Source organism: Mesoplodon densirostris, chromosome 16 (genome assembly GCF_025265405.1).
Source record: "Mesoplodon densirostris isolate mMesDen1 chromosome 16, mMesDen1 primary haplotype, whole genome shotgun sequence".
Lineage (NCBI taxonomy): Eukaryota > Metazoa > Chordata > Mammalia > Artiodactyla > Ziphiidae > Mesoplodon > Mesoplodon densirostris.
The window spans coordinates 29,730,376-29,969,438 of NC_082676.1; the positions used below are offsets into that span (position 1 = coordinate 29,730,376).

The 239,063-nt window shown below is 43.4% G+C and overlaps 4 protein-coding genes and 1 pseudogene across 15 annotated transcripts; 4 read left to right on the forward strand and 1 right to left on the reverse strand.

Moving 5' to 3' along the window:
• Window positions 1–2,568: 2,568 nt before the first annotated feature.
• Window positions 2,569–7,658, reverse strand: PCED1A (PC-esterase domain containing 1A). 6 transcript variants are annotated; one of them, XM_060120035.1, is made up of 8 exons: window positions 7,461–7,658; window positions 6,765–6,909; window positions 6,155–6,234; window positions 5,808–6,046; window positions 5,563–5,713; window positions 5,199–5,466; window positions 3,306–3,575; window positions 2,569–2,957 (listed from the first exon to the last, which is right to left on the reverse strand). In XM_060120035.1, the coding sequence occupies exons 2-8, from the start codon at window positions 6,886–6,888 to the stop codon at window positions 2,710–2,712; spliced, it is 1,380 nt and encodes a 459-aa protein (XP_059976018.1). In that variant the 5' UTR covers window positions 6,889–6,909; window positions 7,461–7,658; the 3' UTR covers window positions 2,569–2,709. The 6 variants fall into 6 exon arrangements, with proteins under 6 accessions (XP_059976018.1, XP_059976021.1, XP_059976020.1 ...); XM_060120038.1 differs by having other exon boundaries at window positions 5,199–5,445; window positions 5,808–5,893; window positions 7,201–7,658; XM_060120037.1 differs by having other exon boundaries at window positions 5,808–5,893; window positions 7,201–7,658.
• Window positions 7,656–29,310, forward strand: VPS16 (VPS16 core subunit of CORVET and HOPS complexes). 4 transcript variants are annotated; one of them, XM_060120030.1, is made up of 27 exons: window positions 7,712–7,798; window positions 21,207–21,338; window positions 21,918–22,043; window positions 22,138–22,219; window positions 22,746–22,834; window positions 23,094–23,191; window positions 23,279–23,407; window positions 23,488–23,632; window positions 23,757–23,872; window positions 23,973–24,095; window positions 24,226–24,281; window positions 24,621–24,710; window positions 24,807–24,901; window positions 25,053–25,129; window positions 25,586–25,717; window positions 25,812–25,939; window positions 26,070–26,105; window positions 26,299–26,407; window positions 26,571–26,705; window positions 26,801–26,909; window positions 27,000–27,097; window positions 27,181–27,288; window positions 27,610–27,687; window positions 27,784–27,953; window positions 28,035–28,131; window positions 28,804–28,907; window positions 29,023–29,310. In XM_060120030.1, exons 3-27 carry the CDS (start codon window positions 21,947–21,949, stop codon window positions 29,165–29,167), a joined length of 2,646 nt encoding a protein of 881 aa, XP_059976013.1. In that variant the 5' UTR covers window positions 7,712–7,798; window positions 21,207–21,338; window positions 21,918–21,946; the 3' UTR covers window positions 29,168–29,310. The 4 variants fall into 4 exon arrangements, with proteins under 4 accessions (XP_059976016.1, XP_059976013.1, XP_059976015.1 ...); XM_060120032.1 differs by having other exon boundaries at window positions 29,036–29,172; XM_060120033.1 differs by lacking the exons at window positions 21,207–21,338; window positions 21,918–22,043; window positions 22,138–22,219 and having other exon boundaries at window positions 7,656–7,798.
• A 6,568-nt stretch (window positions 29,311–35,878) lies between these two features.
• Window positions 35,879–224,960, forward strand: PTPRA (protein tyrosine phosphatase receptor type A). Of its 4 annotated transcripts, XM_060119964.1 has the most exons (23): window positions 35,879–36,166; window positions 68,688–68,785; window positions 155,139–155,217; window positions 156,352–156,693; window positions 162,738–162,764; window positions 176,056–176,140; window positions 177,329–177,402; window positions 177,617–177,753; window positions 191,045–191,135; window positions 192,638–192,714; window positions 200,273–200,309; window positions 204,061–204,158; window positions 205,475–205,594; window positions 206,405–206,571; window positions 207,072–207,207; window positions 207,900–208,049; window positions 209,211–209,304; window positions 209,623–209,699; window positions 210,179–210,313; window positions 218,627–218,752; window positions 218,832–218,983; window positions 223,799–223,934; window positions 224,636–224,960. In XM_060119964.1, exons 3-23 carry the CDS (start codon window positions 155,145–155,147, stop codon window positions 224,708–224,710), a joined length of 2,409 nt encoding a protein of 802 aa, XP_059975947.1. In that variant the 5' UTR covers window positions 35,879–36,166; window positions 68,688–68,785; window positions 155,139–155,144; the 3' UTR covers window positions 224,711–224,960. The 4 variants fall into 4 exon arrangements, with proteins under 4 accessions (XP_059975947.1, XP_059975946.1, XP_059975948.1 ...); XM_060119963.1 differs by lacking the exon at window positions 68,688–68,785; XM_060119965.1 differs by lacking the exons at window positions 68,688–68,785; window positions 162,738–162,764.
• On the forward strand, window positions 196,957–197,554 carry LOC132476856 (proline-rich protein 13-like; annotated as a pseudogene).
• Window positions 224,961–232,344: 7,384 nt separating the features above from the next.
• On the forward strand, window positions 232,345–234,274 carry MRPS26 (mitochondrial ribosomal protein S26). Its single transcript, XM_060078156.1, has 4 exons — window positions 232,345–232,593; window positions 232,688–232,834; window positions 232,922–233,045; window positions 233,774–234,274. Exons 1-4 carry the CDS (start codon window positions 232,382–232,384, stop codon window positions 233,906–233,908), a joined length of 618 nt encoding a protein of 205 aa, XP_059934139.1. The 5' UTR covers window positions 232,345–232,381; the 3' UTR covers window positions 233,909–234,274.
• Window positions 234,275–239,063: the final 4,789 nt, after the last annotated feature.

A 239,063-nucleotide genomic window follows, 5' to 3' on the forward strand; every position in this document is an offset into this window, starting at 1 on the left:
AAAATAAAAGAACTTAGGAGCTGTAGCTTTTATCATATTTTCTGGCCTGTGTCTTCAAATGTCTAAAACCAAAAAAATTTTTAAATTGATATGTGATACTGTATACTTGCAAAATATTTGTAACATATATGAAAGTTGTGAAGCCCTCTAAACCCAAGGATACCACATCCATCTAAAAGCCAGATGTTATGAGGATAGGTCCTCTTCCTTTGTGTTCATCTTCTGACTATACAAGCTGGAATTCCCAGACAATGGTATATGGAATTGCTGTTCACAGTTAACTTTGACTTGATCCTGATTTTAAAAGAACTACTTTTAAGTTTCCATCATTAAGAATTACTGTGGAGTTTTGATAGTTAATCTTTATCCAGTCAAGGAAATTCCTTTCTACTCCTAGTTTGCTAGCGGTTTTGATCATAAGTGGATGTCGAATGTTAAAAAAATTTGTTTTTCTTCATCTACTACAAGGACTACTTATTCTGCTTTATTCTGTTTATATGGTGAATCAAAATTTTAGGTGTCTTTTAATGTTAAACCACTCCTGGATATTCTTTTTTTTCTTTGGCCAAACTGTACGACTTGTGGGATCTCAGTTCCTGACCAGGGATTGAACCAGGCCATAGCAGTGAATCCTAACCAGTAGGCCACCAGGGAACTCCACTGGTTCCCTTTTAATTGACATATAATTCATACATTTTACATATGGATAAAATGCACAAATATCGAGGGTATGGCTCAATTAAAAAAAATTTTTTTTTTTTGCCCTCACTGCACAGCATGCAGGCTGACCTGGGATCGAACCCATACCCCCCGCATTGGAAGGGCAGAGTCTTAATCACTGGACTGCCAGGGAGGTCTCTGGCTCAATAAACTTTTACACATTTGTGTGTCTTTGTGTATATCCATGTAACTACCAGCCAGATAGAACTTTTCCATCATCCCAGGTAGTTCCATAATGCCCTTTCCCAATCAATACCTCCCCCAAAAGGTAACCACAATTCTGATTTCTATCACCATAGATTAGCCTATTCTTGAAATCATGCAGAATAAAATCATATAAAATGTACTCTAGTTTCTGGCTTCTTTCAACATTACACCCGTGAGATTTATCCGTGTCATTGCATCTATCAGCATTTTGTTCTCCTTTATTACTGTCCCATTGTATGGGACGAATATTTATCCACTGTTTTTTTTGTTTGTTTGTTTGTTTGTTTGTTTTTGGTATGCGGGCCTTTCACTGCTGTGGCCTCTCCCGTTGCGGAGCACAGGCTCCGGACGCACAGGCTCAGCGGCCATGGCTCATGGGCCCAGCCGCTCCACGGCATGTGGGACCCCCCCAGACCGGGGCACGAACCCGTGTCCCCTGCATCGGCAGGCGGACCCCCAACCACTGCGCCACCAGGGAAGCCCCACTGTTTTTTTTTTTAATGTATTTATTTTTGGCTGCATTGGGTCCTCGTTGCTGCACGCAGGCTTTCTCTAGTTGTGGCAAGCAGGGTCTACTCTTCATTGCAGTGTGCGGGCTTCTCATTGCGGTGGCTTCCCCCGCTGTGGAGCACAGGCTCAAGGCACGCGGGCTTCACCAGCTGTGGCACGCGGGCTCAGCAGTTGTGGCTCACAGGCCCCAGAGCGCAGGCTCAGCAGCTGTGGCGCATGGACCTAGTTGCTTCACGGCATGTGGGATCCTCCCAGACCAGGGCTCAAACCCGTGTCCCCTGCATTGGCAGGTGGATTCCTAACCACTGCGCCAACAGGGAAGCCCCCACTCTCCTGTTGATGGACATTTGGCTTGTTTCCAAGTTTTGGCTACTATGAAAAGAATTTCTATGAATATTCTTGCACAGGTCTTTTCGTAGATCTGTCTAGATGTACTCATTTCTCTTGAAGTGAAATTGCTGAATCACAGAGTACATAAATGTTCAACTTTTGTAAATGCTGCCCAAGAATTTCCAAACTGATTTGTACCGAGCAGTGGTTCCAGTGAGTTTTTCAGCCTATCCACCTAATTCATTGTTTGGAGTTCCTGCTCTTTCCTGGTCATCAGATATGGTATTTACATTTCTGTTTCTCATTTTTACTTTTGCTTGGGTGATTTCTGAGAGGAGGAGGGTTCTAATCAGTCTCCCACATGGGCTCGGGAGCTTTTTGTTTAGTTCCAACCACTTAATGAGTGTCTACCATGTGCCAAGAAATTGTGCAAGGTATGTGTCTTGTATCTCCAGGAGCAGATGAATGTTGAACATACACACGAATGTGTGAGGCTGGTATAGGTGAGATCTAGCCAGATTCCAAACTGCATATAAAATATTGACAATTTCAACTCAGCCCTTGATATTTCCCAATCCCAAAGAGCTGCTGACAACAGAGAACCCCTCCAGGGTCTTTGTTAAGTACACGTGTGTTCTGGTGAGGGTGTAAACAAGTGTGTGAGACAGTAGGAAGGATGCATTCAATGACTCTAAACAGTGTGGGTTAAAAGGTCCAAGGTCGCAGAGAGCCCAGAGGCAGCCTCCCCAACGTTTAAGATCATGGCTGGGAGACCCACTCCCTTACATAAAAAGATGCTACTCTGTTCTTCCATGCCTTTATTGGTGACAGCAATGGACAACAACAATGCCAGGCATAGCAAGATACCCTGGCCCAGCACCTGGGGTGGCAAGCAGGCACTGCAGGGCCACTGGTACATTCAGCCCCAGCATAAGATCCACTCTACCCAGGCCACGTCCCCGAATGGGCAGGAGGCCATCTGTCCAGTTTGTATGGATGGATCAGCCTGTCTGAGTGTCTCGGACGCTGCCTGCAGGGTGCCCCTGTCCTTGGCACGTGGTAGGGGCTGGTGTGAATACAGCGTGGCATCCCCCGGTGGATGGTCAGGCCCCGGTGCTGGCCATGGGGGATAGGGCTGGGGACTGGAGGAGGCAGGGGGCCAGGCACAAAGTTCACTCCGGGGCTACATCCTACAAGAGAACCAGCCATTATCAGAGTGGGCTTCTGGCCAGGGTGAGCCCAGCTCTGCCTTCAGGCAGTTCTGGTCCTCCAGGGTGAATTTCTCTGGGGTTCAATTTCCCCATTTGCAAAATGGCCATACTACTTCCCCTACTTCCAAGTCAGGAAACTGTGACAATCAATGAGCTAATTAATGAGTCTACAGATGCTGCTCCAGACTCAGCAGTGACTGAACCCAAGCCTGGGGGGCACAAGGGCTACCCAACTCCTCTCAGCCCACCTGGACAAAGAAGGCTAGGATGGGGGAGGTTCAAGGGGATGCTGGAAAAGGTGTGCTGGGAGGTTGTAGAGGCACCTACCTAAGTGGGGTGGCATCGAGCAGTCTTCTGTTGGATTAAAATTGAAGAATTCATGGGGTGGGAGGGGCTGGCCTGGGAAAAAAGGGGGGTCCTGGGGTAGGGGTGGAAACAGAGGAGGTGGGGAGGGCTGAGGAAGAGGGTAGGGAAAATGCATGGGAAGGGGTAAGGGAGAGGGTGGGGGCAAGGCCAGCTGCTCCCCGAAGTCTGGGGGCTGCCCCTGGCTCCCCTGGAAGAGATGATCCAGCTCTGGCCAGTCCTCAATCCACGGGTCTAGGAATGGGATGGTTGTTTTAGGTAGGCCTGGGGAGCCAGGCCGCCCTGAACTCTGGCTGTCCACACTTCTAAACCTCTACTCCCTCCTCTTGGAGAACACAGCACCCTCTACTTTCTACCCAGGTTTCCTCATCCCCTCTCATTTCAGGCCAAGCCCAAGCTGCGCTCTTTCTTCCCTGCCTGTCTCAATAGTCAGTGGACTTGCCTTTGTTCTGACCTCATGCTCCCCTCCAGTCGCCTCCCTCTGTTGCCCAGCTCCTGTATCTTTAGCTTCTTCCTCTCCCAGCTCCTCGCCACAGACCAATAAATAAGCTTAGTAAACCTTCTCTGTTAAAAACAAAGATCCTGTCGCTTCCTTCTCCCAGTAGGCCCTTGTTCCTTTCATATTTCCTCCCACAAAGAGTATTTTGCCCAGGTGCCATTCTCTCATCAACTGCTCACTTCCTCTTTCAACCCTACTCTACGCCTTCAACACTTATCCTACGAAACATAACCACTTCCTTGCTTCCTGACAAGTCACGTGGCCAAGAGCCTCTGTCCTCCCTGAGAGTGACTCTACCCTTGTCTCCTTTCGTTTCCTCCACCAGCCCCTCTTCCCTTCCAACTCCAAAACATGGCTATTGTTTTGCTCTTTCCGTCGCTGTTCACATTCATGCCCTCAGCTGCCACCTCCCTGCTGGGCACCACTGACTCCAAATCTACTCAACATCTTCATAGTACCTCAAAGAGATCTGCCCTAACCAAACCCACCAACTCATCCTCCCACCCAGCTCTTCCCTTTGACGTTCCTATTTCTGTGGCTCCAAACTGGATTCATAAGACCTGAGCCACGACAAACTAGCCTTACAACCTTTAGAGCAACCCTTCCTTTGTTGGACATCAGTTCTCCAACTGATTTAGATGAGATTTAGTTCTCACCTAAAAAAACAAAGAAATTGGACCATACAATCAAGGTCCTAATTCACTTCCCTGATGCTCCAACTCCAGGCTAAAAGTGACATTCTTGACCTCTCTGTGCCCTCACATCCTTTAATGCTACTACTGCCTTCTAACGTGACTCGTGTCTCCAATTCGATAAACACTATCCTGTAGGTAGTATGTACACAGCAACTGTCCTAGACAAGTGGCTTAAAGGGATGAGTTGTCAGCAAGTGAGGCAGGAACCTCAGCCTTGGAGGACACGATCCAGGGCAGAAGCAGACATGGAACAAGCACCCACAACGTTCCCTTTATAAGCAGGCAGGAACTGAAGGGGTGACAGCACCAGCCAAGGGGCTTCGCTGTTTCTGCCACGCTGCCTGGATTACCTTTCCTGTTTCTGCCTTTCCACCCCCCACATCTACTCCTATCTAAAAGTATTCCCATTCCTTTCCCGTTTATCTGTAGCATAAGGGTCTCTGACATGCTGCCTTATGTGCTCAATGCTCACTCACATACACATAGGTGACCACACGGCTAGACCATATAGAAACCCAGGGGAAGGAAGGAGCACTCAGGATCCACAACGGTCCTTCAAGGGGCCTCTACTCCCCTTGAGGATCTCTGTCCTGTTGTTTATGAGCCCTATGCTCTGAGGGCCCTCTTTGCATCACTACCGTCCCCACTTGTGGTAGGGCTCACCATGGGGATAGTCACGCTTCGGCAGCTCCACACCCCAGGCATCAGCCACGTGGGTCAGAAGCAAGTGTGAGAGGTGGCGGTGGGCATGCTGGTCCCAGTGGACACCGTCCCGGTGACGGTGCTGTACTGCATGCCGGAAATGAAAGTGGAGGTCCAAGACATCGAAGCAGTGGTCCCCAGCCAGTGTAGCGCTGTAGAAGTTCCCTTCAACCACATCCCGCCGCAGAGAGCCCACCAGGGGCTGGAGCTGAGTGAGAAAGTGCAGCATCTAAGAGCCACAGAATGAAGCAGGTTTGGGAGGGAGGGTCCTCTATCTACCAGTCAGCTGCCCCGTCCTCTATCCTAAGGGGCTCTGGTCACTTGCCTCGGGCAGAAGGAAACCCCCAGTGACACGCTCTCCTAGGGGCATTGCCATGTTCCACACCAGCAGGCAGGAGTCTGGCAACACCTGGTCCATGCGCATGAACACCCGCTCCAGGTTCTCTCGGTAGCTCTCCATCGAGCAGCGGCCATACCTGTTGGGTAGCACAAAGGGTGGGCAAGAGCACAGGGGTGGGTGGCCTCTGAGCCATACCTCCACCCCAGGTTTCCCTCTCCCCCCGCCCCAACCTGGAGAGATCCCAGAGGCAGGAGTTGATGATCACCAGGTCCGGGGCAGGCCCATATGTCAGCTCCTCCAGGACTCCCTCGAGGTACTCGGAGTAAACGCGGGTGAGGAAGTAGAAGCGTACAAGGTGGTGGCCAGAACCCGAGCAGAACTGGCGGACCTCCCGGTACTGTGTCCCGTTGTGCAGCTCACCCAGCTGACCCCCAGCCACCAGCTGGTCCTGTTCAAAGCTCAGTTCCCCCTGCCCAACCCCCCACCCAGCTGGTCAGACCCATGCCAGGGAGGAGGACCCTACCAGGCCAGAGTCTGTGCCCACCCACCATTGGCATGGCCACCAAGCTTCCCTCACCTTGGCTTTCAGCTGGGCGGCTGTGAGCAGTGAGTCTTTCTGGAGCAGAAGCACCAGGTCTTTGTACACAGCCCGCTGGACTGCAGGGAGACAGAGATCCTGAGGCTGAGGCAGGCCGCACTCCACCCCAGCTCCTTCCAAATCCAGGCCTCCCATCTTCCCAGGGCTGGGGTTGCCCAACACCACCTTTGTGGAGTGTTGACTTAGAGACAGAAGAGAAGGTGAGGTTACAAAGTCCTGGCACTACCTCTGTTCCTTCTAGCTGTACATCACTCCTCAACTCAGCATATAGTGACCCAAGATCACCTGGCAGAAATAAGTCAGCCAAGTCACCCAAGAGACAGACAGCACAATCCACCGCTTCCATGAGGGACACTGTGGGGGACTGTCAGGAAGAAAAATGCTGAGCAAGGATGGGGTGAAAAGCTTGACAAGCTACATCTGTCAGGACACCTGTGGAAGGCGATAGGGAAATAAAAAGAGAAAACCTACTGGACTGGAACAGACTAGGTATCTGACTAGTAGATTTGAGATGGAGACAGAGCGTCCAGATGCAGAAAACAGGCTGCAGGTGTGGGACCAGGAAGTGTGATTCTAGAAGGGCACTCACTTGAGTCCCCCAAGATGACCACGAACTTGTTGTGTAGCAGCTGCTGGACTTCAGAGGCCTGGATATGGACCATGGTGCTTCCCAGCGGGCGGCGCACTTCCTCGTTTTCCAGACAGAAGACCATGCCGCCGCCAACAACGACGGGCTGCAGGGAGAGGCCACTAAGCCGCCACTAAGCCGCGCGAGGGTGGGGACTCAGGACAGGTTGGCTCCAGGGTCCACACGGAATAAACGAGACAAGTGGCGGCCCCCTCCGGGCTGCTCTGGGCTACAGGGACCAGGTGGCGCCGGTCTCCATTACGCTTGGCACAGGAGGCAGGAGGTCGCCAGGCCCGCAGGGCTCCAGAACACCGAGGCGCTTCCCGCGCGGTGCAGCTCTGCGCCGCGCCACGTGCCGCCGCCGCCCCGCGCATGCGCGCGCGCGCGCGCCAATTACCGAGTCCCGGGGCGCCGCGCCGTTCACCCGCGACCCGGGCAGCCCCGCACACCGCGCGCCACTCCCGCAGCGGGCTCCGGGCCTGGCCTCATGTTCCCGCGCCCGAAGAGGCCGATCGCTTCAGCACAGCCTCTGCCCCACAGAGCCCGTGCGTCCCGGTTAGCGGTCGGTGCGCAGCCCGACGCCCAGCACTCTCCATGCGTGAGTCGCGGAGGCCCGACAGCGCCTGGGCCCTCCCCGCCCCGGGCTGCGACACTCACAACTCCCACTTCCGGTCACCCATGTCCTGCTCTGCCCGGCCCCCCAACGCCCGAGAGGACAGGAAGGCAGCAGGGGTGGCCGCCGTGGGGAGCAGGAGCCAGGGCCGGGCCTACCCGGGCGTGGGAGGGGGCGCGGCGGCGGCCAAGTGTAGCCGCCCACAGTGGTGACGGCCGTGGCTGCGGCCTCGCCACGTGACCCGGACGGGCGGAAGCGGAAGTGCCTGCCTGGAGCCCGCGCTAGGTGCGTGTCCACTCGGCGCTGGCCGGCTGCCGCCTGCACCAGCCATGGACTGCTACACCGCGAACTGGAACCCGCTTGGGGACTCTGCCTTTTACCGGTGAGCCGCCCCGCCCTGTCTCCCACGGCCTGACTTATCCCGCTCGCCCGCCGGCTCGAGTCTCTGAGCGGAGCCGGAGGCGCGCGTCGCGGTCTCTACGGCGCTGGGGTCCGCCCCTCGCCGGCTCTCCCGCGGCGTCTACCACTTAACACACAGCCACCTAGGGCCGGGCCTTCCCGTTCTCCGGAGAAGGAAACTGAGGCAGCCGTAGTGGTCACACAGGTAGCGGCACAGCCCAACCGAAGCCCAGGGCTGTCAGCCTCTGGAAGGATGCTCAGATCACGTTGAGGGTGGCCGCCCACGGGTGACAGTGAGTGCTCGGTCTCCTGCCGGGAAGTGCTGCTGAAGTCAGACCAGGGGTGCTCCTACGGGGGCCGGCTTGCACGGCGGGCGGGGTAACAGTGCTGACCAAGGCTGGGAGAAGGAGGCGAATCGCCACTAAATCCAGAGGCAGCGCGAGTGAGGATCCCCTGCTAGGGGCAGCCCTCTCATGGGAGTCGTGGAGTCCTAAACCACTAATCTTTCTAAAGTGTAGACTGATCACATCATTACCCTAATTAGGATTTTTTCAATGGCTTCCCTTCTTTGAAAAACAAAGTACAAACTCCTTCTCGTGTTATATCTATAAACCGGCCTTATTTGTCTCTTCAACTTCGACTTCAATTTCTTCTTCAACTCCTACCCAAATCTGTGTTCCAGTTGCACAGAACAGGATCCCAACACATCATGACGTTTCAGGGCTCCCTATGTTTGCACCAGCCTGCAGTTCCTTCTGTGAGCACTGCCATTTTCCTCTTTACTTCACTGGAGAATTCTTGCTCATCCTTCAGGACTTAGTTTAAGGGTTCATTCTGAAACCTCCCTTGATCTAATCCCAACAGACTTGACTTTCAGCTGACTTTCCTTTGGGTCTCACAAGACCCAGTGCTAAGAGGTCTGTTATGTATGGCACAGCAGGGCAATGTTTGTATAGGTTTCTTCTGCTAAACCAAATTTCTTGAGAGCTGAGAGCATTTCTTGCGTCTCTTTATCTCCAGTGCATATTTAGAACAGTGCCTGCTATGTAGTGGTTGCCTAATAAAGTTAAAAAAATACTTTATTGGTTGCAACTAAAGATCACAAAGGCATCGCGTTGGGGGGTCTTACTTCAATAGAAGACAGCTGTTAATGCTAGTGAAACTATACACCATTGTTATTCACATGTTAAAACTTTTCAATGTAAAAATGTCAGCCCTTAACACTTCTGAGGTGGACAAATGCCTTGATGCAATTTTTAGAGATCTGTTGCATTTGTTGTTTATTTCTGATTCTTATAAATGTGCCTGTACAATGTGAAAAATATTGCAAAAATTTAGTTAAAAATCAGGGAAGTCGGTAGGAAATAACAGTGATTTAAACTTTTTGTGGAGAAGGGTTGTCAGTTGACATAGATAGCATGTAATTTGGTGTTTACGACACAGCATATACTTTTAAAAATATTAACTAGGGGCTTCCCTGGTGGCGCAGTGGTTAAGAATCTGCCTGCCAATGCAGGGGACACGGGTTCGAGCCCTGGTCCAGGAAGATCCCACGTGCTGCGGAGCAACTAGGCCCGTGCGCCACAACCACTGAAGCCTGCACGCCTGCAGCCCGTGCTCTGCAGTGGGAGAGGCCACTGCAATGAGAGGCCTGCGCACCGCAGTGAGGAGTGGCCCCCACTCACTGCAACTAGAGAAAAGCCCGCACGCAGCCACGAAGACCCAACGCGGCAATCAATCAATCAATAAAAAATTAATATGTATTACTTTTGAAAATATATGTTGCCTACACAGACTTACTAAATAGAGTACTGAGAATGGTGACCTCATTGCCATAGAACTCCTGGTTATCATATGAAGTCTTAGCTTTGTTTATACACCAATAAAATTTTACTATCTTTTTTTTTTTTTTTTTTTTTTTGCTGTATTGGGTCTTCATTGCTGTGCGCGGACTTTCTCTAGTTGCGGCGAGCGGGGGCTACTTTCATTGCGGTGCGTGGGCTTCTCGCTGCAGTGGCTTCTCGTTGTGGAGCACAGGCTCTAGGCACGCGGGCTTCAGTAGTTGTGGCTCGTGGGCTCTAGAGTGCAGGCTCAGTAGTTGTGGCACACAGGCTTAGTTGCTCCGCGGCATGTGGGATATTCCCGGGCCAGGGCTCGAACCCATGTCTCCTGCATTGGCAGGCAGATTCTTAACCACTGGGCCACCAGGGAAGTCCCCCAATAAAGTTTTAAATGAGTGTAAACGTTGAGTACGTGCCATAGACATGATCTGCATGGCTAGCCTACCCTTACCTGTGCTGTACCGCCAGAAGGGAGTAGAGGTATAAGCCTTGCTGCAGACGATGTGTTGCTCTTGGTAATGGGTGTTGAGCCTTTCTATGTACTAGACACCATGCTAAGTACTTTATGTGTATTAAATTGTCTAAGTCTCACAGCCCCATGAGGTAGGTATCATTATTTTAACCCCATCTTACTGATGAGGAAACTAAAGAACAGAGAAGTTTGGTGACCAGGTTACACAGATAGTGGAGCCAAGATTTGAGCCCAGTCTTCTTCTAGAACCTGTGTTAAAGCATAGGGTTTTTGTTTTTAAGTAGGAAAATAAAATAAGTGTTTTAGTTTCTCTACCAGAGTAGAAAATATTTTAGGTGCAGATACTAGGTTTTATTTGTATTTGTGCATAACCTTATGCCAGGACTTAATACATGTTCAAATAAGTGAATGAATGATAAACAGGTGGCAGACATTTCAAGTCCTATCTACAGGATGGGATTCTTTTGCATTGGAAGTAATGTTCTGGAAAAATCACTAATTTGGGAGGGCAAGGAGAGGTAATGGTGATTAGTTCTTATGAGGCTCCAGAATTTTAACCATTTTTATTCTAAAAACCCAGTTTGGGATAATACCATTAAATAATTTTCCCCAACCCTTTGCCAGGCTGAATGTATATTGGGCCAATAAAAAGACATGGACCCTTTCTGCCCTCAGAACTTATAGCCAGCAGGGAGACAGTTGATAACCACTAATGACTCTGTATTTGTTTGATCATAAAAAGTGAAGTAAAGGAGAGTGTAGGGTCCTCAGAAAGCATATAACAGATTGGTAAATCAGAGGAAAAGAAGACTTTCTGAAGGAAACAATACCCCATCCAGAAGATGAGTAGACCTAGGTGCAGGGAATGGGATCCAAGAAGAGCATATACAAAGGTATACTGAAGTGAGAGAGACAGGACACTCTCAGTGACCTAAATAGAGCCAATGTGGCTGGAGTGCCACAGACAAGGGGACAAGATAAGAGACCACTTTATTTGAAGACCAGTGGGAAGCCTGAATGAAAGGATTGATGTGATTGGATTTGTGTGTGTGTGTGTGTGTGTGTGTTTTAAGTTCCTCCTGGAGGCAATAGGGGAACAAGTTGGAAGGGGCAAGCAAGAATGGAGACTGGTTAGGAGGCTGGAGGAATAGACCAAGGAGAAGTTGATGGTGGTGAGCACTGGAGATGGAGAGAAGGGGACCAGTTGGAGAGATATTAAGGGGGTAAAATTGAAGGACATTGTGATGAGTTGCATTTGGTAGGGAGGAGGAAGAGCAACAAATCGAGGATGACTTGGATTTTTGGCTTAACATAATGAGAAAGGAAGAGTGAGTTTGGTGGGGAAAAGGGTGCGCTTGGTTTTGAACACAGTGTTTCAGGTACTTTATTTTTTATTTTTTAATAAATATATTTTTATTCATTTATGTATTTATTTTTATTTTTGGTTGCGTTGGGTGTTTGTTGCTGCACACGGGCCCTCTCTAGCTGTGGCGAGTGGGGGCCACTCTTCGCTGCAGTGTGCAGGCTTCCCATTGAGGTGGCTTCTCTTGCTGCAGAGCACCGGCTCTAGGCGCGGGGACTTCAGTAGTTGTGGCTCGTGGGCTCCAGAGCGCAGGCTCAGCAGCTGCAGTGCACGGGCTTAGTTGCTCCACGGCATGTGGGATCCTCCCAGACCGGGGCTCAAACCCGTGTCCCCTGCATTGGCAGGCAGACTCCCAACCACTGCGCCACCAGGGAAGCCCTTAGAAACATCCTTTATGGTGAAGGAGACTGAAGGTACATTTCGTACTTGTGGAACTCTTCGTAGAAGAGAGGTTGACTACTATAGTAGGTTTTATGGCTTTGTACGTTTGTCTGTTTTGCACATATAAACGTGAACATTAAGAAAAACTGTGGTTAAATACACATAATATAAAATCTACTATCTTATTCATTATAAAGTACAATCCAGGAGTGTTAAGTATATTCACATTGTGCAATCAATCTCCAGAACTTTTTCATCTTGCAAAATTGAATCTCTAGGGCTTCCCTGGTGGCTCAGTGGTTGAGAGTCCGCCTGCCAATGCAGGGGACGTGGGTTCGTGCCCCGGTCCGGGAAGATCCCACATGCAGCGGAGCGGCTAGGCCCGTTAGCCATGGCCACTGAGCCTGCGCGTCCGGAGCTTGTGCTCCGCAACAGGAGAGGCCACAACAGTGAGAGGCCCGTGGACTGCAAAAAAAAAAAAAAAAAATTGAATCTCTCTACCCATTAAATGGTAACTCCTCATTCTCCCCTTCCCCCAGCCCCGGCAACTACCATTCTACTTTCTGTCTCTATGAATTTGACTACTCTAGATAGCTCATACAAGTGAAATCATACACTATTTGCTTTCTTGTGACTGGCTTATTTCATTTAGCATACTGTCCTCAAGGTTCATCCATGTTGTAGAATGTATCACAATTACCTTCTTTTTTAAGGCTGAATAATATTCTTTTGTATGTATATACCACATTTTATTTATGCATTCATCTGTCAATGGACACTTGGGTTACTTCCACCTCATGGCTATTGTGAATAATGCTGCTATAAACAATGGTGTACAAATATCTCTTCGAGACCCTGTTTTCACCCTGAAGTGGAATTTCCGGATCATATGGTAATTCTGTGTTTATTATTTTGAGGAATTATCCTACTGTTTTCCATGGCAGCTGCACCATTTTACATTGCCAGCACAAGGATACTTTAGTAGTATTTATTTTTAAGGCAGGCTGGAGTCAAGGGATTTTGGGGGTGATTGTGGTCTCTCTTCAGGGCCTGGGGATTTTGGAACTGATGGATTATTCCCCAAGGCTAGACCTGATGCGCTTCTTCCTCCACAGTGATCTGATAGCTCAGCCTGGACAGGCTGGAGATCATCTATTTTCACACAAGCTCTTCTCTTACTACAGTGGACCGTGCTTTTCCAGCAGTTCAGCTGCACTGCAGCAGGGATTTTGTCACTGTTTCCTGGAGGGGGCTGGAATTGAGACTGCCATACCTGCTAGATTTAGTGATTTTCTGGTATTAGACCCAGGGTCCATTTACTGCTGCTCTGGGGATTTCCACTTCCAGGACCTGCAGGTAGAGGAGAAATACGTAGCTGACCTTCCTCACTGAAGATATGGCCTAGCGTCACAGAGTCCTCACCTCTAGACTTTTCTGAGATGCTGCTCTCAGTCTGTGCATCCACGCCCCAGGCCAACCTTGAGGCATAGCTTGAGTCACCTCACTGTCCCTGAGAAGCCTTCTTTACCTTGAAGCCTTGAGGAGGTGGCCCATGTTTTGCTGCTCTTCGCTCCATGACCCTTACTCCTGTACCCGTACGCTTCTTTCCCACCCCAGTCTGTGTCGATGCTAACCTCCTGGACTGCAGCCGAAGCCTCCTTGGGTCCCTCCTGCCAATCGCTGACTTCACCTTGTGCTTCCCAGAGAGCTGGAAGTCATTGCCTAGAAGAGTGTAGGGTTACCCTGACGAAATCTGCCTGTTGTGTTGCCAGCCTGCTGAGGAGATGTGCCCCGTCTCCCTGCCTTCTCAGAAACCATGCGCCGTCCATCCACCCTCCCGCCACCACAGGTTTCTCCAGCTGTTGTTGCGGAGGACTCCCTGCATCAAGGTCACCCGAGATGCTGGCTGCATGCAGCTTCGTAGGTCAGATCTACTCCATTATCTCTGGGTTGGGTCCTGGGAATTTGATCTGTATTTTAACAAGCAGCCAGGTGTTTCTTTGCTGCAGGAAAATTTGAAGACCTCTACATTGTTTTCCACGATCCTTACCCTCAAGGGCTCCCTTTCAGACCTCAACCTCTATATTCAAATCTCCCCCTCCTAACAAAAAATAAACTTCCCTATTCAAAAAATAAACAAGTCCCTCCTCCTCACCTCACCAAAGGTCTGAAAACTGCCACCTATACTTGCTTCCATTTTCTCTCTTCCCACTGATCACTCACTATCGTCTGACCACCCTCTCTTCTCAGTGACATCCTGTTACTGCACTGGACACAGCTCAGGCCTCATTTGAGCTTGACTGCATTGGATAGAGATGACCTCCCTTTTTTCTTGGAATTTGTATTTAAGTTTTTACAGTGAAAAATTTTAAATGTACAGCAGAGTAGGAATAGTAGAGTGAATACCCATAGCCGTTGTTTAGGCTTAAAAATTGTTATCATGTGTAATACATTTGCTTCAACTACTTGTAAGTTTAAAAAAATTTAAGAAAGTGTTCAAATATACATAAATGTTCTAAAAGTAGTGTAGTGGACATCCATGTGCTCATCACTCAGCTTCAACAAGTGTCAGCACTTTGCCATTCACTTTTCATCTACCCGCCCCCCATCCCTCAACACACACACACTTTTTGGGACCATGTAAAAACAATATCCAGACATCTTTTAAATCAAATACATTTTCTGCTATATTTTAAAGTAAATTATAGTCACACCTTAAATGTGTATTACTTTGAAAAAAAAAGTTTCCTATAAAACTATAGTGTTATTTCACACCAATCAAAATGAACATTTAATATCATCTAGCAACCAGTCCTTCAGACTTCTCCAGTTGTCTTCGAAATGCCTTTTTATAACTGGTTTGTTCAAATTGAGACCCAAATCAGAATTATTCATTTGCTTACCCCCCCCACCCCACCCCCCGCACTGTGTGGCTTGCAGGGATCATAGTTCCCTGACCGGGGATCGAACCTGGGCCCCTGCAGTGAAAGGGCTGGGTCCTAACCACTGGACCACCAGGGAATTCCCTGCTTATCTCTCTTAATTAAGTCTCTTGTAAACTTGAACATTATCATCCTTACTCTCACCCCTACCCTTTGTTTTCATGACATTGACTTGTTTTAGAGACCTAGGCGCTTTCTGGATTTGTCCCCTTGCTTCCTTGTGGTGCCTTTGAACTTTTCTCTCTATCATAGCCTGTATTTCCTGAAACTGTGTGTTAGATCTAAAGGCTTGATCAAATTCAGGTTGACATTTTTGGCAGAAACCCCTTGTAGGTGATGTATGTGTGGTGTTCATCTGGAGGCATCATTGTATCGGGTTGTCTGCTACGAGGGAAGTTGAGATTGACAGGTAGGTTGGAGGCTGATGGCCACATCCTCACCCGTTTTCCCCCTTGTGACAAGCAAGTGGTCTGTGGAATGTGACACAGTTAATATCACTATGATTCTAATTAGGAGACAAACCATACAGTGATTAAATAGGGGAAGTTTAATATAAAGAACTATTAAACTGTGATAGCAAAGTAACTATAAGATAACATAAAACTGTCCTTTCCTAGGGCTGAGGAGAAAGGAAGGACAAGTTGGAGGGGGGGATGCCCTCCCCAAGCTGGGGTTCCTACCTCGCCGGGGAAGGTATAGTTGCAGCCCACTGGATGGTGGGGGAGTTGCTGGTTTACCTGGGCCAGAGCTGGTCCACAGTCACTGGACAAGCAGGAAGCAGCCCTCCTGGGCACACATAGGGCACAGGTGAGCCATAGCTGGTGGCCAGGTTCATGGGCTTGCACACCAGTATGAGCAGGAGACCTGGAGCATGCGGTGTCTTGTGGAGAGAACCACGGGAAGGTGGATGCCAGTCCAGGCCAAGGCTGTGAGGTCACCAAGGGATTGTGTGCTCTGGGCGCGTGGTTGGGGCAGAGTATCACCAGATGTCCTCATACCCACACTGCTGACTGACCTTGCAGCTGCTGGAAACAGCCAGAGACCCCCACCTCCTCCTACAATATCCCTTTACTACAGGGCCCTCTACTGAGAAAGCTTAACATCTAGCTCTCTGTGGAGCGTGTATTGAAGGATGAATTTGGAGCTGGGAGGCAATAATTTGATAACTGGCACAGTCCATTCTTTGGCTGATCAGCTTCCACAAGTGCCCTCTACACTTCAACTCCCTCACAACAACAAAACAACTCTATATTTCTGCTTAACAAGATACCATCCTTCTTAAAAGTAAACTTCTTTTTCCCAAAGTGAGAAGACATACAGTCTTAACAGTCATTGTAGCAATCACTATATTAGTTACTCCTCAAATTGAATTATAGTCCCACTGAATATTCTGTTACCTAAAACTTGAATTTTAAAGTTAACCTCTAATAATTTGTGTATAAAATAAAAATGGGAAGGAGAGAAGATAATGGCTGGTATATATATATAAACGCATGCATACAACAAACACAGAGAAAATACACAAAGTGGCTATAGTCTTCATTTCTGTAACTGGTCACAAGATCATAGTTAATATCTGTGGCTTCCTTTTTCAGCTGCCCATCCCATGTTTCCCTTGCTCTTAGCCAGAACCTTCACCGCTCTGCTCTTTACATAGTGAAGTGACCCAAACCTCAGTCATTCTGCTTTTTTTGGTTGCTGAGGTTTTCCATTAACCCTTTTTGTTAGACACGGAAGTACTAAGAGGTGCCCCAGAGGATCCCCTGGGTTTCAGACAGTCCTCCTTGCCTCCATTGTGTAGCAGCAGCTTGATTTCCCCTTGGCCATCAGGATAATCACTTCAGCCGGTAAATTAACCCCACTTTCTTGGCTGTTGTTTCAGTGGCATAAGGAGCCCCAAATGGCAAGGTAGCACCCTTTTTAAAATATATATAAATTTATTTATTTATTTACTTATTTATTGGCTGTGTTGGTTCTTCGTTGCTGCGCACAGGCTTTCTCTAGTTGCGGCGAAGGGGGGGCTACTCCTCGTTGCAGTGCGCGGGCTTCTTACTGCGGTGGCTTCTCTTGTTGCGGAGCACGGGCTCTAGGCGCGCAGGCTTCAGTAGCTGCGGCACTCAGGCTCAGTAGTTGCAGCACACGGGCTTAGTTGCTCCACGGCATGTGGGATCTTCCCGGACCAGAGCTCGAACCCGTGTCCCCTGCATTGGCAGGCGGATTCTTAACCACTGCGCCATCAGGGAAGTCCCCAGGGTAGCACTCTTATCTTCTAATTCAGTGAATCCATTGTTGTGTCCTCTGGTGGAAACATTCTCCCCTTGGAGACTAAGCTCTCCAATAGGTCTCAAAGTTAGTGAAACTGGAAGCAATATTTTAATGAGAGTCATTAGGTGTAATAGTGAGAGGAGCCACTCCCACTTCCACTCCTTGATTCCAGGTCCCCCATATTCTGACTGTGGAGGAGATAATACCATATAATGGTCTCTGATGCAAAGCATAAGCTTGCATCCTGTAAGACAGGGCCCCATACTTTTAGGATACTGTCTCCCAATTGGTGCTTTAACTGAGTCGTCAGTACATTTAGACCAGCCACTTCTGGGTAATGGGATATAAGGTAAGACTTGTTGATTCCATGGACCTGAGCTCACTGCTGCACTTCCTTTGCTGTGCAGTGAAGTCCTTGATTAGCTGCAAGACTTTGCAGAATGCTACAACGGTAGATGAGACATTCTGTTTATTTATTTATTTTTGCTTGTGCTGCGTTTTAGTTGCGGCATGTGGGCTCTTAGTTGCATTATGAGGATTCTTAGTTGTGGCATGCACACAAAATCTAGTTCCCCGACCAGGAATCGAACCTGGGCCCCCTGCATTGAGAGCATGGAGTCTTACTCACTGGACCACCAAGGAATCCCATGGTACATGAGACATCCTGTAAGTCCACGATGGTAGGTGCTAGCAAAGGCATTACAGGTAAAGAAGACAAATCCACATCCAGAATATGTATTCCAGTGAGGACAAATCTTTGCCTCCTCCATGATGGAAGAAGTCCAGTGTAATCGACTTGCAGACTGCTCCCCCTGGGAATGGTGCCATGCTGGGCCCATGTATTGGTCTCTGCTCTTGGCCGATTAACCACTCAGCAGTAATGTTAGCCAGGTCAGCCTTGGAGAGGGAGGCTCCCAAGACATCTACCTCAAGTGAGAGCATAACAGGGTTTTCAAGTAGAGGAAGGCTAGTCTCCTCCGACACAGGAGGGCAAGCTACTTCCACTGGTGAGGAAGACTCAGAACGACTTGGGGGCTCAAGATTGTCAGTTTCTTCTGGGTCTAAGCAGTTATCTCCCTTCCAAGTTTCAGGATTCCTTTCTTTTCTAATTAGTGCCCTAACTTTCACATGTGCCAGAGAATTTAACTGTCATTGTTTAACAACCCATACAATTAAACTCTGTCTTTGATTTTCAGCAGTAGCAGCTGTGTGAATACAAGAACTAAGAGATTCTTTTAGGCTGTTACAGAAGCTTTCTGCTTCTCAGACCATGACCGCAGCTGAAAATTAATGGACATAACCTTGTCATTTTCTCTTCGTAAATGTTCAGGTGCACTCAAAATGACCCATCCACACCACAGCCTTTATAATCATCGTTATTGCCATACAGTCAAGCACGTGTTTGACTTGGCATTTCACTACACTGAACTACAGGTTTGGTTAATTGTGATGCTGCTGCACACAGTGGGTTACTAGCATCCGTTCTGCATTGTCAGGGAACACGGCACTGCACCCAATCCCAAGCACATGACCAAACCAGTCCTCAAATCCCATCTTTAGGGGTCTGTCTCCTGGGGCCACTCCCTGCACCAGTTAGTCTGGGTCCAGTCAGGAGATGTAAACTGGGCAAGTTTAATAAATGTAAGGAATTATTAAGCTGTCATAAAGAGTAACTATAAGATGTGAGAAATTTTTATATGGTAGCCTAGGGCTAAGGGAGAGTACTCAAGAAACGACAAACTTGGAAGGAGGGACCTTCCCCAGGCTGGGGTTCATTTCAGACCTCAGAGAAAATACAGTTGCAGCCCACCGGATGGCAGTGAAGTTTACTGGTTTCCCGGGGCCAGAGCTGGTCCACAGTTGCTTGGCCAGCAAGAAGCAACCCTCTGGGGTTCAGCGGGTAGGGGGCACAGGTGAGCTGCAACTAGGGGTCAGTGGTGCGGGCTTGCAGAGGGAGTTGGGGAGCTGATGCCGGCAGCCTGGAGCACTTAGTGTCTGTAAGGCAAGCCACAACCAGTGATTGGGTGCATGGTTGTGCAGAGGGGGTCAGTGGAAACAAGGCTACGGGCAGGGCAGTCAGTGGCCGGGCATCTTGGCATGCAGAGGAAGTAGGGCCTGGTGTAGGCACGAGGCCAGGAATGCTGTGTCTGTCCAGGGAGCCAGTCTGGGCAAGCCTTGGAGGTTGCTGCATGGCTGGTCAGAGCACCACCAGATGTCCTCACACCCGGGCTGCCGGGTGACTGCCCTGCTGGAAGCAGCAGGAGAAGCCTCTTCCTCGTGCAGTGTTCCTCCAGCGCCCTCTACTGAGGAGGCTCAACATCAGGCTCACTGTGAAGGAGAGATTCTTAGAAGAATACTACTGTCTGTTATCACAAAACACATATGGAAGAGTGAATTTGCAGCTGAGTGTCATTGAATTGATAACTGGCATGCTAGGTTTGTTTGGATATCTATCTTCCCATCAGATTTCATCTAAGGATTTTAGTAACAGAAGGTCAAAACAATTGCACATGGGGTTGAAAAATTCAAATAATGCAAAAGTATATAGCCTACAAATTGTCAGGCTCCCTATTCCCCTCCCCCATTCACCACCCTCTCCAAAGGTAACCACTGTCTCTCCACGCTGGCTCAGTGTGGAGACCTATGAGAGTTCTTCTATGTATTTACACACATACATGGGATTACATGTAAATATGCTTGTAAAAATATGTGCTCAGTTTTTTATTGTGTAAGTGGATTCATATAGTTCATACTGCACTGCAGCTTGCCTTTTTTTTTACTTAACAATATATCTTAGAGGCCACTTCGTGTCAACATACCCAGTCACTTTGTTAATAGGCACATAATAGTCCCCAAAATGGGCATAAGTAGTTTATTTAACCAGTCGCATTTTAACGGGCATTTAAGGAGATTTTTCCAGGATTTTAAAAAACTATTTGAAACAGTGATGCAGTGAATTCATACCTTTGTGTACTTGTGCAAGTAGTTTCATAGGTTAGACTCTTGGAAGGAAATTGCTAAGTTAGAGTGCATACACATTTAAAAATTGGATACATAAGTGCTTCATTCTCTTCCATAAGGGTTGAACCATTTTACACTCCCACCAATGTGTAGGAAAGTGTTCATTTTTCCACATCTTCAACAATATTCCATGTTATTTATTAACCTCTTAATTTTTTGCCATTCAGATGGCCAAAACATAAAAATAATTTTTAAATTCGTATTTACCTAGTTGTTAAGTATGTCTGTTCATATCCTTTGACTATTTTTCTATTGTGTTGTCTCTACTGATTTGTAAAAGAGCTCTTTAAGTGTTCTCCATGATAACCCTTTGTTACAAATGTTACAGATTTTTTCACAGTAGTCACTTGACTTTTATGCATTAATGTTTAACATACATATGTTAAGTTTTATGTGATAAAGTCTATCAGTCTTTTCCTTTGTAAGTTCTGGGTTTTGTGTCTTACTCTGAAAGACTTTTCTATAGTTCACATTATGAAAATATTAGCTTACATTTTTCTCTAGTTTTTTATGTTTCATTTTTAAATATTTTCACATAGTTATGATATAGCCCTTGACCATTTTTCTTTTACTTTTATTTTCATTTTTTTTACAATTAATTAGAGCTTTTTTAAAAAGTATTTTGTTTTTATTTATTTATTTTTGGCTGCATTGGGTCTCCGTTGCTGCACGTGGGCTTTCTCTAGTTGCGGCGAGCAGGGGCTACTCTTTGTTGTGGTGCGCAAGCTTCTCGTTGTGGTGGCTTCTCTTGTTGCGGAGCACGGGCTCCAGGCACGCAGGCTTCAGTAGTGGCGGCACGTGGGCTCAGTAGTTGCAGCACATAGGCTCGGTAGTTGTGGCACATGGGCTCAGTAGTTGTGGCTCACAGGCTCTAGAGCGCAGGCTCAGTAGTTGTGGCGCATGGGCTTAGTTACTCTGTGGCATGTGGGATCTTCCCGAACCAGGGATCGAACCCGTGTCCCCTGCGTTGGCAGGAGGATTGTTAACCACTGTGCCACTAGGGTAGTCCTTAACTTTAGTTTTTAAGTGTATTCGATATCTGATATATATATCTGTTTTCATATTTTCTAATATTCTTAAATATTATCCGGTATTTTCTCTTTCAGATGACCTTTTTTGCCCCCCCAGATGAACTGTAGAATCAGTTTGTGCTTCCCTACCCACCAAAAAATTGGGCTGATTTTTGATGGAATTCTCGTGCATTTATAGATCCTTTAGAATATTTCTTCGTGTCTTCTGTATCCTTGAGTAAACTGACTTGATTTTGCAAAAAATGTTTATTAGGTTTATTCTTCGGTATCATAGTTCTATTGCTATCAAGATTAGGATCTTTGGGCCTCCCTGGTGGCGCAAGTGGTTGAGAGTCCGCCTGCCGATGCAGGGGATACGGGTTCGTGCCCCGGTCTGGGAGGATCCCATATGCCGCGGAGCGGCTGGGCCCGTGAGCCATGGCCGCTGGGCCTGCGCATCCGGAGCCTGTGCTCCGCAACGGGAGAGGCCACAACAGTGAGAGGCCCACATACCGCAAAAAAGAAAAAAAAGAAAAAAAAGAAAAAAAAAAAAAAAAAAAAGATTAGGATCTTTTTAAAAGTTATATTTCTAATTAGTTCTTGCTATGGTATAGAAAACTAATTGGTATAGAAAAAAATATATTGATTTTTGTTGATCACTTACTGAGCTCTTTCTTTCATTGTTCCATAGACTGCTTTGGATGTTCTAAGTAGACTATCTCGTTATTTGTAAATAAATAGTAGCAACCTCATTCCTTCTTCAAAATGGAAACCTCTGGGTTTTTTTTCTTAAATTATTTTGGCTAGAATGCCGAGAAGAATGTCAGTAGAAAGAAATGATGGACATCTTCCTGATCTTTAACGGGAAGTTTCCTGAGATGATACTAGCCGAAACAGCTTCCTTCTTGAACATTGTCTTCTCTTGGTATCCTGGTGTAGTGTCCACTCCTTCTCTGTCCCCTTTTCCCCACCTCCAGCCTTCAAATGATGGCATGCCTCAAGCTTCCTACTCTGTCTTCCCATGCAGCACGTCTCTTGGTGATCCATGCATATCTCAGATTGCAGTCATCTCGTGCCAGTTTGCCAGTTTGTAATTTCAGTTACCTCCTGTGAGTCAAGCATTCATATATTGGCATCTGCAACCCAGGACACTCCCTAGCTCTAGGCTTACTAAAGAGCTCCTCTTGGATTTCTTTCAGGCACTGCTCACTCAGTACCTCTAAAACTGAGTTCATTATCAACAGGCGTTGAGCTGGACCTCTGGGTGTAAAGCCCATAACCAGATTCAGTGTTAAGAACCAGAAATAGAAGAAAGGCTGTCTATCCTGAGAGGCCCTCCTGGAGGGTCTTGTTTCCTGCTAATGCAGGCTCCAGCCAACCACCCCACCCTAGTCCCACCTCACTCCGTGCCCTGGATATTGGCCACACAGCCTGCCCTCCAAACACCCTCTGCTCCCTCACCTGCTGTCCCTAAGCATGCACGTGGTCAGCTGGCCTAGCTGTTTCTAGTCATCACCCCCCTCCCTGCCCCTGGTGGGGGGAACAGATGGAGGCATTAGGGGCTCCTCTGGGGCTCAGCCCATCTGGATGCGGGGTCATGACGAGTCTAATCTCTGTTTGTCACTGTGTGGGCAGGAAATATGAGCTGTATAGCATGGACTGGGACCTGAAGGAGGAACTGAGGGACTGCCTGGTGGCCGCTGCGCCCTATGGGGGCCCCATTGGTAAGTCACCCCTCTGGCACTGCATGCTCTGGGACCGTGGGATGAACTCAGGGTCCTTGATTCTTGGGGTCCTTGCTGTTGGGTGGTTCTTGCTGGCATATGCTACCCACCCCGACTCCACCCTACTGAGATGCTTTTAATTCTGGTTCTCGGGAGGCCTGCCGCATGTGGGGCGGGCCTAAGGAGCTAGTTCATAAGGCCTGCTTCGCATGGGGTGGGCCTGGGCAGCTAGGACAGAAGGTTTCTTCTCAAACCACAGCGCTGCTGAGGAACCCCGGGCGGAAGGAGAAGCCTGCCAGCGCACGGCCAGTTCTCGAGATCTACTCGGCTTCTGGTGTGCCTCTGGCCAGTCTTCTGGTGAGCACCCTTCCTGCCCTGCGGCTGGGGGCTGGACAGGGTTCGGCACCCCGAGGACAGCTTCTGGAACCTCCCTCTCCTCTGCAGTGGAAGAGTGGGCCCATGGTGTCCCTGGGCTGGTCAGCTGAGGAGGAGCTGCTCTGTGTGCAGGAAGACGGGGTCGTGCTGGTTTATGGGCTTCATGGTGACTTCCGGAGACACTTTAGCATGGGCAACGTAAGGGCCCCAGGGGGCTGGGGAAAAGGGATGGAGTCTGGGAATCTGTGGTTCCCTCAACCCATGGCCCCTCTCTCCAGGAGGTGCTCCAGAACCGGGTTCTAGATGCCCGGATCTTCCATACTGAGTTTGGTTCTGGGGTGGCCATCCTCACAGGGGCCCACCGCTTCACCCTCAGTGCCAACGTGGGCGACCTCAAACTCCGCCGGATGCCAGAGGTGCCAGGTGAGCCCTGACACCCCTGAGGCAGCATTCACTGCCCACAAATGTGCCTCCAGTCCGTGGGACCATCAGAGGCAGAAACGGGGGGCTCTGGTCAGCCTGAAGTTGTCCTCTTCCCTGGCCGCAGGTCTGCAGAGTGCACCCTCATGCTGGACCACAGTGTGCCAGGACCGAGTGGCACACATTCTTCTGGCTGTAGGACCTGATCTTTACCTCCTGGATCACGCAGCCTGCTCTGCAGTGGTGAGAGGCCTTGCGTGGGAGTGAACTGGAGGGACTGGGGGAGGCAGTGGGAAGCTCTGAGAAGTCAGTATCTTTGGTGTCCTCCCCGGCCCTGCCCCAGACACCCCCTGGCCTAGCCCCAGGAGTGAGCAGCTTCCTGCAGATGGCTGTCTCCTTCACCTACAGACACCTGGCGCTCTTCACAGACACAGGGTACATCTGGATGGGGACAGCGTCTCTCAAGGTGTGATCCTGGGACAACACAGGGGCACCATGCCGTGTCTAGGAAAGATCTTTTGGGGGTAGGGGAAGGGCTTTTGAACCAGACTGGTGACTGCTGAGACAGGGCCATGACATTCCCTGCACCCTTTCAGGAGAAGCTGTGTGAGTTCAACTGCAACATCCGGGCTCCCCCGAAGCAGATGGTCTGGTGAGGATGAGGGTGTTATCCTGGGGGTAGAAGTGGACATAGCCTTGTCTCCTGGGACATGTTGAGTCATCCTGTCTACTGACCAAGCCAAGTGGAGCTTGAATCTTGTCTTCTCTGCCAGTGCATGTTTGAGGGGCCAGTCCCCTGTGGGCCCCAGATACCCCTGGGAGTTGACAGCACAGGATGAGAGGGAAGCAGACAGGTCAGCCAGAGGAATGGGATAAGCGGCAGCAAGCCTGTGCAGGGTTGTCCCAAGGCAGAGTGATATAAGCAGTGATGTGGGAGACATGGCTGTGGACCAGGCATGCTGTGTGTCTGTGTGTGTGGTGCTGTCCACAGGTGCAGCCGTCCTCGCAGCAAGGAGAGGGCCGTTGTGGTAGCCTGGGAGAGGCGGCTAATGGTGGTGGGTGACGCACCTGAGGGCATCCAGTATCCTTGGAGGACTGCTGGGGGTGAGGAGGGGGAAGGAGGGTCGCCTGCCCTGCGCCATCTCTGGGCGCTCTTAGGAACCTTGACCAAGCTCAGGTTCGTGCTGGATGAGGACTCCTACCTGGTGCCTGAGCTGGATGGGGTCCGCATCTTCTCCCGCAGTACCCATGAGTTCTTGCACGAGGTTCCAGGTGAGGCCCTCATAAGAGTGCTGGGTGACCCGGGGCAGGGGCTCCTCGGCACCACAGCTGCCCTGGGCCAGTGCCCCGGAGTAGGATCAGGGTACTGAGGTAGGGCTGAGGGTTTCCTGACCCCCTTTCCCACTTACCAATTTCCTCCCAGTGGCCAGCGAGGAGATCTTTAAAATTGCCTCAATGGCCCCCGGAGCGCTACTGTTGGAGGCCCAGAAGGAATATGAGGTAAAGCCTTGGCCTTCTCCTTGGGCCCCAGGATGCTGTCCTTCCCCTTCCCCTAATTGGCCCAGCCCATGCCCCTGCAGCCAAGTGCTACCTGTCAAGACAGGGGTCCAGGCAGGACATTGGGCTGGACTGGGCTAGAGAGAGCTGGCTCAGGTGGATTGAAGGGACATGGTGTCCTTCGTGTGGTGATAGGGAGGGGCAGGGAACCCCCAGTCTAGGCACAAGTCAGGGCTCTATTGAGAGGTCTCAGGCCCCTCACAGGCAACTGTGGGCTGATACAGGGGTGTGTGGGGGCACTTTGTGGGGAGGACTGAGTGGGCTGAGGGGATTTGGGGTCCGACCTCTGCAGCCTTCCAAACCAGCCCATTTGAACCACAGCCCAGAGGGATTGGGGGCCAGACATGGAGGTGTTCTCGGTCATGACACACTGTCCCTGGCACCTTCCCCCCTCCCCAGAAAGAGAGCCAGAAGGCGGATGAGTACCTCCGGGAGATCCAGGAGCTGGGGCAGCTGCCCCAGGCCGTGCAGCAGTGCATCGAGGCCGCGGGACATGAGCACTGGCCAGACATGCAGAAGAGTCTGCTCAGGGTTGGGCTGGATGGCAGGGCTGGAGGGAGGGGGTGCTGGGCAGGGGTGGGCTGGCAGAAAGGGAAGCTCTCTATTGCCCTCTGGTTCTTCTCAGGCGGCCTCCTTTGGAAAGTGTTTCCTGGACAGATTTCCACCCGACAGCTTTGTGCGCATGTGTCAGGACCTTCGTGTACTCAATGCCATTCGGGACTATCACATCGGGATTCCCCTCACCTATAGCCAGTATCCCCAAGTGTGCTGACAGGGTGTTTACTTCCAGGGGTGTAAGGGCAAGGGGATGGAGATGCCTCCTGAAGGTCCTTGGCAAATAGGACTTATCTCCCAGCTGGATCCTTAACCAAATAAAATACAGATACAAGCAGCTCACCATCCAGGTGCTGCTGGACAGGTACAGCAAGCCCAAGGGTGCTGGGAGGAGGGCTGTAAGTGGGCGGGCATTACAGCCCCTGGTGTGCTCTTGTGGTCACTGCTCCTGATTCATTTCCTTGGGATGTGGGAGGCTGGAGTTACAGGCTGGGACCACTCTGCCCTCTTTCTACCCCACTTTATCCCTTGTGCCCTTCACCTCCCTTGTCTGCCAGGCTTGTGCTGCGGAGGCTTTACCCCCTGGCCATTCAGATATGTGAGTACCTGCGGCTTCCTGAAGTGCAGGGCGTCAGCAGGATCCTGGCCCACTGGGCCTGCTACAAGGTGAGGATATAGGACAGAGTTCAAGGGCATTTAGCGGCTTACAGGCCCCGGTGAGGTGTAGGAAATAAGTGTAGAGCTGAAAGGGTGGGTCCTGATCAAGGCAGTGGGGGTGGGGGTTAAGGGGTGAGAGCCAGGTTTGTGTGACACCCCCTTCCCTCTGCAGGTACAACAGAAGGACGTGTCTGACGAGGATGTTGCTCGAGCCATTAACCAGAAGCTGGGGGACACACCTGGTGTCTCTTACTCTGACATTGCTGCACGAGCCTATGGCTGTGGCCGCACGGAGCTGGCCATCAAGGTGTGGGTGCCTAGCCCTCCCTGGATGCTCTGATGTGGGTGTCAGAGGTCCCCAGGCCAGCTCCTTCTCTCTGTGCCTTCCTCCCCACCCCACAGCTGCTGGAATATGAGCCACGCTCTGGGGAACAGGTTCCCCTTCTCCTAAAGATGAAGAGGAGCAAACTGGCACTAAGCAAGGCCATCGAGAGTGGGGATACTGACCTGGGTGAGCAGGGTTTGGGTGAGGACAAGGCTGGGGACCCTGGGCTGAGCAAGGGGCTAGGCTGGACCCACATCCCACCTTATTATCCCATAGTGTTCACGGTGCTGCTGCACCTGAAGAATGAGCTGAACCGAGGAGACTTTTTCATGACGCTTCGGAACCAGCCCATGGCCTTAAGTTTGTACCGACAGGTGTGTGCAGGGGGTCAGCGTGGGGTGGAGCCTCCTGAGCCCTTGAGTTGGCTTTGCTGACTGCCCACCTTCTGTGGCCCCAGTTCTGTAAGCATCAAGAGCTAGAGACGCTGAAGGACCTTTACAATCAGGATGACAACCACCAGGAGCTGGGCAGCTTCCACGTCCGAGCCAGCTACGCTGCAGAGGAGGTCTGAGGGCCGCAGGGCGGGTGGGGCTCACGGGCTGGGCCGTTGGTCTGGCTCCTTCTCCAGGAGTCTAGGCCTTGAATGCAGCACATACCCCATTTGGTCCTCACTGTGGAGGGAGAGCTTGAGAAGACATGAGGCCAGGCCGGGGATTGGTCCCAGAGGAGCTGGTCTTCGCATTAGGGACATCAGAGCCGTGTGCCCAGCGGCCAAGGCTGGCAGTGGCAACCCTGGGCACAGGGATGGGGGAGAAAACCATAGCTTGGGTGGGAGGGCTGAGGTCCTTTGTGCTATGAACTCAGGTGTCCCTTCTTGCCCTTGCAGCGTATTGAGGGGCGAGTCGCAGCTCTGCAGACGGCAGCCGACGCATTCTACAAGGCCAAGAATGAGTTTGCAGCCAAGGTTTGTCCTGTTCTTCTCTAACAACCTCCTTTCCTCCCCTCCCGGTCTTCCCTCCTTGTCCCTCTCATCCCTGTCCTGCCTTATCCCTGTCCCCAGGCCACAGAGGATCAAATGCGGCTCCTACGGCTGCAGCGACGCCTAGAAGATGAGCTGGGGGGCCGGTTCTTAGACCTGTCTCTACACGACACGGTCACCACCCTCATCCTCAGCGGCCAAAACAAGCGCGCGGAGCAGCTGGCACGTGACTTCCGCATCCCTGACAAGAGGTAGGTGAGGGCCCGGTGTACCTGTAGGTCCCAGGACCCCCTGCCCCTCCTGCAACACCTCCATGCCCAACTTTCCCACAGGCTCTGGTGGCTGAAGCTGACCGCCCTGGCAGATCTGGAAGACTGGGAGGAGCTAGAGAAGTTTTCTAAGAGCAAGAAATCACCCATCGGCTACCTGGTGAGATGGGGCCCTCCCTCTACCCCACCTCCAGTGAGGTAGTACTGGGGAGAGGGCCAGGCTCAGACAGTCTGTTCACACATCTGTTCAGCCCTCCCGCAGAGCTAGTGGGAGCTTCCTGGGCCAGGCACATGGGAGGATGGGCCTGAGTCTGCCTGCAAATGTTGGGGGGGAGGGAGAATGAGCTGCTTTCCCCAAGGAGGGCCACAAGGGACACCACGTGCCTGAAGGAAAGTCCTGTTTGTGGGGGGGGCGGCACAGGGAGGGCACATATGCGAGGCAGTGGAGGATGTTGAGGGGTTTGTTTTCTGTGGCAGGTGGTTCAGAGGTGTGGTGGGTCGGTGGGATAAGGGCAGCCATGAGAGAAAACTCAGGCCCTGGGAGGGCAGGAAGGTGCCTGCTGTGAGTGGGTAGCAGTGGATGGTGGAGTGGACACATGGAAATAATTGGTCTCAAAGCTCTAACAGATCTTTGTGGTAGGCTGTTTCTGCCCAAAGAACGTTGAGATCACAACTGTTACATGTGTATGTCAGGTGGGAATGGGGGGCCGTTATACGGACTGACGGGTATATAAAATACATTGGGATAATAAATCCACTGAGCTTTGCTCATAAGAGAGAGAAGAGGAGGGCACTGCCTTATCTTCCCTCTCCACCCTCTCCCTCTCCTAAGCCCTTTGTGGAAATCTGCATGAAGCAACACAACAAATACGAAGCCAAAAAGTATGCTTCCCGCGTGGGTCCCGAGCAGAAGGTCAAGGCCTTGCTTCTCATTGGGTGCGTCTGCTGAGAGCCCTAAGGGTGCTGGGTGGCTGAGCCAGTGGGCTGATGAGGGGCATGGTTTGTGCCCTTGGGCAGCGCAATACCATCTCCCCTCCTGCTGAAACCCCAGGGATGTGGCTCAGGCTGCAGATATTGCCATCGAGCACCGGAATGAGGCAGAGATGAGCCTCGTATTGTCCCACTGCACCGGAGCCACAGATGGGGCCACGGCTGACAAGATTCAGCGGGCCCGGGCTCAAGCCCAGAAGAAGTGAGGGGCCTACCTGCTCATGTCCGCAAGCCCTGGGCCTGGTAGAAGTGTCACTGCTCATCAAGCTCCTACCCCCGAGCAAAGCCCGAAGAGCTGGGGTGAGAACGAGGGTTCTGGTTGTAAATAAAGTCGAAACATTTTAGAGCACTTGGCTATGCAAGTCCAGTCTAAGCAAAAGCAAGCTGGAGGCAGAACCTTCCAGATACCTCAGCAGAACCATGTGTTTGATTGTGGGGTACTGGAGAGGGAGCTTCTCCAGTGATATTTACAGACCCCTCTCCACAGTTACCAAGGAAAGTCCTCTCAAACTCACAGCCCCTAGGAAGATTATGGGGAGAGATGACACAAAACATAATAAGCACCAAGTCATCAAGAACCACACTGAAAAGCATTACACACACACACACACACACACACACCATGCGAAACACTTTACCATTGTTTTCATTATTCCACAAGACAGCCCTGTGAGATAGTTAATATCACCCCATCTTACAGAAGAGGATCGAGGACGGGGGAGCAAGTATGTGGCAAGACTGGGATTTGAAACCATATTGGACATTTGGGGGTCTTAGAGCTTCTCCTTGGCTGTTGTGACAGAGGAGGGATGACTCAGCTGGACCTGAAATCAGGCCCTCTGAGCAGGGGATCCTGAAGCAAGGCCCCTGGTTTGCACTACAGTGAGAATTGGAGGACTAATGAGAGGCATGTGGCCGTTGGATTGGAGGGATCAAGGGGGAGCCTTTGGAAACCCTGCCCCCTGGATAGTGGTGAGCAATTCTGAGTGGTCTCTGTGCTGAAGAGAAAAGGAGAATGGCATTCTACTTTTGGCAGTTCTGTCGAGGAAGAACTGCAAACTGGAGACCCCTGGCTCCCCACTCCCCTCAATGGAGGCTTTGCCCCCAGTCAGTGGGAATGCTTCCGTGGCCCTCCAGGCTCTCTGCCTCTAGCCTCTGTACTCCAGTGCATTTTGGCTTCATGCCCCAGCGCCCCTACCCAACACTGAGGGCATTACCTTTCTTCTTGTTGCCCCCGTTAAGTCTTGAAGGAAGACAAAGGAGGAAACCAAAGCCCAGAGAGAAGGCAGGCCTCCCTGGAACATCTGGCTTTCCCCTCTTTGACGCCCCTAGGGCTATGCTTAAAAAGAGTGAGAGACTCAAGCTTGCTAAGATGTTTCTGTTTCTTTTTCTTCCCCCACCTGATTTGTAAATGTAAGTTTGTGAAAATCCTGCAAGGGGATATAAATCAAATTATAAAATAATCATTTGTTGTTCTCACCACTTAGAGAACTTGAACAGGATAAAACAGGGATGGTTTGTCTGCTCCACAATGTCTAGGACATCAGCTTGAAGACAAAGTTTGGGGGTGACTTGACAGCTAGGGACTGGAATCTGAGGGCTTGGCAGCTCACATGTCTGGCAGTTGAAGCTGGTTGTTGACTGGAACCTTAGTTCTGTCAGCCAGGACACCTGCCTCACGACACAGCAGCTGGGTCCCAAGGGCAGCATCCCAGGAGAGCCACGTAGAGCTGTACTGCCTTCCCTAACCTAGTTTTGGAAGTCACACAGTATCATACCTGCCACACTGTTTGTCAAGGCAGTTACGTGGGCCTACCCCATCCAGTTCCAAGGGGAAATAGATTCCATCTTTTGATAGAGGAGTAGCAAGGCTCTGGAAGAGTGTGTAAAACTGGAAATTTGGCCAGTTTTTGGAATCACAGTCTGGCACAATCTATCAACCTTCCCTCTTAGAATCAGCAGACACCTTCAGGGAAAGGAAAGGAGATTCCCAATACTGGGGTCACTCTGGGATTTTTTTCCTCAGTCTTGCCCCCACAGTTCTCCACTGCCCTGGTAGCTCTTCAGTGCCTTTTTTTTTCTTGGCCACACTGTGTGGCATGTGGGATCTTAGTTCTCTGACCAGGGATCGAACCTGTGTCCCCGGCAGTGGAAGCGTGGAGTTCTAACCACGGGACCGCCAGGGAATTCCCTTCAGTGCTTTTAACAAATGTTTTCTCCAGCTTTTCTAACTAGAAAAAGGGTTGGAACCATCCTACCCAGTCCTCTTTCTCTGGAAGGGGGGCCCTGGGCAGTGCATTTAGAATGTACACAATAAAAACCTGTGTCCCCAAACATACAGCATATTTACTCATGTGATATACAAACTCTAAGCACTGTACATGTGGGGACTTCCCTCGTGGTCCCGTGGTTAAGACTCGGCACTCCCAGTGCAGGGGGCCTGGGTTCAATCCTTGGTTGGGGAACTAAGATCCCACATGCCTTGACTAATCCTGCGGGCCACAACTACTGAGCCCGGCACGCTCTAGGACCCACATGCTGCAACTAGAGAAGCCCTTGTGTCAACGAAGACCCAGCGCAGCCAAATTTAATTAATTAATTTTTAAAAAGCACTGTACACATGAAATTTTAGAAATATGTGAGAAATAATGATGACATACAGCGATTACAACTTTATAAAAAGTGTGTATGCATGTGGAGAAGCACTGGAATTGTCCATGGGGAGACTTGTTTGAAAATTAAAAGCAGTTTTGTGTACTTTCTAGTAAAGATAAACTTTGATCTCCCCCCCCCCAACATTTTATTCTGAAAACTTAAAAACATACAGCTAAGTTGAAAGAATTTACAGTGAACACCTGTATACCCACCACCTGGATTCTACCATTAACATTTTACTATACTTAATTTTCATACACCTGTCTATTCCTCTATCCATTTTATTAATCCATCTTATTTTTGATGCATTTCAAAGTAAGTTGCAGTCATTGGTATAGTACCTCCCTCTAAATACTTCAGAATGCATTTCATTAACTAGAGTTCATTATTTGTGTGCAATTTTTCTTCAGGCAAAATATATATAATGCTCAGCTTTTAACTGTACATTTGCTGAGTTTTGACAAACTCACTTATACACTTATAGTGATTTTTTTTTTTTTTTTGACCATGCCATGTGGCATGTGGGATCTTACTTCCCCGACCAGGGATAGAACCCACAACCCCTGCATTGGAAGCCTGGAGTCTTAACCATTGGACTGCCAGGGAAGTCCCTAAATAGTGATATATTAAAAACAACTAGTTTGCTGCACAAAAAAAATTTTTTAAAAACAACTAAGGGGGCTTCCCTGGTGGCGCGGTGGTTGGGAGTCTGCCTGCTGATGCAGGGGACGCGGGTTCGTGCCCCGGTCCGGGAGGATCCCGCGTGCCGCGGAGTGGCTGGTCCCGTGGGCCGTGGCCGCTGGGCCTGCGCGTCCCGAGCCTGTGCTCCGCGGCGGGAGGGGCCGCAGCAGTGAGAGGCCCGCGTACCACAAAAAAAAAAAAAAAAAAAAAAAAAACAACAACTAAGATTTATTTTTCAAATCCTTGGTTGCTCAACTGTAATTAGTGTAAAGTGCCTTCTCTACCCTGAGCGATTTGCACAGCAGGCCTGGGCCTACAGTCACAGGTAGGGTCATCTTGGCCAATGGAAGGAACTAGGATTGAGCCTTGGACCAGGATTTTGGGCCTGGGGGCAGAGAATTTGGAAACATTTCTTCTGGTTTAAGATATCCATGGATATCCCTGGAGTGAGAGTTGCGGCAAAGGCTCCTATAAGCCATCTTCTCAGGGTGAGGGGGCTGCAGTTTCTTCTAGGAACAAAACTCCGGCAAATGACCCTTGGGAATAGGAACAGTGAATGGCCTGGGAAGTCACATGGCTCTCATTTACTTCAACTTTGTATCATACTGCCTTGCTTTATTTTCATTATAGCATTTAGGAAATTTTTTTGTTCACTTGTTTATTGTCTGTCTCCCCATCTAGACTGTAAGTTCCTGAGAGCAGAGACCTTTTCTGTCTTACTCCCTGCTGTGTCCAGCTCATGGTCGGCAGCACTTAATAAGTATTTGTTGAACAAATGACTCACTGGTCCATTTACTAGATGAGGAAAGGAGGCCCTGAAAGGGGAAGTGACTTGCCTAAAGAAACAGGAGTCCTTTACTCACACCCTCCAGTTCTCCTTCTAGTCTAATCCTTCTCTCATGAAACCTGTGACTTCTGGGGCACCTGTGAGGTGGCTGACAAGTGCCTACCGCTAGGTGTGTGCTCCTTTGGGCTGGGACTAAAGCAGGGTCTGGAGCAGAAGACTGACTGCCTCCCCACCCTCTCTCAGTTCCTCCCCTCCCCTCCCCTCCCCCCTCCCCTCCCCTCCCCTCCCCCCTCCCCTCCCCTCCCCTCCCCCTCCTCTCCCCTCCCCTCCCCTCCCCTCCTCTCCCCCTCCCCTCTCCTCTTGGAAGATAGCCCTTTGCCTTGTGGTGATGGGTGGAGCTGTGGACCCCCTGGGTATCAGGTAGGATGGGGAATCTGGACAGGTCTCCACAGGTGGGCAGCTGAGGATGGGACTCTGTCCTCTTCCATTTCAAATAGGGTCTGTGTGGTCGCCAAACAAATTTCCTTCTCAGGGTCTCCAGGATGGAATATGCAAGGCCCTGTCTCTCCTTGGTGTGAGGTCCTGTCACCTCTGCACACACACCACAAATGCTCTGACCCCAATGCAGCTGTCTCATGGAGAGAAGGAACTGCATTTCCTGAGGATGGGTTACTTGCAAACTGCATATGCCTGTAATTCTCGGTACAGCCTTGGGAGGTTCCAGGAAGAGTAGCAGAGAGGGACTCGGGTCAAGCAGCCAGCGGTGAGGCTTGAACCCCAGGGCTCTCTGACTACCACACCCAACCACAGCATTTTCCCAGGTGTGGTCGGATCCGGTGGGGATCCTTCAGATGACCTCAAGGATGAATGCTTTTTATTTTAATATATATTTATATTAATGTAGGTTAGGAAATATAAGTAGCATGTGAAACCCTTTTATGGTAGTATAAGTAAAACTATAAATACAAAAATAAACCAAAAGAAACATACTAAGAAATAGTAGTGTAGGTCAGATGTAGGTAGGTAGGTAGGGCAAGCCTGGTGGGGTTTAGTTCTAGCGTACTGCTATCCTAGCTACCCAGGTATCTCCAGCACTCACAGTCATTATTTTTCAGGGTTTCCAAACCCTTGAGTTCAGGCTTTTTCACCTTTGCAGTTCAGTGTGTGGATAGAGGGAGTTATTCTGCTTTCTGGGTAACTAAGTGGTTGGTATATATATAGAAGGAACTGCCCTCATTCGCCGCCCTTGGGGCTCTAACAGGAGACTGGGTGTGTGGCCTCTGGGTCTTTGGGCTGGAGTGTCTGTCGGGCAGAGGCGTCTAGGATTTGGTTATTTCACAACACCTCTGGGCCAGCCCTGGTGAGAGGGAGTGGGAGACACAATTCCTACTCAGGGAGGAACTTCCCTGCTGGGGAGGGGATGCCCCGAAGGACGCCCGCTGCACCCGGTATTCCTAGGCCGTGGCTCTGGTCAGCACATGATTATTCCACAAATCGGGGCAGTGGGGTGCACAGAGTTCCAAATTGACACCCCAACTGCAGGCGGTTGTGGGGACTGGAGGTGGTCGCTGATGTGGGCTTCTGCTCCTTCGCCTAAATGTCCCCGCCATGAAAACGGATTGCATTGCAACCAGCCACAGACCCTTCCCATGGGGCGCGTTGAACGTGGGACTGTCTTCCGGGCCACGGACGGGAGAGGGAGGCTCGCCACCGCCAACCCCAGGCAGCTCAGGCTGCGGCTCAGGAATGAAGGGTCTCCCAGCAAGCTCCGCTTGCACACTGCTGGGCAATCTTTCTCCAGCCTATAGACTCCCCGCCACTCCCCCTGTGCGGGTCCCGGTGCGTCCGAGGGACCCTGCGTGGGGACTACAACCTGTGGAGTGTCTCACCCGGCACCCACCACGACTGTGTAATCGGCCTTCAGCGACTCCTGAAGTCCTGCAGCCTGGGAACCTGCTGTTGCTGGGCATGCCATCCGATGGCTTTGAGGTGCCCACGTGCAGCGGGGTGCTCTGGGGAGGAGTTCCGCACCTCCCACCCGGTCCCCGGTCCCTGGCCTCAGAGGGAGATGCATCTCCCAGAACTCTCGGAGCTTTGAACCTCCCCTTCCCCGCCAGGCCTATCGCAAACACCCCCACCGCAGAGCACCACGTGTCGTGTTTCTACCCGGCTCGGTGCAAGCCAGGCCCGGATATGCGCATCTGGAAAGCTGGGGAGATTTCCCTGGGGCTCGGGTGGGGATGGCTAGACTGACTTGATGGAAGACCACAGCCACGGTGCTAGGCCTCTTCTAGCGGTTTTGCAGGTTCCTCTCCCTCCCCATTGAGAGCCTCCGCCCTTTAAATACCTTGCACCAATTAGAAAAAGGGAGTGGGGGGAGTTCGAGGGAACCCGTTTGGCGACAGGAGTGGAAAGACGACTTTTGAGTTCCAGGCCGCCCTGAATCGCTAGACATTGGTGTAACTTGTGTTTGGCCTCAGTTTCCGCATCTGTAAACTGGGACGAAGGCCCACATCCCGGGAGGTGGAACAGTAGAGAGGCGGAAGGTGTTGGTGCACGGTCGGCCGGTGCTCCCAGGGTCCACGTGCGCTGCCGTGGGGCGCACATCTCCTGGGCCATCAGTGAGACGGTGACAGTGAGACCTGGCCTTGCGCCCCAGGCTGGCAGGCGAGCGAGCGTTCGGAGGCGCGCAAGGGCGGGGCCCAGGAGGGCCAGGAGACGCCCTTTCAGTCTGGGCCAACCAGCGCCCGTCTCTGAACCACCAATGAGGAGGCTCTTTACAGCCAAGGCCGGGTCGGGAGCGAGGCTGCGGCGAGTGCGGCGCTGACAGAGACGAGCGCGCGTTCCGGCTCGAATCCGAGGCTGCCGCCGCCATCACCGCTGCCCGCCCGGTAGCCCCTCAGCAGCTGCCCCTCAGCCGCTTCCCCTCGCCATGGAGGCGAGGCCGCCGCCGCCGCCGCGGGGCTCCGAGCCGTGGGCCGGGCGGCGGCCCTGAGGGCGTGTGGCCGGCCGAGACGCCGCCGCGGCACAGAGGCGGAGCCGCCGTCCTCGTCCCCAGCGGTCCCGCCCAACGCCGGACTCGGTGAGTGTTCGCGGCTGCCGCCGCCCAGGCGGGCTCCGGAGGTGGGGGGGCGGCTCCCGGGAGCGGGTGGGAGGGGTCCCCGGCCCGATCCCAAATCCCTCTTTTCCGGGCCGGATCCATCCGGCTTCTCCAGGGATCCCACATCCTTGTGCTGTCCGTGTGTGTGTGTGTGTGTGTGTGTGTGTGTCTGTCTGTGTGTCTGTGTGTCTGTGTCTGTGTGTGGTGGGGGGTGTCCCCGGAAACGCTGTCCGTGTGTGTGGGGGTGGGGTGGGGTGGGGGGTGTCCCCGGAAACGCGCCGGCCCGGGCGCCGACCCCTCTCTACTGCCCAGGAACTTTGCCTGTGTCCTCCTGGGGTCGGGCCGGGGCGCTGCCATAGTTCATTCTGAAAGAAGAAATTTGGACAGTGAGAACAGAATTTGCACAGGTCCATTTAATGGGAAGAAAGAGGAAAACTGGCACGAGAAAATTTGCTCTTGCAGTGACCAACTTTTCTTCCCCGGGCCCCTCTCTTTACCGTCCACTCCCAACAGTTGAGGCCGCTTAGGAAGGGAAGCAGGGGCTCAGAGCTGCCCAGAACTTAAAATGAGCCAATTGGGAATGCAGGTCCCCTCCTTTGTTTTTTTGTTTTTTTTTTTTTTACTTTTGGTGAATAACACAAAGAATACCGTTTTTTTGAAAAATTAGTTCCTAATTGTATTTCCTGAAGATAAAAATAATAATAGCAGAGCTGAGCCCAATGTTGAGGGTTTGTTTGTTTGTTTGTTTGTTTTGAGGTCACTGAATGATGTTTGTAAGACAGGAAAATAGGAATGTTTAAAACCTCTCTAGGAGGGTGAATGCCTTCAGAAACCTTTGCCCAGGGTAGGGATCCCTGCTCTAGAACCAGTCGCATCTCCCGAAAGATCTCTTCTCTTGCCACCTGCTTGCTGTTAAGGCAGCTCTAGAACCAGAAGATGGTGGGCAAGGAGAGGACTGGCGGTGGAAGATGGGCGAACATCTTCCTGCCTGGCCACTCCTTTACAAAACACAGATCTGATGCTGTGACTTGTTTACTTAAAACTCCCTCGCTTTCCTTTTCCCATAGGGTGAATGAAGCCCAAAATGCCTTAACAGGTCCTACAGGGCACTTGATAGTCTTGCTTCAACTTACTCTTTTACTTTTAGCTGAATCCTTCAATTCTCCTTCCTTTCATCCCCCTCTCCGGCCAATCAGAATTGCTTGACTGCCTCTTTTTTTGCTTGTGTGATCCTCTTTCCTTCCCACCTTTACCTGCCAACCTCCACCTCTTCCTTTTTTTTTTTTTTTTTTTTTTTTTGCTGTACGCGGGCCTCTCACTGCTGTGGCCTCTCCCGTTGCGGAGCACAGGCTCCGGACACACAGGCTCCGCGGCCATGGCTCGCGGGCCCAGCCGCTCCGCGGCATGTGGGATCTTCCGGGATCGGGGCACGAACCCGTGTCCCCTGCATCGGCAGGCGGACTCTCAACCACTGCGCCACCAGGGAAGCCCCACCTCTTCCTTTAAAGCCCTTCTCATTTGAGAAGCTTGATGAGGGCAGGAGCTGTTCTTTGTTCAACTGTTCATCTTCCATATTGAGAGGTTTCTTCCTCCCGATTGTCTTACAGGTCCTGTCCCATCTCTTCCACCTATGTTTACTTCCAGGTACCCACTTCCTGAGAAAATCTTTTTTTTTAATTCAATGGAATCTTTTTTTTTTTTTTTTTTTTTTTTTTGGCTGCGTTGGGTCTTCGTTGCTGTGCGTGGGCTTTCTCTAGTTGCAGTAATTGGGGCTACTCTTTGTTGTGGTGCGCGGGCTTCTCATCGCCGTGCCTTCTTGTTGCGGAGCATGGGCCCTAGAGTGCATGGGCTTCGGTAATTGCGGCGTATGGGCTCAGCAGTTGTGGCTCGCGGGCTCTAGAGCGCAAGCTCAGTAGTTGTGGCACATGGGCTTAGTTGCTCTGGGGCATGTGGAATCTTTCCGGACCAGGGATCGAAACTGTGTCCCCTGTGTTGGCAGGCGGATTCTTAACCACTGCACCACCAAGGAAGTCCCCTGAGAGAATCTTTCCTAAGTGTTTCCTGCTTGGCGTGCACACCTATGACTTTTAGTATCTTGATTCCCCATCTCTTCATGTCCATCCCATCCAGCCCCCATAAATAATCAACAGGCAGAAACTGGCAGGTCTCATATCCCACTGGCCTTCAATCTGCTTGACCGTCTCTGAAAGGCTAAAAGCCCCACCATCTCTTTTTCACCTCTGCTTGCCTGAAGTGGCCTGGCTATGTGCGTACTGTAAGGCAGGGTACAATCTAGGAGGCTGTTCACTGGGTACCTTTTAGACACTTAACTTACCACCTAGGTGAAATTCAGAAACCAGAAAAGCCAGTCCTCTGACTGAACTACATTCACATGTATTCTGTTTGCCAGGCGAAGTGCTTGGCATACAGAATAAAAGTGAGGAAGTCACATCTTTACCTTTGAGGGGGCTCACAGCTTAATGCAGGACAAGTGGATACAAATACTTATATCACAGGTACTATGAGAGTATAATAATACCTTTTATTTGCCTTGTGTCAGGCTATGTAATAAATGCTTTCCACGAAATAGCTTATATAATTCTTTCTACCATCATGTGGTGGCTAATTCTTACTAGACAAGGGTGGAAACTGAGCCCATACAGTGTGCAGATGAGGGAATATTCAGGATTTGAATCTTGGCTGTCTAGTTCCAGAGAATCTGCCTGACTGTATAGGCAGCATTCCCTCCCTGGGTGGTCTGAGAAAACTTGACTGGAAAGCACCCTTTGGGTCATGAAGGATAGATAGGAGTTTATGTATGGTGGACAGGATACAGGAAAGAAGGAGCAGCACAGGCAGGCTTGGAGGTGGAAGGAACCCATTGTCTTTGGGGAGCAGTGAGAGGTTAAACGTAGTTGGATTGGGTAGAGGGAAGAAGGGTGGGAGATGAGATTAGGTTGGCTTGAAGGGCTGTAAGTGCTGTGTTAGAGTTTGGGCAGTGGAGACTTTAAAGGGGGATTTTAAAGGAGGTCAGGGGGACTTCCCTAGTGGCGCAGTGGTTAAGAATCTGCCTGCCAATGCAGGGGACATGGGCACGAGCCCTGGTCCGGGAAAATCCCACGTGCCACGGAGCACCTGAGCCCGTGCGCCACAACTGCTGAGCCTGTGCTCTACAGCCCGCAAGCCACAACTACTGAGCCTGCGCTCCACAACTATTGAAGTCGGCGCACCTAGAGCCAGTGCTCCACAACAAGAGAAGCCACTGCAATGAGAAGCCCGCACACCGCAACGAAGAGTAGCCTCCCACTCGCCGCAACTAGAGAAATCCCGCACACAGCAACAAAGACACAAGGCAGCCAAAATAAAAATAAACAAAATAAAATAAATTTAAAAAATGAAAGATAAAGGAGGTTAGGGACTTGGGCACACCAGGCTTTCGAAAGGTCATTCAGGGGCAGTGTGGGGCCAGATGTTAATACCCCTCCAATTTAGGAGGCAGTGGTAAGGCTTCACAGAGGCAGAATCATAGCCTCAGACCTAGAGTGAGGCCTAAAGAGAATACTGCTGAGTTTTGGGAACAGGTCATACTTATGAGAAAAAATTCCAGCAGTACGAAAGCATATGTATAGAGAAATGCCTCCCTTCTACCCTGACCTCCCCAGAGATGGTTGAAGTTTCCAGTTTCTGTGGCTTTACATAGACACTATTCCTGTATAAACATGTATCTGCCTATCCATACTCCTACCCCATGGTACATACCAGTCACATCTTGCTCTTTTTTTTTTTTCACTGCTGCTCGGCTTGGCTTGTGGGATCTTAGTTTCCTGACCAGGGATCAAACCTGGGCCCTCTGCAGTGAAAGCATGGAGTACTTGCCACTGGACTGCCAGGGAATTCCCATATCTTGCTCTTTTTTACTTAACGTAGGAAAATCATTAACTTAGGAAATCATTACATATTAGTACATATAGAGCTATTTATTCTTTTTATTTTATTGATATTCTTTTACTTATTTCATTGTTTGGCTGCACTATTATATGTAACTAGTTTTTGGATTAAACAGCATTTAAGTTGTTTCCAGGTTTTTCTATTACAACATTATAATGAATATCCTTCTACATACTTCGTATGAGCTCATGTGTAAAATTATCTGAATTGTATATTTTTATTTATTTATTTATTTTTGGCTGTGTTGGGTCTTTGTTTCTGTGCGAGGGCTTTCTCTAGTTGTGGCGAGCAGGGGCCAGTCTTCATCGTGGTGCGCGGGCCTCTCACTGTCGCGGCCTCTCTTGTTGCGGAGCACAGGCTCCAGACGCACAGGCTCAGTAGTTGTGGCTCACGGGCCTAGTTGCTCCGCGGCATGTGGGATCTTCCCAGACCAGGGCTCGAACCCGTGTCCCCTGCATTAGCAGGCAGATTCTCAACCACTGCGCCATCAGGGAAGCCCCTGAATTGTATATTTTTAGAAGTGGAATTGCTGGGTCAAAGGATACGTGTACATTTTAAATTTGTAGACATGTAGCCAAATTACCACCCCTTGGAGGAGGGGGTTGTACTAACTTATCCTCTTTGCAAAAATGTGAATGGACCTCAAACAGAACTTCATCAGAGTATGTATGAGGGTAGCCTGGGATGCTTTTTCAGATAGACTGCTTTTTCAGATGCTTTTCCCTCACCTAACCTCCTCCCCTCATGTGATTCTAGCCTATTTCTTTCTGTCTGCAGAAGGAGACATTGAGTCTCAGAAGGATAAAGTGACTTGTGCAAGACAGTGGGTGGTGGGGTTTTTTTAAGCAGCTCTGATATTTGTATTTGCCCAGCATCTTTCATTGGAGCTTCTCAGAGTCAGTTTGTAAACATTGTTGCATTGTTTTTCTCCACCTTCATGTGGGAAAAATGAGGTGCAGGTGAAGCTTCAGTTATAAGCAGGAATCTGGCCAAATATACAATCTTGTTTTTTTACTTATAATGTAATAACTAATGTTCCCAAATGACAAATTTGAAGAAATTTTTTTAGTGAGTCTGAGTACAACAAAAATAGCAATAATATAACACTAACAATACAATTGAGCAACAAACCCTCAAATGACCCAGTGTTAAAATTTGTTTTAATATATTCTCTGTAGAAAAGAGAATCCATTAAATGTGAAATTGTATTTACTTTAAATTCACATCCATTTGTGTCAGTGTATAGGCATAGATTTTTTTTTTATAGTTAAAACCTTTTATATGTACATGGCAAGTAAAGTACCTACAGCATATGATTTTTGGGTTTTTTTTTTTTTTTTTTTTTTTTTGCAGTACGCGGGCCTCTCACTGTTGTGGCCTCTCCCGTTGCGGAGCACAGGCTCCAGGCGCGAAGGCTCAGCGGCCATGGCTCACGGGCCCAGCCGCTCTGCGGCATGTGGGATATTCCCAGACCGGGGCACGAACCCATGTCCCCTGCATCGACAGGCGGACTCTCAACCACTGCGCCACCAGGGAAGCCCGATTTTTGTATTCTTGAATAACATCAAATATTTTATATTTACTCATTTTGTTTATTTTAAATCACAGAATAGTATTCTATGCATTGATAGCTGTAGTTTGTGCGATCGTTTTTTATTTTCCTTTTCTCTCTCCTTTTTACTATTATAAATGGTACTTCTGAGCACCCTTGTTCAAATACTTCTTTTGGATTATTTTCTTGCACTCTTACCCCTAAAATGGGTTCACTGCATCAGGATATGGTTTCAGTGCCGAATTGCTATCTATTAAGGTCAAACTAGTTTGCAACATCATTAGCAATTTTTGTGGCCCTATTTCCTGACAATACAGCCAATGCTATTACAAACAAAACTTAATATTTGGGCTTCCCTGGTGGTGCAGTGGTTAAGAATCTGCCTGCCAATGCAGGGGACACGGGTTTGAGCCCTGGTCCGGGAAGATCCCACATGCTGTGGAGCAACTAAGCCCGTGCGCCATAACTACTGAGAGCCGTGTGCCACAACTACTGAAGCCCACACGCCTAGAGCCCGTGCTCCGCAACAAGAGAAGCCACCGCAGTGAGAAGCCTGTGCACCGCAATGAAGAGTAGCCTCTGCTTGCTGCAACTAGAGAAAGCCCACACACAGCAACGAAGACCCAACGCAGCTGAAAGTAAAATAAATTTAAAAAAACCCAATATTCGATTTTGTTAATTTAAAAGAAATGTAATAGTACTTTGAGTTAGGTTTAATTTACGTTTCTTTAGAAAAACTTTAGAAAAAAATCTAAATGAGCTACTAAATGAGTTTTAGTAGCTCATTTAGATTTTGAATGAAGTACAGTGCTGTGTTATATATCATATCCAAGTGTTATGTAGCTAAAGTCAACTTTTTTTTGAAGAAAGACATGGTTGATAGGACAGAAATATTTTGGAAATTTAGGATAAGATCATACTGGTATGAAATAGAAAACTGGGTGCTGTTCAGTAGAAAATACCAGACATTGTGCTGGTAGTTAGGGATACTCCAGACAACTGGATACTGGATACTCCAGTAACATGGATGTGATGTCTGTCCTTATGGGCTAATGCAGAAGGCAGACATTAGTCACCTGATGATAATTATAGATGTGATCAAAGGGGAAGAATAAGATGTCTTGGGAGCACCAGAGAAGTTCAACAATGCTTGCAGTTTAAACAACACAGAGACCCTGAGCTAGGAAGGGGTTTGGTACCTTAGGTATATATATATGTATATATATTTTTTAATTCCCTAGGTGATTATAATATGCAGCCAGGGTTGAGAACCACTGGACTAGAGAGAAGCAGGGGCCAGAGTTGAGGGCCCTATACACCATGCAAGGATTTTGGACTTTATCATGAAGGCAGGGCTAAGCCATTGAAGGATTTCAAAGCGGAGTGAACTGATCTGATTTGCAGTTGTGAAAAGTTCACTGTGGCTGCAATCCAGAGCAGTAGTTTTCCAAGTGAGGTGGATAAGATGCTGGGATGCTGAACTTTTTATTGTTCTTATCTAAAAAATGATAAAACATTACATTTAGGGACTGTCACTGCATCTTCTTGGGTCTGTAGGTCAAACAGTGTGTGGGTGTCCAGAAGTAAGAGAGGGGAGTCCTGCAGTAAGCAAGCAGAGCCGTATATATACATTTAAATTTTTTTTAAAGTTTGTTTATTTGGCTGAACTGGGTCTTAGTTGTGGCACGAGAGATCTTTGTTGCGGCATGCGGGATCTTTAGTTGCGGCATGTGAACTCTTAGTTGCAGCATGTGGGATCTACCAGGGATCGAACCCAGGCCCCCTGCATTGGGAGCACAGTCTTAGCCACTGGACCACCAGGGAAGTCCCTGTATACATACATTTGCTTTCAGTGTATTGCAACATATTGATAACAGTTTATATTATTCAGCTTTCATTAAACTAACCTTCACAAAATGAACAAGCGGCTTAAAAAGATCCCTGCAAAGAAACCAGTGATTGGGCTTCCCTGGTGGCGCAGTGGTTGAGAGTCCGCCTGCCGATGCAGGGGACACGGGTTTGTGCCCCGGTCCGGGAAGATCCCACATGCCGTGGAACGGCTAGGCCCGTGAGCCATGGCCGCCGAGCCTGCGCGTTCGGAGCCTGTGCTCCGCAACGGGAGAGGCCACAACAGTGAGAGACCCGCGTACCACAAAAAAAAAAAAAAAAGAGACCAGTGATTGAAGAAAATGTTAATAACGCAAGCACAAGGAAACAAACAAACAAAATGGCAGAGCTGACCCATGTCTAGCTCCTATTATGAAGTCCTGGTGAGCAGTTATTTATTTATTTATTTATTTAGTATTTATTTATTTATTTGGCTGCGCCTGGTCTTATTTGCAGCATGCACGTGGGATCTAGTTCTGTGACCAGGGATCGGACCTGGGCTCCCTGCATTGGGAGCTTGGAGTCTTAACCACTGGACCACCAGGGAAGTCCCTGCTCAGTGAGCTATTAAGTCAGATTAAATAAGTCAGCTTGTATTACATTGGAAAGTATCAAGAACTCTGTTTGAAACATAGACTTACATCCTCTGTCATTATAGGAATCTTGTTTTAAGATTATGTAGAACCTGAGATATTAAATAGTAAAATATGAGGCTATCACTAATAACAAGACATTTGAAAACTAAGCATCTGGAGCATAAAGAGAAGCTCTGCGTGTTTTTTTCTCCCAATGATGTTTAAAGTCATAGCCTGGGGAGTTCCCTAGCAGTCCAGTGGTTAGGACTCAGCACTTTCACTGCTGTGGCCCAGGTTCAATCCCTAGTGGGGGAACCAAGATCCCCCAAGCCATGGAGTGCAGCCAAAAAGAAAAGCAAAAAAGACATAGGCTGTTCAGTCAGATGCTGTACATAATTTTACTAACCTGATGATTAAAGTATCTGTTTCAAGGTTTTCTGTTCTTATAAATGAGCAAAAGGCACACACCATTGGCAGGTTCTCCTGTCCGCACTGCCCGCACCCACAAAAAGGCTGACATAGTGTATGGAAAATAATATATCAAGAAACTAAGACTAAATTTTGTTTGCAGATACTTTTGTAAGACGTAGTAAATGTTGCTGAAGATTTGAACAAGCAATATTAGAATAAATTTTTCAGTGTTGGAGGTTTGCTACATAGTTTTAAAAGTATAGAAGCTTCTAGCATGCCTTAGTATTTGCTAGATTCTCTTTATTAAAAGAAATCCAAGAAAAATCACTTCTTTTCTGAGTTACTGGAGAAAGTTATACTGGAGAAGACATTCTTAATAGTAAATGACTGCCTTCATAACATTGCTATATGGAATAATTGTCTAAATGTAAACAGAACGTACACTTGAATGAAAAATGAAATGCGTTCATTGCCTCTTCATGAACTATTGAGGCAGGTTATCTTGTTGGTTATCTTGTGGTGGAGTTGTTGATGTTATACATTTTACTTCTACCAAAAAAAAAAGCCTACTTTTTCTGTGATAAATGGCTATCTAGCAAACATTATTTGAGAAGTTAATATCCTTAATTTGTCTCTTCAAGTAAAGATGTTATTTTAACAGTGAATGAGAAAGTTAGGTCTTTTTTCTTACAAGTATGCTATGGGATAGCATTTTCCTTGTAATTTAAAAAAAAAGCTTTGGCCTCTTCCCTTCCAAGATGGCCCACACTTTGTCTATGGAGTGTGTATCTCCCTGAGTAAACCTTCTTTCACTTTACTATGTCTTGCTCTTGAATTCTTGCCTGCACAAAGCCAAGAACCCACACTTGGTGGCCATCCCAGGGACTCAGACATGACTTGGGATGTGACCATCATCTCGCACCCCACTCTCTTTCCTGCAACATCTTTTCTGGCACCCAATGCGGGGCCTCAAAGGCCATAATCTCCATCCGCCTATTGGGCTATGGCTCCCCTCTGAAGGGTGGCTGGGACTTATCCTGAGCCATGTAGATTCAAGTAGCCCATTAAGTGGCAGCTGACGTTGCCTGCAGGATCTGACAGAGACCAGTTCTCTGGCCGTGAAGAAGCGCACTGAGGCCAAGGCTTTTCCCCCTCAGTCTTTCTCATTCTCCTATTGCTCTATCTCTTTGGACTTGAAAAGATCCACCCAGACGACCACCAAACATCCAAATTAAGACTGCACGGCAAGTAATTGACAACTTGGTTAGGTCTAAAGAAGTCCTGCCAGGGGGCTTCCCTGGTGGCGCAGTGGTTGAGAGTCTGCCTGCCAACGAGCCCTGATCTGGGAGGATCCCACGTGCTGCGGAGCAACTAGGCCCATGAGCCACAACTACTGAGCCAGCGCGTCTGGAGCCTGTGCTCCGCAACAGGAGAGGCCGCGATAGTGAGAGGCCCGTGCACTGCGATGAAGAGTGGCCCCCGCTTGCCGCAACTAGAGAAAGCCCTCGCAGAGAAACGAAGACCCAGCACAGCCAAAAAAAAAAAAAAAAAAAGCTTTATCATGATATAATTTACATACTTTAAAATTCAGCCTTTTAAAGTGTACAATCAGTGATTTTTAGTGTATTTGCGGAGTTGTGCAACCATCACCATTATCTAATTTCAGAACATTTTCATCACACCAAGGAGAAACCCTGCACCCATTACCTTCACTCCCCATTCCACCCTCCCTCCAGCCTCTGGCAGCCCCTAGTCTTTCTATTTGCCTATTCTGGACATTTTATGTAAATGGAATCATATAAAATGTGACCTTTGTTGACTGACTTCTTTTAATTAGCATAATGTTTTGGGGAGTTCATTCATGTTGTAGCATGAATTCATTCCTTTTTATAGCTGAATAAATAATCCATTGTATAGATATATTGTTTATCTATTCATCAGTTAGTGAATTTTTGAGTTGTTTCCACTTTTTGGCTATTATGATTAATGCTGCTGTGAGCATTCATGCACAAGTACATGTGCAGGCATACGTTTTCATTTCTCTTGGATATAGAGTGGAATTGCTGGGTTAAATGTGTCTAACTTTAGAGGAATTGCCACACTGTTTTGTAAAGCACCTGTGCCATTTTACATTCCCAGCAGCAATGCACAAGGGTTCCAGTTTCTTTACATCCTCACCAATATTTATGCTGTCTTTTTTAAAATTTATTTTATGTATTTATTTTTGGCTGCATTGGGTCTTCTTTGCTGTGCGCGGGCTTTCTCTAGTTGCGGCGAGTGGGGGCTACTCTTCGTTGCGGTGCGTGGGCTTCTCACTGCAGTGGCTTCTCTTGTTGCGGAGCACGGGCTCTAGGCACGCGGGCCTCAGTAGTTGCAGCACGTGGGCTCAGTAGTTATGGCTCATGGGCTCTAGAGCGCAGATTCAGTAGTTTAACTCACGGGCTTAGTTGCTCCGCGGCATGTGGGATCTTCCCGGACCAGGGCTTGAACCCGTGTCCACTGCATTGGCAGGCAGATTCTTAACCCCTGCGCCACCAGGGAAGTCCCCTGTTATGCTGTCTTTTTGACTGTAGCTATCTTAGTGGTATGAAGTGATAGTTCATTGTAGTTTTGATTTGCATTTCCCCAGTGACTCATGGGCTCATTGTGATTTTGTTGCATCTATAAAAACTCTCATATTTTTACACATGAAAAACTTGGAAACATAAATTTCTTACCTGATAAACATCTCCAAATGTATTTCTAAAAAAATTTCTCGATGATCTAATGAAATAAAAGACCTAGACATTGATCATCAGTTGCTATTAAAACCAGTAGGGAACTTTATAATAGAAGAATCAGAATGACAATCTTCTAATTAGTCATAACATCTCTAAAATGGGTACAACCAAACTTTATGTTCTTCTCATGTAGTACAATAGGAAAAATATAACACCATTCATGAAATAGTCTTTCCCTACCAAAATCAAATCAAACCTGACTCTAATTAAGCATCTAGATCTAACAATCAGCTTATAGAATGTAATTAGAAAATTCAGAATGTGAGAAATCCAGTGGGACAAATGAACCCAGTTATTTCAAATAAATGGCAAGAAAAAAAGTGGAGAAACTTTAGAAAAGACTTGAGACATATTAACTAAATGTAGTGTGTAGACCTTGATTAGATCCTGTGTCATACAAATCAACTGTAAAAAGGTATTTATGAGACAATTGGGAGTAATTTGAATACCACTTAATATATTAAATGATTTTAAACAATTGTTTTAAGTTTTTAAAGATATGATAATAGTATAGTTATATTAAAAGGAAAAACTCTTTTCCCTTGGAGATATGTACTGAAGTATTTATGGATGAAATGATAGGATGTCTGGAATTTGCTCTAAGATAATTCATTGTGTCTGAGGGTTGTAGGTTATTTACCATTACTGATAATCATTGAAGCTGGATAATAGGTATATAAGGGTTTATTATAGAGTTACTCTTGCTCTTAGTTTTAGTGGGTTTCACATCCATTTGTTAGAAATTTAAAAAGTAAAATCTTCTGACGAGTTTTCAAGAGTAATTTCAAGAGTTGTTTTCTTTTCAAGGGAAGATAGACATTTGCTAGCCAAATTTGAAGGGAAATGTTTGTATAATTGGATGGGGTTGGAAAAAGAAATACCACTCTTTAGTAAGCACAACCGTAGTGCTTCTTCCTTTTGGACCCATATTTCTTTTGGACTATGTTAGCCATTAAAACCAAGTATTGATTTGAAATCAGACTTTCAGATTGCTTTGTCACAAAGTATTAAAATGAGATTTTTCAAGCATAATAAGAAATATTTGACCATATGGATCACACTAAATATTTTTAAAACAAGGTTAGTATTAGCATCTTAGTGATAGCAGTAATGGTTTTTATATTTTTCCATATAAAAACCATTGTTGCAATCATTATTTTATTACATTTGGAAATGAATGACTGTTTTTGTAGTATTTATATATATTAGTATCTTTGTCATATTTATTGGTGAACACATGTTGGGGATGTGCGTGTTGATTGACTGGTGTGCAGTCAAAAAATTTGATTGTCATTACTGTGGAGAATGAACTGGAGCATAGAGACTAATTCCGTGATTGTTAGAGCATATTTGGGCAGGGTTGATGGTGTTCTGGACTGGTTTGGCATAGGGGATGGAGATATGTGGATAAGCATGATTTAAGCAGTAGAAGCATTAGTAGGGTTCCACATTTTTGGCTTTTTGAAAGTGAACTGAGCTTTTTTGTGTGGGGAGAAGTTAAAACCCGGCTGCTATAAATTGTTCAAGAGTTCTCAAATATTGATTGACGAATAACCATCAATTAGTTTTCAAACATTGGTTGACAGGTGGCTTAATGCAATATTATAAACGCATTAGTAATACCCCATTAATAAAGAGAATGTCTTCCATTTGGTGTATCAGCAGTACATCAGTATATGGAATAGTTCCAGGACTTCCAGGGTTCCTCTAAAAGGAAAGGTGGGGAAGTGTGGGGGAGAGCTTTCACAGGAATGCTTCTGTTCTGGTGCCCCTTTCCATGTCTCCATTGATTTGAATGCTTTACCCACCTTTCAAGGAATGAGGCCAGTTCCTGAATCCAGTGCTTCTGCTGCTGTCTGTGAGACCACTGCTCTCCGTTGCACCTTACTTCTCACCTGGACCTGCTTGCTTTGTTAACAGGGGCTGAATATGCAGTGACTTCCAACTAGTGTTTCTCTGTTTCTCCATTCTGGGGAGTTAGCCTGGCCCAGGATCTTGCTACTAGTTGGTGGAAGTGATAGAAGATCCTTTTTCTTCCTACAGTTCGTACCCAGTTAGCAATAGTGCTGTTGGTAGCAGTTGTGAACCTCTGAGGCAGTGATTCTCAATAGTGGCTGACTGTGGTGGGAAGGAGAAGGTAAATTTGAAAAAGCATCTTTTTAGAAAATGGAAAAAATAATGGCTTTATGTTTTTTAATCAGTGTGTATATTTTTTTTCAGTGTGTATATTTTTTAATTTGCTTCATTTAAAATCATGTATGCATTTGAATGATACATGTACATGTTAAAATATCCAAATATTAACACTAAAAATATACAGTAAAAGGTAATTCTCTCTCCCTCATCTTCCAAGTTCCCCTTCTCAGAGGCATCCCTAGGCACTATGAACAGTACTTGTGAAACCTTCCAGAAAGAGTCATGCCCGTATACTGTGAGAGTTACTTAAGTTTGACATTTCAACTAACATTTCCTGCTTATTCACTTGCACTTAGCTTTCAGAAGTTCTACTTTGAAGAAGGCTGTTGTAGAGCAAGTAGTGGTTAACAGAGCAGTTCAGTTATGTGTGTTTTGTAATGTCTGAGTGGGGCTTTTGTTCATGAAAAGGACTAAAAATTACTTGGGTTTCAAATTAATGTTCAATTTATTTAAGTGGCAAATTTAAAAACCTAGTTTTTCTTTAGTCTTGTTATTGTACTTGTAAGCATTGTAATTTATGCATAGAAATAAGAACAATAACTTTCACTTGCTCTTTAATTAATGTTAATTCAAGCTTAACTGATTAAATTCCTTCATACCCCATTGTTAGTGAATTAAATTTTCTTAGATATTTAAAATACATTTATACTGTCAGTCTGTCAAACACTGCCAGTCCTTGAATCAGATTAGTTTCTCCCCCCTCCGCCCCCGGCCACGTTGCATGGCATGTGGAAATCTTAGTTCCCTGACCAGGGATTGGACCCACACCGCCTGCATTGGAAGTATGGAGTCTTAACCGCTGGGACTGCCAGGGAAGTCCCCAGATTGGATTTTGTATTTCTTTCATATTTACCTTGTCAGGTTTTATAGTTATTTTAATTTGGGGAGTTGGAAGTGACTAGAGTTCATATCCCATACCTGCCATGCTTTGTGAACATGGACAAAATATTAATACTTAACCCTTCTGAGACTGTTTCTTCACCTAATAAATGGGTTCAATGGTAGTACTCTTTTACTGCATGTTTGTTTTAAGGATTAGATAGTTCACCCCAAGTGCTTAGCAGAGTTCTTAGCGTGTAGTAAACTTTCAGTAAATGTTAGGAAATACTATAATGACCTTGATTTTGTCTTTCCTCTGTAGTAGTTGGTCAGGATACAGTGTAGCTGCATAATTGATCACAGAGTAACTTATATCTTCCTGGGGTTTCAATGGGGGAAAATGTGGCAAGGATGGGAGAGGGAAGAGAGAGGGAGAAGAATTGAGTAAATGGGATAAACTGTACAACATTTGCTCCCTGAACCATCTTCCCCAGAGTTCTGTAACACACTTTCTTGTTTTTTCTCTACCTTTCTGGACACTCCTCAGTTCCCTTAGGCCTCTCTTCTGTGACCACTCTTTGACTTACCAAAGAATACATCCTTAGCCCTCTTGTGGTTCACCCTACGCATTGTTCCTGGAAGCACATGCCTATGCCCAGGGTTTCGGCCGCCAGCTCGTTGCTAATTAGGAGAAAATTTGTCCTCGCACTGGATGATAGCCAGCAACCTACTGGTCATCTTCATTGGACTGTTTCCCAGGCACCTGTAACAGGCTCAGAACTGACCTTATCTTCCCTTTAAATGTGTTACTTTTGTATTCTCTGTCTTGATGAATGACAAAACCCTGTAACCCAAACCAGAAATTTGGATGACACTGTTCTTCTGGTTGGTGATGCATTCCCATCTGTTTTACCTTTAATATTTCTCAAATTTGCCTGCTTTCCCCCACCTCTTCTGTCCCTTAGTTCTGGTTTCTTCTCATTTAGATGACTGCTGCAGATTCCCTAGTTGTCTACCCATTATTATTTCCTTATTCCAGGTCATGTATCACACTGCTGCCAAGAGTGATCTTTTTGACTTCCCTATCTAATCATAGCACTCCCCAGTTTAAAATCCTCTGGGTAAAATCCAAACTCCTTATCAGAGCAAGTTTTTGTGACCAACCCCTCTTAACCTTTTAGCCTTACCTTTTCCCCGTATCCTTGACTGTGCTGTGCTCTTTCAGACCCTCTGTCTTTTGGACTGCCCAACTCCCTCTTTTTTACCTTGCATTATAATTTCTTAGGTAGGGATCAGCTCCTCCAATGAGCATTACCTTACTGACTCTCTCAATTCTGATCTAGGTATAGATCCTTGTGCTATTTCTATCAAGTCACTTAATCATATTGTGTGATAATCCAGACACTTATATAATAATCCATACATCAACACGTGCAGATTAATGGTTTTAGAAGGATCTTAGTGGTCCAGGATGTATAGTAATATGTAATTTTGCTGAGGCATGGATTCATATTACTTGCACTTTGAGTTTGGTGGCAGCAGGTGAGTTCCCTTAATTCTTCAGTGAGCCTAACCTCACTCAGCATCTAAAGCTGTCTTTTTATTATTTCCTTCTTTTTCCTGTTCATTTTCTAGTTTTGTAAGTTTTCTGATTCCAAAACTGGAAAATACCTTTAAACAAGAAACTGTAAGCCCGTGTAATGGCTTGAAAACTCAGAAGGTTTTTAAGATGTCTTTTTCTTCTCCTCTCTTCTTTCCATCTCCCTTATCTTTGGCATTAAGTTTGTGAGGGGATGTGAACTCAAATATGTCTTTGAAAGCTGGGCAGCTTATATGAATGAGAGAAGTAGATCTCTTGGGTCATATGTCATACTAGAGTTTCCATGGCCTATCTAAAGGAGTTCATATTCAATATTTTTATAACACAGTGTGCTACCAGTTTGCAACCCTCACTGTAATTGCCAAGACTGTACCTATATGATTTAGTTTATCTTTCTCTTTGAAACTGAATTCATTAAATAAACAAAAACTTAAGTAACCGTACTACTTCTAGACCCTGCTGAAGTATCACCCACTTACGGAAGTCTCCTGAGTTCTCCTAGGAATTGTTTTTTCCTCCTTTTAGGGTTGGTATAACAAATACAGTATTGATCACAATGTTTTTTGGTTTTTTAAAAAAATATTTATTTACTTATTTGGTTGCACCGGGTCTTAGTTGCAGCACTTGGACTCCTTAGTTTCGGCACATGGGCCCCTTAGTTGTGGCATGTGAACTCTTAGTTGCAGCATGCACGTAGGATCTAGTTCCCTAACCAGGGATCGAACCCGGGCGCCTTGCATTGGGAGCGCAGAGTGTTATCCACTGAGCCACCAGGGAAGTTCCGATCACAATGTATTTTAATTACTCATTTTCATGTCTTAATTTCCTGTTAGTTTATTGAGGACAATTATGTATTGAGGAGCATGTCTATTAATTCTATTAGGTGTTCAATACATTGGTGTTGAACATTGAGCCAAGTGCTAGGCATATAGTAAACAGACATGTTTGTTGATGAACAGGTATCTATACCAAAATCTGGGGGCTCTGTAATATAACATTTCTTTTTCTTTTGATGATCCGAAGGGCTGTGTAGCTACCCTAAATTTCAACTTTGTTTCTTGGAAATTACCAAGAATGTTAGGGATGAGCGATTATTGGGTTGGCCAAAAAGTTCATTCGGTTTTAAAGTTAAACTAGAAGACACATTTTTCTTTCTTTTTTTTTTTTTTTTTTTTTTTTTTGCGGTATGCGGGCCTCTCACTGTTGTGGCCTCCCCCGTTGCGGAGCACAGGCTCCGGACGCGCAGGCTCAGCGGCCATGGCTCACGGGCCCAGCCGCTCCGCGGCATATGGGATCCTCCCAGACCGGGGCACGAACCCGTATCCCCTGCATCGGCAGGCGGACTCTCAACCACTTGCGCCACCAGGGAGGCCCTAGAAGACACATTTTTCATTTTCACCACGAACTTTATTGAACAATAAAGTTGTTCACTTTTTATTCACTGTTTTGTTCCACTACCCTCTGCCATTTTTCAAGCAACGTCATAATTCCATCTTCCCAAAACATTTTATCTTTTTGAGCAAAGAACTGTTCCAGGTGCCTTTTACAGTCTTCCAGGGAATTGAAATTTTTTCCATTAAGAGAATTTTATAGAGACCAAAATAAATGGAAATCTGAAGGTGCGATGTCTGGTGAATAAAGCGGTTGAATCAAAACTTCCCAGCCAAGCTGTAACAGTTTTTGCCTGGTCATCAAAGAAACATGTGGTCTTGCATTATCTTGATAGAAGATTATGTGTTTTCTGTTGACTAATTCCCAACACTTTTCATCGAGTGCTGCTTTCAGCTGGTCTAATTGGGAGCAGTACTTGTTGGAATTAATCGTTTGGTTTTCTGGAAGGAGTTCATAATAGAGGACTCCCTTCCGATCTCACCATATACACAACATCACCTTCTTTGGATAAAGACTGGCCTTTAGTGTGGTTGGTGGTGGTTCATCTCGCTTGCCGCATGATGTCTTCCGTTCCACTTTATTGTACAGTATCTACGTTTCATCGCCTGTCACAATTTGTTTTAAAAACGGAACATTTTCATTACATTTAAGTAGAGAATCACCTGTGGAAATAGGGTCAAGAAGGTTTTTTTCCTTAACTTGTGTGGAACCCAAACATCAAAGCGATTCACATAACCAAGCTGGTGCAAATGGTTTTCAACACTTGATTTGGATATTTTGAGTATGTCGGCCATCTCCCGCATGGTATAACATTCTCAATTAATGTCTCGATTTGATCGCTATCAACTTCAACTGATCTACCTGACCGTGGAGCATCCTGACCTACCTGACCGTGGAGCATCATCCAGGGAGAAATCTCTAGCACGAAACTTCACAAACCACTTCTGACATGTTTGATCAGTCACAGCACCCTCTCCATACACTGAACAAACCTTTTTTTGAGTTTCGGTTACGTTTTTCCCTTTCTTGAAATAAGAAAGCATAATATGCCGAAAATGTTGCTTTTTTTCTTCCATCTTCAATACTAAAATGGCTACAGAAAAATCACCAATTTTGATAAGTTATTTTTTAAATGCACGCTGATATGACAGTTGTCACAATACAATCTGACAAAACTGTTTCAATTGAAGTTAAAGACAACTAAGCCCTACCAGAGCCATCTGAGGGAAAAAAAATCGAATGAAGTTTTTGGCCACCCCAATATGTTGCTGTGTTTGGTGCAGACAGATCTGTGTACCGATGGTGACTAAACAGACTTAATTGCAAATAATCAGTCGTTCATCCCCTGAGAAAAGATCTGTTACAAGGGGAGCTTCTTGCTTCTAATTTCATACAGTTAAAACAAATTAATCACCTGATGACTGTGGAAAATGTAAAGAAATTTGAGTACACCTTGGATAAAGAAAGGGTTTGGAGGAAGCAGACCTGAGTTCTATTTCTGGAAGTACTAATTAGCCTTGTGACTTTAGGCAAGTCTTTCCTGGTCACAGTTTCTTCCTCTGTAAAGTTATAAGGGACTTGATGGTTTAACATCCTCTATCCCTAAAATTATTTAATTCTAATACACTGTAATTTTGGGACTTCCCTGGTGGTCCAGTGGGTAAGACTCCATGCTCCCAATGCAGGGGGCCTGGGTTCGATCCCTGGTTGGGGAACTAGATCCCACACGCATGTTGCAACTAAGAGTTTGCATGCTGCAACGAAGATCCCGAGTGCCACAACGAAGATCCTGAATGCCGCAACTAAGACCCAGGGCAGCCAAAATAAATAAAAACAAAACAAAACAAAAAACAACTAAAAAAAAACAAACAAAAAACCACTGTAATTTCTAAAATATTAGGACCAGTGAAGGAAATACTCATGGCCTAGCTCATTCTAAGGAGAATTTGAAGTAATTTTTACTGATACAAATATAGTACCATGGTGTGTGTGCTTCTAGAGAGAGTGCATTTAGGAGTTCTCCAGAAAGACACCAGAGAAGCTGGTCAGTAATAATGATCACTGGGGAGTGGGGAACTGGATGCCTGGTGGGAAGGATACCTTCTATTCAGCGTATTTTTCTTTTGTAATGTTTGATTTTTATAGTGTGTGCTTGACTATCTACCCAATAAGGACAAATAAATTTTAATATATAAACATACACATAAAGAAGTCAGAGTAGGGCTTCCCTGGTGGCGCAGTGGTTGGGAGTCCGCCTGCCGATGCGGGGGACACGGGTTCGTGCCCCAGTCCAGGAGGATCCCACATGTGTCGCAGAGTGGCTGGGCCCATGAGCCGTGGCCGCTGAGCCTGCGCGTCCGGAGCTCGTGCTCCGCAACGGGAGAGGCCACAACAGTGGGAGGCCCACGTACAGGAAAAAAAAAAAAAAAAAGAAGAAGAAGTCAGAGTAAAGGGAAAGTAAGGGTCTTATGGTAAGAGAGAGGCATGGGATGGTAGTGCAGTCCATTAGATCCTATACAGTTATTTAAAGAAGACTGTATACTGAGCTCTCAAGTTACATTAGCCGAAGGTTCCAAGAGATTCACTTGACTTACAAGATAGAAACCATCATCGGTAGTGAGAAACAACCTTTCCTGGCACTGTGGTTTGAGGCATTTTCCTCTTAAATGGGATATTGTGTGATATGGTGAATGTTTTCAATAGAACCTCTACAGTCATACTGTAATGCAGTATCTCAAATGGGGGTCCTTGGATATATTTTGAAGAGAAGTTTCTCTGAGTAGACTCTAATAGTTTTTAAAATTTCAGTAACCTGAACTATAAGCTTATGAATGACTGCCCACCTTGTAACTGAGTATTGCCACACAATTTCAGTGCCCATGTTTGTGTGTGTGTTTGGGATCATTGGTTATCTATGTCTTTATTTGTAAGTAAGTAGTTTGTGGGACCAGTCAGTGAAAGGCCAAGTAGTGCTAGGCACGCTGGTCAACTTGTTTGCAGTTGTTTGAATGGGAAAGTGATGGGAGAATTAGTATTATATGACGTATGTGTTTAGGCATGCCAAGCTTAAAAAAAAAAAACAACTGTTGTAGTAGGTGATGCAATAGCCGTGTTGTGACTGGTGATTTAATTTCAGCATTAAATCTATTGTTATCTATTAATATTGTTAATTTACTGGTTTTATATAAGTTTGTTTTGGTTTTATAGCTGTATAATAGCACAGTGTTATGTTTATATTTATTCATTAATAAAAATTTTTAAATTAGCATTGAAGGTGTGTTAAAAATTTTGTTTCCTTTAAAAGGTAATTTGTATCTCTCAAATTTGAGAAATCCTGCAGTAGTGATTACAGCTTTGCTTATTCTAAGCTGAGTCCACAGTTGCCCAAATAAGAGGCAGTTTTCTACTCATCATTTCTCATAATTGAATTTTGTTGAATTAGGAAAAAACTTTGAAATCATGAGTACAGTTGCTGATTAGTGACACATCCAACTTACTTTGAAAATAAAGAAGGCTGAAGACAGCGGTGGTGCCTTGAATAGGTGGTGACTCCATCTCTGTTTACATGGAGCAACTGCAGGCAGGACTGAGATGGTTATCAGGAAAGAGTTCACCTGCTCTAACGCACAAATGAATGGATAGACCAGGCTCCAACCTGCTCAGTTGAAGAGAACATGACTTGAATGAGTTTAGTCTGAAAAAAATGTCAAAGTTGAGGTACCTGGTTATTCATTTTAGCTATAGAAAGATATCACTAATCTGCCAAATTTCAAAGAGCATAGTTTTCTGCTGAGTCCTCTAATAAGGACAACTCTTTTGGAAAAGGTTACTCTAGAAAACAGAATTGTACTGTTTTAAAAAATTGTTGGATATTAACTTCCTGCTCAAAATGATTTTGATTTTATTTATTTTTTATTATTTAAAAAAATATATATTTATTTGTTTGGCTGTGCCGGGTCTTAGTTGCGTCATGTGGTATCTACTTCCCTGACCAGGGATCGAATCCGGGACCCCTGCATTGGGAACGTGGAGTCTTAGCCACTGGACCAACAGGGAAGTCCCTCATTTTGATTTTAAAGTTGTTGATCTGAAGCCATTTTTTCTGTTAGTAGCTTAGAACAATTGCTTTTATGTTAAGGTAATTGTTCTTGACATCAAAACATACTTATCAGCACAGAAGAGATAACTACTTTTTCTGTCTTTTACATTTCAAATAATTGTAGTAGAATTTTAAAAGAAGGGTGCAAGGTTTTATATTCTGTAGAGTGTTATCTGATCTGACAGGAGTCTGTTGAATCCTACTGTGTGATCTTAGGGCTGTAGACACCATTTATCAGATTAAGGAAGTTCCCCTCCATTCTTTGTTGCAAAGAGGTTTTTTTTGTTTGGTTTTTGATGTTTTTTTTTGTGGTACACAGGCCTCTCACTGTTGTGGCCTCTCCGGTTGCAGAGCACAGGCTCCGGACGCACAGGCTCAGCGGCCATGGCTCAAGGGCCCAGCCGCTCTGCGGCATGTGGGATCTTCCCGGACCAGGGCACAAACCTGTGTCCCCTGCATCGGCAGGCGGACTCTCAACCACTGCACCACCAGGGAAGCCTGCAAAGAGTTTTTAGTGAGTGGATGTTGAATTATATCCCATGCGTTTTCTGCACCTATTGATATTCATATGCTATTTCTTTAATCTGTCAGTATAATAAATTACATTAATCAACTTTCCATGAGAAAATGATGTTTTATTCTTTTGAGCTCATTTTATATAATTTTCATTGTAAAATATACATAACAGGACGTCCCTGGTGGCGCAGTGGTTAAGAATCTGCCTGCCAATGCAGGGGACACGGGTTTGAGCCCTGCTCCAGGAAGATCCCACATGCCGCGGAGCAACTAAGCTCGTGTGCCACAACTACTGAACCTATGCTCTAGAGCCCACGTGCTGCAACTACTGAGCCCGTGTGCCGCAACTACTGAAGCCCATGTGCTGCAACTCCTGAAGCCCGTGTGTCTAGAGCCTGTGCTCCACAACCAGAGAAGCCACCACAATAAGAAGCCTGTGCAACACAACGAAGAGTAACCCCCACTCACCACAACTAGAGAAAGCCTGTGTGCAGCAACAAAGACCCAATGCAGCCAAAAATAATGAATAAATGGATTTGCCTTAAAAATAAATAAATAATAATTTTAAAAAATACATAACAAAATTTACCATTTTTACTTTTTTTTTTTCTTTTTTCTGTTTTTGCAGTACGTGGGCCTCTCAGTGTTGTGGCCTCTCCTGTTGTGGAGCACAGGCTCAGGACGTGCAGGCTCAGTGGCCATGGCTCACGAGCCCAGCCGCTCCATGGCATGTGGGATCTTCCCAGACCGGGGCACGAACCCATGTCCCCTGCATCAGCAGGCGGACTCTCAACCACTGCGCCACCAGGGAAGCCCCATTTTTACTATTTTTAAGCATACAGTTCAGTGTACGTTCATATTGACTGTTGTGATATCATCACCGCCATCCATCTCCAGGACTTTTTCACCATCCCCACCTGGAACTCTTAAACAGGACGTTCCTGTTTCTACCTCCCTCTAGCCCCTGGCAACTACCTTTCATTAATTAGAAAGGTAGCTTTTAAATGAAACACAATTTGGTCATGGTGTGTACCATATTATCTTTTTATCTTATACATTGATGGCATCAGATTACTAATATTTTGGTTGGAATTTCTTCAGTAACAGTTCAGACTATTTTCTAATTTCCATTGTGGTTTTTTTATTCTTTGATCCATGGGTTATTTATAAGTATGTCTTTTAATTTTCAACTGTGAGGTTTTTTAGTATTGGCTTATAGATTTAATTGCATTGTAGTTAAAGAATAGGGCCTATATGATTTTAGTCCTTTGGAAATTAGTATTTATTTGCTGTTTGGCCAAGTATATTCTTCACTGAGATTACACGTTGTTAATGTTAAATTGTTAACATTTTACCATGATTGCTTTATCTTTGTCACTATATCCATGTAGCTATACAGTTTTTCTGAATCATTTGAGAAGTAAATTGCAGGCAGAAGGCTCTGTAACCTCTTAATCAGTATGTATATCCTCAAAACAAGGATACTCTTCTGTTTAACCACAGCACACTCATTAATATCAGGAAATAAATATTGATATAATACTGCTAATTCACAGACACCACTCAGATTTTCACTGATCTTCCAATTATGTTCTTTACAGTAAAAACAAACAAACAAAAAACCCAAAAGATAACAAAAACCCAACTCCCGCCTCCAAAAACAAAAGCAGAAAAACCTCTTCCTTTCCCTCTTATATTTCTAATTCAGAGACCATCCAGGACCATACATTGCATTTAGTTTTCGTGTCTCTTAAGTTAAAGTTGGTTCAGAAGTGTTTTGCACTTCCTAGTAAGTAAACATTATACATTTTGTGAGATGATACTTTGAGGCTATATGAATAGTTCATTTCTCATCAGCTTTTTACCTACTAGTTGTAGCATCTATTGATGATTTGTGCCTGAGTCAGTTATTACTATAGTGGTTACCAGATGGTAAAATTTTTTAAATTTCATCATTCCTTCTGCATTCATCATTTGGCATTTCACTGTAAGAAAAAGCTTTCTCTCCCCCTTTTTTTCTTTGTATTTATTTATGTATTTATTTACTTATATATTTGCCATGCCACGCGGCATGCAGGATGTTAGTTCCCTGACCAGGGATTGAACCTGTGCCCCCTGCAGTGGAAGTGCGGAGCCTGTTTTTTTTTTTTTTTTTTTTTTTTTTTTTTTTTTTTTTGCGGTATGCGGGCCTCTCACTGTTGTGGCCTCCCCCGTTGCGGAGCACAGGCTCCGGACGCGCAGGCCCAGCGGCCATGGCTCACGGGCCCAGCCGCTCCGCGGCATATGGGATCCTCCCAGACCGGGGCACGAACCCGTATCCCCTGCATCGGCAGGCGGACTCTCAACCACTTGCGCCACCAGGGAGGCCGAGCCTGTTTTTTTTTTGTAATAAATTCGTTTATTTATTTTTGACTGCGTTGGGTCTTCACTGCTGCGCACAGGCTTTCTCTAGTTGCAGTGAGCTGGGGCTTCTCTTCATTGAGGTGCGGTGGCTTCTCATTGCGGAGCACGGGCTCTAGGTGCACGGGCTTCAGTAGTTGTGCCACGCAGGTTCAGTAGTTGTGGCTCGTGGGCTCTAGAGCTCAGCCTCAGTAGTTGTGGCGCACGGGCTTAGTTGCTCTGCGGCATGTGGGATCTTCCCGGACCAGGGATTGAACCCATGTTCCCTGCACTGGCAGGCAGATTCTTAACCATTGCACCACCTGGGAAGTCCCAAAGTGCGGAGTCTTAACCACTGGACCACCAAGTGATCCCTTTTTTCCTTTTTAAAATCATTTAAACATGTTAGCATGAACTCCTGGATTCCTGTGTTATTCATTTATCATTTATTTTGATGGTTGAATTGTCCCAGATTTGGCCATAGGAACTCTTTCAAGCTGGCTCCTGTGCCCTTTTTTCATGTCCCCATCATTCTTTGATCACTTACTTAACTTTTTTGAACAGTGAGATTTTCCATGCTCATCTTGTACCTTCACTGCCCCAGTTGTGGAATCAACCATTTCATCAAGGAACTCTGGTTCAGACCTTTTATTAGAGGCTATATTTAGAAAACAAGATCTGAATACCAGATATGTTCTTTTCTTCTGGGGTATCATTGCTCTTAGACTCTATTAGAGGCCAGAGGTAGGATATTGTTTTAAAATGTACCTGGGATTTAATTTATAAGTACGACTGAGTGATGGCATGAAGAGGTCAATGCCATTGAAGGAAGTTTATTACTCATAGTTCCTCAGACACAGGAGGCACCATGCTATGCAGGGCCACATGGGAGAAGCACTAGGGTCAGTCAGGAGGCAGAAGGAATGAGGGGAAAATATGGATGAGGGCCTTTATCATCGTGGTGATGGGAAGTTGTTAGGTGGAAATTTTCCCTATTGGGCAGGAAGTGAAACACAGATGCTGGGGTTTGTGGTTGGAGGGTTTGTAATAATTTATACATATACATACACATGTATATACAAAACATACACAAACATCGATATATGCCTATAAATATTGAAAGCCATGATTTCACTCTGATATGTTTAGTTCTGTTTCAGTACCACAGGATTTTTTCTAGTGTTTCTCCTTTCTGAATTTGTACCTCCTTTCTCTGACGTTTAGAATCTAGCTTTCCATCTTTTTTACTCCAGCCCCATTGTGGGTAACAGTCTCATGAGCATGAGGGCTACCTCATTGACCCCAGCCCCACTGAAAAAGCTGGCTGAGCACCCCCATCTAGTTCCATGAGTCACTTTTATATACAGAAAATTCTCACTTTACATAGTTCCAATATGCATGAATTTCTACCATGGTTTAACTGAATTACACTGGTCCCCAAATAACAGTTAATATAACTAAATATAACTTGTGATCAGGAATAGCTTCTCCAAAAAATTTAAAATTTACTCTGACCCTGTAATAGCTGATTAATACCTTCCCTAGACAGTATTCAATTGAAGGTAGCCTTTTTTTATTTTTTAAAGGAAAATTACAGTCTCTGCATTGCTCTCAGCTTAACTTTACACAGCTCTGCATTTCCCTCTGTCAGTTCCTCTTGGAATGGTGGGTGGGTAGCAGAAGAGAGGATATGTACAAAAATGTATTTTTAGTTCTTTTGAACAGAGGGGTTGCTACAGCCATTGCTATTGATGACAGGAAGTATATTTATAGCTCCAGGGAAGTAGGGTCCTGGTTTAAGAAAACCTGGGAGGCTGTACTTAATATATTTCATTAAAGCTCATTTGCACTTCATAGGAAGTGAAGTTGAAATGAATGGACCTGTAACTTATCTTATGAAGTATAGTTATTTTCATAAGTATATTCAGTCTGCTCCTGAATTTGGAAAAACCTTCCATTTTGAAATTTCACAATTGGTAGCACCTAAAACAAGGGACACCTCTGGAGTATATGGGATGTGTGTGGACAGTTCAGATGGTGGCATGCAGTTGTACAGTTGAGGGGTTACCAAATACTGCTCCCAATTAGACATTATTTATGAAGTTCTACTGGTAGAGCTTCTGTTGTGATTTTCTTTTAAAGTCTGAAACGAAAATAATTGTTCGTGGGTCATAAGATAATCTCTGTAAAACCAATTTGGGGTTTTCCACTAGGCACCATATAACTTTCTCACAAGTTTGATTGGGACAGGACTTTTGCCATTGATTATCATGTGCAATGAACACATTAAACACAAGTTAAATTATTCTGAAGCCTTTTCTCTTTTTTTCCCCACTCCTTTTCTTAATTGAGAGAAGCCAAGAGTTGGTTTCCAAGGATACGTCTTCTCTCTTACACGGGTCTCAGATTGATGTAGTCATGGAAATCAGGCAGTAAACTCATTCTTGGCAGCTGCCACCACTGGTCTGATCCTTTCTTTTAAAGGCATGAGATTCTTTAATAACTCATTTTGGGAAGGTTGGGGCCAGATGATTCCAGGTCATCCCAGAGGGGTGTTTGGGAATGTTGTTAAATAGATGTGATTCAGTTAAGTATTAAGAGCTTGCTAAACAAAACTGCAGTGATTTAACTAAAGATTTTATGCCTAATTTAAACAGGAATTTAAAATACAGAATTATTAATGTTTAGTCCTTTTTAAGAATATTTTAAAACATTCCTAAGTACAATTTGAAGATCTTATTTTTTGTTTTTAACTTTATGAATTTAAAATGTTAAGAATTGTAGATATGCTGACCTTTATTTAGCACAATGAAGGTTTTCAACTGGCCCACTAAAGGCTATCCACTAATGAAATAAAAATATGAAATAATGTGCTCTTTATTTTTTGTGGATTCTGAAGCTGACTGCCTTGGTTCAAATTCCATCTTAGATATGTAACCTTGGGCAAGTTACTTAACCTCTCTGTGCCTCAGTTTCCTCTCTGCAAAGTGGGGCATAATAACATCCACTTCATAGGGTTGTGGTGAGGAGTAAATGAGCTAAATTAGGTAACACACCTAACTTACCAGAGCATTCAGCAAATGTTGGTCATTCCATTTATACATAAGGAATAGAATTATTGGTGAGGTTGTAAAGGCTGAAAAATAACTAAATTCAGAGAAGGTTTGTACTGAGTTCATTTATGAAAGACTTTTAAAGGAAGGAAGATATCTTTTTTTTTAATTTATTTTATTTTTGGCTGCATTGGGTCTTCGTTGCTGCGCAAGGGCTTTCTGTAGTTGCGGTGAGCAGGGGCTACTCTTTGTTGCAGTGCGCGGGCTTCTTACTGCGGTGGCTTCTCTTGTTGCGGAGCACGGGCCCTAGGTGCACGGGCTTCAGTAGTTGTGGCCTGTGGGCTCTAGTGCGCGGGCTCAGTAGCTGTGGTGCATGGACTTAGTTGCTTGGCGGCATGTGGGATCTTCCTGGACCAGGGCTCAAACCTGTGGCCCCTGCATTGGCAGGCGGATTCTTTTTTTTTTTTTTTTTTTAAAGGTTCACATGTTTATTACTGAGCTACACAGTGAGCAGTGGTGAGGAAAGATCAAGAAGAGAGGAGAGAGCATCAAACACAGGCAGCTGTTCCAGACACTAGTGATGTTCTGATAATGTGTGACACTTCATATGTGAGGCTCATTATAGACCCCTTCTCCAATGTCTTCTCTTAGAGTTGTACCTGATTTTATTACCAGTTTTCATTCGAATCCATTGGGGAATGGGACGATTCTGCTTTTGTTTCTTGGCCAGGAATCGCTTGATCCTGAAAGTCTTGTGAGAAGACATGGCGAGGAGCAAATCCAGCCGCCCATAGGATGGCGGACAAGAGAAAAGAGCGGCAGGCGGATTCTTAACCACTGTGCCACCAGGGAAGTCCCAAAATATCTTATTTTAAAAAATAAATTTATTTTATTTATTTATCTTTGGCTGCCTTGGGTCTTCTTTGCTGCCCGCGGGCTTTCTCTAGTTGCGGCGAGCGGGGGCTACGCTTCATTGAGGTGTGCGGGCTTCTGATTGCAGTGGCTTCTCTTGTTGCAGAGGATGGGCTCTAGGCGTGCAGGCTGGGTAGTTGTGGTTCGTGGGCTCTAGAGCACAGGCTCAGTACTTCTGGCACATGGGCTTAGTAGCTCCGTGGCATGTGGGATCTTCCCAGACCAGGGCTCAAACCCGTGTCCTCTGCATTGGCAGGTGGATTCTTAACCACTGCGCCACCAGGGAAGCCCTCAAGATATCTTTTTTGACATGTACTATTTTTTAGGTTAACAAGGGTGGTGGAGGATTTAGAATCTCCTCCCTATCCCAAATGAATAAACCATCTGTTTTCTTCTCCCTTTTAAAGAATTAGTATTGGGTTTACATAACTTAGCAAGATATTTGTCAGTTTGGGAAACAGTAATTGTTTGATCGATTGCTACATACTAGGCAGGTGCTTAGATTTCAAAGGTGAATGAGGCACATCCTGTTTTGGAGGGGTATGAATGGAGAAGTGTAAAGAAGTGAGAATGAGCTATTCTTACAAAACTTAATTCCTTATAAATTGTGTTAAATGCTACACTAGCAGAATTTGAAATTTTAAAAAAATGATACGGTGATAGGAGAGAGCATAAATTAACTTAATAAGAAATATGCAAAACTAATATGAAAAAACTAAAGCTTTACTGAAGGATTTTTTAAAAGATATAAATAAATTCAGTATTTATACTCTGTTCCTCAATATGAGAGACTTAAATATTATAAAGATATTATATAGATGTCAGTGCTCCCCAAGTTATTCTACAGATTTAGTGCAAATTGTTTGTAAACCCAGTGATGTGAGCCTTTTCGAGATATTGACAAATAATGTATACAGTTCATTTGGAAGAGTAAATGCGGTAGTTGAAAAAATTTGAAAAACTTTGAAGAAGAACAATAATTGGAGGGCAGTAGAAGTGGGGAGGGTATGTGACACTTGACCCTCCAGATAGTACCGTATACCAGGAAGTTAAAGGTGTTTAAGTCAGTTTGGCATTTGTGTTGGAATAGACAAAACAAGTATTTAGAGCATAATAGTAAGTTCAGAAACAGACCTGGATATGTGAGGAATTTAGAATGTGATAAAAATAACATATAAAAATCAGGAAGAGGACTTCCCTGGTAGCGCAGTGGTTGAGAATCCACCTGCCAATGCAGGGGACACGGGTTCGAGCCCTGGTCTGGGAGGATCCCACATGTGGTGGAGCAAGTAAGCCCGTGCACCACAGCTACAGAGCCTGCACTCTAGAGCCTGTGAGCCACAACTACTGAGCCCTTGTGCCACAACTACTGAAGCCCGTGTGCCTAGAGCCTGTGCTCCGCAACAAGAGAAGCCACTGCAATGAGAGGCCTGTGCACCGCAATGAAGAGTAGCCCCCTGCTCACTGCAACTAGAGAAAGCCTGCATGCAGCAACAAGGACCCAACACAGCCATAAATAAATAAATAAATTTATTTATTTATTTATTTTTTTAAAAAATCAGGGAGTAAAGGATGGAGTATTCAATAAATGGTCCTGCCACAGTAGGCTGTTTTGGGGGAAAATACATAAAGATTACTAATTTAGACTATGCTCAAATAATCACGAGATTACAGAGTATGCTTAACCAGATTACTGAATTAACCACACTTTTTTTTTTTTGGCCGTGCTGCGCGGCATGCAGGATCTTAATTCCCCAACCCCGAGGATCGAACCCGTGCTGCCTGTAGTGGAAGTGTAGAGTCCTAACCACTGGACCGCCAGGGAATTCCACACCACACTTTGCATTCTTTAGAATGTACTGAATGATTCTTAAAATGATCTGAACACTGATGGCTGACAGACTACTCTCGAGTATACCTTGCCTTCTGCAATCACTAGTTGAACTTTTACTTTCAGGGATCAGTATGTTCTAAACCTCCTTTTATGCCAATTATACTTATTGTAATCTTGTAACCTAATTATATATTATTTAAACCAAGAAAATATGTAAAAATAGTTGTTTTTAAGAAAGTTAAGTTGAAGATCCTGGAAGGATTGGATAAATATAAGTCCCTCCCTTCCAGATTACTTTCTTACTAGTTTTGGGCATGAACACTTTAAAAGATTAAGGGAAAGAAACCATAAAAATCTTATTCAAGGTTCTGTACTCATTTGTCTCACAGTTGTCTAAGTTTTTGTTCCACGCTAAAGAAACTGAAACTTGAAATCATCAATATGTATTATGGATATGATGATCTATGCAAGAAACATTAATTAGCATATCTGTACTTAAAGAAGAGGCCTTGGTATTCTACCAAAATATTGGCAGATGAATGTACATGTATTTTTAAGTAAAAATCAAATATTTAAATTACATACATATATATATTTTTTGATTACCTGATTTACTGTACTTTTTCATGTAACCAACCAGGCCCGGGTCCTATTTGTGTTGGGTAAAAGTTTTTACCATTCCCTGGAGGAAGTAAGAGGTGATGCTTTTATGTGCTTAGGCTAAAGAAAACCCTTTCTCCAAAGCAAGGTAATTAGACAATTTCTGTAAAGGGCCAAAGAGTATGTATTTTAGACTTCGCAGTCCAAAAAGCAAAATTGAGGCTCTTGTGTAGGTACTTTATAACAAGAAAGAAAACACATTTCCACAAATTTATTATTGATGAAATTCAAATATGATAATAGTAATAATAATTATTCTTATTACTGAGTACAACTTTTTGTAATACAGGTATACTGATGAGAAAAATGGACTTCTTTTTTAGGTGATACATTTTGCTTAATTGGGGTTCAGAGTTACTGTTTCCTGTCATCAAAATTGATTGCAAATGTTCATCTGTTAATGCTGATCTGTAATGAGATTTTACATATTTCATCTTTGGAAATATCTTCACACAGATGTACAGCCAAATATTGGTGTCAGCCCACAAGCATATGATTTTAATGGAACATATTAATTAATTGGGAAACATTTATAGAATTACATTAGATTTTTCTCTTAGTATTTGCCTTTTAGCATATCGTTACGTTTTAGATTAATTACTTCCAGTTGAAGGTTAGGTGTAAGTGCCATAATTGCACTGTTAAATAGATTTTGAAAGATGGAAATTTTCTTTGCACTTGCATTGAAGTCCTAAAAATGCTTCCAGAATTATAGTTTGAGCTAAAAATATATATCCACTGCAAATTTGTTTGAGAACTGAGATCTCACTTTTTGTTTTAACTTTTGACAGCAGCTTGACATTACTAGCTTTTGTGTAAATGAATTAACTGCAGTTTAAGTTTCACATGTAAGTCCAGTGCTGCCCTATAATGTTAGGTTGAATTTATTAAATAGTATAAAATCTGCAGCAAAAGCTAAGTTTCATTTGTGATCATAGTGATAATAGTGACTGAAAATGGTCTTATTGTTCTGAAACTTCAATCTCAGCCCTGAGCTTTAAAAAATATATATCACAGTAAAACTTTACAGCTGTTAAGCCATCAAACTGCTGTGTGGGCAGGCAAGACAGGTTATTCTGCTTCTGCTGCTGACAGTGATTTAGCCCATGACAGTGAATGAAGTTCATCATTGACACTATTGGTTCAGTACCATGATAAATTCAAATATTTTTCACAGTACCTGCTGATGAAAAATAATAAACAACCACCTTATATCTTCACAAGCTTTGTAAGTTCCAACTAAGCCTTTTTCTACTCCATATATATTTTTACAAACATCATCAATTATAACTCATCTTAGCAGATTCTACTTCAGGTTGTTCTAAATTAGTATTTTCTCAGCTTCTAGCCACACAGACTATTCATAGAAGCTACTTCTTCAAATACTTTAAACTTGGCATTGACTCCTTGAGTAAACAACAACAACTGAGCAGTATTAGTAACATCTAACTCATCAAGGGACAGGGGAATCAACTTGAAATCATTTGCCTTTTAAAAAAATAGATTATTAATTTTATTTCCATTGTCCTCAACTTTTGGAGCAACTGGTTTTGCTGAAAGGCTAATAATAGTCTTAAGTTTATTTTCTCTGAATACATTTCTTGAGCTCCTGCAGTCAAACATTATTTTATTTAATTTTAATTTTAATTTTTGGCCACCCCACATGGCTTGCGGGATCTTAGTTCCCTGACCAGGGATCGAACCCAGGCCCCGAGCAGTAGAAGTACAGAGTCCTAACCACTGGACCGCCAGGGAACTCCCAGCATGATTTTATCAACTCACAATTGGCAAATTACTTTCCTTGCTTGGCTAACAAATGAGCTTCTTGGAAACTTACTTTGGTTGCAGCCTCATTTTTTTTTCTTCTCTCCCTCTCTTTCTTCCTTCCAGAAATTCTGCTGTGATGAGATATTCCACTTCACATTTTCTACTTTTTCTGACCATTGCTTTCCTGTGAATTGGGAATATTGAGATGACTACTTAGTCTGGTAATGTTGATGTATATTGAATTTTTCTAGCACAGCTGTAGTGTCATTGCATAATAAACACAGTGCTTTCCCATCTGACTTGATAACAATAATCCACACTCTCCACTGTGCCTTAAAAGCATGACAAAGTCCACTTTTCTCTTTTCTTGTTTTGACTTGATGGCTATGCACTGGTAATAAAAACCCCAAAAAAACTATCACAGTATGCCAGTATGCATGTGTAGCGCTCAAAACGCTGTTGACTTGCAACTTCATCACTGCGATGTGTGGTACACTGAGCAGCAGTGCAAAGCTCTGTGAGTACCACATATACAAGGAGCCACTCGATTCTGCCATTGTAATGTTGAAGCCAGCCATACATAGCCAATACATCAGTGAATGAGTACCATTGTGTTTGATATTATTTGTGGACACTGGAGTTTGTGAATTTCATATAATTTGCGTATCATGAAATATTATTATTTTTATTTTTTCCAACCAATAGAAAATGTAAAATTGTTTCTTAGCTTGCAGGTCTTACTAAAATCAGAGATTTGCTCACCTCTATTTAGGGTAAAGCATGACACAAGTCCAGAATCAAGAAGGAAAAGATTGCATAAAATTTGACTGCTTAAAAAGATAATATAGGGCTTCCCTGGTGGCGCAGTGGTTGAGAGTCTGCCTGCCGATGCAGGGGACACGGGTTCATGCCCCGGTCCGGGAAGATCCCACATGCCGCGGAGCGGCTGGGCCCGTGAGCCATGGCCACCGAGCCCGCGCCTCCGGAGCCTGTGCTCCGCAACGGGAGAGGCCACAACAGTGAGAGGCCCGCATACCGCAAAAAAAAAAGATAATATAAACAAAACTAAAATATAAACTGCAAATTGGGGAAAAAATATTTGCAACCATATGTCAGGAAAAAACCATAATATCATCCTAATATGAGAGAGTACCTATAGATAAGAAACAGACCAATATCCTGTTAGAAAAATGGGCAAAGACAATTCACCAAATAAATACAAATGTCAGTAACTGTATGAACTATTGATCCAATACTGAACCAGGAAAGGCAAATGAAAACATGGGAGGCTTTCACTTTTCACTTCATAAACTTGAGTATTGCTTGAGACTTTTACAGCAAGCAAATACTACATTTATCAGTGCTTAGAAACCAAAAAAAAGTTTTTTCTTGTAATTTTTGAATTGCTGCTTGTTTTTCTGGTACCTAAGTTTTCTGTATTCCTGAACAGAGGTAGAAGAGGGTGAGTCCTGTCCCTTTCCTGCCTCTGCTGTACTATGCATGTTGCTTCGGTTCAGAAGCCAGAGCATGTGGAGTTGAGGCCCCAGAAAATTCCCCCACCACAGTCTTTTGTATCATCTCGGGTGTTTTACTGGGAAAGCATGATGAGCACTGCTTGCATTTGATACCTGTTGACCTTGAAGTCTAGAGGTTGATTTTTCAAACGAAGCTAGAACTTTGCTGGTTCCATTAAGCATTTTATAAATAACTTTGATGTTAAGAGTTTTGAATTGCTTTTTATTTTTATTTTTTTTATTTTTATTTTTTGGTGGTACGCGGGCCTCTCACTGTTGTGGCCTCTCCCGTTGCGGAGCACAGGCTCCAGACACGCAGGCTCAGTGGCCATGGCTCACAGGCCCAGCCGCTCTGCGGCATGTGGGAACTTTCCAGACCGGGGCACAAACCCGTGTCCCCTGCATCAGCAGGCGGACTCTCAACCACTGTGCCACCAGGGAAGCCCTTTGAATTGCTTTTTAATTCCATTTTTGTTTTAAATAGTAATTAATAGAAGCAAGAGGGTGGAGAGAATTTTCTAAACCAACTCTTGTTTAAAATAGTTCTAATTTTGATAGGATTCTATATTTTCCTAGATTTGTTAAATATTTCTAAAGATGTTTGGCATAGGTATTAACACTTCGTGGGCCTGTTGTATACAAACCAGTTTTTTTTTTTCTTTTTCTAGTTCTGAATTAAGTCAGTCATGAGCAATAACGGAACCTGGTATGTGTGTGACTGCTACTGCATTTGCTCAAGGCATTAGGTTAGCAAGGTGAATCACAAGGGATGAGAATTCTACTTTGCATTTCTTTTCAAATCGGGAGTTGTAGAATTTGATGTGTATGAAGCATGTTGTGTTATTCTTTTCCTATTTTCTATGTAGATGATTTCATTATAGGGACTTTGACTTTTAGATCTTGGTTTAAAACACTGATTGACGGGCTTCCCTGGTGGCGCAGTGGTTGAGAGTCCGCCTGCCGATGCAGGGGACACAGGTTCGTGCCCCGGTCTGGGAAGATCCCACATGCCGTGGAGCGGCTAGGCCCGTGAGCCATGGCCACTGAGCCTGCGCGTCCGGAGCCTGTGCTCCGCAAGGGGAGAGGCCACAACAGTGAGAGGCCCGCCTACCGCAAAAAAAAAAAAAACCAAAAAACAAAACACTGATTGACTAAGTGATAATTAAGTATATTTCATGTGGAAAAGGAATAATATTCTTGTCCTGAAATAAGCTAATGAAAACATGGCTAATCTGATCAGGAGGAACCTTATCCTAAGCATGGCAGGAAGTAAACTTGTAACACCAGTTACATACAGTGTAGCAGCTATGATTGGGGGAAGATGAGTATGAGAGAGAGTAAGTAAAAGTAAAGTATAAATTATAAGAAGTTTGAGAGAAAGTGACTTTGTGATCTAACTTTGTGAGAGACAGAGGTGGGAATATTGGATAGGCGTGTACATGTCCCTAGATTTTTAGGAAGGCATACTTCAAAAAGGTAGAGAAGACATGAGTATGAATCAATAGGAGTGGTATACCAAAAGGAACGTCAGTTTAGAAAAAAACAAAAACTGCTCTCAAACTAAAGATAGGTGGTTGCTTCTAATAACCATTCAGACTTGAATAAGAAATTAGAAGATAGGAGTACTGAAAAATATACAGGGTATATTAGTCTATCAGCAAATATAGAAAAAGTAAAGTAACTTAACTTCTCTTAAAATCTAATTAGTATTAAACTGATTTTTTATGAAAAAGCTTTTAAGTCTTTTATGGCTTTTACTGCTGTTCTCTCAAACTACACTGTCCAATATGATAGTCATCAGCCACTTGTGCTAGTGTATTGGGTAGAGCTATGTAGAACATTTCCAACATCACAGAAATTTTTATTGGGGAGTGCTTCAAAAATGAGATACATTATTAGAAAAGCTAGTAAAAAGTAAGTTGGGGTATAAGGATACTTTTCTGTCCAGAAATTTTGCTAAGGAAGAAATAGATTTTTATAATACTGAGACATTGTAGTGTCCTTTATTGTTGTACTTGCATTTTGTCCTTTATTTTGAAATAATTTTAAATTTACAGATAAGTTGCAATAATAGTACAAAGAGCCTTTTCTTTTCCTTAACCATTTGTGAATAAGATGCTCACTTGATGCCCCATCAGCCCTTAATACTTTAGTGTGTATTTCCTACAAACAGGGATATTCTCCCGTATAACCTCAATATACCCATGTAATCAGGACCTTAATATTGATACAGTAGTACCAGCTAATCCTTAGATTTCACTGATATCAGATATCCATAGATATCATTTGTCCTGATAAAAATATTGTATAGCAGGAGAATCCAGTTCAGAATCACATATCACATTTAGTTGTCATGTCTGTCTTTGACTTGATCCTCTTGATACTTTTGAAGAGTATAGGCTAGTTATTTTGAGGAATATTCCTCGATTTGGGCCTGATGTTCCTTCATGGTTTGATTCAGAATATGCATTTTTTCGGGAATACCACATAAAGGGTGCTGTATTTTTATTCTAATCTTATTCACAATTTCCATTGTGTCCTGTTTCTCGTAATGTTAGCCTTGATGACTTGATACTAAGGTGTTGCTACCAGTTTTCTCTACTGTAAATTTATTCACTTTTCCCTTTGTAGTTAATAAGTATTTTGTGAGGAGGGGGTACTTTGAGACCATGTAAATTACCTCATTTCTTGTCCAACTTTCACCCACTGGTTTTAGCATCTATTGATAATTTTTGGCAGGATTATTAGTATGATGGTTGCCAAATGACAGTTTTCTAATTTTATTATTCCTTCCACATTCATCAGTGGACATTCCATTGTAACAAAAAGCTTTCTTTTCTTCCATTCATTTATTAAATTGATATGGACTTATGGATTCCTATTTTATTCAGTGAGTTATGATCTATTAATATAATTTGTTACTCTGAGCCTGAATTTGTCCCACATTTGGCCAGTGGAAACCCTTCAAGTTGGCTCCTATATCCTTTTGACATGTCCTATCATTCTTTAATCACTTCCCTTTTTACCTTCTAGCACAACAAGATGTTCCAATCTCTTGTATTATACTTTTCCTCCCTCAGCTCTAGAATCAGTCATTTCAACAAGCCCTGGTTCCTTTTATTGAAGAGCATATTTAAAAAGCAGGTCTATGGGACTTCCCTGGTGGTGCAGTGGTTAACAATCTGCCTGCCAGTGCAGGGGACATGGGTTCGATTCCTGGTCTGGGAAGATCCCACATGCTGCGGAGCAGCTAAGCCTGTGCACCACAACTACTGAGCCTGAGCTCTAGAGCCCGTGAGCCACAACTGCTGAAGCCCGCCTGCCTAGAGCCTGTGCTCTGCAACAAGGGAAGCCACCGCAATGAGAAGCCTGTGCACTGCAACGGAGAGTAGCCCCCACTGACCGCAACTAGAGAAAACCCGCGTGCAGCAATGAAGACCCAATGCAGCCAAAAATAAATAAATTAATTAATTTAAAAGAAAAAGAAAAAAACAGGTCTGGGCTTCCCTGGTGGTGCAGTGGTTGAGAATCCGCCTGCCAGTGCAGGGGACACAGGTTCGAGCCCTGGTCCGGGAAGATCCCACATGCCACGGAGCAACTAAGCCCATGACGAAGAGTAGCCCCCACTCGCCGCAACCAGGGAAAGCCCGCCCACAGCAACGAAGACCCAACGTAGCCGAAAATAAATAAATAAATAAAATAAAAATTTTTTTAAAAAGCAGGTCTGTGAATTCTCTGCTGGTCCAGTGGTTAGGACGCTGAGCTTCAATTGCAGGGAGCATGAGTTTGATCCCTGGTCAGGGAACTAAGATCCCACAAGCTGCACAGCACAGCCAAAAAAAAAAGCAGGTCTGGACGTTAGGTATGATTGTTTTACTGAGACATTGCTGCTTGTAAGCCTCTCTGGACAGAACTAGGGAATGTACATATACATACACAAAATATACTCTTACATATGCATCCATATCTATATTTTCTCTCTGTATATATATGTATATATAAAATGCTGTGAGTTCACACTGGAACCTCCAATTCTAGGCTAACACCTCAGAGTTCATTTTATTTTCTCCCTTTTTTGTACTTGAAACACCCTTCTCTGACAGAGAATCTTGCTTGTATTATTCTTTTTTTTTTTCCTATTTTTTTTATTAGTTTCTGCTTTATAACAAAGTGAATCAGTCATACATATACATCTGTTCCCACATCCCCTCCCTCATGCATCTCCCTCCCTCCCACCCTCCCCATCCCTACCCTCCAGGCAGTCACAAAGCACCGAGCTGATCTCCCTGTGCTCTGCGGCTGCTTCCCACTATCTGTCTACCCTACGTTTGGTAGTGTATATATGTCCATGCCTCTTTCGCTTTGTCACAGCTTACCCTTCCCCCTCCCCATATCCTCAAGTCCATTCTCAAGTAGGTCTGTGTCTTTATTCCCGTTTTACCCCTAGGTTCTTCATGACATTTTTTTTCTTATATTCCATATATATGTGTTAGCATACGGTATTTGTCTTTCTCTTTCTGACTTACTTCACTCTGTATGACAGACTCTAGGTCTATCCACCTCATTACAAATAGCTCAGTTTCGTTTCTTTTTATGGCTGAGTAATATTCCATTGTATATATGTGCCACATCTTCTTTATCCATTCATCCGATGATGGACACTTAGGTTGTTTCCAGCTCCGGGCTATTGTGAATAGAGCTGCAATGAACATTTTGGTACATGTCTCTTTTTGAATTATGGTTTTCTCAGGGTATATGCCTAGTAGTGGGATTGCTGGATCATATGGTAGTTCTATTTTTAGTTTTTTAAGGAACCTCCATACTGTTCTCCATAGTGGCTGCACCAATTCACATTCCCACCAGCAGTGCAAGAGTGTTCCCTTTTCTCCACACCCTCTCCAGCATTTACTGTTTCTAGATTTCTTGATGATGGCCATTCTGACTGGTGTGAGATGATATCTCATTGTAGTTTTGATTTGCATTTCTCTGTATTATTCTTAATATATTTATTTAATTGCTCAGACCCCTTTTTAAAATAAATTTATTTATTTATTATATATATATTTTTTTATTTTTGGCTGCGTTGGGTCTTTGTTTCTGCATGCAGGCTTTCTCTGTTTCCGGTGAGCAGGGGCTACTCTGATGCAGTGCGCAGGCTTCTCATTGCAGTGGCTTCTCTTGTTGTGGAGCACGGGCTCTAGGTGCACGGGCTTCAGTAGTTGCACGGGCTTCAGTAGTTGTGGCACGTGGGCTTAGTAGTTGTGCCTTGCAGGCTTAGTAGCTGTGGCTCGCGGGCTCTAGAGCCGTAGGCTCAATAGTTGCTGAGTAGGCTCACACGGACTTAGTTGCTCTGCGGCATGTGGGATCTTCCCGGACCAGGGCTGGAACCCATATCCCCTGCATTGGCAGGCAGATTCTTAACCACTGTGCCACTAGGGAGGTCCCTGCTCAGATCCTCCCTTTAATGTACCCAGTCTTTCTTTCCTTCTGAGACCAGGTGGATGCCAGCCTTGCTCAGCACCACCTAATGAGTTTTAGACTTAAATATTCAAGAAGGATGGAAGTGCAGTGGATCAAAATTATTTGTAGATTTATCTACTTGCTAAAATTTATTTGTGACCCCAGAATCAGTACTTGCGCTTTCACGGTTGTTTGGGGACATGTGCAGAGGGGTGAAAAATTTGCATCATCCAACACGTATATTCCCAGCTAAAGTCAAACAAGGTGACTCTCTGCCTTCTTGTTTTAGCTCTCATACTGTCAACAGGTGTCCTTTTTTACAGTCTATTTAGTGCTATGTTTTTTTACATTTTTGTGCTTTTATTGGTAATTGGCCTCCAAGCGTGCTGTCTAGTATTACCAAGTTTCAAGAAGGCTGTAATGTGCCTTATGGGGAAAATACGTGTTTTAGGTAAACCTCATTCAGTCATATCTTACAGTTCTGTTGGCTGTAAATTCAGTGTTAATGAATCAACATCCAGAAAAAGGAAAGGGAAATTTGCTGATCTATACATGAAAGTACTAAGTTAACATGTATAGTGCATGTGAATCTGTGGAAAAGAGGGGAAAGTGGGTAAATTTGTGGATTTGTGAGGTGATAAACATGAAAAAGGTATAGTGGACAGCACTGTTATAAGGCTGAAGGCCAAAGAAGTTTACAGTTACATTATCCAGGACAAAGAAACTATTAAACCCTTCTTGGCTAGTTCTGGCTGGTTTACGTTTCTAAAGGTGATACTGTGTGAAAAATGGTAAACTTGCAGGCAGTGCAGGTTCTACAGATCAGGAACCTTCAGAAAAAAATTTCTAAATACCTGTTAAATGTCATTCAGGGAAAGGGTTATGTGGAAAAGTAGGTTTTCAATTCTGAGATTGGTTTGTTTTATAAAGACATTGACGAATGAACTTATATTAACACAAATGGCATTTTGGTTGACAAAATGTTGTGACCATGATAACATAACCCTGTATTTCTCCTTAGGAGCAGTAGTTCAGTATTTGCTAACTCAGTGTTCGTGGCAACTTTACAGAACATAACTACCACGAATAAGAAGCATTGGCTGTGGTTTTACTTTGTTTTTTTTTTTTTTAAGAAAACAGTTGATTTTTTAAAAAATTAATTAATTTTTTGTCTGTGTTGGGTCTTCGTTACTGCGCGTGGGCTTTCTCTAGTTGTGGCGAGCGGGGGCTGCTCTTGCGGTGCGCGGGCTTCTCATTGCAGTGGCTTCTCTTGTTGTGGAGCACGGGCTCTAGGTGCGCCGGCTTCAGTAGTTGCGTGCAGGCTCAGTAGTTGTGGCTTGCGGGCTCCAGAGCATAGGCTAAGTAGTTGTGGCGCATGGGCTTAGTTGCTCTGCGGCATGTGGGATCTTCCCGGACCAGGGCTTGAACCTGTGTTCCCTGCATTGGCAGGCAGATTCTTAACCACTGTGCCACCAGGTAAGTCCCGAAACAGTTGATTTTTATTCTCCATATAGAAGTAGCATCATTTATTATCTTTAGTCTTAGTATCACTTGTGAAAAACCTTGTTAAAAAATCAAAGTCTTAGCTTTTCTCCCAGTTTGTGATTGGTCCCATCCTTCCTCTCTACACACGCATTTGAGAATCTCAAAGTAAAGATTTCACTGTTCATGGTATACATGTGAAGAGGTATCACAGGCAGAAAAAGAGGTTATCTCAAATTCAGTTGGTGTAAAAACCTCACTTGTGCAGACTGTACCACCTTAATTGGTTTTGCTTGCATAGCTAAATTCTTAGTCATACTTTAAATTACATGGACTTTGCTAAAAATTGAGGCAAAATCCACATAACATAAAGTTAACCATTTTAAAGTGTACAATTCGTTGGCATTCAGTATATTCATAATGCTGTGCAACCAAGACCTCTGTCTAGTTCCAAAACATTTTTATCAGCCCAGAAGGAAACCTTGTATCCATTAGGTACTCACTCCCCATTCCTCCCTATCCCCGGCAACCAACCACTAATCTGCTTTCTGTCTTTATGGATTTACATATTCCATTTCTTATAAATGAAATTATACAGTATGTGACCTGTTTTCTGGCTTCTTTCATTTAGCGTAACATTTTCAAGGTCCATCCATGTTGGAGCATGTATCAGTACTTTATTCCTTTTTTTTTAAACAATAATGTCTATCATTTATTTAGAATTTATATGGAATTTACAGAGGTTTAATAGCTTGCTTCAGATTACCACTGGTTAAATGGCAGAGCAAGAAATGGCAGAGCAAGAATTCAACCCTGTTCTTCTGAATCTGCATAAATTACTTTACCATAAATAATGTCATTATTATATTGGGAGAAAAAAATCTTATTCAAATTTTGTTTGGCAAATTTTAGGTATTTAATTTTGTTCTTTAGACATAAAATGCTCTAATTCAAGTGATAGTTTGCTAGCTTCACACTGTATTGAGACTACTGTTAGTTTATCCTCTAAAAACTAAACATTTCCTTTTGCTGCCCTTTAGAGGTTATTTTAAAAAAAAAGGGGTTTTTTTGCTTTATAAAAACTAAAATTTCAGAATGAATGTAATCATTTATATGCAGCTCAACGTTGTATTCTTTCGAATATTGCACTGGAAGATTGATCACCAACTGTCACCTACATGAACTGTTTTGATGAAATCAAGATGGTCATATATAAGAGTTTGGTTGCTTTCAGCATTTAGAAAACTAAAGTATTCTAGTAACCAGTAAATCAGATAGATTTTTCATACATCACACAGGTAAATATGCATTCCACTAAGTTATCCCATTTTATTCTAAGGGAAAATACATCTTATTTCTTTATCCTGTGTCAGGTGGTTTGTGCTCTATCATCTATGTGTTGGGTTGGCCAAAAAGTTTGTTTGGGTTTCCCGTAAGATGGTATGGAAAATCTCGAATGAACTTTCTGGCCAACCTAATATATATCTATCTATTTACTTCTTTATATTTATCTATCATCTATCTATATTACTTAGAATATTTAGAATATCAGTCAGAGAAAATAACATAAAATTCAACTAACTCATTTAGTAATAAAGGCACTTTTTTGGCTAACTAGCTGAAAAGTTTAGAGCTAGAGAATAAATACTTTGATGGTATCTTTAAGGCTGCATATCCATTTGTTTATGATGCTTTCAGCTCTTTCTCACTATGTTGGTTTCATCCTTACCTTATTTTTCCTCACAGTACTTTATTACTTTTTAAGGCTGAATAATATTTTGTTGTATTTGTATACCACATTTTGTTTATCCATCCATCTAGCAATGGACATTTAGGTTGTTTTCACCTTTGAGCTATTGTGAATGATGCTGCTGTGAACGTTCATGTACAAAATTTTGTTCGAATTCCTGTTTTCAATTTTTTTGGATATATACCTAGTTGTGGAATTGCTAGGTCATATAGTAATTCTCTGTTTAACATTTTGAGGAACCACCAATATGTTTTCCACAGTGGCCACATCATCTTACGTTACCACCAACAATGTACAAGGTGTCTCAATGAAGTGGATCTCATTGTGGTTCTTACTTGCATTTCCATAACAACTAATGATGAACATTTTTCCATGTGCTTGCTGGCCATTTGTATATCTTCTTTTTGGAGAAATGTCTAGGCGAGTCCTTTGCTCATTTTTTAATTGGGGGAGGGGGTCTATCTGTTGCCAGGTTGTGAGAGTTCTTTGTATATTCTGGTTACTAGACCCTTATGAGATACGTGATTTACAAATATTTTCTCTCATTCTGTCTTTTCACTCTATTTTTTAAAACTTTTTAAAAGTTTTATTTATTTTTGGCTGCGTTGGGTCTTTGTTGCTGCCTGCGGGCTTTCTCTAGTTGCAGCAAGCCGGGGCTTCTCTTGTTGCAGAGCACGGGCTCTAGGCACGCGGGCTTCAGTAGTTGTGGCTAGCGGGCTCTAGAGCACAGGCTCAGTAGCTGTGGCGCATGGGCTTAGTTGCTCCGCGGCATGTGGGATCTTCCTGGACGAGGGCCTGAACCCATGTCCCCTGCATTGGCAGGCAGATTCTTAACCACTGCGCCACCAGGGAACCCCTCTTTTCACTTTCTTGATAGTGTTCTGTTGTGCAAAATTTAAAATTTTGATGAAGTACACTTTATATTTTTGTTATTTGTGCTTTTTGTTGTTGTTGTTTTTTAAATCTAAATTGTGCCCTTAATGCTTAGGGTGTTTTTGTTTGTTTGGTTTGGTTTTTTAATTAGTTAATTAACTAATTTTCATTTTTGGCTGCATGCGGGCTTTCTCTAATTGCGGTGAGCGGGGGCTACTCTTCGTTGCGGTGCGTGGGCCTCTCACTGTGGTGGTCTCTCGTTGCAGAGCCTGGGCTCTAGGCACACAGGCTTGAGTAGTTGTGGCACGCAGGTTCAGTAGTTGTGGCATGCGGGCTCAGTAGTTGTGGCTCGCGGGCTCTAGAGCACAGGCTCAGAGCTGTAGTGCGGGGGCTTAGTTGCTCCGTGGCATGTGGGATCTTCCCAGACCAGGGCTCAAACCCATGTCCCCTGCATTGGCAGGCAGATTCTTAACCACTGCGCCTTCAGGGAAGCCCTTAGGGTGTTTTTTTTGTTTGTTTAATTTGGGGTGCACGGGGTCTTAGTTGCGGCATGAGGGATCTTTAATTGCAGCATGCAGACTTCTTAGTTTCAGCATGCGAACTCTTAGTTGAAGCGTGCATGAAGGATCTAGTTCCCCAACCAGGGATTGAACTCGGGCCCCCTGCACTGGGAGCATGGCGTCATCCTCACTGGACCACCAGGGAAGTCCTTGTTGTTTGTGCTTTTGGTGTCACATTTAGATAAGATTTTTAGGACTACATTTCCAAATCCAGTATCACGAAGACATACCCCTTTGTTTTCTTCTATGAATTTTGTCGTTCTTTTCTTATATTTAAGTCTTTGATTTGTTTTAATTTTTGTAAACAGTGTGAGGTAAGGGTTCAGCTTCATTCTTTTGCATGTGCATATCCAGTTTTCCCAGCACCATTTATCAAAGAGCCTGTTCCCACCCCCCGTTGAATAATCTTAGCACTCATGTCAAAAAATCAGTTGATTAAACAAAGATGTATGTGTTTATCTCTGGATTTTCAGTACTGTTCCTTTGATCTTTATCTCCTTATGCTACTACCACACTGTTTTGATTACTGTAGCTTTGTAGTAAGTTTTGAAATTGGGAAGTATGAGTCCTCCATCTTTTTTATTTTATTTTATTTTTTTTGCGGTACGCAGGCCTCCCACCGCCGTGGCCTCTCCCGCTGCGGAGCACAGGCTCTGGACGCGCAGGCTCAGCGGCCATGGCCCATGGGCCCAGCAGCTCTGTGGCATGCGGAATCCTCCTGGACCGGGGCACGAACCCGCGTCCCCTGCATTGGCAGGCGGACCCTCAACCACTGCGCCACCAGGGAAGCCCCTTCTTTTTCATTTTTTAAGACTGTTTTGGCTGTTTGGGGTCCCTTGCAATTCCATATTAATTTTAGGATCAGCTTTTTTATTTCTGTTAAAAAAAAATGTACTGTTGGGATTTTGAAAGGGATTACATTGGCTCTGTAGGTTGATTTGGGGAGTGTTGCTATCTTAACAATATCAAGTCCTGTAATCCCTGAGCACAGGATGTCTTTCCATTTATTTAGGTCATGTTTAATTTATTTCAGCAGTGTTTTGTACTTTTCAGTTTACAAGTCTTGTACCTCCTTGGTTAAATTTACTCCTAAGTATTTTATTTTCTGATGCTATATAAAATGGGATTTTTCTTAACTTTATTTTTGGATTGATCATTGCTAGTGTATAGAAATACAACTGATTTTTTTAAAGATGTATTTTATTTTATTTTTTGATTAATTAATTTATTTTTGGCTGTGTTGGGTCTTTGTCGCTGCACGCAGGCTTTATCTAGTTGCAGCAAGTAGGGGCTACTCTTCGTTGAGGTGCACGGGCTTCTTATTGTGGTGGCTTATCTTGCTGTGGAGCACGGGCTCTATGTGTGCGGGCTTCAGTAGTTGTGGGGCACAGGCTTAGCTGCTCTGCAGCAGGTGGTATCTTCCCAGACCAGGGCTCAAACCCATGTCCCCTGCATTAGCAGGCAGATTCTTAACCACTGCACCACCAGGGAAGTCCCTACAACTGATTTTTTTTTAAAATTATTTATTTATTTATTTATTTGGGCTGTGTTGAGTCTTCGTTGCTGCGCGCAGGCTTTCTCTAGTTGCGGTGAGCTGGAGCTCCTCTTTGTTTCGGTGTGAGGGCTTCTCATTGTGGTGGCTTCTCTTATTGTGGAGCACGGGCTCTAGGCACGCAGGCTTCAGTATTTGTGGCATGTGGGCTCAGCAGTTGTGGCTCATGGGCTCTAGAGCGCAGGCTCAGTAGTTGTGGCGCACGGGCTTAGTTGCTCCACGGCATGTGAGATCTTCCTGGACAGGGGCTCAAACCTGTGTCCCCTGCATTGGCAGGCAGATTCTTAACCACTGCGCCACCAGGGAAGCCCCCTACATTTGTGTTGATCTTGTACCTTGCAGCTTTGCTGTATTTATTAGTTGTAACAGTTTGTGTGTGTTTTTTTTGGATTTTCTATATATGAAGAGAGAGAGTTTTACTTCTTCCTTTCTATTTTGAATGCCTTTTATTTTTCTTTTTCTTGCCTAATTGCTCTGGCAAAAACTCCCAGTACCTTGTTGAATGGAAGCAGCAAAAGTGGGCATTCATGTTTTATTCCGGCTATTGGGGGAAAGCTTTCAGTTTCTCCCACTAAATATAGCTGTGGGTTTTTCATAATTCCCTTTGTCGTATTAGGGTAGTTCCCTTCTATTCCTAGTTTGTTGAGTGTTTTTGTCATGCAAGCGTGTTTGATTTTTGTTAAGTGATTATTTTCTGCATTAGTTGAGATGATCATGTATTTTCCCCTTTTATTAATATGATGTATGACATTGATACATAGACTTTTAAGTAGTAATTAATTAGCTGTTAGCTTGTGTTTTATTCTATCTTTCGCATTGTATGTAGGGTTTATTATGAATGACTGTTCTGCAAGATTGTATTGCAGGCATGTCTTCAAGATATCAAATACTAAATGATATTATCTTCTTAAAATCAACTTTATTGAGGTATAATCAATCTTCTTACAATAAAATGTGCCCATTTTCCATATACAGTTTAATGAGTTTTGCCAAATTTATATACCTGAGTGACCATCACCACAGTCAAGATATATAACATTTCCTTAAACCCAGAAAGTTCCCTGTGCCCTTGTCAGTCATTCTTCTCTCCCCTTACTTCCTGCACCCCAGGCAGCTGTGGATCTGCTTTCTGTCACTGTAGATTAGACTGTCTTTTCTAGAGTGCTGTATAACTAGAATCATACAATAGTACTCTTCCGTCTGGATTCTTTCACTCAGCATGTTGTTTTTGACATTTATCCATGCTATTAGGTATATTAGTAGTTAATTCCTTTTTTCTTTTTTCTGAGCAGTTTTCCATTGTATGAATATACTATAGTCTATCTTCCATACGTTAATAAGCATTTAGGTTATTTCTAATTTGATTCCCTTATGAATAAAGCTGCTAGGATCATATGTGTACACGTCTTTTTGTAGATATATGTTTTTATGGAATTGCTGAGTTTTATGGTTTAAGTGTATGTTTGGCCTTACAAGAACCTGCCAGACTTTTTCATAGTTTTACACTTTATATTCTCATCAGCAATGTGCAAGAGTTTTAGTTCCTCCACATCCGCACCAACACTTGGTATTGACAGGTTTTAAATTTTAGTCACTGTAACGAGTTTGTGGTTGTGCCTCATTGTGGTTGTAATTTGCATTTTCCTAATAACTAATGATGTTGAGCATCTGTTTATGTGTTTATTGGCCATATTTGCTTCTGTGAAGTGTCATCTTAAATCTTTGGCCTTTTTTTTGGATTATCATTTGTTAAAATTATCTTACGCATGAGTTGTTAAGAGTCCTTTATATATTCTGGATACAGTTCATTAATCATATATACATATATGTATATAATATTGCATTGGCCAAAAAGTGCCTTTGGTTTTTAAGTAAAAATAAAAGACACATTTTTCATTTTCACCAAGAACTTCATTGAACAATGTGTTCACCATTTTGTTCCACTACCTTCTGCCATTTTTCAGGCAACGTCATAATTCTATCTTCCCAAAACTTTTTTATCTTTTTGAGCAAAGAACTGTTGCAGGTGCCTTTTACAGTCTCCCAGGCAATTGACATTTTTCCATTAGAGAATTTTGTAAAGACCGAAATAAATGGAAATCTGAAGGTGCAATGTCTGGTGAATATGACAATGAATCAGAACTTCCCAGCAAAGCTGTTAACAGTTTTCTCCTCGTCATCAAAGAAACGTGCCGTCTTGCGTTATCCTGATGGAACATTATGCGTTTTCTGTTGACTAGTTCTGGAGACTTTTCGTCAAGTGCTGCTTTCAGTTGGTCTGACTGGGAGCAGTACTTGTTGGAATTAATCGTTTGGTTTTCTGGAAGGAGCTCATAATAGAGGACTCCCTTCCAATCCTACCATATACACAACATCGCCTTCTTTTTTTTTGAGAGGCAATATCTACTTTAATATTTCCTTCGTTATCAATTTAATGTCAGTTTTTCAAAAAAATATTTTAAGATGTACACATCATTGATAACAGAAATGTGGTTATAATGTGGTGGTATGGAAACTACATCTCTGATTCTAAGAAGCACTGTAGTTTTTTGGTTTCACAAACCCATTGTCATGAAACTCACATCTCAACATAGCATGAACCTCCATGGTGAAACAAGGATTGACCGTTTCAGACCTTGATTTTATTCACTGTCATAAACTATAACGTGTCAGTGTGGGATAGTTTAAATTATTATTTCTATTTTACAGATGAGAGAAACAGTCAAAGAAAGATTGGAGTATCTTTTCCAGGGTCAGACATTTAATAAGAAAGAGGCAGGGCCAGGATTTCAACCCAGGTAGTCTTCATTCCAGAACCTTTGCCCCCTAACCATTATGCTTCCAAGTTGCTAAATTCGATTTTGGACATGTTGAGTTCAAGGTGTTTGTGGCAGGGCCAGTGGCAGATGTTCAGTATGGTATATGAGTTTGGGGCTCAATAGGTAGTGAAATTGTTGTCGAACCCAAGTTCGTGTGCCCTACCCACAGTGAGGCCAAACAAACCAAAACGTGGAATTGGGAGCGGAGAAAGGTTTATTGCAAGACATCACCTTCTTTGGATGAAGACCGGCCTTTGGTGTGTTTGGTGGTGGTTCATTTCGCTTGCCCCACTATCTCTTCTGTTCCACATTATTGTATAGCATCCACTTTTCATCACCCGTCACAATTTGTTTTAAAAACGGAACATTTTCATTATGTTTAAGTAGAGAATCACATGTGGAAATACTGTCAAGAAGGTTTTTTCACTAAACTTATATGCACTGAAATATCAAAGCGATTCACATAATGAAGCTGGTGCAAATGATTTTCAGCACTTGATTTGGATATTTTGAGTATGTCGGCCATCTTCCTCATGGTATAATGTTGATTGTTCTCAATTAATGTCTTGATTTGATTGCTGTGAACTTCAACTCGTCTGCCTGACCGTGGAGCATTGTCCAGGGAGAAATCTCTAGCACTAAAGTTCGCAAACCACTTTTGACATGTTTGATCAGTCACAGCACCTTCTCCATACACTGCACAAACCTTTTTTTGTGTTTCAGTTGCGTTTTTACCTTTCTTGAAATAAGAAAGCATAATATGCCGAAAATGTTGCTTCTTTTCTTCCATCTTCAATATTAAAATGGTTACACAAAAATTCACCAATTTTGATATGAAGATTTTATTTTATTTATTTTTAGAATTTATTAATTTATTTAAATATTTTTTACCGCATTGGGTCTTTGTTGCTGTGTGCGGGCTTTCTCTAGTTGGCGTCAAGCAGGGGTACTCTTCGTTGCAGTGTGAGGGCTTCTCTGAATGAGGTGGCTTCTCTTGTTGAAGAGCACGGGCTTCAGTAGTTGTGGTACACAGGTTTAGTTGCTCTGCGGCATGTGAGATCTCCTCGGAACAGGGCTCGAACCCGTGTCCCCTGCACTGGCAGGTGGATTCTTAACCACTGTGCCAGCAGGGAAGTCCCTGTTAAGTCTTTTTTTAAATGCACGCTGATATGACAGTTGTCGCATACAGTCGAACAACATTGTTTCGAATGAAGTTAAAGACAACTAAGTGTTACTAGAGCCATCTTATGGAAAAAACTGAATGAACTTTTTAGCCAACTATATAAGTAAAATAAATGTTCTCTCCCAGCCTGTGAGTTGCTTTTTTATTTTTTAATGGTGTTTCTCAAAGAGCAGAAAGTTGTAATTTGGGGGTCCAGAGTCAGCAAGGAAGAGTCAGATGATTTAAAACATGAGAAGGATTGAACAAGAGGGAGATTTTTCCATTGCTGGCTTTGAAGATGGAGGAGTCCATATGGCAAGGATTGCAGATGGCCTCTAGCAGCTGAGAATGGCCCTTGTGAGACAGGAGGGAAGGGGGCAGGGCACAACCATTGAAAGAGTGACACAGCCGTTGAGAATATGATAAAAACTAGTTAGAACCAACTAGGCCCAAGGTGCCGTAAGATGACTTCCAGCATACCTTGAGCCTCATTATGCACTCATTGTAATATATTATCATACTAAATGACACACCCACCAGTGCCATGACAGTTCCGAGGCTGGCCACAAAAGGCCAAAAAGTGGGTGGTGGCCCAATTCCTGGAAATCCCTACCCCTTCCCCAAAATAGTTGGAATACCCAGCCCATAAAAACTAATCACCCTCACAGCCCGGGGCCACTCACCCTCTGAGATGGTCCACCTTCTGTCTATGGAATGTGTATCTCCTAGGGCTCTTTCACCTTCTGATACAGCCCATGCTCTGTCTATGGAGTGTGTATCTCCCTGAATAAATCTGCTTTTGCTCTACTTCTGGCTTGCTCTTGAATTCTTCCCTGTGCGAAGCCAAGGACCCTCACTTGGCGGCCTATCCCAGGGACTTGCCCGAGACCTGGGATATGACCATTCTCTTGTGCCCCCTTCTCCTGCAACAGTTGAATGAGAAATAGCAAAGAAACAGGGACCATTGTCCTACAACTGCACGGAACTGAATTCTGCCACAACCATGTGAACTTGGAAGAGGATCTTGAGCTCCAGATGAGAACACAGCATGGCATAAATCTTGAGTTTATCCTGATGAGATCCTGAGCAGAAAATCCAGCCATGGTGTGCCTGGACTTCTGACCTCTAACCTTGTGGTAACTTGTTATGCCTCTAGCAGTTTCCTCTACTTTCTTCAGAACTTAGCTAAACTTTTCAAAGCATGTAAGCATTTATCCAGTATTTTTAGATTTTTGTGGCTGGAGAGTTTTAGCAGATTTTCTAGACTCCTGTATTTGAAGATAAAAAAGATAAGACTGTGTGCTTTAAAGATTGAGTTTAATGTACAGAAATATTGGGTGTCAGCCAGAATATAAAATTACTTTTACATATTCATTTATTAATTTCCAGTTTTAAACGACAGCTTTCCCTTTAAAGAAAGAAATCAGGAGCCTGATTTTCTTGTCTGTTTCCTGAGGAAGCAAAAAGGCAGAAACTTTGTGAATAGCAAGACCAGTGGTTGCTATAGTAAGCATGGGACTTCCTGACAATGGCTCTATTAACAGTAGGAAATGGAACCATGGCAGTGTTCTAATTTGCCATAAGATTTTGTTTCCCATCTTTAGAGTAAGAGGTTCTGCTATATCAAGGAATTGGCTCTTCCACTTTATTTTATTCATTTAGTTAGACAGTGATTAGAAAGCCTCACTGGTTGTGTACGTGGCACCATACTCAGGAGTTTTGTAATTATATGACCGTTATGATACATTTCAAACAGGGCTTTGAAACTTTCCTTCTGGAGGAAGCCCTTCTCCAGTGGCTGTTGACCTACCTTGGTTATAGGCCCTATTCAACCAGTGGGGAGAGCATAGATTTTGGAATCATATATACCTGTGTTTGAGTCTCAGTCTTGTCACCTACCAATTGTTTGACTGTGGACAAGTTATTTAACTACTCTGTGCCACAGTTTCTTCATCTGCAAAATGAAGCATCTGTTTTCTGTGCTTGTTTTGAAGATATGTTAAATACTGAACATTATACACTTTGACACAGTGCCTGACACATACTAAGCATTAACAAATGGTCATTCTGATCCTTGTTGAGCTGCTGGTTTTTGATGTTTCTGGTTATGTCTTTAAATTTTTTTTTTCTTAGTATGCCTGGTTTTTCCTTCTTTATTGAATGACTTTCAAGATGTGATTATAGTTGAAGGTGCCACTTAGAAAGGAGATGAGTGTAGAAGGCATAAAGGCTGCTTATAGACCCAGCTCTCGTGGTGATCAGCAGCGGTATCGGCATCTCAAGTTGATTGTTTCAAAGATCCATACAACATTTCATGGCCTTGAAAAGCAGAAAACACCCAGAAAACAGAAATCGAGCAGTTATTGAAGCATTGAATAGCAAAGATCATTATTATTTGTACTTGATAAGGAATATCCTCCATGTTTGCCTGAGCCTTTATTTAATGCATTTTAAAATTTGTTGTATTTTTCTTTTTCCTTTAAACCTTACTGTTAAGTTCAAAAATGAGCTGAACTAAAAAGAAACTGATGTCTTAGAACAGACATGTTTCTTACCTTCAAGGATCCTTACTGTCAGTTGAAGGAGACCATAAACACTTATAATAGTTTGTGACAAGTACTTTACTAGAGGTAATGATTGATTCTTGTGGCTAAAGGAGAGGAAGGAATTGGGACATCTAGGATCTCTGGCTTGGATAAGGGGGAAGACCAGAGTTGGCAAACTGACCTGCTTGACAGTTCTTTGCATAGCCCACAAACTAAGAATTGTTTTAACATCTTTAAATGGTTGGAAAAAGTCAAATCAAAAGAAGAATGATATTTAATGACTTGTGGAAATTATATAAAATTCAAATTTTAGTGTTCATAAATAAAGTTTTATTGGACTATAGCTCCACTCAAACTTTACCTGTTGTCTTTTGCTGCTTTTGTGCTACAACAGCAGAGCTGAATAATTGTGACAGAGGCTGTATGACCTACAAAGCCAAATGTTTACTGTGTGGCTCTTCACAGAAAAGGTTTGCTGATTCCTGGAATAGATGGTGATTTTTATCCACTGAGATAAGCAATTAAGGAGGAATAGATATAGGACAAAATAACATATTTCTATGAATGTTGGTTATTTGAATCAGAGGTGCTTGTGAGCTATGCAGGTCTAGAAGGCAAGGGCATATATAGATATGGGATTCTGAAGAGAATTTGAGGCTGGAGATACATGGGAGGAGAAAAGATGAGATCCAGAAAGCCTGATGGAGGAGTGGTTCTCAGCCCTGGCTGTACATTGGAATCACCCTGGGTACTTAATTAAAAACAACCCAAAAAACCCAAACACACACTGCCAGGGATACTTCCTACGTCCACCCTCTGAGATTATGATGTCCTGAGTTGGGGGCGGTGGGGAGGTGGTTTAAAGAGTTCCCCAGCCTTCTAATGTGCAGCCAGCTTTGGGAACTGCTGGGATAGAGTGAGAAGGTTGGGCATGGAACCAGTATTTAAGGGGCAGTTCTATATTTACTGAGATGAAGTGCTGATTGAGTAATGATGGGACTTGTGGCAATGGTCAGATTTTCACAGTTTGGTGGTGTAAATAAGGATTGTGAAGTCTTTTTTGGAGACCGCTGTTGACTCTATCAAGAGGAGTTTCTGTGGAGACCAAGTGAGAGTGTATGTCAAAGGGTTTGAGGTAGAGGAGGAGAGAAACTGAGTGTACTATTGAGAAGATTGGCAGGGAAGGAAAGGGGAGAAATTGATAGCTGGGAAGCGGAGGCATTGGAGATTTGGTTTGAGAGGTTCTTTAAGATGATAAATGCTTGTGTCTATTCATGTACTGAGGGAGTCAGCACTTGGCAAGGAAACTGCCTGGAATGGCAATATCAGATGCCACCATTCAGTTTTTCATAGAAAGAGATAGATTTTGAATAGTTCTTGGAATAATCTTATTTTATCCTTTTTGGAATTGTATGTTTAACGTGCTTCCTACATTTGGACACATCTGTGTAGCTGGGAAGAGAAATGGACATAGGCATTGAGAAACAAGGCCAACAACTGTTCTTCCCTTATCCTGTCTGGGGCATTGATCTCATCCATGAGAATAGGAGGGTGAACTGAATAGGCTCCATTATCTCTTCTAAAAATCTTTAACTTAAATGAGTACAAATTTTAATTACACAAATGAGGAACCCTATGAAATGTCTATGAAAAGCCTGTGAAATGTCTGTGAAGCCCACTGCCTGATCTTTTAGTTCCTTAGTACCTGGGCATGTGAAGAACACCAGCAGTTTGTTTATGACTCACCCCTTGGTGAATTTTTGGGCACATTGTGTACAAAATATACCAATTTATCCTACCATTAGGATATTTCCTCAGGAGCAAAATTTAGTATAGAGTCTTCTTTTAATTTATTTTTTTTATTACGTACAAGCAATAGATGTTGGTTAAGGAATACTTGGATAATACAGAGTTCCCACCATTGTTGTTAACATTTTAGTTTATTTATTGGGAGTCTTATTTTTCCCCACTGGTTTTTGTTTCTCAGTCAGAGTACATTTAATATATGTGCCAATTGGGTTCTTCAGGAATCAGATTGAGATGGAGTAGGAGGGCAAAGAGCTTATTGAGGAGTAATGCCTGTGAAGAAAAAGAGAAAGGATTAGGTTGGGCATGGGAAGCCATCAGACTGCAGTTCACTCCTGACAAAATCTCTGCCAGCCCAGATTGCCAGATTGCCTCACTGGTTGGAAAGGGCTAAGCCATTGTACCACCACATTGCCCAGTCATTGGCTGGGGGCAGTCCTGAGGAAAGGATTCCCTCTGTTTGAAAGCTAAGGTGGATTCTAAAGGGGTTAACAGCAGGCAGCTGTCAGCTAACCACATCCTTGCAACTAGACAGGAATTCCCTTATTGAAGGGGGATCTGAGCAGTATATCTTTGTGTCTGCTAGGACATAAAATGTTCTGTCCTGCTCACATCAATTAGGATGGCTACTATCCAAAAAACAAACCAGAAAACAAGTGTTGGTGAGGATGTGGGCAAATTAGAATCCTGTGCACTGTTGGTGGGAATGTAAAGTGGTATAAAAGCTGTGGAAAACAGTATGGAGATTCTTTAAAAAATTAAACATAGTATTACCATATGATCTGGCAATTCTGATTCTGGTATATGCCCCAAAGAATTTAAGCAAGACCTTTAAGAGATATTTGTACACCAGCGTTCATAGCAGCATTATTCACAGTAGCTAAAATGTGGAAACAACCCAAGTGTCCATCAGCAGATGAATGAATAAGCAAAATGTGGCATATACATACAGAGGAGTAAAATTCAGCCTTGGGAAATTCTTCAGTATGCTACAACATGGAATGAACCTTGAGGACATTATGCTAAGCGAAATAAGCCAGTAACAAATACTGTGTGATTTCACTTACATGAGGTACTTGGAGTGGTTAAAGTCATAAAGACAGACAGAAGAATGGTGGTTGCCAGGGGTTTTGAGGGAGGGGAGTATGGGGAGTTATTGTTTAATAGGTATATAGAGTTTCAGTTTTACAAGATCAAAAGAATTTTGGAGCTAGATGGTGATGATGGCTGCATAACAATGCTAATGTAGTTAACACCACTGAATTGTGCGTTTAAAAATGGTTACGGTGGTAAATTTTATGTTATATGTGTTTTAACACAATAAAAAAATGAAAAAAAAGTTTCCCGTTTTTCCTATTTACATAAGTGGGTTATTTTGTAATTTTTCTAAACTTTTTAAATGGATACATAATATTCTAACATAATCTAACAAGTTTATATATCCATTCCCTAAGTTTCTAAGTTTTCTATATTAATAAAAATAGAACAATGAGCATCTTTCTATGAAGTTCTTTACTGTACTTAGGATTGTTTTCTTTGAATAGACTCCAAGAAGTAAAGTAGATTGAAGAGTGGGAACATTTCATGTTGAAAGTTCTTTTACAGTGTCAGCGCAAGGTATAAGCAGACTATAGCATCAGATCCTCAACAGTTTCAGATTTTGTTTTCTTAATCTTGTCTAATTTGTAGCTTAAAAATAGTGTCTCTTTGTTTCTGACCTACAGTCTGTATGGTCTTTAGTGGGCTGTGAATTGAGGGATTTGGTTAACTCAGTCCTCTGTCCAAAGGTCCAAAAGGATGGAGAAGATAATGTTAAGAATGAGGGCTCCAGAATCAGATTGATCAGGTTCAAATCCTGGCTCTGCTGCTTACCACTTTGTGACCTTAGGCAAGTCTCTGTGCATCAGTTTATTCATCTGAATAAGAAGGATAGTGGTAGCATCTGCCTTGTAGGGCTATGTTGAAGGTTAAATGAGGTAGAACACATAAAAACACTTAGTATGATCTCTGGCCCATTGCATATGCTTAAGTGTTAGGTATTATTTCAATATAAATTTGATTATTTTAGTATCTTAAGATTTAGAATGGGAGAGAACATTAAATTCAGACTCTAGTCTTTTTCCAAGGGAGAAAACTGAGGCTCAAAGAGGTTAATAAATTTGGCCTGGGTCACCTAGCTAATGGGTTGCAGAGCTTGGACCCGAAGGTGAGTTTTTGACCAATGCTGGGGTTTTCAACTTTGGCCTTTGGGATAATTCTTTGTCATGGAAGGGCTGTCCTGTGATTTGTTAGACAATCAAAACTATCTTCAGACATTGCCAGATGTCCCCTGGGGGGACCTTATGGTACATAAACAACCCTACAGTGGAATAGTCCAGGTTGTGGGATTAGGGAGGAAGGTCCTCCACAGGAAGGACCTAATATATTGTTGAATTCTGTTCTCATGAGTTCTTCAGTGATCTGAATTAACTGTTTAAGATGGAGCTTTGTCCTGTGGCTCCTGAAATGTTCAGCACAGCTCTATGAGACATCTTGTTAGAGTGTACTCCTCTCCCCTGGAACAACCAGTGTATTTAAATAGGGCTGATTTATCTTTCTAAAGGTTTTTTCCTGTAATTGCAGGTGGCACAACTGAAAAAAGTTATTTATGGAATTCCAATGAGTGTTGATGGATGATGCAGTTCAAGTAACTAAAGTAAGAGACATAAAACCTGAGCTGCAAGGAAACTTTGTCACCCAACTTACTGTCCTCACAAAATATAGCTAAAATCAGATTCTCTCCCACTCCATTTTATTTCCAAGCTATGAGAGTAGTTTATTTTTTATGATTAAAAATGTTATAATTGGGGCTTCCCTGGTGGCACAGTGGTTGAGAGTCTGCCTGCCAATGCAGGGGACATGGGTTCGTGCCCCGGTCCGGTAGGATCCCACATGCCGCGGAGCGGCTGGGCCCGTGAGCCATGGCCGCTGAGCCTGCGCATCCGGAGCCTGTGCTCCACAATGGGAGAGGCCACAACAGTGAGAGGCTCGCGTACCGCAAAAGTTATAATTATCATCCTTTAAGGCAGTTGTTCTCAGGTTCTCAACCTGGTCATGAATCAGAATCATTTAAAGAGCTTTAAGTCTGGCCTGCTGTCCTGCCCTTGTTGAATTAAAGTTTCTGTGAGTAGAGCACAGGTGATCCTGACGTCAACTACAAATTGGCACTTGCCATCTGCCTCTACAAGGATCAAATCACAAGCTGCAGCGACCGCTGACCTTCAACACACCCTGAAAAGAGTTCAGGTTGGTGATCAGGAATGTGGCATTCTGTGCTCTGGGAAAAACTGGCAGAACAGCCCTTCAGATAGATATTTTCAGGAGAAGATTTTATGAGCCCAATTCTTGCATCTCCTTATATCTAGAAAAGCACTAAAATCTTTCATGGTGACATCTGTTTCTTGTGACTGGCAGTAACCTTCACGAGACTAGCAGCAACCTTCTGCAAAAATGTGTGCTTGATTGCGTGTACTCCACCTTCACCAATCGCATATATACTGACCTTCCCCCCTACCTCTTTGGAGCAGTTTCTCAGAGCTATCTGAAATGCTGACTGCTGGGCTGTAGTCCTCATTTTGCCCCACATAAAACTTAACTCACAACTCTCACGTTGTGCAGTTTTTTTGGTAGACACCGAATATGGATCCTTGTTGAAAAACTGATGCACTGAGAGATTCAAAGAATTCAATACTTAGTTTGTGTAGCATTAAACAACTTGTATTAAAAAGGAAAAACAGGTTTTCATTATTCAACTTTCCCATCACTCTTAAGTTTGAAATGGCGGTGTAAACCAGCACTACAGTTTTGGAAAACTGTTGAATATTTTCTACAAAGCTAAACATACATGTATCCAATGACTCAGAAATTCCACTCGTAGGTATTTACTCTTGAGAAATGAAAACATATGTCTACATAAAGACTTGCATGTGAATATTCACTATAGCTTTATTTATAAAATAGCAAAAAAAAAGGAAATAATCAAATGTCTAAAAACAGGTGAAAAGAGATACAAATTGTGATATATTCATACAGTGGAATTCTACTCAATAGAAAGGAATGAACTACTGTACAACAATGTAGATGAATCTCACAGATACAAGTTTGAGTGAAAGAAGCCAGATGGAAAAAGTAGATATAGTTCAGTTGCCAGAAGATGTGATGATAGAAATCAGACTAGTGGTTCCTCTGGCAGGAGGTGGGAGAAGGAGGAGGTATGGGACAGCAGCACTGTAAAGGTTTTACATGTTCATGTATTCATATACATATTTTCCTTTGTTGTGCAAAATAAAGACAGTGTTGTACATAACAAAAATTACCATTTTAATCAGTTTTATGCGTACAAATCATTGACATTACGTACATTTACATTGTTGTGCAGCCATCACCACCAACAATCTCCAGAACTTCATCTTCCCCAACTGAAATTCTGTACCCATTATACACTACCTCCCCATTTCCCCTTCCCCTGGGCTCCTGGCAACCACATTCTACTTTGTTTCTGTGAATTTGACTACCCTAGGTACACATGTAAGTGGAATCATACAGTATTTGTCTTTTTGTGGCTATTTCACTTAGTATAATGTCTTCGAGGTTTATTCATGTTGCAGCATGGATCAGAATTTCCTTCCTTTTTGAGGCCAGATGATCTTCTAGTGTGTGTATATACCACATTTCGTTTATCTGTTCATCCTTCAATGCACATTTGGGTTGTCTATACCTTTTGGCTCTTGTGAATAATGCTACTATGAATATTGGTGTACAAATACCTGTTCAGGTCTCTGCTTTCAGTTCTTTTGGATACATACTTAGAAGTGCAATTGCTGGATCAGATGGTAATTCTATGTTTAATTTTTTGCGGAACCACCATAGTATTTTCTATACTGGCTACACCATTTTACATTTCTACTAGCAATGCACAGTGGTTCCAATTTTTCTTCCTCACCAAAACTAATTTATGTTTTTTTGTTTGTTTGATAATAGCCATTCTAATGGGTGTCAAATGGTATTTCAGTGTGGGGTTTTGTGGGTTTTTTGAATTTTTGAATTTTATTTATTTTTTTTATACAGCAGGTTCTTATTAGTTATCCATTTTATACACATTAGTGTATATATGTCAATCCCAATCTCCCAATTCATCACATCACCACGCCCCCTGCCGCTTTCCCCCCTTGGTGTCCTTATGTTTGTTCTCTACATCAGTGTCTCAATTTCTGCCCTGCAAACCAGTTCATCTGTACCATTTTTCTAGGTTCCACATATATGCATTAATATACGATATTTGCTTTTCTCTTTCTGACTTACTTCACTCTGTATGACAATCTGTAGATTCATCCACGTCTCTACAAATGACCCACTTTCGTTCCTTTTTATGGCTGAGTGATATTCCATTGTATATATGTACCACATCTTCCTCATCCATTCGTCTGTCGATGGGCATTTAGGTTGCTTCCATGGCCTGGCTATTGTAAATAGTGCTGCAGTGAACATTGGAGTGCACGTGTCTTTTTGAATTATGGTTTTCTCTGGGTATATGCCCAGTAGTGAGATTGCTGGGTCATATGGTAATTCTATTTTTAGTTTTTTAAGGAACCTCCATATTCTCCATAGTGGCTGTATCAATTTACATTCCTACCAGCAGTGCAAGAGGATTCCCTTTTCTCCACACCCTCTCCAGCATTTGTTGTTTGTAGATTTTCTGATGATGCCCATTCTACCTGGTGTGAGGTGATACCTCATTGTACTTTTGAATTGCATTTCTCTAATAATTAGTGATGTTGAGCAGCTTTTCATGTGTTTCTTGGCCACCTGTATGTCTTCTTTGGAGAAATGTCTGTTTAGGTCTTCTGCCCATTTTTTGATTGGGTTGTTTGTTTTTTTAATATTGAACTACATGAGCTGTTTATATATTTTGGAGATTAATCCTTTGTCCGTTGATTCATTTGCACATATTTTCTCCCATTCTGAGGGTTGTCTTTTCGTTTTGTTTGTAGTTTCCTTTGCTTTGCAAAAGCTTTTAAGTTTCACTATGTCCCATTTGTTTATTTTTTTAAATTTCCATTACTCTATGAGGTAGATCAAAAAAGATCTTGCTGTGATTTATGTCAAAGAGTGTTCTTCCCTATGTTTTCCTCTAAGAGTTTTATAGTGTCCAGTCTTACATTTAGGTCTCTGATCCATTTTGAGTTTATTTTTGTGTATGGTGTTAGGGAGTGTTCTAATTTCATACTTTTACATGTGGCTGTCCAGTTTTCCCAGGACCACTTATTGAAGAGGCTGTCTTTTCTCCATTGTATATCCTTGCCTCCTTTGTCATAGATTAGTTGACCATAGGTGCATGGGTTTATCTCTGGGCTTCCTATCCTGTTTCATTGATCCAATTTCTGTTTTTGTGCCAGTACCATATTGTCTTGATTACTGTAGCTTTGTAGTATAGTCTGAAGTCATGGAGTCTGATTCCTCCAGCTCTGTTTTTTCCCTCAAGACGGTTTTGGCTATTCAGGGTCTTTTGTGTCTCCATACAAATTTTAAGATTTTTTTGTTCTAGTTCTGTAAAAAATGCCATTGATAATTTGATAGGGACTGCATTGGATTGGTAGATTGCTTTCGATAGTATAGTCATTTTTGCAATATTGATTCTTCCAATCCAAGAACATGGTATATCTCTCTGTTTGTATCATCTTTAATTTCTTTCATCAGTGTCTTATAGTTTTCTGCATAGAGATCTTTTGTCTCCTTAGGTAGGTTTATTCCTAGGTCTTTTATTCTTTTTGTTGCAATGGTAGATGGGAGTGTTTCCTTAATTTCTCTTTCAGATTTTTCATCATTAGTGTATAGGAATGCAAGAGATTTCTGTGCATTAATTTTGTATCCTGCAACTTTACCAACTTCGTTGATTATCTCTAGTAGTTTTCTGGTGGCATCTTTAGGATTCTCTAGGTATAGTATCATGTATAGTATCATGTCAAACAGTGACAGTTTTAGTTCTTTTCCAATTTGTATTCCTTTCATTTCTTTTTCTTCTCTGATTGCTGTGGCTTGGACTTCCAAAACTATGTTGAATAATAGTGGTGAGAGTAGACATCCTTCTCTTGTTCCTGATGTTAGAGGAAATGCTTTCAGTTTTTCACCATTGAGAGAGATGTTTGCTGTGGGTTTGTCGTATATGGCCTTTATTATGTTGAGGTAGTTTCCCTCTATGCCCACTTTCTGGAGAGTTTTTATCATAAATGGGTGTTGAATTTTGTCAAAAGCTCTTTCTGCATCTATTGAGATGATCATATGGTTCTTATTCTTCAGTTTGTTAATATGATGTATCACATTGATTGATTTGTGTATGCTGAAGAGTCCATGCATCCCTGGGATAAATCCCACTTGATCATGGTGTATGATCCTTTTAATGTGTTGCTGAATTCTGTTTGCTAGTATTTTGTTGAGGATTTTTGCATCTACATTCATCAGTGATATTGGTCTGTAATTTTTTTTTGTAGTATCTTTGTCTAGTTTTGGTATGAGGGTGATGGTGGTCTCATAGAATGAGTTTGGGAGTGTTGCTTCCTCTGCAATGTTTTGGAAGAGTTTGAGAAGGATGGGTGTTAGCTCTTCTCTAAACGTTTGATAGAATTCACCTGTGAAGCCATCTGGTCCTGGACTTTTGTTTGCTGGAAGATTTTTAATCACAGTTTCAATTTCATTACTTGTGATTGGTTGGTTCATATTTTCTATTTCTTCCTGGTTCAGTCTTGGAAAGTTATACCTTTCTAAGAATTTGTCCATTTCTTCCAGGTTGTCCATTTTATTGGCATAGAGTTGCTTGTAGTAGTCTCTTAGGATGTTTTGTATTTTTGTAGTGTCTGTTGTAACGTCTCCCTTTTCATTTTTAATTTTATTGATTTGAGTCCTCTCCCTCTTTTTCTTGAGGAGTCTAGCTAATAGTTTATCAATTTTGTTTATCTTCTCAAAGAACCAGCTTTTAGTTTTATTGATCTTTGCTATTGTTTTCTTTCTTTCTATTTCATTTATTTCTGCTCTGATTTTTATGATTTCTTTCCTTCTGCTAACTTTGGGTTTTGTTTGTTCTTCTTTCTCTAGTTCCTTTAGGTGTAAAGTTAAATTGTTTATTTGAGACTTTTTTTGTTTCTTTAGGTAGGTTTGTATTGCTATAAACTTCCCTCTTAGAACTGCTTTTGCTGCATCCCATAGGTTTTGGATCATCGTGTTTTCATTGTCACTTGTCTCTAGGTATTTTTTTATTTCCTGTTTGATTTCTTCAGTGACCTCTTGGTTATTTAGTAACGTATTGTTTAGCCTCCATGTGTTTGTGTTTTTTACATTTTTTCCCCTGTAATTGATTTCTAATCTCATAGTGTGTGGTCAGAAAAGATGCTTGATATGATTTTAATTTTCTTAAGTTTACTGAGGCTTGATTTGTGATCCAAGATGTGATCTATCCTGGAGAATGTTTCATGTGCACTTGAGAAGAAAGTGTAATCTGCTGTTTTTGGATGGAATGTCCTATAAAAATCAAATCTATCTGGTCTGTTGTGTCATTTAAAGCTTGGATTTCCTTATTAATTTTCTGTTTGGATGATCTGTCCATTGGTGTAAGTGAGGTGTTAAAGTCCCTCACTATTATTGTGTTCCTGTCGATTTCCTCTTTTATAGCTGTTAGCAGTTGCCTTATGTATTGAGGTGCTCCTGTGTTGGGTGCATATATATTTATTGTTGCATGTATAAGATACTGTATATCTTCTTCTTGGATTGATCCCTTGGTCATTGTGTAGTGTCCTTCCTTGTCTCTTGTAACATTCTTTGTTTTGAAGTCTATTTGATATGAGTATTGCTACTCCAGCTTTCTTTTGATTTCCATTAGCATGGAACGTCTTTTTCCATCCCCTCACTTTCAGTCTGTATGTGTCCCTAGGTCTGAAATGGGTGTCTTGTAGACAGCATATAGATGGGTGTTGTTTTTGTGTCCTTTCAGCAAGCCTGTGTCTTTTGGTTGGAGCATTTAATCCATTCACGTTTAAGGTAATTATCAATATGTATGTTCCTATTACCATTTTCTTAATTGTTTTGGGTTTGTTTTTGTAGATCCTTTTCTTCTCTTGTGTTTCTCACTTAGAGAAGTTCCTTTAGCATCGTTGTAGAGTTGTTTCAGTGGTGCTGAATTCATCTTAGCTTTTGCTTGTCTCCAAAGCTTTAGATTTCTCCATCGAATCTGAATGAGATCCTTGCTGGGTAGAGTAATATTGGTTTAAGTTCTTCCCTTTCATCACTTAAAAAATATGTCATGCCACTCCCTTCTGGCTTGTAGAGTTTCTGCTGAGAAATCAGCTGTTAACCTTATGGGAGTTCCCTTGTATGTTATTTGTCATTTTCCCCTTGCTGCTTTCAGTAATTTTTCTTTGTTTTTAATTTTTGTCAGTTTGATTACTATGTGTCTCGGCGTGTTTCTCCTTGGGTTTATCCTTAATGGGACTCTCTGCGCTTCCTGGACTTGCGTTGCTATTTCCTTTCTCATGTTAGGGAAGTTTCTGACTATAATCTCTTCAGATGTTTTCTCAGGTCCTTTCCCTCTCTCTTCTCCTTCTGGGACCCTTATAATGCAATGTTGTTGCGTTTAATGTTGTCCCGGAGGTTCTTAGGCTGTCTTCATTTCTTTCCATTCTTTTTTCTTTATTCTGTTCTGCAGCAGTGAATTCCACCATTCTGTCTTCCAGGTCACTTATCTGTTCTTCTGCCTCAGTTATTCTGCTATTGATTGCTTCTAGTGTATTTTTCATTCCAGTTATTGTACTGTGCATCTCTGTTTGTTTGTTCTTTAATTCTTCTAGGTCTTTGTTACACATTTCTTGCATCTTCTCGATCTTAGCCTCCATTCTTTTTCCGAAGTCCTGGATCATCTTCACTATCATTCATCTGAATTCTTTTTCTGGAAGATTGCCTATCTCCACTTCATTTAGTTGTTTTTCTGGGTTTTTATCTTGTTCCTTCATCTGGTACCTATCCCTCTGCCTTTTCATCTTGTCTATCTTTCTATGAATGTGGTTTTTATTCCACAGGCTGCAGGATTGTATTTCTTTTTGCTTCTCTCATAGGTTCTTAATAAGCCTTCACCAGGCAGATGAGAAGAAGAGTAATTCAAAGGGCTCAGGTGCGCCTCACCAGTGCGTTTGTTGTCAGGCTCCTAGCAATCAGCTTTGGAGCCCACTCCTCAGCAATAGAAACTTTTGTAGCATTTTGTAAACTTTGCCCTTACTGTGGGTGCCAGCCCGTCTGACAGTTGTTTCCTGAAGAGCAGGGAAGGGTGTTTTATAGCTTGGTTGTTGGGAACCACAGATGTTGCAGGCTGTGCTGTGGCGAGGTGATAAAGGCTCTTGCTGTCCTGATTCTGTGATTCCTGCACCATCCAAATGAGGTACTTTGGGCAAGTTACTTGACTGCTCTGAACATTCAGTTTCTCATACTTGAAAAAACGTGTGTTGAGGCTCCGTGGCAACAGAACTGTACTGCTGGCTTCCTGTGTTGCTTTCCGTTTAACAGTTTGTTGTTTGGGGGACTGCTAGTGTTGTAAGGTCTCCTGCAGAGGTGGGGGGTGGCTGTGGCTCACCGTGAGGAGAAGCACACTGGCAGCAGAAGTCTGGGAAGTACTCCTTGGCGTGAGCCCTCTCAGAGTCCACCATTAGCCCCCCCCAAAGAGCCGGGTAGGCCCTCATTGTGGTTTTGATTTGTATTTCCATAATGATTAGTGATGTTGAGCATCTTTTCATGTGCTTACTGGCCACTCGTATATCTTTTTTGGAGAAATGTCTGTTCAAGTCCTTAGGTCATTTAAAAAATTGCATTGTCATATTTCTTTTTCAAAAGTGAGATTATTCATGTTTTAATAACTTGTTTTTAAAATTCTAATTTTTATTATAGTATGCACACATGAACGATCTGCAGCACACATGAAAGAAGTGAAAGAGCCTGAAATAAACATGTTCTTCAGCTCCCCATCCCACTCTGCTGAGGCAGTCTTTAATCGTTTGAGACTTTTTCATGACCTCCATAATTCTAGATTATATATTTATATTGCTGGTTAACCTTAAAAGAAATCAGCACAATTTTCTTCTTCTCCAGTATGAAAGAAGAGGGTTACCTCACACCACCCACCCTCGTTTGATATTTTTCATTGTTTTTTGTTCTTCTGTTATGTATTAGTTTCCTGGGGCTGCTGTTAATAAAGTACCACAAAACTGTGTGCCTTAAACAACAGAAATTTATTGCTTTACAGTTCCAGAGGCTAGAGGTCCTAAATCAAGGTGTCGCTATGGTTGCTTCCTTCTGAGAGCTGTGACAGAGAATCTATTCTTTGCCTCTCTCCAAGCTTTTGGTAGCCTCAGGCATTCCTTGACTTGTAGATGGCATTCTCCCTGTATCTTCACATAGTCTTCCCTCTATGCATGTCTATCTCTGTGTCTGAATTTGCGCTTTTTATAACAGTCCATTGGATTAAAGTCCACATTAATGATCTCATCTTAACTTAGTCATCTGCAAAGACCCTATTTCCAAATAAGGTCCCATTCACAGGTACTGGGTGTTAAGACTTTTGGAAGGATACAAATCAACCCATAACAAGTTGGTTACCTTTCCAGTTATCAGAAGTGTTCTTGAACTTCTGTTTTTTGTTGTGTTAATTTTGAGCAGTATTACTTGACTTCCACTTTGTCAGATGTGGAGATTAGTACCCCTGCCTTTCTGTCAGGTATAGTTTTCATTTTAAGCTGTCAGAATTGTTAACTTCTGCATACTGTCCTGTAAACACCGCAAAGCCTTTCATGGTCTGTCCATAGGTTCTCTTTAAACTGGAAAGCCAGTAATCAGCATTTATATTATTATAGCTTTGTAAATATTGTTCACTGTCAAGCCAAGCATTGTTTTCTGGGTTTATATTTCTTTTCTCTGTGGGTTTTATGTCATGGACCCTGTGCTGTTCAAAGGAGAAAATGAAGAAAAAGTTAATTCTCCTTTTGAAACTGTCAGTTGCTTCCAGTCATATCTTTATTTCTTGTTCTTGTTTGGACTATAACTTTCTCATATAATTTTCTCCCTGGAGTATTTCTTATCTGTCTGTCTTTATTATTATCCTACTTTCCCCCGAGCTCTCAATCACACACATTCTAGTCTATCAAGACCCTGCTCCAATTTGTACTAATTGTTCTTTAGGTCATCTGAACAGCTTGTTTTCTTGGGATTTTCCTTATTGCATGTTTGAGTTGGATCCATCCCGCTGATCTTAGATCTCAGTCTTCTTTTTTAAATTAAAACAAAATTTTTTAAAATTTTTGCTGGAGTTCATTCTCAAGTAACTTTTTTTTTGGGGGGGTATAGGTGTTTTACAATGTTGTGTTAGTTTCTACTGTACAGCGAAGTGAAGTAGAGTTCCCTGTGCTATACAGCAGGTTCTTATTAGTTATCTATTTTATACATATTAGTGTACACATGTCAATCCCAATCTCCCAATTCATCCCAACCCCCACCCCCCCACTCCCCGCTTTCCCCCCTTGGTGCCCATACGTTTGTCCTCTACATCTGTGTCCAGTAACTTCCTGAGAGAAAGAGTACCTGCAGATAAACTGACTCTTTCTGATGTCTGTTCTTCCCTCATGTTTGAGTGATGGTTTGGTTGGGTTTAGAATTCTAGATTGCAGGTTATTTTCCCTCTGAACTTTGAAGTCATTGCTCGTTTTCCTCTGGCATCCATTGTTCCTCATGAGAAGTGAAATTTAGTCTCATTTTGTTTCCTGTAGGAAATTTATTTTCTCCCTTCTCTGGAAGCTTCTCTTTTTTTTTTTTTTTTTTTTTTTTTTTTGTGGTATGCGGGCCTCTCACTGTTGTGGCCTCCCCCGTTGCGGAGCACAGGCTCCGGATGCGCAGGCTCCGGATGCGCAGGCCCAGCGGCCATGGCTCACGGGCCCAGCCGCTCCGCGGCATATGGGATCCTCCCAGACCGGGGCACGAACCCGTATCCCCTGCATCGGCAGGCGGACTCTCAACCACTGCGCCACCAGGGAGGCCCTGGAAGCTTCTCTTTTTTCCATATATTTGACCCTGAATAACACAAGTTTGAACTGCACAGATCCACTTATACACAGATTTATTTCAACAAATAACAGGCATACTTCAAGGATATTGTGGGTTTGGTTCCACACCACCGCAGTAACGTAAATATTGCAATAAAGTGAGTCTCACAAATTTTTTTGGTGTCTCAGTGCGTATAAAAGTTATGTTTAGGGGGAATTCCCTGGCAGTCCTGTGGTTAGGACTCCACACATTCACTGCTGAGGGCCTGGGTTCCGTCCCTGGTCAGGGAACTAAGATCCCCCAAGCCACACAGCGCAGCCAAAAAAAAAAAAGTTTATACTGTATTAAGTGTGCAATCACATTATGTCTAAAAAAAATGTAAGTACCTTAATTAAGAAATACTTTATTGATGAAAAATGCTAACCATCATTTGAGCCTTCAGTGAATCGTAATCTTTTTGCAGTAGTAACATCAAAGATCACTGATCACAGATGACCATAACAAATATAATAATAATGAAAACATTCAAAATATTGTGAGAACTACCAAAACGTGGTGCAGAGACACGGAGTGAGCAAATGCTATTGGAAAATGGTACCGACAGAGTTGCTGGTGCAGGATTGCCGCAGACCTTCAATTTGTAGGGAACACAATTTCTGCAAAGCACAGTAAAGTGAAGTGCAATAAAAGGAAGCATAGCTGAATGTACTATAGCACCACATGATGGTTTAATCTGGGGATACTGAACCTGGGATGAGGAGGGCGGACTATAAAGTTATACATGGAGTTTTGATTGTGTGTGGGAGCAGTGGAGGGGGGTCCTGGTCCACACCTCTAACCCCCAAGTTGTTCGAGGATCAACTGTATTCTGGAATTCCATAGTGGTGTACTTGATGGGCCCCCTTAATCTGAAGACCCATATTTTTCATGTTTAATGAATGTCTTACGTTTTTCTTAGATAATGTTCTCCCCTCCATTTTCTTGTTTCTTTCTGTCAGAAACTCTTTTTTTTTTTTTTTTAATGCAGTACGCGGGCCTCTCACTGTTGTGGCCTCTCCCGTTGTGGAGCACAGGCTCCGGACACGCAGGCTCAGCGGCCATGGCTCACGGGCCTAGCCGCTCCGTGGCATGTGGGATCTTCCCGGACCGGGGCACGAACCCATAGCCCCTGCATCGGCAGGCGGACTCTCAACCACTGCACCACCAGGGAAGCCCCAGAAACTCTTTGATAGTGGGCCTCCTGGATTGATCTTATACTGTTCTTATCTATTCTCTCCTGTTTTCGAACTCTTTGCCTTTGTTTTCCTTTTTTAGGTTTTCTCTTCTGGGAGATTGTCATGACTTTATCTCTCAATCTTTCTATTGAATTTTTTTCAGTTTATTTTAAAATTTTCTAGAACTGTTTCTTGTTTTATGATTTTTAAAAATTGCATTCTGTTTTTGTTTTCTCTCTGAAGATAGTTTTTTAAAGTTTTTTTTGTTTTTTTTGGAATTATTCCTGTCCTCCATTTTCTTTTCCTGCTTGTTTATCTTTGGTGATCCTTGCCTGTTCTTTCATTTTTTTTTTTTTTTTTTTTTTTTTTTTTTTTTTTTTGCGGTATGCGGGCCTCTCACTGTTGTGGCCTCCCCCGTTGCGGAGCACAGGCTCCGGACGCGCAGGCTCCGGACGCGCAGGCTCAGCGGCCATGGCTCACGGGCCCAGCCGCTCCGCGGCATATGGGATCCTCCCAGACCGGGGCACGAACCCGTATCCCCTGCATCGGCAGGTGGACTCTCAACCACTTGCGCCACCAGGGAGGCCCTGTTCTTTCATTTTTAAGAATGAAAGATTAGAAAAGTTGAGTAAGAGCTTTGAGTACATAGGCAGGGCTTGTCAGCTGGCAGAGTTAAGTGGGCATTAGCTGGCTGTTAAACTTTGAAGAATGCAGAGGGCTTGACCACAGCATTAGCTCTCTTTATTCTTATTTCTCCAACTTTACTTTAGCCCTTGCTATATGTTTACACACATTCTTTCTTATTTACTTAATGTACATCCCTGCTTGTGAACACTGTGTCTTCATTAATGAGTGAGGTAAGATTGTAGGTATTGACATCAAAAAATGACCATAAAATAGTGTAGGACAAAAAAAAAGAAAAATCAAGTTGCAGACTTCTGGTTCATGATGCCAGATTAAAGACATTTATTCATTCTTTCTTCCTGATAACACCTCACTGAAACGATAGTGGAGGAATAATAAAAAAAGTTTAACAATGGGAAATTTGGAACAGGGCCCATAATAGTTGAAAGAAAGGGAATTGGAAGAGAGGAACTAAATGGAGGAAGCCACAGCCCAGAGAACTCATGGGATGGGCTCTGGATCAGGAAGGATCTGTAGTAGGAAAGGCCCAGAACCTGGAAATGTTGGCAGTGAGGCAGGCACTGACTGAAGAAAATTTACTTAAAGGTTTGTGGATACTCCAAACCCCACCTAAGCCAGGCTACCTGGGGTCAGAAGATTTCTAGTTTATGGTAGGAGGAACCCTAGAGTAAGCTCCCAGCCTCTAATCACATCCCAGAGTGGCTGTGGAAATGAGGAACAGAGTGAGCTGTTACTACCAACATAAATGCATTACTGTTTTCATTCATTCTTTCATTGCACTACATGTGCAAATTTTGAGGTTCAAGGAACCTGTAGAATGCTTCTTAGGGAAAAAGTTTGTGTAAAGTCTTACAAATTTGGGTGTTATATGGAATTTGAGTTCCTCATCTTGAAAGTGTACACCATAAAAATCAAGGCAAAGAAATGTATAATTTGAATACAAATGGTCATTTAATCATAGTGAAGGATTTGTGAATAAGGAACGTGTAGGGGGAAACTTGGATAGTGCCTGCTGTATACTAGACTTTATGATGTGGTTTTACAGTATTACATGTAGATATATTTACATTTATATTACTTTTTTTTTTCGCTGCGCTGTGCGGCATGCCTGACCAGGGTGTGAACCCATGCCCCCTGCAGTGAACTCATGGAGTCCTAACCACTGGACCACCAGGGAATTCCCTGTATTGCATTTTTTATAGTACTCACAGCAGTCCTCTGTTATCAGTGGGAGACATTGCTATTTTAAAGATGAGGAGATGAAAACTCAAAACTTAAATACCAAGAGCTTTTTAAATCTGTAGTAGTGACAGAGCTAAGATTCATATACAAGTTTGTGTGACTTCACATTTCATGCTTTTTTCACTCCATCCTGTCGCCTCTCTAAGGAAAATAATTGCTTTCTCAATTTCTCATGTATTGGGCATTTGCTGAGTGAAGTAGACTTAGATTCTGCTTTCAAGGAGTGTATAGTGTAAGTTAGGGGCACAAAAAAGAAGTTTGCCTGTGGGCCATGAGCTCATTGAAGACAAGGACTGGTTTTAATTGGCTTTCTGACCCAGCACTATACTACTATGAAATTTTATCAAATTGTATAACCACTGCCACAATCAGGATACAGTACTGTTCCATCACCACAAAGAAAAAAAAAAATCCCTCATGCTGCCCCTTTGTATCAGAACTTCTCCCCAACCTAAACCTTGGCAGCCTAATCACTGTATTTTTTTCATTTCAAGAGTGGTATATGAATGGAATGTATGTAACCTTTTGAGATTGGCTTTTTCACTCAACATGATGCCTTTGAGATCCATCCAAGTTTTTGCGTGTATCAATAATTCGTTCTCAAAAAAAAGTAATAATAATAATTTGTTCTTTTGGAGCTCAGTAGTATTACATTGTGTGGATGTACCACAGTTTATTCATCTGCTTGTTGAAGGACATTTGTATTATTTCCAGTTTGGTGGTATACAAAAAACTGTTATGAACATTCACGTACACATTTTATGTGTGGACATGTTTTCCATTTCTCTGGGATAAATGCCGAGAAGTGCCATTGCTGGGTCGTGTGGTTAAGTGTACGTTTAGTTTTTAAAGAAACTGCCAAGCTATTTTGCAGACAGGTTATAACAATTTTATATTTCCATTAGCATTATACGAGAGATGAAGTTTCTCTGTATCCTCACTAGCATTTGGCATTGTCACCTTTATAAAATTTTGGTGATTCTGATAGATCTGTAATAATATCTCATCATGGCTTTAATTTGCATTTCCCTGATGTCTGATGATGGTGAACATCTTCATGTCCTTATTTGCCATGTGAATATATTCTTCAGTGAAATGTCTCTTCATGTGTTTTGCCCATTTCTAATGAGATTCTTTGTTTTCTTATTGTTGTGTTTAGAGAGTTAGTTATACTTTCTGGATAAATGTTCTTGATTAGATATGTGTTTTCCCCCCATCTGTGTCATATCTTTTTATCTCCCTAACAGGTCTTTGAGAAACTTGATTTTTAATTTTGATGTAGTCCAATTTATGATTTCTTCTGTTATAAGTCTTGCTTTGGTGTCATGTCTAAGAACTCTTTGCTCAACCCTAGGTCACAGAGGTTTTCTCCTGTGTTTTCTTGTAACATTTTTATAGTTTTACCTTTTATATTTACATTTAGGATCCATTTTGAGTTAATTTTTACATAAATTTTGTATCTATTTTTTTCTTTGCCTGTGGAAGGCCATCTACTCCAGCCCCATTTATTGAAAACACTGTTCTTCCTTCATTGGATTGCTTTTATATCTTTGCCAAAAATCAGTTTAGGCATACTTGTAAGTATATTTCTGAATTCTCTATCCTGGTCTACTGATCTCCATGTCTGTCCCTTCTTTAGTACCATACACTCTTTATTTATTTATTTATTTATTTATTTATTTGCGGTATGCAGGCCTCTCACTGTTGTGGCCTCTCCCCTTGCGGAGCACAGGCTCCGGATGCGCAGGCTCAGCGGCCATGGCTCACGGACCCAGCCGCTCCGCGGCATGTGGGATCTTCCCGAACTGAGGCATGAACGCGTGTCCCCTGCATCGGCAGGCAGACTCTCAACCACTGCACCACCAGGGAAGCCCCACTCTTCTTTTTAAATAGATTTTATTGATTGATTGATTGGCTGCGTTGGGTCTTCGTTGCTGTGCACGGGCTTTCTCTAGTTGCGGCAAGCGGGATACTCTTCATTGCAGTGTGCGGGCTTCTCATTGCGGTGGCTTCTCTTGTTGCAGAGCACAGGCTCTAGGTGCACAGGCTTCAGTAGTTGTGGCATGAGGGCTTCAGCATTTGTGGCTTGCAAGCTTTAGCAGTTGTGGCTCGTGAGCTTTAGAATGCAGGCTTCAGTAGTTGTGGCACACAGGCTTAGTTGCTCCGCGGCATGTGGGATCTTCCTGGGCCAGGGCTTGAACCCGTGTCCCCTGCATTGGCAGTTGGATTCTTAACCACTGTGCCACCAGGGAAGTCCAGTACCGTACACTCTTGATTACTGTAGCTATATAGTAAGTCTTAAATTGGGTTATATGGTTCCCCCAAGTTTATTTTTCAGTATTGTTTTATTCTAAATTCTTTGTCTTTGCATGTAAATATTACAATCTACTTATCCTTATTTACTTTAAAAAAGCTGCTGTGGGACTTCCCGGGTGGTTCAGTGGTTAAGACTCTGCACTTCCACTGCAGAGGGCATGGTTTCAATCCCTGGTTGGGGAAGATCCTGCACACCGCATGGTGTGGCCCCCCCTAAAAAAAAAACTGCTGTGATTTTTGATAGGATTTGTGTTAAACCTATAGTTCATTTTGGGGAGAGTTGACAGCTATACTAATGTTGAGTTGTCCAAAACATGAAAACAGTATGGCTTTCCATTTATTTAGGCCTTATTTCATTAGTGTTTTGTAACTTCCAGCATACCAGATCCTAAACATGTTTTCTTAGATTTATACTTACATATTTTCTGTTGGGGGGAGTGATTGTAAATGGTGTTATGTGTAAGTTTGTTTTTCATTTAGTCATTGCTAGTATATTGAAACGTTACTGATTTTTCTGTGTTGATCTTAATATTTTGTAACATTGTTAAACTCAGTAGTTTCAAGAATTTTTTAATTGATTCCTTGGGGTTTTCTATGAAGATATTCATGTCCTCTACAAATGGGGGCAGTTTTAGTTCTACTTTACAATCTGTGGAAATTTTTATTTCCTTTTCTTGCCTTACTGCACTGGCTAGGGCTTCTGGTACTATGTTGAATAGGAGTGGTGAGAGCAGATATCCTGGCCTTGTTCATAATTTTAGGAGGATGTATTCAGACTAGGGTTTTTGTTTCTTTAGATACCTTTTATCAGGTAGGGGGAGAATCCTTAAATTCCTAGTTTGCCAGGAGTTTTTCTCATGAGTGGTGGTTGGATTGTTTCAAATATTCCTTCTGCATCGGTAGATAGGATCTGTTGATTCACATATATAAAAAATTTTTTTGGTGGAGGAAGCAAGATGGCGGAGTAGAAGGACGTGCTCTTACTCCCTCTTCTGAGAACACCAGAATCACAACTAGCTGATGGACAGTCATCAACAGGAAGATAATGGAACTCACCAAAAAAGATACCCCACATCCAAAGACAAAGGAGAAGCCACAGTGAGGCGGTACGAGGGGCGCAATCACAGTAAAGTCAAATCCCATAACTGCTGGGTGGGTGACTCACAGACTGGAGAACACTTACACCATGGAAGTCCACACACTGGAGTGAAGGTTCTGAGCCCCATGTCAAGCTTCCCAACCTGTGGGTCCGGCAATGGGAGGAGGAATTCCTAGAGAATCAGACTTTGAAGCCTAGTGGGATTTGATTGCAGGACTTGACAGGACTGGGGGAAACAGAGACTCCACTCTTGGAGGGCACACACAAAGTAGTGTGTGCATCAGAACCCAGGGGAAGGAGCAGTGACGCCAGGGGAGACTGAACCAGACCTACCTGCTAGTGTTGGAGGGTCTCCTGCAGAGGCAGGGTGTGGCTGTGGCTCACCATGGGGACAAGGACACTGACAGCAGAAGTTCTGGGAAATACTCCTTGGCGTGAGCCCTCCCAGAGTCTGTCATTAGCCCCACCAAAGAACCCAGGTAGGCTCCTGTGTTGGGTTGCCTCAGGCCAAACAGCCAGCAGGGAGGGAACCCAGCTCCACCCATCAGCAGTCAAGCGGATTAAAGTTTTACTGAGCTCTGCCCACCAGAGCAACAGTCAGCTACTCTACCCACCACCAGTCCCTCCCATCACGAAACTTACACAAGCCTCTTAGATAGCCTCATCCACCAGAAGGCAGACAGCAGAAGCAAGAAGAACTACAGTCCTGCAGCCTGTGGAACAAAAACCATGTTCACAGAAAGATAGACAGGATGAAAAGGCAGAGGGATAGGTACCAGATGAAGGAACAAGATAAAACCCCAGAAAAACAACTAAATGAAGTGGTGGAGATCGGCAACCTTCCAGAAAAAGAATTCAGAATAATGATAGTAAAGATGATCCAGGACCTCGGAAAAACAATGGAGGCAAAGATCGAGAAGATGCAAGAAATGTTTAACAAAAACCTAGAAGAATTAAAGAAAAAACAAACAGAGATGCACAGTACAATAACTGGAATGAAAAATACACTAGAAGGAATCAATAGCAGAATAACTGAGGCAGAAGAACGGATAAGTACCTGGAAGACAGAATGGTGGAATTCACTGCTGCAGAACAGAACAAAGAAAAAAGAATGGAAAGAAATGAAGACAGCCTAAGAGACCTCTGGGGCAACATTAAACGCAACAACATTCGCATTATAAGGGTCCCAGAAGGAGAAGAGAGAGAGAGGAAGGACCTGAGAAAACATCTGAAGAGATTATAGTCAGAAACTTCCCTAACATGAGAAAGGAAATAGCCATGCAAGTCCAGGAAGCACAGCAAGTCCCATACAGGATAAACTCAAGGAGAAACACACTGAGACACATAGTAATCAAACTGGCAAAAATTAAAGACAAAGAAAAATTATTGAAAGCAGCAAGGGAAAAATGACAACATACAAGGGAACTCCCATAAAGTTAACAGCTGATTTCTCAGCAGAAACTCTACAAGCCAGAAGGGAGTGGCATGATATACTTAAAGTGATGAAAGGGAAGAACCTACAACCAAGATTACTCTACCCGGCAAGGATCTCATTCAGATTCAATGGAGAAATCAAAAGCTTTGCAGAGGGCTTCCCTGGTGGCGCAGTGGTTGAGAGTCCGCCTGCCGATGCAGGGGACACGGGTTCATGCCCCGGTCTGGGAAGATCCCACATGCCGCGGAGCGGCTGGGCCCGTGAGCCATGGCCACCGAGCCCGCGCCTCCGGAGCCTGTGCTCCGCAACGGGAGAGGCCACAACAGTGAGAGGCCCACATACCGCAAAAAAAAAAAAAAAAAAAAAAAAAAAAAAAAAAAAAAAGCTTTGCAGACAAGCAAAAGCTAAGAGAATTCAGCACCACCAAACAAGCTCTACAACAAATGCTAAAGGAACTTCTCTAAGTGGGAAACACAACAGAAGAAAAGGACCTACAAAAACAAACCCAAAACAATTAAGAACGTGGTCGAAGGAACATACATATTGATAATTACCTTAAACGTGAATGGATTAAATGCTCCAACCAAAAGACACAGGCTTGCTGAATGGATACAAAAACAAGACCCATATATATGCTGTCTACAGGAGACCCACTTCAGGTCTAGGCACACATACAGACTGAAAGTGAGGGGATGGAAAAAGATATTCCAGGCCAATGGAAATCAAAAGAAAGCTGGAGTAGCAATACTCATATCAGATAAAATAGACTTTAAAATAAAGAATGTTACAAGAGAGAAGGACACTACATAATGATCAAGGGATCAATCCAAGAAGAAGACATAACAATTATAAATATATATGCACCCAACATAGGAGCACCTCAATAAATAAGGCAACTGCTAAAGCTATAAAAGAGGAAATTGACAGGAACACAGTAGTAGTGGGGGACTTATAACACCTCACTTACACCAATGGACAGATCATCCAAACAGAAAATTAATAAGGAAACCCAAGCTTTAAATGACACAATAGACCAGGTAGATTTAATTGATATTTATAGGACATTCCATCCAAAAACAGCAGATTACACTTTCTTCTCAAGTGCACGCGAGACATTCTCCAGGATAGATCACATCTTGGGTCACAAACCAAGCCTCAGTAAATTTAAGAAAATTGAAATCGTATCAAGCATTTTTTTTTCCACAACACTATGAGATTAGAAATCAATTACAAGGAAAAAAATGTAAAAAACACAAACACATGGAGGCTAAACAATACGTTACTAAGTAACAAAGAGATCACTGAAGAAATCAAAGAGGAAGTAAAAAAATACCTAGAGACAAGTGACAATGAAAACAGGACGATCCAAAACCTATGGGATGCAGCAAAAGCAGTTCTAAGAGGGAAGTTTATAGCTATACAAGCCTACCTCAAGAAACAAGAAAACTCTCAAATAAACAATCTAACCTTACACCTAAAGGAACTAGAGAAAGAAGAACAAACAAAACCCAAAGTTAGCAGAAGGAAAGAAATCATAAAAATCAGAGCAGAAATAAATGAAATAGAAAGAAAGAAAACAATAGCAAAGATCAATAAAACTAAAAGCTGGTTCTTTGAGAAGATAAACAGAATTGATAAGCCATTAGCTAGACTCCTCAAGAAAAAGAGGGAGAGGACTCAAATCAATAAAATTAGAAATGAAAAAGGAGAAGTTACAACAGACACCGCATAAATACAAAGCATCCTTAGAGACTACTACAAGCAACTCTTTGCCAGTAAAATGGACAACCTGGAAGAAATAGACAAATTCTTAGAAAGGTATAACCTTCCAAGACTGAACCAGGAAGACATAGAAAATATGAACAGACCAATCACAAGTAATGAAATTGAAACTGTGATTAAAAATCTTCCAGCAAACAAAAGTCCAGGACCAGGTAGCTTCACAGGTGAATTCTATCAAACATTTAGAGAAGAGCTAATACGCATCCTTCTCAAACTCTTCCAAAACATTGCAGAGGAAGCAACACTCCCAAACTCATTCTATGAGACCACCATCACCCTGATACCAAAACCAGACAAAGATACTACAAAAAAAGAAAATTACAGACCAATATCACTGATGAATATAGATGCAAAAATCCTCAACAAAATACTAGCAAACAGAATTCAGCAATACATTAAAAGGATCATACACCATGATCAATTGGGATTTCCCAGGGATGCAAGGATTCTTCAATATACGCAAATCAATCAATGTGATACACCATATTAACAAATTGAAGAATAAAAACCATATGATCATCTCAATAGATGCAGAAAGAGCTTTTGACAAAATTCAACACCCATTTATGACAGAAAGTCTCCAGAAAGTGGGCATAGAGGGCACCTTTCTCAACATAATAAAGGCCATATACAACAAACCCACAGCAAACATCATTCTCAATGGTGAAAAACTGAAAGCGTTTCCTCTAAGTTCAGGAATAAGACAAGGATGTCCACTCTCACCACTATTATTCAACATAGTTTTGGAAGTCCTAGCCACGGCAATCAGAGAAGAAAAAGAAATAAAAGGAATACAAATTGCAAAAGAAGAAGTGAAACTGCGACTGTTTGCAGATGACAGGATACTATACCTAGAGAATCCTAAAAATGCCACCAGAAAACTACTAGAGCTAATCAATGAATTTGGTGAAGTAGCAATATACAAAATTAATGCACAGAAATCTCTTGCATTCCTATACATTAATGATGAAAAATCTGAAAGAGAAATTAAGGAAACACTCCCATTTACCATTGCAACAAAAAGAATAAAATACCTAGGAATAAACCTACCTAGGGAGGCAAAAGACCTGTATGCAGGAAACTATGAGACACTGATGAAAGACATTTAGGATGATACCAACAGATGGAGAGATATACCATGTTCTTGGATTGGAAGAATCAATATTGTGAAAACGACTATACTACCCAAAGTAATCTACAGATTCAGTGCAATCCCTATCAAATTACCAATGGCATTTTTTACGGAACTAGAACAAAAAATCTTAAAATTTGGGGCTTCCCTGATGGCGCAGTGGTTGAACGTCCGCCTGCCGATGCAGGGGGCAGGGGTTCGTGCCCCGGTCCGGGAAGATCCCACATGCCGCGGAGCGGCTGGGCCCGTGAGTCATGGCCGCTGAGCCTGCGCGTCCGGAGCCTGTGTTCCGCAACGGGAGAGGCCCCAACAGTGAGAGGCCCACATACCGCAAAAAAAAAAAAAAAAAAAAAAAAAATCTTAAAATTTGTATGGAGACACAAAAGACCCCGAATAGCTGAAGCAGTCTTGAGGGAAAAAAACGGAGCTGGAGGAATCAGATTCCCTGACTTCAGACTATACTACAAAGCTACAGTAATCAAGACAATATGGTACTGGCACAAAAACAGAAACATAGATCAATGGAACAAGATAGAAAGCCCAGAGATAAACCCACACACCTATGGTCAACTAATCTATGACAAAAGAGGCAAGGATATAGAATGGAGAAAAGACAGCCTCTTCAATAAGTGGTGCCGGGAAAACTGAACAGCTACATGTAAATGAATGAAATTAGAACACTCCCTAACACCATACAGAAAAATAAACTGAAAATGGATTCGAGACCTAAACTGAAGATTGGACACTATAAAACTCTTAGAGGAAAACATAGGCAGAACACTCTGATGTAAATCACAGCAAGATCTTTTTGTCCACCTCCTAGAGAATGGAAATAAACACAAAAAGAAACAAATGGGACATAATGAAACTTAAAAGCTTTTGCACAGTAAAGGAAACTACAAACAAGATGAAAAGACAACCCTCAGAATGGGAGAAAATATGTGCAAATGAATCAACGGACAAAGGATTAATCTCCAGAATATTTAAACAGCTCATGTAGTTCAATATTAAATAAACAACCCAATCAAAAAATGGGCAGAAGACCTAAATAGACATTTCTCCAAAGAAGACATACATATGGCCAAGAAACACATGAAAAGCTGCTTACCATCACTAATTATTAGAGAAATGCAAATCAAAAGTACAATGAGGTATCACCTCACACCAGGTAGAATGGGCATCATCAGAAAATCTACAAACAACAAATGCTGGAGAGGGTGTGGATAAAAGGGAACCCTTTTGCACTTTTGGTGGGAATGTAAATTGATAGTCAGTATGGAGAACAGTATGGAGGTCCCTTATAAAACTAAAAATAGAATTATCATATGATCCCGCAATCGCACAACTGGGCATATACCCAGAGAAAACCATAATTCAGAAAGACACATGCACCCCAATGTTCATTGCAGCACTATTTACAATAGCCAGGTCATGGAAGCAACCTAAATGCCCATTGACAGGCGAATGGATAAAGAAGTTGTGGTACATATATATAATGGAATATTACTCAGCCATAAAAAGGAACAAAATTGGGTCATTTGTTGAGACATGGATGGATCTAGAGACTGTCATACAGAGTGAAGTAAGTCAGAAAGAGAAAAACAAATATCATATATTAACTCATGTATGTGGAACCTGGAAAAATGGTACAGATGAACCAGTTTGCAAGATAGAAGTTCAGACACAGATGTAGAGTACAAATATATGGACACCAAGGGGGGAAAGCCATGGGGGGTGATGGTGTTGTGATGAATTGGGCTATTGGGATTGACGTGTATAAAATTGATGACTAATAAGAACCTGCTGTATAAAAAAATAAATTAAATTAAAAAAATTTTTTTAAATAATTTTTTTGAACCAGCCTTTCATTCCTGGGATAAACCCCACTTGTTTATGGTATTTTGTTCTCTTTATGTATTGCTACATTTGATTTGGTAGTATTCTGCTGAGGATTGTTGTTTCTGTGTTCATAAGGGAAACTGGTCTGGAATTTTGTTTTTGTTTACTGTCTGGTGTTTATCAGGATAATGCCAGTATAAAAATGAGAATTGGGAAGTGTTCCCTCTTCTATTTTTTGGAAGAGATTGTGTAGAATTGGTGTTATTTCCTTCTTAGATAGTTGTGGGATTTGCCAGTGAAGCCATCTGGGCCTGAAGATTTATTTTTCTGAAGTTAAATGTTTCTTTAATAGTTATAGGAGTTTGTGATTTTTAAGGAATTCATCCATTTTGTCTGAGTCGTTGGATTTCTGTATATTGAGTTGTTCTTAGTATTCCCTTATCCTTTTCATGTCTGTGGTTTCTATGGTGATATCCCTTCTTTACAGTTGTGAAGGTTTGTTTTATGAACCAACATATGGTCTGTTTTGGGGAATATTCCATAGGAGGTTGAAAAAAAGTATAGTCTGCTGTTGTTGGATGGAGTGTCCTGTAAATGTCAATTAGGTCTTGTTGGTTGATGGTATTGTTCAGTTCTTCTGTGTCCTTGCTGATTTTCAATCAGGGGTTTTGTCAGTTACTGAGAGGGGGTTATTGATTTGTCTGTCTCTCCTTTCAATTCTGCCAGTTTTTGCTTCATGTATTTTGAGGCTGTTTTTTTGGTGCCTACATATTTAGAATCTTACATCTATTTAGAATTGGCCCTTGTATCATTATGTATTATTCCTCTTTGTCCTTGATAATTTTCCTTGCTCTGAAGAATACTTTATTCAATATTAATATGGCTACTTCAGCTTTCTTTTGTTCGGTACTTCAATGGTGTGTCTTTCCTCATCCATTTAAAAAAAATTAATAGAAAAAAAGCAGTTTAAAGTAGAAAATGTAGATTTCCCATATACCCTCTTCTCACCACCCCCAACCAGTTTCCCTTATTAACATTTTGCATTAATGTGGTCAGTTTGTTACAGTTGATGAGCCAGTATTGATACAGTATTATTTACTAAAGTCCATAGGTTACATTAAGGTTCATTCTTTTTATTGTACATTTTATGATTTTTTTTTTTTTTGGCGGTACGCGGGCCTCTCACTGTTGTGGCCTCTCCCATTGCGGAGCACAGGCTCCAGACGCACAGGCTCAGCGGCCATGGCTCACAGGCCTAGCCGTTCCGTGGCATGTGGGATCTTCCCGGACCGGGGCACGAACCCGTGTCCCCTGCATCGGCGGGCAGACTCTCAACCACTGCGCCACCAGGGAAGCCCCATTTTATGAATTTTAAGAAATATATAATGACATGTATCCATTACAGTATCATACCAAATAGTTTCACTACCCTAAAAATCTTCTGTGCTCTACTTTTTTATCCTTCCTTCCCTCCCCCTAAAACACAGAATCCATTTATTGCTAACCTGTCTGTATCATTATATTATATTTGAAGTAAATTTCTTGTAGACAGCACATAGTTGGGTCTTTTTCCTTTTTTTAAACAGTTCTGCTCATCCTTGTGTTTTAGGTGGTGTATTTAGACCATTCATATTTAATGTAATTTTCAGTATTTTGCATTTAAGTTTGCCATTTTATGAATTGTTTTGTTTTTTCATATTTTTGTTCTTCTGCTTTCTCTTTCTTGTTTTCTTGTGGGTTATTTGATATTTTGTTTTTGCTTTTTTTTGGCTGTGTTGGGTCTTCGTTGCTGCACGCAAGCTTTCTAGTTGTGGCAGGCGAGGGCTACTCTTCATTGCAGTGTGCAGGCCTCTCATTGCAGTGGCTCCTCTTGTTGCAGAGCACAGGCTCTAGGTGCGCGGGCTTCCATAGTTGTGGCACGTGGGCTCAGTAGTTGTGGCACACAGGAGTTGCTCCGCAGCACGTGGGATCTTCCTGGAGCAGGGATCAAACCCATGTCCCCAGCATTGGCAGGCGGATTCTTAACCACTGCACCACCAGGGAAGTCCCGAACATGTTTTTAGTACTCCATTTTGGTTTTTATATAGTGTTTTGAGTGTATCTCTTTGTATAGTTTTTATATGTGATTGCTCTAGGGATTAAAATATATGTACATAATTTATCACAGTCTACTAATAATCGACCTTTTACCACTTTAAGTGGAAACCTTACTACATTTTAGGGCCTTTTACCCTACCCCTTTTATGATACAGTTGTCTTAAGTATTACCTTTACATACACTGAGAACCACAAGGCAATGTTATAATTTTTACTTTCAACCATCAAACCTAATTTTAAAAACTCAAGAAGGGAAAAATTGTTTAATTAGTGTATATGTATTCATTTATATGTATATATGCAGTACACGTACAGCATATATACGTGTGTGCACACACTTTCTACTGCTCATTATTGCTGATGTTTGAGGTTTCCTTCTGTTATCATTTATTTCCTGTGTGAAGAAATTCCTTTAGCCATTCTTTTAGAGCTGTTTTGCTGATGACACATTGTTTCCCTCATCTGCCAATGTCTTTCTTTCATCTTCACTCCTGAAGGATATTTTTACTGTAATGTAGTATTTTGGCTTGATCCTTTCTTTTAGCGTTTGAAAAATTCTGTACACTTCCTTGCGGCTTCCATAGTTTCTGATGGAAAATATGCTGTCATTCAAATTGTTATTCTCTTAGAAATAGTGTATCATTTCTCTCTAGCTGCTTTCAGGACTTTTTCACTAGTTTTCAGCAGTTTGAAGGTTTATATCCTTAACTAAATTTGGGACGTTTTCAGCCATTATTTTTCAAATAATGTTTTCTACCTCTGCATTCTTTTTTTTCTCATGTTTTAGGACTCTGGTGGCACAAATGTTAGGTCTTTATTATTGTCCCACAGGACTCTGAGGCTCTGTTCATTTCTATTTAATCTCTTTCCTCTCAGTTGTGCAGATTGGACATTTTTGGTTGATTTGTTTTTATTTTTATTTTATTATTTTTTTTTTTTTGCTGTACGCGGGCCTCTCACTGCTGTGGCCTCTCCCGTTGCGGAGCACAGGCTCCGGACACACAGGCTCCGCGGCCATGGCTCGCGGGCCCAGCCGCTCCGCGGCATGTGGGATCTTCCGGGATAGGGGCATGAACCCGCGTCCCCTGCATCGGCAGGCGGACTCCCAACCACTGCGCCACCAGGGAAGCCCTTGATTTGTTTTTAAAGTTCATTGATTGTTTCCTCTGTCATTCCCATTCTGCTATTGAGCCTATCCAGTGTTTTTATGCTTTTTGGTTTTTTTCAATTTCAGCTATTGTACTTTTTCGTTCTAAAATTTCCATCTGGTACTCTTTATATCTTCTGTTTGCTGAGTTTTTACAATTTCTTTTTGGAGAGTTTTTAGGATAGCTGCTTTAAAATCATTTCCAAATAATTTAAAATCTGTATTATCTTGGTGTTGGCATCTATCAATTGCCTTTTCTTCATTCAGGTTGAGATTTTCATGGTTCCTGGTGTGACAAGTAATTTTGGATTGCATCCTAGACATTTTGAGTATTCTGATTCCTATTTAAATCTTTTTATTTAACAGGCAGTCAACCTGCATAGGTTTAGAGCACACACCCTGGCCTACTTTTGTTGGCTGTGGTTCAAAAGTCAGTTTAATTTTTGAAGTCTTGCTATGCTATTCTGGTCTGCCCTACTTGTGTGCTACCAAGAGACCAATCTGAAACCTGGGCATTATTTCAGACCAGTATTTTGTACTGAAACCTTTTGCTGTGTTGCTTCTGGTCACTTTTACAAATAGGTCGCTCAGAGGTAGTCTAGGATTTTGTACTGATATTTAGAGGATTCATTTCTGTAGCTCCCTCCTCATCATAATCTTCCCCCCATTCTCTAGGCGGGCTGGGGTTGGAGCTCCACCTTATTATTCCAGGGTAGAAATGGAAGACAGGGCTCCACCCACATTCTCCAAAACTGCAGCCTGGTGGGGGTGGGGGAGGTGCTGCCTCATTAATACAGGACAAGGTTGGGAAGCAGTGCCTGGTGAGGGGAAGGAGGGGTGCCAGTTTTTTTGTTGTTGTTGTTTGCCTGGAGTATGTATGTCAAAATGTTTCGGGCCTCCCTGGTGGCGCAGTGGTTGAGAGTCCGCCTGCCGATGCAGGGGATACGGGTTCGTGCCCCGGTCTGGGAGGATCCCATATGCCGCGGAGCGGCTGGGCCCGTGAGCCATGGCCGCTGAGCCTGCGCGTCCGGAGCCTGCGCGTCCGGAGCCTGTGCTCCGCAACGGGAGAGGCCATAACAGTGAGAGGCCCGCATACCGAAAAAAAAAAAAAAAAAAATGTTTCTGTCTTGCTATGCCTTTCCCTGGTCCTTTGTCTAGAGAAAGCAGGCTTTTCTTGGTACTTTTTTGTTTGTGCTCATTGTTGTTTTCAGGTTGTGGACCTCTCCAGAGCTGAGGACAGGATGTATTAGAAGTCTAACCAAACAAAAAATAGGAAACTTCCTGCGGGGTCAGTCCTTGTGTCCCATGGTCTCTAGCCAGTCCATCTTCTTTTCTCTCCTTTTTGGAATCATCTGTTAGTTGCTTCATGAATTTTATGTGGGCTTTTTGTCAGTGTTGTTGTAATTAATGGGAGGAATAGGGTGAAGTATGCTTATTCTACTTTGTCCTGAACTGAAAGTCCCTGTTTCAGTTTTAAATTATAAACATTAATTTATGAATACTAGTTTTCACCTATGTACTTTTTTTTCTAAGTACACAGTCCTGCATGTACAGATAAGTTTGGGGGCGTTCCCCAATAATTATACCTCATTTTGTTTTCTCACTCCATTAACTAGAACTTGTAAGACAGGTCAGCAAACTATGGCCCATCTCCCATACTCAGCCTACTGCCTTTTTTTTGGTACAACATACGAGCTCAAAATGGATTTTACATTTTTAAGTGGATGGAAAAAGACTCAAAAGAAGAATACTGTATGAACATTGCATGAAATTTTAAGTGTTCATGAATAAAGTCTTTTTGGAATACAGCTGTGCTCATTCATTTACATATTGTCCATAGCTGCTTTTATGGTACAGCAACAGAGTTGAGTCTTTACAGAGACTGTGTGCCAGCCCCTGTTGTAGAAGATTACAAAATCATTATGGTGATAGCCAGCATGCTTTTTTTGGTCCTGGTTTAGTGATAAATGATTTCAGTGTTTTGCTTTTCAGTATATTGTTGGCCATTATTTTGAGATAATTTTCCCAGTTGAAAGATTCTTTTGTTTTTGGTTTTTAAGGATTCCTGAGAATTTTCCCTCACAAATGTGATTCTTTTCCTTTGTTCTCTGACTCACTGAATGGCACAAACTAGGTAAACCAGAAACCCAAAAGGAGTAGCATTTGACACCTCCTTTCCCTCAGCTCAAGCAAATCCACTATCAAGTCCTATGCATTTTACCTCCTAAATGTCTTCCTACTTGTAATACTTTACATCTTTGCCAGTAGCCTGGCCTCCTAACTGGGCTACCCGCGTGCTGTACACTGTCCTCTGTACCCAGCTAGAGTGTTCATTCCAAAATGCCTGGCAGGTAAATCACTCTCTAGTAGAAATAGAAGTCATGCTTCTACTGTTCAAAGGCCTCTTAATGCTCTTAGGACAAAGAAAAATCCCCCTTACATGGTCCTGACCTGCATACATCCCCACCCTTCTCTGGTACCGTGATCTTCCTTGTTCTCTGTGCTCTAGATACAACGGCTGCTTTCAGGCCTTGTTCCCACCATTTCTGAGACTATTGGCTAGAATAGAGTTCCCTATACTCCTTGTCTGCTTAACTCCTAGTCATCCTTGACATCCCAGTTCAGGAGTCAGTTCTCAAGGAGCTTTACTGAGCTCCCTGACTAGATCAGATTTTCTTCTTATAGGCTCTCAAAGTCTTGTAATTCTCCTCTCACGTTTATCTCTGAGGTAGGTTGTTTAATGTCAGGTTTTTTTTGCTCCTAGACTGTAAGTTTCATGAAGGCAGGGATTCAGTTAGGTTTTGCTTACTGTTTCATTTCTAGTACCAGGAATAGGACCTAGCACAAAATGAGTGCTCGGTAAATCATTTTGTCTAATGAATGCCTTTTTTAAAAATCAAGAGTTTACAAGCAGCTTTTCTGGCAACCATCAGGGTAATCATGAGGCTTTTTATATTTTGAATTATTTTTGTGAGGATTTTTATTAATATGTTTCCTAGTAAGAGACCATTGCTAAATATCTGAAGTAAGCTTTACTTGGTCATGTTGTAGTATAATTATAACACATGCTGCATTTTCTTGGTTAGAATTTTAAGATCTTTACAATTACTGTGTGTGTGTGTGTGTGTGTGCATGTGTACATGTTTTGTCAGATATTGATATCAGAGTTATCCTATTATTTTCATGTTTTATTTTATTCTGTTTTTTATTTTCAACTTTCTATATACTTACGTTTTAAATGTCTTACAAACAGCATACAGTTCGGTTTTTTTGTTATTAGGTCTTATAATTTTCGTATTTTAATTGGAACATTTAGTTCATTTAATGTAATTAATTGAATTTAAATCTGCCATCTTACTCCTTGCTTTTTTTTTTCAATAAATTTATTTATTTATTTCTGTCTGTGTTGGGTCTTCATTGCTGTGTGTGGGCTTTCTCTAGTTGCGGCGAGCTGGGGCTACTGTTTGTTGTGGTGTGGGCTTCTCATTGCGGTGGCTTCTCTTGTTGCAGAGCATAGGCTCTAGGGCATGCAGGCTTCAGTAATTGTGGTGCATGGGCTTCAGTAGTTGTGGCTCGCGGGCTCTAGAGTGCAGGCTCAGTAGTTGTGGCACACAGGCTTAGTTACTCCACGGCATGTGGGATCTTCCCAGACCAGGGCTCAAACCCGTGTGCCCTGCATTGGCAGGCAGATTCTTAACCACTGCGCCACCAGGGAAACCCTTACTCCTTGCTTTCTATTTGACCCATCTATTCTAGGTTCCTTTTTCTCTCTTTTCTTGCTTTTGGATTGATTGGCTTTTTTACTATTGCATTTTTTTCCCTCTTATCTTTGAAGTTATAGACTCTATATTGTTTAGTGGTTATTTTAGAGATTACAACAAACAACTTAGACTGTCAGATTAATGTTAACAATATATTGGTTCCTAAACAATACAAAGATCTTGGAACACTTGATTTCTTCAGTCTCCCTCCCCACACATATCTATTTTTGTTGTGTTTCTTTTTTTTTTTTTTTTTGCGGTACGCAGACCTCTCACTGCTGTGACCTCTCCCGTTGTGGAGCACAGGCTCCGGACGTGCAGGCTCAGTGGCCATGGCTCACGGGCCTAGCCACTCCTCAACATGTGGGATCTTCCCAGACCGGGGCACGAATCCATGTCCCCTGCATCGGCAGGTGGACTCTCAACCACTGCACCACCAGGGAAGCCCCTTTTGTTGTATATTTTAATCGTATGTGTTTTAAACCCCAAAAGACATTATTATTGTTTTATATGGTTGGCATACACTTAGATCTACCCACGTATTACCATTTTCACTTTTTTGGAAATGTTTATTTATTTATTCATTCATTTATTTAGGATGTGCCGGGCCTTAGTTGCGGCATGTGGGATCTTTAGTTATGGCATGTGGGCTTCCTAATTGTGGCATGCAGGCTTCTTAGTTGCGGTATGTGGACTCTTAGTTGCAGCATGCATTGCAGGATCTAGTTCCCTGACCAGGGATCAAACCCGGGCCCCCTGCATTGGAAGTGCAGAACCTTACCCACTGGACCACCAGGGAAGTCCCACCATTTCCATTTTTCCCCACTCCCTTCTGAATCTTTTTGAAATTGTTTTTCTTCTGCTTCAAAAGTGTCCTTTTGTAATTTCTTACTGTAGTTTTGCCAATGATGAATTTTGTTTCCTTTCCTTAGTCTGAAAATTTTTAAATTTCACCTCAAGATTCTTAAAAGATATTTTTGCTGGGTACAGAATTCTAGGTTGGCAATTATTTTTGCCCTTTGAAAATATCACTACATTGTCTTCTGGCTTCTGTCTGTAGTAGTCAGGATTCTCCAGAGAAAGAGAACCAGTAGGTTGTATGTGCATGTATATATAAAAAGATTCATTTTAAGGAAATGGCTCACCCAATAGTGGTGGCTTGGCAAATACAAAATCTGATGAGGGGTTGGGCAATATGCTGGAGACTCAAAGTTGAAGTTTGAAGGCAGTCTGCTGGAGAATTCCCTCTTACTCAGGGAATCAACCTTTTGTTCTGTTCAGGCTTTCAACTGATAAGATATAGCCCACCCTCATTATGAAGAACAATCTGCTTTCCTCACAGTCTACCAGTTTAAATGTAAATCTCATCCAGAAACACCTGCACAGAAACATCAGACTGTTTGACCAAATATTTGGGGACTGTGGTCCAGCCAAATTGACATATAAAATTAACCATCACAAGTCTATCCCTCCTTCTAACTTGGCACCCACACACATCTTCTTAAACCATATTTAATCTCCAAATAAAGACAATAGCAAGGCCATACTTATACCTAACATGATATAATTATCCTGCATACAACCAGAAGCTCACTAAACCTTTCCCAGAAGAGGATGCAAAGCCTTGGATGATGTTTACTTTTCTCCTTGATATCTTATAACTTAAATACTGAGATATAAAGTTTAACACTATGTAAATACTATGATCAGCTGTTTAGTCTGACTGCTTTTTCTTGAAGAAAATATCTCTGTATTTTCTACTGCTGCAAACCTAAGATCCCCAAACTCAGTGGTTTAAAACAATAGCCGTCTACAAGCAGTCCCCAGCTTACAATGGTTTGACTTATGATTTTTTCAACTTTATGTTAGTGTGAAAGAAATATGCATTCAGTAGAAACCATACTTTGAATTTTGATTTTTCCCCCCAGGTTAGCGATACATGGTACAATACTCTCTTGTGATGCTAGACAGCAGTAGTGAGCCACACCTCCCAAGTCAGCCATGTGATCACAAGGGTAAACAACCGATACCCTTATAACCATCTGTTCCCATACAACCATTTTGTTTTTCACTTTCAGTACAGTATTCAATAAATTATATGAGATATTCAACACTTTATTATAAAATTTTGCTCAACTGTAGGCTAATGTAAGTGTTCTGAGCATGTTTAAGGTAGACCAAGCTAAGCTATTATGTTTGGTATAGGTTAGATTATTAAATGCATTAAAAAAATTTTAATGCATTTTTGACTTGGGCTTTTTTCAGCTTAAAATACGTTTATCAGGACATAACCCCACCCTAAGTTGAGGAAAATCTGTAATTAGCTTGTGATTCTGTGAATCAGCAGTCTGTGCTGGGTTTGCTGTTTGATTCCTCTGTAGTTTTGACTGGAGTCATTCGTGCAGCTCTAGTCAGCTAGGACTGAGATTGGGACTGAGAGTGTCTCAAGTACATGTCTGGCAGTTGGTGTTACCTGTCTGCTGGAGCTCTCTATGTAAAGAGGTCAGCAAGGGCTACTTCACCTTATGGCAGCAGTGTTCCCAGAGAGCAAAATGGAAGCTGTAAGATCTCTTTAGGTCTCAACTTAGAAGTTATGCCGTCACTTCTGCTGCATTTTATTGTTTCAGTCAAGTCACAAGGCCAGCTCAAATTCAAGAGATTGGGAAATAAATTTCACCTTTTGGTAGGAAGAGTACCAAAGTTTCATTATAAAAGGTATATGTACAGAAATGAGAGGAATGTTTATAGCCATCTTTGCAGTCTGCCGCAGTGTCTTTTTTTCCCTTTTGAACACTTAGTTCTTTTTAAAAAAGAAAATTGTTTTTCAGAAGTATTACTTTAGTGTATCTAGACACAGATTTCATTTTTATTTATCTGTTTGGGGTTCTTGGAACACCTTAAATCTGTGGCTTGATGTCCTCTGTCAGTTTTGGAGAATTTTTAGCCTTTGTCTCTTCAAATATTTCTTCCGTTTCATTTCCCTCTTTCCTCTTATCTGGGACTCACATTACATGTAGGTTAGATCATCTCACTCATATTCTCTCTACCTCTTATCCTCTCTTGTGTATTTTTTATCTTCTTGCCTCCCTCTGCTTTATTCTAGATAAATCCTTTTGACCTATCTTCCATTTCATGAATTCTCTCTTCAGCTGTATTTTATCTGTTCTTAAATACTTCTATTGAGATCTTTGTTTCAACGATTGTATTTTCTCAGTTCTAGAATTTCTGTTTGTTCTTTTTTTACTTCTGCCATTACCTTTTTTAATAGCACTGACTCTTGGCTGAAATTCTTAATACTGTAGTACTTGTCTGTTTTCTACTTATTTTCACGTTATTTCTTCATGGGCCAGACATTGTATTTTTAAAATTGTTTATAGAAATAATATGAGACACAGGATGATATCTTTTTCTAGAGGATTTACGTTTGTTTCTGGCCTTTCATAGGGGTCTTGAATCGTTTTAATCCAGTTTCGGGGATTCAGTTGCTTTTAAGCAGGGACAGGTTGACTTCAGTCCACTACCTAGGCTACCTGTTATGTGTGGGGAACTTTGCTAGGTGCTGGGTAGGTCCTGTGAGCAGAGTAGTCATAGTCTTTGATTCACATGGAGCACAGAGTATTGATTGCAATTGACAGGTAAATGTATATACAATTAAGTTTTTGGAAAGCAATGAATAGGCTGTTATGGTAGTGAATATTTGGGGTGGGGACGGAGTGAAAATGATCCTGTTATAACAACTGGGGCAGGTTTTGTTTAAGCCGAGATCTGGCTGATATGAGAAGACTGGGAGCAGAAGCATTCAAACAGCAGCAGTGCCAGTGTAAAGGATGGATGGCAACAAAAAAAGTGGGTAAGGGGAGAGGTGGGGGGAGAGAGTTGGGATTGATTTAGAACCATAATAATGAGCCTTGGAGAGAACACCCCCCTACCCTGCTGCCACTGCCATTTTTGTTTCATTTTCCTTCAGAAAGATTAGTGAATTGGGAATTGACAAATCTAGGTACTAGATCTAGTTCTGTGATCTTAGACTAGTTACCTAATTCTTGATTCAGAGCAAAATGGAGGGAGGGAGAGAAGGAGGGGACAAATGTGAAGGTGAGATGGGAAGTAATGAAAGGAGCACATGAGGAGAGAGACTATGTCAAGTTTCTTTGTATTCCTCACAAGTGTTTGCACTGTTTGGCATGTATAGTAGGCATCGTACACCTGTTGATTTAGCAAAATGAGAACAGATCAGATCATATTTTTAATGGGGAATTAATCATGAAAGAGAAAAATAAGAATTTTCCATCTTATTCCTCTACTACTTAAAGAAAAGAGAGTAAATGAATCAAAATGAAGAATAGTCATATTCATCTGCCTCCTGGATGACAAGGATTTTATTGACTACCCTAAGATATTTCGGGTAACATGAGAATGGTAGATGAGAGAACACTTGAGATGTGAGCTTCTCAAGGGCAGGAGCTTCTCTCTCCTTTGCAGCCCCACTTGGCACAAGACAAGAGTTTGCCTGAACAAATTATCAAATGAGTGTTTCCCTGCTTTGAAGCAACTTTGGCTGTCCTTACCTTATCAGACAGTTTACCATCCATTTGCTTTGTATAAGTTCCAGGGAGGGATTAAGAAACTATTTCCTCACATAATATTATTAGCCCAAACTTCTGAACTGATTGATGGATTATAGAACTTAAATTTCTTCATAGCCAGCAGTCGGAGAACACATTGTTCCACTGAGGTAAACAAGATCATACCTCACAGATCCTTATGAAGTATTCTGTCTCTGGCCACAGACCGTAGGGCTTGAGCTGATACTTGAGAGGGAAAGATTGGAACTTAGTAGAGTTACACTCCCTGTTTCTTAATTTTCCAACCATTATGTAAGGTTTTCTTTTTCTCGAAAGAGACTAAACTGGAATGAGAATGAATTCTCATCAGTAAAAGCAAAGCTTTAAGTAGGTCACCTGACTTTGCTTTTGTGCTCCACATTCACTCTGGTTATAAAAGGGCCTTTCATGAATTTTCTATGCTTTCATCACTGCCAGACTCTCTGCAGGCATTATAAAAGAATTAAACCACCCCCCCCCATGCCTGTCTCATTGACTCTTTCATAGAGTACACACTGCACTATGTTTAGCTCAGCAGGAACTCTTTGCAGACACTGAATATATGAAAAATCCTCCTTCTAGATAAGAGAATTCAGTATTGATTAGTGTCATAGCTACAAAAGTTAGTGTCTGCTAGAATCCAATAGATATAGTGACTTGCAGCCTAATTTTTACCAAATTATTAGGTCAAAGCTTAATAGGCATTTATATTAAAGTTATTATATGTAAAATTGGCCTATAGATAGTTTGTCTAATCAGTTGGATAGGAGATTGATGAATGCTTCAAACAATCTACATACTCATAATTAACTTTTCTAAAAAATATTTATTTATTTATTTGGTTGTGCCAGGTCTTAGTTGTGGCAGGCGGGCTCCTTAGTTGCAGCTCGCCTACTCCTTAGTTGTGGCACGTGTGCTTCTTAGTTGTGGCTGGCGGGCTCCTTAGTTGCGGCTCACCAGCTCCTTAGTTGTGGCATGTGAACTCTTAGTTGTGGCATGCATGTGGGATCTAGTTACCTGACCAGGGATCGAACCCAGGTCCCCTGTATTGGGAGCTTAGAGTCCGAACCACTGTACCACCAGGGAAGTCCCTCATAATTAACTTTTTAAAAGAAGACAGTCAGCACTGAAATTGTTTAAGTTTTACCTGCAAGAGTAGAAGAGGAAAGTAAACATGGAATTTTGAAGGGATATTAAGCAAGCTGCTTGTGGTATTATCTGGTAGTAAAGGATTTGCATTTTATTGGCACCCTGTATATCTCAAGGAAACTATAACTGCAGTTGACTGTTGAACAACATGTGTTTGAACTGCGTGGGTCCATTTATATGCTGACTTTTTTTTCAATAGTAAATACTACAGTACTACATGATCCACAGTTGGTTGAATTCTGAGGGTAAGGAACCATGTATACAGAAGGCTGACTATAAGTTATATGTGGATTTTCAACTGCATGGAGGGTTGGTGCTCCTAACCCCCATATTTTTCAAGGGTCAACTATATATAAAGTTAACCACAACCACATTTATTGATTTTTCAAGGACTACAGCCTATCATTTACAATGAATTCCAAACAGTTCTGGTGAAATTAGTTTCTTGGAGCAGGGGGGGCTTCCAGTTTATTAACTCTGTTGTTCCCACTGTAAAATATTTTCCAACAGCTTTTGAGTTTGTAGTCACTTAAAGTCTTTATTTTCTCTAATCATCTTTAATATCTACCTTCCTCTCCTACCAAGGTTAGACTGGTTCTGCAATTCAGCTGTTCTCTTGCTAGTATTCAACTCTGTTGGTTATATTTCTATTACATTCATCCAGCAAAACCTTAATTCTGTATGTTCTCCAAACCATTATTACTTAGAGCATTTTTCCAAAAAAGAGTTCTTGAAAAATGGATATCATCTCACTTGGGCCCTCAGGGCTGTCCAGTGTTAACACACTGTCATTTTCTGCAGCAGCACTATTAGTCTGATCACTTCTTAAAGCTTTATCCCACTATCTCCTCCTCCTTTTTAGCTTTTAATTTTGCTTTGTACTTCACAAGAAATCTTGAAGATGAAAGCTCCCTCACTTTTCTACTAGTTCTCTTATATCTTCCTATCTTTCTTATATACCTTGCTTTCCTTCCCTTCTGATTCCTTCTTACCAGCATTTACACATGATTCATTCTCTTCACCTAACACACCAACCCTCTCTTGAGTGCAAATCAGTGGCTATTTTTGCAGGGTATAAAAACCTATATCTAGTCACCTTGGTAACCCCCTGGTAATTTGCCTATATGTTCTTGTGGATTTTCTGTGTAAATGATAATATTTCCTGCAAATATGTAATTTTAATGATTAATTTTTATGATTTTGATTTTATGGTTCTGATTTCTTCTTACTGCAAAGGCTGGAACCTTTCATACATTACTGAATAGAAGTAATAGTGCGTAACCATGTCTTATTCTTCCTTTTTAAAGAGAATGCTTTCAGTGATTCCCCATTGAAGATGATAATTGCAAAGTTTTGTTGTTGTTTTAAAATAGCTGTTTTATCAGGTTAGGAAATTTTCTTCAATTCCTAATTAACAGAGTTCTTTTTTAAAATCGTGAATTCATGTGTTTTAATTCAGTGCTTTTTCTACATTTATTGAAATGATTATATGATCTTTCTTCTTGAATATGGGTGAATTATATTTATAGATCTTATATTAAAACATCCTTGGGGCTTCCCTGGTGGCGCAGTAGTTAAGAATCCAGCTGCCAGTTCAGGGGACACGGGTTCGAGCCCTGGTCCAGGAAGATCCCACATGCCGCAGAGCAACTAAGCCTGTGCACCACAACTACTGAGCCTGCACTCTAGAGCTCACGAGCCACAACTACTGAACCCACACACCACAACTACTGAAGCCTGCACGCCAAGAGCCCATGCTCCACGCAACAAGAGAAGACACCACAATGAGAAGCCTGTGCACCGCAACGAAGAGTAGCCCCCGCTTGCCGCAACTAGAGAAAACCTACGCACAGCAACAAAGACCCAGTGCGGCCAGAAATAAATAAATTTCAAAAAAAGAAAAGAGAAGAAAACAACATCCTTGCACTTCCCTGGTGGCGCAGTGGTTAAGAATCCGCCTACCAATGCAGGGGACATGGGTTCAAGCCCTGGTCCGGGAAGATCCCACATACCACGGAGCAACTAAACCTGTGTGCCGCAACTACTGAAGCCTGTACACCTGGAGCCCATGCTCCACAACAAGAGAAGCCACAACAATAAGAAGCCTGCACACCACAATGAAGAGTAGCCCCTGCTCGCCGCAACTAGAGAAAGCCTGAGCACAGCAATGAAGACCCAACACAGCCAAAAGTAAATAAATAAATATTTTTTAAAAAATCCTTGTACACCTTGGATAAACTCAGTTTGATCGTGGGTTATCTTTTTCGTATACTGAATTCAGTTTGTTAATATTTTGTTTAGGATTTTTGAATCTATATTATTGAGTGGAAGTAGTCTTATAATTTCCTTTCTTCTAATGTTTTTGTCCAGTTTTAGTGTCAGGTTTTACTCACCTCTTAGAATGAGTTGGGAATTAGTTCCTCTTTCTTCTCACTTATCATCTGGGCCGAGTTTTTTGTGGGAAAATTTTAAACTGCTGGTTCGCCTTGAAGTTTTCAAAATTATTTGCCTATAGTTATTGAAAACAGTATTGATTTTCATATGCTGTAGTTGTAGTTATTTCCACTTTTCACTCATAATATTTCCTTCTCTTTTTATTTTTTTGTTTGTTTATCAAAGAACCATTCTTTCACCTTATTTCATTTTTATTGTATATTTTATGTACTTTTATTGTGTCTATTATTTCTGTAATTTTTAAACAACTTTATAATTGACATACAGTAAACTGTACACATTTAAAGTTTAAGATTTAGTAGGTTTTGACATATCTATACAGCGGTGAAACTCACCACAGTCAAGAGAGTGTGAACATATCCATCACCCCTCAGAGTTTTCTTATGTCCCTTTGTAATCCCTCCTTCTTGCCCCTGCCTACTCCTCCATCCCCAAGCAATCAGTGACCTATTTTCTGTCACTATAGGTGTTTGTATTTTCTAGGTTTTTTAAAAAAATAAATTCATTTATTTAGTTAGTTATTTGGGCTGCATTGGGTCTTTGTTGCTGCACGTGGGCTTTCTCTAGTTGTGGTGAGGAGGGGCTACTCTTCGTTGCAGTGCACAGGCTTCTCATTGCTGTGGCTTCTCTTGTTGCGGAGCACAGGCTCTAGATGCGCGGACTTCAGTAGTTGTGGCAGGTGGGCTTCAGTAGTTGTGGCTCGCAGGCTCTAGAGCGCAGGCTCTGTAGTTGTGGCACACGGGTTTAGGTGCTCTGCGTCATGTGGGATCTTCCTGGACTAGGGCTCGAACCCGTGTCCCCTGCATTGGCAAGCGGATTCTTAACCACTGAACCACCAGGGAAGTCCTCTTAAGTTTTTATCTAAGTGAAGTCATGTGTTATTGTATTAATCATGTGTTTATGATGCCTTGACATCTGGAACCTTTATGACCTTGGAGAGACTTTACCTCCTGGGTTAGCCAGTTTCTGTAGATAGTAAACAACTCACCTGCTGGAGTGCCTTTCATATGCAAACCAACCAATCCAGAGCCCACACCCTAATTACCTCCTTTATTGGGCTGTCATACTCTGGGTCACTGTTGACTGCTCAATTCACCCTAGGGCCATGTACCAGGTAACTAAGGACAACCTTTAAGCCTCAGGGCTAATTTTTTTTTTTTTTTTTTTTTTTTTTTTTTTTGCGGTATGCGGGCCTCTCACTGTTGTGGCCTCTCCCGTTGCGGAGCACAGGCTCTGGCCACACAGGCTCAGCAGCCATGGCTCACGGGCCCAGCCGCTCCACAGCATGTGGGATCTTCCTGGACCGGGGCACGAACCCGTGTCCCCTGCATCAGCAGGCAGACTCTCAACCACTGCACCACCAGGGAAGCCCCCCAGAGCTAATTTTAAAACTTTACCTTGTCCACTGCCCATTCCTTCCTGAAGAAACCACAATAATGGCTCTTACTTGAGTTTTCCCCGCACTCCCTCTCCTTTTGTGCCACCTCCTTTTGGGAACTGTGAGTAACAAACTAACAGACTATCTTTTCAGGGACAGTCATCTGATTTGTTGGTCTCACCATGCCTGAATAATAATAAAATCTACCTTTTAAAACAAGTATGTACTCTTTTGTCTTGCTCCTTTTACTCAGCATAATTATTATTATTTGTGTGTGTGTGTGTGGTACGCAGGCCTCTCACTGTTGTGTCCTCTCCCGTTGCGGAGCACAGGCTCCAGACGCGCAGGCTCAGCAGCCATGGCTCACGGGCCCAGCCGCTCTGGGGCATGTGGGATCCTCCTGGACCAGGGCAGGAACCCGTGTCCCCTGCACTGGCAGGTGGACTCTCAACCACTGCACCACCAGGGAAGCCCCAGCATAATTATTTTGAGATTCATCCATGTTGTGTGTATCAACAGTTCATTCATTCTTATTGCTGAGTAGTCTTTCATTATATGTCTATACCAAAGTTTGCTTATACATTCATTTATTGATGGGCACTTGGGTTATTTCCAGTTTTGGGGTATTACAAATAAAGCTTCTGTGAACAATAATAAACAAATTTTTATATGGACATACCTTTCCTTTTCTCTTGAATGAATACCCAAGAGTAGAATGACTGGATCATAGTATATGTTTAGCTTTTTAAAGAAACTGCCAAATGATTTTCCAAAGTGGTTATACCATTTTACATTACAACCAGCAGTGTGAGGGTTCTGATTTCTTTATATATCCTTGACAACACTTGGTGTTATTGATCTTTTAATCTTAGCCACTTCAGTGAGCAGATAGGGGTATCTTGCATTTCACTTTGCATTTCCCTGATGATTAATGATTTGTAGCCTTTTTCATGTGCTAGTTTCCCTTTACATATATCTTCTTTGGTGAAAATTTGCTCAAATCTTTTGCCCATTATTTTATTATGATGCTTCTTATTGTTGAAGGTTGAGAGTTTTTGTGGATACCAATTCTTTATCAGATAAATGCTTTCTAAGATTTTCTCTCAGTGCGTGGCTTGCCTTTTTAAAAAATTGTGGAGAGGTGTATATATAAATATATGATAAAATGTACTGTTTTAACCATTTTTTAGTGGTTTTTTTTTTTTTTTTTTTTTTTTTTTTTTTTGCGGTATGTGGGCCTCTCATTGTTGTGGCCTCTCCCATTGCGAAGCACAGGCTCCCGACGCGCAGGCTCAGCAACCATGGCTCACGGGCCCAGCCTCTCTGCGGCATGTGGGATCTTCCCAGACCGGGGCACGAACCCCTGTCCCCTGCATCGGCAGGCAGACTCTCAACCACTGCGCCACCAGGGAAGCCCTAGTGTATGTTTTTGTGGCTTTAATTTTATTCTCATTGTTGGGTAGCCATTACCACTGTCCATCTCCAGAACTTTTTCATCTTCCCCAACTGAAACTCTGTACCCATTAAATAATAACTTCCCATTTCCCCCTTCTTCAGCCCCTGCGACCACCTTTCTACTTTCTGTCTTTATGAACGTGACTCCTCTACATACTTCATATGAATGAAATCATACAATAGTTGTCCTTTTGTGATTGGCTTATTTCACTTGTATGATGTCTTCAAGGATTATCCATGTGGTGGTATGTGTCAGTTTCCTGTGTAAGGCTCCATTGTATGAATATACATTTTGTTGATCCATTTATTTTTCGATGGACACTTGGGTCACCTTTTGGCTGTTGTGAATAATGCTGCTATGAACATTGGTATACAAGTATGTGTTTGAATTCCTGCTTTCAGTTCCTTTGAGTATATACCCAGAAGTAGTGATATTGTATCCTGTGATAATTCTGTATAATTTTTTGAGGAATCAAAAAATTTGATGGTTTCCACAGTGGGTACACCATTTTACATTCCCATTAGCAATGTACAAGTGTTCCAGTTTCTCTACATCCTTGCCAAAACTTGTTCTTTTCTTTCATTTTTCTTTTCTTTCTTTCTTTTTTTTAAAATAATAGCTATCCTAGTGGATGTGAAATGTTATCTCCGTATGGTTTTGATTTGACTTCCCTAATGATTAGTGATGTTGAGCATTTTTCATGGGCTTATTGGCAACTTGTGTATCTTTGGTGAAATGTCTATTCAAGTCCTTTGCCCTTTTTTTTTTTTTTGCGGTACGCGGGCCTCTCACTGTTGTGGCCTCTCCCGTTGCAGAGCACAGGCTCTGGACGCGCAGGCTCAGCGGCCATGGCTCGTGAGCCCAGCCGCTCCGCGGCATGTGGGATCCTCCCAGACTGGGGCACAAACCCGTGTCCCCTGCATCGGCAGGCGGACTCTCAACCACTGCGCCACCAGGGAAGCCCTGCCCATTTTTTTAAACCAGGTTGTCTTTTTGGTTGTTGAGTTGTAGGAGTTCTTTATGTATTCTGGTTTTCAGTCCCTTATCAGATAGGTGGTTTGTACATGTTTTCTCTCATCCCTGGGTGTTCTTTTCATTCTGTTGATAGTGTCCTTTGATACACAGAAGTTTTTAATTTTGATAATTTAGCTATTTTTTTATTTTGTTGCCTATGTTTTTGGTGTTATATTTTAAAAAGCCATTGCCAGATCCAATGTCATAAAGCTTTTCCCTTATATTCTAAGAGTTTTATGGTGTTAGCTTTGATTTTTAGGTCTTTGATCTATTTTGAGTTAATTTTTGTATATGGTGTAAGTTGGGGCTCCAACCTCATTCTTTGGCATGTGGATATCCAGTTATCCCAGCACAATTTGTTGAAAAGGCTGTCTTTCCTCCATTGAATTGCCTTTGTACCTTTGTCGAAAATTATTTGGGCATATTTGTGTGGGTCTGTTTCTGGCTCTTAATTTCATTTCATAGATGTGTACATTTTAGCCTTAACACTGGTAAATGGATTCCTCATATTTTATTCTTTTCAAAATTGTCCCTGGTTTTTGTTTTTGTTTTTTAATTGAGATATAGTTGACTTACAGTATTATATTAGTTTCAGGTATATAGCATAGTGACTCAAATTTGTATAGATTACACTTCATTTAAAGATATTATAAAAATACTCACTGTAATTCCCTTTACGGTATAATATATCCTTGTAGCTTACTTATTTATACATAGTAGTTTGTACTTCTTAATCTCCTACCCCTATCTTGCTCCTCCCCCCTTCCTTCTCCACACTGGTAGCCACTAGTTGTTCTCTATGTCTGTAAGTCTGTTTCTGTTTTGTTATATTCATTTGCTCGTTTAGTTTTTATTTTTATTTTATTTAATTTATTCTATTCTATTCTATTCTATTCTATTTCCTTCTTTCCTTACTCCCTCCCTTCCTCCTCCCTCCCTCCCTCTCTTCCTGTGCAGCATGCAGGATTTTAGTTCCCCAACCAGGGATCCCATGCCCCCTGGAATGGAAGCACAGAGTCCCAATCACTGGACTGCCAGGGAAGTCCGTGTTTATTTTTTACATTCCACATATAAGTGATAACATACAGTATTTGTCTTTCTCTGTCTGACTTATTTTACTAAGCATAATACCCTCCAGGTTCATCCATATTGTGGAAATGACGATTTTTCATTCTTTTTTATGGCTCAGTAGTATTCCTCTGTGTGTGTGTGTGTGTGTGTCTGTGTGTGTTTGTACACACCACATTCTGTTTATCCATTCATCTGTTGATGGTCACTTAGGTTGCTTCCATGTCTTGACTATTGTAAATAATGCTGCTGTGAACATTGGGGTGCATGTATCTTTTCAAAGTAGTGTTTTTGTTTTCTTCGGGTGTATACCCAAGAGTGGAATTGTATCATATGGTAGTTATATTTTTAGTTTTTTGAGGAACCTCCATACTGTCCTTCTTTGTCTCGTGTTACAGTCTTAGTTTTAAAGTCTAAGTTGTCTGATATAAGTGTTTGTACCTCAGCTTTCTTTTTTTTTTTTTTTTTTTTTTTTGCGGTATGCGGGCCTCCCACTGTTGTGGCCTCCCCCGTTGTGGAGCACAGGCTCCAGACACGCAGGCCCAGCGGCCATGGCTCACGGGCCCAGCCGCTCCGCGGCACGTGGGATCCCCCCGGACCGGGGCACGAACCCGTGTCCCCTGCATCGGCAGGCGGACTCTCAACCACTGCGCCACCAGGGAAGCCCTACCTCAGCTTTCTTTTGATTTCCATTTGTATAAAATACCTTTTTGCATCCCATTACTTTCAGTCTATGTGTGTGTCTTTAGATCTGAAGTGAGTCTCTCATAGGCAGCATACATATGGGTCTTGTTTTTGTATCCATTCAGCCACTTGGTCTTTTGATTGGAGTATTTAGTCCATTTACATTTAAAGTAATTATTGATAGGAATGTACTTACTGCCATTTTGTTAATTGTTTTGGGGTTTTTTTGTAGTTCTTTTTTGCTCTTTTTGTTCTCTTGTGATTTGATGACTATCTTTAATGTTATGTTTGGAATCCTTTCTCTTTTTTGTGTGTGTATCTATTACAGATTTTAAGTTGCTGATCTTTTAATTTCAAATGCATTTTAACAACCCTGCATTATTTTTTAACTCCCTCCTCCCATGATTACTGTTTCTGACATCATGTTTTTCATCTCTTTGTTTTGGGTATCCTTTACCTACTTACTGTAGATATAGATGATTTTATTACTTTTGTCTTTTAACTTTCCTACTAGCTTTTGTATGTGGTTTATTTAATACTTTACTGTTTATTTGCCTTTATTGATGAGCTTTTTCCTTTTGTCATCTTTATGTTTCTAGTTGTAGCCTTTTTTTTAAGAGAAGTCTAAAAAAACATTTAACGTTAATATTTCTTTTTTATTGATTGATTGATTGATTGGCTGCATTGGGTGTTGGTTGTGGTATGTGGGATCTTTCGTTTTAGTACGCAGGCTCTTTGTTGTGGCGCACGGGTTCTAGAGCGCATGGTCTCAGTAGTTGCAGCATGCGGGCTCTCTAGTTGTGATACACGGGCTTAGTTGCCCCAAGCGGCATGCATGTGGGATCCTAGTTCCCCGACCAGGGATCGAACCTGTGTCCCCTGCATTGGAAGGCCGAGTCTTAACCACTGGACCACCAGGGAATCCCCCCTTTAACATTTCCTGTAAAGCAGTTTGATGGTGCTGAATTCTTAGCTTTTGCTTGTCTGTAAAACTTTTGATCTCTCCATCAAATCTGAATGAAAGCCTTGCCAGGTAGAGTATTCTTGATTGTAGGTTTTCCCCTTTCATCACTTTAAATATATCATGCTACTCCCTTCTGGCCTGCAGCATTTCTTCTGAAAAGTCAGCTGATAGCCTTATGGAAGTTCCCTAGTACATAGCTTGTTGCTTTTGCCTTGCTGCTTTTAATATTGTCTCTTCCTCTCTTTTTTTTTTTTTTTTTTTTTTTTGCCATTTTAATTACAGTGTATCTTGTTATGGTCCTCTTTGGATTGATCCTGTTTGGAATTCTCTGTGCTTCCTAGACCTGGATGTCTGTTTCCTCTCCCAGGTTAGGGAAGTTTTCAGCTGTTACATCTCCATATATGTTCTCTGCCCCTTTCTCTCTTCTTCTGGGACCCCTGTAATGCTAATGTTAGTACTCTTTTTTTTGGCTGCGCTGGGTCTTAGTTGCAGCACACTGGCTCTTCGTTGCAGCATACAGGATCTTTGTTGCAGCGTGCAGGATCTTTTTAGTTGCAGCATGTGGGATCTAGTTCCCTGACCAGGGATCGAACCCAGGCGCCCTGCATTGGGAGGGTGGAGTTTTAGCCACTGGACCACCAGGAAAGTCCCGAATGTTAGTACTCTCAATGTTGTTCTCACAGTCTCTTAAACTGTCCTCATTTCTTTTTGTTGTTGTTGTTCAGCTTCAGTGATTTCCACTACTTTATCTTCCAGCTTGCTGATCTGTTCTTCTTTATCATTTAATATACTGATGATTCCTTCTAGTGCATTTTTCATTTCATTTATTGTATTCTTCATCTCTGGTTCTTTATATTTACCAACTCTTTGTTTAAAACTGCTAAATTCTCACTCTGTTCATCCATTCTTCTCTCAAGTTCTTTGGTCATTTTTACAATCATTACCTTGAACTCTTTATTGGGTAGACTGCCTGTCTCCACTTTACTTAGTTCTTCTTCTCGGGTTTTATCTTGTTCATTCATTTGGAACATGTTCCTTTGTCACCTCATTATACCTAATTGCTGTTTTTATTTCTGTGTATCTGGTAGGTTACTGGTAGGTTACATTTCCTGACCTTGGAGAAATGGCCTTTTGTAGGACATGTTCTGTGCATCCCAGCAGTGCACTCCCCTCTAGTCACCAGACCTATATGCTCTAGGGGTGCCCACTATATGAATTGCATGGGTCCTTCTGTTGTGGTGGTCTCATAGGTGTGGCTGTCCCCTGGTCCATTTGGTTGCCAGGCCCTACCTTGTACGGAGGCTGCTGGCCACTGGTTGGCTGGGCCAGGTCATGAGGCAGCTGGCTGTGGAACACCGAGGGGGTCCCAGGGCTAGTGCTGGGTCACTGGTGGGCAGAGCCAGATTTGGGGGAGGCAGGTTGCAGGGCCAGGGTTCCTGGATGTAGTGTAGCCTGCTGGTGAGTGGGCCCAATTCCTGACATGGCTGGCTGCAGGTTCCAGGATATCACAAAGCTGGTGCTGCTCCACTGGCAAGTGGGGCTGGACCCTGGGGCACCTGGCTGAGGAGTCCAAGGCATCTCAGAGATGGTGTTGGCCTGTTGGTATGTGGGGCCATGGCTGGTGTTGACCAGCTAGTGGGCAGGGCCAGGACCCAGGGGGTCCTGGGGCTAGTGCCAGCTTGGTGCTAGGAGGAGCTGGGTCCTGGGGTCTCTGGGTGCAGGGCCCCAAGGTCCCAAAGCTGGTTCAGCCTGCTGTTGCGTGGGGCTGCTGGCTGAGGGGCCCAAGGTGTCCCAGAGCTGGTGTTGACCTGCTAGTGGGCAGAACTGGGTCCTGGGTGAGGGGGTCCCAGGACTGGTGCCAGCCTGCTGGCTTGTTATCTGGGTCCTGACAGGGCAGACTGCAGGGCTGCAGTGGCCCTGGGGTTGGTATCCACCAGCTGGTGGGTAGGATTGGGTACAAGGGATCCCAGGACTGGTGCCTGCCCATCAGTGAGTGAAGCCGGGTCCCCAGGTCTCTGGCTGCAGGGCCAAGTGGTCCCAGAGCTGGTATTGAACCTCTGGTGAATGGAGTCAAGGTTTTAGAGGTTCTGGGGCTAGTGCTGGCTCACTGATGGGCATAGCTGGGTCCTGTGATTTCTGCTGTAGAGCCCTGGGAGTCCTGGAGCTGGTGTTGGCCCTCTGGTGAGCAGGGCAAGTTCCCAACACAGCTGGCTGTTCTCTCTAGGGTGTCGTGAAGCTTGTACCCGCCCACTAGTGCATGGGACCAGATACCAGGCTGACTTGCTGAGGGGCCCAAGGTGTCTTGGAGTTGGCATTGGCTTGCTGGTGGGTGGAGCTGGGGCCCAGGGGGTCCTGTGGCTGGTGCCTGCCCACTGTTGTCTGAGTCTGGTCCCTGGGCTAGTGCCAACTCACAGGTGGGCAGAACCAGGGCCCAGGGTCTCTGGCTGCAGGGCCCTGGGGGTCCTGGAGTTGTGTTGGCTCACTGGTGTGCCTGCCCACTGGTGGGCGGAGCTAGGTCCTAGGGTCTCTGGCTGCAGGTCCCCAGAGGTTCCAGGGCTAGTGCCTGTCCACTGTTGTATAGGGCCAGGTCCTAGGCCCTCTGGTGGACAGGGCCATGTCCCAAGTTGGCTGTGGGCTCAGGAGGTATTAAGGTAGCCTACCTGCTGATGAGTGGGGCTGTGTCCCTGCCTGGCTAGTTGCTTGGCCTGAGGCGACCCAGTACTGGTGCTGACAGGCTGGTGGGCGGAGCAATGTCCCAGTGCTAATAAGCTAGAGGGAGGATTCCAAAATGGTGCTTGCTAGCACCAATGTGCACGTGGTAGAACAAGCTCCCCAAAATGGCTGCCACCAGTGTCTATGTCCCCAGAGTGAGCTCCAGTTGCCTCCTGCCTCTCTGGGAGACTCTCCAAGATTAGCAGGTGGGTCTGACCCAGCCTCCTTTCAAATTACTGCTTCTGCTCTGGATCCCGAAGCATGTGAGATTTTGTATGTGCCCTTTAAGAGACTATTTCCCACAGCTCTCTGGGACTCCCACAAGTAAGCCCCCTTGGCCTTCAAAGCCAAGTATTCTGGGGGCTTGTCTTCCTGGTGCAGGACCCCAATGTGGAGCTCAAACCCGTTGCTGCTTGGGGAGAACCTCTGCAATAAAAATTATCCTCCTGTTGCGTTTTGCCCTACTGGGGCTATGGGTCTTGACTATATCGAGACTCCATCCCTCCTGCCCATCTGGTTGTGGTTTCCTTCTTTATATCTTTGTAGATCTTTTCTGCTAGATTCCAGTCTTTCTCATCAATAGTTGCTCTGCAGATAATTCTGATTTTGGTGTGCCTGCAAGAGGAGGTGAGCTCAGGGTCATCCTACTCCTTGGCCAGGCTCCGTCTCTGGTTTGTTTTTAAATTTTATTTTATGCACATAACTTGTACTATATTTTGGTTTTATATCTCCAGTAGTTATTCCAGTATGTGCTTTAAGCAGAACAAATACTTTTCCATATTGCTCTTTGTCTTAATTAATCTGCAGTATAAGTTTATACTAAACTATTTTGTTTATTGAAGTAATCTGATTTCATTGTCTCCAGGCTCATCTCTCTCCAGGCCCCAAATTGAATCTTGCCTTAGGTGTAACTCAAAGACAGTAGAATTTAACAGTCTATTTCTCAGCCTTAGTGGTCCTTTTTCATTCTCTACATAAGCTCATCTTTGGAAATGAGCTGCTCTTGAGAGCTTCAGACTCCTATTAATTTTAGGAGTTCCTCTCCCCTTTATTTTGGACCTGTATCACGTTGTCTTTCTCCATTGAAGACCTGTAATGAAAGTTGATTTCTGGTGTTCCAGGACTTCTTCAGGAGCCCTTCAGCAGTTTTTCAGGTTCTTTTTTCTCACTAGCCATTCCTACTCCACCCTCCCTTAGTGGCATGTGTCAAATTTTTTTTTTAAGTTGAGAATTATATTTTGTTGTTTGTTTGTTTGATTATTTATTTGTTTGTTTGTTTGTTTGGCTGCGCCAGGTCTTAGTTGTGGCATGTGGGATCTTTTGAGTTGCGGCATGCAAACTCTTAGTTGCGGCATGTGAGATCTAATTCCCTGACCAGGGATCAAACCCAGGCCCCTGCATTGGGAACGTGGAGTCTTAGCTACTGGACCATCAGGGAAGTCCCAGGCACGTGTCAGTTTTTCACTCATCAGCACCCACCTACTCCTGCCTCCTGTGCTTGTCAGATGTCTCCTGCCTGGCTTGCTCATTGCCGCTTTTGTCAATCTCTACAGCTGTCTTCTTTTCTTTGGCTTACTGCCTGACTTCCGTGGCAGCTGCTCTGTCATTGCCTGTCTGCTGTTCTGCCCCTTCTCCAACCCTTCACCCCCATTCCTTCCGCTGTAGGTACAACATGTACTGTAGTACTGCACTGTTCTCAATGTTCAGAACTAAGCTCATCACCTTCCCTGTGGTGTGTCTCAAAGCAATCATTCTCCTGCATATAGCATTGAGATTCGTCTGAGTCAGGGACCTGGGCCTTCCTTACCTCTGGCATCTCATTGTTAAGTTTTCAGTTCTGTCCCTATACACTTATCAGCCCTGCTCTGAAGTCCTCCTGGTTTATTGGCTAGATTATTTCAGAAAGCTTCAGGCAGCAGCCCTTCTAACCTCAAAGCACACCAGTTGATCCTCTACCCTACTGTCAGTCATTGTTTTAAAATCCAAATTGTTATGGTCAACCTCTCTGTGTTAAAGCCTTTGGTGGTTCCTCAGTGTGGTCAGTGGAAAGTCAAAACTTTTTATTGTGGCCTAACAGGCCCCTTTGTGATCTGTTCGCTGCTTATTCTAACCTCATCTCCTGCATTTCCTCCACATATCCTCACAGACCCCAGTCTTTCATGTCTGCCATTTTCACATTCATTTAGCAAATGTTTATCGAGGTCCTGCTTGATGCCCTTACCTAGCTCTTTGCCATTCCTGGAATCAGATAGATCTTTCCAAGCTTCAAAGTCCTCTTGGTTTTAAAGACTTTTTCTTGTTTCTGACCCTTCTCCTGGCTAACTGCTCTTTATCCTTCCAAGTTCATCTCAAGCATTACCTCCCCTGAAAATTCCTTCTGTGGTGTGCAGTTTTACTACCTCGCCTTAGTGTTAATTGACTAACATTATGCCAGGTGATAATTCAGGGTTTGAAATAAATAGCTTATTTGTGCCTCACTGCTGGTTAGTGAACTACTTGATGGCAGTCTATACCTAGTCCATATCTAATCTGTCTGTGTATTCACATTATCTGTTTGGAGGTTTTTTGTTTTTGAGGTTTTTTTAAATTAATTTATTTATTTTATTTATTTGTTATTTTGGCTCCTTGGGTCTTCGTTGCTGCGCGCGGGCTTTCTCTAGTTGCGGCGAGCGGAGGCTACTCTTCGTTGTGGTGTGGAGGATTCTCATTGCGGTGGCTTCTCTTGTTGTGGAGCACGGGCTCTAAGCATGCGGGCTTCAGTAATTGTGGCTTGCAGGCTCTAGAGCGCAGGCTCAGTAGTTGTGGCACACGAGCTTAGTTGCTCCACAGCATGTGGGATCTTCCTGGGCCAGGACTCGAACCCGTGTCCCCTGCATTGGCAGGCGGGAACTTTGGAGTTTTAAAAGCCCTGAGTTTGAATCCTAGTAGGCACTTAATAGGTATGTGGCCTTGGACATATTCCTTAACCTCTGTGATCTTTATTCATTTGTAGAATGGAAAAACAGTACCTAACTCAAAAGGTGGTTGTGGGGATTAATTAGGTTAAAGTATGTAGAATGCCTCATACAAATGCCTAGCACATAGCAGGCAACCAAGGATTATAGTTGTAAAAATAGTTTTTGATCTTAATAATAAATAACATAATGTTAATGAGTGAACAGTTAGCTGAAGGAACTGAACTCTCCATCTAGGTGCCTTTTTCTCAAATCAGAGAACCTGAAAAGCTCTAGAAGAAGGCTCAGGCAGAGCATAACATTCCTAGCTGCCACTTTGTTTCTTCCACACATGGGAGACATCTTTCAACAGTCTTTAAGCTTGGAAGGGTCAAACAGTGATATGTGAAGAAAAGTCCGGTAGACCTGGATTTGAATTCTACTTCTACAACTACCAGCTATGTGACCATCTCTCAATTTCTTTATCTTCAAAATGGGAATATGAAGAATATCTCTCATGTAGAGTTGCTCTGAGCGTTAACTGAGATAAAAGGCCAAGTATTGAGATAAATTGTACCTGATACTTGATCATATTTTATCAATGTATTGACTATTGAATGCTTAGCTTTGTATAGATGGACTCTTGCTGGAAGCTGTCACAGCCAGAGTCTCTACTCTGGAGAATGTGCAGATTGGCTGAGCTCTCCTTTGCTAGTGGGAACTTCATAATATTAATTGCTTGTAACATTTTTTCTTTAGCAAATGTATGCAACATTGTGCTTCCTAGCAAGAGCACCAAGGAAAATGCATTTCAGAGCACCCTCATCATTTCCATTCCTTATCCATAGCAAGTCATAATGTTAGGAGTTGGTCTTATTCTTTATAACTATCTGTATCAGGATTGGGATTGGTTGCATATATCAGAAAATAGGTTTATTTCTTTCTTGTATATATGAAATCTGAAAGTAAGCAGGGCTGGTATGGCAGTTCAACAGTGTCATCAGAAAACTTGGTCTCTTTCTAGCTCTCTATTCTATTATCTTGAAAGTCACTTCAGGGCCCATAATGGCTGCTGGGGCTCTAATAATCACATCTGAATTCTAGATTACAGGAGAGAGAGGACAGGGAAAAAAGACTCCCTACCTCCCTCCCTGTTAAACCACCTTCCTAGAGATCTCATAATATACTTTAGCTTATATCTCCTTGGCCAGAATTTAGTCACTTGTCTACACCTAACTGAGGAATGGGCGTGTTCTCCTTAGTACTAGCATCCAGTTTTCTTTCTTTCTTCCTCTCCTTGTTCTTAGGTGAGGGTGGCATGTCTCTCCGGACCTCAGGGTCCATTGACAGGGAGTGTACATCTGGGCAAGGAGTGTTTCTCTTTGGCCAGAAGCTCAAAAATTCTTTCTTTACTAGATACTCAATATGCCTGGGATGGTTCCTTCATCTTGGGTGCAGTATATATATTTCAAATAATTTACCCCTGGAATGTGTGTAAGCATGTATAATTGATTGCAATTCAAGAGAGACTCCCTCCCACACAAGGTACACAGCATGGTAAGTTGTAATAACACCAATATCAGCATCATAGGATTGGGAAGGATTAAGTGAGAGGAAGCATACCAAGTGCTCAGTGCAAACTGGGATTTGAGATGGGAGGGCAAGTGTGAGTGATTTAACAGCCAGTGAACACTGCCCACCATCCATGTTCCCACTGCAGAATTCAGCCTCCACATGATTTCCTGGGGCATGTCTCAGATCTGCTATGCTGAATTTGAATTTTAAGAACATTTAGGAAATGTTCTTAGACACTAAAATATTAGGAAAACAATAGCTATAATTTTTCAGAACTTCCTTTGTTGTTTGTCCTAAGGCTTTTAAGTATCGCTAATGGCATCTTGGTTTTCCTTTGTTATTTGAATGTTAAACTTTCCTGGTTTATCTCCCTAATGTATGTGCAGTGGAAACAAATTTTTTTAAGTAAGAAATGTTTTTGTAATGAAAAAAGAACTGTATATTAGCCTTTCGTCTGGGTGTGGTGGGATAGGAGAAAGGATACAGTGTGTATGCCATTGTGTCCAATAAATTAGGGAACTGCCCAGACCTTCATGACTCATCTCCCAAAGCCTCCCTGCTCATTTATTCTATACTCATAAACCAAAGGCTTATTATTCACAAGGGTGTTTGAAAAAAATGAAAAATGTATAAGCTTGAGTTTCTTCCATTATTTGGCTTTCCTGGAGTATATAATTCTGTCTTTACTCAGACCACTGTTGCCCAATCAAAAATAAAGTGTAAGGACTTCCTGGTGGCACAGTAGTTAATAATCCGCCTGCCAGTGCAGGGGACACAGGTTCAAGCCCTGGTCTGGGAAGATCCCACATGTTGCGGAGCAACTAAGCCCGTGCACCACAACTTCCAAGCCTGCGCTCTAGAGCCCGTGAGCCAGAACTACTAAAGCCCATGTGCCTAGAGCCCGTGCTCCACAACAAAGAGAAACCACCACAATGAGAAGCCCACGCACCGCAACAAAGAGTAGCCCCCACTCACCGCAACTAGAGGAAGCCTGCGTGCAGCGATGAAGACCCAATGCAGCGAAAAATTAATTAATTAATTAATATTAAAAACGTGTAAGATAGAGGAGTTAACTCCTACCTAACAAAAGCAAACAGAAAGGCTGGTTAAAATGATTGTGGTATATCCATATGATAAAGCACTATGCGGCTACTGAAAAGAAAAGTAGCTGGAAAGTATTGATGTGGAAGATGTCCAGGATTTATTATTTAAGTAAAAATGCAAGCTGTAGAAGCAGATCTACTATCCTGTTTATTTATTTATTTTTTATGTGTAGGTATATAATTTTATAGTATAGGAAATCTCTAAAGGGTATGAAAGAAAGTATTTAGTGATCACTTTTGGGAAATGGGACAGACAGGAGGTGAATGAGACTTAGATTTTTCTTTATATCCATCTGTTCTGTTTGTATGTCTTTTGTTGTTGTTGTTGTTGTTGTTTGGCTGTGCCATGCCCAGCTTGCAGGATCTTAGTTCCCTGACCAGGGATTGAACCCGGGCCATGGCAGTGAAAGCACTGAGTCCTAACCACTAGACCACCAGGGAATTCCCTGTTTGTATGTCTTGTAATGAGCATGCTTTATTTATTTATTTTAATAGCTTATAATTTCAGTGAAGGGGAGGAGGACCAATGTCTTTCCTATATAAGAAAAGTAATCTTTTAATAAATAACATTAAAAGATTCCACTCATTTCAGCTAGAAGATGAATAAGGTCTAAGGATCTAACATAAAAGATGGTAACTATATTTGACAACACTCAATTATTGTATAATTGAAATTTGCTAAGAGATTAGAACTTAAATTTTCTCTCCCCCCAAAAAAGATAAACAGGTGAGGTGATGAATGTATTAATTAACTAGATGGGGGAAATTCCTTCACAATGTATATGTATATAGAATCACCACAATGTACACTTTATTTTTTTATTTTTATTTTTTTTGCGGTACGCGGGCCTCTCACTGTTGTGGCCTCTCCCGTTGCGGAGCACAGGCTCCGGACGCGCAGGCTCATCGGCCATGGCTCACGGGCCCAGCCGCTCTGCGGCATGTGGGATCTTCCCGGACCAGGGCATGAGCCCGTGTCCCCTGCATCGGCAGGCGGACTCTGAACCACTGCGCCACCAGGGAAGCCCCAATGTACACTTTAAATATCTTATAATTTTATATGTGAGTTTTACCTTAGTGAAGCTGAAATTTTAAAAAAAAAGATTCCATTCATAATGGTAACCTAATATAAAAAAAAAACAGGAAGAGGGCTTCCCTGGTGGCGCATGGTTGAGAGTCTGCCTGCCAATACGGGAGACACAGGTTCGTGCCCCGGTCCGGGAAGACCCCACATGCCGCGGAGCGGCTGGGCCTGTGAGCCATGGCCGATGAGCCTGCGCGTCCGGAGCCTGTGCTCCGCAACGGGAGAGGCCCGTGTACCGCAAAGGAAAAAAAAAAAAAACAGGAAGAAATAGGACAAAAAATACAGTAACACTTTTAACATAAAAACTTGAATAAATGGACAAAATACTAAAAACTTGATTAAATGGGCAAAATACTATGTCCCAAGACTATGCAATGCAATACCATGAAAATACCAGTTCTCTCAGAACTGATTTTTGTAATCAGCCTTTTATTCTAAACATTTCAAATGTAGAGAAGAGTTGAGAGGATTTTATATCCACCCAGCTAAATTCTACAATTAACATTTTACTCTACTGTATCTGTCTATCCATCCCCTGTATTCATCAATTCATATTGTTTTTAATGTATTTCAAAGTAAGTTGTGTATATCAGTGTACTTCTTCCCAGTTATTTAAGCATACATATCATTTACAACATGTGTTTATGGGTGGAATCTTTTTAGAGACAAAATTTATGTACAGTGAAATGCACAAATCTTAAGTTATCATTCAGTGAGTTCTGAAAAATTCATATACCCACACAACCCATTTCCCTGTCAACATATAGAATATTACTGTTGTCCAGGAAGTACCCTCATGTTCCTTTTCAGTAAATCCTCCATCTCTTTCCCAGGCAACCATTGTTCTGATTTTTCCACCACAGATTAGTTTTGCTTTTTCTAGAACTTCGTCTGTATGGAGTCATATGTTATGTACTCTTTTGTGTAAGGCTTTTTTCACTCAGCATGATGTTTTTTAGATTCATCCATGTTTTTGTGTGTATCAGTAGTTCTTTCCTTTTTATTACTGAGTAGTATTCCATTGTAAGAAAAAACCACTTTCCATTTATATATTCTGTTAGTGATAGTTACTTGGGTTATTTTCAGCTTTTTGTTATGAACATTCTTGTACTAGTCTTTTTTTGGATATATGTTCTTATTTCTCTTGTGTAAATATATAGAAATGGAATTATTGGGTCATAAAGCTAGGTGTATATTTAGTTTTAAAAGAAGTTGTCAGACAAACTAATTTTTAAAATAAAATAAAAGTATCACAAATAGCTCATCTAAAAATCATCCTGTGACAAGGCAGAACCATTCCTGCTATTAGAATTTGTGCACAGGCTTCCTGGCATCGTGCAGACTATAGTTGAAAGGGAGGGCTGGTCTCCTTCTGACGTTTGATAGTGCATATTTCCCTCAGATTCAAACTATTTAACTGTTCATCTGTGTCAAGACTAGGCCTTCGTCATAGAACCAGCTTTCAAAATCCTCAATTCAGAGAGAGGTATGGGGAAGAGATAAATTTGGGAGAGTATGGGATGTCAATAAATCAGATGTGACAGAGAGGTTGAGGGATTTAACAACAAAGAATGTGTGTGTGTGTGTGTGTGTGTGAGAGAGAGAGAGAGAGACAGACAGACAGACACACACACTCAGAGGAGGGTGGGGAAGAGAGGAAGAGAAAGGGGAATGGGCGAAGGAGAAAGAAATACTAGTGGGCTTTTCCTCTTGTGAATTTTTTTAAAAATATTTATTTATTTATTTATGGCTGCATTGGGTCTTAGTTGCAGCATGCAGGATCTTTTGTTGAGTCATGCAGGCTCTTTGTTGTGGTGCACAGGCTTCTCTCTAGTTGTGGTGCGCAGGCTCTCTAGTTGTGGCATGCAGGATACAGAGCACGTGGGCTCTGTAGTTGTGGCACGTGGGCTATCTAGTCGTGGTGCATGGGCTTAGTAGTTGGAGTGCATGGGCTTAGTTGCCCCGCGGCATGTGGGATCTTAGTTCCCCAACCAGGGACCGAACCCACGTCCCCTGCATTGGAAGGCGGATTCTTAACCACCAGACCACCAGGGAAGTCCCTCTTCTCATGAATTCTGAGTTTTTTTGCAAAAGTTATTATTGTTTTTTTGGCTGTGTGGGGTCTTCATTGCTGCACACAGGCTTTCTCTAGTTGCGGAGAGCGGGGGCTACTCTTTGTTACAGTGTGCGGGCTTATCATTGCAGTAGCTTCTCTTGTTGCGGAGCACGGGCTCTAGGCGCACAGGCTTCAGTAGTTGTGGCACGTGGGCTCGGTAGTTGTGGCTCGCAGGCTCTAGAGTGCAGGCTCAGTAGTTGTGACGCATGGGCTTAGTTGCTCTGAGGCATGTGGGATCTTCCCGGACCAGGGATGGAACCCGTGTCCCCTGCACTGGCAGGCGGATTCTTAACCACTACGCCACCAGGGAAGTCCCACAAAAGTTATTTTTAAGATGGTTCAAAATAAAAGGCTTGTGTGCTGAAATAAAATGATCTCCAAAGAGCCTCATTTTGTTTAACAGCTGCATAGTATTCCATTTTATGAATATGCCATAATTTATTTAAACACGTCTCCCTCTCCCATTGATAAACATTTAGGTTATTTTCAGTCTCTCTCTATTGCAGACTATGTTTCATTAAATAACCTGTATATTGGTCACTTTTAAAGTATGGGTATATCTGTAAAATTCTCAAGTAGAATTGTGTCAAAGTGTTTGTGCTTTCATAATTCTGATAAATATTTACAGATCATATGAGAGTATTTGTTTACACAAACTTGTTTACACAAACCCTTGCCCCAACGCAGTGTTGTTAAAGTTTTTTAATATATTTTTTATATTTGCCTATCTGATAGGTGCAGTATGGCTTTAATTTGGCTTTCTTTGATCATGAGTGAGTTTAAGCATTTTTTCTTATATCAGTATTTAAGAGAACTATTTAGTTTCCTGTGAATTGTCTGTTTCATCTCTTTTACTCTTTTGCCATCTCTTAATCTGTAGGACTCCTTTATATATCAAGGAAAATAGACCTTTGTGAATGAGTTGGAAATATTTTTAAAGAGCTCATTCTTTAAAAATATGGAGGTAGCTGTTTTAGTGGAATGGTGGAAAAAGAAGCCAGATTGCCATGGAGACAACTCTTTCTAGAAATTTGGCTGTGAAGTGGAGTAGAGAGAATGCTAGCTGGAGGATTGATATAGATGAAAAGGAGTTCTTTTCTTTGAGAAATTCTTAATTGTGTTTAAATGCTGTTATGAAAGGGCGTTAAACCTAGAAGATGGTGTTAGAGGATCTACAGGACAAGGTTCCTAAGGGACTGAGGTTCTTGGGAGGAATTGCAGAGAAGGAAGAAATTTGTAAATAAGGTGACTGGTAGGTAAGGGTGTCCCAGTGTAGTGGTTTCTCTTACCTCTGAAGTGAAGGCAAGGCCAACAGCCAAGGATGTGAGAGGAGATGGTTGGAGAGGAGAGGAGGTTCTTTGAAATCACTGGAGCATTAGAGAGAGAGCTGAGTAGGGAAATATAGAAAGATTGCAGAAAGTGTTCAGAGTTCCATTGAGGCAGAAACAGTGATCTTAACCTTATGGGTTGTTTGATTTTCTTAAGGAGCATTTGGCAGTCCAGGTGTAAGGCTGACAGTTGGATTAGTTCAGGGTTGGGAATATTTCCCCCATATAGGTGTAATAGAAGAACAACGTAGCAAAAGAATTTAGGATATTGGCAAGGTAGTGATTGAGCTAACACCAAGTTTTCTTGGTTGAGTAGAGAAGGAAATAAAGACAGAACAGAGATATTGGAAAGAAAATTAGAGGTTCAAGGGACTGAAAGCCTGGGTGAGGTCAAAGTGCAGGTATAGTAGACATAATAGAGTGTGAACTGCAAGGGTAAGGGAGTATGGGTTGGAGAGTGGGAAAGTAAGATTCCGTATGAGAGCTTTTCCTGGTGCTGACAAAATCTAGAGCACAGCCATTGTCATGACCAGCCCCAGTGGAGTGGAGGTATAAGGTCATTGGAGTTGAGGAAGTCAGGGAACTCAGAAACTTGTCTGGATGTGAATTGTGGCTGTCATCTGTAAAGATGTTGAAACAAAATCTTTCAGGAGAATATCAGGACTTTGGAATGGGAAGAAAACTGTGAGCCACAATGCAGTGTCTTCAGTGACAAGTGAGTGCCAGGAAATCATAAGGCAAAAAAGCCTTCAAGAACAGGGTGTATTAGAGCAGACTCCAGGAAAAATGGTTTGCATATGGCATCCTAGAGGACTGAGGAAATCTCAACTGTACTTCCTGACTTTGCAGCTTTGGAATACTTGGAATGAAAGACTTGGAGACTGGAGGAGGGAAAGTTAAGCATAGGTGTAGTTGCAGTTTAGTCAGGGTGTCAGAAGTCACAGGAATTTACTTGAGGGTCTTTATATCCTCTGGGAAGAATGAGGCCTTTACGATGGTTTTCCTGGTTGTGGTCCATGGATATACCTTGTTACTGACATGGCTCTTCTTAAATTCTGACATGCCTCTCACTCCCTAGTTTATGCATACAAATCCTCTCCAACTTGCCATCCAGTATGCATTTGTTCTTTTCCTTGAATTCTTTCACTTCACTTTCCTCTGCAGTTTCCTTCCTTTAGTTTTGCTTCTTATATTCATGCTTTGTAGTGAAATCTATTTTCTTTTTTTTTTTTTTTTTTTTTGCGGTATGCGGGCCTCTCACTGCCGTGGCCTCCCCCGTTGCGGAGCACAGGCTCCGGACGCGCAGGCTCCGGACGCGCAGGCTCAGCGGCCATGGCTCACGGGCCCAGCCGCTCCGCGGCATATGGGATCCTCCCAGACCGGGGCACGAACCCATATCCCCTGCATCGGCAGGCGGACTCTCAACCACTTGCGCCACCAGGGAGGCCCGAAATCTATTTTCTTTTTAACTTAGTTTTATTATTTTTATTTATAAAAATATCATGCTCCTTATTTGAAAAATCTTGGAAATAAAATACAATATAAAGAAAATAAAAATCAAAAAATGCTATGCTAAAATGTTTATAGATTTTTTCTTCCAGGCTTACTTTCATGCATATACATTCATATACATACATAAATTTAGTTGAGATCAAATGGTATATTCAGAGTTTTTTTAGTATTTATTTACTTATTTTATTATTATTTATTTGGTTGTGCCAGGTCTTAGTTGCAGCTCTCGGGCTCCTTAGTTGCTGCTCGAGGGCTCCTTAGTTGCAACTCTTGGGCTCCTTAATTGTGGTGTGTGAACTCAGTTGCAGCATGCATGTGAGATCTAGTTACCTGACCAGGGATCAAAGCTAGGCCTCCTGCATTCGGAGCACGGAGTCTTAACCACTGCACTGCCAGGGAAGTCCCTATATTCAGTTTTGATCTGATGGGTTTTTTTAAGCTTAAAAATGATGGACTTGTTCCATTTTCTTAAATTCTTCGAATATAGCATATTGAATAGCAACAATTATTGTCTTGAAGAGCAGCATAATACTACTGACTTTTCCCTATTTTCCCTATTTTTGGGTATTTGGATTGTTTGCATTTTTCCACTTAATGAATAGCTCCATATCATTTTAATCTGAGTTTCAGATTATTTACATATACTCATTTCCAAGTACATATACTTGGAAATGGGTCAGAAAACAATGTGGGCACCTTTAAGATTCTTGTATAATCTTTCTGGAAAGGAGTTTGCTATTATAGGCTAATTGGTATTCCCATCAGTAGTTTGAGTTCTATTTTGAGTACCAAGGAGCACAATTGCTTGAGTCATATGGTAAGAATATGTTTAGTTTTGTAAGAAACCACCAAACTGCCTTCCAAAGTGGCTACACCATTTTGAATTCCCACAGTGAATGGGAGTTGCTGCTGCTCTGCAGAAGCACCAGGATTTGATGTTATCAGTGTTTTGGATTTTGGGCATTCTGATAGGTGTGTAGTGGTGTCTCATTGTTTTAATTTGCAATTCCCTAATGACATATGTTGCTGAACATCTTTTCATATGCTTTTTTGCCATTTTGTATCTTCTTTGGTGAGGTGTCTGTTCAGGTCTGACTTTTTAAATTGGGTTGATAGTTTTTTTATTGTTGAGTTTTAAGAGTTCTTTATTTTGGATAGCAGTCCTTTACCTGATGTGTGTTTGGCAAATATTTTCTCGCAGTCTGTGGCTTGTCTTCTCATTCTCTTGACATTGTCTTTTGCAGAGCAGAAGTTTTAAATTTTGATGAAGTGCAGCTTATTGATTATTTTTTTATGGCTCTGCCTTTGGTGTTGTATCTTAAAAGTCATTGCTAAACCCAAGGTCATGTAGGTTTTCTCCTATGTTATCTTCCAGGAGTCTTTTATATTTACATCTAGGTCTGTGATTCATTTTGAGTTAATTTTTGTGAAGAGTATAAGGTCTGTGTCTAGATTTTTTGTGTGTGTGTATGTATGCCAAGCTATTCCAGCACCATTTTTTGAAAAGACTATCTTTGCTCCATTGTATTGCCTTTACTCCTTTGTAAAAGATCTGTTGACTATGTTTATGCGGGTCTATATCTGGGTTCTCTCTCGTGTTCCATTGGTCTATTTGTCTGTTCTTTCACCAATACCACACTGCCTTGATTACTATTTGCTTTTTTATATTACTATTTGCTTTTACAGTAATCCTCCAACTTTGCTTCAGTATTGAGCTAGCTATTCTCAGTCTTTTGCATCTCTATATAAACTTAACCAGTTGTTGATATCCACAAAATAGCTTGGTAGGATTTTGATTGAGATTGCACTGAATCTATAAACCCAGTTGGGAGGAACTGACGTCTTGACAATATTGAGTCCTCCTATCCATGAACATTGTTTATGATTGATTTCTTTTATATTTTGTAGCTTTTATTTTTTTCTATTGTCAGATATTCCATTTTTACCTTTGTGATTTATTCCTTTGTGATTTCTTAAAATGCATTTATGTTTAGAAAAGCCTTCCTCACTCTGAAATCACATTTTCATTTATTCCCTCTTAAAATGTGTTTGTAAGCATTTAATTTTTCAGCCCATCTGGATCTTATTTTGATATATGGAATGAGGTGATGGTCTAACCCCCTCCCCGCAAATACACTGTTATTTTTCCTAAAACCATGTCCTATTGGTTTATCAAGAATAGACATGGATACATACATAATAATCAGCCTTCCAATCTGTTTTCTAACCCTTATGGAGGGAATTGTATGCTTTCCCAATTTTGGATAATGGTCGGGGGGAAGAGGGGAACTGGTCAAATCTTGTATTGCTGTACCTTGGGAAGGCCACTGGCTGAACCCAGTTCCCTGCTAGGCATGGTTATTGGTATCAGAGGCAAACTCCTGGGATGTGCATAAACCACCTGCATTTCTCCACGCTCCCTCAGAGATTGTCATGTGCCTGGTGGAGAGGCATGTGCTGATTCCCTTGGAGAGTCACTACCATATTAAATTACCTCTAGGCTGTGAGTTTCATGAAAATGGGACCTCGGAGTGTATTGCTCCCTAGTTGTTTCCCTAGTATCTAGCTTAGTATAGGGCATAGACATCTGAATGGATGAATGAGCCACTACTACCAATGGGAATGTACCATAGCCCTCTGATATGGTTTGAAGTGAAATAAGAGGTTGAGAACAGCTGTATAATGTCTGCTTTGGAGGGTAGTACATTCATGCAGTCAACCTACCTTCTCCATACTTCTCATTCTGAAGACACTAAAGCTGCACGTATCAATTAACTGGGAAGCTTTTAAATGGATTGCTACCTGCCTCTCACCCCCAGAGATGTAGTCTGGCACAGGGATTTTATTTTTGTTAAGTACTTTTAGTGATTCTAAAGTACAGCCAAGGTGCAGAACCACTGCTCTTACTTACAGTTGTGTAAAGATTCAATTAAGTAGCTGGATTCCTGGGGAATTGTGCTTACCAGACTCCCAAAAGATCATTGGTCCTGTGTGTGCACTTTAATAGCTAGGAAGAGTTTGCCCAAAATACTCCTTTGGTGAGTAGTTTGGACATAGTTACAGTATAATGGGACCTTATCTAAAATGGCTCTCTATTTTCCAGGTCAACATGGATTCCTGGTTCCTTCTTGTTCTGCTTGGCAGTGGTCTGATACACGTTGGTGCCAACAACACTACCATAGGTAAAGTGCCATTTGATAAGACTGGTATTTGGAATAGAATTTTGGTTTTATGTTTAACGACCCAAATTTGAAGGCCTCGGTGGTACTGAAGAAAGAAAAAATATTAAAGTTTTACTTAAAAGTGATAGTAAAATGTCTTTGCACATCTCTGGGTTATAGTGTATGCTATGCTCAGCATTGTTCTATATACCATATACTACTTTAAATAAAGAGATTATGTATTCATTCCTGAAAAGTTAAAAAAAAGAAAAGAAAATGGTTGCTATTTAAGACTCATATATTGATTCTGAGGAACTAAGTAAAGAATCCAGTTTCTCCCTCCATTAGACAGTAATCCTTTGGAAGTGAGGGAAGGATTCAGCATTAAAACAAGAGTATGTGCTACTTGGCATATACCCAGAGAAAACTGTAATTCAGAAAGATACATGCACCCCTCTGTTCATAGCTGCACTGTTCACAATAGCCAAAACATGGAAACAACCTAAATGTCGATCAACAGATAAAGATGTGGTACATATATACAATGGAATACTACTCAGCCATAAAAAAAGAACGAAAAAAAAGGAACAAAATAATGCCATTTGTAGCTACTTGGATACAACTAGAGATTATCATACTAAGTGAAGTAAGAAAGATCCCATATGATACCACTTATATGTAGAATCTAAAATATGGCACAAATGAACCTATCTAGGAAACAAAGATAGAGTCACAGACATAGAGAACAGACTTGTGGTTCCAAGGGGGAGAGGGGGAGGGAGAGGGATGGACTGGGAGTTTGGGGTTGGTAGATGCAAACTCTTACATTTAGAATGGATAAAGAACAGGGTCCTACTATATAGCACAGGGAACTATATCTAATCTCCTAGGACAAATGATAATGGAAAAGAATGTATATATATGCATAACTGAGTCACTTTGCTATACAGCAGAGATTGACACAACATTGTAAATCAATTATACTTCAATTTTTTTAAAAGATAATAAAATAAAAGTGTGAGGTGTATGTGTATGTATCTGCTCATTGGTCTCCAAGTGTTTGAGAGTGTAATAAGGGCTTGCTGCTTTGTGCCTCATACCTGTTGAGCTCTCAAATTCTTTGTGTGGTGTTTTCTTGTTTTTTTGTGTTTGTAGTTTCACCTTCAGTAGGCGTTACAAGATCTATTAAAGCATCTACAGCAGAACCACTTAAAGAAGAGACCCAAACTTCAAATCCTACTTCTTCAATAACTTCTCCTTCCTTGGCACCAACATTCAGCCCAAGCCTAACTCTGGGACCCACCTATGTAACCACTGTCAATTCTTCAGACTCTGACAATGGGACCACAAGAACAGTAAGCACCAATTCTGTAGTCACTGCAGTTTCACCAAATGGAACATGGCTTCCAGATAACCAGTTCACAGATACCAGAACAGAACCTTGGGAGGGGAATGCCAGCACTGCAGCAACCACTCCAGAAACCTTTCCTCCTTCAGGTACTAGAGGTGGTTTCTATTTGTTCTTTCGTTACCTCTTTGAGTTTGTTCACCCTTTTATTATTTTTGTTTGTGTTTTCTAGCTGTAAAATTTCTTGAAATAAGTAAAATCACCCAAGCACAAAGTAATGAAACCTAGATATAGGGGATTCTCAGGAATATCTGGTTAACACAGGGTTAAGAGGAAAGAAGATAGGGGACTTCCCCTGTGGTCCAGTGGTTAAGACTCTGCACTTCCAATGCAGGGGGCCCAGGTTCGATCCCTGGTCAGGGAACTGAAATCCTGCGTGCCGTGTGGCCAAAAAAAAAAAAAGGAGGTAAGAAGATAGATTCTGGAGGTTATCCTGCTTTGCATGGGATCCTGGTTGGACTGGGGAGACTTAATCATGTTTAATGGTAGAGAAGAAGGTTGAAAATATAAGAGAAAGAGGAGAGCTAATTGATGATGTGAGAGACTGAAGATGAAAGGATAGTGAAACTGAGTAATAGTATTAGCCTTGAAAGGGAAGGGATCCATGGAGACCATGGGAAGGAGAAGGGGTCTGGGTGTCTATAACAATTAGATAAGAGGGGAAGGCCTGTGGCCAGGAGTAGAGTTAGGAAGAGGAATTCAGGGAAACAGTTAAGTTACACTGCCAGTTTGTTCAGGGCCTCAGCCCAGCCCACTTCTCTTCTTGAATCAATCACTGGTTGAAGTGGAAGTGGCTTTGAAGATAGAATCAGAGACCTAAATCTGAGACCAGGTGGGGTAGAGCAAATTTCCGAGGACTGGAGGGGGTCCCTCAAAGGGCTTCTGTGAGTAGTAAAGGAAATAATTGTTCCCTGACAGCTATATAATTGTCATTCCTTTTCTAGCAAAAATCAGTTACTCTTCTTTGGTCTTATCCCCTTGGCTCATATTTTTTCCTTGTTAGAAGGTGAGTGCCCCAGATGGAATCACATATGGCTCCTGGGGGGCATATTTACTGAATTGAATCTCATTTGCTGATGACATCTTTTAGCTAGACCTTACAACTCAGGCCCTGCACCTGCCAGCTTTAATCCCATATTTTCTACTATAAAGGTTATGCAGCATTTGCAGTTAAGAGCACAATCTGCTGAGCCACACTACTTGATTTTGAATCCTGACTCTGCCATACACTAGCTGTGTGACAATAGGCAAGTCTATTTAACCTCTTTACCTCAGTTTCTTCATCAGTATATAAGAATGAATGATGATGATAGTACTTACTTCATAAAGGAGCTGTTAGGATTAAACAAGTTAATATGGGTAAAACATTTATAATGGGGCCTACATATGGTAAGCACTAATTTTAAGTGTTAGGCATCGTACAATGAGTTTTATAGAAGTAATTCCTGTGAAGTATCCTATGGATCCTATTAAGTAGGTTCTATTTTATGTTTTATAGGTGAAGGAGTTTTACAGTGTTTTTCAAAGCACAGGTCATGACCGATTCTTGAAATCAGTTTAGTGAGCCACCACAAATTTGTGTGTGTGTCCTCTTCCATTTTTATTCTTTTCATGTTACATATATTATTTTGTAAAACTTTTGTTTCAGTTATACACAAACACATACTGAGTAATGGTGTAAAAATTTATTTCTTTCTGTAAATTATGGCCGTTGCTTAGAGAGGAAAAGCAAAATAACTTGTACAAGCTGAAGTAGTAAATGGAAAAGGTGAGACTGTCACTGACTGTCTTCACGGCCTGTGCTCTTCTATTCTGTACTGTCTTTCATTTAACAATTCTGTGAGATGACCAGGAGTAATTATCTCTTTTTAGTAGTTGCTTGATGTAAGACCTTAGAGGTTAAATAATTTGCCTTAGATCTGAAGGCTGTCAAGTAGCAAGTAAGACCTATTTCTCACTTCTGTGGTCTCTCCACACTGCTGTTAGGGAACCGAGTTTTCTATAATCTGCTGTAGGTCCAAATTATGCCGTAGCTGAGAAACCAGTTACTATACAGTTAACACATTTTATGTCTCAGAGGAGGCTGAGACTGCCTTTCACTGGTGGCTCTTATTCAAGATCAGTAGAAGGAAAACTTTATGGTACATCAGGTGTTACAGCCTGAAACCCCACATCTGCCATGTCACCACCATTTTATCAAGCCTCCCATAATTGTTACATCATAACTTTTGGTAAAATCAGTATTTGATGTTTTATATTACTGTGACTATATAATACTATTCCATGCTGAGCTGTGATGTGATTATTTTTTCTTTCTTGTACAACTTTTTTCTGGATTTAATAATTACCTTTTATTTTTTGCTGTTGGAAGCCGCTTCTTCCCAAACTTTCCATAGGCTTGTAATACAGTTAGTTTTCCACAAAGTCAGACCTATTAGATAATCTGTTTATTTCTTTTTTACCTAGAGATCGTCCTCCTGAGTCCTCCATTGTCATTGTCTTATTGAAGCCTAGGTTTTTTCTGATCACTAGGGCTGCTACTCAAGTGTCAGCCTGGGATTTCCCTTCTCTATCATTCTGGGAATTTCCTTTGCTGCTTCCTGGCTTCCATATTGTCTTCTTTCATGGATTACCCCCATCACTTAGTAGAATGTATCCTCCAGTAGCTTCCTGAGAAAGGGGTCCATGGGAGGTAAATTGCATGAGGAATTACATGTCTAAAAATATCTTTAGGGGTGTGTATAGAATTTGAGGACATATTTTTTTTCCCTAGAATTTTTAAAGCATTGTCCTAACTGACTTCTAATTCACAGGCTTGGAGAATTCTACTGCTATCCTGATTCCTAATTGTTTGTGTGTCTTTAAAGATCTTCTCTTCATCATTGGTGCCCTGAAATTTCATAGAAATGGGTCTTGATGTGGGTCTTTTTCTTTCATTAATTATTTTGGGATAGGAGCTTTGGAGCTTTCGTCCTTCAGTTCTGGAAATTTTTCTTGTATTTGTTCAAAAATATTCTTCCCTCTTCCATTTTCTCTGTTCTTTTCATCTAAAATCCTTATTACTTGGATATTGGACATATCCTGAATTAATTCTTTAATCTTAATTTTTCTTTTCTATTGACCTTGGCTTTGAGTTTGTTTTTCACTCTTCTAAAATAACAAGTGTGTGTGTGTGTATATATATATATATATTTATATACACACACACACACATATACATTTTTTCTTCCATTTATAACACAGATAATAAATGTACTGTGTACATTTCTACACATTACTTTTTTCAGTTAGCCTATCATACTTTTTCTATATTATAGTAAGGGGCTACCTCATTGTATGGCTTTACCTTGATGTATTTATCCAGTCTGCCCTATTAGCCAATGTTAAGGTTGGTTTTGTTTTTTTTTAAATTAATTAATCTATTTATTTTGGGCTGCGTTGGGTCTTTGTTGCTGCATGCGGGCTTTCTCTAGTTGCCGTGAGCAGGAGCTACTCTTCATTGTGGTGCATGGGCTTCTCATTGTGGTGCTTTCTCTTGTTGCAGAGCACGGGCTGTAGGTGCACGGGCTTTAGTAGTTGTGGCTCGTGGGCTTTAGAGCGCAGGCTCAGTAGTTGTGGCGCACGGGCTTAGTTGCTCCGTGGCATGGGGGCATCTTCCCGGACGAGGGATCGAACCCGTGTCCCCTGCATTAGCAGGTGGATTCTTAACCACTGTGCCACCAGGGAAGTCCCCCCACTGTTTTAATGACTGTAACTTTATAAAATACTTAATGTCTGATAAGATGAGTCATCCCTTGTTAATCTTATTTTTCAGAATTTTGCTAGCAGTTCTTGATTATTTTTCTTCATACGTGTTATAATCAACTTGTATAGCTGGAATAAAGTTTTTATAGATCATGTTAAGTTTATAGATTAACAGGGACAATTGATATTTTTAATTCTTCCTATCCAAGAATGCTGCATATTCCATTTGCTGAAGTCTTTTATTTTGTATTTCTTGGAAGTGTTTTAAAATTTTCACCACTCGTGTTGCACATGTTTTGTTCAGCTTATTTCTACATATTTCAAAGGTTTTTCTTTTTGTTTTGTTGTTTTTGTTTTTTGTTAGTATAGGTGGAATATGGTATCCTCTAACTGGTTGCTGTTGGGGCTATGAAACCTATTTTTTTTAATTGGGATACAATTGACATATAATACTGTTTTAGTTTTAGCTGTACAACATAAGGCCATTGATTTTTGTACATACAATATATTTTATGCTGATCATCTTAATTTCCTTTATGTTTGACATAATTTTCTTCAATTATCATAAGTTTTCAAATCATCTCATCTGCAAATATCTCTTTTTAAATTTCCAAATTTTTAGATCTCTTTTCTTCTGTTTAAATGAATTGGTGAATACCTCTAGAACAAAGTTAGGAAATAATAGTAAAAGTTGATAGACTTGTTTTGGACTTGACTCTAAGGAGGATGATCTCAGTAGTTTTTCATTAAACATGGTGTTGACTCTTGCGTTGAGATAAACATATTTATCGTGTTCAGGATTTATTGACTCATTCCTGTTTTAAAGAGTATTTATGTCAAGAAGGGGTGTTAAATTTTGCCAGTTGCCAGCTCAGCATCATTGAGCAAGATCTGTATGGGTTTTTTTCTTTTTTTTGTCATATGCTTCAGTGAATCATATTAATTGATTTTCTAATTTTGAACTATTTACATTCCAGCAAAAATAGCTCCACTTGGTCTTGTATTTTTCTTGAATGAACTGTTGCAATTTATTTGATATTATTTTATTTCGAATTTTTTCACGGATATTTCTAAGTTATTTCTTTTTTTGTTAAAGATTTAATTTTTTATTTATTTTTGGCTGCGTTGGGTCTTTGTTGCTGCACGTGGGCTTCCTCTAGCTGTGGAGAGCAGGGACTACTTCCTGGATTGAATGCTTCATTTGTTTATTTTTATTCTTAATTAATATGTATCTAATGCTATGAATTTTTTATAGGCACAGCTTTAGGCATATCCTATAAGTGTTCCTGTAGGTAGTTATATTAGTTAGGGAGTGGTCTAAGCGACTCTTACAAAGACATACCAAAATTCATTGACAACTTAAGTCACTTAAGACACAGACGTGTCTTTCTCTCCCCTTTCACATTCCAGACGTAGACAGGGGGGCTTTACCTCATCAGAGACCAAATTCCTTTTTTCTTGTGCCTCTGGCATCCTGACAGTTGCCCTCATCTGCTTGGTCAAGAGATGGCTCTCATCACTGGGTTCTGATTCCAGCCCCTGGGAAGGAGCAACAGAGGAAATAGTTACAAACAATTTCTTTTCCAAAGGGTGTGACCCAGAGGTTACTCTCATTGCTTTTGTTCACATCCCATTGACTGGAATTCTTCATATGATTACACCTAGAGTCTCAGAAATGTAGTCTCTAAATGGGCAGGTTTGTGCTCAGCTAAAAGTGGGGGATGTTCTGTACTAAAGGCAAGAAGAGGAAGAGACTGATACTGGGGGAGTGTCAGTAGATTCTGCCACAAGTGTGATTTGTTATTTGTTTAGGCATTTTGCAGTTCGGTTTTGATTTTAATTTTCAAGTGTTTTCTTACTTTGTTAATTTCTAGTTTTATTGCATCATGGTAAAAGAATATTGTCTGTACTATTTCTACTACGAGGAATTTATAAGGGCTCTTGGATATTTCATAAGCCTTTGAAAAGGTTTTCTCTGTTAGTATACAGAGTTTGGTCTATGCCATTTAGATTTTATTATCTATTATCATTTAGGTCTTTTATATTTTTAACTTAATTTTGCCCTGTTGCATTTTAATGGCTTAAAATGACATAAAGACCTCAAGTACTATTGTGTTTATATTTCTCTTGGCATTCTTGTATTTTTTATGAATGTTGACGCTGCATTGTTTTTGTACTCAGGGAGAAGGACAAACCATCGATAAAAGTTTAGTGAATCTGGGCAGTCTTATTTCCCAGTTGTTGGAGGGTGCCTCATTGTAGCTCCAACATATACAAAGGGAAAAGTATCCATATTCCTAGAGCTTATTTTGTTTTACATTAGATTGAATAATAATGTTTGTCTTTAATCTGAGTGAATGTTTCTATTTTTTTTTTACTTATTACACAGGTAATTCTGACTCCAAGGACAGAAGAGGTGAGCCATTCACCTTATGTTTCTTGTCCTTTTTACAGTGTACAATATTTGTTGCGTTTCCTCTGCTCAGTCTGTGGTAACCTTGTGCATCTCTGACTGTTACTTGTTTATTTTTCCTTAAGTTGTTTCCATATTAACCTGATGGAGAAGACTAACAGAAATAAGTATTCATTACGTTTTTAAATGTAGATGTTGTTTTTTCCCCTAGTCTATAAAATGTTGACCTCTTGTCACTTTATATGGATTTTATGGATTTTCAGCCCTCTGGTGTAACGTCCCTATGACTGGAGATGTTATGTCAGTGGTCTAAGCAGGACTGCAGAATCCCTGTTCACCAGAGAATAGAATACATGGGTACTCTTGTAGAAGTGGCATATTTCTCTTAGGACAACAGTAAGGCTACCATCAAAGAGCGTAAGATAGATTATCCAATGGTCTAAGAAATGATCATTGCATTTGAATTTGGAAAATATTAATCTGTGAAGCAATTTTTCTCATCTTGATTTCCTATTTTATCAAATCAGGCTTCTTGTGTTTTGTTTTGTTTTTTCTGATTCCATTATTTAACCATGCACAATTTTTCCTGCATAAGTAATGGAACACTTGAAGGCTTATGAAGTCCCATTAAGTAGGGAGCATTTGAATCAGAAAAGTAGATACTCTGTACAGCAACTATAATTTAAGAAAGGAAAGAAAAGTAGATACTCTAACCCAAAGTGTTGCCCATCTGCCACTATGTTTGGTGAGGAACAGTGAGGTGTTATCATACTGTGTACAGATTTCCCTTGATTTTCCAGCTCTCGCTTTCTTAAACTCAGGAACTAGATTTGATTAATGTAGTGCCCTTGCTATTCACTTTCACTTACCAGATTCTCACTATCAAATGTAGAACTTAATAGATTTATGTTGCAATAGATACTTATATTTGCTCCCTAAAACAGCTCTTTTAACCAATCTTATAATAAAATCAGAAGTCAAAGTGGTAGGCTTCAAAATTAAACATAAGATCTCTGATTCCTTCCTCTACTTAGTGTGTATTTTCATACTCTTCAGCCTTTTTCTTGCCCCAGATATTACCCCTGTTTTACCTAGCTGACTAAATATAGATGTGAATAGTTTCAGTATTATGATTAAAAAGAAATAAATTACCTTAATTATCTAGATTATTGCTAATTGTGATATACTAATATAATAAATCTTTTTAAGTTTAAAAAATAATTTTGTATAATTGCCTTTGACCAAACAGGAAAATGAAGAGGCTTACATAGTCTCAGCCCCATATGTTATGATGATTTTACCAGAGCAAATCCTTAGAAGTATTGCTATAAATTTTGATATCACATTCTAATTTTAAAGCCAAGTACTTTTTGAGAAATTAGGCTATTGTTTTGAAACATTTGCATTATAATGGGTTTGCTAAGCAAATGATGTCTTATGCAGATGATTAAGTGTTATAAATTTTTATGCATTGGCCTTTGATATGCTTTTTTTTTTTTTTTTTTTTTTTTTGCGATACGCGGGCCTCTCACTGTTGTGGCCTCTCAGGCTCCGGACACGCAGGCTTAGCAGCCATGGCTCACGGGCCCAGCCGCTCCGCAGCATGTGGGATCTTCCTGGACCGGGGCACGAACCCGTGTCCCCTGCATCGGCAGGCGGACTCTCAGCCACTGCGCCACCAGGGAAGCCCCTTTGATATGCTTTTGAACAGCAATAGCTGGTGTTTTAATTGCCAGCACATATAAGCATAAAAAAGAGAGGACGGGAGGCAAGCAACTTTGCTTCTTTTCTTTCAAAGTTGAAGAAACTAGTTATTTTCTCATGTGTATTATTTTTTAAATGTATTCCAAATTATTTTGGTAGAGCCAGCCTTTTCCCAATTTTGAAAAATATAAATCATATAAGATTTACCATTTTAACCACACAGTTCAGTGGCATTAAGTACATTTACATTGTTGTGCAATCATCACCACCATCTGTCTCCAGAATTTTTTATTTTATTTTTTTAATATCATCCCAGACTAAAACTCTGTAACCCATTAAACAATAACTCCTCATTTCTCCTTCCCCCAGCCCCTGGTAACCACTAATCTACTTTCTGTCTCTGTAAATTTGTCTGTTCTGTGTACCTCATTTAAGTGGAGTCATACAGTATTTGTTCTTTTGTAACCAGCTTTTCTTTTAAAACATTTTCACTGGTGTTAATTTGGATGATTTGTGTACTATATAGTAATGTATTAAATCCAGTTCTGGCATTATCTACCAAGTACCTCTTCACCATGAAGTCAGTGGTCATGAGTATACTTTCCAGTTGTTATTTAGTCTTCGCTAGTTTTAAATCTCGGTTTCATTAGTTTTGTTCTAGGGGAAACAGACTCTGAGATAAAGAGTCTCATGCCCCTGGGAGACAGTGATGGCAGTAGTATTGGGTAGAGGGAGGAAATGAGATACCATGGAGTCAGAGCAAAGGCAGCAAAAGCATTAGTGTATGTGGTTAAAACGTGGGCTCTGGAGCTAGACCACCTGAGTTTGTATGTTGACTCTCTACCACTTACCAGCAGGGTGGGGTAGGTATTTAACTCCTATGCCTCCTTTTGCCATTGGCAAAATAGGATGGGAACAGAATTTCCTTCATTAGGGTTGTTGTGAGGAATGAACTAACATTGAACTAGTGCTTGGCCTACTGCTGGGTCAGCATATAGCAGTTGCTCAGCAACTCTTTACCACCACCACCACTCTGCTACTATTACTGTTAATTAGATGGGAGCCTAAGGGGATCAGGAGTCTCAGCCAGCCAGTCAGAATTTGTGGAAACAAGGGTGCGCTCCAAGGCAGGGTCACGCTGCAGTTTACTACCACAGCTGTAGACATTAGCTCATCCTCTGCCCTGTACCTTTTAAACAAAGTTCTGCATAAACCTGTCTCATCTTACTTTTTATTTTAATAGTTTTTTAAATTAGGGTTTTCACATGAAGACTTTATAACTGATATTTGTTAAACAGCAAGAATACAGGATAAAACTATTCTAACCATACTTTACACTATTTTAGATATAATTTCTATAACTGGGTTTTTTCAAAAAATCTGGACTAGTACCTGTTAGTATTTGTGAAGGAGTCCTTGAGCTACAGAGTTCTAGAACCAGGCAGGATAAACATTCTGTTGCACCCCAGAGGCTCCTTGAAGTTTCTCAGCTCTCAAATCAGATCACCTGCTCCCCCTGGGTTTCTCTTTCAATACTTTGCTAGAGTTGAAGTCTAGAAGGGGGTTGGCATTCTTGTTAGAGAGGTATTTTGGAGGCTTCCCTTGTGGCACAGTGGTTAAGAATCCTCCTGCCAATGCAGGGGACACAGGTTCAAGCCCTGGTCCAGGAAGATCCCACATGCCGCGTAGCAACTAAGCCCGTGCACCACAACTAGTGAGCCTGCGCTCTAGAACCCGCAAGCCACGACTACTGAGCCCTCATGCTGCAACTACTGAAGCCTGCGTGCCTAGAGCCCGTGCCCTGCAACAAGAGAAGCCACCGCAATGAGAAGCCCATGTACCACAACGAAGAGTAGCCCCGGCTCACCGCAACTAGAGAAAGCCTGTGTGCAGTAACGAAGACCCAACACAGCCAAAACATAAAAATAAATAAAATAAATAATTTTTTTTTAAAAATAGGGATTTGGGGATTAACATAGTAAGTGACATTATTAAGTGAACTTCATTTATGATGGCTTTCCCTAAGCACCTTTAATAATATATTCATTCAGCACCTATGAGGTGCTGAGGATTCTAGAAAGAAAAAAAAAAGTTCCCTGTCTGATGGAAGAAACGTGTGAACACCAAGAATCAGAGCCCACTCAGCTACATGCTATTGGATATATACCATACAAAGTGCTATGAGGGGAGCTTAAAAGGCTCACTATACCTGGGGAGTGGGAAGGAGGCATGAAGGTGAGTTTTGGGCAGTTTAATATAGTAACTGAGGAAAATGAGGATGCATGAGACAGGGTAAAAGCAAGGAGACATGAAAGAGCCAGTCATGTGTTTGAGGAGCTGTGCATGGTTGATGTGCATGAGGTGGGAAGTGGTCAGAGGTAGCCTCAGCAGCAGTGCATTGAGCTCAGGGTGTCTCCTGGTGATGTTAAGGAAGGAAGTGACATGGTCAGATTTTTGTGTTAGAAAGATAACTCCAGAGGCCCTAGGGAAGATGGATGGGCAATAGGAATTAAGGTTTCCAAATGGTAATTTGGCCCAAGACAACAGTGATTGGGTTCATCCCAGAGGTTTGGGCACTTGAGGCAACTTTGGATGACTTTTGCTGTTTTTAGAGCACTTAACAACCTATAAGAAGCACTTAAAACAACTTTGCCTTTGAGTGTTGATAAATATTTCTACCAAAAAGTGTGAAGACAACAAAAAAAATGGGCCTTAGGAAGTGAGGCTAGAGGAGTATGGCTTTTACTTCACCGATTTTTTTTTTTTTTTTGGCTGCGCTGGGTCTTCACTGCTATGCGCGGGCTTTCTCTAGTTGCAACAAGCAGCCATTGCGGTGTGCGGGCTTCTCATTGCGGTGGCTTCTCTTGTTGCAGAGCATGGGCTTTAGGTGCACGGGCTTCAGTAGTTGCAGCACACGGGCTCAGTAGTTGCGGCACGTAGGCCCTAGAGCATGCGGGCTTCAGTAGTTGCGGCGCATGGGCTCAGTAGTTGCAGTGTGTGGGCTCTAGGGCATGTGAGCTTTAGTAGTTGTCGTGCATGGGCTTAGTTGCTCCGTGGCATGTGGGATCTTTCTGGACCAGGGATGGAACCCGTGTCCCCTGCATTGGCAGGTAGATTCTTTTTTTTTTTCTTCTTCTTTTTTTTTTTGCGGTACGCAGGCCTCTCACTGTTGTGGCCTCTCCCGTTGCGGAGCACAGGCTCTGGACGCACAGGCTCAGCGCCATGGCTCACGGGCCTAGCCGCTCCACAGCATGTGGGATCTTCCTGGACCCGGGCACGAACCCGTGTCCCCTGCATCGGCAGGCGGACTCTCAACCACTGCGCCACCAGGGAAACCTTGGCAGGCGGATTCTTAACCACTGCGCCACCAGGGAAGTCCCTTCACTGATTATTTTTGCAGTTGACCAAGGTGTGTCTTAAGTCCTTGAGTGATTCACCTGTCTACATGTGAGCCCTTAAAATAGCATGACCCTTTGTTTTCTTGGAGAGGGGATATTAGCAAATAGACAACTGTTGTCCCAGAACACCATTTTAGTATTTTTTAAATGCTGTCCTCTGGTCTGAGTCTAGGGAGTGAACTTCTGCTAGAATGGGTGGTTGGGGAGTGGGGCGTGGAGGTGGGAGTGGCAGGGAATGGACCACTGTTCCTGCCTTGCCTGCATCATGATGCAAGGCCACATCTCCAGAGGGCCCAGATCAGGACAGGGCTAAGCACAATGATATGATGAGTCTGTCTGGTTTGGGAGGAGCCCTAGGAGGGTGGCTGGATTCTGAGCCTGTCTCCAAGTCTGAGATTTGATACAGGGAGCTGTAAATTCTCTCCTACTTTATTAATAGGTCTGAGTCTCCTTCCCTCACACAGGCCTGGGAACATCTTTACTATCTGTATTTTCTTTAACTGTATTAAAAACATGGGTGTAGTTCAGATGTCAAGAGGTAAAATCTGACTTTTATGATAGAGGACTCTTCTGGCCTGAAAGCTTGGGAGAGTTAAAATGTTTTTCCAACCAACCAACCAACAAACAAACTCATAGAAAAAGAGGTCAGATTTATGGTCACCAGAGGCAGGGGGTAGCAGTAGAGGGAATTGGATAAAAGCAGTCAGAAGATACAAACCTCCAGTTATAAGATAAATAAGTACTAGGGATGTAATGTACAACATGATAAACATAATTAACACTACTGTATGTTAAATATGAAAGTTGTTAAGAGTAAATCCTAAGAGTTATCATCACAAGAGAAAAAATTTTTCTATTTAATTTTGTATCTGTATCAGATCACGGATGTTCACTAAACTTATTTTGATAATCATTTCATGATGTATGTAAGTCAGATCATTATACTATATACTTTAAACTTTCTGTTTCTGTGAACTTCACTGCTCTGGGTACCTCATATAAATGGAATCATACAGTGTTTGTCTTTTTGTGACTGGCTTATTCACTTAGTATAATGTCTTCAAGGTTCATCTTTATATTGTAGCATATGTTTTCTTCCTTTTTAAGACTAAAAATATTTCATTGTATACGTATACCACATTTTGCTTATCCATTCATCTGTCAAAGGACATTTGGTTGCTTCTACATTTTAGCTATTGTGACTAAACCCGTGTTTAGTTATGAACATGGGTATTCTTTTGGGCATATACCCAGAAGTGGAATTGCTGGATCATATGATAATTCTATTTTTAATTTTTTGTGGAACCGCCATACTGTTTTCCACAGCAGCTACACCATTTTACATTTTCACCAACAGTGCACAGGGTTCCAATTTCTCCACATCCTGGCCAACACCTGTTATTTTCTGGGACTTTTTTTTTTCCTGATAGGTATGAGATTGCTCCTCATTTTATAGTGGCTTTTTTTTTTTTTTTTTGCAGTACACGGGCCTCTCACTGCTGTGGCCTCTTCCGTCGCGGAGCACAGGCTCCGGATGCGCAGGCTCAGCGGCCATGGCTCACGGGCCCAGCTGCTCAGCGGCACGTGGGATCCTCCCGGACCAGGGCACGAACCCGTGTCCCCTGCAGCGGCAGGCGGACTCAACCACTGCACCACCAGGGAAGCCCTGGCTTTTTTTTTTTAATCGATGCAGAGTCCTCTTGCATAAATTGCAGTATATTTTTAAAGATTTATTCTATTTCTTATACTGCCTCTGCTGTCGTTGGTATTTGTGAAGGTCTCCTGCAGGGCTCTGGTTGAGCTTTGCTCTGGAGCACTGAGTTCATTGGAATGTGCTCACAGTAGGTGTCCCTTCAGGAGGACAAACAGGAACATATCCTAAACTAGGGGTACAGTCATTGTTTAGGAAGTTGGACACACTTATCCTCTAGGCGGAACTGCCTTTCTTTTCCCCTTCTTCATGTCTTGTGGCCTAGAATTACCTCAGGTACCACTCTTGTTCTTCCTCTGTCTTTGGGGCCCACCCAGGAAACCCTCTGTGGACCTAGTGTGTCTGGCAGTCATGTGCATCGTCTCTGGATGCCAGTTTTAACCAAAGCAAAACAAGCATCTGTAAGGCTATCAGGAATACTTAAACAGTAACTGAATATTAGATTATATCAAGGAATTAGTGTTGCTTTTTTTTTTGACAGCGTTGGGTCTTTGTTCCTGCACAAGGGGCTTTCTCTAGTTGCCGGTAGCAGGGGCTACAGTGTTGCTTTTTAAATAGGGTAAAGGTATTGTGATTATGCTAAGAACCCTTATCTCTTAGTGCCACATACTGAAGTAAATACAGTTGAAATGATATGTCTCAGATTTGCCTTAATATAATCCAGTGGTTCTCAGCTCAGGGTGATTTTCCCCCCAAGAAGACATTTGGCAACGTCTGAAGGTGATTTTGGTCATCACAATTAAGGGTTTGCTACTGGCACCTAGTAGCTAGAGACCAGAGATGATGTTAAACATCCTACAGTGCACACGAGAGCCCCCCACAGCAGAGAATTATCTATCCCAAAATGTTATTAGTGTGCGGCTGAGAAACCCAACCCTGGCATAGATGAAAAAACTGGCATCTGGTAATATTGTCAAAGTGAAATGGTCAGTGCATAGGGATTTACTGTAGTGTTCTTTTACTCCTGTGTAAGTTTGAAAGTTTTCCATAATAACAAGTTAAAAAATGTATATGCAGCTTATATTTTATATATATATATATATATATATATTTAGTAAAGAAGCCATCAGCACACCCCCACTCTGTATAGAGCACTGTTTTTCATACTGAGCCCAGATGAGACACCACAGCTTGTTGCTCAGCCTGTGGGTGTACGGACTGCATTGGCAAGCCTTTGGTTAAATACCCTACTACCCCAAGACCTACTTTCATCCCCGTCCTGGTCTGACGCTGAACTTGAGGTGTTTCTAGGCTCAGACTGATGGAACTAGTACTTACCTTTTAACTGGAGGCTCTTCAGCTGTGATTGATCTCTTCAGCAGTCCAATCCCATCTGCTTTGTTGTCCACAAATCCCTCAAAGTTTCTGGTTTGCTGATGCCACTTTTTGCTGCCTTCCAGATGTGCTTTTTTTTTAAGATTTTTTCTTTTTTAATAAATTTATTTATTTTTGGCTGCTTTGGGTCTTCATTGCTGCATGAGGGCTTTCTCTAGTTGCAGCGAGCAGGGGCTACTCTTCATTGTGGTGCGGTGGCTTCTCTTATTGTGGAGCATGGGCTCTAGGTGCACGGGCTTCAATAGCTGTGGCACATGGGCTCAGTAGTTGTGGCTCGTGGGATCTAGAGCGCAGACTCACTAGTTGTGGTGCACAGGCTTAGTTGCTCCACGGCATGTGGGATCTTCTCGAACCCATGTCCCCTACATTGGCAGGCAGATTCTTAACCACTGTGCCACCAGGGAAGCCCCAGATGCAATTTTTATTTCATTCATATTTTTATGTTTCTTCTATCGTTTCAGTGTCCTTTTGGGAAGAGAAAGAAATAAAATTATGGATTCAGCCCACGGTCTTGAGCCAGATGTCTCTAATTACCTTCTTTTAATACCTGGTATACAGCCCTGAGTGGCATTGAACAAAGACATATTTAGTGATAAATCATTAATTCTTTTATTCATTCGCTCAGTGTAGTCCATCCAGTATTTGTTTAGTGCCCACTATGTGTGAAATTCTGTGCTAGGTGTTAGGTATATGGTGAGAAGCAAAGCAGGTATATAATCCTTGCCTTTGTGGAATTTATGGTGTAAAGGAAGAACAGTCATAATCAGCTATACTCAAATAAATATATAATTACAAAGTATGAGGGTATTATCAAGAGAAATAACAGAGTGCTCTGTGAGACTAATAAAAAACAATAATAGCTAACACTGACTGTGTACAAGTTACTGTGTGCAAGTTACTGTGCCAAGAACTTTACATGGATGATCTCATTTAATCTTTAGAATAACTGATTTTACAGGTAAGGAAACTAAGGCTTACCTAATTTAATGTTAAGTCAGAAAAGACCTCTCTGGTAAAAGTAACACTTGAAATGAGAACTGGATGACTAGGAGTTAGCCAGGCAAAGAACAGAGGGAGGCTATATACAGCAGAAGGAATAACATGTTCAAAGGCCCAAGGAAAGAGTGAACCCAGCATGGAAGGATGCCAGTGGCTGAAGTTCAGTGAGCAAGGAAAGAGTGGGAGGAGATAGAGAAAGCAGGGGCTAAATGAGGGAGGTTGTTATTGGCCAGGGTAAGGATATTAGATTTCATTCTAAAAGCTTGGGAAACCATTGAAAGGTTTTTACATAAGAGGGGAACATGATCTGATTTGCTTTCTTCGAGATCACTCTCCCTGCTTTCTGGAAAATGGACTGGCAGGGGATAGCAGCTTACCATGATTCAGTTGAGAGAGGACAGAGATTTAGACTAGAGTGATGGCAACAGAGTAGAGAAAAGGCAGACAAATTTGAGGTGTTGGTTTTAGTGTTAAAACATTACTTGCAGCTGGGTTGGACATAGAAGCTAAGCATGGAGAAGAAACTAAGGGGATTTCCACATTTCTCGCTTGAACAACAGGGTGGATGGGTGGCAGTACTAGCTACTGAATCAGCAGTGAGGGAAATTTTTTTAGACCCAGGAAGTTTGCATTGCCTGTGAAATTTAAAGTAGGGGTGACACTATAGTTTCAGAAGAGTTCGAAGAGAGGTCTGACCAAGCAATGCAGATGTGGGAATTGCTAGCATATCACTTGAGCTTCCAGCCTGATCTGATCAACTAGATAGCATAGAGAAGAGCGCCAAGAACAGCCCTAAGGAAATCAGACATTTAGAGATCTGTGTTAGAAGAGCAACAACTGACAAGAGAAAATAATTTGAAGCAGACAAGACATAGAATCAGAAGAGTGCTTTGTTGTAGAAACCAAGAGAGAAAAGTTCTTCAAAGAGGAGGGAGGGACTTCCCTGGTGGTACAGTGGTTAAGAATCTGCCTGCCAGTGCAAGGGACGTGGGTTCGAGACCTGGTCCAGGAAGACCCCACATGCCATGGAACAGCTAAGCCTGTCTGCCACAACTAGTGAGCCTGCGCTCTAGAGCCCGTGAGCCACAACTACTGAGCCCGCCTGCTACAGCTACTGAAGCCCGTGCACCTAGAGCCCGTGCTTTACGACAAAAGAAGCCACGGCAATGAGAAGCCCACGCACTGCAACGAACAGTAACCACTGCTCGCCACAGCTAGAGAAGGCCTGCGCGCAGCAACGAAGACCCAATGCAGCCAAAAATAAATAAATTAATTAATTTTTAAAAAAAGAGAGGAGGGCGTAGTCAGCCAGTTTGAATGCTCATTTTAGTATGAGATCCACATACCAGGGTATGTTTGAAAATTGCCATCAACAAAGAAGCACTGTACAATATCTCCCATCTCTTTAAAAACTTTCCACCCCACTTCTCCCTCCAGGTGCTGCTTTTCTCTGAATCTCTTTATGATAAAAGTCCTCACCTCAAATAAGGAGTCGGTATCTCACTGTCTCTTCTTTCCATCTTTATTTCACTCCATTTGGTCTTTCTCAACAACTGCTTAACTGAAACCACTCTTGAAAAGGGCACCAATAACTGCCCTCTTGTCAAATCCAGTCTCACATCTCTGTTTTCATCCTACTGAATCTGTTGATTGAGTATTTGATTGAGTTGACTACTCCCCCCTTCTTGAAAAACTCTGTTCTTTGCATGACACCACATTCTGCTGGATTACCTCCTACCTCATGACTGCTGCTTATGAGTCCGTTTAACTAGCTGATCATTTTGGTTTTGTTTTTTTGTTTTTGCGGTACGTGGGCCTCTCACTGCTGTGGCCTCTCCCGTTGCAGAGCACAGGCTCCGGACGCGCAGGCTCAGCAGCCATGGCTCACGGGCCTAGCCGCTCCGTGGCATGTGGGATCTTCCCGGACCCGGGCACAAACCCGTGTCCCCTGCATCTGCAGTCGGACTGTCAACCACTGCGCCACCAGGGAAGCCCTAACTAGCTGATCTTTTAAAAGAATGTAAACATTTATATCTCTCTCCTGTTCAAACCCTTCCAATCACATGTTTCTCATCACATTCAGAACTAAATCCACACTCATTACCATGGCCTGCAAAGCCCTAAGTCTTCTGGCTTCTGCCCACATCTCCAGCCACATCTTGGTCTTTGTGCTATTTCTTGAACCCACCAAACTCCTGAGGGCTCTTATGCTTGTTGTTCCCTGTGCCTAGAAAGCTCTTTGCACAGATCTTTTTGTGGTTTACTTATTCACATTATTTAGACCACTCTAAGTAATGGCTCAGTATAACCACTTCAGACCTTCCCAAACTACTCTTTAGCCAACCACTTTACTCTAGCCAACCACTTCCCCCTCCCCAAAACCCATCACTCTCTATCCCTTTACCCTTCTTTTCTTCATATATCTTGCCCCTGTCTGAAATTGTTTATGAACAGTTTTCTCCCACTTCCCCCAGAATGTCAGCTCTCTGTCCCTTGTCTGTTTAATCAGTTCTCTATTCCCAGTGTCTGGAACAGTGCCTGGCATACAGTTGCTGGTCCATAAATTTTTTTGTAAATTTATTTATTTTTGGCTGCATTGGGTCTCCATTGCTGCGCACGGGCTTTCTCTAGTTGCGGGGGCTGCTCTTGTTGTGGAGCACAGGCTCTAGGCACGCGGGCTTCAGTAGTTGTGGTGCGTGAGCTCAATAGTTGTGGCTCGCGGGCTCTAGAGCACAGGCTCAGTAGTTGTGGCGCACGGGCCTAGTTGCTCCGAGGCATGTGGGATCTTCCCGGACCAGAGATCGAACCCATGTCCCCTACACCAGCAGGCGGATTCTCAACCTCTGTGCCACCAGAGAAGTCCCCATAAATATTTTTTGAATGAATGCTGCTAAGAAGTTGAATCAGATGAGGATGGGAATGTTTCCATTGGATTTGGCAATATGCCACTTGTTGGTGTCCTTGATGAGCAATGTAAACGGCTCACTGAGGATAGAGTCAGAGCAAAATAGATTAAGGAGTACCCAGAGGTAAGGGGTTGGAGAAAACAACTGTTAAATAAGACAACCGTTGTGAGAAGTTAACTGTGAAGAGAGACATGGGGCTGGCTGTTTGTGGTTGGAGGAGGGTAAATGAGGTCAGGAAGACAGGTCTTTGAGGTGACAGTAATAGATGTAATACAGAACATATGTGACAGGATTGACCTTTACATGGGGGGATCTGCTAAAGAGGACGAAAAGTGGTGCTGCTAGGAAAGATGGAAAATGGAGAAGACAGTTAAAAATTCAGACTGGTTGTATAGTTCGTGGTGGGGGCATGAGAGTGCAGAAAGAGGATGAGATGGCACCTGGTCAGCTGCCATGAGGTTCACTGTGGGGCGGAAAGGAAGCCAGGCCCTATGGAATGGAGGGCAGAGTTGCTTTATCTCCAAGCCAGATGTTGCTGTAGTTGGGGTCCTGGTAAAAGGTAGCTGTGGAAAGAGGTAGAAAAGAGTACCCAGCATTTTTTGACACAGTGCTTAAGGATCTAATAATGTGTCCTTGCTTTAATCAGGAACAGTATTCTCTGTGCCAGGAAACCATTTGGATTTATGATAGGAAAATTGTCATTTTTCCTTTCTCTCCCATCTTCCTCTAGATGGAGCGCACTGAGCCTGGGAGAAAGTACATTGTTGGCCCTGCACACCCAGCTTGCCATTAGGATTGATGAATACTCTATGAAATATTTGAGTATTTCTTATGTGCTGAGCACTGTTTTTGTTTTAGGCTTTATAGCAATGAAAGAAACAGTCTCTACCTTCAAAGAGCTTTCATTGTAATGCAGGGAGACACAAAATAAACATATGTATGATAAGTCAGAGATGGGGTGGACATGTCACCCTGGGCTCTTACCCTACTGTACCCTCCTCTTCACCCAATAGCCCTGGGCTGGCAGTGGAAGGTGTTCTCTTTTCTCCCTCCCTCTCTCTCTCTCTCTCTCTCTCTCCCCCACCCTCCTCCTTCTCTCCCTCTCTCCCTCCCCATGCCCAGCCATCTACATAAGCATTTGGAGGAGCCCTTCTTCCTCATCTGGGTGTTTCCCTGAGCAGCCGAGTTGAGCCCTCCATTACATACAATGATAATAACGTGTTTTGTTCTCTTGATTTCAGATGAGACGCCAATTATTGCAGTGATGGTGGCCCTGTCCTCTCTGCTAGTGATCGTGTTTATTATCATAGTTTTGTACATGTTGAGGTGAGCGTGCTAATGCTTCTGCATTCTCTTGGACTCTGTTTCAATACCCCAGGGTCTCAGTAAGCCCACACAGTCCAGAAGACAGTAGGATAAAGACAGTGAATGGGATAGAGGGGAATGACTCATGGTAGCACTCCTAAGATTAAAATTCTGCTTAGAAATGTTTTAAAGTTTTACATAGTCTTCCTTAACACCTAGCCCCTCCCCTTTGCTTCCATCTGTCCCAAGTCCAGTCCCTCAACTCCAGTTCACCCTAAAACCCAGGACAGTGGTTTAGAGGTTGAGGGAAGAAGCCACAGTCTCTTGTTACTAATAGGCGTTTTAAGATCGTCAGATCTAGCCCTATTGAAACAACCCCTGAAAGCACCACAGTGAAGATTATGTGCTCAGTAAAGGTCTACTTTATTTCTAGCTGGGGCTTTGTCCCCAAACCCTTCTAGGGTCCCTGACTCTTGCATGCTGAACTGAACCATGTGAGCTACAGAGTTTCTCTTTCTGACTTTCTTCCAGGGTCTTTTAGGTATTACTCCTCAAACAGGTACCAAAGCCAGGAAGGGAAACCCAAGGGAGGGAAGGAGGAGGTGCATTTGTTCTCTTCCTGCTAAAGTCACCACCCTGACTAATTGGGTTTAACTCTACCTTATTTTTGGCTTAAGCCACTCTGGGCTCCCTCTGTTCTTCTGCAGGGATAAAGAGAGGGAAACCTTGTACACCCCTACAGTTTGTTGTGTGTCTCCACCTTTCTGCAGGAGACTTGTGGCCAGACCTCTGCCAACCCAGTCTGAAGCTCTGAGCTTCTCCCTGGTTACCAGGGAAGTACCAGGATTTTTGTTTGACACTCTTATCTCCCCCCACTGTATTCTACCCACACATTCTACCTCCACCTGGTGTGGCTATGATCTGCAGCGAATCCTGGAACTGGAGCTGCACAGAGGAGCCATTCAAGCCAGAGCATACTGTGGGGTTTTCTGGGTTGGATTCTAGTGTGCTGAGGGTGAGCAAGAGCACAGTGAGGTGCTCAGTCACCACTGGAGCTGCTTCAGTGTGTGCAGAACCTGTCTCTAAAAGAGCCTGTTCTTTGGTAAAGGATATTTTAAAATGCTGAATCAGTAAGTGGAGCTACAAAGCCAATGATTGGTCTCTCCTGACTCTGTGCTTAGTGTTTCACTATGAACATTTTCTCATTAGGTTTAAGAAATACAAGCAAGCTGGGAGCCATTCCAATTCTTTCCGCTTATCCAATGGCCGCACTGAGGATGTGGGTAAGACACCCCTAAATGACATGGGGAACCTTCATGGAGAAGAAAAATCAAGAAAATAGGAGTTTCCCCATCCTAAAAGGAAAGGGAAAAAAAGACTTGAAAGCAGCCCTAGTTTTTGGATGCCTGGTCCATGAGATAGAACCCCTAATTTAGCCTCCAGAGAAGGGCTATGTCCCCAGGGCACCTGACCAACCTTCCCCCTTATGCACTGCAGAACCCCAGAGCGTACCACTTCTGGCCAGGTCCCCAAGCACCAACAGGAAGTATCCGCCCCTGCCCGTGGACAAGCTGGAAGAGGAGATTAACCGGAGAATGGCTGATGACAATAAGCTCTTCAGAGAGGAATTCAACGTGAGTTCTTTGCTGAGGCTGGTGTGTCAGCAGGGAGGAAGGCAGACCTAAGGTCAAACCTTTTGAATCATGGGGTAGAAAACAGGCTTCTAATGGGTTAAGAGGTGAGAAATTTTTTACCAGGTTCATCTGACTCTTTTCCTATGTGACCATGGACAGGAAATGCAAAAAGATTTGCCATACCTCCCTCTTCTACCCATCTATCCATTCATTCATCATTGCATCTGTTACTTTTGTTTAATAAATACTTATCAAGCATCTGATATGTGCAAGGTGCCAGGGATTTGCTCGGGAGCAAATCTAGTCCCTACACTCAGGGAACTTGCTGTATAAGTTCAAACAGCAATATAGAACGTGAAGAACTGGTGCAGAGGCATAGGAACCTGTATTAAGAGGTGGCCTTTTATTTATTTATTTATTTATTTTATTTTTTGTGTGTGGTACATGGGCCTCTCACTGTTGTGGCCTCTCCCGTTGCGGAGCACAGGCTCCGGACACGCAGGCTCAGCGGCCATGGCTCACGGGCCCAGCCGCTCCGCGGCATGTGGGATCCGCCTGGTCCGGGGCACGAACCCATGTCCCCTGCATCGGCAGGCGAACTCTCAACCACTGCACCACCAGGGAAGCCCAAGAGGTGGCCTTTTAGAGTCTAGAGCCAGGGGTCACGGGGTATCTTAAGTAGACAGTAGGAATAGGTCATTGTGGAAAATGAGAACCATGGTAGACTGCAGAGCGCAGGCCTCATCTTGGGTAGTATTTACATTTGTATGTTTTATAACTCTCTCACGGAAGCAGAGCATGTTTGCGAATCTACCAGTTGATGATTCCAGTCCACCAGTTCAGAACTTCCTTTAAAAATGATATTTTAATTGAGACCTAATCATAGGCAAGGGCATTGGGGAAAGGGGGATGGGGAACATTCCAGGCACTGGGAATATCAGGAGCAATCTGTCTGTAGTGAGGGTGGGTGAGGGAAGGGCACATTCAAAAAATAATGAGGGGGCTTCCCTGGTGGTGCAGTGGTTGAGAGTCCACCTGCCGATGCAGGGGACACGGGCTCATGCCCCGGTCTGGGAGGATCCCGCATGCCACGGAGTGGCTGGGCCTGTGAGCTGTGGCTGCTGGGCCTGCACGTCCGGAGCCTGTGCTCCGCAACGGGAGAGGCCACAGCAGTGAGAGACCCACATACCGCAAAAAAAATAATAATAATAAAATAAAATAAATAATGAAGGACCGTGAGTGGCTGAAGGGCAGAGACTTAAGGGAGTAGTAAGAGATGAAAATGTAGAAGACTGGGCCAGACTGTAGATCTTGTAGAATGTCATGAGAGAAGTGGGAAGCCACAGACCAACCAGATTTGTAATTTGCAAAAAATGACTCAGACTACTCGTTAGAGAATAGCCCATGGGGAGACCAGGATAGAAGCAGGAAATACAGTTAGGGGCTGCAGCAGTAGAGACCAGAGTCGCTGATAGACTGATGTAAAGTGGTAATGATTAGGGAGAGGGGAATGGATTTGAGGACACAGGAACAGTTCCAGAGTTGGCTAATTCATCAACTTGGGCATTGTTAAACTCTGTCTCCTTCATATCTTTCCACTCAGCCACGTGTCAGTCCTGTCTCTTAGGCTGGCTTTCCTCATGTTGCCAAAATGGCTGCCCAGGGAATTCCCTGGTGATCCAGTGGTTAGGACTTCGCGCTTTCACTGCCGAGGACCCGAGTTCAATCCCTGGTCAGGGTACTAAGATCCCATAAGCCATGCAGCGTGACCCCCCCAAAAAAATAATGGCTGCCCCAGTTCTAGGCATCACATGGGGGTAAACAAGGTCCAGTGGGAAGAGAATGACTGTTTCTTCCTGTATGTCTCCTTTTATTAGTGAGGAAAACTTTCCCAAAAGCTTCTGGAGACTTCCCTGGTCACATATTCCTTCTTAAACTAGTCATAAGCAAGGGAGACATAGACTTACTGCAACTGGTTGAGACCAATCCAGATTATTGTAGTGTCGTGTAGAGGATAGGCGGATAACCCACAGAATGGGAGCTCTAGTAACAAGGAGGAATGTTTATTGGGTGGGTGGGTTACCACTCATATCTGCTCCACCTCTGAAGGGCTTGGGGGAATGGAGAGTGATGTGGTCAGATTTGCACTCTAAGAAAATCACTAGCTACAATGTGGAGAATAGATGGGAGGGAAGCAAGAGGTGAAGCAGAAGACCATTTACCAGGCAAAAGTTAAGGTAATAACTTGGACACTTCTTTCTGGCTGTTAGAAAAAAACACTATTTAATGCTCATTATTGATTATGAACATTCACCTCATCCCACAGGATAGCACCTCAGCCTCAACACTATAGCTAGGTCTCCAGTAGGCACTCTGCTGTTTTTTAAATGTGATGCAAGCTACTTCTGGGTGATGTGTATGTGACCTGGTGGCTGTACTGTTTTCTGTGAAATGAGTTCTTTGTTTAGAGGTGATTCCCTGAGATCCCATGATAAGGCATTCCAGTGAATACCTGGATAGAGGTGGTGTTCCTAAGAGGCATGGTAGGCAAATTCAGATAGGTATTGTAACAGTCAATTGCCGTGCTATCATGGCCACTCTGTTCATGGGCTCATTGGGCCAGCACTGGGGTGGTGAGGGAAAGGGCCGACCAACATCTCCTGGGTTCTTGCAGTGAGTGCCATCCAGTGAGCATACACATGGAGCATAAATATTTCCTGTCTTTTTTGTCCCAGTTATCTACTACACCCAGGGATCAGCTTAGATCCTGACATCCAGTGAAGTGGATAGTGTGATACTTTGCTTGAAGTTCTGTTCACCAGACGGGTTTCTCTTTTATACTCATTCAGAGTCATACCTTAAGTAGATTATCCCATAGCAATCTGCTTCCAGAATAGGCTAGCATGTCTCACAGAGCCATTTGTACACTAAGCTGGACTTTTTTCTTCTTTAGTCAACTGTTAATATCATCAGGAAGTCAGAGGAATCTATTGAAGGAGTGGTTGTGTGGCATGCGTTCTGTACACATCAGTTTCAGCTGAATTCTGGACATGTCCCAATTTATAGCTTATTGAATCACATAATACTTAGTTTATGATGGGCAGTTGACGTCATATGGATATCTAGTGTCCCATGGTCAGGCTTACAGTCTCTACCAGACCCCAGTGCTAAGCTAGGAACATAATCTTGCTGACAGGATCATGGTCTTGTCCCCAAATCCTAAGGTTTTTCATTATGATTCTCCTACTCAGCCTGAAACACAGACACTTAGGGCCCCATAGAATCTACCAGAGCTAATTTCTCTATGGCCTGGATCAGCTAGAGAGCCTTCTCTTTTCAGATCACTCAATAAATGAGTCAGAATAGGACACCAGCATGTGGTATATGCATGCTGTCTCCAAAATCCATAATGACCCAGCAAGCATCACTCCTCCTCCTTGAAGTGGGTGGCGGGGGAGGCCGTGGGGGCAAGGAGTGGCAACTTACCCTTTACGTTGGAGGGGATATCCTGACGTGCTGCTGGCTTTTGACTTTCAGAATACTTGGCCAAGGTGGCAGGCCACTATATAGTTGTCAGGGTAATGTCCTGTGAAACAGTGAGACAGAATCCCAATGAACCAATTCACAGCAGAGAGAGGTCAAGATGATTTATCACTGAAGCTGCTCCTGCCATGAGAAAGGGAAACTGCTTCATGTATTCTTTGTGCATCATAAAGGGAAAAATAAGCGCACTTGCCTCATTAATAGCGAAATTCCAGGTACCATGGGTTATATTAATCTGTAGGAAATATAATAACATCTGGAAAAGCAACTGCAGATCTGCAGCTCCACATGGTTCATGTATGACATTATACTGACATTCTTAAAAACTGTCAGCTTATCTGTTTGGTAGCTTGCATGGAGAGTAATAGGAAGCGTCAGAATAGCTAATATTAGTAGTTATTGAGCACTCGCTTCACGCCATCACTAAACTCACACATCTAAATGGGTTATCTCATCATTATCCCACAACTTTTAAGTCTCCTGTAGCACTTAGGAGCTCTGTGATGACTCATCTAGGGACCTAGCCTTTTGGTAAAGGGAGATGACTGCTCCAGCAGCTTGCATTTGCTCTAGCTACTGGAATGGTACCTATCCAAAGGGTTAGGGGACCAATGTGGTTATTCCTGCTCCTTGCTGTAGAATTCCATTCCAGCCTTACATTGGGAAAATAGGTAGCTCCTAACATGAGACCACTTCAAGCCAAAAATCCTTCCATCTCCTGGCCTACAAAGGCTCCATTCAAACTAGCATGAAATTATAGCATTCTGGGTTCCCAGGAATTAGTTAGCTGAAGGCCAGAACCCAGTAGACCCCAAAAGATGTATTTGCCTTTACCCAGTGGTTACCATGGTAAATGCCTGCAGATTCTTAAGAGAAGATGAGGAGGAAGGTTCATGGTATAGGAGTGTCGATGTGCTGTGGCAGGGTTCTTTCTTACATGTGCCCATCATTGAAGGGTTCTAGGTCTGTGAACTGACTCAAGCCTGGGAGTTGGATGAGAAGGAACCCTTCTCTAGCATGAGAGTCTAGTCAGGCCCCCTCAACTGACCTGAGCTGGCTGCCTCCCATTTCCATTATTGGGAGCTTCACAACAAATGATCCACCTCAGAGAAGTCTGAGCCCTGGTGAACTGTGGCCTCTGAGGTCTTTTTCATCCCACTAAGATCAAGAATCCCTTTTTGAAGTCAGTTCCTTCTTCTAAAAGATGAAGGTGTTTTCCTCACCCATGTACACCCTCTAGTGAGGCATGCATTGTAGATCCCATCAAGGACATGGTGAAGGTGTCAGTGAGAAGGTTGAGGCTGTTGGATCCCCTGTAACACTGATTTCCTCTACTTTGTGCCAAGGGCTTTCTGGCTTTTCTTTGTTACGTAGCTGAACCCAGCATTCAGTCCAGGTTCCTACCGGCCACCCCACCCCACCCCACCATTAGAACCGTGGCCAGTTTCCTGAGCGGTTACGCTAACTGCAGAAGTTCAGTTAACCGTACCATAACTAGAAGTCTAGCCCTATTCAAAAATTAGAATTAGACCCCTCCTTGGTCTAACATCCTCAAAATGTATATCAACAACTATTCCTATGGTTTTTGGTGATCCAACTCAGTGAATTCCTGCAGTTTCTTCTGGGTGTTAGTTCTTTGCTTTTCTACCTTCTTTATGTATTTTACCCTCCAGATCATGTTATGCTTGCATCCTGATAATCCATGAGCAGTGAGAGCTGGGTTGTGGGGCAGTTTTCATCCTGAAAGCAGGATGCAGTAGAGAGCACAATAGAGATTTGTAGAAGTTGGCTTTCCCCAACTCCTCTGTTTCCTTTCTGCATCATTTCAATTATCTCACTTTAAAGCCGTGTCTTTCACATGACCAGCCAAGGAAAGATGTGAATTCCATTGGCATTAACATTTAACAACCAGCAAAATTCTGAAACCTTAACTTTTGGTTCAGCAAAATACATAGCACAGTCATAGAAGGGCCCCGACTTTTGTGCTGTCTTTGGAGATAAGTATTTGATTTTGGAGCCGGGCTTTTTCTTGTTTTACTATCTAAAATTGTCAGAAATAATCCTATTCCTTGGTTTCAGCATTTCTCATCTCCTTTTAATTGGCACTCCCCCTCCCCCAACTCCTTTACCATCAGCTAGAGCACATCCCAGGTGATTGCAAGCCAATATGAAGTAACTGTTTTACAGTCGTGAGGTATGAGTGGCTTGCTCTTTCCCATAATGCAAATTGGTTGACAGTTCCTTTCCCTTCATCTGAACTCGGTAATCAGGTTCACATCACCCGTATTTCCCCCATCAGTATCTCACCTACAACCCCACTCTCTGTTACTAACTGCTAAGTGAGTTAAGGTCTTTTACTTAAAAACAAGAGAAGTCAACTCAAGCAAAAAAGTGGGGAAGCTGTCAGAATCAAAAGATGAGATAGACTACCAGCCTTTGGACAGAGCAGGTCCTATCCTGGTGGGTCTGGGTCCTCTAGGGAAGCCTCTGCTTCTTCCTGGGTTTCAAAATCCTGGAAAAGAGAATCTAGTTGATACAATATAGGTCAGGTGTGACTGTGCTTGCATTGGTCAGCCCTGGCAGGAAAGAGGAGAGTTAACACATAGGACAAACACACCCATTTGTGTCCACTGTCATAGAATAATATTCTTGTAATCATGGGGTGAGGAAGGCCTTTCTAAGCAAAACACAAGATTCAGAAGCTAGAATAGAATAGATTGAAAGATAATAAATATATTTAAATGTTAAGCATCTCTGAAAAATAACACCATAAGAAAGTGGCCAACTGGGAGAAACTATTTGCCACAGGTAGACAGAGAATTTTCCATAATATATAGAGCTTCTCCAAACCTGTGAGAAAAAAGTAAACATTGCAGGAGAAAAATTGGCAGTTCAGAGGAGAAAAACAAATGGTCTATAATCATAGGAAAAGAAGCTCAACTATATCTACTAATCTGGAGATCCAGATTAAAACTAACCATTATTTTGGGCCTGTTAGATTTGAAAATTTTACAAGATTGATATCAAGTATGGGCAGGGGTATGGGGATAAAGAAACTCTTACACACAGGTAGGGGAAGTTTAAATTGATAAAGCATTGGAAGGATGATTTGGCAGTGTCAACCAAATTTAAATGCTTATGCTATCTGACCTAACTTTTGGGACTCTATCAGAAAACAAAATATATATTTGTACAAGGATGTTCATTGTAGCATTACTTATAGCAAAGAAAATAAAGTGGAAAATATTTATCTATCAAATAGCAGAATGGCTAAATAATTTCTTGCATTTATTATGAAATTATGTACTGTCATTAAAATAAATGTGTTGACATAGAAAAATATGGGGAAAAACATATTCCAGGGGACTTTACATGGTATAATCCCCCTTTAAAAAAAAAAATCTATACGGGCCTCCCTGGTGGCGCAAGTGGTTGAGAGTCCGCCTGCCGATGCAGGGGATACGGGTTCGTGCCCCGGTCTGGGAGGATCCCATATGCCGCGGAGCGGCTGGGCCCGTGAGCCATGGCCGCTGAGCCTGCGCGTCCGGAGCCTGCGCGTCCGGAGCCTGTGCTCCGCAACGGGGGAGGCCACAACAGTGAGAGGCCCGCATACCGCAAAAAAAAAAAAAAAAATCTATGTATGTCTGCATTTGAGTGTGTTAATGCCTTTTTTTTTTTTTTTTTTTTTTAAGTCTGGAGGAATACTGTGAACTGAGCAGTGGTTGCCTACAAGGACGGGTAGAAGACAGGAGAGACATGATAGGGAACTTCCACTTTCTACTGAATTATTTGACTTTCTTTTACAACAAGCATATTTTTAAATAACATTTTTAAAATCAGACATTAAAAACTTTAAAGGGGCTTCCCTGGTGGTCCAGTGGTTAACGCTCCATGCTTCCACTGCAGGGGGCGCAGGTTTGATCCCTGTTTGGGGAGCTGAGATCCTGCGTGCCTCTCGGTGCAGCCAAAAAGAAGAAGAAAAAAAAAACTTTAAAAAGTTTTTTTAATATAGTAAACAAAGCTATTCAAGCTTATTAGCTTTAGCGTAGTATCCATTATGCTTTAATGTATAGATGGCATATAGAATAGAGTTGGTGTACCCAGCTTGAACTGTGCCAAGAGTCTTGTGGTCAGGTCTCTGTGAAAAGGAATATCATTAAATGGGAAGTTGTTTTGGAGGAAAAACTGGACCGTGGGGGTGAACAGCTGAAGAAACAATAAGCATAGGAAATGACAGCTGTTTTCGGATATCTGACAGACTAAATGGGGAGTGTGTAACATTTCTATGATACCCCACTGTGGTTGAAAGTTATGGGTAATGGAACTTTTGTCCTAAAGTTATAAGCTGGAACATTTTACTGACCAGCATTTGTCTCAGAAGGAAGCATTGAATTTGTTTAAAAGAAACACTTTGAAAAGCTACTTATTGAGGTCCCTAAAACATGTTTAAGGTTTAATAAATAAATAAATAGACTTTAGTTAGCTCCTGAGATGAAGGGGATAGGAGACAGCTAGGGAAGGAACTAGAGGCTGTGAGGCAGTCACAATCTGTGAATTGTGAAATGTGAAACCCCCCAACCCACGCAGGACCCTGCATCTTTAGTAGAGACAGCTTAATTCTTGGATTTCCGGGTAAAGAAGCATTTATGTGTAATTTGGTAACAGAACTGTGTGGCATCTGAGTGAATCAGAGGCTGAATAGTCTCTGCATTGATGAGTTGTCTCCAAATAAATGTATCAGAGCCAAAGGCCTATGGGAATTATCAGTACCTATGTCAAGGGCTTTAGAATTCAACAGTCCAGGGAATTGGGAGTTCAGGATTTCCAAGGGGCAGAGAAGGCACCAGCTGACCTCCTGGGTTTTACACTAGTCAGTACAAGGGGAAAACAAGTTATGTATCTGGGTGTTAAGTCCTTCTAAATAGAACTGTTCCAAGATCAGGGGAACTGCCTTGGAAAATAGTAGGCTCCCCATCACAGCAGAGTGTTCAGGCACTGGTGACTGTGCCCAAAGTATTTGGAAGGGGATTCAAACTTTAAAGTTAATGAGATTCAGTACTATACTGGAGACATTAGCACAGTAAGGCAAGAAAAGAAACGAAAAAAAAAAAAAGAAACGAAAGGTATTACGGATTGGAAAGGAAGAGACAAAAATCAGTTTTTTTCACAGAGGAGATTATTGTCCCAGAGAAATCCACAGACTCATCAGATAAATTATTAGAATTAATGTTATTTTAACAGGGTTGATAGATACAAAAACAGCATAAAAAATGAATGCATTTCTGTTCATAAGCCACAATCAGGAAATCTAATAATTTTTAAAAGATGCCATTTACAGTAGCATCCAAAATGTGAAGTACCTAGGAATAAATTTAATAAAACATTTATAAAATCTTTGGAGAAAATTATTAAAATGTTTGAAGACATTAAAGAAAAAAACCTAAATTAGTGAAAGAAATAAGATCAATGGATTAGAAGGCTCAGTATTGTAAAGTTGTCAATTCTCCCCAAACTGATATATAGATTCAATGCAATTCCAATAAAAATCCCAACAGGTTTTTTGTGGAACTTGACAAGCTGATTCTAAAATTTATATGGAGGAGAAAAGATTCAAGAATAGCCAAGACATTCCTGAAGAAGAAGAACAAGGTGAGGAGACCCGCCTTACCAGTATAAAGAGTCATTATAAAGTTTAGTAATTAAGACAGTTTTGTATTGGCACTGGAATAGATTGACCAGCGGAATAAAATAGAGAACCCAGAAGCAGATCCATATGTAAAGGGAAACCTATTTGTGACAAATGCTGTTGTAGTTTTGCTGGGGTAGAGGATGGTCTTTACAATAAATAGAGCTCAGACAATTGGGTAACCCCATGGGAATAAATGAAATTGAATTCCTGTCTCATACCAAAAATCAGTCCCAGTTGATGTAAACACTGAAATTTAAAGGAAAAAATGTAGAGACAATAATGTAGGAAAATATACTATGATCTCACATAAGAAGGTGTTCTTAAGACTTAAAATGTTTATAAAGGGAAAGATTGATCCACTTGACTACATTAAAATGCAAAACGTCTGTTCATAAATAAATACTATAAAGAAAATGAAAGGGCAGGCCACAAACTTGGTAAAAAATACTTGTAACACTTATAACTGATAATGAGTTTCCAGAACACATAAAGAACTTCTACAAAGTAGTAAGAAGATAAATAATCCAATAGAAAGATGGGGAAACACTCAACTAGGTTCTTCACAGAAGAGGAAACCCTGTTGACCAGTAAACTATGAAATGATGGTGAACCTCATTAATAATCAGAGAAATGTAAATTAAACCTACATATGATACATTTAAAGTCTGACCGTAGCAAATGTTGACAAGGATACGGAATAACTGGAATACTTTACATTGCTGGTGGGAGTGTAAATTGGTACAGCTACTTTGAAAAACAATTTGGCCTCGTCTGGTAAGGTTAAAGATAGTCATATCTGAAACTCTTGCACATGTGCATGAGGAAACACATACAGTTAGTGCTCAAAGCAGGATGGTTAACTGTAAACAACCCAAATATTCACCAGTAGTAGAATGGATAAATAAATGTTGGTATGGTCTAAAAATGGAGGACTACAAAGTAGTTAAAATGAATGAACTTTGGCTACATGGAACAACCTGAGTGGAATCTTCAGAACATAATGTTGGGCAAAAAAAGCACGTCACCATTTATCATTGCATTTTTATCAAAAAATAGACTGAGCAATAAAAATACATATTTTTAAGGATACAGAATATATGGATACAGATAAAGCAAGGGGATAATAAATACAAAATTCCAAGTTTACTTGTGAGAGGAGAAGGAAGAGAACATGATGAGGAAGGGCCCAAAGAGAACTTATAAGTTAAATTGGGTGGTAGATATACTTTTTTTAAAAATAATTGTAAAAATTGAAAAAAAAATTTTTTTTAACTGACATTTTAAAAAAAATGATAGCCTTGCTTCCAGTAAAGGCCTAAGCAAGGGATGAAGTGGTCTTTGATGCCACCTACTGTTTGTGGAGAATTTAACATCTTAGAGCCTTCTGGTTCAGCTGCTTCTGCCCAGCTCTCCAGGCTGGGTTGTTCAGAATAGAAGCTAAAAGTAGGATTCCCCTTGTTTTCATCCTTGACCTAGGCCCTTTAATCTGATATTTTGCATCTAGTACAGTGTTCTCTAAAGCAAATCTTCTATTTTCTCTTGTCAGACAGTGACTCCTGTTTCTTCCTAACTTTTCTTTTAGGAGCCTCAGCCTACCTGGAGACCTAATTTTTCTTCATCATGACTGGGGGAGCTAGGGGTGCTGACAGGACTTTGAGATGTGGTCATTGTCATTACCCTGAGGACTGTTTTCAAGAATCTTGTTGTCACTACATCTGTTCTACATCATTTTAGACAAGGGATGTACAGGAAAAGTAATGCCTCAGGATTAGTCTTGAGGGCTTTTAAAAACTTGTGTCTCGTCCTGCCCTGCATCAAGGTGGAAATCTAGCCTATCTAGGTGAAGAGAAGGCAAACTGTGGTTGAACTGGGAAATTCCAATCTTCTGGTCCAGGAAACTCCTTTTTCCCCTTTATGTATTGACAGCAGTGGGTCTAAAGAAATTGGCTTTCTTAGTAAAATAACAGGCAGAACCTCCAGGGTTTTAACTCTGAAAAGAAAATCTCTTGAATAAGTGAAGGTAGATGGACTATGAGACCTTGACTCCGGTTATCTTGGGGTATTTCACTTTAATTTCTCCTACCACTATCTTGCTGGTTCCTAGGAAGTATATTTGCTCCTTCTTAAAACTCTTGTTTCTTTCTGGCAAGATGGGTTCCTTTTAGGCTGGCATTTCCTTTACTTAATCTTTTTATTATTTTTATGCAAGCTAGAAACCTGAGAGTCATCCTTTATTCCTGTCTCTTTCTCTCCCCAACTTTTGTTCATTCCATCTCTAAATCTAGTCATTCTGACTTCATAATATATCTCAAAGGCATCTATTTCCTTGTACCATCATCTTTCCACATTCTGTACTTGCCTTCCTCCCAGCCCATTTTCCATGTAGCAGCCAGAGTGATTCTTTAACAGGTAAAGTGGATTGCAGTTTATAAAAACCTTGAATGGTTTCCTCGTGCACTTAAAGTAAAATTTAAACTTCCTATTCAAGGACCTGTGTAGAAATACGTGATCAGCCTTTTGTCAAAAAACTCATCTCCTCCCACTTGCTCTTGCCATCTCCACCAGCAACATTTTCTACATAACACCCTCACTGACACTTCATTTCCTCACACAAACCAAGCCTTCTGCCTCTGGGTCATCATACATGCTGTTCTTTGCCTGGAATACTCTTTTCCATACTCATCCTTCCTCATAGAGACCTACCCTTAATCTGTATTGGGGTATTCCTTGGGCTTTCTGATACTTTCTCTAATAATCTGTTCTCTCATTGCATTCATCATGGTATGTAATTTTATATTTACTTGTTTTATTTATTTAATATCTGTCTTTCACCCACAAGTTTGCATTGTTCATGAGAGCAAGAACTGTGTATATGATTTGATTCACCACTGTTTGCTCTGTACCTAACTCGGTACCTGATAGGTACCCATTATATGTTTGTTGAAAGAATGAATGAAAAGTAATACATGAACCATAATTTACTTAACTGTTCTCCTACTGCTGAATACTAAGGTTGTTTTCAGTTTGGGGTCATTCTAAATAATGATGAAGTAAATAATTTGAACATAGAGATTTTTATTTATTTAGGCTAGGATCCAGATTTGCTAGGTCAAAGGGTATGAATATTTTTAAAGCTTTAAGACATATTTCCAAATCACTTATCAGGAAGGTTGTCTAGGTTGTAATTTTAAACTATTTCTCTTTTTGCTTTCTTAGTTTTGAATATATAGAACACAGAAGAAAACAGTTCAGATAATAAAGTTTAGCTTCCTACTCTTATAAAACGAATTTATTGAATGCTTATTCTATGCCAAACATGAGATTATCTTATTTACTCCTTATGTAGCAGATATTGTCCCAATTTTGTGGGAAACTTTGGCCGATTTGCTCAAGTTCATACAATCCAGACTATCTCATGTCAAACCATTTATACTTATCCACATACCTCCTAGTGCTAGCTGATTTACATTTGCTCCAAAACTGCTGCAGATTCAGTGTTACCTCATCCAAGTCCTCTGCTTCCTAACTGCTGCATCCATGTGAATGCCCTCTCACCCACTCACCTGTTCTTGCTTCCTTACCACATGATGCTAGAGGCTGGGCTGCCATACCCCCTTGTCAGGCTCCTAACTCACCTGACCATCCAGACCCCTCCTGTGTGGTTTACTCTGAGGTACATCTCAGCTTTGCATGGTGGTCAGCATGGGGATAAATAGCCCATCCTTTCAGTTATGTACCCAGTCCTATATACTGGGGTGGTCCATTTTGACCCAGCATTGTAACAAATTCCTAACCACATAGTAATCATATAAAGAGCATGCTATGCTTATAGTAACAGGAAAGGCATTCTGCCCTCTGGGCATTCAAACTCTAAGGAGCTTAGAAGCTATTTAGAAGAGAGGTGCACTCTCTGTATTAGGTGCAAGTATTCACCTGGGCGTATCTTTTCCCCCCCAAGGAAAGGTAGAACTTGCTGCCAGGTCAGAGTATGGTGCAGCAGTTTACATGTTTGGTGTTTATCCCTGTTAATAACTCCTGTAATTTCTCTTAACCTTTCAGGCTCTCCCTGCTTGTCCTATCCAGGCCACCTGTGAAGCTGCCTCCAAGGAGGAGAACAAGGAAAAAAATCGATATGTAAACATCTTGCCTTGTGAGTGTTTGTAGGGTTTCTTGGGATGTAACCTCAAACTACATCTGTAGCCAGATTTTCTGAGGATGGAAAGAATCTTGTGGTTGATCATAGGAAGGCTGGTAATAAGAATAGAGTCAAACCTTTGGACTGAAAGAGCCTTTATGGCTCCCCAGGCAACCTCAGGTGCTCATAAAATCAGTAGGGGTGCTTGACCAGGTTTTTTGTGGCAGGCCTGAAGTTTCTAGGAAGTTAAGGAGAGCAGTTTCACTAAGACCGGACAGCAAGTGCATGGTTGTTGTGGGGGGTTTTTGTTACTCATTGCAAAGAAATTCCAATTCAGAGTTCTCTTCGTAAACTCCTTCCCAGAGTTAGCCATTGCTAATCAGTTTATATATAACCTAACAGACATTTTTCTAGGCTAGTGGTCTTCAGAATGGAATATGCATAATCCAGTGGGATGTGAGAGCAAAATGTTTGAACTTTGCTTTATTTATTTATTTATTTATTTATTTTTATTTTTTTGCGGTACACGGGCCTCTCACTGTTGTGGCCTCTCCCATTGCGGAGCATAGGCTCCGGACGCGCAGGCTCAATGACCATGGCTCACGGGCCCAGCCGCTCCGCGGCATGTGGAATCTTCCCGGACCAGGGCACGAACCCGTGTCCCCTGCATCGGCAGGCGGACTCTCAACCACTGTGCCACCAGGGAAGCCCTGCTTTATTTTTATAATTGCTTTTTTAAAAAATTCACCCTTTAAATAATTCCTGGTGTAATTTTGGGTGCATAATGTATTAAAGACCACTGTACTGGGCATTTACAGATACTTATGTCTTATTTGTGTATAAATGCATGTATATATATTATATATTTTTAGTATAACTGGTATGCTGTATACATTGCTCTGACTTTTTTCTTTTTTTTCCCAATATATATTGGAAAACAAGTCAGATGGAGAAAGATAAATACCATATGATTTCACTCATGTGGAATCTAAAAAAACAAAACAAACCAACAAAACAAAACAAACACAAACTCATAGATACAGAGAACAGATTATTGGTTACCAGAGGGGAAGGGGGTTGGAGGTGGGTGAAATGGATCGATGCGGGGGTCCTACTGTATGGTGATGGATGGTAGCTAGACTTGTGGTGATCGCTATAGTTATTACAGATGTTGAACTATAATGCTGTATACCTGAAACAACTATAATATAGAGAAATGTAAAATAAAAACAAAACTAATATGTATTGGTAATTGTCAAGAAACAGAAGTGTTCACTTTCCTTTTTATCAACTGCTTACTATTCCCTATTATGGATATATCTTAATTTATTTAACTTAGTCCCCTAATGATGGTTGAGATGTGTCCGAATTTTTGCTGTTATAAATAGTGCTGCAGTGACAACTTTATACTTGTGTGTCTCTCTACACATAGTCATAGATGTCACAACTGGCCTGGTTGCCTTGGGACCCGTGAAAAATAAAATTGAATTTAATTGAAAAAAAAAATTTTTTTCTAGATGACCACTCTAGAGTCCATCTGACACCAGTTGAAGGAGTTCCAGATTCTGATTACATCAATGCTTCATTCATCAATGTAAGGAACTTGAGCTTTTCTCATTATTTCCTTGATTCCTTCTCAGCTGCATGTTAGGAGGAATATTTGTCATTTCAGTTTTTCCCAGAGGAGTCTGATTTTTTTAAAAGACCGAAAAAAATTTTTTAAAGATCAAACAGTTTAAAATGTATTCTTATGTTTACCTGTCATCATTCCCAAAATTTTCCCATGCAGAAATCTGAACCTAAATGTATACTTTTCTGTAAGAGTCAGTGAATCCTTTATTGAGCGTATTCAGATAACTAAGAACAAAAGCACACCTTGTCCTCCAAACAGGACTAGAATATCTGACTCCGGGTAAGTCTGGTTAGTCATGTCTACTATGAATTGAGAGAAGAGCTGAAACTGAAAGGAGGTTTTTAGGGGTGATTTAGAGAATGTTTATAGAGATGGTGTGCGAGACTTGAGTATGTGTTATAGGCTGACGGGAGGGAACTAGTAAAGAGAGAGTTTGAAAGGAAGAGAGAGAGTAAGCAAGAGAGCTAGAAAGAGCAAGCCTTACTACTGAAGCATGAAGAGAATACTGATGGAATTTGTACACCCATGATCATAGCAGCATTAATCACAATAGCCAAAAGGTGGTAGCAACCCAGGTGTCCCATCAGTGGAAGAATGAATAGGTAAAATGTGGTATATACATGCAATGGAATATTATTTAGCCTTAAAAGGGGAAGAAATTCTGACACATGCTACAACATGGATGAATTTCGAAGACATTATGGTAAGTGAAATAAGCCAGTCACAAAACAATAAATATTGTATAATTCCACTTATATGAGGTACCTAAAGTAGTCAAATTCATTAAAACAGAAGGTAGAACGGTGGTTGCCAGGGGCTAGAGGGAGGGGGGAGAAGGGAATTATCATTTAATGGGTACAGAGTTTCAGCTGGGGAAGATGCAGAAGTTTTGGAGATGGATGGTGGTGATGGTTGCCCAAAAATGTGAATAAACTTAATGCCACAGACCTGTACACTTAAAAATGGCTGAAATGATCAGTTCTATGTTACGTATATTTTATCACAATTTTTTTTTTTTTTTTTTTTTGGCTGCGTCAGATCTTAGTTGCAGCATGTGGGAATCTTCATTGTGGTGCGAGGGCTTCTCTCTAGTTGTGGCACACAGGCTTCTCTCTAGTTGTGGCACGCAAGCTCCAGACCACATGGGCTCTGTAGTTTGCAGCACACAGGCTCTCTAGTTGAGGTGTGCGGGCTTAGTTGGCCCACAGCATGTGGGATCTTAGTTCCCCAACCAGGTATCAAACCCACGTCCCCTGCATTGGAAGACGAATTCTTAACCACTGGACCGCCAGGGAAGTCCCTTACCACAATTTTTTTTTAAAGAATTCTGATGGAGAGATTAGTGTTGAACATAAGAAAGGATGTTTTTTCCTCTGAGACTGATGGTAAAGGAGTATAGAATAGATAGAGGTGGTTTGTAGGTGTGAATAAATCAAGCCGAGGGAACTCATCTGTTTTTTCTAAGAAGTAAAGTCAAGGTTATCTGCTGAAAAGGGAGGATGGGACTGTGACATGAGAGTACTGAAGTCAGTAAGAAAGAATACTGAAAAGGGCATGAAAAAAGCATGTTTAGCTGCACCGAGGAACTACCTAAGATGGAAATCTTTGATATATAGGGGCCTCAGATGTGTGATTTTCTCCAGTTGTACCCTAGGATTGGTGATATGCAGAAAACATGTGGTACTCAGACAAAGGGGCTAGGGAAGTCAGTTGTTGCTTCAAGTAGTCAGCCGAGGGCTTCAGGTTCAGTAGAGAAAGGAAGGGATCAAGGACTAGGTCTCAAGAAATTGAAAGAGCAGTCTTGGGATAAGAAAAGGAGAAAGATGGAAGAACAAGAGGCTGTGGCTAAAAAATAGGCTATCAGATGGACTTCAGAAGTGGAGTAGTGCAGGCACCCTCACGAGTATGGATTTGCTGAAATTCCTATATATGTTTCTTAGTAATGGTCATATGTTTACAGTTAGAAGGAAAGGAACCCTGGTAGAAATGATTAATGTAGTAGATAAGGAAAATGGAAAAAGGCTAGTAACCAGCTAAGAGTCCCAGGATTTAGATCAAAGATTATGATGAAGTGGTTGGGAGGAACAGGTTGAGTTTAACATTATATGGAAGAGTATAGCAATATCAGAATGTTTCCATCTGCAGGTAACAGAATACTCAGCTAGAAATGGTCTACACAGGAACATTTACTTCTCATATAATCTGAAGGCAGGTGTTCTGGGGTGGGCTGAGTCTGTGACTCAGTGACATCCTTAAGAAACCAAGTGTTTCCATCTTTCTACTCATATCTTCTATTCATGGTCATGATAAGCAAGGCACTAGAAGGAAACAAGCCTTCTCCTTTGGCCATGCTTAGTTGGAGCTCACAGTAGGGCATCCTATAAAGCCTTGACGGTTATTGGAGGTTATTAATAGGTAATATGAAAGTTTAGATGAAGAGGGTTAAATTGGAGGTACTTATGAACTCAGTGAAAATAGAAAAGCTGGAAAAAGCTTATGGTTAACCATGAGTAAGAGTCAGGGATTAAAGAAGATTTAGGTTTATTAAATTCAATCAACATTTTTGATCACCTGCTGTGTGGTAAGCACTGGGGGTAGGCTCCAAGGTTACAGAGATAAGATACGTTCCCTAGTGTGATCTACCTACAGGTAGATCATAACCTTTAGTGTGCAACATGTGTGAAGAAGGTATTCCCAGATTCTTTGAGATTTAGAGAAAGAAACATTCAGCCAACCTGATGAGCCAGTAGAGCTGAATATTGAAGGGTAGGTCTGAATTCAAGAGAAGAAAGATGGGCAGAAACTTCAAAGCAAAAAGAGAAGTATGAGCAAAGTCAGAGATTGGAAACAGTAGTCTTAGTTATAAGATACAAGATGGGAAGTCATGGGAGATGAGGCTTGGGGGATTGGTAGGAACTCGATCTTAGAAGGCATTGAATGTCAAGTGTGTCTGTTGGGGTTCTTAGTTGCAGGTGACAAGAGTCCACTTTCTGTCTATTCTTTTCAACAGGAAGGGGTTTATTATAAGATAGTGGGTGGCTTACAGAATCTGCGGGAGAGTCACCAGGAACAGAGCAGCTGTAGATGTACCCAGCTACCCCATATGACTCTCGTAGTGAAACCCCTGCAGAGGTGCTACAGAAGAACTCAATGCTTCCTCTGCCATGCTTGCCCAAAGACCAGGTCTTCCTAGCACAGTCACCATCTCACATTACTCACTTCTATCCCAAGTCTTATATGGGACTGCTAGGAAGAAACTGGTTCTTAGGCAGAACTGAACTGCAAGAGAGACTAGGGAATTTAGCTTTTAGTTTTTCAGCCTCTATAGAAAGAAAGTCAAGCTAGAAGTGGGTGGGACTGGATGCTGATTGAGTCACCAACTGCAAGAGAGACTAGGGAATTTAGCTTTTAGTTTTTCAGCCTCTATAGAAAGAAAGTCAAGCTAGAAGTGGGTGGGACTGGATGCTGATTGAGTCACCTTATGGTATCTACAAATTTTCAGTACAGCTTAGAGTTTTTGTTTTTGTTTTTTATTTATTTTTGGCTGCGTTGGGTCTTCGTTGCTGCGCGCGGACTTTCTCTAGTTGTGGCAAGCAGGGGCTACTCTTTGTTGTGATGCGTGGGCTTCTCATTGCGATGGCTTCTCTTGTTGCGGAGCACAGGCTCTAGGCACACAGGCTTCAGCAGTTGTGGCACACAGGCTCAGCAGCTGTGGCTTGTGGGCTCTAGAGCGCAGGCTCAGTAGTTGTGGCGCACAGGTTTAGTTGCTCCGCAGCATGTGGGATCTTCCCAGACCAGGGCTTGAACCCGCGGTCCCCTGCATTGGCAGGCAGGTTCTTAACCACTGCGCCACCAGGGAAGTCCCCAGCTAAGAGTTTTGATTTCTAGGCAATGGGATAACATTGAAAGGTGTTAAAGATAAGGAGCGATATGGCCACATTTGTATATTGATCACTCAGGTTACCGTGTGCAACATGGATTTAGGAAGGGCTGATTGAGGGCTGTTACAGTAGCATGCTACAGATGGTGAGGGTAGAAGGGTTGGAGAAGAAACATCAAAGTAAAAACCACTTTGGAGGTAGAATTTAGCAGGATATGGTGATTGACTAATATATGAGAGAGTATAGGGTGATACTCTGTAGAGTGTATTTAGGGTGGAGTTTCCTTCTTTCTCCATTTCTGGGCTGGAGGAAATACCCGAACATGTAGAAACCCAGTGCTGGGCAACCAGGGCCATATCCACAGCCTCCTAACTTCGGGTACCCTGGAGGTTGCAATCCCGCTCATCCACCACCTGCCAACCCGACCTTTCCTCCAGACCCCTTTCCCACTCCCCCAGGAGCACCCCAGGGGAATCCAGCTTTTCCCCCTGGTGGGCCTTATCATCCTGTGCCACAACTAGGGTATCCAGGATGCCAACCCTCAGGTCCCTACCCCCCTACATATCCACCACCTGAGCCTGGCATTGGCTCCTGGCATGGTAGGACCAGGAATGGTGATGGACAAGAAGATGCAGAAGAAAATGAAGAACGCTCATAAAAAGAAGCAGAAACACCACAAGCATGGCAAGCATTCCTCCTCTTCCTCCTCTTTCAGCAGTGACTCTGACTGAATACAGGGCCTGGACCCTTTCCTCCAGTCTCTCCAGTTCTTCTCTCCCATCAAGCTTTAGATGCCATGTTGTACTGGGGAAAATTAGCCCTTGTGTCCCTCCCCACCTCACCTCCGCAATCTGAGCCTCACTCTGCTATTCAACCCTAACTGACGAGGGAAAATGGGAGAAGAATTGCCATGGGCTAGCAAAGGCCATCTTTGCACTGCCTTGATAGAACTTTTAGCTGATGAGTTTTGCAAGAGATCTATTTTTTGAAGATGGTGAGATTTGAGCTAAATGCTGAAGACGTGATTTTTTTATACACATTGTGTAAATGTGTAAAATGTGATTTTTTACATTCTTTTGTAATACTTATGCTTGGGGAGATGCTGTGGAAATTTAATTATGGGGAAAAAAACAACCTATACCTTTCTTGTTTAAAAAAAAAAAAAAGAGTATAGGGTGATCCACGTGAATGTATCCAGCATAGTTGGGCATCATTAATCTGAGCTCAGGAGAGAGATTCCAAAGCCATGGCCTTTGAAGTCATTAGAGAAGAGTGGGCCCTGGAGCCCACAAACCTCTGCCAAGGCACACTGGGCAAGAGGTGCTCATTAGTGAGACAGAAGGAGACCAGGAGAGAAGAGCATCTCAGAGGGCAAAGAGTAAAGCATGGAGAAGTGTTAGGTGGTCAGCAGGGTTGAGTGCAGATGAGAGATCCAGTGGGAAAGAGGGAGCAGATGTCCATAGGACTTGGAGTACAGGGGCAGGCATTAACCTTTGCTGAAACAAATTGTGGCCATTTGTTGTGGACTGCCAGTTACACTTACGAAACCCTTTTTTCCTCCCAACATGATTGAGGTACTGTTTATATAACAGAAATTCAAACATTTAAAATGTAGAATTCAGTGATTTTTAGTAAGTTTACCAAGTTATGCCGTCATGACTATAATTGTTTTAGAACTTTGTTAGTGGCTTTATTGATGCAATTCACATACCATAATTTTCACCCACTTAAAATTTACAATTCAGTGGTTTTCAGTATATTCACAGATACGTGCAACTATGACCAATTTTAGAACATTTTCATCACCTCAAAAGAGAAACGCTGTACCTTTTAGCTATTGCCTCTTAGTTTTAGAACTTTCTGCTCACCCCAGAAAGAACCTTCTTGTCCATATACAGTTACTCCCCATTCCCACCCCCTGGCAATCATTTACCAAGCCCTTTTTGCACACAGAACCAAGATCACACATGTATCTTGAAGAGAGGTGGTGTCAGGCACCACAGAGTGGTGGCAGCAGGCAGGGGGGATGGGCTCTGTGATTTAGAGAATACAAAGGTCTGAAAGTGAACCTGACATTGGTAACAGGAGAAGATGAAATAGACAGTACAGATGGCAACTGGGCTTCCCTCCTGGAGTCTTAGGAGGACCAGCTTCCTCTCTCACCTTCAGGTGTGTAAGGGTATAGGGGGTCTTTAGAAGTGTTTTGTTTTTGTTTTTAAACTGGTAGGAATGTAGGTGCCACCTAGAGCCAACTTGGCATTTGACTTTCAGAATCCAAAGATGTCTCAGGAACCAGGGAGCCACATTTCATCTTTCCCTGGAACATAACACAAGGAAGATCAGTAGTTTTGCCTCATTCTAGTTATTCCTTATTGGTTGAGCAATGTCAGCATATCATTATGTAGGTATGTTTTCATGGGGGATATATAACACACTCCTGGTAAAGATGGAGCGGGAAGCACTTTGGGGCTGGGCCCTCCAGCAGTGCTTTTAAGCTATTCATGACCCACATGCTCCAGTGAGAACTTGGCAGCAACTTCTCCTGGAGCAAGGATATTATACGGCTTAACATACTCTAAGAGCTTCTCAGTTTTAGTTACAAGTTTAGTGCTATAAGCAGAATGCAGCATCCTGAATTAAGGCTTTGTCAGTTTCCATCTTCTCATGGTTAAAAACTTTTGGAGAATTCCTCTTAATAAAAATTTTAACAAGCTGCTTATTGTTAACTCTAAACATGTCCATATTGAGGCCTAAAGCTTTCTCCATTGCTGGGAAGCAACCCTGCCCTGCCCTTGTTTGAGCTGGAATAGGAAGCTGCTTCTCAGACTCGGCCCCCTTCTTTATTCTGCCACTGCCTTGCAGACTAGTATTTCACATCATCACCTTGGTATGGTATCCCATCCATGAAGTTGCCTCCCTCATTGCCCATCTTAGTGCTGTCTGAGAGAGGCAGAAGGTGATTTACAATCCTTAAATCAAATGATTTTTCACTTACCTGGGACGTCTCAAGTGAACACTATATTTAAACAATGAGGTTGAAAAGATGTATGACTAAACAGTAAAGAAAGTTACTGCCAGTGTCAGTTTTTCAGAGGCTCCTTATCTATTAAGTGAAGTCCCCAGGCTCCTTGGCTTCTTTGTCTCCCACTTCCTGTAACAGAGAACCCTCTTGTCAAACACTGGGAGCTGTTACACCATACCCATGGGCTATTCCCCGAAAACTTTTGCGCCTGGGTACAGCATCAGCAAGAAAATAACCCTTTTTCCTTCCTCGTGTGGGCCCAGCCTCACATGCTTCTGACTTGGAGGGTTTCTACCCATTAACACCAAGACCCAGATTGTCAGCAGCCAAGAGAGCATCAGAACAGGGTCTAGCCTAGGAGTTGTTACTTGGCTGTTCTTATACTAATGTTTGTTAATAATTCACTTCAAGAAGACTGCCTAGACCATGTAATCTTTGCTTCCTGCTATCCAAAGCTAATCCCATTAAAATTTCTAGAATGGAAATCCTTGTTAATTGCCTGGACCTTTTCACAAGGAAGGCTTTGTAAACGGTCGGGAGTCTGGAGAATTTCATTCCTGTCCATTGTTGGGTTTTCACTTTCTGTTTCTCTACTCCTCTCCCACCCCACCCCCAGGGCTACCAAGAAAAGAACAAATTCATTGCTGCACAAGGTAAAGTAAGATAATTTTTTACTCTTGGGCTTAACCATGAATGGATTTGGGATTTTTCTTCCAAATGCTAATAGATTACTCAGAATATATTAGCTTTTATGTAATTATTACCACCTGAAAGAAATATAATCTGCCTTGCAGGTTTATAACTAAGGGCCTTCATCTTGATGACTTAGTGTCCAGGGATCCTTTGAAAGAAATTCTTTTATATATGTGCATAAAAAATACTGGAGAAGGTTATACACACACATACAACACAGTCTAATAAGGCTCTTTGTCTTAGGGTCATTTGGGAACTTTAAGTTCAAACCAGGCTGCTTAGAATTTGAATTTGGATTTAGTCTGTCTCCAAAGAGGATTGGCCACCTCACTTGGTCCAGGCTGACTCATCTCCTCCTCCCACTCATGGGCCTGAACTCCACTATTATTCACAGATAAGTGGTCTAAGAACCCTCAGAGCAGGGACCCAATGCCATGGTCCTGTACATGCTCTGCACACGTTTCCATAGCCTGAAGTTCCAACAAGTGTCCTCACCTTTGGGATCCTAGCAAAAAAAAATCTTGATGTTTGCAGCACTAAAAAGTAGTTGATGTTATTATGGTCCATCCAAGCCCATTTATTTAATCACTCAACAAATATTTATTGACCATTTATTAATATTATGTGCCAGGCACTGGCCTAGGTGATGGGGATATGTAGGGGAATAAAACAGAATATGGTCTCTGCCTTTTTGGAGCCTTTAGTTGGTAGAGGATAATTTATAGCAAAATAAACAGAAACTTTGGTAAGTGACTATCCTGTTCAATACGGTAGCCACTAACCACATGTGGCTATTTAAAATAAAATTTGGGGGAGCTCCCTGGTGGTCCAGTGGTTAGGACTCTGTGCTTTCACTGCTGAGGGCACGGGCTCAATCCCTGGGTGTGGAACTAAGATCCCGCAAGCCATGTGGCGAGGCCAAAAAATAATAAAATAAAATAAAATTCTAAATTCAATTCTTCAGTCACACTAGTCACATTTTAAGGCTCAATAGCTACATGTGGCTAGAGGCTGCCATATTAGTGCAGATACGAAACATTTCCATCATCACAGAAAGTTCTGTTGGACAGTACTGTGATCGTGATAAAATAGGGATAGAGGTAAAATGAGGCAGAGGTGGTCAGAAGTCTTAGATCCTCCTTGCCCTTGCAGTCTCCCACCAGGACCTGGCCCTTGCCTAACTGGACGCCACTTTCCCTCCCTCTGTAGCCATCTGTCAATTCAGGTCCACCCTCCAAGGCCCACCTCAGCTACCACCTACTCAGTGATGATTTTGGCACTAACAACCACATATAACCTCATCCTCTCTTTGTTTGTCATGGGGCCTTGTTGACGCTAAAATAATTCTTAAATTAAGTTCACCTTTGATTTCCCCATTAGCCTTTTCTCAGACTCCCTCCCTCTTGAACTTCTCCACAGTACTTCACACTCCTTGAAACCCTCCTGTTATTTCCTGCCATTCAGTTCTCTTGATTTTTCTCACTTTTCTAAATATTGTTTCTCTACCTCTTATTCTTCTTTCTGCCCCTTAAGTATAGTTTCTCTTCAATACTGTGGATGACTACTTCCCTTGAAACTCCATTCTTGCCTTTCATGGCACATTTCTGTCCATTCTTCTGCCTCCAGGGCTTTTGTTCTGTCTGAACTTGAATAATGCTTGAAGATCCCCAGCACTCTGTGTTTGACTCCTTCTTTACTCCTCGCCCTCTGTATCCTCTTTGAGAGACCTCATCTAACACCCACCTCTGTTTGACTGGCTGCTGCCTCTCTTGAGCTCCAGAGCCACATTTTTCTGTACTCTTCCGCTTGAATACCCCCACAGACTCTAGATTCAACATCAGAAACTGAAACGTAACTCTTCCTCAGCCCCAAAGCTGCTTTTTCTCCTCTGTTCTTTAGAGACTGGGATGTAATCTATATTCATTGTGACTGGAATGTAATCTGCCTATTCAACCAAACCAGATTTGGGATCATTCAGATCTCTGACCTGTCCCTTGCTTTACATATGACTAGTCCTCTTGCTTCTCTCTCCAAAATCTGCCTTCTCTGACACACTTCCTTACTCTCATCTCTTCTTCCAGCTCTGTTGCAGCAGCCTACTGATGGATCTCTCTGGGCCCTAGCTTTGCTCCTTGCACTCCTTCCACCAGAATGACCTTTCTTAATGCAAAATTTTTGTCAGACTCTCACGAAAATCCTAGAATGATTTTTCATTATCTGTAAAACAAGCCTTCCTTAGCCTGGCCTCCATCCCTTTAGATCCTGGTACCTCATCTATCTTTCTAGCTTCATCTTCTACCTTCTGCACACCCTACACAGTGACCTCACTGAACTCCTTACAGTCCCTGGATGTCTCATGCTCTTACTTGCTGCTAGCCCCCTGCACCTCTGCCTGGAGTACCTCTTCTCCCTATGCCTCCTTTCTAGACTCCCATCTACTTTATCTGTCCTAACATATGGCTCAAATGTCATCTCCTCCAGGAGATTTTTCCTGACCTTGCCAGGTAGTGAAACAATTCCCCCTCTGTACATCTTTCTGGTATGTGTCCACTTCTGTCATTATTTGTTTTTCTTCTTAATATTTTTCTTTTTACCAAAGGGAATACAAATTTTAAGAAAGTCAAAAGGTATTACAAGGTCTATAAAAATAAAGTTCTCCCCCCTTTCATCTACACTTTTTTAGTCTAAAGCAGCCATTTTTATCTGTTGACTTTTTCCTATTATAGATAACTTATTTAATCCTTTTACAAGCTACCTCACACTCAGACAGACATGTCCCTTTTCCCCATTCTCCCAGTGGAGTTAAATCACAATTTGTGGTGAAGATAACACTTGTTATTTACATTCTTATTACTATGCCAATATTATTCACAGCTAAAGCACATAATATATGATTTTTTTGGTACAGTTTTTGGTTTCCCTCTTTCCCAAGAGTTAATAATTGCCTTTTTTCCTTACTCACTTAGTTTTTTATATACCTAGCACTGATTTTTTTCTCTTAAACTCTTTGCTAGAAGTGTATATTTCCTCTCCGTACCCTCAGATACATGAGGTTTAATTATTTTAGTTTAATTTTTTATCTTGGGGTCCTTCTAGAACCTTCTTCCTTCAGTTCCATTTTGGATTGATCTATCCTCTGGCAGAGTAATTATCCTGAGCCTTCCCTTTACCAACACCCTGGGAATTCTGTTAGTCTCTCTCCTGTATTAGATCCCACTTTTTTCTTTTTCTTTGTTTGTGCCCTTCTAGTGACTTTCTGGAAAAGGCTGTGTGGGAGGTAAATTTTAAATTTCAGCCTAAGCAATTTACCCAACCTCTCTGACTAATGACACCCACCTCAGAGCATGGTAAGAAGGAGTAAATGAGATATAAAGCACATAGCTCACTATCTCGCCCATAACATAGGTATTCTGTAGGGGTCATGATTTCTAATCCTCAACTATAGTATCCTTGGGAAACATTGTTCATGTTCTCTTTTTATTTTAAGAACCTCACATCCCCACTTCACTCCCTAGTGAAGTGCCTGGCACATACATGGTGGATACACAGGAAATGTTCAGTTAGTGGGTAGGTGGATGGGTAGATGGATGATATATTTAGCTGGGGGCATGTGGGCACAGGCTTCCAAAAGTCAGGAATGAATGTTCCCAGTTTCCCAGCATCTTTCTTCCTCTTGGTGTGTGTTCTCATCTTTGCTGTTGGCTACTATAGGACCAAAAGAAGAAACGGTGAATGATTTCTGGAGGATGATCTGGGAACAAAACACAGCCACCATCGTCATGGTGACCAATCTGAAGGAGAGAAAGGAGGTGAGTGGAGAAATTAGATAGAATTGCCCCTGATACAGGCATGACCAACAGAGGGACTGCATTGCTGTAGTTCTGTGTTTGAGCCTAGGCTCTCCACCCTTTGTGGCTTCTGTGCCTGTCATTCATCCAGACAGAACCCAGGCCAATGTGCCTACTACACTTCCCTGTGGCCTGGAAGCCTCCGATGAACTCAGAGGTATAGCTAGGGCACACCCTGTGTCTGGTGACCAAACAGCTCACCTAGATCCAAAACATCCTGGAAGAAAGACTTGGGCCATTAGACAAGGAAAAGCCACAGTGGGGCTTTTCTCCCCTGGCTTCTCTAGTCCCTCACTCCCCTGGGTTTTCTGTTTTTGTTTTTGTTTTGTTCCTCCTCCTGAGATAGCAGAGGGAGCTGTATGAACTGAGACCCTGCAGGGCACAAGGAAATGTGAGCCCCTGAACTGATCCTTCAGGCAGCCTTCTGACTGGTTCTTTTCTTTCTGTGGCTACCAAGTCCATATGCCTGGTCAGCTCCATCACTGGGCCACAGCCAACACCAGTCCTGAGTCCTGGATCAGGCCCCAGAGAGGAATCCTGATTCGTGACAGTCTCTCTCCAGGATGGCCCTAGAGTCAACCAGATACCCACACTGGGCTGTTGGATGTATTGATTGGCTTAGGAGGGATAGCTTTAGGGCTGGGCTTTAGGTTCATTTTCTCCAACCCTACCTCTCTCTGGCTTTTGGGAGCTGTCCAATGCCTAGTCAACCAGAGAAGGCCTTGGGCCTCTCGTGGCAGGTTTACAGTCTGCATCAATGCACCCTGGTGACTCCCTCATAGCAGGTTCCTCTTTCCAGGGGATCAGACAGACTTGCCCCTAGAGCATGACCTAGGATATTGTGGAAGTACAGATTTTGTAGGTAAAATGACTTCCGATTTGCCCTGAACTGAGAGACTAGAGGTGGGAAAGAGTGAGAAGTATAGGGCTGGGGCTCTGCATAAGTTAAGAGATTGTGCTAAACAGGATGGAAGCTGAGGAACTTAAAAAAAGAACAGTTAGGGAGTTCCCTGGTGGCCTAGTGGTTAGGATTCTGGGCACTGCTGTGGCCTGGGTTCAATCTCTGGTCAGGGAGCTGAGATCCTGCAAGCCGCATGGTGTGGCAAAAAAAAAGGAACAGTTAAATAGGTCTGTAGCTGACTGAGGTGAGAGAAGAGGCCATAGGGCTTTCTGAGGATTTTAGTCTGGGCTTTTGTGGTCCTTTTCTTTAGGGCCTTTTGCACCTGCTGGGGGCAGGAGGTCTGAGGTCAGGGGGGTGCATGTCTGTTTCTTTCCAGTGTAAGTGTGCCCAGTACTGGCCAGACCAAGGCTGCTGGACCTATGGGAATATCCGTGTGTCAGTAGAGGATGTGACCGTACTGGTGGACTACACAGTGCGGAAGTTCTGCATTCAACAGGTACTGTCTCCTACCTCCTTTCTTGGTTCTCATTTAGAATCTGCTGACCATTAAGAGGGCAGAACAGGCTGGGTCATCCCCATCTTACTCAGGGTGGTCAGGAATTGCTGAGTGTGCAAAATGTTCGAACTCTGAAATCAGAGTTCTGGGCTCCCAGGGGATTTTTCTATCTTTTTTTTTTTTTTTTTCTTGTTTTTTTCTTTTGGTCAAAGCTAAGGGGGGAACATTTTCATGACTTTTCATGGCTGGGAGGAAAAGTACTACTGAGATGGAGTTTGGTCATCTTAGGTATGAACCAAGTGCATCAGGAGGTATTGCACCAGTATCTTCTGGTACTTGACTTACCTCTCCTCCTTTCTTACCCCAAAGGCTCCTGACATCAAGGATGTGGTGGGCCCTGCTCCTGACCCTCCAGGGCGACCCTGGAGGCTTGAGCAAAGGTTGCCTTCAGCTGAGGGCACTGTGGTGCTCTGAAAAGAGGGCTTACCACGAGTCAGGAGACCTGCATTTTAGTTCTGACCTTGCCTTTTACTAATCCTGGGACCTAGACCAGGTCATTTAACTTTTCTGAGTTTCACATTTCACATCTGTAGGCTGTGAATAATAGTAACAGCCTGCCTACCCCATGGGGTTTCTGGGAAGGTTCTCTGTCCATGGTTAAAACTTTCTTGGGAAGTTTAATCCTCTCACTTTCCCATTGTCAGTGATAGCCACAGCTGGCCCTGGCCCCTAAGCCTCACCCTCCTTCCCCTGGTGCTGCCCTACCCCAGGGTATCAGGGCCAACACACAGGGATCTCTTCACTTCACAGGTGGGCGACATGACCAACAGAAAGCCACAGCGCCTCATCACTCAGTTCCACTTTACCAGCTGGCCAGACTTTGGGGTGCCTTTCACCCCGATTGGTATGCTCAAGTTCCTCAAGAAGGTGAAGGCCTGTAACCCGCAGTATGCAGGGGCCATTGTGGTACACTGCAGGTCAGTGTGGCCTGACCCTTGGCTCCCCACTCATGTCACATTCTCCCATGCTGAGAGCAGGGAAGGCACAGGGGCCCTGGCTGAGGAGGCTGGCACAGAGCGGATGAGCTCTTGGGGTGCCAGGGCAGCATCCAGAGAGACTCCTCAAGAAAACTAGGTGCTGGGTGGAAAGCACTTGAGGAAAGAGGGAAGGGCAATCCTCCAAGATTGGGGGTGGGGTGACCACTGCTGTGAAGCCAAGAAGCTAAGTTGAGTGCTGCCTTGTGTACTGGGAATCTTCAGACCATTCTGAGTGTCAAGGTTCTCTGGTCCTGATAACTAGAGGTAGGGAGTTCAGGGTACAGTGGAGTTGTTGGGTCCGTGAGAGTCCCAGCTCTATCCCATACAGAATTAGAATTTAAAGCCTTGAAGAAAGAGCCCTACCCTGTGCTGCCCCCTCCCTGGGTGTTCCCACAAGACATGCTAGCCATCCCAGTAATATTCCTGCTCTCTGGCTACAGTGCGGGTGTAGGGCGTACAGGAACCTTTGTCGTCATTGATGCCATGCTGGACATGATGCATACAGAGCGGAAGGTGGACGTTTATGGCTTTGTAAGCCGGATCCGGGCACAGCGCTGCCAGATGGTGCAAACAGACGTGAGTGGTTTGTGGGTAGGGGGCATTCCAGGACCAAAATATTTACCTGCCTCATGGATTACTCAGCCTCCCAGGTTATTGTAAATGATCATCATACAGTGTGATGAAGGGCCCTTATAAATTATGTATTAAAAGAACTATGGAGCACAGAGGAGGCTGTGCCTAGGGGAATCTGGAAGGTGGGGCAGGTGTCATTTGCACTAGACTCTAAGGATATGGAACAGATCCTGAGGGAAGTAGGTATGTGGGCAGCCAAGGGAGCCATTGCCACAGAGTTGTGATGCAGCTTAGCCAGGTCCAGGAGCAGCAGTGAGATCAGCTCTGGGGTTAGGGCATGGAGTTCAAAGGGCACAGCACTGGGAGGGGAGGGGGGCTGGCACAGGTTTTGTGTGTCACCAGAATTTGACAACCCCTCAGTCTATCCAGTCTGTGCTCTCTGAATGAGCAGGAGTTGGAGTTGTCCTTCTCTCCAGGAGGGTACCAGAGTAGGACCCTCCTTCCCAAGTTTAAGCACCCCCAGAGGGACTCATGCCTTTCGAGTCCTGCCTCCCTGAATTGGGACAGGAGTGAATCATTTTATTTCTGCTAGGATTGAAGAAGTGGACTGAAGTGAAATGGGAGTGGGAGGGAGTGCTCTGGCACCACCAGGACCATGTGTGTAACTGGGAACTCGGGCATCATCTGCATTTCAGATGCAGTACGTCTTCATATACCAAGCCCTTCTGGAGCATTATCTCTATGGAGATACAGAACTGGAAGTCACCTCTCTAGAAACACATCTGCAGAAAATTTACAACAAAATCCCAGGGTCCAGCAACAATGGGTTAGAGGAGGAGTTTAAGGTAAGTTGGAGCTGAGCTCTTTCAGGATGAAGGATCTATTTGACCTACAGAATACAGGATGCTTGACTCCTTGCAGATTTACCAACAAATGGTGAATCCCCTTGCAAAGCATGTGGGTGGTTAAGGAGGTGGGTCTCTGGCCCTTTACTCATACCCTAGTCATTCTCAACCCATCCTGCATGTTAGTCACTTGGGTTGTGTTTAGGGGGGAAAAAAAACAAAAACAGGCAGTGGTATTTTTTTTTTTAAGTCCCCCAGCTCCCTCTCCCAGGTAATTATAATGTACAGCAAGAGCAAACATTCTCTGCAAAGTAAATATTTTTGGCTTTGCATGCCATACGGTCTCTATTTGCAACTACTTAGCGCTGCTGTTATAGCACAAAAGCAGCCATAAACACCACGTAAACAAATGAGCATGGCAGTGTTTCCGTAAAACCTCATTTGCAATCAGCAGACCAGACTGGCTCGTGGGCCACAGATTGCTGACCCCTGCTGTATGCCATTAGACAGTGGTTCTCAACTCACCTAAGGGACATGTCACACTCTCATCAATAAAAGTGCTCCCAGAAGCAAGAGATTCTGGATTGGGATGGGGAAGACCAACTGCCTTAAAGCACTCCTGAAACTATAATGTACACATGAATTACCTTGGGATCCTATTATGATGCAGGTTCTGTTTCAGCTGGTCTGAGTTGGGGCCTGAGATTCTGCATATATAACAAGATGAGGCTGATGCTGGTTTATGGGCTACACTTTGAGTAGCAAAAATCAAGAAGGAACCTTGGAATAAGGAGAAGGGAGGATATATATTTGAATAAGGTTTTCTAAAGAATCTAAGACAGCCTCTGGGAGTAGAAAAGCAGGGAGAGAGGGAGGAAGGGCACACTGTCTCCTATAAAACTAGGTTACTTGTTCCAGGATCATAAAATTTCAGTCTAAAGGAATCACAGGAACCGGGAAAACAGTGTTTCCCAAACACTCTTGGCTTATTAAAGACAGAAAAACAGTGTTCTGATAAGAACATGTGGAAATGATGGAGGTCAGGGCTCTGCTGAAAAGAGCAGTATGCCAGTGTGCCCTGGATGCAAGTCCAGTGACAGACAATCTTGTCAAGTCCAGTTACTGAGATCAGTAATGTTTCCCCTCCCCTTCCCAATTCAGAAATTAACATCAATCAAAATCCAGAATGACAAGATGCGGACCGGAAACCTTCCAGCCAACATGAAGAAGAACCGGGTTTTACAGATCATTCCATGTAAGAGCCCTCTCCCCACCCAAAGCCTTAATGCCCCATCCCCCTTTCCCTTCACCCTTTGGACTTCTTGGGTACTAGTTAATGATCAGCCTGGAGACAAGAATTATGGCATTGTCTCTTATTGTTCCCAGTTCTTCAGTGGCTTCTGGAAAGAGCGTGAAGCCCAAAGGTTTTCTGCCTCCGGGGCTAGGAACAGGCATGTTGTTGCCCAGCTGGAATTATATCTTCTCAGAGCTGAGGTCGGGGGGGATAGATGGAAAGAGAGGGAGAAGAGGACAGGTGATGCTGGGGAGCCACAGGCTGCTGTCCTTCTTGCAGATGAATTCAACAGAGTGATCATTCCAGTTAAGAGGGGTGAGGAGAACACAGACTACGTGAACGCATCCTTCATTGATGTAAGTGGTAGCTGTGTCCCCGGAGCTCCCAACACTCCCTGGAGATTCAGCTGGGCCTTGCAGTGCTCCCTTCCCAATGCTTGGAAGGGTGGTCTTTGAGTCAGTCATCAAATAAATACAGAACTGATATCCTTCCTGTGCACTAGGTCTCTCAGGGCCCCTACGAGCAGAAAGTGAGGGAACAGAAGGCAAACACCAGTTTGGAAGGAAAAGTTCACAGCACAGACCAAAGGCTAAAAACACCAACCTCTGGTCCTTCCCATTCCTGCTGTCTCCATCCTAGCCCCAGCCCCCCTTCCCTCATCTTCTTACAAAGAGACCAGCATGCCAGCCAGGGTTTGGTCCATGGCCAAAGGGGAGCTCTGCCTGGGATGTGTTTGTCTCCAGGCAGCCCCTATCCCATCCCAGTGGCCTGTCTTCTCCACTAGCCCCTCCCTGATCAAACCATCTCACTCCTGCCATTGACCTGGACTGTATAGGGCTACCGGCAGAAGGACTCCTACATTGCCAGCCAGGGCCCTCTTCTCCACACAATTGAGGACTTCTGGCGAATGATCTGGGAGTGGAAATCCTGCTCCATCGTGATGCTGACAGAACTGGAGGAGAGAGGCCAGGTGAGCTCAAAAAGGTCCTGAGCTGTAGGAGACACATGAAAAAAAGCAGGGGTGGGAGGGTGGTGCTAAGAGGGTATTTGGACTTTTTCTTTGACTTAAACTAATCAAAGAGCCATTGCCCAGCTGCTTGGTATCTGAATAGTCAGCTTCTCTCAGGACTGGTCTGAGCCTCCATTCGGTTCCCAGACAGTTCACACCCTCTCATTTCTCTCCTGAATACGGTCTCCCCAAGCCTACCTTTGTGCACACCCTCTGCACCCCACCTCCACGGGCAGGGCAGAGTTAGTGAGAGGAGGGATACAGAGCCAGACTGAGGCTCTGACGTGGAGCTTGTGTGAGTGTCTCTAAGGAGAGAGTGCCTTCCAAGCCAGAGAAATTAACTAGAAGACTGGTGGGAAGATGGGTCACTTCTTTGCTGACTACACAAAAGAAAACAATAGAATTTGAGAAATAACAAAAACAAGAAACTTATAAGTTAACATTCAATAACAAGGAAATCTTTTAAAGAAAAAAGTCCTTGAGAATTGTCAGTGTACTCAGAGTATAAAGGGACCTTAGAGGCCCCCTAGGCCAGCTCGCATTCAGTGTAGGAAATCTCTTAACACTATTCCTGACTCAGAACCTTGCAGCCTCTACTGAGCACTTTCAGCCCAGGGGTCACTCTTTCTCTGTCCACCTCCCACCCCACCCCTCTCACTACTACCTGTGGCTCAGTCTGTTCAGATAAGTGCTTATTATCTTCAGACTCTTTCTGCTGTGGTGCACAGTGCAGTAAGTGGGTGCTTCATGATGCCTGGTGCGCAGCTTAACCGGGGTCAGAGAGAAAGAGCGGGAGAGGCTAGCAAGGGCCCAGGGGAAAAGGTCCTTCTAAGCCATAGTGAAGAGTTTGAATCTTGTAAAGCAGTTGAAGAACTCTTGACAATATCAGATTTGTAGGTTTTTTAAAATCCATCTGGCTATGGTGAGGAGGACAGATTAGAAATGAGCAGGCAAGCCAGAAGCAGAGAGGAAACTGCAGCAGTAGTGCTGGTGGCCTGGACTCAGCAGGGGTGGTGAGAAGGGGTCTGCCCCAAGAGATGGTGCAGAGGTGGGGTGGACTGGACTGGGGGAAGGGGGGAGAGGAAGAATTAAATACGTTGTACATTAGTTTTTCCAAGCCACATCTTTCCCATTCTGTACTTGGGCAGTTTGTTTATTTTAACCTTGATACAGCCTTGATATTTGCTCACCCTGATGTTCTGTTATGTCAAGATTTTTTTCAGATTTAATCGTTTAACTCATTAGTTGTTCTTCTCGGATTTGTATCATGTACCTAGTCAACAGACATACATTATAGGTCTTCACCTATCATTAATAACAATACTGATGAGGTGAGAGATTTGGAGGAAGCGTACATCTGAGTGACAAAGGCCAGTTGGGGGATGAGCTACTTTGTTATCAGGAATTAGGTGCATGTCTCCTGGCCCTCTCTGATAAGCTGTGATGGAACGTACATATAGACCAGGGACCTACATGAGGTTCCCTCCACACTTCCACCCTCTGGATCTGTGATGGGCAGGTCCAAAGAGCAGGCAGAAAAAGCTGGAATGGCAAGCACATTCTCAGTCCACTGACCTGTAATAAAAAGCAGCCCAGTGAATACCTCAGACTCTGTCTAGTCAGATTGTCAGGCTTTTCCATCCTTGAAGTAGACCTAGTGAGAGTACAGGGCAGAAGGGCAGGAAGCATTTCTCACCGGTAGAGGTGGGGAGAGAGGGGACATGCACACACAAGTTTTCCTGCCTGTTGGCCAGGCCTGCAGTCAGTTAGATGCGGCCCATTCCCCTCTACCTACTAACACTGTGCCTATACTTCTGTCTTAGGGCCAGTGAAACAGAAGCTTCTGAAGTGGAACAGAACAGGTTATAGTAACATTCTTTACCAGCCTCACTGGCCTCTAAGATAAAATTTTACTTTCTGTTCCACCTCCCATTCATCTTATCAAGTGTAGCTCCCAGAGATATTAACACAGTAAGCCTAAATGAGACAATGAAGGGTGTCTCCATTTATACATTCTGACACCACTCCCTACTCCCAATTTAAATTCCGAGAAAAAGTCTGATCCAAAAATGTAAATTCTGTATACATTAAAATTCCAAAGGAATTAAAACCTAAAATTCTCTTCTCCCTGTTTTATTTTTCTGCACCATTTAAACCAGGTGGGTGCACCAAGAGGCTTGGTGAAGCCTGAGTTCCTCTCATCAGCTGCAGCTTGATGCATCCACCATCATCATCAGAGTGGGCAGAGCAGCTCTAGCAGTTTCTGCATGGTGTCACCTCAACCCAAGGCCACACTCTACTTCTCCAGAGAGACAATAAAACATGATAGACCCTTGTTAGACCCTTGCCCACAAAGCTCTGTATCACCATCACTGTTTTCAGCCCCAGACCATAGCAAGAAACTTAGTGCTATCTAGGGGAAAGAGGGTAAACAAAGACAGCAAGAGAAAAGATGGAAAAGCTTCTCTGTTTCAGCTTCTTTAGGGATACCAATATCTAGAGTCCACAACCTGAAAATATAAATCTTAGATTAAACCCCAGTTCCCAAGCATTCTTCTACTAGACTTGAACACCAACTCCTCATCTCCGATCACCCACGGATGACTCCAACACCTGGCTTGCTGCCCCTTTTTTGATTCCTATTTCTGTTTCTATTCTTGGAAGCAAAAGTATGTATGTGGGTGATCCATCTACTCTTGTCTTTCAGCTTCTCAGCCTCCTTAGCCATCCAGTTCCAAGGTCAAACCACAACCTTGTCATCCCCCCATATCTGCACTGCCTTTGGAGTATCAACATTAGGCATCCCGCCCTGTTTACCATCTCCTGTCCTTTCACCTCACTACTTCTCTTCTCTTACTCTAGTAATTCTTTGTCTTCATCAGATCCTTAGAGACATTGGCTTCTCCATTTTCTCAATCTCAATCACCCCAGTAATGTCCCCACCTTCCTTCTTACTCTGTTAAGAGTTTTTGTGATTTGTCATTATTATAATCCCTCCCTTGTTAACACGCACTATTCCCTCATGGTCTCTTACTTTCATGGCAAGCTCTCTACCCTATTAAATTCAATTATATGCCTGCATCTGGTGTCAAACATTACTGGGAGAAAACGCAAAATGGTGCTGAGTGGTCTCACATTGAATTCATGACCACATATCTAATATGGGTAATTAGTGTCACCTACCGATCCTACTACCCTTCTTTCCTCAGACCTTCAACATTCCCTCTTGCCTATCCCATCACGCTCACACCTTATCTTTTGATCTCATTCTTCTCCAAGAAAGCAGACAAGAATGCTCTCATCTTCTTACCCCCAGGCAGCCAGCTGCAGCTGGATGAATCTGTATCCATTCATCCATTCTCTTGTCTTCTCTCTGGTTGCAGTAGAAAAGTGTTCCTACATTTCTCAGCCAACTATCCACTGTGCCCTGGTCCCTTCCTCTCCTGTCTTCTCAAGGATGTTGCTGCTCTCATTATCTTCTCTCACCTCTCTCCTCTGTACTCTTATCAGCCTATTGTTACTTTCCTATCTTTAAAAAACAAAGATCTCCTAACCCCACATTTCCTTCCATTTGCCATCCCATTTCTCTGTACCCCTTCCCAGCAAAACTCCTTTAAAAAGCGTTGGCTTTCTCCCCTCACATTCTCTCATCCTGTTCCTTCTAGGCTTGACTCCTCTGGGACTGCTTCAGTCAAGATCACTGGTGACTGCCATCTGCCCAATGCAAAAGTTATTTCTCTTTTCTTGTCTTTCTTGTACCTTTGTAGCAGCATGTGAAACTGTCAACACACACTCCTTCCTCCTCAAGACACTTTCTTCCCTTGACTTCCATGATGTCACCCCCTCCCCGCTCACTGGCCTGGCAACTCCTTTGTTATTTCTTTTGTGACCTCCTCCTCCTCTGCATGACCTCTAATCATTGGAGTGTCCAACACTCAGGTCTTAACCCACTTTTGTTCTCTTTTGATACACTATTCCTTGAGGATCTCATCCAACTCTGTGGCTTTAAATACTTCTGTATGTCACGGACTCTCACATCTATGTCTCTAGCCCAGTTACCCCCCACCTTCCCAGTTGTGGACCAGTGTATCCACATAGCTACTTGATATCTTCTCATGGATGTCTGTTAAGAATCTCAAACTTCATATGGCCCAAATAAAATTTGGTTTCCTCCTTTCCCTCATACTGGTTCATCCCACCCTACCCATCTCAGTAAATTGTACCACCTTCCACCCAGATGCTCGTATCAGAAGTCTAGGAGTTACCTTTATTCCTCTCCTTTTCTCACTCTCCACAGCCAGTCTGTCAGTGAGTCGTGATGTATGCCGAGCATATCCACTTCTCTTCAGTGTAACTCCTGTCACCCGCATGCAAACCATCATCTCTCACCTGCATCACTGAAGTAGTCTGGCAGCCAGTCTGCCTGCTTCCATTCCCATTCCCTTTTAGCCACTTCTCCACATGGAGGCCCAGTGATCCTTTTGAAAACATAAATCTAATTATATCACTCCTTGTCTTAAAATCCTCTGTGGGCTTCCTCATCTTGAGGGAAAATCTACCCATGCATTCAAAATTTAGGGCTACCCTGGTGGCGCAGTGGTTGAGAGTCCGCCTGCCGATGCAGGGGACACAGGTTCGTGCCCCGGTCCAGGAAGATCCCACATGCTGTGGAGCGGCTAGGCCCGTGAGCCATGGCTGCTGAGCCTGCGCATCCGGAGCCTGTGCTCCGCAACGGGAGAGGCCACAACAGTGAGAGGCCCGCGTACCGGGGAAAAAAAAAAAAAATTTAGAAACTTTTCCTGTTGATATCCAGTCCCAAGACTTGAACTGGGTCCTTCTTCCTCTCCTGTTTCCATTGCTTGTTTTAAGTCTCCTAGTTTCCATTTTCCCTCATCCCCGTCTGCCCTCCACGTACAGAGTGGAACATAGATTCTGAGATGAGCCACAGCCTCTACTCCCTGAGGGTCGGGTCCCGTATTTGTCACAGCCTTGCATTCCCCACAGGCCTAGTCTCCAGCTCTGTGCTCTCATGTCTCCATCCTCAGCAGGATACCAAGGCATTTTTAGCCCTGGGCGACAGTGGGTACAGCCACTGCTGGCCCCTGCTCTGGATTCTGTTACAGCTCTTTTTGCCATATCCCTCCCCACAGCCATGAGAGGCACCTCGGGAGTCAAGTCCCATTTAAGCCCAACCTGCTTTTTCTGTTTGTGTTGTTGGGCCCACACAGAGAGGGCTAAATTAAATAAGACTTCACCTGGCTGAGTAGGGTAATTTCCTGCCATCGGTCCAACACCTGCGATCATCTTATGTGGCTTCTCTTTATTTCATGTCGTCCCTTAAATCCTATCCCTGTAAGTTTACCAGGCTTGCTTTCTCTCAGCACAGCATACCTGCTTCCCTACAATAGCTGTGTCACCTTGAAATTCACCCTACAACAGCACTGATCTAACTTCTTGGTCGTACCGCAGGTAATCATTTTGGCTGGTTGTCCCCTTTAGGCAGCCAGAGCGGACATGCTTTCACTGTTGACCAACTCCTTGTCCAGAGTTTGAAGAGGGGATTTTTTTTTTTTTTTTGCCATACCACGTGGCTTGCGGGATCTCAGTTCCCAACCAGGAATCAAACCCATGCCCCCTGCAGTAGGAGTGTAGAGTCCCAGCCACTGGACCACTGGGGAATTCCCTAAAGAGGGGACTCTTTTTTTTTTTTTAATTTATCTTTATTCTGTTTTCCTTTTATTTTTGGCTGCGTTGGGTCTTCTGTGCTGTGCGCTGGCTTTCTGTAGTTGTGGTGAGCGAGGGCTACTCTTCGTTGCGGTGCACGGGCTTCTCATTGCAGTGGCTTCTCGTTGCGGAGCACGGGCTCTAGGCGCACGGGCTTCAGTAGTTGTGGCACGCAGTCTCAGTAGTTGTGGCACACGGGCTTAGTTGCTCTGCGGCATGTGGGATCTTCCCGGAACAGGGATTGAACCCGTATCCACTGAGTTGGCAGGCGGATTCTTAACCACTGCACACCAGGGAAGCCAAGGGGGGACTCTTGATGGTTCAACTCTGCATCCCTGGGAGTCCTCCTTACAATCTGCCCCTTTTCTTCTCTGTTATGCCTCTTTTCCTAAACTAGGAAGATCTAAAATGTCTGAAGCCTGTTAGGTGTGGGACCATTAATATTTCCTTTTCTTGCCATAGTGTGATTCTAGCTCCTACATGCTGTTGCTGTAAAGCTCTTTGTATCTTAGCAGTTCTAATGGTTTTAAAGCCCCAGTCTTTCGTTCTGACTGATAAAACTGTATAAAGGCAGTGTTGGGAAGGAACTGTGGTAACAAAACTCACTCCACCCACCAAGCCCTGAAAACCAATGTAGTCTCTGTTTAAGGTGAGCCTTAATTAGATTTTTCTAAAGCTGTTCTGGTTGAAGAGAGGGCCCAGAGCTCTGACCCTCAGGGTATCCCCAGGGTTCCTAGTGGGCACACATTGAAAAGCAGTGGTCTGTGACATTTCCTTGATCTACCACTTTAATAATCCCATATTTTAAAATGAGCTCAGTGTCATTTGTAAAGGGGGTAATGAATGATCACACATAAAAAGCAAGAAAAATCATTAAAATGGACTTTTAATACTGATTTTATTTGGACTGAGAGACTATCAGTGATTTTTATTTTTGTATTTAATTTCCCCAAATCTTTTCTAATGAACATAGAGTACATTTATGGTTGAGTATCTTTATTTATTTATTTATTTATTTATTTCTATTTTTGGCTGCATCAGGTCTTTGTTTCTGCGCATGGACTTTCTCTCTAGTTGCAGCAAGCAGGGGCTACTCTTCGTTGCGGTGCGTGGGCTTCTCATTGTGGTGGCTTCTCTTGTTGCGGAGCGTGGGCTCTAGGCGCGCGGGCTTCAGTAGTTGTGGCTCACGGGCTCTAGAGTGCAGGCTCAGTAGTTGTGGTGCACGGGCTTAGTTGCTCCGCGGCATGTGGACCTTCCCAGACCAGGGCTCGAACCCGTGTCCCCTGCATTGGCAGGCGGATTTTCAACCACTGCGCCACCAGGGAAGTCCCATATGGTTGAATATCTTTAAATTGCCAACAATGAAGTATCAAATTTCCCCCCTAAAATGCTCTAAAGAAAGGACAGCATAACCATATTTTGTTTTGTTTATGTATTTATACCTTGGCTTGTTCTGCAGACATTAAACACATTCACTTACCAGATACTTATTGAGAACCTACCAGATGCAGGCAGTGTGCAAGGTGCTGGGAAAACAAAGATGAAAAGAGGCAGCCCCTGCCCGCACGGAGCTGTAGAAGGAACACTGAGCCAGGTGCAAGCAGAGACAACAGTAAAGCATCGTGTGCTCACTAATAAGGACAAAAACACAAGAGCTAGCAACTGTAAGGTGCCACTGCAGATTAAAGAGTTAAAGAGGAGGGACTTCCCTGGTGGCGCAGTGGTTAAGAATCCGCCTGCCCATGCAGGGGACACAGGTTCGAGCCCTGGTCCGGGAAGATCCCACATGCTGTGGAGCAGCTAAGCCCCTGCATCACAACTACTGAGCCTGCTCTCTAGAGCCTGTGAGCCACAACTACTGAGCCCGCGTGCCACAACTACTGAAGCCTTCGCACCTAGAGCCCATGCTCCACAACAAGAGAAGCCCACGCACTGCAACGAAGACCCAATGCAGCCAAAAATAAAATTAATTAATTAAAACAAACAGAAAAAAAGAAGTTACACATTTTTTTTAAAAAAAGTGTTGAAGAGGAAAGGAATGAAAGCATACTGTGGACTGGGCTTTGGTGAAGCACCATGGCTGGGTGAGAATGTAATTGGGTTCAGTTTTTCTGGGTTAGCAGTCTGATATACATAAGTAACTACAAATGTGGGAACACCTCAAAGGAGCAAAGAAAAAGGAATTGGAACAAAGACACTGATTCCACCTCTCCCTCCACCCTACCATTGAGTGTTAGATGCAGCTATGAGCTGATGGTCAGAGTTCTTCACAGACCCTGTCAGTGTTGCAAATTAGACTATAAATAATAGCAAAAGGTTAAGCGATGAGTGGACTTAAGTTGTTAAATATGGATGTCCTGCTGAGGATCAGAAGTTAAACTGGAGTGATGTTAAGTAGTAGAAGGACCCTCTGAGTTTTTGATACCTTGGGGAAGAAGTGTGTCGGTGTAAGAAGTGGCTGTGTTGAGAGGAGCAGTCTGCTCACAGGGCAGCCCTGCTTTTACCACACATGATATTCTGAGCCCCTCACCTCTCCCATTTGTCCCCCAGGAGAAGTGTGCCCAGTACTGGCCCTCTGATGGACTGGTGTCCTATGGAGACATCACAGTGGAGCTGAAGAAGGAGGAGGAATGTGAGAGCTATACCGTCAGAGACCTCCTGGTCACCAACACCAGGGTAAGATGCCTGGTGGGTGGGCTTCTCCCACAGGGAAAGCAGGGTTGCACCTACCTCCCTGATCCTCCTTCCTTCAAAGGAGAACAAGAGCCGGCAGATCCGGCAGTTCCACTTCCATGGCTGGCCTGAAGTGGGCATCCCCAGTGATGGAAAGGGCATGATCAGCATCATTGCAGCCGTGCAGAAGCAGCAGCAGCAGTCAGGGAACCACCCCATCACCGTGCACTGCAGGTATGCCCACCCCAACCCTCAGGGGGAAGAGAGAGAAAGGCATGGGAGGCAGGCAGAGGGGTGTGATGGGAGCCTGTATCAGACAGTGAGGAAAGCCAGACGAGAGCGGGATGTTGGCGAGCACGTGGCAATCAAGTTTAATGACCAGGACAGGCCCAGATGATAAGAACTTCACACTTTAAGTGCTGGGAACAGCAGTCCCTAATGTTAAGATATTGGGCAGGGGAGGTGATGCAGAAGGGGAACAGCAGGGGAGACTGACAGTGGAGAAGACCAGTTGGGCAACATGGGAATGAGGCCTGTTTCCCTAAGAAACACAAGAAAAGAGAAGAGGGCAACTATGTTGAAAACAGAAGAAAAATGAACAAGGCTATAAACATAGCTGTGAAAAAGAGGAGTCTCCTAGGTTCAAGGCTGGGTAATGGCTGGTGTCACTGACAGAAGGAAGATAGCAAGGGGACCCGTGGGGCAGGGGGTGGATTTTGTTTGGGGCACATTGTATGAGATTGCATTTTAGAAAAAATTTTACCTTGAGTTTGTATTGCTTTTATAATTGGGGGGAGGGAATCTCTTAAAAGGGAAGGAAGAATATATTTAAAATTCCTACAAATTGGTTTTGAAGATAGAAAAATGAGCAAAGGAACTTCTAGAAATGTATCTAGTAAATGTTCTTCAAATGGCCAAAATGAAATATGTAATTACAAGAATTGAAGCACCGTTTATAATAGTAAAAGATGGTAGGGACTTCCTTGGTGGTCTAGTGGTTAAGACTCTGGGCTTCCACTGCAGGGGTCACGAGTTCAATCCCTGGTTGGGGAACTAAGATCTGGCATGCCATGCGGCGCAGCCAAAAAAAATTGAAAAAAAGATGGTAAATAATCTAAGCATGTTTTAATAGGGGACTGGTTCAGTAAGCTCTGATATATCTCATACTACAGAGCTTCAGATAATTAATTAGAAATCTGTTTATGTACTGGTATTCACTAATCCTCAAGATTTATTGCTTAGTGAGAAAAGCAGTGGGAGACAGGGAAAGAATATGTTTATGTGGGTATATGCATAAATTATCTCTGGAAGGACACACAAGGACCTGATGACATTGGTTGTTTCCCAGGAAGAAACTAAAAGGATGAAGAAGTAGAGTAGGAAGGAGACTTTCCACTGTTTCTGACCTTTTTGAAATTTGAACTATGCTAATTTATTACCCATACAAAAATAAATCATTTGAAAAAATGTTTTTAAGAAGAAAAAGTGGCAAAGTCCACCATCTAATACAAATGTACAGTAAACATGAAAAGATGCTAATCCTTATTAGCAATATGAGAAATGGGGATGAAAACAGTAAAACATGGCTTTTTGTCCATTGGATTGGCAAATTAAAAGGATTCCTTGAACTACAAAAATCAACACTTCCTTGCCCACACTTTTAAATCTTCCATGCTCCTCTCTCCCTTAGTCACCCTCTCTTGGCAAACCCCAGATTCTCTGGCTACCCTGCACCATGCAGCTGAATATGGCTAAAGGAAAGCACCATGTTACAAGCCTCATTTTATGTTTCTGATGAATTCATGGTTGGCCATTAGTGCTGCTCTGCAGTCCTTCTGCATCTCCCACTGTTCTAGACCAGGGCTAGGCAAACTAGGGCCCAGTGCCAGATCTGGCCTGCCACATGGTTTTGTGGGGCCTGCAAGGTAAGACTTGTGTTTACATTAAAAAAAATTTTTTTAATCAAAAGAATATCTCATAACGTGAAAATTACATGAAATTTACATTTGTGTTCATATATAAGGTTTTATTGGAACATGGCTATGCTTATATATTATCTGTGGCTGCTGTCCTGCTCCAGCAGCAGTATTGAGACCATTCGTGGTACTCTTACTACCTCACACTGCTGCTCAGCACACAAGAAGCACAGTTGTGCAGTTGTAACTTGACTTTGTCCCTCTTCCCAGCAAAACCTAAGATACTTTCTATTTGGCCCTTTATAGAAAAGCCTGCCAGCCTTTGTCCTGGATGATCATTTCATCCTCCTCTCAAACCTCAAACCTCCAGTACCTCTCCCATCCTCATATTTAAGAAACGACCATGTTTTCTATTAGCCTAGGAAAAAAGAAGCAATCGGAATTTCCACTTGCTCTTAACCACCACAGCATTAGTGCTGTGGACCCAGCATCCCTCCTGTTCAGTGGATGAGTTGTCTGAACTCTCTCTGAAGTCAGCTATATTAGTCCTCTATTACTGTGTAATAATATTACCACACACTTAGCATCTCAAAACAACACACATTTATCTTGCAGTCTTCGTGGTTAGGAATCTGAGCACATCTTAGCTGAGTCCTGTGCTTCAGGGTCTCAAAAGGCTGCAGTCAAGGTGTTGACCAGATGGGCTGTGGTCCCATCTGAGGCTTGACTGGGGAAGAACCCACTTCTGAGCTCACTTGGTTGTTGGTAGCATTCAGTTCCTTGTGGAATTTTGTATTTTGAAGTTCCTTGCCACGTGGTGGACCTTCCCAGCATGGGTGCTTGCTTCTTCCAAACCAATGAAGGAGAGAGTATTTCCTTACATGACAGACATTATGACCCACATAACATAATCACATACATGTAATTGTATACGCTCCATCACCCTTGCTACATTCTGTTGGTTAGAAGTCCATCACAAGTCCTGCCCACACTCAAGGGGAGGGGAATCACACAAGTATGTGAACACCAGGAGGCAGGGATCTTGGGAGTCAAGCTAAAGTCTGCTACACCCACCCTCCACTTGGATACCCATTCCATCCTCTTTTGTCTCTTCAGGGACCTGACTTCACTATCCTACATTATCAGGTTTTCTTCTGGATACCTACTATCTTCATAAAAATGTGCTATGATTTCTCCCATTTTAATATTTTTTAAAACTTTTGCCTCCAGTTCCCCTCCAGCTACCCTCTATTTCTCTGTTTTCCTTAATTGTAAAATTTCTCAAAATATTTGTTCATACTATCCAGTTCCTCTCCTCCCAGCCTCTCTTGAGCCCATTTCAGTTAACCCCCCACATACTCCCTTGCAACTGCCCTGTGAGGGCCGCCTGTGACCTTCACATTGTTGAGTCCAGTATTCACTTCCTAATCTCATTATCCTTGACTTTCATCAGCATTAGACACAGTTGGTCATTTGGTTCTCTGTGGAATGCTTTTAGCATAGCTTCTCTCCAGGGTTTTTTTCCTCATTGGCTGTTCCTTCTCTGTCTCCTTTGCTAATTCCTCCCCATCTGTGGTCAAGGGCCAAGTCCTTGGACCTCTGTCAACTGACAGTCACTCTCTTAGGTGAATTCATCCAATCTCCTGGCTTTAATACCAACTCCCAAATCTTTATCACCAGTTCACCCTCTCCCCTAAACTCCAGATTTATATATCCAGTTACCTACTCAACATTTCCACTTGGGCCTCTTCAGTTTTAAAGGGTTATTTTAGAACTCCCGATCTTTCTTTCCAAGCCTTTTGTTTCACAGCCTTCCCCACATCAAGAAGTGGTATTTCACTTAACTCAGATAAGGAGCCTGGAACAATTCTTTCTCTCACACATGTACATCTGTTCTACCTGCAAAATAATTTCAGAATCAAGTGTTTATCACTCCCCCCACCATGGCCCTCTGTCTAAGCCACCATGCCCTCTCCTCAGTAACTATACTGGCCTCACTGGTTTCCCTGCTCCCACCCTTCCTCCTATAGTTTGTTCTCAACACAGCAGCATGAGAGCTCCTTCTAAAACTTCAGTCAGACCACATCACTCCTTTACTCAGAATCCAAACACTGGCTCACGAGGTACAACATGTCTGAGGGCTCCTTGCTCAGGCCAGGCAGGGAGTGCACCGGGGGTCTGGCCTTCTCCCTGAGGGCCCTGACCTTACCCCGCCCACTTCCCTCCCTCCCTCAGATGCAGCTACAGTGGCTTCAGCACCTAGACACACTCCTGCGTCATTCCTGAGATGCTCATTTCCAAGGGCCTTGTCCTCACCTTCTCAGGGTCTCTGCTCACATTCCCTGGCCACCCTGTTCACCATAGCACTTCTCCCCACACTGACTAGAGCTGCTATTCTCTTTTTCCTTCTCATACTGCATATCTTATTGTCTGGGGGTACTGCTACCCACCGCAGTCCCTACCACACAGCAGGCACTCAGTAAGGGTCTGGTGATGACACATTGAACAGGTGGACAGTGTCAAGGTGAGAGTCTGGATTCCTGGGATTTAGGAAGAAAATGAGCAGCATGGAAAAGAATCAGCAACCATATACCAGTGCAGAGGGGCAGGAAAGAGGGGGCCAGAACTCTTGACATGAATGAGCAGCAGGCCAGGGCCCCCCAGGCCTGTTTTTGTTTTTTGTGTGTTTTGTTTGTTTGTTTTTTGGCTGCGCCACGCAGCATGTGGAATCTTAGTTCCTCAACCAGGGATCGAAGCTGTGCCCTTGGCATTGGTAGTGCGGGGTCCTAACCACTGGACCACCAGGGGATTCCCCCCCACCCCACCCCAACCCTGGCTTGTTTGTAGGTGGACAGAGAAGCCTCAGTGCTGGGGGTGGGGGTGAGGTTCTTCACCACTGCCCAACGAGTGAGCCCCTCAGCAAGCAGAATCGGTCGTACAAGAAGAGCAGCAGTGGTGCACCCGCCTCCCCAGAGCTGTGTGAGCTCCTGTGCCCACCCCCAGCAGTTCCACTGGATGACTGACCTTCCCAAGAGCACCAGCCTCGGCCTTTATCTGCTCATTGTCACTGACACTCGCCTCCTTGGCACAGGGAGTCATTGCAGGTGTGATAAGTGTATCTGCTTTGTTACAGTGCGGGGGCAGGACGGACAGGGACCTTCTGTGCCCTAAGCACAGTCCTGGAACGGGTGAAAGCAGAGGGGATTTTGGATGTCTTCCAGACCGTCAAGAGCCTGCGGCTGCAGAGGCCACACATGGTCCAGACACTGGTATGCTACCCTGTGTATTTATCCATGCCACCACACCATCTGCAGCTCCTCTGCCAAAGCCAGCTCAGGGGGGAGGCTCATTTGAGGGGCCCATCTGATAGTCAGAGGACTGTGTAACCACAGACTCATCCTTCCTCAAGGTGCCTCAGACAAACAGAATGAGCTTTGGGAGGCAGGAGAGCAGTGGGGGCATAGCCTAGCCCCACACCAGTAAGAGATGCAAGTGGCCTCTGTGAAGGCTAGAAGAGGGTGCCCAGGTGCCCCATGGGGCTCTTCACTTCTCCATGGGTCCAAGGTGGGGAAGACTCAGAAGTACCTCCTCTCCTCTCCTCTCCTCAGTCTCCCTTTCAACAGGTCTCCTGACAGTCCAGATGACCAGTAACCACTGAGTATGTGGACAGACGTGAGCTCATGTCTGACCTCTGCAGGCCTAGGACCGCCATCTGCATGTCCTGTCGCTTCTATCTGTAGAAGCTAGCTGCACTCAGCCCAGAGGGGAATGCTGTCAGAATTCTGGCAGGCAGCTCAGGGCTCAGGTGGAAATCCAAAAACATTCATTTCCTCTGAATTTTCCATTTTTTAAAAAATGGAAAAAAAATAAAAATAAAAATAAAAATAAAAAATGGGTTTGTCAGGAGCTGCAGGTACATTTTTCTCTTCCGTAACTACCCTGGCCTTTTCCCCCACCTTTCACTCTGCAGGAACAGTATGAGTTCTGCTACAAGGTGGTGCAGGAATATATTGATGCATTCTCAGATTACGCCAACTTCAAGTGAGAAGTGATGAGGCCCCGTGGACAGGAGAATTGCCTTTAATATTTTGTAATATTCTGTTTTGTTAATATACCCAAAATTGTGTATATATCTTACAACTGTTTTAGAAATTGGTACATAGGCTTCTATTACCTATTAGGTGGAGATTTTATATGTAAATGTGTTAGCACTGATAGTCCTTTTTCCAATGTTTTATTGGGGAATTAAATAGTGTGATGTTTGGATTGATATCATGAAATCCTCTGCCTGGAAATTGGGCTCTATTGTTCTTTGGTTTATACATCTTTTCCTAAAGAAGATACACAAAACTCATTCCAGGTAGCTAGGCATTAACTAAGAAAAAAAAGCACAAAGTTATCAGAGCTCCTGAGGAAATTGGTTGTCCCAGTGCCCCCAGTTCAGACCGCCCTCCCCTCCCTGCTCTGTAAATAATCTCTCCCCTTTCCACCCTTGCCCACCCTCTCGTACAACCTAGATCCCACCATGGTGAGTAGAGGGACCAGAGTGTTATCTCTGGCACCACACTAGGGATTATCAGGTAATAAAAGCTTTGACTCCCTGAGGAAACGTCTCTCCCTTTGTCTGGGGTGGGACAGTCATACCAGGGCTGGGGTTCTCCTGGGCCTCTCCCGTCCCTGCCGTTACTGTTCTGTCTTAGCTGGCTGCAGAGAGGGCACAGTCTCCCCGGCTCCTTCTTTCCAACAAACACAGCCCCTCTAGCTCTTAGGTAGTTATCAGGGCTCTTCTTTCACTCCCAGCATATCTTTGGTGCAGTGGTCCTAGCCAGCCTTGCTCCCTGGGGAAGATGGCCAGGGTCCTCACTGCTTCCCTAAGTACAGAGGCATGGAGGAGAGAGGGGTGGCTTGGCTTTCGGCTTTGAGTCGATTTGACCTCTCCAGTCCTTGGTGCTGTGCTGCAAAACTATCTGGATCATGTCGCTCTGTCCAGAGCAAGTGTTTATATCTACACTTATTGTGTTAAACTGCTTCCATTTCCTTTCATATCTGTCCTCATTTCCAGGACTTTTATGTGGAAGTGCCTCAGATCCAGAGGCCAGGATGCTGGGAGTCTTAGATCCCAACTCGAATTTGAGCCTAACATGTTAGACAAAGTGTCTTAAATAAGGTGGATGTTCATTTATTTTTCATGTTAACAGTCTGCCCAGTCCAGAGACCCAGTATCCTCCATCTCATGGTCCCAGTGTCCCTTAGGTTGTTGTTCTCATCCTCATGGTTGAGGTCGCTGTCTTTTCCCATGGAGAAGCAAAAAGAGCATGGGCAAACAATTTCATTTTTAAAGACATGAAGCAAAAGTTGCACTTTTCACTTCCACTCATACCCCATTGGCTAAAACCTAGTCATAAGACCACACTGAGCTACAAAGGGTGCTGGGAAATGTGGTCTTTAGTTGAGGGCACAGCTGGGAGGGTGTGTCTGCTCATGGCCTCCTTTCTTCATGATCAGCCCAACACAGGAACAGGAGAGGAAACCGGTTGCCATGACTGTCAGTGCAGGGCTGAGAGAACCTTGCAGCCCTCGGGGCCTTTCTTAAGGATCAGGGGCCAGTCAGGGACCAGGGGCACCTCGGGGCTGTCAGGAGTGAGAGGTGGCACCCCCGTCTGGCCCACGGAGGCATGCACAGAGATCACTGCTGCCGTGCTTGCTGGAGGAGGTAGGACTTGAACTGGACCTGCGGGATATTGGAAGTTTAGATGAGCGAAAGGAGGAAAGATCAGCGGAGCAGCATTACAGAGGGCCTCAGATTCCAGGCAAGCAAAGACGCAGTGGCCTCCAAGATAGAAGCCAAGTTCTGCACCACATATTCAGGTGTATGCATGAAGCCCGGGTGCCACGACAGACCACCTTCTGGAAGGTTGCAAGGGCTGAAGTCGTGTAAGTCAGTAGGTGTACTCTGATCCTTCTGTAGGAACCAAGGAACTGTAAGGGGCGATAAACTTAAAAAGTCAGTAGGTTTAAAAGAAGCATGGATAAATTAAGCAAAGACAGAATCTAAAGAATTTCTGGGGAGGGGTGCCATGCTTGGGAAGGAAACCCTGTCTCTTTGCAAGCTACCTATTGGTGCCTCTGTGTAACCATGTCCAGGCAGATGGAGGAGGGCAAGCCTTGAGTTAGCAAGCCATGCAACGAACATATCCCCTGGTTGCTAAACAGACATCTTCAAGCAGGAATTATCCCAGCTCTTTGCTTCCTTCTCTCCCTCAGCTTATAGGTATGGCTCATCACTCCCTCTTCACCTCTTTTCCTGTATTATTCAGAGCTCACATGGTGTCAAGAGACATAAACCCGACAGGCTCAAAGGGAAGTGTATTGAAGCTCACGTGGCACAATTGTGTGGGAAGGGCAGAGGAGATTGCTTCATCTAGTGCCCACTCCTCAGTCAGTCAGCTGTGACTGTGCCCATTGTACACCCAAACTTCTGGGGCCTGCCACACTTGCAGAGACCTCACTTCATCAAATTGTCTCTGTCCTGGCTTTTCCTTCATCCTCTACCCCGACCTGCCCAATATGCTCATCTTTCATTTAAAAGAAGAAAAAAAAAGCACTTCCCCCATGCCTAAGTTCTTCCATTCCCACATATTCCTTCCTTACCCTTTCATCCTCAGTGCTGAGCCCCAGGGATCCACTGTCTCCCTGTCCACTAGCACCCCCCTTGGTGTAATGACTGCCTCCTGACTTTTATCCTCACTCTGTAGGTTTTCCTCCACAGCCCCCTTCCTCAGAGGTCAAGCATTCCTGCAGTCTGTGTGGTGTGGACCCTCAGCCCTCCTCCAGCCCTGAGCTCCTGGTCCACACACCCAACTTCCTACTGTGACTCCACAGGGTGGCCCAGAGGCACCAGTCTCAGGCTCTGCACACCCAGCGGTTTGCCCAGTCTCCAAAGCCCACTGCCCTTTCGTGCAGCCTCCAGCATTCTCTGCCCCCACCCACCGCGTCCCAGCCCTACTACCACTGGCACCAAACCCACAGACCCCCCCCCATAGTTCCTGTGTTAGCTCTTCTCCATTTTGTCTCTTACCCTAGAGCACCCACTGCAGCCCTATTGCCGAGACTAACTCTCCATCTTCACCCAGACCACCTGCTCAGGGGGTGTGCCCCTCTGTGCTCCTACAGCACCTGAGCATTCAACTCAAAACCTCTGCCTTCCCAACTGATTACAGCAGCCCCCAGACTGGAATAATGTGGCCTCAGGGCTGAGTGTGAGCTAGAGCTCAGTGGTGAACAAATGGCTTTCTGTGTCCTGCTGAGGGGTACAAGGATGAATTCCAGAGTTTATAATCTGGAAGGGGAAAGCAAATATTCCTGAAAGGCAAAGTATGTGGCCAGAAAGAAAGGGAAGCTTTCCCCTGGGAAGCTTGTTCTTGTTTGGAATTTTCAGGAAAAACCACTATCAAATTACAGAAAAAATAAAGGCACCCCATTCCTTTTTTAAAATAAACACCAGGGCCTTTGAGTAAAACATTCTGTAAACCCAAACCAGAACTAAGCTAGTTTACTGAACTCAAAGAATTGTTTTCACTAAACCACAAAGTAAATGTGTTCCTAAAATTTACTTGGTTAAGCAGTACATAAAGGGACAAAATCTGTTTCCCAAAACAGTTTAACTGATCATACAGTCCAGATATTCATTTCAGGTAAGTCAGTTTGGAAATTCACCCATGCCCTTCTGCCTGGGCAGCTGAAGTCGAGGTGCCCATGATGTCATCTCCCCCATCTCTGCCACAGAATTTGACACACCTGCTCTCCCAGTGACCAGCCACTGCGATGCCCAGCCTGACCCTGTCCTTGTACTTGCTGTTCAAATTGCTGTCCAAAGGTGGAGATTGGCTAACCCTATAAATTGGCCTCTGCCCCCCAGAGGCTGGTGGCTGGCAGTGGAAAGCTGAGCTGATGCAGACTAAGGCGGGAGCCTTTTCTGGCATTCCAGGGGCTGTGCCCAAATCCATGAATGGTCCTGGGCCAAGTACAGGATGAGGAGGGGTTGGAACCTTGAGGGACAAAATTATTCCTACCACCTTTGGATAGGCCCACAAAGGCTGCACTGCCCCCTTAACTGGGCCCCCTGTCAGGCACCTGCTTGGAGGAGAGAGAGGCCACCTGTGGGGTAGCTATGCCCCACCCAAACCTACTTCCACCTGGAGTGACCCAGTCCTGGTGCCCAGGTGTGTGGATGAGGACATCCCACCCAACCCATTTTACAAGTGGGCAAACAAGCCCTCAGGAAGAGTGGTCATAGCTCTCCCCAGACTTCTTAACAGGCTGCTGGACTCCTCACTCTTAGGCCCCCACTTTTCTACCAGGGAAAGCCCTGAGCTGGGTGGGACTCAGGGACACCCCAGGCATTGCCTCTCTTAGGGCCATAATTTGCTGTGTCAGAGAGGGCTGTGAGGGCTTTCTAGACCTAAGGGCAGGAGCTTGAGAATGCAGCTAGGGAAGTGGCTAGATGAGACTTCAGGGGCATAGGCCAGGCTGAAGCAGGAGTCCTGTGACTTCAGATCCCTGGGAAGATGGAAGGAGAAGGCATCTGTCTGGTGACCCCAGGGCCAGCAGCTGAACATACACTGGGAAGGGAAGAGAGTTTGTGGCGAGCTGCCACCCGTCCCCTCTTTGAGACATCATTGGAGTCTGTGGGCCCAGAGCAGTGGGTGGAACTACCTGAGCAATAAATCTTGGGTCTGGCTGCCTGGGTTCCACTGCTGCCTGGAGGAGCCACCTCAAAGGAGCCACTTCATCCACAGCTCTCCCTCGGTGAGTGAAAAGGCTGCCCTCCCCAGGGCTGGGGCTCTGGGCTGGAGCTCTGTTCTGGGTGCCTGGTACACTGCTCCTCTTCCCCCTCCCAAGTCCCTCTACCCCTGACCCATGCCCAGAAAGGCCCCCTTTCCCTCATCTCTCCCCAACAACACTATTCCTGTGCCTGCTGCCCCTAGCGTGGGAGGGACAAGGGGTAGAAACCCTTGCCCCTGTAACCACCACACATCCATTCCACATCCCCAACTGCCATGGAAGAGAGAGCAACCCACAGGGAAAAGGAGCTGAGGCCCTGCCAATAACGTCCCCCAGCACTGGGTGCCCCACATGCCCCCACACTGCTGCCTGTCTCTTGAACAACTCCCCTGTTCCCCTCTCCAACCTTCTCTCACTTCTGAGATCCCTGAGGGAAGAAAGGGTAGTCCTGTCCTACTGGGGAAGGCCTGCTTTGCCTTGTCTTCGTGGCACTACTCGTTTTCTACATTAGCAAGAGGAAAAAACAGAGGAGTAGGAGAAATGGTGAGGAGTTGGAGATAAGAGGGAAGAGAGTGACCCCTGAGGAAAGGGGCTGGAAGCCCCACCAAATTCCAGGCTCAACTCCTCAAAATCCAGCCACGTCCCAAACTCTTCCAATACCTGGTCATCGTTCCCAAGTACCCGCACATCGTCCCAGGCCTCCTGGCCACCGTGTCCAGCACCAGCAGAAGAAGAGGCCTCCTCCTACCCTGGGCAAACAAGTTCACCTGCAAAAAGGCCCTCCCCTCCCCAAGCCTCGAGTTCAAACGAAACCTCCCTGTGAGGCTGAAGAAAACTCATAACTGTCTCCTGACGCGGCTGTCCTCTTCCTCTAATTAAAAGAGATTAAAAACCATCCTTTCCCATAAAAAAAAAAACTGGCAAAGCGGGGAGCCTCTGTGCCCCGGGGGTTCTGGGAGGTGGCTAGTTGCCAGGAGCCCTCAGGGTCCAGACCCCTGTAGTCTTGGTATAAGGAGCAATAGCAGAAGAGAGGAGAACATTAGGAGACACTGAAGCTGCCCCTGAAACGCCAGTTGTCCAAGGGAACCCCGGAGGAAGAGGAAGGGGTTATGGATGGGAGCACTCCTTGAGTGCTGTCCACTGTCCATGGGAGCAGCCCTGCCATGGCCAGCTTTGGGCTAGGCCTCCTGGTGCTGCTGCTGACCACCCATCCTGAGCCCTCGAAGGCTCAGCACTGCTCCCACAGCTGGCACCCTGAAGGAAAGCCAGCCTCCAGCTCACTCCATGACCCCCAACATACTCCTGGGCCCCCAGGTGAGTTGAAGGGTCTTCCCAGCCTAAGTGAGAAGAAGGTGCTGGCTGGGGCTCTTTCATCTACCTCAAGCCTTGGGTGGCGGTGGGGAGGGCAGGCTGCAGCCTCAGCTCCCTTCTAAGGAAGGGTTCTGGGCACTGCAGCTCACAGCCCAGGCCAAATTGTCCCCAACCTCCCAAGCAATGTTCTGGCTCCCCCTGAGGACAGTGTGCCCTGGGAGAGTAGGACCATGGCCCGGTGGCTCCAGCACAGGAAGCAGCACCTGGTGCAGACACTGCTGGTAAGTAAGCTAAGAACTGGCTGGGGGTGAGGGGGAATGATACACCACTGAGTTATTTATTTACTTTTGGCTGCCTTGGGTCTTTTTTGCTGTGTGCGGGATTTCTCTAGTTGCGGCGAGGGGGGGCTACTCTTCGTTGCGGTGCGCAGGTTTCTCATTGTGGTGGCTTCTCGTTGCGGAGCACGGGCTCTAGGCGCATGGGCTTCAGTATGTGGCACATGGGCTCAGTAGTTGTGGCTCGCTGGCTTAGCTGCTCCTCAGCATGTGGGATCTTCCCAGACCAGGGCTCGAATCCGTGTCCCCTGCATTGGCAGGCGGATTCTTAACCACTGTGCCAACAGGGAAGCCCCAATCCTAGACAATTTATGATGAAATACTATGTTAGACTAAAGTAAAAGATTAGAAGTCACTAGTGGAGTAGGAGGTACTACAAACCTCCGTAAATAGGACAGTGGCGGCTGTGAAGTCCCCTAGGCTTCTAGACAGCCAAGGGAAGCCAGTGTGGCTCAAGGTGGGCAGACCCACAGCCAGTGGAAAGAGGTGAGGGGTGCGACCTCACTCTGCAGTACGGCCCCGATAACCAGGTGGTCATTGATACGTGCACTGGGAATGACTCAGTGATTGCAGAGCTCCCCAAGGCCAATAGCAGAAGACAGGTGTAGGGAGATGGTTAATTATTTTGCAAATTGTATTTTAAAGTGCACCACGGGAGCACGATAACTAAAGGAGAAAGCGTAAATTCCTATAAGGCAAGACCTTATCGCCTAATTTCAGTCGGTGTGAGCTCGGGTTTTTAGGTATCAGGTGGGCAACGCCTGTAAGCCCAATGAGCTAGAGAACCCGCAGGATGGGTCTTCTAGGAGGCTAGGGGGCGTCCGCAGGACGTGGGAGCCACAACACCGGCCGTCGGTCAATCCTGCGCAGCGAGGCCAAGCTGGGAGACGAGGGAAGAGGAGGGGGCGGGTAAGGCCGCCGCTCGGCGGTCAGGTGACCAGAGCGTCCGGGGGAATGATTGCCCCCTCCTCCCGCAGACCCGACCCCGAGCGCCGCGCCCCGCTGCCCTCCAGTAAAAGGTGTGAGGTCGCTGAAGTTGTTGCATCCTTTGTCCCCTCTCTCTCCATTGAGACCCTTCCCCGGGTGGGGGCTGGAGGAATGCAGGTCGGAACCCGGTCCCGCAGGGAGGACACAGCCAGGTTCCGGGGAGCGGGGGCGGACGCAAATGTCAGCGGGCAACAGAGGGTGGGGGCGGAGCCCGCGGACTACGCGTCCCGTGGTGCCCCGCGGCCACTTCCGGGCCCCAGTGATGCCCTGCGGCGCGCCGGACGCTAGGCGGTCAGGCCATGCTTCGTGCGCTGAGCGCCCTGGGCGCGCGGCCCATGGGCCGGCCCCCAGCCCCGTTTCTGCTCCCCGTGCGCTGCCGCAAGACCCGCCACGACCCGCCGGCCAAGTCTAAGGTCGGGCGCGTGGCGACCCCACCCGCTGTGGATCCTGCGGAATTCTTCGTGCTGACGGAGCGTTACCGGCAGTACCGCCAGACGGTGCGCGCCCTCAGGTGTGTGTGACGGAGGGGGAGGCGGTGCCGTCCGGCGTGTGTGTTAGGGCGGGCAGGCGAAGAGAGTGCCGACCTTGGGCGCGTCTCCGTCCAGGCTGGAGTTCGTGTCCGAGGTGCGCAAGAAGGTGCACGAGGCCCGGGCCGGGGTCTTGGCAGAGCGCAAGGCACTGGAGGACGCCGCTGAGCACCGCGAGCTGATGGCCTGGAACCAGGCGGAGAACCAGCGACTGCGCGAGCTGCGGTGAGTGGGGCGGGAGGCGAAGCGGGGATGCCTTGCCGGCCGGGAGACACCCACCCACGCTCAATCTCGGCCTGTCACTCCTCCCAGGATGGCCAGGCTGCGGCAGGAGGCGCGGGAGCAGGAGCGGCGGCAGGCGGAGGAGGAGGCCCGGCAGGCCCGAGAGGCGCAGGCTTGGGCGCAGCTCAAGGAGCGTGAAGTGCTGCAGCTGCAGGTGGGCCGTGTCTCCAGAGGGTGGGGCTGCAGGCCGCGAACTCCGCCGGTGCCGCGAGTCCTGCGCGCAGCCAGGTGGGGGAGGTGGGGCCCCCGGCTACATGCAGAGGGAAGAGAGTAGCCTTGAGTCTTGACACGGGGTTAGCAGGTGAGGATTTGGAAGAGGAGGCGTGCAGGGAGAGTGCCTGTCAGGCGCGAAGACCCGGAGGTGAGAGTTGACACCGCAGTGTTCACTTGGCTAGCCACTGTCTGTGAGACTGGCCCCCGCGTTCCCCAAGGAGTTTATATTTTGCCGTGAGGGTGGGAAAGTCACCGAAGGGTTTAAACATTTTGGCCTGGGATGGCAGGTGTGAGACTTAAAAGCAGGGAGACCAGTTAGAAGTGATCCAGCGAGAATGGATGAGGCTTGAGTTAAAGTAATGGAGAAGGACAGTTTGAGAGAGATTGAGAGATCTAGGCAATATTGAGAGACTGATTCCACCCAGTGAATTGTCACAGCTGGTGTGTCTGGGTTTTGGCCGAAGTGTCCAGGGGATGATTGTCTAAGAGAACTGTATGTGGCAAAGCTGCCTGATGTTCTTCCACTGGAAGGTCAGCGGGGTGCCCAGAGAAGACCTGGGCTGCAGACATCTTTCCCACAGGAGAGCTGGAGCCCCTCCCTCAGTGGGCTAAAGGCTAGCAGGCATGTTCTGAGGGCTTCCATTCAGTTGGCCTTCTCTCTTCCAATAGGAGGAAGCAAAAAACTTCATCACCCGAGAGAACCTGGAGGCGCGGGTGGAAGAAGCCTTGGACTCCCCCAAGAGTTACAATTGGGCCATCACCAGAGAGGGGCTGGTGGTCAGGCCACAGCACAAGGGCTCCTGAGGGCCCAGTAAGGACAGTGTCCACCCAGGGACCGTGGGGGTAGGGGGGTTGGGCCTGATCTGGAATAAAGCAGTTGTTTCTCATGAAGAAGGAGGCTCTACCTATTCCAGTGCAGCCTTCACTTTGGGCCTCAGCACCCACCACTTGGTCAGAAACTCCACACACACAGTGCCCTGTTCTGCACCCATGTACAACTCTTAGCAAAGCACCAGACCTTAGAAGTTTCCATCTCACAGAGGAGCATAGTCCCCTCGGCAGCCAGGTCATCTCCTGAGTATCCTCAAGGTCCAGTGGTTGGCATATTGCAGTCCTTGGGCCAAATCTGGCCTATTGCTTCTTTTTGTAAATAAAGTGTATTGGAACACAGCCACAGTTATTCATTGACTGCTCTCTTACTACAATGGCAGAGATGAGCAGGTGCAACAGAGACCTTATGACTTGCAAAGTCTAAAATATTGTTATATGCCTTTTTAAATTGAAATATACTTGATTTACAATGTTTTGTTAGTTTCAGGTGTGCGGCAGAGTGATTGAGTTATACATCTATTCTTTTTTAGATTCCTTTCCATTATAGGTTATTACAAGATAATATAATTCCCTGTGCTGTACAGTAGGTCCTTGCTGCTTATCTGTTTTATATATAGTAATGTGTATATTTTAATCCCAAACTGCACCCCCCCCCGATTATATGACTTTTTTTTTTTTTGGAGGGCCGTACCATGCGGCATGCAGAGCTTCCCCTACCAGGGATCAGACCTGTGCCTCCTGCAGTGGAAGTGCAGAGTCTGAACCACTGGACCACCAGGGAAGTCCTATATGACTTTTTACAGAAAAAGTTTGTTGATCTAGGGCTTTCAGGCTCCAGCAAGGAGCAGGTATCACCCAGTAACTGAGCCACAAAGTAGCCATTGGCCAAAGATCTGCTTCTGCTTGACCCTGAGTTTTGCTGGCCAGGGTCTGGTGTGCCCAAGACACAAAAGGCAAGAAGACCCCATTTCTTCTGGTGACCCTCTCCACCTTTGGCCTCAGTGACCCACATTTACCCTGGCAGTGCCAGCTTCCTTGGACCTCACACCAGATTGGTGCTGGCAGAGGCTTGATTGACCTTTATAAGGTCGGTGTGGCTTGTCAAGCACTTGGAGCAAACCAGAAATACTTGCGATTAAAGTTCACAAGGTTGGGAACTTCCCTGGTGGTCCAGTGGGTAAGACTCCGTGCTCCCAATGGAGGGGGCCCGGGTTCAATCCCTGGTTGGGAATCTAGATCCTGCATGCATGCCACAGCTACGAGTCCGCATGCCACAACTAAAAGATCCCGCAGGCCTCAACTAAGACCCGGTGCAGCCTAAATAAATAAATATTAAAATAAAGTTCACAAGGTTGAATAAGTGAGCATACAGATCCACAGCCCCTACTCAGGTGCAGGCCCTCCAAGAGCATCCAGGGTGAGGAAGAGACATGTTTCTCTGAGCCAGAGCTTATGTCCCTTTGCCACCATTCACTGAACTTTGCCTGGATACCACCAGAGGAAAAAACAGAATCCTTGCTTCTTTCCTTAATTCCCATGTTGTAGATAGGACCTGAGACCCTCAAGAAATGAAAACCTTTTAGGGAATATGGGCAATCCCTCACGTTCAGGTAGGGAAGCAGGTAACAGAGATGCAAGCAAAGGGCCATGATTATCATAGTGCCTAGAACACAGTCCTATCAGAGTATTGCATCCCTGAGGGCAGTGGCCTCCCTCCTCAGGCTGGTAATAGCTCTTCTCTTCCCTGGCACTGAGCCCAGGCACAGTGGAGTCCTGGATTTCAGGTGCTCAGCGTAATTTCTAGGGTGAGAACTGATGGGCACACATTGTGGGCCATGGTTTATGGCCACAGCCTTGGGCTTTGTTATGGTGAGGAGTGGGCCATCTGGTCCCCTGCAGAGGAAGCCTTTGGTGAGCTTTCACATGGGACATTGAGCCTGTTTGGGGAAGTCCCTGCTCCTCTATCAGGATCCAGACAAGCCATCTGTCTTCAGGTACAGGAGACAGTGTCATACCTTCTTTTTTTTTTTTTTTTTTTTTTTTTTTTTTTTTTTTTGCGGTACGCGGGCCTCTCACTGCTGTGGCCTCTCCCGTTGCGGAGCACAGGCTCCGGACGCGCAGGCTCAGCGGCCATGGCTCACGGGCCCAGCGGCTCCGCGGCACGTGGGATCTTCCCAGACCGGGGCACGAACCTGTGTTCCCTGCATCGGCAGGCGGACTCTCAACCACTGCGCCACCAGGGAAGCCCGTCATACCTTCTTGAAACTCTGTTTTTGGGCTGTTTTTCCTTCACTGGTATCCTGCATGGGGCTATAATTCCTTAGCATTCACTGCTGATGGCAGCATGTCATGCAGAGCTACCTGTAAACCAAGCTTGAACATTTTTGTTCTCCACCCACAGCCATCTTACTGGTTTCGGCACAAATAGGCCGTTTAGTAACTTCAGGGTTAATTCAAGCCTAATGCCATCTGTACCTGCATTTAATGGATTGTAAGGTGCTTCTAGGTGCACAGGTAAGCTGTCAGATCATACCCAGTCCGGGTTGCAGAGTTATGTGGTGTCTTATGGAAGAATGCTTAATCTCCAGTGGAACCCTAATAGTTAACCTGATGGGCAGTCTTGCTCAGAAACACCAGGATCTCTTCTGATTCTTACCTCAAGTTCCAAATACGGTTTGGATCTGCTACAGACAATGTAAGCTTGTACCTCCTAGAGAGAATCTTCTCTTGCTCAAGGCCCCGCTTAGTAGTAGATTTGAGGGCTACCCAATAAATGCATTTGGAGCACAATACCCAAATGTAAATGCTTTCACCAAAATTTGAAGAGGCCTACTGTGCTTTGTGCACAATAGGGTAGAGGGGATAGGGGACAAGTAGAATTTGTGTTTCACTTGTTGGGAGAGGTATGCTGACCCCCAAGAACTTGGTTGAGTAAGCACTTTTTTTCCCAGGATTTATGTCCCCAATCAAGCATAGGTGTTTGGGGAAGTTCCGTGGTGGTCCAGTGGTTAGGACTTGGTGCTTTCACTGCTGTGGCACGAGTTCAATCCCTGGTCGGGCAAGTAAGATCCTGCAAGCCCCTGCAAGCCTCGCGGTATGGCCAGAAAAAAAAAAAAGCATAGGTGTTTTACCAAAACACGTAGGATTCTTGCCGCTTCCAATAGGAAAAGCAGCATGACGTCAGCAAAGTGTACCACCATTATGTCCTTGGGGTGGGTGGTCAGGGTCTTGAGGATTAGATTGTGCAGAGTTATTCACCTCTTGGGCTGGGTTGTGGTGATATACTGCTGCCAGGGCAAGGCATACTGCTAGTAGTAGTCCAAGTGGACAGAAAAGAACGTATTTGCCACGTGAATGGGTGCTGGGTGCCTCCTCAGTCTGTTCCGTCAAGTAGACCACCTAGACCTCAGTAAGCCTAAAGTCATTCCCCATATTTTTGCAGTGTACTCTATATTTTCTGTGTGTATACAATGTTCCCTGAAATCATTGGGAAATTTCCCTGTGAACTTACCCTGTGGTTATTTTCCTGACACAAGTACAGAAGTGAAATGGATACCTAGGAAACAAGCCTAGTTGACTGCTAAAATGAGGGCAATTCTGAATTCTGGCAGGAAGAGTCAAGCTTGGACCTCTTTTTCCTTCCCAAATAGGAAGTCAGAAGCGATATCTGCAATCCCAAATCCTGAGACAAACAGGCATTTCTCCCGAGGGGTGCTCCGATGATTATTTCCTCAGTGCAGGTAAATGCATAAGCCATGAATGTGAACATCCATGTCTGGGTAGATTCATAGTGCAGTTGACAAAGCCTTGAGATCAAGAACCTGTAAGGAAGAACATCATACTGCCATGGGGCCCAATAAAGTGACATAAAGAAAGGTAGAGCTGCATAAGCCCCACCCTCACCAGTACTCTACAGTGGCTCTGTGGGTCACTGATATCTAATAATCTTCCACCATTCTTTGGGCATTTTCCCTCGCTGAGGGAAGTGTTATATTCACACTCATTTTTTTAATGCTGGCTCATGCGGGAGAAAATGGTCTGAGAGTGGGACTTTGTGTCTGGGAAACCCATAACTGAGGTATAAACGTCAACCATGACTATTGCACCTTTGCCTGTCACTGCCAGAGCCAAGCCCGCAAGTGCTGGTGCTGGCTGACCCATTGCTGCTGCTGGAACTGCAGTGCCTGTGCAGGAAGGAACCCAGGAGCCACACTTAACCGCTTCCACTGCTGCTGCAGCTGCCAGGAGTACCAGAAGCTGAGGGGAAATGTGGATTTGCCCCTCCTCTGGCTTTAAAAACATCTTTTGTCAGTGACTCCTATGTTACTGTCATAATGGAAGCCAGCTGGCAAGGAAGGCTGGGAAATGTGTGCAGGCCTCCAGCCTCCTGTGGAACTGAGAGCTATGGATGAGTAACCGGTACAAACCAATTTTTTTAGAAGCACTGTTTCTCATAACTTTACAGTATTTAGAATGGGATAGGCAGAATTGTTTTGTGGGGACTTCTTTAAAATAAGGCGAAATGGGGCCTCCCTGGTGGTGCAGTGGTTGAGAGTCTGCCTGCCGATGCAGGGGACACGGGCTCGTGCCCCGGTCCGGGAAGATCCCACATGCCGCGGAGCGGCTGGGCCCATGAGCCATGGCCGCTGAGCCTGCGTGTCCGGAGCCTGTGCTCCGCAACGGGAGAGGCCACAACAGAGAGAGGCCCGCGTACCGCAAAAAAAAAAAAAGGCGAAATGAAATTTGAAACAGTCATATATTTTGGCAATCAGGGATTCACACTTTCTGAAATTCTGCAAAAATTATCAATAGCAACAAACAGAGCATATCACTAGCTTGTTTTTTAATCTGAAAAATGTGATACTTTCAAATATAATTTTGTCTAAAAACATAGTTGAATTCTAACTTTTAATAATAGACAAATTTTATTTGTCAAGAAGAGTTTCATGTAAAATATCTCCAAATTATTGTTTGGCAAAGGTCATTAAAATACATATTTTTGAAAACAGCAGTTTGAAAGCAGCTGTTCTATATACATCTCTTTTATCATCATTTATCAGGATTGTCACTTCTTTGTGTGAGACACATGGTTTTTTCCTTCTGAATATTTTATTGCTGCCTGTGACAT

What these genes read in the sequence shown, in the direction of transcription:
- MRPS26 (XM_060078156.1), top strand. Translation starts at nt 232,382, where the DNA reads ATGCTTCGTGCGCTGAGCGCCCTGGGCGCGCGGCCCATGGGCCGGCCC. An exon ending in CAGACGGTGCGCGCCCTCAG is followed by an intron (nt 232,594 to 232,687) that starts GTGTGTGTGACG and finishes GTCTCCGTCCAG; the next exon opens with GCTGGAGTTCGTGTCCGAGG. An exon ending in CAGCGACTGCGCGAGCTGCG is followed by an intron (nt 232,835 to 232,921) that starts GTGAGTGGGGCG and finishes CACTCCTCCCAG; the next exon opens with GATGGCCAGGCTGCGGCAGG.
- PCED1A (XM_060120035.1), bottom strand. Translation starts at nt 6,888, where the DNA reads ATGGTCTTCTGTCTGGAAAACGAGGAAGTGCGCCGCCCGCTGGGAAGC. An exon ending in GGTCATCTTGGGGGACTCAA is followed by an intron (nt 6,235 to 6,764) that starts GTGAGTGCCCTT and finishes GTCTCCCTGCAG; the next exon opens with TCCAGCGGGCTGTGTACAAA. An exon ending in GGGGTTTCCTTCTGCCCGAG is followed by an intron (nt 5,467 to 5,562) that starts GCAAGTGACCAG and finishes TGTGGCTCTTAG; the next exon opens with ATGCTGCACTTTCTCACTCA.
- VPS16 (XM_060120030.1), top strand. Translation starts at nt 21,947, where the DNA reads ATGATGGACATCTTCCTGATCTTTAACGGGAAGTTTCCTGAGATGATA. An exon ending in GCCCTATGGGGGCCCCATTG is followed by an intron (nt 22,835 to 23,093) that starts GTAAGTCACCCC and finishes CTCAAACCACAG; the next exon opens with CGCTGCTGAGGAACCCCGGG. An exon ending in CCTTAAGTTTGTACCGACAG is followed by an intron (nt 27,098 to 27,180) that starts GTGTGTGCAGGG and finishes CTGTGGCCCCAG; the next exon opens with TTCTGTAAGCATCAAGAGCT.
- PTPRA (XM_060119964.1), top strand. Translation starts at nt 155,145, where the DNA reads ATGGATTCCTGGTTCCTTCTTGTTCTGCTTGGCAGTGGTCTGATACAC. An exon ending in GGTTTTACAGATCATTCCAT is followed by an intron (nt 209,305 to 209,622) that starts GTAAGAGCCCTC and finishes TCCTTCTTGCAG; the next exon opens with ATGAATTCAACAGAGTGATC. An exon ending in AACTGGAGGAGAGAGGCCAG is followed by an intron (nt 210,314 to 218,626) that starts GTGAGCTCAAAA and finishes TTTGTCCCCCAG; the next exon opens with GAGAAGTGTGCCCAGTACTG.